This window comes from Aricia agestis, chromosome 2 (assembly GCF_905147365.1).
Source record: "Aricia agestis chromosome 2, ilAriAges1.1, whole genome shotgun sequence".
Lineage (NCBI taxonomy): Eukaryota > Metazoa > Arthropoda > Insecta > Lepidoptera > Lycaenidae > Aricia > Aricia agestis.
The window spans coordinates 19,522,899-19,811,256 of record NC_056407.1 but is presented as its reverse complement, the minus strand read 5'-3'; the positions used below and the strand labels follow the sequence as shown (position 1 = coordinate 19,811,256).

At 37.1% G+C, this 288,358-nt stretch overlaps 17 protein-coding genes and 1 pseudogene across 20 annotated transcripts in view; 9 read left to right on the top strand and 9 right to left on the bottom strand.

Moving 5' to 3' along the window:
- Positions 1 to 2,637, bottom strand: part of LOC121739635 (WASH complex subunit 4) — a 5,996-nt gene extending 3,359 nt beyond the window's left edge. Inside the window, exons 1-4 of the mRNA XM_042132143.1 lie at positions 2,300 to 2,637; positions 1,919 to 2,085; positions 1,307 to 1,791; positions 1 to 1,155 (exon numbers count right to left, since the gene is read on the bottom strand). The exon at positions 1 to 1,155 is cut by the window's left edge and continues 972 nt beyond it. Of these exons, the coding sequence (XP_041988077.1) occupies positions 1 to 1,155; positions 1,307 to 1,791; positions 1,919 to 2,085; positions 2,300 to 2,577 (2,085 nt within the window). The 5' untranslated portion in view covers positions 2,578 to 2,637. The remainder of the gene's footprint in view (positions 1,156 to 1,306; positions 1,792 to 1,918; positions 2,086 to 2,299) is intronic.
- A 5,509-nt stretch (positions 2,638 to 8,146) lies between these two features.
- On the top strand, positions 8,147 to 11,283 carry LOC121739819 (TATA-box-binding protein). The gene is made up of 4 exons (XM_042132398.1): positions 8,147 to 8,530; positions 8,938 to 9,065; positions 10,575 to 10,818; positions 10,985 to 11,283. The coding sequence occupies exons 1-4, from the start codon at positions 8,258 to 8,260 to the stop codon at positions 11,258 to 11,260; spliced, it is 921 nt and encodes a 306-aa protein (XP_041988332.1). The 5' UTR covers positions 8,147 to 8,257; the 3' UTR covers positions 11,261 to 11,283.
- Positions 11,284 to 15,990: 4,707 nt separating this feature from the next.
- Positions 15,991 to 18,119, top strand: LOC121737931 (eukaryotic translation initiation factor 3 subunit K). Its single transcript, XM_042129667.1, has 3 exons — positions 15,991 to 16,353; positions 16,571 to 16,790; positions 17,931 to 18,119. The coding sequence occupies exons 1-3, from the start codon at positions 16,081 to 16,083 to the stop codon at positions 18,080 to 18,082; spliced, it is 645 nt and encodes a 214-aa protein (XP_041985601.1). The 5' UTR covers positions 15,991 to 16,080; the 3' UTR covers positions 18,083 to 18,119.
- A 994-nt stretch (positions 18,120 to 19,113) lies between these two features.
- LOC121739701 (histidine-rich glycoprotein-like) lies at positions 19,114 to 21,169 on the bottom strand. The gene is made up of 2 exons (XM_042132235.1): positions 20,363 to 21,169; positions 19,114 to 19,897 (listed from the first exon to the last, which is right to left on the bottom strand). Exons 1-2 carry the CDS (start codon positions 21,088 to 21,090, stop codon positions 19,114 to 19,116), a joined length of 1,512 nt encoding a protein of 503 aa, XP_041988169.1. The 5' UTR covers positions 21,091 to 21,169.
- A 5,960-nt stretch (positions 21,170 to 27,129) lies between these two features.
- On the bottom strand, positions 27,130 to 27,849 carry LOC121739700 (histidine-rich glycoprotein-like). Its single transcript, XM_042132234.1, has one exon. It carries the CDS (start codon positions 27,847 to 27,849, stop codon positions 27,130 to 27,132), a length of 720 nt encoding a protein of 239 aa, XP_041988168.1.
- Positions 27,850 to 33,906: 6,057 nt separating this feature from the next.
- Positions 33,907 to 65,232, top strand: LOC121740056 (homeobox protein goosecoid). The gene is made up of 3 exons (XM_042132768.1): positions 33,907 to 34,194; positions 41,568 to 41,794; positions 64,025 to 65,232. The coding sequence occupies exons 1-3, from the start codon at positions 34,014 to 34,016 to the stop codon at positions 64,217 to 64,219; spliced, it is 603 nt and encodes a 200-aa protein (XP_041988702.1). The 5' UTR covers positions 33,907 to 34,013; the 3' UTR covers positions 64,220 to 65,232.
- An 8,426-nt stretch (positions 65,233 to 73,658) lies between these two features.
- Positions 73,659 to 83,961, bottom strand: LOC121740057 (WW domain-binding protein 4). Its single transcript, XM_042132769.1, has 8 exons — positions 83,886 to 83,961; positions 83,714 to 83,786; positions 83,074 to 83,265; positions 82,240 to 82,393; positions 81,940 to 82,039; positions 80,847 to 81,011; positions 79,245 to 79,397; positions 73,659 to 73,995 (listed from the first exon to the last, which is right to left on the bottom strand). Coding segments are annotated over exons 1-8 (1,020 nt in total). The 5' UTR covers positions 83,888 to 83,961; the 3' UTR covers positions 73,659 to 73,814.
- Positions 83,962 to 91,497: 7,536 nt separating this feature from the next.
- LOC121739699 lies at positions 91,498 to 95,528 on the top strand (annotated as a pseudogene).
- Positions 94,989 to 100,763, top strand: LOC121740055 (ATP-dependent RNA helicase me31b). Its single transcript, XM_042132767.1, has 8 exons — positions 94,989 to 95,088; positions 95,485 to 95,699; positions 95,801 to 95,882; positions 95,962 to 96,168; positions 96,455 to 96,626; positions 98,071 to 98,221; positions 98,560 to 98,755; positions 98,888 to 100,763. The coding sequence occupies exons 2-8, from the start codon at positions 95,638 to 95,640 to the stop codon at positions 99,332 to 99,334; spliced, it is 1,317 nt and encodes a 438-aa protein (XP_041988701.1). The 5' UTR covers positions 94,989 to 95,088; positions 95,485 to 95,637; the 3' UTR covers positions 99,335 to 100,763.
- A 7,629-nt stretch (positions 100,764 to 108,392) lies between these two features.
- LOC121737207 (E3 ubiquitin-protein ligase TRIM9) lies at positions 108,393 to 116,776 on the bottom strand. Its single transcript, XM_042128814.1, has 9 exons — positions 115,970 to 116,776; positions 115,714 to 115,809; positions 114,764 to 114,997; positions 114,142 to 114,289; positions 112,387 to 112,529; positions 110,073 to 110,211; positions 109,525 to 109,687; positions 109,054 to 109,294; positions 108,393 to 108,741 (listed from the first exon to the last, which is right to left on the bottom strand). Exons 1-9 carry the CDS (start codon positions 116,651 to 116,653, stop codon positions 108,586 to 108,588), a joined length of 2,004 nt encoding a protein of 667 aa, XP_041984748.1. The 5' UTR covers positions 116,654 to 116,776; the 3' UTR covers positions 108,393 to 108,585.
- Positions 116,777 to 117,057: 281 nt separating this feature from the next.
- LOC121737216 lies at positions 117,058 to 119,612 on the top strand. The gene is made up of 3 exons (XM_042128826.1): positions 117,058 to 117,433; positions 117,521 to 117,630; positions 118,175 to 119,612. Exons 1-3 carry the CDS (start codon positions 117,376 to 117,378, stop codon positions 118,724 to 118,726), a joined length of 720 nt encoding a protein of 239 aa, XP_041984760.1. The 5' UTR covers positions 117,058 to 117,375; the 3' UTR covers positions 118,727 to 119,612.
- A 5,228-nt stretch (positions 119,613 to 124,840) lies between these two features.
- Positions 124,841 to 129,807, bottom strand: LOC121737178 (acyl-CoA Delta-9 desaturase-like). The gene is made up of 6 exons (XM_042128776.1): positions 129,735 to 129,807; positions 129,139 to 129,412; positions 128,285 to 128,415; positions 127,257 to 127,462; positions 126,046 to 126,228; positions 124,841 to 125,153 (listed from the first exon to the last, which is right to left on the bottom strand). Exons 2-6 carry the CDS (start codon positions 129,407 to 129,409, stop codon positions 124,916 to 124,918), a joined length of 1,029 nt encoding a protein of 342 aa, XP_041984710.1. The 5' UTR covers positions 129,410 to 129,412; positions 129,735 to 129,807; the 3' UTR covers positions 124,841 to 124,915.
- A 6,107-nt stretch (positions 129,808 to 135,914) lies between these two features.
- LOC121739698 (glutamate receptor 2-like) lies at positions 135,915 to 141,437 on the top strand. Its single transcript, XM_042132233.1, has 10 exons — positions 135,915 to 136,440; positions 136,681 to 136,876; positions 137,205 to 137,375; positions 138,069 to 138,286; positions 139,228 to 139,332; positions 139,479 to 139,585; positions 139,783 to 139,934; positions 140,305 to 140,424; positions 141,005 to 141,171; positions 141,340 to 141,437. Exons 1-10 carry the CDS (start codon positions 135,915 to 135,917, stop codon positions 141,435 to 141,437), a joined length of 1,860 nt encoding a protein of 619 aa, XP_041988167.1.
- A 414-nt stretch (positions 141,438 to 141,851) lies between these two features.
- On the bottom strand, positions 141,852 to 157,794 carry LOC121737188 (acyl-CoA Delta-9 desaturase). 3 transcript variants are annotated; one of them, XM_042128786.1, is made up of 7 exons: positions 157,725 to 157,794; positions 149,496 to 149,648; positions 148,641 to 148,771; positions 148,249 to 148,454; positions 147,725 to 147,910; positions 142,731 to 142,837; positions 141,852 to 142,079 (listed from the first exon to the last, which is right to left on the bottom strand). In XM_042128786.1, exons 2-7 carry the CDS (start codon positions 149,635 to 149,637, stop codon positions 141,886 to 141,888), a joined length of 966 nt encoding a protein of 321 aa, XP_041984720.1. In that variant the 5' UTR covers positions 149,638 to 149,648; positions 157,725 to 157,794; the 3' UTR covers positions 141,852 to 141,885. The 3 variants fall into 3 exon arrangements, with proteins under 3 accessions (XP_041984720.1, XP_041984728.1, XP_041984735.1); XM_042128794.1 differs by having other exon boundaries at positions 149,496 to 149,652; positions 157,732 to 157,750; XM_042128801.1 differs by lacking the exon at positions 157,725 to 157,794 and adding an exon at positions 153,782 to 153,804.
- Positions 157,795 to 183,304: 25,510 nt separating this feature from the next.
- Positions 183,305 to 273,896, bottom strand: LOC121737103 (pyrokinin-1 receptor-like). The gene is made up of 5 exons (XM_042128660.1): positions 273,818 to 273,896; positions 194,475 to 195,281; positions 192,062 to 192,282; positions 185,421 to 185,529; positions 183,305 to 183,867 (listed from the first exon to the last, which is right to left on the bottom strand). Exons 2-5 carry the CDS (start codon positions 195,244 to 195,246, stop codon positions 183,686 to 183,688), a joined length of 1,284 nt encoding a protein of 427 aa, XP_041984594.1. The 5' UTR covers positions 195,247 to 195,281; positions 273,818 to 273,896; the 3' UTR covers positions 183,305 to 183,685.
- LOC121737129 lies at positions 258,529 to 260,485 on the top strand. Its single transcript, XM_042128691.1, has one exon. It carries the CDS (start codon positions 258,608 to 258,610, stop codon positions 259,658 to 259,660), a length of 1,053 nt encoding a protein of 350 aa, XP_041984625.1. The 5' UTR covers positions 258,529 to 258,607; the 3' UTR covers positions 259,661 to 260,485.
- Positions 261,757 to 263,005, top strand: LOC121737114. Of its 2 annotated transcripts, none has more exons than XM_042128670.1 (2): positions 261,757 to 262,766; positions 262,858 to 263,005. In XM_042128670.1, the coding sequence occupies exons 1-2, from the start codon at positions 261,785 to 261,787 to the stop codon at positions 262,929 to 262,931; spliced, it is 1,056 nt and encodes a 351-aa protein (XP_041984604.1). In that variant the 5' UTR covers positions 261,757 to 261,784; the 3' UTR covers positions 262,932 to 263,005. The 2 variants fall into 2 exon arrangements, with proteins under 2 accessions (XP_041984604.1, XP_041984612.1); XM_042128678.1 differs by having other exon boundaries at positions 261,769 to 262,690.
- A 13,998-nt stretch (positions 273,897 to 287,894) lies between the features above and the next one.
- Positions 287,895 to 288,358, bottom strand: part of LOC121739837 (acyl-CoA Delta-9 desaturase-like) — an 11,208-nt gene continuing 10,744 nt past the window's right edge. Inside the window, exon 6 of the mRNA XM_042132425.1 lies at positions 287,895 to 288,011. Within this exon, the coding sequence (XP_041988359.1) occupies positions 287,941 to 288,011 (71 nt within the window). The 3' untranslated portion in view covers positions 287,895 to 287,940. The remainder of the gene's footprint in view (positions 288,012 to 288,358) is intronic.

Sequence of the window (288,358 nt, the reverse complement as noted above, 5' to 3'; positions counted from 1 at the left end):
ATAGGTCTTCGAGAGGTAATGTTCAATGGAGGGCACCACGGACATGTAAACATTGTACAGACGAAGATTGTCCATCAGGAGAAATATTTTTTTGACCATGTTGTCCGCTAGAGGGTCGACCACGTCCAATTGTAGGTGGGAGTGGATATGCAGCCTGAGATTGGATTCTATACTGTCGTTGAACTTCTGTATCACGTGATCGTTAATTATACGGATGACAGTGTTTTTAAATTCGTTCGACTTTTGAACCCCGAACATGTACTCCGTTTCGTGAAGGAAATTGATCCCATCGTCCAAGACCATCAGGAAAAAGGCTAATTTCACAGCTTGCAATTGCATACTGAAGTTGGTTTGGAAGTATATTGGCAGAATGTTCTGATGCCACAGCACCCAGGAGCAATTTGAGAAGTTGTTCATGCTTTTAATGAAGCTAATGACTGCTTGGGTTTTGTCGAGTATCGAACCCAATCTGACGTAGCTATCCTCAATGTAGGTGCTTTCTGGGACGAAGCTCAGTGCAATATGCGCGGCAATGTTACGCTCGACCGTCGAGGCACCCTTGATGGCTTGCTCGGCTACGACGAGACACGTCAGCTCATCCAACCTCTTGCTGGCATACTTTTTATCATTCATGAGGGTCTTTTTAACATGCAGTATGGATGAAACGGCTTGGTACGTCAAATGTTGGCCTATCATGTCCATTGAGTTTATGATTTGGTTGTAATTCCTACTGACTGCATTCTTCAAACTTTTTAAGACTTCCATTATGTCGAATAGCGAAAACAACAAGTTCTTAGATAGAGGCAGACCAAGTAGAAGGTGTAGATTGACAAAGGTGAGAATTGAGTAGTTTGTGCAGGACACTATGTCTAGACCATCGAGGATAACTTTAGTGTGGAGAGTCATCTCTGCTGCATTGAGTTTGTTACTTGACGAAAACACATCTTCTACAGTCATAATCCATTGCATGCTAATATTCTGCAGGTTTACTATATCTCTAGATATGGAATTCTTTTTAGCTGTCAAGTATGCTTGGCGAGCCTTCAGCATAGTTTGGGATAATTTGTTGTGTTGGGCACAGAGAAAAGGCACATACCTCTGCAGAAATTGTTCAGGGAACCAAAACACTGTTCCAATAACAAATACACTATGGGCCTGCAAGACAAAACAATTTGTTTAATTTTGTTACTTAATTCTAATTAAAGTAAGTGCTATGCAAAATACATCATGAATATAGCAATAGTCTGTCTTGAGATTGGTGTATTATGTGTGAATTCTCCTCCTTTTATTTATATCCCTTGCTTACCTTTGTATTTAATTCAATTAAATTTTTAAAGTTTTTCTTGTCACTTGAGCTAAATAAATATGAATTGAGAACAAATAAAGAGTTAATCTTGATACACTTGTACATGTTTTCACTATTACATTTCTCCTGTATCAGCTTGTCCAAATTTACAATGACATTCTTAATATAATTTGTGAATTCTGAGTGAACATTGGTAGAACTGTTTCCTAAGTATTTCTGTCTGGTAACCAGCAAACTGCTTAGAGAGTTTTGAACTATGTCATCATTCATAATTTTCTTTGTAATATTTTCCATCGCCACCAACATTGCCTTGTGTTTCTCCTCACTTGAGTCCAATTCATATGGCTTGCAATTATTATGAACATGTTTATAAAATTTATTCCATTTAGTAACTAAAGAACATTTAGATATAAGTAATTCACATAAAACCAAAATAGTGAAGATCTCGCCGATATTATTCAGAATATAATGCCATTGTATACCATCTGAAAGTTTTGAGAATGTTTTAATATATTTAAACTTCAATTTCATTTTGATAAAATAATTATATCTACTAAAATCAGTTGCATCTTATAAGCGTTATTTTAAAATAAGTGAGAGTACTGTACTTACTAATATTGACAATGGCCTGGGTAAATATTGAAAACAGCTGACTGCACAAGTTATTGAGAGTATCATTACATCTACCTACAAATGCACTCAGAAAACATATTGATTCTATTTGATTTGTTATCTCACTATCTGTATATTCATCATAAACTGCTAAAAACTTGAAATGCCTGAAAATAAGAGTTTTTGAGTTTGTACGTTTATTACTTCTTCACGTCTAAAATGCTGGCGCGATATTAACAAAATTTCGTATGGAGTTAATTGATACCCTGGATATCACATAGGTATGGCTAATAAACCATGGGTACCACTGCGGAGCACAGCCAGTAAAATAAAATTGTGCTAATAACTGTATCTAAGATTTGTTTAAATTTATTAATTTACCTTTCAAAGGCCTCCACTTTGAGTTCCTTTATTTCGGAGCACAGTGAGGCAAGCACTGATAGTACTTTAGTGATAAGAAGGTTGTCAGAAGTTACTAATTCGTTAATTAAAATTTGTTCTTTGTGTGTTAAATTTACTTGAACAGGAGCAAATGTTTTGTTTCCTCGAAGTCTTTCAGGATCAAGTAGGATGGTGTAATCCTGAATTTGTTTCTTGAAAAATTCTCCATAACTTTTCAATACTAATGCTCCAGCTTCTTTTTCAGAATCCGACTTCATATCACTAGTTGATTGTAAATTTAGAATTTTATAACAAAATAACTAGAAATCAAAAACAATTTTCAAAACAAATTCATTGACAGCACAAACCAAAATATTATAGAATCATTGACATTGACATTGAGTGACAGCTGAGAAGTCACAGCTGACAGTAGGTATTTTTTTACTGGCTTAATACAAGCAAAGATTATTTTATTAAACATTTAATAAAATAATATATATTTTATTAATAATATCACGTGTAATTTAATAAAATTTATTATTTAAAAGAATATTTAATATCTATATATATAAAACTCAAAGGTGGCTGACTAACATGGTGATCTATCAACGCACAGCCCAAACCAGGGCTTCATAACGTTATCGAATACCCGAAAAATATCGTTACGTACCGATATTTTCATAATGGTAGCCAGATAACGGTATTTTTTTATCGATATCTAGTAACATAACCAAAAAATATCGTTATGAAAATACCGGTAAATATAACGATATTTTCTGGTATCAGGTATGGGGTATGCGTCGTGCATCAAATCTCACTCGCAGCCCAACTTCCGACTTCCGAGCACCAGTTTTTATATACGTGGGAGAGCCATGCTTCGGCACGAATGGGCCGGCTCGACCGGAGAAATACCACGTTCTCATAGAAAACCGGCGTGAAACCGCGCTTGCGTTGTGTTTCACCGAGTGAGTGAGTTTACCGGAGATATAATCCCCTCCCCTATTCCCTTCCCTTCTCTTCCCTACCCTCCCCTATTACCCTATTCCCTCTTAAAAGGCCGGCAACGCACCTGCAGCGCTTCTGATGCTACGAGTGTCCATGGGTGACGGAAGTTGCTTTCCATCAAGTGACCCGTTTGCTCGTTCGCCCCCTTATTTGCATTAAAAAAAAACTTTGACTTAACAAGTCAAGATGGTGTTGCAATTTGTTTAGTCAATGAATGCAGAAAATTATGCAAGGTCCTATGTCCGTATTTATTTACTTGTTTTAATTGTGGCGAATGCGGGGGATCGGCAAAATATGGATAATTATTTGTATGTCTTAGTATTTTACTAGAATTCTAAGTTTAATACATATATATTTTGTAGACTGTAGTTAAAAATACCTCATGCGGAACGAATCATCAGCGATTATCAGTGTGGATTTCGGCAAAACCGCAGCACAATCGATCAGATCTTCCTTCTGAAACAACTGATGGAAAAACGTTGGGAATACGCCCAAAGCATACACGCGTTATTTGTCGATTTTAAAAAAGCCTATGACAGCATCGACCGTAATTCGTTATACACGATCTTAAGGAACTTCAACATCCCTAAAAAACTAGTTGACATGATAATGGTCGCCACTAAGGAAAGCAAAATGAGAGTGAGGGTTGCTAAAGAGCTTACGGACGAGTTCGTGGTGGTCACAGGACTTAAACAAGGAGATGCGCTGTCACCTGTGCTTTTCAATTTAGTTCTGGAATATGTCCTCAAAGAAGTGATTGTACTAGATTTAGGGCTACAACTGAATGGGAAGCATAGGTTGATAGGGTATGCCGACGACCTGGCATTACTGGGTGAAACTCCAGAGGAAGTGGCCAGCGCGGCCGAAGTCTTAGAAAACGAAGCCCTTAAGGTAGGCCTAAGTATAAACCGCGAGAAAACAGAATACCTCCACATTAAACGCTATAAAAACACGCGCACAAAACGAGAAGACCTGAATGTGAGAGGGATTTCTTATAAAGGGACGGACAAATTTAAATACTTAGGCTGCACCATTACCGACACCAACACGAGACAGGAGGAAATAAACACCCGCATCCAAAACACCTTACGATGCAGCGCGGCACTTCATGGAGTGTTAGTGTCCAATCTCCTAAGTAGAAAAAGTAAGATCGCCATTTACAAGTCTGTAATAAGGCCAATACTTATGTACGGATGCGAGACCTGGACGCTCACACTCGATGAAGAGAATAAATTACTGGTAGCCGAAAGAAAAATCCTCCGCAAGATCTTGGGCCCGGTGAAGACAGGAGACGGAGGAACTAGAATCCGAACCAACGCCGAAGTTGAAGACCTCATGGCTGAGCCCAATATTATTGGCGTAACAAAAGCCCAGCGACTCCGATGGCTCGGTCATGTTGCAAGAATGGGAGAGGCCACTAAAATGGTGTTTCTTGGGCGTCCAATTGGGCGACGACCTGTGTGCCGTCCACGGTACCGGTGGCTAGATGTCGTGGAGTCGGACCTGCGCGATCTTCAAGTCACAGAGTGGCAAGAAACTGCGCAAGACCGCGACAAGTGGCGCAAACTCGTGTCGGAGGCCAAGATCCACTTTGGGTCGCTGAGCCATCGTAGTAAGTAAGTAGTAAGTTAAAAATATCAACACATTTAAAAAAGGAAGCACAAAATTACATGATAGCATTTACAAAATATGTAGGTATTATAACACGGAGAACATTTTAAGGAACGTAGCCCGTCGGATCAGAGGCGCTTTGCACACGACGGGGCGGGACGGACCAATCAATTTCGCCGCGAACGATAGCACAAAGGGAATCCTACAATATGTATTACCTACGCACACCAAGGGAAAAAGACCGCTCCGCAGGTCCCCGGCGGGCTCTGGCGGCGCGGCATATCCGTGGATCACACAAACCAGTTTACATGCAATAACGCAGACGGCGCGGCGGCGCGAGGCGGCAGCTAGCTCTATTCTCTCTATCTCCACTAGAACGAACGTCCTGAACTGACTGCCTCCACTCGTCGTGTGCTTTGTGTACCACCTCGCCCCGTCGTCTGCAAAACAACAAAGTCCGTCCGGCAGCCAGCGCACGGCGCACGTGCTGACAATACAATAATTTACTATACAAACCACAAATTAGTAATATTTGAACAAAGATACTGTGCACTGAACTACTGACCATGTCATTCTCATTAGACGTCATTTTTCCTATAATATAATATACCTACTGGTCACCAGACACGTCTAGTTTAATTTTGTGCATACTGCATACTGAATTGACTGATTAAATTAAGTACTTATTTTACAAAAGGTAACGTTATCAAAGAACATATATTTACCGTTATAAATCCTCTTTACCGTTATAGCATTTACCAGTATTAAATCCAATTTTTACCGTTATTTCTAGTATCGGGTAAATTTTCATACCGTTATCTATGCCCTTGAAGCAATAAGAATCTGCGTTCGGAACTGAAAATGAAAGTAAAGGCCGAGTATAGCTCCCATTGCTCTGCCATCGAAAGCAGGTTGTTCAAACATCCAAAGCAATTTTGGCAGCTCATTTCCAATTTAAAATCTAAGGGTGGGTTTGAACCAACTGTATCATTTAACGGTCCTTTCTATTCTGGAACTAAAAGTGCAGAAGCATTTGCTCGATACTTCTCTAGCGTTTTTCTCCCTAATATACCTAAACTAGATCCCAATTTAGAGTCTGTAAATGCAGTGGGAACTAATATAATTCTTCCGTCTTTAATCCCTGGTGACGTAGAAAAGGCTATTTCAAGCTAAAAGCACACAGCTCGATAGGCACTGATAGTGTGCCCCCATAATATGTCCTAAGAGCGTGCAAAGACATCTTTACCGTTCCGTTATGTCACCTGTTCAACACATCACTCAAAGCCGAAATATATCCTAAACAATGGAAATTATCGAGGGTCATACCTATTCCCAAAACGAGCGATCGACTGTCTGTAGAAAACCACAGACCTATAGCTGTATTGCCTTCTGTTGCCAAAGTTTTTGAGCTGGCACTTCATAATATATTAATGAAACAGATCCGTGGAATTCTTTCTGACAACCAGCATGGTTTCCGCCCTGGTCGCTCTGTCAGTACGAATCTTCTAGCTCACGTCGACATAATTTCTAAGGCTCTTGACGCAGGCTATCAAGTGGACGTTCTATACTTTGATTTCTGCAAAGCCTTTGATAGAGTCGATAATGATGTCCTCCTCAAAAAGTTGAGCGCTCTTGGGGTCTCTCCTGGTCTTGTTTGTTTTTTCGCAGATTATCTTCGTGATCGGAAGCAATTTGTGAGGTATGGATGTTTTGAGAGTGCCCCTTATCATACACGCTCTGGTGTTAGCCAAGGGTCAGTGTTGGGCCCTCTCTTATTTCTTATATTTATTAACGATCTTACAATCATTCTTAAGTTTGCTAAGTGTTTACTATATGCCGACGACCTCAAGATTATTATGATCATAAAATCTCTTTATGACTGTCTTCTTCTGCAAAAAGACTTGGATGCTGTACAATACTGGAGTATTTCCAACAACCTTTTGTTTAATATGAATAAGTGTAGCGTAATGACCTATGGGCGGAAGCTACACCCGATCATCTTTAATTATTCTATGGATGGTCATATTATTTCCCGTGTCCATAGTATCAAGGACTTAGGGGTGTACTTTGACAAAACTCTTACGTTTAGGGACCACATATATGCGACGGCTCAAGACAGCTTCAAACGTCTAGGTTTTGTACTCCGCAACGTTAAGGACTTTAAAAATCCCGCCGTTATAAAATTGCTATACAACGCACTAGTACGCAGCATGCTAGAAACAGATGCGTGTGTCTGGGCTCCCTACACAGCTACATCTATTCTGATGCTGGAAAAAATCCAAAAGGCGTTTCTCAGATTTTTATTTAAGAAAGTGTACGGATACTACCCTTACATGTATCCAACTGGCTATCTCTTGGGTACCTTAGGTTACCAATCTCTAGAGGTCCGACGAGGCGTTGACCTAATATTATGCCTTAAAAATCCTTCGCAATATAATCGATTGCCCTGAACTCCATGCCTTAATGTGCCGTTTGTTTGTGCCTGACAACTATCTAAAGCACCGTCCTAGCCGTCGGCCAAAATTATTCGCACTGCCGACATGTCGGACTGTCGCGAGAGCTGAGTCCCCGCTGTACCGAGCACTAAACTTGCTCAACGCCCTTCTGTCGGACAATCCTGAATGTGAAGTGTTTGCTGATAAATGGTTGGATGTGAAGAGAGCATGTGTAAGATTTTGTGAATGTAAGTACGAAAGAGTTTCTTCTATTACTATTTAATTTAATTTGTGTATGTATTGTAATAATGTCATAATTAATTTTAAGTTTAATTTTAGTCAAGATTGTAGTTAATTATTGTAATTGGGGTGACCCGTTGTAATTAACTTTAATAAATAAATAAATAACGTTATGAAAAAATACCGGTATTTGAAGCCCTGGCCCAAACCACTGGATGGATCGGGCTGAAATTTTGCATGCAGGTAGATGTTATGAAGAAGGCATCCGTCAAGAAAGGATTTTGATAAATTCCAACCCCAAGGGGTTAAAATAGGGGATGAAAGTTTGAGAATATTATAGTACTTCTAATGCGAGCGAAGCTGCGGGCAAAAGCTCGTTTATTAATATCACGTGAGTTATAATGAGTAGCAACTAGCAGGCATTTACGGCGGAGTAAGTACATGACAAATCATAAAAGTTAACTGCATCTTTAAAAAAATTATGTCAGTAAACACATTTGAGTTGACAATTGACACTGACATTGACGTCTTTATTTTTTGACATTTAGTTTACAAACGGCAAGCAACACTAAATTTTTACTTTAATTTATAAATTTATTAGATTTTCTGCTTAAAAAGTGTAAATACCAGTTCTTGTATACAGTATTATTCGAGTAAACTAATCAAAATGGATCAAATGTTACCAAGTCCCTATAACATTCCGGGTATCGGTACCCCATTACACCAGCCCGAAGAAGATCAACAAATATTGCCAAATGCCATGCAACAACAACAGCATCAGCAACAACAACAGCAGCAACATCATCAACCATCTCTAGTATCATTGGGCTCCTCGCCATTCGGTTCATCTCTCATAGGCACCCCACTCAGAACTATGCACACCTATGCTCCAACAGCGAGCTATTCAACACCACAGCAAATGATGCAGCCCCAGACACCAGTAAGTATTAACATTAAATGACAGTAAGTATTTTGCCTTTAATGCTACATTTTTTAAATTTTTTTTTATGAAATAAACGAGCAAACGGGTCACCTGATGGAAAGCAACTTCCGTCGCCCATGGACACTCGCAGCATCAGAAGAGCTGCAGGTGCGTTGCCGGCCTTTTAAGAGGGAATAGGGTCATAGGGGAGGGTAGAGAAGGGAATAGGGTAGGGGATTGGGCCTCCGGTAAACTCACTCACTCGGCGAAACACAGCGCAAGTGCTGTTTCACGCCGGTTTTCTGTGAGAATGTGGTATTTCTCTGGTCGAGCCGGCCCATTCGTGCCGAAGCATGGCTCTCCCACGTGTCAATTCAATAACATTTAATAATGCTACATAATATTTAATTTGTACTACTTTTCAGCAAAATTTAATGTCTCCAATGATCACTGGCGGTAGCGTCATGCAACAGATTTTGCCACATACAAGTCCCGCACCCATGACACCGATGACTCCCCATTCAGCTGATCCAGGGATTTTGCCACAATTGCAGTAAGCATTAAAGTTTTAAATATAAAGTTTTTGACCATCATATAATGGCCGTTCCCAATATTTGATTAATCTCTGGTTTTGCCCTACTAGAGATAGGAATAGCTCACATTAGACATTAGAGACATATATTTTATGTCAATTCAATGTTAGCTGCGATCGGTTGTATGTCAAACCCGAGATAGATTGAATATTGGGAATGGCCGTAAGGGTGGGTTGCATCAACTTACTTTAACTAAGACAAACTGTCAAATGAGCTGTCAAATCTCTAGTAAAAGCATAAAGTTAATATACCTAGCAGAATAGAGCAACAATCTCGAGCTGTTAAACGAAACCTAAATTGGTTTCATCTTTTTTTTTTTTTTTTCTATCCTCTATCATCTGCTATCGGCTTTCACTAGCCATTATCAGATGGTGTGTTCATTGGTAGTCACTTTTATGAGAGGTGTTCCACTGAACACTCAGCTCTTTCATTACTTTAGAACGATTATTCATTCTCTTTGTTCTAGTATATGCAGACGTTTCAGTCTTCTTATGTCGTGATCCCTTAGCAGGTCCCTAGCAAGTTCATTGGTGTGATTTTCTAATCTTTTCTTGTATGTTTGTATATATTTAGATACCTCTTCGTTTATGGTGGTAATATTTAAATATTCATATATCTCAACGTTTGTTATGAACCAAGGTGCATTGGCTATTGTTTTCAGACATTTATTCTGAAAACGTTGTAATATGGCCAGATTACTTTTGCTTGCGGTGCCCCACAGTTGGATACCATATGTCCATATTGGCTTGATGATAGCTTTGTTTACAAGAAGTTTATTGTCTAATGTCAGAGGTGATTGTCGTCCAATAAGCCAGTACAGTTTTCTAAACTCCAGATCTGCCTGTTGCCTCTTTGTTTTAATATGTGTAGCCCAGGTTAGTCTTCTATCAATGTGCATCCCTAAGTATTTCACACTATTTTCTGGCCGTAATTTTTCTCCTCGTAGAGTGACTGGTGGACAGTCACCTTTTCGCAGTGTAAAAGTGATTTGCACAGATTTATTAACACTTGGCTTAATCCTCCACTGCTCAAGCCACTTATCTATTTTGTTTAGGTGTTTCTGCAGTTTTTGTGATGCTATGGTTGAATTTTCATCACTGGCAGTGTCATCAGCACATGTTGCTGTGACAACAGCATATGTTGATGCTATGGTTGAATTTTCATCACAGGCAGTGTCATCAGCATATGTTGCTGTGACTACATTTCTGCAACTGGGCAAGTCTGCTGTAAAAATAGAATACAGTATTGGGCCGAGGACCGAGCCTTGTGGTACGGAGGCCTTGATATCATACATTGGTTTCATCTGTGTGTAAAAATATATATTCCGCTAGGTATATTAACTTTATGAGTAAAAGTCCATAAAGGACGCCATATTTGATGATAACCATAACCTTAACTATAACAATGCCTGGTGCAACCCACCCTAAATAGATGCCTTATAATGTAATCTTAAACAAAATTTATTTCAGAAACATTGTTGCAACCGTAAACCTTAATTGTAAGTTAGATTTGAAGAAAATAGCTCTACATGCACGAAATGCTGAGTACAATCCTAAGAGATTTGCCGCTGTAATTATGAGAATAAGAGAACCAAGGACAACGGCCCTGATATTCTCATCGGGCAAAATGGTCTGCACTGGAGCAAAAAGTGAAGAAGATTCCAGATTAGCTGCCAGAAAATATGCTAGGATTATTCAAAAACTTGGATTTACTGTAAGTATAAAAGTTACTACCAAAAAAACCAGCGGACCTAAATAATTTAAGTAATGTGACAAAACAAAATTTTAAATTACATTGTAAATAATATTCATTTACAATAATAAATTTACATTTTAATTATTCTAAATGGTTTTGAAGTAATGATTTAAATTTGTTTCAGGCCAAATTTTTAGATTTTAAAATACAGAATATGGTTGGGAGCTGTGATGTTAAATTTCCTATTCGCTTAGAGGGCTTAGTGCTAACCCACGGACAGTTTAGCTCCTATGAACCAGAGTTGTTTCCTGGACTTATCTATAGAATGGTGAAACCAAGAATAGTGTTACTTATATTTGTTTCTGGAAAAGTTGTACTGACTGGTGCTAAAGTTCGTCAAGAAATATATGAGGCATTTGATAACATTTATCCTATATTGAAGAGTTTCAAAAAACAATAGAAATTAAGATTTAAGTTTTTAATTTTAGTGTAAAGAATATTTTTCTAATAAAATTAATATAATTGGGAATAATTTTTTCCTTTTCTATTAAACCTTGCTTTGATATTGTTACGGACATATAGTGCTATCTAGCGTCAAACCAGCGAAACTTATCGAGGGAACACCGACAACATAAATCCCCTACTCAATACTAGATGGCATGAGGTGCGCAAGTACATACTCGAACCTTCTAGAAAAGTCCAACACTTGTTTACGTGTTTACCTGTTTATTTGTTTAGGTGTTTCCTTGTTTACGTTTATTGTGTACATTCGGGAAGAATGTTCTAGTACAGTCTCGGGCTCGTCTCGACCCACATAAATAGTCGCAGGAGGACGGGCCGTAATTCAGTTCGATCTGAGCGATCTTCGAGGCGATTTCGGAGTGACAACAAGTGATCAATAGTGAGTGAACCAGTGAAACCTGCGAACGAATAGTGCTAAGTGTTGTGACCTAGCGTGTGCTTGTGTGACCTAGACTTAGTGAATAAAGTCTTCAAGAGAGTCACCAGGTCTTTCTCTCCAAATCCTTTGACGACCTCTGTGGCTCAGTGGTGAGCGCGTTGGTAGCTCAAGCCGGGTTCGAATCCCGCCGACGGAACAAAAAGTTTTCAATGTTCCCGGGTCTGGATGTGTATTAACTGGGGACCAAGCTCCACCCACTGCGGAGCAGGCCCCACCCATTGGCCCCGCCCACTGACCACGCACCCAGGCTCCACCCACTTCGGGTAAAGCCACGCCCACTGGCCCCGCCCACTGAGCACGCCCCTCAGGCCCCGCCCACTCTGGTCATGGCCACGCTCACTGGCTCAGACCGCCAGGCCACGCCCACTCAGGCCACGCCCACTGGCCCCGCCCACTGGGCCCCGCCTGCTCAGGCCCTGTCGACTAGCTCCATCCATCCTGGAATCTCTTGATGGCTCTTCAATTGGAAAGCATAATTGAGTTAATTCAGGCTTTGCAAGATGCCCAAGACCGCAAGCTCGGCGCTTTGCAGGAGTCTCAAAGAGCTGAAAGTCAGGCTTTGCAAGATTCTCAAAGGCATGTGATGGAATCACAAGACCGCAAGCTCGGCGTTTTGCAAGAGTTTCAAAAGGCGAATTAGAGCGATCCGAGAATCACAAGAGCAACAAAAAGACCTTCAAGAAAAAGCACTTTTGGCAATAAAGGATGTTAATGACACGGTGACTAAGCTTCGTTACCGGGTTGGGAGTGGATGTGGAAAATGTGAAAACCGGCCTCACTGATCTTCAGAAAAAAGTAGTGCGCCTGGAAACCACAGGAGTTGCGACGTGTAGTGGAAATTCTGGAGGGCCAAGAGTAAAAGTGCCACCAATCCACCATACGACGGCACTACTTCTTGGAATGCTTATGGTCAGCAATTCCAGACTGTTGCTTCTGCCAACGGATGGAATGATGAACGATGCCGATTGCCGACGCACTCTCACGAAGGCCGTGTTCAGAAGACTGCAAACATTGTGTTAAGTAGGAATCTAATGAAGTGACAGTAAAGTTAACGAAAGCAAGTCCTTTGGGTCCATGGGAGAATGATGCTATGAGGGAAGCTCAAGAAAGAGATGACGACCTTCGGCACATCATCACATGGAAGAAACGGGGTGATGTAAAACCAGTCTGGAGTGAGGTTGCACCCACTGGCGGTGTCACCAAGGCGTACTGGGCGCAATGGGACAGTCTGATACTTCAAAACGGAATACTCTACCGGAAATGGGAGAAGACTAACGGCAGAGAGTTCCATCTTCAGATAGTTGTCCCAAGAACGAGGGTGCCAGATGTTCTCCGTGAAATACACGATGGCGTATCTAGGTGTCAAGAGGACGAGAACGATTCTACTGGTTGCATTGTCGAGATGATGTGCAGGATTGGTGCCGCAAATGTACTACTTGCGCTGCAGTGAAGTGACCACAGACAAGGAGCCGTGAGAACCTGCGCTTGTACATAACGTTGGGGCACCGTGGGAACGAATTACAGTTGACGTAGCTGGGCCATCTCCTGTAACGGAATCAGGAAACAAGTATTTTATGGTTGTCATGGATTACTTCACCAAATGGCCCGAAGTATTCGCCATACCAAACCAGGAAGCTACAACAGTTGCTTCTAAGCTAGTCGAAAAAGTGATATCTCGCTTTGGTGTGCCTCTAGAAATCCATTCCGATCAGGGCAGGAAGTTTGAATCGCAGGTCTTCCAGGAAGTGTGCAGAATTTTGGGAATGCATAAAATGAGACCACCGCGTACCACCCACAGTCTGATGGAATGGTTGAGAGATTTAACCAGACCCTTGAGAGGCATTTGGCGAAATTGGCAAATGACAAACAAAAGGACTGGGACAAGTATATACCACTCTTCCTTCTGTCGTACCGTACCGCCGAGCATGAGAGCATAAAAGCTACCCCGGCGTATGTCAATTACGGTAGAGAACTGCGAGTACCAGTAGACCTCTTGACAGAAGGATCACCGGAGGAACCGAAGACCGTACAAGACTATGTCTGCGATTTAAGGGAAAAAATGCGCTATATACACGCCATGGTTCGGGAAAAAGGGTTACAGTCAAGTGAGAACATGAAGACCAGATACGACCGGAAATCGAATATAAGCGGCTTCGAAGAAGGGACACTGGTGTGGCTGCATAACCCAACTCGCCGAAAAGGCAAATCTCCAAAGTCGCAGACCAAGTGGGACGGCCCATACAAAGTACCGATTGAATGATGTGACTTACAGGATTCAAAAGCAACCAAGAGGGAACATAATGAATATTTTTACTTTTGTACTCTGTGACTTCTTTATCTAGAAAATATTTAGACCGCGTTTCCACTGACGCGGAGCGGGGCGGAGAGGAGCTTAGCAGTTAGCGGTGCAGGTGCCCAAATTGACCAATCACTGTGAAATCTCCACTCCGCTTCAATGGAAACAGCACGAGCGTGGTGGACCGTGGAGCAGAGCTGAGCGGATATTCATAATAAAAATACACCGAGTCGATGCGGTGCGGTGGACAACGAGCATTGGGGTGCAGAGCGGAGGACAGCGGTGTGGAGCGGAGCGGTGCGTGACTCGCGCGCAGTGCCTCAGTTAATCATTCAATCAATTCCAAAAGTATGCTCCGCTCTGCTCCATTCTACTCCACTCCGCTCCACTTCCGTGGAAACACTGATCACTTTTCACCGCTTTTCACAGCTCCTCTCCACCCGTAATAATATTAGCTCCGTGGTAGAAGTTAGAATTACAGCTCCGCGACAGTGGAAACGCGGCCTTATAGAGAAGGCATAAACATAGACTTCTTCTTCTTTTAAAAATGGCCGCCTCGTGAGTTGCCAATGTCAGAGTGGCTAGGACTTTGCTCTATGTAGCGATTAGCGAAGGTCTGGTGAAGTAACAAGTTAGACATAGACTATCGCAAGTGACGCATGTCAGCTGTCGTTTTAATGTCAAATTTGACGAATAATGACGTCTCCAAATATATACTAGTAATCTGTGGACCACAGAGTACTTTATTATATACCTATCTCAGTTCTTGCACAGGAGCAATCTCACAGCACTTACAATTTACAAACACACAAACAGGAGGAACGGAGGCTCTACTCGACGGACATATGCACAGAAACAAACAAATTTCTCTGCATTATATATTAAGTCTATGTTTCTCCGTAATTCGTAAGCCGCAAGAAAAAAGCGTAGACGCATATCTATGACAGATAGCACCAAACTCTTCTTCTTCTTCTTCTTCTTTTTAATAATGGCTCCTTGGTGAGTTGCCACTTGCCAATATCAGAGTGAGTGGCAAAGACTCCGTGCTGAAGAAGGTCTAATGCTTAAAATAAAATATTTTCAATAAAAGGTATGTATTGTGTTGTATTTTTGTAACATAACAGCTATAATATTATTTTTCCTTCTGGTAACATCGATAAAAATATCCCAACAAAGATGTCAAAGTCAATCAAACTTTTTGCTTTCGAGTGTGGTGCGAAGCATGTAAAACCATAAACTTAACAGTGTGCTCTACAATTTGTCGAGTTGTTACAGTTACAGGCTCGGACATTGTTGCTCGCCTGTCTTTCTTGCAAAAATTAGGGTAAGGGATAGTTCCCTTTGTGAGTGTGGGCTAGACGAAGGTACATCACGATCATATATTTTTCTCTTGTCCTAATAACCATTGTTCCCTATATGATCTTCTCCCCGCAACCATTCCCCGTCCTATCAATTTTAAATCTGTGTTATGTTTTGTAAATACGTCATTTATTAAAGTGTTATGTACATTTATTGATACTAATAAAATAAAATTGTAATTAGTTAGTAGTTACCTACTAACCCTAAATGTTTGTGTTGTTTTAGGTTCTCTCAACAGACTCATTTTATAAAAGTAGTATACCGTACACTTGTTTAAAATACTATTTTCATAAAAGATTCTCAAATTTTGTATATTTACTTATGTATTTTAGTTGCAAATAACTCAGTAGTGACATCTAGTACAATTTATGATAAAATCTGATGCGAAAGCTTTACAAGCGCCATCTCTTATTTTGCGACGGAGTTATTAACTATTATTATCCTACCAAATTAAAAAGTAAGCATTTCATACAATAATTAGGTACTTGGCTGGTCTTCTTTATTTTGGAGGTTTAAAATTCTTATGTTACCGTGTCAAACATTCTAAGATTGTACACCCTGCTGTGGACGTCTCTTTCTGGTTTCATGTGAGCTATTGTGGCTACGCTCAGTATTAAAATAACCTAAAATAATTAATAAAACTGTTTATAAGTTATAAACAATTATGGCAGAAACAATGAGACAAACCGTAGCAACAATATTGAAAAGTATCGAGAGGTACAACCCTGCCAATCTTCAAACTTTAGAAAGATACGTGGAAATGCAATCAAGGGAAAACACCTATGATTTAGAAGCAAATTTGGCAGTATTGAAGCTGTACCAGTTTAATCCTGAAAAGTTCAATGCGGATATAACGTGCCAAATCCTTCTGAAAGCGTTAACTAACTTCCCGCACACAGATTTTACACTATGTAAATGTTTACTTTTGGAGTCAGTGGTATGTACTAAGTACCTAACAAAAATATTTTGGTTTTTCTTTATAATAGAAGATTGTTGTTAATATGTAAATTAATTCATCAATCACCATACCGTCACTGGTGACCGAGACACAATAGAAATTCTATTGTATCTTGTTTTTCCACAATCGATGAGTTAATAATGCATCTCATGAAACAGTTGAATGTGTATAAACCTAATAAACTGATTGTTTGCAGGTTGAAAATGAGACTATTTCTCAAATTAAGTATCTAGCTGATATTCTGGAGCAGTGTGACTTCACACAATTTTGGAAAAGAGTTCATCAAATGCCTGAACTTTGTAACAAAATCAGCAGTTTCCATGATTCAATCCGCAAGTTTGTATGTCACGTAGTTGGCATTACATTCCAAACCATTGATAAGAATAATCTTGCTGAACTTCTTGGTGGAATTGATGGTTTGTTATTTTTTGTTTTTATAAAAGAATTTGTCTTCAATCAGTGAAAAGCATCAATATAAAAACAGTTTATCCATTCTTATGTTCTGGCCACACTAACGTTTAATGTCAATGCCCAACAACGCGACAATTATTGCGATAATTTTAACGCATTAAGTGGGTGGCTACACATGAATGGTCAACGTTTAATGCCCAACGGCATTGAAAACGGCCACGATGAACAAGGAGGTTATCAATTCGACGCGTATGTATGTAATATTCCAGAACTGCCTAATTTTCGTATATCAGCGTCTGAACAAATGTGCCAAAATATTTCAAAAGTGTAGGTATTTATGTATGTAAGTATGTATGTATGTTTGTGTTCGCCTATCTCTGGAACTACCATTGCGATTTCAGTAAATCTTTTTTTGTTGTACTAGAAATATACTAGATATAACTTAAGGAATAGTGCAAGTTGCATCAAAATTGGTTTAGTAGTTTTGGAGGTAGGGCGATTTAATTCTAAATTACGTACAATTTTGAAGTCGCTTTTATCTTTTTATAATGTTAATTCATTTCTTCAAAAGGTAATAATTCTATTATTCGTCGTCAAGCATCACTTTGCATTCCACGATTCTTGTAACTTTTGAGTTTCAGATCACACAAACATGGTTCGGTTTGCAAAATCTAAAAAAAAATGCAATTACTTTCTCGTTTAACTAGAGTGGAGTGAAGACTCCATAACCAAAGTACGTATTTAAATTAAAAAACGTGCGATTTAAATGCAAACAGCGTGTGATCCCGTCGGGCTCTCAACGCACGGTGACGATACGTAGTGTGGCCGCTTCATCGCATTAATTCTCGCGTTAATCTTTTTGATGTACCGCCACTAGAGCTATCGCCAAACGGCAAACGGCATTGTAAACGTCGTTGAAAATTATCGCGTTAAATTGTGGCTACACCTACGGCTAACGTCCAACAACGCGATAATTAACGGCGCTTGACGTTAGTGTGGCCCGAACATTAACATAGTTTCTAATATACTAAATTTGTTTTAAAATATGTTTTGTTCTATTATTATCAGCTTGGTGTAGGTAGTCTTAAATTATTGGATCTTCTATTATCTGGAGTAGTTAATATTTTTAAGTAAATGTTTTTCAGATGTGACTGTGAAACACTGGGTGAAGAAGTATGGTTGGAGGGATGAAGGAAATTTGATCTTTATTGCCAATCAAGATGAAAACATCAAGACTAAAAACATTACAGAAAAAATTGAATTTGATCATCTGGCTCCTCTCATGGCGCTTTTGTAAAATATATTTTCAGCAATAAAAGTTTTTAAATAAGAAACATTTAATGTATTTGTAACAAAATAAAATAACTAAAAAATCGGCCAAGTGCGAGTTGGACTCGCGCACGAAGGGTTCTGCACTATTATAGAGCGAAAGTAGCGAAAAATTTGTGTTTTTTTTATGGGAGCCCCTCTTTATTATTAATTTTATTTTAATTTTATTATTAAATATTAAAGTACACAATATAATTGAGGATTTTGTGAAAGCGACCGAGCCAAAAAGGCCCAAAAATGTCTTTTGTTGTATGGGAGCCCCCCTTAAATATTAACTTTATTTTGTTTTTGTTGTTATAGCGGCGCCAGAAATACACAGTCTGTAAAAATTACAGAAGTCTACAGTCTAGTCTACAGTCTAGTTGAGATACAGCCTGGAGACAGACGGGAGACACTAATTATGGGATGATGTGACATTTTTATTGTTTATTTCTAATATCTCATATAGCCTGACCTTGTATTATTAGTTTAATGTATTAGTGATCAATATTTCAAAGTTGCTAGATTTTATGACTTTTTTAATATTTGCATGCTATCTTTATAGTTAAGAGTGTAAGACCAGAGCAATGAACATTAACATCTAATGTACCACTTTTAAAGCAAATAAATGATTGATTGATTGATTGAAATAAGATGGTTAGACATCGAAGTCTCAGTAATAGGGTCAGAATAGAACTCTAATATATGTTTTGAATTTCAAAAATAAGTATTATTATCATAGACTGCTGGATGTTAAGTGATCTAGTTTTAGAGAAAGATTAAATATACATAATAATATAATCGTTTCTAGCAATTTTATTAACTTTTTTAATATTAAAAATCAGTAAGCTTTACAATAAATACGAGTATTATTGTTACAATGTCGATTAAACTTACCTTTACAAACTTCTGTCAAATTGTTACAAAAAACCGAAAGTTTTATCAAACATAACTTTTTATAAAAATAAACTATACAAAATATTAACAAAAACGTACAACGGGGCTTCAGAGTAGAAGCGTTCAAGCTTTCTTGCCGTGGCTGTAGCCGAACTCCTTCCCGCCAGCGTGGCCGGCCTTCTTGCCGTGGTCGTGGTGGTGCGCGTGATGCTCCTCGTGCCCGTGGTGGCCCTTGTGGCCCTTGTGGTCCTCGTCGTAGTGGCCCTTGTCGTGCTCGCCCTTCTTTCCGTGGTGCTTTTCGTGGTGGCCCTTCTCGTGGTGGCCGCCCTTTTTGTGGTGGCCCTCCTTCTCGTCGTGGTGGCCGTGGAAGTCGCCGTGCTTGTGGTGGTGGCCGCCCTTGTGGAAGTCGTCGTAGAACTTGTGCTCCTTGTGGTACTCGTCCTTGTGGGACTTGTGGTGGAAGCCCGTCGTCTTGGAGCCCTTCTTGTGACCCTTCTTGTGGCCGAACTTGCCGCCCTTGTGGCCGTGCGCGGCCTCGTGGTGCTCCCCGTGGTGGTCGTGCTCGTCGTGGTGCTTCTTCTTGTGGCCGCCGTGCTCGTCGTGGTGTCCCTCGTGGTGGTGTTTCTCGTGGTGGCCGTGGTCGCCCTTGTCGTGGTGGTGGTGGGACTTGTAGCCCTTGTCACCCTTCTCGCCGTCCTCCTTGTGGTGGTGGGCGTGGTGCTCGTGGCCGCCGCCCTCCTCGTTCTTGCCGCTCTTGGCCTCCTTGTGCTCCGTTCCCGCCGGGGTGAGGTCGGTGTCCCCGAGCGCGCCTAAATTATCCTCCTTTACATGTCGGCAGCTCGTGGCCGCTAGCCCGCAAGCGAGGACCGCTAATAGTAGTATTTCCCGCATTTTCGACGAACCTGAACTGTAAAACTTATATCTGCATCGTACTGTGACGGTAGTTGTGGTCGGCGGCTGCGCTGGGGCCGGTGTGATATAAGCGACATGACACTATGCATTTATAGACAACGGCTTTCATCTCCGCCGGTTACAAAGATCTTTAGCAATCGTTGCTGCAGATTTCTGGACGACCGACTCCGTCGGTTAGGGTGACGACATCGTTTCTGTTAAACTTGATTAGTTCCGTTACACGGAAAGTAAACAGTTTTTTTGTTCCTTTTAACATAGTCAATGCAGTCAAACATTGAAAGACCTACTTTAAGCTTTGAAAACAAAGTAGAGTCCAATTTGTATGTATTCATGTAGATTGAATTAAAAAGTACCAGAATTTTTAAAGTTTTTCAGACTATTTATTTACAAATTTGTATACAAGTTATTAACAACAATTTAACAAAAGTAACAATGTAATCGCTAGAGATGGCGTCAGTGCTTGCCGTGATGGAAGCCCCAGTGCTTGTGGTCCTCGTGGCCGCCCTTCTTGCCGTGGTCGTGATGGTGGTGATGGTGCTCTTCGTGCCCGTGGTGGCCCTTGTGGCCCTTGTGGTCCTCGTCGTAGTGGTGCTTGTCGTGGTGGCCGTGCTTGCCGTGGTGGCCCTCGTGATGACCGGAGTGATGGTGGCCGCCCTTCTTGTGGTGACCGCCCTTCTTCTCGTGGTGGCCGTGGTGGTGGCCGTGCTTGTGGTGCTTGCCCTCCTTGTGGTGGTCGTCGTAGAAGTGGTGGTCCTTGTGATACTCATCCTTGTGGTACTTCTTGTGGTATCCCTCCGTCTCCTCACCCTTGTCGTGGTGTTTCTTGTGGTGGTGCTTGCCGCCCTTGTGGTGGTGGCCGTGCTCGTGGTGTTTGCCGTGGTGTTCGTGCTCGTCGTGGTGCTTCTTGTGTCCACCGCCGTGCTCGTGGTGGTGGCCCTCGTGGTGGTGCTTGCCGTGGTCACCGTGCTCGCCCTTGTGGTGGTGGTGGTGGCCCTTGTGCCCCTTGTGGCCCTTCTCGCCATGCTCGTGGTGGTGATGCTCGTGGTGCTCCTTGCCGCCGCCGTGCTCGTGGTGGTGGCCCTTGTGGTGGCTGGCGGCCGTCTCGAGGTCGGCGGCGGGCGGCCCGAGCTCCCGGCCCGCGATCACCAGCACGCATCCCAACAGTACGAGGGCGCCGAGCGTCCTCATGGTTGTCAGAGGGGAAACTCTATGTCTGCACTGAATTGGAACAATTCTGTGGTGGCATTTATATCAATCAGGTTGCTGATTGCAGCCGGTGAAATTAGCGGGCAAGGACGTCGCACCGGCACCGCCGTTACGCCTATACACTTCTGTTGCGACTTGCGACACACTAGGCCTACGGATTCTGTATCATAAAATTATTATAGATCGTGCATTCCTGATGCAAAAGAAATTGTGAAAAGCACTAGACATACTATGTGATTATTATTATGAACGTCAGTTTACATCTTGGTTCTTAGCAATTAAGTACCTACAATTTACAGCTTGCGTATAAGTAGTTATTAGACGACGAAGACGTTACCAAATTAATTCTAATTGTTTTCGTAGTGCCCATCCCAATCTCCACTTCTCATCTTTGACTTTTTTAAGGTTCCGTACCCAAAGGGTAAAAACGGGACCCTATTACTAAGACTTCGTTGTTTGTTTTTCTGTCTGTCTGTCTGTCTGTCTCCAGGCTGTATCTCAAGAACCGCTATAGCTAGACTTCTGAAAGAACAAGGGGCTTTTTTGTATGGAAGCCGTACCCAAGATGTAGCCCTATACCCAATTCATTTGGTATACCTATGTCTCAAAGTGGCACTACATTAGTGCAGGGTACGAAGTGCCCTTTCCTCTTTTCACAGATTGTGTAATGTGTATATCTGTTGCCGCTATAACAACAAAGACTGAAGACAAAATAAAAGGAAGGCTCCCATACAACAAACGTGATTTTTTGGGCCTTTTTCGCTCTATATCAATAATGGCAAGAGGCAGGGACTTGAATTTTTCACACATTATTTTGTTATATGTATACTTTAATATTTAATAATAATATTAGAATAAAATATCCTATACGAAAAACACAATTTTTAGCCTATTTTTGCTCTGTATCGGTATGGAATTCTTCGTGCGCGAGTCCGACTCGCACTGGGCCGGAATCCGGATTTTTTTACCATTTTTTGCCATACCTAGGTGGCACATCAAAATATAAAAGTACAAAATATAATTATCGTTCTTAGACTCAGCGGGAAAATCCTAATTTAGATACTTAGGTTAAATTACTAATTGATGAATTCATGGAAGGGTGCGTTTTCAGCAGAGCCGCGTTGCTAGGAATGTGTTTTTGATAACCAATAGAATCGCTTCATTTGCCTGATCTTGCTATTTTATTAATCGACTTCCAAAAAGGAGGAGGTTATACGTTCGGCTGTGGATATAATATATTAGGTTGGGGAAAAAGTTTCTTCGCATTTTATATAAAAATTCAAAAGGTTTTTTTATAAAGTTCATTAAAAAATAATAACAAACTAAATTTTAAGCTATGGATTTCCGCAAAGTAACGCCTGATTCCATCTATATATATAAAACTCAAAGGTGTCTGACTGACTGATTGACATAGTGATCTATCAACGCAAAGCCCAAACCACTGGATGGATCGGGCTGAAATTTGGCATGCAGGTAGATGTTATGACGTAGGCATCCGCTAAGAAAGGATTTTGATAAATTTCAACTTCAAGGGGCTAAAATAGGGAATGAAAGTTTGTATATAATAATTCTTCATAACGCGAGCGAAGCCGCGGGCAAAAGCTCGTTAACTACATAAAGTTCATTTACAATTGACTAAAGTACTATCAGGGAAGTTGATTCCTAGGTAGATGGCGAATCTAAGTAATTTGGTCGCTTTACGTCAAACCCATCCGACCGATCACAGCTAACATTGAATTGACATAAGCCGACCAAACGACGTAGGTCTGTCAACTGCATAGGAATCAATTTCCTCGGGTATACATACATTCGATAACTTTTTGACATCTTATTGGTAGGGACATGACCCTGCTATAAAAAATTTGGGGCTTCTGATGAAAAAAATGCGACAAGTGGTTTTGGCAGTCCTCTTGTAATGTCAACCTGACACTGCCTAAGGAATTCTGCAGCAACCGAAACAGGAAATCTGAAGTTGCAAGGTCAGGCCTATACGGCGGATGCATAAACACCTCCCGGCTCCCAGCCAAACTCCCGTAATTTTTGCTGAGTGGCTAAAGATGTGTGAGGTCTAGCGTTAATATCTTGGTGAAAACCCACATGTAGTTGTGGCCCCCCACTTTGTTTATCAAGCATTATTTAAAAAATATAGGAGTCAGAAACTTAAAAATACATTATGGGACTTCTTATTGTCCCTTCTGTTGATTAATTCCGGCTGCTTTCTCTCAACTTCTTGCTTTAATCTCATCAGTAGTTCGCAGTACAGTTCAGAATCGATGGTCTTGCCTGGCGGATAACTCATAGTGAATAATGCCCTTCCAATGCCACCACTTACACATAGCATCACCTTGTTGCGAATTAACCCGGGTTTCGCCATAGTCGGTGAAGCCTCACCGGCTTTTTGACCACGATCTTTTTCGTACGTTCTTGTCGTACGTGATCCACTTTACATCAGTAGTTATCAGCTTCTTCAAAAATGGTTCGATTTCATTACGTATTAACTATTAATAAAGAAGTACACGTTTGGTAGAAATGAGTACACGGTTCATTAGGTTTCTTTCAGTGAGCTCATGACCCAAATATCGAGCTTTTCTGTGTACCCTGCTGTTATCAAATGCGCCAAAATCATTTTGTGGTCAATCCTCAGTTATGCAGTAACATCATGAGGATACACCAGGGGCTAGAGAAATGAAAAAAAAGTACGTCTAATATCTAATAGCTGTCTCCCTTACCTCAAGCCTATACCGCAGAACGCGATAGAGACAACTGCAGAAAACAACGATTCGTTGCCCCTGATTCCTTCTCCAAAACTTAACCGATTTAAGTACTTTTTTCATTAAAGATTAAAAAAAGGCTTGAGCTGTGTTCCTATGTTTTGTTTTTTTTTTTTTGTATAATCTAGCCAAATCTGTTTTCTGGATGTTTCTACACAGCGGAAAATGCTGGCCATTTTTTTGGGTTTTTGAACGTTTATATTATCTTATTTAATAATTAAATTATGAAAAAAAAGAAAACATAGGGACATTGTATTAGTGGCCGTAGATATTCAGGAAAAAAATTATAACTCTACCTACTAGCATTATCCAGGGAGGAAACAGGGGACAACGTTTGTATGGAAAAAAGGGCGGTGTGGACTCCTCTTAACTATTAATATGCCGATCTTGCTCCACTTTTTCAAAAATGGCATCAGTTTTATCCGTAACAGGGCAACCAGAGCGACGTGCATCTTTGATATCAAATTTTCCAGATTGAAAACGCTTAAACCTGCGCTACTCTCACAGATACTGCATTAGGTCCATAAACATCACAAATTTTTTCGCGGCTTGTGTTGCATTTTGTAATAAAATTTTAAAATGTATCGAATTTCTTCATTAGAATCACTCATTTTAACAATAAGAAAAACAAATGAAAATCTCACATTTACCTAATTTAAATTTAAAATTGTCTTCTGTAAAATTAAAACTTTTTAATGATACCAAAATCAGCCAGATATAATTGGTATAGCCCAAGAAATTTTACGACTAGTTCATACTGTATACTATAATGCGAAAAGACTTTTTCCCCAACCTATTAAGGCGAGGATAAACCCCAATTTGTTATTCCGTGACACCCGGTTTACCTAGTTCCAATATAATAACGAAGTGTTAAAAAATATGAGATATAAAGCACAATATTTAAAATACCTTAAACCATAAACATTTTAATAAAACGTAATACTTTGGCTGTAATAAATTTACAAACTCACCTCCGATAAAAATCTATTTCATCGAAATATAAGTATTAACTAGGATAATTATACATTTTATTTGAATAAATTGTTAGTAAATCTATATTAAGATCCCTTTAACCGAACCATTTTGTTTCTTAATGTTTATTTCCAAAGATATTTAAAAAAACATTAAAAATAGACAAGATCCGCTTTATGCAAGAACAGTTTTATGCTAAGTTAAAATGAATCTTATTGCGATGCGTATACGCTTGGTCTTTGGTTGTGTGCAAGGTTATCGTTTTGGATTGAGATTAATCCCCGCCTTAAGTATTATATTTTTTTAATGTAAGTATGTTCAACGATTACTCTGCCGTTTACGAAACGATTTTCAATTTTTTTTATTTTGTTGTAAGTTATGGTATTGTACATAGTCACTCAACACACACACACACATAGATCGAGACTGATGTTTTTGATCATTATTCAGTAGGTTGTCTATCGATTTGAATATCATTTTGTTATTTAAAAGTATACTTAATATTATTATTCGAATTTGATGTTACGGTAACCAAGGTACGGGGCTCATGATGTAGGAAACTCCTCGAAATTTATTGTGACAATAATGATTGTAGTTGATCTGTTCACTTTTAATGAACCTACAGTTGTACTAGATAAAAACACCACAATTGTATAGAAAACTTTAAGTACCTATACTAAAAAGTAAAATTATTATTTTTAAACAAAAAATTAAAACCTACTTCCAAGGTAAAGACAATAGTAATATTCTTAAATGAACTAAAAAGTATTAAATAATTGTTATTCTATACTTAGTATTTTCGTTCTCAATGTTCATAATTTTGAAGTCGGCACCAGTCCTATAAGATGCAGTTATATTCAGTATCATAGAACTGGCGATTAGGTTAGCTGGTTAATTGGTTCTAAAAACACATTCCTCGCAATGCAGCGCACCGGTAGAAGCGCAACCTTATGGTGGTTTCGGTTTAACCCTATTATTCGAAATCGCAAGTGAAAAATATAGCAACGGCAGATAGGAGTGAAATGTTGATATGAGGCAGGCGTTTTTAACACGCTTTTATGGAATCTTTGAGTTCAATCAATAATTCGTTAAAATAAAAAAGTGTTTTTTTTGTTTTATTTTTTAACTATAATATTGTCTACTAGAATTATTAAATAAAAATAAATATCTACAGAATTAGGGCGTTTTCCTGTCATGCATGTTGTCACATACACGCGGATCTTGTCCGCATGCGGATGATAACATGCTCATGGCCGACACCGTGATGTCTGCATGATAAGAAAAATATATTTATGAAATGATAGGATGCGAACTTTCATGGCCGCATATTTGGGAACTCTCAATGAGCCCTTTTATTTGATACGCATATTGCAGAAGTGCTTTAAAAATAAAATTTACCTTATCTTGGATGAGCTTGAGATGAGATTACATTCGTTTCCGAGTTACTCTAAATGAGCCTTTTTATTTGGTACCCAAACCCATATTGCAGAAGTGCTTTAAAAATAACTATTCCCGTATGTTGGATGAGCCGCATATTTGATGTATTTGATGTAGGACGACATTTCATTCGTTTTCGAGTTACTCTCAGTGAGCCCTTTCATTTCAAAATCAAAATATTTTTATTCAGAGTAATTTTTTTACAAAAACTTTTCCGAACGTCGATACTAAGGTGCCTACCACCGGTTCGGGAACTAACCCGGCGAGAAGAACCGGCGTAAAACCCAAGCTTTACCCAATTTGATACCCATATTGCAGAAGTGCATTAAAAATAACTTTTCCCCTATCTTGGATGAGCCGCCATATTGGATGTGGAATGACAATTACATTCGCTTTCGAGTTACTCTCAAAAAGCCCTTTCATTTAATATCTATATTGCATAGAAAATAACTATTTCGCCATCTTAGACGGTCGGCCATATTGGATTTAGAGTGATGTCACATATTATTGTCATCCAAACTAAACGGGTAATCAAAATTTTATGACGTAAGTAAATTTTATTCAAGCTTGGGTTTTGCTAATACTAAATAGTAAATAGTAAACATATTGTATCCAAGTGGATGTATGTATTTGCTATTTAAGAGCACCCATCCGTAGCAACAGTTTTCAAAAATTCTGTTTATGCAAAATAAGATAAACCCTTTATTGAAGAGGTTTATACTTTATAATAAGAGTAAATATTATTTGGAATGGTTTGTATTATTTCTTCAGTATAAAAATATAAACAACAATAACATGGTAACAACAAGTTAACAGTGGGTAACTATTACATTCTACCGGCTTAATGTTTGCCGTGATGGAAGCCCCAGTGTTTGTGGTCCTCGTGGCCGCCCTTCTTGCCGTGGTCGTGGTGGTGGTGGTGGTGCTCGTCGTGCCCGTGGTGGCCCTTGTGCCCGTGATGGTCCTCGTCGTAGTGGTGCTTGTCGTGGTGGCCGTGCTTGCCGTGGTGGCCCTCGTGATGACCGGAGTGATGGTGGCCTCCCTTCTCGTGGTGACCGCCGTGCTTCTCGTGGTGGCCGTGGTGGTGGCCGTGCTTGTGGTGCTTGCCCTCGTTGTGGTGGCCGTCGTGGAAGTGGTGGTCCTTGTGGAAGTGGTCCTTGTGGTACTTCTTGTGGTAGCCGTCGGTGTGCTCGCCCTTGTCGTGGTGCTCGTGGTGGCCGTGTTTGCCGCCCTTGTGGTGGTGGCCGTGCTCGTGATGCTCGCCGTGGTGGTCGTGCTCGTCCCAGTGCTTCTTGTGTCCGCCGCCGTGCTCGTGGTGGTGGCCCTCGTGGTGGTGCTTGCCGTAGTGGCCCTCGTCGCCCTTGTGGTGGTGGTGGTGGCCCTTGTGGCCCTTGTCGCCCTTGCCGCCGTGCTCGTGGTGGTGGTGCTCGTGGTGATGGTGGCCGCCGCCGTGCTCGTGGTGGTGGCCCTTGCTCTCGGCGAGCGCCTGGTCGTCGGGGCGGTCGGCGGCGCAGCAGGCTGCCGCCGCCACCAGTACGAGTGCCAGTGCGAGTGATCTCATGATGTCCGCCGCGGGTGGTCGCGGTCGGAAGTCCGGTTGTGAATGCTGTCCGGACGATGATGGGCCGTTTTATATTAGCTGTATAGTATCAGAGGAGAGATTCGGTTCCGCAATCGAGTCGCAGCAGTTCAGGGACAATTATTAGGCACTAGACTTTAATTGTTGCTGCCTGCCGCGGGCCGGCTGGCGGGTGACTCTATAACCGACTCGAGTTTCAGACCTCATCGCGGCTTCAGGCTATTGAGTTGTGTACTCAATAGAGTATTATATCAAATGTTTACGATTACCCTTCTCAAAATTCCAAGAATACTTAGTCAATTTAAAAACTATACTTATTCATAAATCAAAAGGATGCAGTAAGTACTTAGTTAAAGTAATTTAAAAGTGTAAGTATATACTTATGAGGCATGTGTTTCTCAAAAAAGTATAAAAAGCATACGCTAATGAGTATTTAAGTCTTAAGTATAAAAATAAGACAGTCGACTGCCTACCAGATACAGATGAAGAGGATAAATCTCCAAACGCAGATTAACCGACTAATAAAAATCTCGTGTTTACACGATGCTAAACCGACTTGATTGACGGCTTAGAATCTCAAAATTATCTGCTTAGTTGGTCCTTTCACATCGCGAACACCGCTATTTGGTTAGCGTTAAGAAATCCTTCCGAGCGACTAAACTCTGTGAATGCGTTGTTCGTCCGTCTGTTTGCATATTCTGTGCGATTACACGCGCCTATGGCCGTGTACGCGGATGAGGATTATGATCGCTTTTGTCAAATGTTCTCACAGGTGAGCCGCAGTATGAATCAAAACTCAAAATCATATTGGAATCAGCTTCATTGGAAAGAGACTGAATTTATTGTTTTGAGCTTAACTACTTACCACCTAAGTCCTAATCGACACTTATCTATTTACATATTTAACATCTATGTCTTATATTAATGAAACTAACTATCACAAAATATTCGCAGTTCAAAGTCATATCCAACATGGCGGCATACAAGTCCCACAATCATAAAGAAAGTGTCTTCAAATCTGTGATATAATTGTCTATTTTTTTTATTGTAGTGTATAGAAAACGTCTGTTACACAAGAGCTGCCGGAATAAGTTCACGATCGTCGCGCTCCACTAAGCACTTTTCAACTTTCGACACTTACGATCAAGGTTATGGTTTGTATTGTCTACCACTTACCAATCTATGCCTGGAGACTGTAGCAGACGTGTCTAATTATTAGTCAATACTAATATTATAAATGCAAAAGTCTGTCTATCTGTCTGTCTGCTACCTCTTCAGTCTTCACGCCCAAACTGTTGAACCGATTTACTTAAAGGTATGGAGGTACTTTGAGTCCCGGGAAAGGACATAGGATAATTTTTTACCCGGAAAATGTACGGTTACCGCGCTATCTATATATTATAAGGTAAGTTGTGGGCGTCTTCTAGTGCTATAATTATAAATCTTGACACTACTAAATAAGGTAGCTGTTTTTACCACACCTTTTAAATAACGACAAAAGACGCTACTTAGGTACTATGTAAGTACATCCAACTATACTCTACTTTGTTTAAATACAATTTAAATAGAATTTTATACAATTGTAGAAAAAACAACAAAACATTTATAATGTTAATTAATTACTCTTTATTTTCCCATTTTCAAGGAGAGTTTGACGAGCTATTGACTAATTATTATATAAATTGTACTTATTACGTAGAGTCCTACTTCCTATGTAGTACATCTATTTTTAAAATATAAATCAAAGTGGGAGTTGGAAAGTATTTTTTATAAATACGATAGAAAAGCAAAAGCAAAAGTAATGTGAAGAAATTAAATAAATATTCAGCTAAAGAAAAAATATTAACATGTACTAATTTTGCGGTGTATTAGCCTCAAGTGAGACCTAGTTCCGTCTAATCCTAGCTAATGCTCTTACCGTATTGGGGGCGTCATACTTATTCTAGTACTAAGACGCTTAGCGTACTGGAAAATCTCGTTAACCACTACTCAAATGCTATTAAGTAGCTACTTACCGGGTACTTTGTACTCTTAATATTATGAATGACATCTAAAAATAAATGCAAAGTAACAAAATGTTATAAAGAAGCAAGCGTTTAGTTGAGCCATATTTTTGCATAATGTGGGTTTGTGACGAATGAAGCATCCAAATTCTACTTTTTTGATGCAGCTTTGCCCCTTGTTTGATCCAGTCCATTTCTCATCAAACAATAAAAAAGTGTTCTCTTAATAATATGATATGAGAATCAACCGTTTTGTCGAACTATGTATATTTTATTAGAATGTCATTTTGTAAAAATTTATGAAACTTCATAAGAATTGGGGTATAATTGAGCAAGATTTTAGCATAAGCTCTAGTTAGGTGACTAGAAGACGAAAGAAGTATTCAACTATTTTAATGCTATAAGTGCTATAACCTATATTGATAGGAAACTATGAAATTAGCTGCATTCATAGTTTCCTATCAAACAGTTAGCAAGAATATGCTTATATATAATTGAAACAAACGTTATGTCGAACCAACGTTGGGTTGACATTTCGAGAGAATACCACTTTGCAATTTCATAAAACCTGGATGAAACAATAACGGAGCTATACGCTTAGAATAGCAGAGAATCACTGTGCGAGATTTTTGCCTAAGCGCTAGTTAGGTGATGAATTCAACTATTTTAATGCATAATCAATAAGCTGCGTTCCATTGTTTCCTATCAAACAGTCATCAGCAGGAATCATTTGTAACAAACGATATTAAGTCAATTAACCAACGGACCAAACAAGGAACGACGCTGTAAGCATTAAATAGTAGAATTGGGGTATCATTGTACGAGATTTTTGCATAAGCATTGGTTGGGTGACGATATAAGGTATAATGATTTAATCCATACATAGGGGCCCAGTCTGGAGGTTGTGGGATTATCCATCCATTGTGCGAAGTCTTTGTGCCGGCCTGTATTAACTCATACGCGGATAATCGTCGTATTATGTCGAACTAATTTTCCCTCGGCAGCTGCTGCTCTGAATGGTGATTGGTGACATATATACTTATTTCGAGTTATTAGCATGTGAATTGGAAATCGATATAAGTATTAAATGTTTTGATAAAATAATAAATATTTACATCGATATGTTTGGTAATAGCAGCCGTATTTGATCATATTTTTATTGTCATTTACTTTTATATGTAGGTACAAGTATTAATACCTTTTTTGCCTGTATTGAGGACTGGGATTAAGATCATGACGGAAAGCAGCAAAAAAAAAAATTGAGTAGTATAATATTAAGTAATATGCTCTTGGTGTATCTAACGATTTCCATCGATTGTGTGAACTCCTAACGAATAAAACGAGCCTCGAACCCGACTATTTTTGGCTAGTTCCAATCAGTTCAAAGGCTGACCGGTAGACAGTTTGAATTTCGAACTTAGCTATGGAATATTTTTGAATGGAACTTTCAGAATTATTACGTTAGAAATTCTATTTAGGAATCGGAGAATGAAAATTCTAGTTATTCATTCCGCATTGGAATTGGAAATAATCTTTTTCGCAAAAACGTGCGGATCTACCTCTTTTGCTTCCACGTAGATAATAATAATTAACGTTATGAGTATCTCACGAGGAATTAGGTAATTTACCATAGATAAAGTATTATAGTATAGATGTAGTCTTAGCCCGTCATCGCGTGGCCATTTTGTGCTTATTTTCATACAAGTAGTGTGCGTTTATTTTCTTGAATATTTCTATTTGTCGATTATTTCGAAGCACATTATGATACAGGAAAGAAAGTCGATTAGTTTATGATATCGATTAACTATAGTTCAAGTGATGAGAATCCGTAACCACACGTAAAAAGCTATGCAATTTTTATAGCCAAATTATTAATTGATGGGACATTTTTAGCACTAATGCCTTATATAGCACGAATAAGGGATTAATAAACTTATAAATTATCTTTTTAGCTTACAAAAATACCGATTGAAAAGCCCAAAAAACGTTGTTCAAAACTTACGTATTTAATGTTAAATCCACGTGTTTGAGGCATTCTTTGACCATTCTTATGATTTATTATTTAGCGGAACCACAAAACTCAACAATATCTAGCATTAAATGTTCACTAAAGACCTTTATTAACACTTTTATTACTTACTTGAAATATACAGACCGACTCCTTTGTTATGTCCTAGTAAGTAGGACATAACATTACACGCTTTTGACACTTATGTAACTGATATAAGGCTCTCTCCAGTCTATAGTACCTCAATGTAATTTACTTTAATTCTTTGAGATGAGACGAAAAGTTACGTAACAAAATATAATCTGTAGCAGCGCAAACATGGGTCCAGTGTCACGCATCGTCGAGTGCGGGCAATATTTGCCAGCCGGGAGTGCGGCTGGGACGTTTCCGGCAGGAAAGTATCGTATTAGTGTTGGCTGCGCAAACACCGGCTGGCCGCACGGCCGACATGGGCCGACATGACTAATTACGTCAATTACAGTCTCGGGTTTCGGCCCACCTTTGTCAATATTGACGTCGCGCCCGCGCTAATAATTAAACGCTTTTAATTGTGTCACAAAAACTACCAAAGGGTTGATTTTGTGACGGTTCGTTTGTTTTAAATACTTAATTAAAAAATTGGTAAATTAGATACCTGTATTACTCCGCTTGTTAAAGGGAGGTAGGTTTTAGTTGATTACAAAAAGCTTCAGTAAAACAAGGCCTAAGACATTAATCTAGCTTATAATTATATTTTATAGAGACCAAACAGATAAATGTCATTCGGTGCAATTCAATAGAAATAAATATCTACAACTATATGTAGTTAATCCTTCAAAACTTAAAAAAGACTTGAAGAAATGGGCATCACAATCCAAATCTCCAAAAAAGCATTATTAAAAGGCAATAGACATCGCAAATACGAAACTGCAAATATTTCAATTGTACCTTCGCAGTATATTATGTTTTAAGGAGCGTATTCGGCGCAGGGTCGCCGCGGGCGCCAAGCCGAAGCAATTTGTTGGCATTTAGCTGAGAGGCTGGTAATCCTCGCGTCTTCAACAATTGTCACAAAAAGACTGTGTGTTGTTGGAGACTTTTTAGCGAATAATAAGGGTTTATCGCGTAGGTGGTGCGGGCTTTGTTGTCTGACGTACGTTTTGGATTGATACGCGGGGTACGATGCCGCAAAAAACTACTAAGCCAGCATTGACATGTTATTGTAGGTGTTGTTATGGAGTTATCGAGTCTTTCAGGTTTCGGTACAGCAGTAAATAGGTAGTAATGTAATGAAAATTTAATACTGATGAAGCTGTTTTCTAAAAATCTTTCATTAAATAGGCATCACAACAAAATGGTTCTGTTTTATGTGCATTGCATGGAACTAAATTCTAAGTAAAATGAAAAAAAAAATGCAACAATTGTTACTGCAGTTAGTGTAGGTAGAGTCACTAGTCGGAAAGCTGTATTCCAGTAAAAGCTTTTTCATTATGAGCTTCCACGCATACTTCACGCCGTCGGATGTCGAGTTAAATTTAATTATCCTAAATACAAAAACCGTTATAAACCACCATATAAAACATAAATGTTTAGCTCCACCCGGAGGCCAAGATTGGTGATAATTATAACGCGACTCGATTTTTCCAACACACGCTTTTAATATGAAAGTATTATCAAAGGAAGGGATAAAGATTACTATTATTAGCGATTGTTCGGGAGCGTCGTGTTGTCACATCCATTAAGCTGGGAGGGGCGGGGCCAGGCCACGCCCCCGCCCCACTCCGCCCGCCCCCCGCCCCCTCGCCCCGCGGGGACCCGCTCCGGCCGCGCCGCGACATCTCACTAAAACGATTTGCTCTCAATCGCATCACGCATATATCCCGTTATCCATAATTATACTATAAACACATAATCGTTTATCGTCACATAATTCCGATAATTCGATAAATATTCGGTAAACACCCGTGATTATTTTCAAAAATAAAATAATATTTTTATAAATCTCACTAAAAATAAACGATAAAAAATACTGTTGAAACGCGCCTTATAATTAAATAACATAAAAATTAAAAATTTTGAAACTATACCAGCGTCAAAGTGGAGGATGCGGAGTGTGGGACGGTTGTGATGTGGTAGCGGTGGCCGGAGAGCGCGAGATGGGCGGCGCGGGCTGGGCGGACGCGCCGGCGCTGCTGAGCACGGCGCTGCTGCTGGGCGGCGGGCTGGAGCGGCCGCCGCCGCCGCTGTTCACCATCGACAGCATCCTGGCGCCGCGCCCGCCGCCGCCGCCGCTGCTGCACCACCTGCCGCCCTTCCACAGGGCGCACGACATATTCGGTATGTTATCACTTACGCCGACTCCAGCACTACCATTCCTTTGGTATGTTATCTATCTTGCGGTTGATTAGCCTGAGAGGAGGATAAAGTCCCCTCGTATCCGAACGGCGAGCTGTTTAGGCTATAGCTGAAATGAGTTCATTAAACAATAGTAGGTAAGCCGCGGCACGATGCACATTACGAAGGGTTTTTTAGTTATTAAAAATATTTGAATCTGTAGTAGCCCGTGGGTATCACAACATCGTTTTAAATAAGAGTGCTTAAAATATTCTGCTACATGATACATCTCAAATGTAATGAGGATCCCTATAGGGATCATCATAACTTTCGCTTACAAAATTAAAACACATTTGAAGCAATAAAGTTAGGCAGTATAATTTAATCATCTGAAATCTAAAGTTTTTTTTAAATGCCGTACACTATATTTTTTCTAAAGGGATATTAGGTTAGGCTCACACGGCACAATCCTGCACGTTTTTTTCACGTTTTTTTGCAGTAAGTATACGTCTTAACGAATTAATAGTGGCGCATACACTGAATATATTAGAACCATTCACACGTCGATTGTACTGCACGATTTGTTGCAGTAATATTGGCGTATGAATGTTAAGACGTATACTGCAAACAAACGTGTTGGATATCATCGTGCCGTGTGAACCTACCTACTCTTATACTCGTAGTAATCTAATATCGTAATGATCTAAAGACGAAACAAGGAAGTACGTACTTTAATTTTTTTATTATAATGAAGCATGGAAGGTAGAAGAATAATGACACAATATTATAGTAAGTTATTGATTATGCTATTTTGGTTGTTGTAAAAAGTCACTAGTTAAAATTAAAATGGCGAATTATAAAAAAACATAGCACTGGCGCACTGGCTAGCAAAATAAGTGCGGTCCTAAAGGACCGCACCGATCTTATTAGACCTAAATAAGTTGGCATGTTATAATATTATGTCGTGTTGCGTTGTTTGGTAATAAGTAGGGTAATACTGGTAATATTATCCGAATATAAATCTACCTTCCGAAACATGCAAACGTGGCTAATAATGCTAATATATCAAATTACATAAGAAACGAAAACTAAATATTAGCTACTAGGTAAGGAATACTTAATATGTTCCTATAAAAATAAATTCATAAGGGTCTTTTTTATTTCTAAATAAAAAATTGTATTCTTTGAACCGAATTGATGGAAAACACCGCCCCGCATAACAAAACTAGCTTTATCAGAAGGCTTCATACGCGTGAAATAATTTTTCAACCACGAGAGCTAGAAACATTGTCCTAGTTCTTGGGGTGGCTTGTGCGTTTATTTATCTGGGTGCACGGTAGTGCCCCCGCCAAGGCGAGCCAAGCGAAGCGCAAGGGTTATATTTATATAATTATAGTCAATCAGATTTAACGTTTTCCGTTCTATATAGGAAGGTACATACATTGAACCCAACTCACGCGGGGCTAGATGGAACATTTATATAGTTCAGACCTTATTTTTTAAATATTTTAAGACGATCATAAAAAACTGCATTTTTTTTTATTTCCGAATAACCGATTATTTTATATCTATATCTGACCCCTTAGCCAAGACCTTTTCTTTATCGCTTTTCTATAGAATCTCTGATCAAAATGTATGGAATTGACTTAAGAGTTCGTGAATATGACGTTGACGTTCGACTCGTCTAATGTCAATTCTATACATTTTGATTGACGATTCTATAAAGAATCGATAAATAAAAAGTCTTGGCTACAGGCTCTGTTGCCTGCACTTACATAAAAATCGGTCCACTTGTTCGTAAGATTAACCTGTGGTTACGTAAGATTAACACTTTCAAACAAAAAAACCCTACAGCTTATAACACTAAGTATAGATTTCAAGAATTCATAAAAGTAGGAAGTAAAGATTGAATCTAAAACAGTATGTACCTGAGATTATTTGTTTGTCACGATTGCGAGTTCATTGTACTTCAGCTGAGCTATTTTATGAAATAAAATATTTCCACAAATAACATCAAGTCAAGAATCTTACGCAACCCCTGTTATTCTCGTTATAAAGCCTTATCAGTTTTCAGTTACCTGCCAAGAAGGTAGCAGCTGTTTTTAGAATTTAAAAAAGTATACAAATTATTAACTAGCTTTTCAAATTCTTTAAAAGTTAAATAAGAAGTTATTAAAGGCAATCCCGCTAAAATCTAGGCACCATAAAAATTCTTAAGATTTTATATACAATTTTATCGGCATTATTAATATGTGCATTAATACCAAATTACAGCTTTGTAGGCCCTTTAGTTTTTGAGCAAAACCGCGGACAGACAGACGGACGGACAGACCAAAACTATAAGGGTTCCTTGTGTTGACTACGGAACCCTAAAAATGCAATTCTAAGTAAGCCAAAATTAATTTGATTTACCTACCTAATTTAACTTGATTAAGTAAATTTCTCTTAAGTTCCTAAGTCCTAAATTATTTTAAACATTACACGACAACGTAAATTATTAAAAATATAGTGTTACTCGGGATATTAATATTGATTTAGGGCCGTTTCACACGACGTTTTTTTACGCTCGTTTGTATCGATACAAACGCAAGTTGAACGCTCAGCAAACGGAAGGAAGCCGACACGTTCACGAAGAAAACACGCAGAAGACGAGCGCATCACAAACGCGCGTCGTCAGTGCGCAAAAAATACATCGTGTAGAAAGGCCCTTACTGACATTATAATATTAATCAAAATCTTAAATTGTATCAGCATAATTTATATTATGCTGATACAATTTAAGATTTTGATTAATATTATAATGTCAGTAAGGGCCTTTCTACACGATGTATTTTAACGCTTATGCGTTAAAATGTACACTCACTAAATAGACTGCAATGCCCCAATTAGTCTATCCACCGTCGTCGATCCGATCGAGCAAAAACTTTAATTATTATATAACAGGACAATATGATTAACAAACTTAATAGCGAAGTATAATTAACAAAAGCTGACTGATTGTTTACCAGGACAGTATAATGTTACAGTAATTACGGTCGCGGAGTGGGGCAACCCCGTCAAGTGGCCCCAGCCCGGGGCCCCGCGAGGCCCCGCAGCGGTACCGGGGGAGACTTATCCCAACTTGAGGTGTTTTTTCTCCTTAAAAGGTTTTAAAAATTTAAAAATACCTCCGGGCCTCGGAGATTCGACGTTGCAATAACAAATCCATTTTTGCGGGAGAAAATTAAGCCGAGTTTCGAATTTCCGAGTAAACGGCTTTTTATGATGTTTTTAGGCGAATATTAAAATGTTTTAAGTAACGTGATAGACTAAATTAATTTTGTAATTAATGTCAACATTAATAATTTAATCGGTTAAATTAAGTTTCATTAATAAAATAAAGTGAAAAAATTTAGTAATTAATAGATTTATTTAAAAAACCAATACAAAAGCCCACAACAAATTATCGACTAGCGTGCGGTGCGTAGCCGCCCCGTGGCGTGCGTAGCTCTTTCGTAGCGCGTAGCGGCGTTGACGCTCTTTAAATAGACTTCAACGATTATTATTATAGTTTTTTGTATTTTTTGTTTTGCTTTTATTTGGTAAAATTCTCGCTCAAATACTTTTTACAGCTTTCGTACTTGTTATATCTTTTACTTTCTTGTGCATAATAAAACCGATCTACCGACCTTCGAGAAGGAGGAGTTCTGGCCGATCGGAGTCGTCTACAGGAGGTTCCGAGGACGACTTCCGAACACGTCGCGCCCGACGTCGCAGACAATACGTGTAGTGTTTTAGTGTTAGTGTTAGTTTTTAGTATAATTGTATGTATGTTAGTCTATAAGGTATTTATAATATGGGCCAAGATGCCTGAGTTAAATAAATAAATAAATAAAAATAAACCAAAGGAAATAACAATATTTCTGGGTCCTAATTACAAAAAATATAATATTATTTCTAGCACCAGTATGTCAACATACGTTTTCCAGGGAAATCGCATTATGCACAAGCAACGTTACACTTGAACTAGTAGCCGGGGCGTTTTTAAATCGATACAGCTTAGTCGGGGAGACGTCTCACCCGCGCCCGCTTCTATCGGAAGTAATACATCGTAATACCTCGACTTGAAATATGTAAAAATATTCAATTTTTATTTGTGGCGTTAAAATTGGCGGGGCTATAAGCCGGGATGTTCCGCTCCGGTCGCTCGTTCGCCGGTTAATTCTAATACACACTGACACAACACTTTTATATTTTTAGCTGTGAGTATTGAATGATGTCGATGTGCCAAAGAAATCGATTCGAAAGCGGATGACGGAGCTTCGTAATTTGGTTGCGTTATGACAAACCCGGCCGACATACTAATATTATCACTATTAGAGCCCCCTCAGACTGCAGATCTTTAGTCGTCCCACGTCCGATGGTTAAGCGGAACGCTCAATGATAAATCAGTATGAAGATGCTAAATTGTTCACTACGCACACTGCACACTGCACACCTCCTTTTCGACTAAAAGTCTGTGGTAAAGTACTAGTCTGCGGGGGCTCTTAATATTTACATGACTTAATCAGTGGGGCTAAAATGGTCACATTTAGCAATTTCTCTCAATCAATTCAGCAAATGAATTGTCAAAACTGACAAAATGACTAATGTCAAATCAGTAATACAGAAATTAATTGCAAGCAGAGTTGCATTTTGCGATTTTAGAAAAATGAATCATATTATGATTCATATCATGATTCTTCAAAGCGAACATTTTAGCCCCGCTGACTAAATAACGAAAGTCCGCCATCTGCCTAATCAACTTCTCTGATAGAGCATGAATGATGATGAGGTAACTGAATTGAGTTTTGTATTAGGACCATTGGTAATTACTTAACTTTACATTACTTGGTGTACATTTACTGATTTTCAGTGAATGTATAGAAAGGGAATGAAAACAGGACAAAGGTGTGCAAAAAATATTATTTAACAAATCTTTGGATAGTGGGGTATTTCCTAGTGAATGGAAAAAGCGAGAATTGTGCCGATATTCAAGAAGGGCAAGACAACAGCAACGTAAAGAATTATAGGCCCGTAGCTATATTGTCTTTATTTGCTAAGATCTTCGACTCTCTGGTCTGCGATATCCTGATGAATCATTGCAAAAATTTAATTAATACCTACCAACATGGGTTCCAAAAGAAAAAGTCAGTGATTACGAACCTAGTCGAATATTTGATACCCAATTTCGAGGCGATTGATAATAAGAACGGAGTCGACGTTGTTTATACCGATTTTGCTAGTGCGTTTGATTTAGTCGATCATAGATTACTGTGTTGCGAGTTGGAAAAACGATATGGCGTTTGGGGTGGGCTACTCGACTGGTTCCTTTTTTACCTGGGCGGGAAAGAACAAATGGTAGTGGTAGACGGACACGAATCACTAAAATATTTTGCAACATCTGGCGTTCCTCAAAGTTCACATCTGAAACCAATATTGTTTCAATTGTTCATCAACGATAATACATCATAATATATATATACCACTGCCGCTGTTCTTTGTTTGCCGACGCCCGATGATATGAATATTTCGAGAATCATTAAATCTTCATCCGATTCCTTTTTACTGCAATCAGATCTTAACCGTATCCACCAGTGGTATCTAAACAACAAAATGGAATTGAATGCTTCCAAATGCCGCCATATTAAATTTACAAAGAAAAAGAAAGTTTTATCAACTCACTATCAAATCCTACTAATATTATAAAGCCGAAAGTATGTGAGTTTGTGAGTTTGTAGTTTGTGTGTTTGTGAGTTTGTATGTTTGTTACTTCTTCACGCTTAAACGGCTGGACCGATTTCGACAAAATTTTACAAGGAGGTAGCTGACATCCTAAATTAACACATAGGCTACATTTTTAACCGACTTTCAAAATGGAGGAGATGTTATGATCGTTTTCATTTGATTTTTTTTGTTCAACGACTACTCTGCTGTTTTTGAGCTGATTTCGACAAAAATGTACAAGCCGTTAGCTGATATCCTGGATTAACATATTATGGTCTACATTTTTAACCGACTTCCGGAACGGAGGAGGTGTTACGTTCATTTTTTAAATTGATTAATAGGCTTTCGCCCTGTCTCCTGCTTGGGGGGCTGCTAAACTAAACATACTGATTTCGAGTGTCATTTGAATAAATATAGAAATATAGGCTTTCATCCTGTCTCCTACGTGTAACTGCGCTGCAGCCTCAAAAAGATTGGAAACTCCTGATACACTCTAATATAGCCTTCCTGGGTAAATGGGTTAAGATTTTTTTATTGGATCAGTAGTTAATGAGATTAGCACGTTCAAACAAACAAACTCTTCAGGTTTTTTAATATTAGTATAGATGTGCCGCCCGTCCGTCCCGTCTTTCGTCTCACAGTCCTTTACACTGCAAAATGTTGGAAATCGTTTCACAGACAGCGAAGTTAATCATAAATCATAAAAAAATCACATGTGAACATAAAACATATATTTTTATCTCCTTCGTTTTGGAAGTCGGTTAAAAACAATAACATATAACAGGTTAATCAACTTCCATCCCTCAGTCATCAAAAATGTATGTTTCCGATGATCAAACTCAATTCATTTTGTCTCTAATTACCAATAACTATTTACCTATTAACTAGAGATCACCCAATGGTCGAAATTCGATCTTAGTTTCAACGACATTAGGACTACTACCTACATTTTGTAAAAATATAGGTAAGTAATAAAAAAATATTGACTTTATCATATTTTTTTCAATTCTTATCTCTGGGACTCTGCTGATCTCAGAATGGCCGTGTAAGCATTGTCTAATAGTATCTAATATTCAATAAAAAAAACTATAATCCATTTTCAATTTGTCAACTTGTTGTCAACAGACTTCAACCATAAATAAAAGAGTATAATTCGTATGTATAGGCTTATCATTAAAAAATCTGTCATTTTTCCTAGTGTGTGTAATGTTTTATTTGTTAAAAAAATGTATGTTAAAAGGATTATTTCAAAATAACATTAGCTCGATGCATTCCTTCACTACGAGTACATAAACTATAACTGTGCAAAATTTCATTCAACTAAGTTTCTCCATTTTTCGTCATAAGGGATACAAAGTTTTTGGCTCACGTATTAACATATAGATACACAATTTAGTTTACCTAATAAATCGCGGGTAACACCGCGGGGCACAGCTAGTTATTTATATGATGATTAAATCATCGAGTCATACTATACACTAAACTAGACTTTCAGCGCTACTACTACACAGTGAACTCTATAAGGAACACACACTCTAAAGTTTATAGTTTAGGGTGTGTGTGTGTGTGGTGTTTAGTTTTTTACTGTCATATTGTATTTTTATACCCTGTACTCATAAATGATACTCCAGCAGGCGTGGGCAGCACGGTGGGCGGCGGTTACGGGCTGTACGGCAACTACGCGGCAGCACTGGGTCTGTCGGGGCCGCCGCCGAAGCGCAAGCGACGCCACCGCACCATCTTCACGGAGGAGCAGCTGGAGCAGCTAGAGAGCACCTTCGACAAGACCCACTACCCCGACGTGGTGCTGAGAGAGCAGCTCGCGCTGAGGGTCGACCTGAAGGAGGAGAGGGTTGAGGTGAGTCGCACTCAGAGGCACTTAGGCAGCCCCTAAACCTACAATAATATTGAACAATATTTTATTATACAAAAAGGTTGAAAGCTACGCAATGTTCAATATTAACCCTCAACCGTTAATAATAATGCACAATTTGTAATATTGGGCACTAAAATTGATCGCCTAGGGGCCGCATATTACTGTTGTTCCAGTCAATGAATTGTTTTATGTTCAATTAGTTTTTAAGCAGTAAGCTATTGCATAGCATTTGTCACTGGCTTTGAGCGCGCCGCGCTAAACGTAACGTAAATAAACCTAACACCCCTACTCCGACCCGCACAGCGGTGCGGCGTTGAAAGACGTGCATCGTCTAACATCGTTTCAATTCGGCAGTGCGCGTTCGGCGTGCAACTAGACCTACGCGAACTATAATCGCATATGGATAAAAAATGCTATGAAATAGCTTTATCGCGGCAGTCCCCGAGTGCCACACGTATTTTTTAACACCTCCATCGTGGGTATCGCAGACACAATAAATTTTTAATTGTAATGCGGCAGCCGGCTGCCGCTTAAGATAAAAGACATTTTTAAAACACAGCTGTAACACACAATAGCGGCCTTATTACTAATTAGTAATTTCTTCCAGGCAAACACAGGTAGAGTAAACATAATTTAAGATATAAGTATGGTAAATGTGCCATTTACAAAAATGTATTATATCAAACGTAACATGACGCTTCAAAGTAAATACTTATATATTATAATATAATAAATAATAATTTTGGGCTCCGCTTTGGGATTGATGGGTTAAACTGGTTAAAGAAAACGAACAGTGCAGCCTGGAAATTGTTCAGCAGGCTTATTTTAGGTTTTTTGTATATCTGCACTCTTTTAATATTTGCGATAAGGTAACAAATAAGCCGTTAAAATATGTTTTTCAGGCAAAAAAATAAGATTAATTACATAAATATTTGAGAAATCGTCTCACTAGCCACCACTAAACAAAAGAATTATTATGCCTGGGTTCTATTGAAATGTAGCCTGTTAGGCCTGGGATAATGTAAAATTAAAAAAAATCGGCCGAGTGCGTGTCGGACTCGCGCACGAAGGGTTCCGTACCAATACAGAGCAAAAATATGCTAAAAATTGTGTTTTTTGTATGGGATACCCCCCTTAAACTTTTATTTTATTTTAATATTATTATTAAATATTAAAGTACACATATAACAAAAAAATGCTTGAAAAATTCAAGTGTCTACCTCTTGCCATTATTGATATAGAGCGAAAAAGGGATGCGAGGGAGGGAATGGGAGCCCTTAAATATTAATTTTATTTTGTTTTCAGTATTTGTTGTTATAGCGGCAACAGATAAACACAATCTGTGAAAATTTCAGAAGTCTAGCTATAGCGGTTCTTGAGATACAGCCTGGAGACAGACAGACGGACAGACAACGTAGTCTTAGTAATAGGGTTTTTTTTTACCCTTTGGGTACGGAACCCTAAAAAGGCACTTTTAATAAAGATTATACGTGGGTCACACTGAAAGTGTTTAGAACTAGCCAGTTAGAAACATTACTAATGAAAACTTTTTTAAATTATAATTTTAGAATTCTTTGGTAACATAATCTGGTATATCACATTTATTTGTCGTTTGTTTTGGTGAATTGGCGGCAAATATAAAACTCTTGTTACACGTGAAAATGAACTTAACGCGAGAAAATTTTCAGTTAATGATTTTTTATGACTTTCGTTGTGGGCTTACTCAATAACAAAGCTTTGATAGGCTGCTATTACCATTTCATAATGAAGCCCCATCTCGTGTGACTATTTACAATTGGTTTAACGAGTTTAAACGTGGACGTAGCAATCTCACTGATGAGGGACGTCCTTTAACAGCGACGACTGAAGTTAACATTAGTGTTGTGCGACGCATGATAGAGGGAGATAAAAGAGTGACCTACCAGCAGATACAGGTAAGCCTAGGCATTGCTATGAGTTAAGTTCAAAAAATATTACATGAACATTTAGGCGTCAGAAAGCTTTGTACCAGATGCATTCCCCATACTTCAATCGACGACCAGAAACGCCTTCGCATGGACTGATGTCGCCAAATGTTAGATAAGTTCAACGGCGGTGACTCAAATGCTGTATTTGACAACCTCACAGGTGATGAAAGCTGGATATATTGCTACGAACCCGAAACCAAAAGACAATCAGCTCAAGGGGTGTTTCCTTTCGAGGTTTGGCTAACTAAGGTAAAGAAAGGAAGAAGTCAAGGCAAAAAGATGATTGCCTCATTCTTTGGTCGGAAATGTAATTTTGCGACAGTTGTGCTAGAAGATGAAAGGACAATTACTGCAGAATGGTATGTCAATCGCTGTATGCCTGTTGTTTTGGAAAAATTTCGACAGCAGCGCCCTCGAAGCAGGACACTCCTTCACCACAACAATGCTTCAGCGCACTCCGCGAGACGGACTGTTGAATATTTGACTATGGCACGTGTTGAGATATTGAGTCATACGCCATATAGTCCCGGCCTGGCGCCCTGCGGCTTTAATTTATTCTCAAGAAATAAAGATGAAATTCGAGGTACTCGCTTTACGAGCCCTGAAGATGCGATGAAAGCGTACGAAAATGCCACAGAAGAAACCCCTAAGGAAAACCACCGAGAAAAAGCAGTGGGCCCACTGCTTTTTCTCGGTGGTTCCATCGAATGCGTAGAGAGGAACGGAAATTACTTCTAAAAACAATGAAAGTATTGTCAACTTTCTACATTAAGCCGTTTTTCATTTTCTAAAAATTTTCAGTGTTACCTAGGTATTTGGAAAAAAATTTGAGTACCCTGAGACAGTATTTGGCAGAAGGTCGCGACTTAGACTAAGACTAAGCAAGCCGTGAGGAAATTGCACAGAAACCTGAATGCCTATTTTTACAATGGTCCTATCCTGACTGCAACTTTGGGACTTGGGGCAGTCTTGGGGCAGAATATGCGACTATGTTGTATATATACAGGGCAAGCGTATTATAATATTATGTCACACACATTCAAAGTCATCTTTAAATGTTTCGAGGCTATTTTATGAATAAAATCTTTTGAGTTCAGGTTACAGCGAGATAGTGTGTTTGTGTATAGAATGGTTGAAGGGGTAAAATTTCAAAAGACATTGAAGATACCTCACAATTGGTATTTGTTTGGAATCAAAATATATTACATATACTTTTGATATAACGTATGCCGTTTATTAACATCGTAAAACTTATATTTATATATGTCGTAGGATGATTTGATAAATCCGTGTTTTCGCGAAATCCCTAGAATTTTCGCGAAAATTCTAGGGATTTCGCGAAAACACGGATTTATCAAATCATCCTACGACATATATATTACATATATACATAGTATTAATAGCAATTGCGTAACTGAATAAATATGATTATTGGGCAAGCAGTTAAATCAAATATTTAAGTTTGTTTTGACAAATAATGATTGAAAATATTCCGTAATCTCAGATGTAAACTCGGAGTCATATACATTAAAGTTACATCATAGTTTATATACTACGTATGCATTGCAACTTGAGATTAAATGTCATGTATGAAATTATGTAAGTTACATGTAGGTTACATAATAATATTATATTATTTCTAAAATTGCTAGGAAAGTAGGATTTACATTGCTTTTTATTTAGGCGCTACATGACTCTACTTCATCTATTAATAAATTTTTAATTTTTATATAACTCATTAGCACTGTTTATAATAATTAGGTTGAGGAAAAAGTTTCTTTGCTTTGTACATAAAAATTCAAAAGGTTTTTTTAAATAAAGTTTATTTACATTCAACTAAAGTAGGTGTAATTTTGTTGGATAATTATTTGCCTTGCCTGATCACATTTCTGGGGATCACACAAAAATTTGGGGCTTCTGATTAAAAAACTGTGATTTTGGCAGACTTGAAACTGCCTGAGAAGGATTCTGCAGAGACCGAAACAGGTGAAAATCTGAAAGTGCAAGTTCAGGACTATACGGCGGATGCAATAATATGATCTCCCATTCAAACTCTCGTAATTGTAGCTGAGTGGCTAAAAATGTGCGAGGTTACGTACTTTATCATGGTGAAAAACCACACCATTTCTATTGAATAATTCCGGCCGCTATCTCTTAACTTTTTGCTTCATAATCTCATCAGTTGTTCGCAGTACAGTTCAAAATCGATGGTCATTGGCTGCATTTAAAACTCTACAAAATTATACTTATTGATAACAAACTACAATAGACTACAACATTAGATTTGTTAGCAGGTTTAAATTAAGAAGCCATTCACAAAACTAACAGAATAGGAACGATTATGGGATCATTTTACGTGTGAGTAGAGGCAGCGTGGAGCGGGCGGAAAGCTTATAAGTGGAAGGTGTGTCAATAAAGGTGACGCGACACTGCCGGCCGGGGTGGGTGGCCACAAAAACTGTCACTAGTCGGGTAACACCAGTGTATACTTTTTAAAGTACAGCCTAAATAAAACATCTTAGTTAAACTAAGTTCTTCTCATAATCTCTTTTTTTATCATCAAAGATTTTGAGTATTATCAATATTAATGCTAAATAACGAAATAGTTAAAGTACTTAAAATTATTTTCAAAAGATATGAAAAAAAGATTTATTTGATTTAGGAAAACTAAACGTTTTCGTGGGTTGATCGTGCCCGGGACTATGCCTAAGCGGGGAGTGGAACACCATGGGATTTAGTGGGTAGATCCTACGGAGAGTCCCACTCAGGCCGATGTCCCCAATCCGCCAGAGAAACATTTCTCCATGTAAAACAAAGGCCAATCGCGGGATACTACAATATTGTACGTTTACATTGATTTCGAAACTTTTCAGCCAATTAAACCCCTAACATTTTCTTCTATGAAGCCTTATTGGAGGTACATCTATTAGGATACTGCTGAATTTTTGCGACCACTAACATTAAATATTCGATAAATAGCTCTTTCTCGTTGCCTATTTTATACTATTTCCAAGTTATATATTTTGTAATCATGGTATCGTCAGCTAAAGTTGAATTACTGTCGATTTTGGCGGAAATTTGATGACCATGTAACGAACCCCCTGGGTTTGGCGATTACATATCCTTACACCTTCGATCACTAATATACCCTACACTATTAAAATTTCAGGAAAAGGAAACTTTGGGAAGTTAAAGCAAAACGTGCTTGAATACTTACTTATACTTGAGCATTGCATTATTTGATATGAAATAATAATTTAATTATAAAGATTTCCATTTACTTATAGCAATTTTTTAAACAAAACCACGCTAAAAGCTGTTATAGCAGCTGAATTAGCCGATCCAAGACAATCGACAGTAAGCTTCTGCTATTGCACTGCTGAGTGCTGACGCAGTGGCAATGTAACAGGGGTTTGACAGCAGACATTGCACAATTTCTGCTGACTGTTTAGTTTTTCATTGATTTATAGAGGCAGTACCTAATATTGTAAAATTTTCGGATATTGCATTCATTCTGCCCATGTTTTTTAAAATACTAGAGATCGCCCAATGGTCAAAATTCAAATTAAAAAAAAATTGTGTGTGTGTTGTAGTGTATGTAATGCTTTATTTGTTAAAAAAATGTAATAACTATGATAAAAGCATAATTTCAAAACAATATTAGCTCGATGCACTCCTTCACCATATCATCATCATAATATTAATACGCGAACGAAAAACTTTGTAACCCTTTTTACGAAAAATGGGGAAACGTAGGTGCATGAAATTTTGCACAGTTATAGTTTATATAGTGAAGGAGTGCATCAAACTAATATTATTTTGAAATTATGCTTTTATCATACATTTTTTTAACAAATAAAACATTACACACACACATGAGAAATGACATACTTTTGAGTGACAAGCCTATACATACGAATTATACTCTTTTATTTATGGTTGAAGAACAAGTTGACAAATTGAAAATGGATTATAGTTTTTTTTAATTAAATCTAAGATACTATTAGACAATGCTTACACAGCCAGTCTGAGATCAGCTAAGTCCCAAAGACAAGAGTTGAAAAAAAAATGATAAAGTCAATATTTTTTACAAAATATAGGCAGTAGTCCAAATGTCTTTGAAACTAAGGTCGAATTTCGACCATTGGGCGATCTCTAGTCTATACTAATATTATAATTGGGAAGAGTTTGTTTGTTTGTTTGTTTGAACGCGCTAATCTCAGGAACTACTGGTCCGATTTGAAAAATTCTTTTACTGTTGGATAGCCCATTTATCGAGGAAGGCTATAGGCTATATTTTATCACGCTAAGTATAATAGAAGCGAAGAAATAGAGGAAAATATGTAAAAAACGGGGGGAAATTATTTGAAAGGGCTTATTTGAACACGCTAATCTACTGAACTACTGGTTGGATTTGAAAAATTCTTTCAGTGTTAGATAGCCCATTAGTCGAAAAGGGTTATAAGCTATTTTTTAATTACGCTAAGACTAATACGAGTATAGAAATAGAGGAAAATGTGGAAAAAACGGGGGAAATTATATGAAAGGGCCTATTTGAACGTGCTAATCTCAGGAACTACTAATTCGATTTAAAAAATTCTTTCAATGTTAGATAACCCATTCATTGAGGTAGGCTGTAGGCTATATTTTATCACGCTAAAACTAATAGGAGCGAAGAAATAGAGGAAAATGTGGAAAAAACGGGGGAAATTATATGAGAGGGCTTAAATGAACGCGCTAATCTCAGGAACTACTTATCCGATTTGAAAAATTCTTTCAATGTTAGATAGCCCATTTATCGGGGTAGGCTATAAGCTATATTTTATTATGCTAAAACTAATAAAAACTAAGAAATAGAGAAAAATGTGTAAAGAAACGTGGGAAATTATATGAAAGGGCTTATTTGAACACGCTAATCTCAGGAACTACTGGTCCGATTAAAAAAAAATCAGTGTTAGATAGCCCATTTATCGAGAAAGGCTATAAGCTATATATTATCACGCTATGACTAATAAGAGCGAAGAAATAGATAAAAATGTGGAAAAAAACGGGGGAAATTATATGGAATTTCTTATTATCTTATGAACTACTGGAACAATTTTTATGTTATTTGGCAAACATGAAGAATGGACCACGTGAAAGGACATAGGCTATTTTTTGCTGCAAAATGTACGGTTGCGTGAAATTCCTAAATTACGCAAGCGAAGCGCGACTACGCGCGTAACATCTATATATTATAATAAAATCATAGGAAAGTCAATTCTGTATATTGAATATTTTTATACAATAAAATATAATAAGTACTTGGGATGCGATCTACTATGCTAACGCGGACGAAGTCGCGGGCAACAGCTAGTAAAATATAACTGTGCAAAATTTCATTCATCTACGTTTCCGCATTTTCCGTCAAAAGGGATCCAAAGTTTGTCGCTCGCGTATTAATATAATATATAGATTGTATGTCACTTACAATAATTTGCATAACATAACGTTAACGGACAATGGAGCTTGTCCCTCGGGCATCCCTGAGATCATATCAAAGGGTTTTCGTGGTTGGTTACCACTGTTGATCCTGGCGACACAGGAGTTGCAGTGGTGGGAATGTGTGGTGGGCCTTTTGCCCGTTAAAAAATAACGGACAATGGACATTTAAGTACTATATTATTAAACTACTTTTAATATTATAATTATCACATACTTACCTATATAATAATATGTAGGTACTCATTTAGATATCATATGCCAATAACCAACGCACCATATAATATTAATTTTAGCCTCTAGCTTTAATTGCTCATCATTCAATTCTTTTACGCATCGAAATCATCAATCCGATGATCCTTAAAGTACTAGGATAACAGAACGTCAGAGGAGGTTAAACAAGGATTTGGTCACTCCACGCGCGGTCCGGTTCCACGTTTGAATTTGGAGATGTTTGAGCTACCGGTGTTGGCGAGTGTGTGCCCAGCTCTCCACATGCCACCCAGATCGTGTTTGCTTACCCGCATTTCTTCTAGTTTACATGTTGCATAATTTTTTATAGATCCCTAGAGTTTCAATTGCGTTGGCGTTCGATTTCTTTTTTTAAAGTGATTGTAAGTGGTGCAAACGCTGTCAACGAGTTGAGCAAATGACGGTGTAGTTGGGCAAAATGGGGTACCTTAGGTTTGAGAGAATAGTAACTGTTGTCATCTTGTCAACAAAAACTGTTGATTGAATTGGTACTAAATGAAATTATCTATATATATTTTTGGCCTATTGTCTTTATTATATAATATATTTCCTATGCAGACCAGCCATTAATGCAGACTTATTAACTCAATAATGTATTCGTTTAAAATACGTACTACCTAGGTATAAGGAAGTAGTTGGTAACTAGGGAGGTAACCTATACTATTTTATATCATTGATTGTAGTTCTTACAAATTTAATTATCCGTAAACTCAATGAACCTGTTATATAAGAGTAAAACATTACAAAGTATGCGCTAACATCAACGCCAACTTCGATAATTTTTATAACTCTAATATAACTCTGACCCCGCAAAGTTATCCTAAAAATACTCGACTGATTTAATAAAAGCTACAAATTACAAATCGGAAAAACAGAATTATCCCCGAAAGCCTTAGAAGTGACCCTCATTAGGCGTATTGTCGGGGTTTTGTAGCCGGCTACCATAAATAAATCAAATTTAATTAACTCAGATTAATTTTCACGGCGCCGCTCGCCCGCCCGCCACTCTCTTTTTCTCCCTCCATCTTTCTATATCTCTCTCTCTCTCTCCTGCCCTTTTTATTCGCCGGGGCGAAGGTCTGGGCTCTTCTATGGGCTCTTTAATAAAAAGTTTACACTTAGTAATTTAATGTGTCGCCCGCTATTTTCTCGTCGGGAAGCCGGCCAATATCGCTTAAATTAATTTTATCTTATTGATCTTTTAACTCATCTGTATTCGTGATAACTTTAATGGAAATGAAAACTTATTTATTTAATAGAATACGTTTCGTTGTAAAGTCTATTTATACTGAGTACACAATATAATATTGCAAAACTGTTGTTATAGTCAAAATAAATTAATTTTCACCATTCAGATAACCATTTAAAATATATACATACTCATTTTTCTCCTCGCGTCTCACACACATAACACAATACCGCGAAATGCGAAACAATATGTTGTAAGAATTGTATTTGCGTTTCATCTCGTGCCTCGTAAAAAGCGAATTACGAAAATTAAATAAAACTTAAACATTAGTTGTTGTGATCGCACACCACCCGTTGTTTTTCCGCCATTGTTGGGCGCCGTATTTGCGTTGTTCCGATTGGAATCTGCATTATTAATCGCCTTTGTTTTCCGACCGCAACACTTGCGGAAAAACATACACGTAGCAACGATCTAATTTTTGTACAAACACTGAACTTTACAATCTCGAAAACAACGGTTTATCGGGACCCCTATTCTTTTATTTAAGTTACTTTCAAATCTCTCTCATAAATCATCTTAACTTTAGGATACGGTAGGTACGTCATATATAATTTTTTGGAGTTGTACTAAATAGAAAGCGATTAAAATTGTTTTCTGTTTTATGATAACACTATTCTCTTGTTTCTTTATATTATAACGACTTAATCAAAACAATAACAAAACTGTATACCTAATTGTAAGATTATTTGGCAAAATAGACATACCTCCAGACCTGAATGTGTATTGCTTATTGTTTGTAGCATTAACAAGAATTATAACGACTTAATAGCCATACCAATTACCAAAGTCTGGAAGATTTTATTGTTTGTTTTTAAGCATGAATTCTCAAAAACTACCGGACCGATTTTAAATTACACTAAAACAGAATTAAGATTTACTAATAATTTTTTACCAAACTAGATATCCTTACGTCTGTTAGCTGTTTAAATGACAATTCTTCCCCATCTGTGGATCCCATTATAGGACTTTTAACAGACAGGGTTTGAGCACTAATTTTTGAGATCTAGGTTTAGAAAAACTATTTTTTTAAATCTAGTTGTAGTTTTGTAAAACTACAAATAATTTTATAATTAAGATATAATATTTCTTTAATTTCTTACATCACTTAAACTTGACTTTGAATTGCATTGCCACGGATAAAGAGTTGCAAGTCTTTTCCAGCTATCTTGCTTGTGCCTATAAAATCTGTTTATTAGTTTTGGGGTCTATTCAATGCAAATAAACAATACATTTCTCAGTAATATGTGATACACACAAAAATAAAATTCGTGTAGACTACTAAACACTATCGTAATTTTATAAATATAACAAAGTTTGTCGTGGTACCAAAAATCCATTTCAGCGAACTAAATGAATATAGAAGCTCACAGGTTTCATAAATAATAATGCAGCAGACAACGTCTCCTAAATTGAACCCGCAAATAGAAGACAATGAGAGGTTTGTGTAAGCTCAACTCTTTACACATTTAATATTAATCAGCCGTAAAACCGGGACCCTGCATCACCCCGATGTTGATCTTTTTGTAATCATTGTCTTGTTAAACACTCAACATTTCATATTTAATGTTTGTTGGTAGGTTGGTTCTATATATATTGTATCTCTGTAATTAATGAAATTATGATATCTATAAATATGCAGTTATGTGATACGGTAGTACATTTTAATGATTTGGATTTCGAAAAAGTTCAATTATTATTTTATAGGTTCATCATATTATAATGTGGACTGTAGTCTAGGTACTAGGTAGGTGAACACCTTAATCATAATATAATGGTTCAAACCGTAAGGAGAGTCACATCTAGTGGCACGGCAGTGCCACCAGATGTACCATACTTACCATACGTACCATACTTTTCACGAAGCGGTTCGCGGCTATTTCACACCCCCTTTATTTTGAATGTTAACAAAGCTAGGGATTTAGAATTTCGGTCACTAGAAGCAAGTATTAAAACTAGCTTAACTTCCAAATTACATGAAATTTTGATAAATAGTTTAATAGTTACGGATGGTCAAAGTTACTACATTTTGTCACTCACTGACTGACAGATCATCAAAATTCTAAGCTACTTCTAGCAGACTTAGGACCTTAATATTTGGTACCCGGATAGGTCTTTATTCACAATGAAAGGAAAAATTATGAAAGTCGGTACCAGTCCCAAAAGTTTCAGATATTCTGACATTGATTGAACTCACGATTAAATAAGCTGGTGGACTTCAAAATAATGAAGACTGTAGTATGTACAGAAATAGTTGAGATTTAGACGAATTCTGAAAAAGGCAATATTAAAGAGTAAGAGTTATTTAATACTTTTTAGTTCATATTATTATTGTTTTTACCTTGGAAGTCGGTTTTAATTTTATGTTAAAAATAATAATTTCACTCTTTTTAGTCATCTACAAGATAAGGCTTTATGGGTAAATAACCACTACTAATGTTAACTAGATTCAAATTTTGTTACTGTAAGCGAAATTGTGGTAAATGCTTGCAGTTATCAGGGCGATGCTGTAATTTCCAAACTTTTATCTTTAAAGGTTCAGGAGTTCTGTTCAGTGTATCTGGGTCCATGGACACCTTCGTATGAAATTTAACTTATTTGTAACTATGTTTAAGTTACTAGAAACAACTTCTTAACCACTATGTGTGTTATAATAAATTTCAAGGATCCTCGACTGCTCATAGATCCCATCATCAGATCTTCACTTTAGTAATTGGTATACAAAATTAAGATTTTATCCTATACAACAACATAAGAATTTTGAAAATCGGTCCACAAACAGCGAAACAATCATCAAAAATTTCAGCTTCGATGCAAAATATCACGAAAAGTACCACTAATTGGGTCATAATGTGATGACCCATGGTATAATTATAATTGTGATTGTGATGATGATGATTAATTAAATTGATATATTGGCTTATGCTTTCAGTGGTTAAACAACGCCGAAATCCCCGAACCTGTATCTATAAGGATTCAAAAGTTCTGTTGGGTACCTTCGGATCCAGGGTATAAACCTAGTGTGTGTCGCGTGCCTCGAATACTTCAGAAAAAATTGAAATCACTATATGTTTCCATACAAATTTCAAGGAGTCCCCTCGATTCCTCAAGGATCCCATCATCAGATCACCACTTTTGTGAACCCTATACAACACAAAAAGAATTTTGAAAATCGGACCACAAACGGCTGAGTAATCGTTGAACATACATAAAAAAAAAGATACATACAGCCGAACGTATTACCTCCTCCTTTTTGGAAGTCGGTCAAAAAGAGAAAAAAGAAATCTTACGGATACTGAAAAATTTATCTCCTCTTTTCCACGATATGGCTGAAAATTATGTACTTTTAATTTTAGCACTAATCTCAATAGTATCCAATTGTCCAAAGTAATAACTAATAACACAAAAATACTATTACTTTGGACAATTCCAAACGAGCAAGAATTGGCTATAAGATATCTAAAATGTAAAACAAACTACCGCATAATTGTCTGTGCAACATTGATGAAAACGTAAAGTCGGGACACGGGGACATAGACAACTTCAGCGACGAAGAAAAAGTGGGCGGGGCGCTCCGCCTACCCGCGCGCCGGCCCAGCGCTTCCGCTGCAGCCTCCCCTTATCTCGTAATAGGTAGCTATAATAAAAGAGATACTCGCAATGTGTTACTAAGTAATAAAGTACCGCCATCTTGCCCCGCTTCCGCGACGCAATAACGCTTTATGAGCAGCGATCAAAGAATACTCGCATTTAATTTTCCGCCTGTTGCCCGCCTTTGACGGGGAAACGAAACGTGGAAAACGTAATCACTCGATTGTTTTGTGTCAGCTTGTCTCGCTGCCTGCCTACCCGCTACCTGTCTACCTCTCTACTCGCCTACCTCTGTACCTCGCTACCCCCTAGTGGCTCGACATGCATACGATCATCGAGATAATGCACACCAATTATTCCGCCTCCGATAGATCATGATTTACACAAGAGTAGCTTTTAATTAATTAGCTGTTTGACTCTGAATAATTAAGGGTGTTCGATGTAATAAAATGTTTATTACAATTTTACTCCATTTAACGCAAATCGCAATATTACTAACCATTTTGCCTGTTGATTATATTATATGAGTGAGATGAAATTATATGTGTCCATTATCGTAATATAGATGTATGGGTAATTGTTTTAGATATTCCTATACAAACAGTATAGTGCTCTATCAATTTAGAGTCCTGTCTTTATTAAAAATTATGTACCCAATATTAGTTTTTTGGTTTCTATCTACATGTAAAAATAAGAAATATAAAATTACTTCTATGTGACCATGTTTATAAAGTTTTTCCTATTATGTTGCTAGTTTTAATACATTTGCTTATAAAAAAAACTTACATTGGAATCTGGAAATTATCTGTGCTAAAAAACCTATCTCAAGGACTCCACTAAGATCTGATGTTATCTAGCTCCATTCTCTCTTTTCTAATCGGTGACTATAAGGATTCGTATACGTCGGTGATTCGGCAATATTGCTATTATTATTCCCGACCGCGATAACCCAATCCTCGGCTCGGGTGAAGTATCACTCTATTATTTATGGACTCGTTCGATACGCAATACAAATTATTGTTTTCAAAGTATATCGTTTAGGGGAGCGATGTTTGTGGAACGACCCTCCGGGGTCTCGGGCTCGCGACGCGAACGAATCTGACACTTATCCCGGTGGCGTAAGTTTAATTTTGCGGGATGCGCCGCGCGACAAAACACTCTTTTACGGTGCGGCGGAATCGACGTACTATTATAGCGATCTTTTGACAATTGAATTGTGATTCGGGCGGCGCATTGTGGCGCAGATAGGACTTTCTCGCTGGGGCGGCATGGGTGTTTGCGTGTGGTAATTGATACGAAGTGACAGACGCCGGGGGATACTTTTCCTGCCCGGGGCTCGTCGGGCGGGGCGAGGGGCGGGGGAGGGGGATGTTTTGACATTAGCGAGGAGATGGGTGTGATTTGAAGTGCCCTTTGTGGAATTACAGTCGCCGCGTCTTTAATATCGACTAATGCATTTCACGGCTAATGGGGGAGGACGACAGGTGTGAGGGCTTTGCCTAATTTTTAATATTGACTACTTTCATACAGACATCTGTGATTTGTCGCTTTCTGTTTTGAAGATTAGGATTAGTCATATTCTTTCAAACAAAACAAAATTAAACCCCAAACTTATTTTTAAGTCTTGTAGCGGATGAAACGGTTTTGGTAGGTCTAATTAAAACTACTTACTCTTATTTTTTAAATAATCTCAAGTCTTATAAAATATATGTTGGTCAAATTTGGTATATTCAAATTTGGCTTATAATATAATATATTTTTAATTCTCACTCATATGAGATGCTATAAAAAATCTGACAGCTACACGTGGAAAACATTCAAATTAACATTTAACACTTAAGTTAATAAGCGAGCGTTTAATTAATTTCATCGGTATATTTAATTACGTATCCAATATGAGCGTAACAAATCTCGGATGAAAAATAAACATGTAACGCACCTCACGAGAACGACGGGCAATTAAAAGGAGCTGCAAATTGAAATTGAATCAACATTAAAGTATCAGCGGCGGATCAGCCGTCCATTAATAAATCAGTACGCTAAAACCGTAATTGTAATCTCAAACAAGGAGGAGGGAGCGTGTTTGTTCTAACAACATTATTACAATAAGTTCGGCCGCCGCCGCCCAGGCTGCCGTTCGCACGCCGTGTTTAGCGGTTCACAGTGTAATATCGAGTAGACTTAATTGTATCATGTTGTTGGGTTTGACTCAATTAAGTCTATTTTAATGCGTGTTTAGTCTTTTAATGGTCATGTGTTTTTTGTAACGCGCGGTGGAAATTGAGACGAGTTAATAGCTTTGTCCACATTGTGCCTTTTTCTGTTCATCAAGGGCATGCCTTATAGCGCTGTCAACAACGAACGTGAGGCATGCCCGTAACGCGCGTTGTTATCGTAGCGCGCGCTATGACGCTTTTCTTTCAACGCGGGTGGATTTTGACGCGCGTCACGGGCATGCCACACCTTCGCTGTTGACTGCGCTATAACGCATGCCTTTGTTGAACAAAAAAGGCACAATATGGACAAACCTAATAAACAACAGCAGCACTCAGAGACGTTAAATTTTTATTCAATGAATAGTTTGACAGAAAATGTATCGAGCCTATGTCAAAATCTTCATTAAATTAAAGTTAGGTAACTAATCATTTAATCTAAACGTAGACATATTATAAAATTCATTTATCATATCCAATGTATTTTAAACCTGCGCGACAAAACGCGTATGATTCGAAAAGGCCATTCGCAATATAAATTTCAGAATATATTATATTCATTAGTTATAGTTTGTTTTATTATACAATCGTGGTTATACAAAAATTTTATCTACTGATTTAATATTTTAATATGTGTTGCCAGTTAACAAAGAAAAACTTCGCGTAATCTAATTACGTAGGGTCATAATAACGGGGAAAGTTTTAATTAGCTCAGTAGAACACCAGTCACCAACTAGTTATAAACTTTGTTGTTCTTATTATTTGAAATAACGTAATTATTCCATCTTTATAATTCAGTCGACATTGAAATAAATAATAACTTATTAATGTTATGTCTAATAGGTATATAAAATTCTCGTGTTACAGTGTTTGTGCGCGAACTCCTCAAAAACGGCTCAACAGATTTTAATGAAATTTTTTATGTACCATCGAGGAAGTTGATTCCTATGCAATTGACAGACCAACGTTGTTTGGTCGAATATGTCAATTCAATGTTAATTGTGATCCGTCAGCTGGGTTTGGCGTAACGCAACCAAACTACTTAGGTCCCCGATTTGCATAGGAATCAACTTCTCTGATAGTACATTCGTTAGGCCTGAGAATAGGTTTTTATCTATTTCTTATATTTATACTAGAAATAATTTATATGACAACAAACAACATTTGCCGGGTCAGCTAGTTAGTTTTAAATATTATAAAAGTTATAATACATGTTAAGAGGATACACCAGGGGCTAGAGAAATGAAAAAAAGTACGTGTAATATCTATAGCTGTCTCCCTTACCTCAAGCCTATACCGCAGAACGCGATAGAGACAACTGCAGAAAATCCAGAAAATCAACGATTCGTTGTCCCCTGATCCCTTCTCCAAAACTTAACCGATTTAAGTACTTTTTTCATTAAAGATTAAAAAAAGGCTTGAGCTGTGTTCCTATGTTTTGCTTTTTTATGTATAATCTAGCCAAATCTGTTTTCTGGACGTTTGAACACAGCGAAAAATCTGGCCATTTTTTTGGGTTTTTTAACGTTCATATCTTATTTAATAATTAAATTATGAAAAAAAAGAAAACATAGGGACATTGTATTAGTGGCCGTAGATATTCAGGAAAAAAATTATAAATCTACTAGCATTACCCAGGGAGGAAACAGGGGACAACGTTTGTATGGAAAAAAGGGCGGTGTGGACTCCTCTTAAGGCCATTCTCGTAGCCCGTAGCGCGTAGCCCGTAGCGCGTAGCGAGTGCCGCGTAGCACGTTGCTACGAAAAGCGTAACGCATCTTAGGCTTGTTTCAGACCGCAACGCGACGCGTAGTTGCATTTCTAAATTTGTATTGAATTGACAGATTTCAATTGCGTGAGATGTCTTGCGAATCTGTCAAATCCATACAAATTTAAAAATGCGTCTACGCGTCGCGTTGCGGTCTGAATTAACCCTTTGGCCAAAATTTCCAAACAAAATTCGTTTATCGCGCCGGAACCGTGCATTTTTCCGGGATAAAAAGTATCCTTTGTCCTTTTCCGGGACTAATAGTATGTTCATACCAAACTTGACCAAAATTAGGTGGTTTGGGCGTAAAGAGGTAACAGACAGACGGATAGGCACACTTTCGTATTTATAATATTAATAATTAGTATGGGTATTATATTTTCAGGCAGCCTTTATACACATTTTGTCTCTGTAAGTCTAATAAGTAAGAAATGTACAAAAATATACGTTTGTATACCCCCTTGTTTGTTTCACTTTCACTGTTATTTAAGTAAGGAAATAATTAGTGACAAAATATTAAAGTGCAAGTTAATTATTTATCCTAAATATGTAAATTATCTTAAGTGAGTGACTAACAGAAAAATCGGTCCTAAATAAAAGTCTTCATTTGGTAATGTGTAAAACACATTGAAAAATTAGGACTTTGATTTAATTAAGGTGAGCTTAGGTCCTATTTGATTTCAATTCGTGTCATAATAATTATTATGCTTGAGGAATGAGGAGTCCGCCGCGTTGGGGCGAGGTGGCTTTGCCCCTGGGCCACACGCCCCATCACATCTGCATATCTGACAAATTACATCTGAATACTACACTGCGTTCAGGGTAGATTTACCTCCGGCGGAACTGTCGCAGGACTTTATGGCGACGACATAAGGGTCACAAATTGAAGGAAGTTTTATCACTGATTGGTAGGAAAGTGTTAAGTTATTACTATTGTGAATATTTGTCGGATTGTAAAATGTAAATTGAAGTTTTTTAACTATTGTATGCCTGCAATAATCTGCAATAGTTTAAGCCAATTCTAATACACTTATTGTTGTTTGTTTTATTTTCGTCGTTTTGACTTTCCCTTAATATAATTTTATCAATTTATAAATTTCATAAAATAAATCCTTAAATTCTGTAAAGAATGAAACTGCACTCCGTGCAAAGACCTTTTTGCCTTAAAAAGACATTTTACACGTTGATGCAACTTATACTATTTGTGTTGTTTGTAATTAAAATATTATTTTACGAAATGTAGTTATGGAATAAAATAAATAAGCATTACAAGAGATTTGTACCCTCTTTTTCTATCGCGGAATCCGCGAGTTGTAATAATAATGGGTGCATAAGGGTTAGATATTTTGCGATAAAATATTTTTATGGTTTCCCCCTTCGTAACATTTGAAATACAATTTCAATCGAATCAGCTGTTTATAATAAACTTATCAACGTTTTATGTGGTAATTGATATAGTTTGACTTGAAATTGATTAAATTATTTCGTATTTGTAATTACAAGTAGTATGGATATAATTAATCTATATATATAAAACTCAAAGGTGACTGACTGACATGGTGATCTATCAACGCACAGCCCAAACCACTGGACGGATTGGGCTGAAATTTGGCATGCAGGTAGAGGATATGACGTAGGCATTCGCTAAGAAAGGATTTTGATCAATGGGCATTGTCCAAAAAAAATCACATGTACTTTTTATATTTTTTTTCGTTAAAATAGGGTATTTTAAGAATATAAATTAAATATTTTTGAAATTCATTGGCTAGTTTTTTTTCAATAAATTTTTGAAGTTTCGCTCTGACGTCATCATCCGCCGCCAATTGACCTCTGCATATGTTTTAAATTTCCTTTCATTCTTATTTATAATGGCTAGTTCGTCAAATGCAAGTTCTCATTATGTGAAAGCTGATACGAGAAGCTTACCAAAAGTTCGAAACGTAATGTTGGTCGAATTTATTGCTAATTTAACGCCATTGAAGGTCAAACAAAGGTTAAACGTATTTGTTCAAAAATATAAGTAACTAATGGGTATTTTTTTCGTTTATATACAGAAAAACGATCACTGACCTTATTCCTCGAAATGTTTTTGTAATGAGCAAAATTAAAAAAAAATGGACAATACCTCCAAGGGGTTAAAATAGGGGATGAAATTTTGTACATAATAATAATAATACGTATTAGTATAAATGGATTAAATAGGTTAAACATTAACACTTTTAGAACGTCCACATCAGGCCTACCACCGGTGGGCGGTGTGTATGCCAAGCCGATAAAAATAATTAAATTCATATTAACATTTACCGAACTGGTAACAACGCTGTAGGCAGCTGGTACGATGCATACGTAATGAGCCGCTGCAGTATGCCAAAGACAAACACCGTTATTGAAAAGCTAAACTGCATAGTAAATGTGTGTAAGTTTCGCCTTTGTTCCCGCTTAACTAGGTTGTAGCTTAACTGCTTAAACTGATTATTATATGGCTAAAGTATTGATTTATTCATACTCATTCATCCATTACGGTCTAAGGCATTTGATACAAAAGTTTGAAGTACGGAGAGTAATCTGGAAAGTGGTGGCTAACAGATATAGAAACGATTTCATACTTTGAATTGATGGTCCTAAAATACAGTAAGTATGTATTTTAGGTTGATGGTCCTAAAATATAGATTGTTTTATTTGTAGAACAATGTTACTCTTAAATCATATGACTATTAATACATCAATATACAAAAAAATCAGCTCGTTAGGGTTCCGTTATAGGGTTCTGTAATCATAAAAATTTGGTTGACTACTGAACCCTAAAACGGAACCCTATCAAGCTGATTTTTTTTGTATATTGATAGGTAAATAGTTATATAATTTAAGAGTAACATTGTCCTACAAATAGAACAATCCATATTTTAGGACCATCAAGTCAAAGTATGTAATCCTTTCTGTTCCTTATACTTACTTTCAAGATTTTTCGCAGATAAAAATGTCGTCTTATCAAAATGAAGCTACTCACAAAAATTTGCTTGATAGTAATCAAAAAAATATTGTACTAGGGCTCCCGTACTATAATAATTGCTACCAGTTAACATAGAGTAGGGTAGAGTTACCTGGTATTAGTAACTATTAAAGCAGAGAACTTCTAATTTCTTCTGACTTAACTCTTTTTTACATTTTCTGAAAATGAAATAAGTATATTTTTGTATTACAATAAAAACTACAAAAAGCCCGCAATAATGTACCCATTCTAGTCTATACTCCACTCGGGCTAACTTGTCGCTAGCGGTCGTTGACTCCCTGGCAAAAACTTGTCATTTTCCATATAAACCGCGGTTGTGTTAACTGTTAGTGGAGTATAGTACCATCGAGGAAGTTGATTCCTATGCATTTGACAGACCAACGTTATTTGATCGAATATGTCAATTCAATGTTAATTGTAATCTGTCAGCTGGGTTTGACGTAACGCAACCAAACTACTTAGGTCCCCGATTTGCATAGGAATCAACTTCTCTGATAGTAGTTAGCAACGATATCAAAATAAGAAGTTCTAATTCATTGGTAGTTAGTACATAGTAGAACCGAGTCTAAACATATTTTTGTAATAAAAATGCCAGCAAGTCTCGCGTCGGTTAATTGAATGAAGACGTTTCACCTCATTCACTATACAAACCCATAGCAATAGACAAGTCAACTGCGAAATTCCAATAAAAGTAAACAAAGAGTGCGTTAAACGGAACACAATCGAAGGCGGACAAAAGAACGATAAGCTAATCTCCTTGAGGGTGAGCGGTGACAAAGACTCCCGGCTCACTCCCGGAGACCATAGACTATGGAGCATAGACTATAGAGCATAGAGTATAGACTATAGAGGCCGACGCCCGCACGTCTGGCGGTGGCACGGCCATATTTGCCGCGTGAGTGGGCGCCAATGGCCGGGCGCCGATGGGTGAAAAACACGTCACTCATTTCCCGAAAGTTAATAGGGCTTTTGTCGGCCACCGACCACTTGTAATACAATTAACTCCGACAATGGCCTGATCATGAACGTACCCGACGACTTTTAAAGCCTTTTGTAATTGGTTAAAGAAGTTTCATTCATTACATGAACCTAAGCTTTCGTTATACGAAAAACAGTTTAAGTTTTTTATTGTTTAAAAATTGATACAGTAAGGACTTTTGTATCACAAATCACAATTTTTAATTAGTAAATTTAAGTTACTCTAGCGGATATTTTGACTTTATCAGTTTAAAAAGCATTTATTATAGGGGCCATTTGAATGTAATACGGGATTTAGATTAAGAGATTGTATATAGTTACTCTTTAAGCGTAGCTCCTTTTCAGTTAACTATACAGGGAACTGTTTAATACATACCCTAGAGCAGGGGTTCCCAAAGTGTGGCCCTGGTGCGCCATGGCCCATGGAAAGGCAAGAGGGGCGCCGTGACTCGTGAGTCGGTTCACCAGCATTATCCAAAATCACAAATATTATAAAATAAAATTATAATTTTAATTATGTAAATTCGGTTGATGATTAAATATTTGTTTATTATTATTACCTGCTTAACCTAATTGTAGGTGTTTAATGTTTATTTATATTGTGACGTGTAACTGGCACAGACTGAAAAAGGTTGGAAGTCTCTGCCCTAGAGCACAATAGACATAACTACTAGAGTATTATTATTTATTACTTTATTTTGTTACATCATGCATGGAGCTAGCCATCTTTAATTTTCATACGGGCTGAAAATTAAAATAATAACGACATCCAGGGCATGTAAACACAAAGTTTGCTAACAAAGAGCGGCACTCCTGTAAATAGAAATCAATCAAACTATATTCTCAATTCAAACACTCTTTTAAAATTAGTTACAGCAAAAACTCAATTAACTTTCGTTTAAAGTATTCGACAATATTGCATTGATCGAACATATTCGACAATGGAGATTCTGAATGAAAATAGTATTGACCGGTAGTGTGTACAACCCGTTCAGAGTTTTATCCCTAAAAGAACCTTTACGCGGACAGCATAAAGATCATTTTTATAAAAACTCCGAGGTAAAATATCTCTGAACAGACTATAGGACCACCCGTGGGTCCGCTCTGCCCGATCGAGTGGAAAAGGAGAGACAGATCATTGAATTTTTTTCTTTTTTTTCTGACACACCGGTGTTAGTTCAGTAGCGCGGTCACCGGCAAAGACCCGCGGTATTATGCCCGGATAACACGCCGCATTAAAATGTATTCAATATTTGCTACCAGTGCAATACCGTGTATATCTCTTGATATTTGCACCATTGTCGACGATAGTATTGTGAACGTATCACAAAAGATTTAATATTCATAAATAGAGTTCAATATTTTGAGACTATTTGTGTGAATTTCAAACATGTATTAGATTGATTTGAGCATAACATGTCGAGATTAAGACGTTTCAAACTGAATATCATTTTATTGTGTTCACTTGGTAGGATCAAGGATTGACGAACGATTACACCATGAAACTTTAAGAACTGAATAATACGTCTAGAGGACTGACTCTGATTTGGTTCACGGAATGTCCTTCAAATGTGACGACTCACGACTAGTCACAGTACATTTTAACTGTAAAGGCAAAACATATCTTATGAATAATGATATTCACTGTTCAACAACGTCGTAACAACAGTCCTTAACCCATCTCTAATATCTGGACTATTTTACAGGTTTGGTTCAAGAACCGGCGGGCGAAATGGCGCAAGCAGAAGCGAGAGGAACAGGAGAGGCTGCGGAAGCTGCAAGAGGAGCGGGGGTGTCGCGCCCTCACGCCACGCGCCCGCTCCCCGCCCCGCCTGCCCGCGCCCTCCACGCCCAGGCACTACTCCGACGAATCCGAAGACTCTGACCTCGAGGTCGCCTAACTCTACGACGAGTGACGGTTCGACGACGATGAGACCCGAGGCAATATAGCTTCGACGAGTCCGACGACTCGCCTGACTCGACGACGAGGACAGTTCGACGACGACGACGCGCTAGGCATCACTCCGACGACTCCAGCGCCGCCCACTGGAGGTCGTCTGAGTGTGCGACGAAGTGATCGGTTTCGTTCTTTTTTTAGAAATTATTTCGATGATTTAGATTACTGTTATCGTGGACGAATAGTGATAGTGTAAAGTGAAAAGACACTGAAAAAGAGAAAAGTGGACAATCGTGCAAAAGTGGACGGTCAGAGGAAACTCACGTAAAATATTTAGTGCACAAACTATTTATTGTGACTCAAGTGCTTCATTGGAAGTTTTGAATCAATAGCGGCTTTTGTAAATCAATGTATTTATTAAACAATATAATTATTATAATAATTATAATAGTAGTACTTAACCGGATAAGTAGACATTTGTCTCCGCTTAGCATATTGGTAACACTAATTTAAGGGAAAATTTTAAATTACATTTCAGTAACATCTACTTGTTCACAATAAGAATCAATTTAACCTTCGTAAACTTAACTTATTATATTTTACTAATGCCTACAGATAGCATGTTAAATTGGACAACTAAACTTTAATACTTATTTATTCATTTATAATTTCAAGAGTCATTATTTATTGTATGAATGTAGTATGTTAAAATCTGATTCAAAAAAGTAGACACTAGATAAACTCCTTAAATTCAATACTACCATAGATAACTAATAGTTTAGAAATGTTGTAGTTACTAGGTGTAATACTTAACAATACCTATACGACATAATGTAAGAATACAACATTGCAAACTTTCTAACTAAATCTAGATTAAAACACGCAATAAACAACTTCTGTAATTGTTAGTAGGTAGATATTTAACACAATATATCTGAATCTATAATAAATATGATAAAATAACTCAAGCACTGTATTTTCAATAAATATATCCTGCTGTAGGTAGTCGGGAAGCCTGACAGTAGGAAACCTACCTTTCCAATTTTCATTTTGTTCATCGACAATCTTTTTCAGCAAAGAAAAAATAAAATCCACATAAACCAAGGGTGGCCAACTTTTTCGACACTTGGGTCAAAATTCGGAAGTAGAATTTTACCCCGGGCCGCACTACCAAATTTTATACAGTATACTCGTTTTTTTTCCTATTTTTCCTATTAGAACTTCAAAAAATGTACTCTAAGTAAACAAAGTGGAAAGGCAATAGCGTGTAAATAGCTAAATTGCCTGCGGGATAATGCAAAGTTCTCAAAAAACACTCCGGAATCCGTATCATGCCCGACTAATCCTCAGGCAATTGCAGTAGCAGCAAGCCCGTTGGATCTTGTAGGAGCAAGATGACTGTCTTCTGTAGCGCATGGTCCGATCCGGAGCGTAGCTGAAGTACTCTTGAATTTTCATGCACTTTGGTCGGCCGACCACACAAAAAGTTCACAGCGATTATATTGAAAAACCAAAAGGGAAAGAAACTTGAAATTCCAGCTGGATTAAGCCTTTTCAAGGAAAAATTATCAGAACAAAATTTTCTCGTATGCCATCAAGCCCGGTCCGCGGCAAAAAAGGCCAGCAAACACTTGTCATCTGTCAAGTGTCAAAGATATGTATTCTTCGTCTTCTTCCGACAGTGGTGAATTGCCATATTATGTTAAAGGTTCATGCAACGGTTGATCAACAGAAACTCCCCAACTGAGCTACATCCCAACAGTGGAAATCAAACACAACACAAATCCAGAGTGTAATTTGAGAACTCATTATTTAGTTATTAAGGAAATTAAGGAAATATCATATATTAAATTATAACAAAATTAAGTGCACAACCACAAAGAAAACGCCCTAGTCACGCGCTCAGTACGTTATTTTAAAGTCAGCCCACTTTATGTAGATAAAGCATATATTAGTAAAAGCAAAGAAGTGTTTAGTTTGCTTTTTATAGTAGGTATGATGTAATTTTAGTTTTTTACTTTATAAAAATGTGCTCGGCTCCGCGGGCCACAAGGTAACAGTCGGCGGGCCGCGTGTTGGCCACCCTTGACATAAACAAACATATTGTTACGGTACATGGTATACGGACACGTGGTGCGCAAGTACATACTCGAACCTTCTAAAAAGGTCCAATGTTTGTTTACGTGTTTACCCTTTATTTGTTAGCGTGTTTGAATTTAGACCTTATGACTGAGTACATAAGGTCTAAATTAAATTCAACTTACTGCACTTATCGCAAGGACGGCAGTTTTATTGTGGTACATGCCCGAGCCGCCTAGAAATTTCCCACGGTTGTTTACTTGTTTACGTGAATCGGGAAATTTCTGGAATTCGTCTCGCCATATAAAAAGAGCCGCAGGCAGGCACGGCAAGTCAGTTCCTTTCGAGCTATCATCAAGGCGATTTCGGAGTGATCAATAGTGAGTGAACCAGTGAAACCTGCGACTTGGCTACGACCTAGGACAGTGATAGTGCTTAGTGATTGGACGTAGTGATTAGTGTTTGGACTTAGTGCTAAGTGTTGTGACCTAGTGTTTAGTGCAGTGTTAATAAAGTCTTCAAGAGAGTCACCAGGTCTTTCTCTCCAAATCCTCGAACCCTAGCACGTAACAACTGGTGTCAGAAGTGCGATTTGGAGATGCCATTGACTCCGAGAGAGGACTTCAAGGGGAGTGTCAGGACAAGGGCGCAGCGAGCTGCTGCCATTGACTCCGAGAGAGGAGTTGCGGAGGCCACACCCACTGGGGACCAAGCTCCGCCCACTGAGGGACAGGCCCCACCCACTGGCCCCGCCCACATGGCTCCGCCCACTGGCCACGCCCACCAGGCTCCGCCCACTTTGGACATGGCCACGCCCACTAGCTCCGCCCACCGGGACGCGCCCACTGACCACGCCCCTCAGGCCCCGCCCACTTCGGCCGTGGCCACGCCCACTCAGGCCACGCCCACTGGCTCCGCCCACCAGGCCACGCCCACTCAGGCCACGCCCACTGGCTCCGCCCACCAGGCCACTCCCACTGGCTCCGCCCACTGGGCCCCGCCTGCTCAGGCTCCGTCGACCACCTCCATCCATCCTGCCACGCCCGTTGTTTCTGCAACCCCTCAAATGGCTCCTCAATTGGAAAGCATAATTGAGTTAATCCAGGCTTTGCAAGATTCTCAAAGGGCAATGATGGAGGCACAAGACCGCAGGTTCGGCGCTTTGCAAGAGTCACAAGAGCAACAAAAGGACCTCCAAGAGAAAGCGCTTCTGGCTATAAAGGATGTCAGTGACACAGTGACTACGCTTCGTAAAGATGTCGACGTAATCGACGAACGAGTTACCGGGCTAGGATTGGATATGGAAAATGTGAAAACCAACATCACCGAACTACAGAAGAAAGTAGTGCGCCTGGAAACCACAGGAGTCGCGACGTGTAGTGGAAATTCTGGAGTGGCACATGGGCCAAGAGTAAAAGTGCCACCATACGACGGTACTACTTCCTGGAACGCTTATCGTCAGCAATTCCAGACGGTTGCTTCTGCCAACGGATGGACTGACGAACAATGCCTGACCGCTCTTACTGTCGCGCTCAGAGGGCAAGCCTTGTCAGTCCTGGAAGCACATACAGGAAATGGGTTCAAAGACCTAATGGAGGCCCTTGAATCCAGATACGGGGAGCGACACCTGGAGCACGTGTTCCGTGCTCAACTTCGTGACAGAGTCCAACGCTCAGTAGAGGGACTACAACAATGGGCGTTGGAAATTGAAAAACTGGTCAAGAAGGCACACCCAGGAGCCGATTCCAAGATGATCGACACGAATATTGTACAAGCATTTGTCGACGGAATCAGGGACCTAGAGGTCAGAGCTGCAGTGAGGCTACGTCATCACACCTCGCTAAAGGAAGCATTGGCGCATGCTTTAGAGGTCGAGGCTGTTCGGCGTGATATACGGCAGACCCATAAGATTCACGAGGTGTCTGAGGAAGTCAAGGAGGTTAAGGCTCCTACGAAGAAGAATTTTGGAGTCATGTGCTACAAGTGTGGCGAGAGGGGCCATCTTCAGCTCAACTGCCCGCAGAAGGAGACTCAGATGGCAAGAATGAAAAGACTCGAAGAACGCATTGAACAAATAGAGCAGCGGAAAGGAACTTCGTCCCCTGTCCGGGATCAGGGAAACGAATAAAAGCCAGGACTGAGGGGCGAGTACTGGCTGACGCGGAGGAAGCCCCGATAACTGTTATCTCCCAAGCATGCAGCGGGAATAGTCTTGTGATTCAGGGGACTATTAACAGGACGGATTGCAAAATGACTCTAGACACAGGAGCCTCTAGAACGATAGTGAACCCAAATCTGGTAAAAACCGCAAGAAGGCACAAGAGGAGAATTAACTGTCGGCTCCTTACTGCCTCCGGTCAGCCAATACCCGTCCTGGGAGAAATGTCAGTTACGATTAATGTAGGGGGATCCTCATACCCTCATGACGTTATCGTGGCTGAGATTATGGATGATTGCATCTTGGGTTTGGATTTCATGAAGAAGCACAACTGTAGAATTAATGTAGCTGACGGAGTTTTCAAGTGTGGTGAAGAAGAAATTTTCATCCTTGGAGGCACCTGCGGGAAAGTTGAATGTGTAAAGAAAGTCATAATACCTGGACGTGCGGAAGCTCGGGTGCTGGTGAAACTACCGCCAGCTGGAAAGAAGAAGTCAAACAGATGCGTGTTAATCGAAGACACACCTACCAAGACATCAGCGCAAAAATTGATGACGGCAAGAACCCTTGTTAGTGGAAGCAGTAACGCTGTGGTCAGAGTTTTGAATCTTGGTGATCGCGAGATCTGCTTGAACAAAGGTGACGTCATTGGAAAGTGCGAGGAAGTTGTCTGGATGAGAAAGTGTAATTCGATCACAGGCTCAGACTCAGCAAACACCAGCAACTATGGAATAGTGACTGAGCTACTCGATGACTGCAAGAGTAATCTGACTTATTCGCAGAGCATGAAAGCTAAGAAGTTTTTACAACGCCACGCGAATATCTTCTCCAGTCAGGAAGGCGACCTTGGAAGAACGTCGATGGTTCAGCACAGGATAGATACCGGAAGCGAGAACCCAATTCGTCAACGAGCAAGACGGATACCCATTGCAAAGGAAAAAGAAGTTGAAGGCCTTTTGGAGGAGATGAGAAGGCATAAGATTATTGAACCGTCTGCAAGTCCGTGGTGCTCACCAGTTGTATTAGTGAAGAAGAAAGATGGCAGCACAAGATTTTGTGTGGACTACAGACGTCTCAATGATGTCACTAAGAAGGACAGCTATCCATTACCTCGAATCGACGACACTCTGGATACCTTGAGTGGCATGAAATGGTTCTCGACCCTGGACCTGAAATCTGGATACTGGCAGGTGGAAATTCATCCAAAAGACAAGGAGAAGACAGCGTTCTCCACCGGTAAAGGTCTATGGCAGTTTAACGTCATGCCCTTTGGATTGTGCAACGCACCTGCCACATTTGAGCGACTCATGGAGTGTGTACTGGCAGGCTTAGTTGGAGAGGCTTGCTTAGTCTACTTGGACGACGTCATCATTGTTGGCCGCGACTTCGAGGACCATTTGCGAAACTTAGAACGAGTTTTCGCCAAAATAGAGGGGGCCAAGTTAAAGTTGAATCCGAAAAAGTGTCGTTTATTCAGGAGTAAGGTGAACTATCTCGGCCATGTTATCTCCAGTGATGGAATTCAGACGGACCCGGAGAAACTAGAAGCAGTCCAAAATTGGCCAACCCCTAAGAACAAAACCGAAGTGCGGGCATTTCTCGGCCTATGCTCCTACTACAGGCGTTTTGTTAAGGGATTCTCAGAGATAGCCAAGCCATTACATCGGCTGACAGAAGATAAACGACAGTTTATTTGGGACGAGACTTCCGAAGATTCTTTTCAAGAACTAAAGAAACATCTGTGTGAAACACCAATCCTGGGGTATCCACAACCTGAAGGTCAGTTTATAGTCGACACGGACGCAAGCAACACGGCCATTGGAGGGGTGTTATCTCAAAAACAGGGTGAAAGAGAAGTTGTAATTGCATATTTCAGCAAATCTTTATCTAAGCCAGAGAGAAACTACTGTGTGACAAGAAGAGAACTCTTGGCTGTCGTAAAGACGCTACAACATTTCAGCAAGTATCTCATAGGCAGACAGTTTCTACTGCGAACTGATCACGCAGCCTTGAAGTGGCTACTACAATTCAAGAACCCAGAAGGCCAAGTAGCTCGATGGATAGAACAACTCCAGGAGTATGACTTCAAGACGGAACACCGCAGCGGAAAGTCGCATGGGAATGCCGACGCACTCTCACGAAGGCCGTGTTCAGAAGACTGCAAACATTGTGTTAAGCAGGAATCTAATGAAGTAACATTAAAGTTAACAAAAACAAGTCCTTTGGGTCCATGGGAGAATGATGCTATGAGAGAGGCTCAAGAAAGAGATGACGACCTTCGACACATCATCACATGGAAGAAACGGGATGACGTAAAGCCAATCTGGAGTGAGGTTGCACCCACTGGCGCTGTCACTAAGGCGTACTGGGCGCAATGGGACAGTCTGATTCTTCAAAACGGAATACTTTACCGGAAATGGGAGAAGACCAACGGCAGAGAGTTCCATCTTCAGATAGTTGTCCCAAGAACGAGAGTACCGGATGTTCTCCGTGAAATGCATGATGGCGTATCAGGAGGTCATCTAGGAGTAAAGAGGACGTTAACGAAAGTGCGAGAACGATTCTACTGGTTGCATTGTCGAGATGATGTACAGGATTGGTGCCGCAAATGCACTACTTGCGCTGCAGTGAAGGGACCACAGACAAGGAGCCGTGGGAGCCTGCGCTTGTATAACGTTGGCGCACCGTGGGAACGAATCGCAGTTGACGTAGCTGGGCCATTTCCTGTAACGGAATCAGGAAACAAGTATTTCATGGTTGTCATGGATTACTTCACCAAATGGCCCGAAGTGTTCGCCATACCAAACCAGGAAGCTACAACAGTTGCTTCTAAGCTAGTCGAAGAAGTAATATCTCGCTTTGGTGTGCCTCTAGAAATCCATTCCGATCAGGGCAGGAATTTCGAATCGCAGGTCTTCCAGGAAGTGTGCAGAATTTTGGGAATGCATAAAACGAGGACCACCGCGTACCATCCACAGTCTGATGGAATGGTTGAGAGATTTAACCAGACCCTTGAGAGGCATTTGGCGAAATTGGTAGATGACAAACAAAAGGACTGGGACAAGTATATACCACTCTTCCTTCTGTCGTACCGTACCGCCGAGCATGAGAGCATAAAAGCTACCCCGGCGTATGTCAATTACGGTAGAGAACTACGAGTACCAGTAGACCTTTTGACAGGAGGATCACCGGAAGAACCAAAGACCGTACCAGATTATGTCTGCGATTTAAGGGAAAAGATGCGTAATATACACGCCATGGTTCGGGAAAATGGGTTACAGTCAAGTGAGAACATGAAGATCAGATACGACCGGAAATCGAATACAAGCGGCTTCGAAGAAGGGTCACTGGTGTGGCTGCATAACCCAACTCGCCGAAAAGGCAAATCTCCAAAGTTGCAGACCAAGTGGGACGGCCCATACAAAGTGGTTACCCGATTGAATGACGTGACTTACAGGATTCAAAAGCAACCAAGAGGGACATTCAAAGTGGTACACATAGACCGTCTGGCGCGTTACCATGGCAGTAACAATGATGCTCGGGACGAGCATCTCTAAGAGGGGAGTAGTGTTACGGTACATGGTATACGGACACGTGGTGCGCAAGTACATACTCGAACCTTCTAAAAAGGTCCAATGTTTGTTTACGTGTTTACCCTTTATTTGTTAGCGTGTTTGAATTTAGACCTTATGACTGAGTACATAAGGTCTAAATTAAATTCAACTTACTGCACTTATCGCAAGGACGGCAGTTTTATTGTGGTACATGCCCGAGCCGCCTAGAAATTTCCCACGGTTGTTTACTTGTTTACGTGAATCGGGAAATTTCTGGAATTCGTCTCGCCATATAAAAAGAGCCGCAGGCAGGCACGGCAAGTCAGTTCCTTTCGAGCTATCATCAAGGCGATTTCGGAGTGATCAATAGTGAGTGAACCAGTGAAACCTGCGACTTGGCTACGACCTAGGACAGTGATAGTGCTTAGTGATTGGACGTAGTGATTAGTGTTTGGACTTAGTGCTAAGTGTTGTGACCTAGTGTTTAGTGCAGTGTTAATAAAGTCTTCAAGAGAGTCACCAGGTCTTTCTCTCCAAATCCTCGAACCCTAGCACGTAACAATATATATTAATTAGGTCGTCTTTAGAATGAAAATTATATTTTTTGCAAATGAAACCATTTCATGGACTGCTTATATCACTATCACCATTATCCTTGCAAACTAAAGCTAAATGGCCGAGCCATATTTTATTGTGAATATAATATAGTGTACGTATTAATTATTGTCTTATAATAATTTGGTTGTTACTATAAGTGATGGTGTACGTGGCTGTATAATAATATAGGTATGCCACTAGGGCCCTTCGTATGCAGAGGAGGAAAACGTAAATCGTAATCGTGATCAATATTATGTTATTGTCTATTGATAAAAGTAATTACTATCAAGGATTATGGATGACAATAACTTGTCGATCAAATCGGCGTCGTGCATCGCATGCTAACGATGTGCTAACGAGCAGGATTCCCAAGGCTCATGCTCGAAGCATTGTGTCATACAGCATATTATAACATCGACTTTATTATTAGATTAATAACATAATGGCATTGATAATAGAGTTAAGAATTTTAACTTTTAAGGCTAGAGTACCTTTTTTTTGTAGCAACCTAGGTAAAGTTAGCATTTTCTATACTTAAGGTAGAAAGCAAAATATGTATTATGTAGGTACTCAGTAGAAGATTATGAAGACCGTGCCACAAGAGAAATAGTTTCATAGTTTCATCAGTCCGCTCGGCTTGACATAACCCGACCAAATTACGCAGGTCCCCCATCTGACTTTGAATCAATTTCTCTGATATTGCTTTACATTTTATAATGTACCTACGTAAAAGTTACGTGACTACAAATTATGACCACCTTAGATGTGGCCACAATTACGTAGCATATTGAATAAAATATTCATAGTAATAATTATTATTAGTAGTCTCTCGAGTTCGTACAGATTCATATTACATCATGTAATATGAATTTGTACGAACGTTGTTCGTACGTACGTCGTTGAACGCAGTTATTTTTATAACAAGATCTAAGAATTAGGATCAAATTCAGTACAACTTAAAATTTGGCGATGGCATGGCCACTACTACGTGCACATAACATTAAAATATTATTAATTATTACTATTATTGGGGTGTATAAATGAATAAAAGAACATTTATTTCGAATATTTATTATAATTTATCATAGCTAATCACACGTAAGTACAAGTGACAACACCTTAACATTTTGTCCCATACACCTACTAACACGAGAAGGTTACACGTTTTCCCTATTATTAAAAACTAGTTTAATAAAACGTTTCGTAAGACCCTAATAATAACCCCAAGGGTACGCGTAGGCGTACGCGTAGGGGTAGGTGTAGGCCAGGGGTGTGCCGTAGGTGGCGACGTAGGCGGGCGCCGAGTAGTAGCCGTAGGTGTCCACTAGCACCTGCGGTTTGCCCACAGCCGGGGAAACCACCAGGAGAGCAGCGACGACCAGGAGGATCTGAAATAGTGGGTGATGTTAGAGCTTTAAGACGCTCCCCCTACGGATTCCGTAATTTGCCGTTTTTAGAGTGTTATTAATCCTTAACATATGAACATTCCTTTCTCCGTTATTAATTTCCTATTTTGTTTATTATACTCATGATATCAGCTTCCAAAGTAATACCAATTTATTTTAATTCAAGCATGCATTCAGTATCTCCCTAGCATATTTTACAAATTACGTTTATTTGAAACACATGCCAATAGATCGACAATTTGATTAAAGTCTACATATTTGCCGTTTGATTTTTTTAGGTCAATTTTGAACTAAGATAAGTAAATAAATAGGATTTTGGTGCGATCTTGGCAACGTGCCAAACGTATGGTCAAGGTCATTTGCTCAGGGGATGGCCTTAAGAGCTGTAAGAGGCTCTTTTTTATATTATAATATTTGATTGATTATAATTGCCACAGCCTAAAGTACACGTACCAGTCTAGCAGGCGCGAGAGTGACTGGATTAAGCACTTTATAAATAGTTAAATATGTTTGGTAATTTATAACACGGCAGGCTGTTACCTATTTAATAATCTGTGATAGCAGCTGCAAATAAGTTTTGATTCAGATTTCAGGCGAGCATCCGGTATCAAAGTAAATCAGAGCCCCTAGCCAAGACGCTTTCTTTATCGCTTCTAAGTAGAAACGCAGATCAAAACCTATGGAATAATAAAAATTACACGAATCGAACGTCAACTTCATACTATCGAGGCGTCAATTCCATATATTTTAATCAGGGATCCTATAAAAAGGCGAGAAATAAAACGGGGTAAAAAATGTTTTATTCTCCACACAACATTACCTAAGTACAAGTTACAAGTAATTACAACTTATTGCAGGTTAATTATTAATCAGCAATGAGCAATCATTGTGTGAACTGGAGCCTAAGCTAGGTAACCCTGTATTTCAGGACTCCAGGTTCCACCAGGGTCAGGCCCTATATTTAAATGATGTTGCGGTCACCACTACAACAGAAGTAATAGGCCGGTAATGCACATTGCTAGTCCGTCAAAGCTTTCTATCAGGCGATTGACCCTAGTAGTCTCTAGAAAACTAAACTTCTAAAGCGTCGTAGCCATGTCGTAGCGCTCGTAGCAAAACCGTGACATTTAGCAATTCCTCTCAATCAATTCAGCAAATGAATTGTCATAAGTCATAACTGTCAAATGTCACATTAGTACGAATTACGAATTACTAGATATGAATTAAAAGCAGACTTGCATTTTGCGATTTTAAAAGAATGAATCATAACATGATTCATTCGATTACGATTCTTCAAAGCGACCATTTTAGCCCTGCTGATCTAATTTTAATGGTTATTTTGTTGCAAATCAGTTATGTCATGGTCGAAATGTACAAATAACCGAACCGCTAATAAATATAAGGACTTTCGGTTATTTTACTTGCAGATTCCTTTTTAACCAACTTCCAAAAACGAATTTAATATTTTTTAGTTCATATAAGAATATTATTGTTGGAGGTCGTAGGTACCTTGGAGGTCGGTTTTATTTTATAGTTTTTAACAATCTACAGAACTTAATAGTATTGGATCCGACCGTAAACTCCTGCATGAATCGTTTTTTTTGATCAAATATATTATTTTAAAATAATCTTTAGAACGTATAGAATGGATTAATGTTGGGTTGCCTTGTCAAAAGTAGCCGCAAGTACCAGTATTAAGTTCATGTGTTCATGAGATAAATGCATAATTTGTAATACGCTGTATGGAAATCTGGTTATGCACTTTACTTTTACACCGATTATGTACTTAATACTTATAGGTGGTATGTACCGTGCTTAATTAGTGGTAAAATTAACAAAATTATTTTATGAATAAAAATAAGAGATAAGTACACGTTAGTGTAGGTAATTACTAATAAGGTTATGATCTGACTATCTACCCCTAGTTTAGGTACTTTATTGATATTATTAAATTGTTATAAAACTTAAAAGCTCTCATCGTTGCTGTAAAAATCAGAAATCTCTCGTCAGCTTTTCTTGAAAAAGCGCTCGGGTGACTACTTTTTGTTACAATATTAATTTACTTCGAAAAAGAACTTGAATCATTTGAATTTAATATTCAAAACGAAAGTTAACTGATGCTTGAAGTTTTTTAAGATTCAAAAGAGAGAAATTTTGATAGAGGCCGCTTCTTGTATCTCACTCGCTCATAAAAGCGCTATCTTGTTTCCGCAAGTCCGCATAAATAATGAAATAGCTAGGTATATTTATTATTTTCGTACGCCAGTGAAAAATAAAGTAAGGGTGGGTTGCACCAACTTACTTTAGCTATAACTTTAACTATAACTACAATGCAAAATTGAAAATGTCAAATCTTTGGTTAAAGTAAAAAATGGACGCCATATTTAACCATTTACCGACAAGGCTTTGAATGAACGTGGCGAAAAAAGGAACTAACGCTGTCATCATACAAATACGCCATTTTTGACAGTTCTCCTTTACCAGCAGCGCCCCCGCCCACGTTCATTTCAAGCCTTGTCGGACCAGCTGTCATCTGTCAAATTCTGTGGTCAAAGTTAAGGTTAAAGTTAAAGTTAGCCTTAACTATAACCATAACTTTGACCATAACTTTAAGTTTTAACCACGCCTCTGGTGCAACCCACCCTTAATAATACTTAAGTATTATTTACAAAATCAACAGAAATGAGAACCATACCTATTACCACCTATTACCTATTTATTTCTTGCAAGTTATGTGCAGTAGATAATTAAAATAAAATTAACTTACCAGCTTGAACATTTTAATTGTTGGTATCTGCCAACAACACCGTTTCTAGAGTCAACTAGATAGGACTGTTGCCCGACGATTATGATAATTGTGCACCCTTCCCAATTCTTATATAGGTGTGAGGCTGAGCCGAGTTCGTGCTCGGAAACTTTAATGATGCTGAGCGTTGTACGGACATACTTATAGAATATAGTTAGTCACAATGACACATTAAGCAACTTCTATCATCTTCATATCCGGATCTTGTGAGACAATAAGATAATAACTAGCCCTAAAGCCTAATCACTTCAATACAAAGTCTTAATGTCCTTGTCCGTTACATTGAAAAACAAAGTTGCATGATAGGCAAGGTCCAAGGACAAAACATTATAGGTACTTAAAAGTTATAGCGTATATAATAACTCCCACACCGGTTTCGGTGACGCGACGGAGGCCGGTTTCATTGAAACAAGGTCAGTTCACGCAGGAGTAATTTTATAGTGCTCCGCCAGAAATAAAAGACGTCTTCGATGAGAATAGACTGTATTGTGTATACTGGTTCACGCTGAAGGCCGGCGCGCGGGGGCTACCGGTTTGCCCGCCAGCGCCGCGCGGCCCCATGAGATGTAGGAACAGAGGCGTCAACTAGAGCACGGAGGCGTTACGTCGGAAGGTTTAATTAATTGCATCCTATAATATTATAACATCGCAAAACTGATCGCTTAGGTAAACGCTAGACCGCGTGACCGCTCTCTGTCTGATAGGAGTTAGGACCCTTGGTCGTCCGATTACGACAATCAATCCTGACTCCTGTCTACAGAAACTCAAGGGATAGCAGTTAATTTTTATCTTTACTTTAAAGCAGTGGTTCTCAAACTTTTTTGGTGGCGGTACTTCATGTTACTGTCTTTCTTTTTCTAATAATAATATAATATCTATGGACGCTTCACACCACGTCAGTCTGGCCCCGTGCTAAGTACCTGAAGGACTTGTGTTACAGGTACCAGACAACGGAAATATACCTATTTAATAATTAATACGTCTTTTACACTATACCTACATATTATATTTTAGATTTTTATTATATCATACACATATTTAATACACATCTAGACCCGGGAACATTGAAAACTTTTTGTTCCGTCAGCGGGATTCGAACCCGCGACCCCCGGCTTGAGCAGCCACACACTCAACCATTGAGCCACAGAGGTCGTCTTTGAATTATTGTTTTCATGCTGGTGTCTGTCATTTCTAATAACAATAGTGCACATTTTGAGAATGGCTGCTCTAGAGTTTAACTAACATTAGAATTCGGATCAGTGCAAGGAGTACGTATATCTCAGTTTTTTCAACAAGCTACTTAAGGCGGGGATTAATCTCAATCCAAAACTATAACTTTGCACACAACCAAAGACCAAGCGTATACGCATCGCAATAAGATTCATTTTAACTTAGCATAAAACTGAAGTCACTCAAACGGATTTTCTCTATTTTTCATGTTTTTTTTAAATATCTTTGGAAATAAACATTAAGAAACAAAATTGTTCGGTTAAAGAATTTTTAATATAGATTTACTAACAATTTATTCAAATAAAATGTATAATTATCCTAGTTAATACTTATATTTCGATGAAATAGGTTTTTATCGGAGGTGAGTTTGTAAATTAATTACAGCCAAAGTATTAAGTTTTATTAAAATGTTTATGGTTTAAGGTATTTTAAATATTGTGCTTGATACCTCATATTTTTTAAAACTTCGTTAATATATTGGAACTAGGTAAACCGGAAGTCGCGGAATAACAAATTGAGGTTTATCCTAGCCTTAACATTTGATGTGTAGTATATATATGTAACAGGTCTACCAGGATTTTATGGTAAATTTTGATGGCGAATTTTCAAAAAATGTCCTTGATTATTGGATAAATTTTCATATATTTTGCTTGTTCACACATAGAATAAGCCGCTATAAGAAAAAAAGGATGATAATGTTTTATTCCAATTACCCCGGTATTGCTAGAGTCAATTTATTTTCTCACTTTTGCCATCAGATTCTGGTAGACCTATACAATACATAGACACATACGACATAGCTTATCTGCTTAATAATCTTAAATACGATGTAAAGTTCAGTAGCTCTACCATGAGTTTAAAGCTTTTAGTATTTATCGATACTATACCGACTACGTAAATATTTTGTATGGCGATTTTAGTTCCGCAAGTAACCGCTAGAGACACTGTAAAATTTGTCATACTAAAATTTACGGTAGTCGATATCGAGTATCGAAAAATACTATAGCTTTAAACTCATGGTAGAGCTACAGAAATAAAAATGTATGCGATGTGAAATAAGCATCGCTCTATGCCGTAAATTTTTGGTTGCCCCCATAGAAGACAAATTGCCTCTGAAAGTGGTATAAAAAAAACAAGTTAATTGTAAAAATATATTTTAATCATCATCAAATTTCTGTCGCATGTTACGTTTGGAGTTATTGAATTTCCGTTTCTTGAACTCGACGGGTCCCTCGCCTAGCGAGTCGACGCGTTTCTCCTTAAACTCTATTCTCTCTGGTTCCATAACGACGGGTGGAGGCAGAGGCGCTTTGTCTGGCTTGGGCAGTTGTAAGTCGATTTTCTCTGCTGTTCTGCAAGATTAAAAGATTATAAATCCAGCCGAAATAAATATTCCAAACCAAACATTTCGACATTCGTCAAAGAACAAGGGGCCGTACCCAAGCTGTAGCACATCCAGACATAATATATCAAATGGGCTTGAAAAGTTGAACATTTTATTTTATGACGAAAAATCTCTAAACCATGGGAGAAAAAAGTTAATGAGGGTAGAAGGTAAGAAAACATCACAAAAAAAACACCCTGTATTATTGCATCAATTTATAGTGTTACTGGTAAGGAATTATTTCAGTAATCGTATATGGCAAACTTGAGGAAAGTGTTTTATTTTAGTATATTGTTTCAAATTTTTAAGAAATGTATGGGAAAACAATGAAACCTTAAAAATCTAACCTTTCCTGGATTTTATCGGATATTGTTACCTTGGAGAAATTGTTTAAAATAAGCAATACTAGCAAATGGTGCAATAAAACAGGATGATTTATTTTTCCTAATTAGCAATACTAGCGCATGGTTAATTTCGGACATTTGACTGATTTTTTTTTAATGAAATATGAATGGGGGCAAACGAGCAAACGGGTCACCTGATGGAAAGCAACTTCCGTCGCTCATGGACACTCGCAGCATCAAAAGAGCTGCAGGTGCGTTGCCGCCCTTTTAAGAGGGAATAGTATAATAGGGGAGGGTATGGATGGGAAGGGAAGGGAATAGGGGAGGGTAGGGAAGGGAATAGGGTAGGGGATTGGGCCTCCGGTAAACTCACTTACTCGGCGAAACACAGCGCAAGCGCTGTTTCACACCGGTTTTCTGTGAGAACGTGGTATTTCTCCGGTCGAGCCGGCCCATTCGTGCCGTAGCATGGCTCTCTCACGTAAAGTTGGATTGAGATAAGAGATTAGCCGAAAAAGTGCGATCATAACTTGCCAATTCAAAAAAAGACCATCAAAAAACAGCGCGTGGGATCTGCGTGGACCACGCCCGTGACGTTAAAGGTAAAAAACATTTGCAAGGATGCAAGCAAATATTGAACAACGATCATGCTATTGCATGATTGTTTACTCGTTGTTTAAGTCTATTAATAAACACAGTACCTGGATGACCAAGCTTTGCTCGGTATAGCAAACACTCATTGACTTCGTGTTACTTAATAACGCCATCTGCTGGTCGTTAAAACAATTAGTTGCTCACATAATAGTATTATTATTCGCCAATAGATGTCAGGAAGAGTCATATTTTTCAGTTTATCGATTATCGATAAAACACGAGTAAAAAGACATTTTCTGAAAATAATTCCTAGCTAGATCGATTTATCGCCCCCGAAACCCCCTATGTACTAAATTTCATGAAAATCGTTGGAGCCGATTCCGAGATTCCAATTATATATATATACAAGAATTGCTTGTTTAAAGATATAAGATAAGATAATAATAAAAATTGTATTACTTTATAGTTTAAATACTTACTCATTGACAACAGGTTTCCATGAACCATATGGGTTGCTGCATGTTGCTGGACCAAAGAAAGCTGGTTTAGGTGCGGGTTCCTCCTTTTTCACAGCAAGCTCCCTCATTTTCTCTCTAGCTATGTGGGCATTTGCTTCCTCCATGGCTTCTATATCCTTTTGTTTCCTGTAAAATGAGAGTAAATTCTCTAGGTAGTAGAATTCTTACTCTTACTAGAAAAAAACGTTTTTAGGTACTAACTATTTGAGAATTTGATTCATAGGCAGAATGCAGATGGCGGACCAATGATGAAAAACTCAAAGCAGATATGTTACTACCGCGCGCGTTGTGAAGATTCAAATACGGCCCAATTGGGCCGTCTGTTATTTAGTCTGCATCGAGCGCAGTCACGAACGTGCCGCGTCTTGTCTTACCTAAATAAATTGAAAATGCCGTCGTGCGTGCTTCGGAAATGTACCAATAAATTATTTTGACTCGAAAGTAAACAAAACACATGGAATTTCTTACCACATGTCTTGATTACAATAAATACCTCGATTATTTACATTTTCAATTATTTTTTCGAACAGTCTGGAAAAAAATGAATTTTCGACATAGCTCAAGCGAAAAAGAGACAGCGATATGATTCGACGTTTAAAAATATAACTGTCTCTTTTATGTAAATGGTTTTTCGTATCTTTTGTTTCACTTATCTGTCAAATTGGTCAATTAATGCAATTTTGAAATTGAAAATTGTTCGGAAGAGATTTAAGCCGGAAAATAGTATATATATCTGTATAAGTAAAATATCATTGTGGTGGACCCAATTTGGTCACAATAAGTAAATAGTAGCCGACAGATCACGAATCACGACTGATATTTAATACACATAGCCCGATCAAATTACATAGGTCAGATCATCTGACTATGAATCAATTTCTCCAATGGTACACTGATTTGGAATTGGTGCTGTATAACACATATAGGTTGGTATCACACTTATAATGCATACAATATGTAATTGCTGTTTTGTTTAACACTGTTAATATAAGAAAGTTTAATATATTATTATAAAATTTAACCTACTATCATAGCTACACAAGTCACAACTTACTTCAAAGATTTCTTTTTCTTTTCTTCCTCCTTTTTTAATTGCTTTTTTTCCTGCTGCTGTGCTATGCTCAGGTACTTTTCAGGAACCTCCCAAGAGGTTTCTAAAAGTTATTATGAATTTATTACAATATATTTTTGTTAAAAGAGCAGTTAGTAAACACAGTTAATAAGTATATTATAAGGCCTGCTTGTTGATGTCTTGCAACAGGTGTTTTAATATTTTCTAGTAACACTGTTACTGCTTAAATAATATTGTTATACTAATAAACTTACTAAAGATAATATCAATCTTTCTATTTACCATTTGTTAAGGTGTTCCAATAGTATGAGTTTCCATCTTCACTTTTTAGTTCATTCCAGATGATGATTTCTTCTGCTTTCTCCTCATTACTTTTTCTAGACACAGTTATATCTTTGCTAGTACTGCCACTCTCTGCTAACATCTCATTGATACTCTGAAAAAAGTATGTTATAGTTTACTATACATAGTATATAAGAGACATGTAACATATTTTGTTATTTCAAAAATGACAGTTTATTACAGTGTCCAGCAGGTTAAAGTTACAGTTATGGTCAAAGTTATGGTGTTTGAAACTTAACTTTGACCACAGAATTTGACAGAAGACGTTGCTGGTCCGACAAGGCTTTAATGAATGTGGGCAGGGGCGCTGCTGGTAAAGGAGAACTGTCAAAAATGGCATTTTTGTATGATGACAGCGTTAGTTCCTTTTTTCGCCACATGCATTTAAAGCCTTGTTGTGCTCTATAGTTACGGTTAAATATGGCGTCTATTTTTTACTTTAACCAAAGATTTGACATTTTGCATTGTAGTTATAGTTGAAGTTAAATTAAGTTGGTGCAACCCACGTTAAGCAAGCAGGCTCCTAGGCCTATACAATCAATTTTACTGTGCAATATTATTAACTGTCTAGGGTTAATATTGAATGCACCTGCACCTTTCAATCTTATTGTCAATATTAAATTAAGTTGTTATTGAGGTGTGGGGGCCTGCTTTGAAAGTGTAATATGTTGCTGTATATATGAATTTATTATGATTACTTTACTGCAGCATTATGTAGCTTATTAATCTTGTAATATAGTATTTGGATGTAATTACGATAGATACTTATAATACCTGAGATGTTAGATCAGCATTGTTCTGTACATCCTTTAAATATGCAGCCATGGCTGCCGCTTCCATCTTCTTTATATCATTATCAATTTTTTCTTTCTGTTTAAAGTCCTTTGCACTTTTCTTCGTGACTTGTGAAATATGTTTTTTAACATTTTCTTTGTGCTTCTTACCATTCTCATGAAAGGATATTGACTGAAAAAAAAAAATTAAAACAAGTTAACTTTAAAGAGTACCTTTTCAAATACAGTGTAAACTCCATGTAACATAATTACTCGATTTAACGACAAACCTTCTAAAGCGGCGAAATCGTTTGACTTTGGTTGGTTTAGACTCTAGCTTGTCTAACATACAATGATAAACTCTACATAACATCACACCCACCCACACTCACATAAAAATAAAATAAAAATAAAATTAGTAAAAACTGAGCATCGTGTACATTTTTTTGTCGCTTTAACTTTTGTTTACAAATTGGAATTGCTTGCATGTGAAGACTGTTTTTGACCATGATAAAGTATCTATACATTATCATATTCTCAGTTTCTCATAAACTTCCAAACTGTAAATACGGTTACTAAAAGAAAATCACTGTATATTGACGCTTTGAATACTTCTCTCCATTTAAAGATGTTGTACTTACCACTTTGTTATCTGCAAACCAGCACTTGCAAAATTCGCAATATTTGCGATCCTGCGACTTCCAATAAGTTGTCCTGTAACGAAAAATGCAATGATCATTGCAAAGTGATCTGTGCAAAGCACAAAAAAGTATGTATTTGTAGAACTATGTTTAAAATTATGAGTAAGCTTACATTTTTCTATTCTTATTGTTGACTTATTTAAACATATTTTTCTATTATATTGCATTAGAAAAGTAAAAAAAAATAGGTAGGTAGTTGAGTTTTTATGTAAAATTTAATAAAACGTAATTAATAATATATTTATCAACAGACAACAACCACACATTTTCATTCTTTTTTGAAGTTTGAACTTTTTAAATTTTTTTTTCTTATTATGGCACCAGGGATTATTAGTGTCATCGCATTATTAGTGTCACCGCCATGGAATTAATTTAAACTACGTATAACAGGAATGCTCACTTGAAATCTTCTTGAGTGTCGAAATGAACCTTATTTTCAAGAAAATAAAAAAAATTTTTATTAACCAATATTTACTCTGGGAAATGAGCCCATGTGAGACAAACTTTTTCTTGGTGTGTCTCTTTCGCACAATTGCCATGTATTATATTTTAAGTATAATGGTAGAAAATATAACAGTTCTTTCGCAGCAAAGATAAACATTTTGTTTATGAATATCACGTGCTGTATGTTTGTACGTATACTAATAAAAATATAGAATGCAAAACTTTGTAGGTCTATATAGATCCAAAGTTTTATAATGTTTCACGACATTCAAAAATTAAAGTAGGTTGTTTTATGTACGTTTTTGTTTTGTTATTGTTATTACCTAATTAAGTATGTACTAAATTTACACTTGTTGTGTCACTAAATACCCTGGAAACCTATATATATATATATATATATATACTAGCTGTCCCGGCAAACGTTTCTTTGCCGTATAAAGTATTTCGCCCGTATTATTTTATTGAAGTGACTAAGTAAATAAGTATGTCACCATAGCAACGTCCATCGCTATCCCGTCGCACAAACAATGGTCGCTGTCAGTTTCGAGTTGTAATAATTTACTATTATTTATTCAACAAATGCACTTATCAATATAAAAAGTACCCATTAGCCAATTCTCAAACCCACTGAATATGCATAAAAATTTGGTTAAAATCAGTAAAGCCGTTTCAGAGGAGTACGCGCCCTAACATTGTGACACGAGAATTTTATATATAAGATGTATATTGTATATTCCTACATGTACCAGATGATAGGTTTTATATTGTTTTACTTTTTCTGGACAGAATATTTTAAGCAGTTACACTTTAAAATTATACTGTACATTTTTTATTCAATCAATAAGATTTTTAGGAACAGGTAGGTAATGTTTAGATATCGTTATCGTTAAGTTAATGTAAAATAAATAAATAAAATAAAATATCTTTTTATTCAAAATGGGTATCATGATACACTTTTTGAAAGTCGAACGAAGAAACTACGTTGCCTACCACCGGTTCGGGAACTACCCCGCCGAGAAGAACCGGCGTAAGAAACTCGCACGGGGCCATCTTTTGCAAAAAAAAAAATGGAAAATTACAATGTTATGGCTTACAGCTATGTAACAAAATTAAAAGAAAAGTAACCTGCATGGAGCCACCCTATTCCCAAGGTGTGCTGTCCTCGAAGAAATCATTGACTTTATAATACGCTTTAGCACACAAACGTTCTTTAACTGCTTTTTTTATAATGATACTTAATAATAATTATTTATTTATTTTTATAACGATTAGTATAATTAATATAGTAGCTGTGATCTTAATATAAAATTTTATCAACAAAAACTCTGTTAAGTAGCTCAAACGTAAAGATGGAACAGACAAACATACTTTTGCAATTATAATAATATTAGTTTGGCTTAAGCCCGTCACATACTTAGCTATAATATATATTAATATACCGTACTATAATATATATTATAGTAGCTACCAGAAACGACGATTCTGCATTGCCAACCGAGCTGTTTCACGGGCTGCTTCACTTTGCTCTCGTGATTGAGAAGCACGAAGTCGAGCCATACTATTGCGGCGCTGTTCACGTGCAATTTCTTGTTCTTCTTCAGTCCTTTCATTTGCAGTATTTTGTATTCTTCTTGCATTACGGCTTTGTCGGGAAAGATTCGATCGTCTTGGTCGCGGCATTATTAATTAAACTTCACTTCACTTCAATCCACTTGTTAATTATTTATTAATAGAAATAGTTTTAATATTGATTTCTTACAAATATCAAATTGTCATCCATACGTCATTACATAGCTGTCATTTTACGTCAATTACATAGCTGTCGTTTTGTTATTCCAAGTCTGATTCTTTTTTGTTATACCACGTTTTATAGTGACTGACGTTTCATGTCAAGTCACACAGGAACGCTGTCGAACGGGATAAAAAGTATCCTATCTCCGTCTCCTGGCTCTAAGCTACCTCCCTACCAATTTTCAGCCAAATCTGTTCTGCCGTTCTTGAGTTATAAGTGGTGTAACTAACACGACTTTCTTTTATATATATAGATATATATATATATATATATATATATATATATATATATATATATATATATATATATATATATATATATATATATATATATATATATATATATATATATATATATATATATATATATATGAAACTCAAAGGTGACTTACTGACGGGCGCCACCCTCTGGGGGCACCAAATCGCCATTCTTAAGGGGCGCCAAAACCAAGGAGGAAATTTTTTTAACGGTACGGAACTCTTCGTGCGCGAGTCTGACTCGCACTTGGCCGATTTTTATCTGCTTTATTTCACCTACCTACCATTACAAAAAGGCCTTAAGGGGCGCCAAAGTCCTTTTTGCACACAGGCGCCAGTATCCCTTACGGGGGCCCTGGGCACTCCTTCACCATATAAACTATGACTGTGCAAAATTTCCCTATTTTTAGTAAAAAGGGTTACAAAGTTTTTCGTTCGCGTATTAATATTATGATGATAATTTCCAACTTTTTATAAGTTCGAAGTGTTAAGCTTCATATTCAGTTCACATCGATATTTATGTCTGTATATTATTGTCTACACAACTCGGTTACGGGTTAAAGACAATATCTTGTCAGAACTGTAAACTTTACATATTGTAATGAAAAAATATAAAAAATCGAGATAAGCAAAATACGATAAAACCCCAACTAGAAACATATTTTGTCACTTTATTGTCAATCGTGGTTTGTGTGATTTTGAAGTATCAGATATTGTTTATCGTGGTTTTATAGGGAAAATGACAAGTTTTTGACAGGGAGTCAATGACCGCTAGCGACAAGTTAGCCCGAGTGGAGTATAGGAAATATGAAAAAAATTTGACAAAGGGTTATTGACCGCTACCCTACGAATAATTAAAACTTTATTATTCGTAGACAATTATTATAGGTACTGAGCAAAGTGATTTTATTTGAATGTCCTACAGATAGGTCATAGGAATGGTTACACTAGTTAGAGAGAGACGGACCAAGATTTATGACCTCTAACTCGGCACGTGCTTAGACGCACAGTAAGTTTTCCAGTTATACGTAGTATATATTAATTCCATGGTCACCGCAGACTTACAATTTCAAGTTGACAAACTAAATCGTATAGAGACTGGCTAGCGAAAGATGAGACTGGAAAAAGGCGGCAAATTCAAAAAATCGACGTATAACAACCCTGTTTATAGCCGGAATTATAGTTTTAATCTACGAACTACGAATAATAAAAACTAAGAAACCTTATTATTCGTAGTTCGTAGATCAAAACTATAATTCAGGCTATAGACATGGTTGTTATACGTCGTTTTTTTTAATTTGCCGCCTTTTTTCCAGTCTCATCTTTCGCTAGCCAGACTCTAGTATTCAGTTAGGTATTTCAAGGGGGTGACAGACACGTGTGTAAGTACGCGGACTTAGGGCTCGACGACCTTACTCCTGTGTGTCACCTAAAGTTCGCGTACTTAAAGATTGCCGCGTAAGTTCGCCGTCTTGGAATTTTACTCGTAGCTCGTACGTCTGGCAGCACTGCGAGTCGCGAGGCGCAAGCCGCGAGCCGTCAGACAGTGTTGCCAACATGACTGATACAAAATTTGCTAAACTACTGTTAAAATTTACTGTAATTAATGCTAAAAATTATGCTAACATTTTTCAGTCAAATAAAACGTTTTTTAATTTTAAATCTTTAATAATCAACAAAATCTCAATTTATTTTATGTTATCAAACAAAATATTAATTTATTGGTGTTCATCGATAGCTGATGCTGCTGATGTACCTACATGTAGACGTAGAAAATTCACTGTCCCAACTATAAATCTTAGTATGTACCATAAAGTTAATATACCTAGCGGAATAGAGCAACAATTTCGAGCTGTCAAACAAAATTATAGCGCGCGATGTCAACAAAATTGGTGTCAAAAGCTTTTATAAAAAAACCCTGGTACCCCTTAAATCAATACAGCTGTGCAGTGTGCACACAATAAGTATTTCATTTTTTTATATTAAACTTTATATTTTATGCCAAATTTTAAAGCTTATTTAGCCCTCCGATTATCTATCAATGATAAATAGTTTATGGGTAAAGTTGTACCCATAAACTATTTATCATTGATAGATTTAAGGTTACGTCACTGCACAGATAAAGTACTGAGTTATTTAATACCGTAGAATAGATATAACAATCGAAAAAAATCGAAACTTAAATGTAAGATGATACCACGTCTTATAGGAAGACTTTTGAGCATAGACATAATATATTACGACAGTATATATTATGTCTATGCTTTTGAGCAAGCGTCAGTGCGATGTAGAAGACGCACGGCGCCATCTATTATGAATTGTTGGAACTAACTTAATTTGAACAAATTTACGCATTTTCACCCCCTTACAACCCTTTTTTCCAGTAAAAAAAGTAGCCTATGTCCTTTCTCAGGCTTTAGACTATCGTTTTTAAGGCTAACCTTTCGTTTTTCAATAATTAATCCCTACGAATAATAAAAACTAAGGAATCGTAACTCCCATACTATTACCGTTTTAAATTTGGTTCCTTTTTGATCTGTCATGTAACGTCAGCCTAGTACCGCTCAAGGTGACCTAATTCCTAAATATTGCAAATGTATTGAAATGTGTACCTAATGGTACACTTTTTTGACAAGTATAATTGTGGAGCATGTTTTTTGACAGAGTTACTTTTCCTTAGTTTTTATTACTTATTCGTAGATTAATCCCATAAAGTTAATATACCTAGCGGAATAGAGAAACAAAGGCCTGAGCAAGAGAGATGTCACTATCAGTAACGCTGCGTGGTAAAAAGAGACGTGTGATACATGACAGCAGCAATATTTTTTGACGTTCAGTTCGCACGTGCCGCCCGTTGACAATTTAATCTCCTAGAATTCATGTTCAATCATGCTTGTGTAAGTGTATACGTACACACTACACATATTTTTCACACAGATGAAAACCAATGAGGGATTTTCCTATATTTTTAATTTGATTGTCAAACAGTTTCTATTTCAGTAACTAGGTGGCGTATGGGTAGACAACTATCGGTAATACCAGGCAATACCATCAATAATTGCTACAAAACTGAGCAAAAGAATGTAAAACTTGATACATTTCAATTTGAAAAAGATGCAATAATATTCCAATGAATAGGATAATAAAGTTATTATAACGATGTTTTAGCTAAAACTCACGGAAGATATAGCCCTATTTACCAATATTCACACCAAATGTCACAGGAATTATACATTTTGGTTTTGACAACATCTTACCTGCACTTGTGCAAGGTAACGGATATACGCTTGACAGTACACTGATATTTTTTGGAAACACAACCCATATGTAGTCAGTGGTGCCAACCTGAAGATAATTTCAGATCGGTGACGAACCAATAGAAAATCTAGAAGTGTTTATCCTTACGCCATCTAGTTAAGATTGTTAAAAATAAAATTAAAAAATATAAATGAAAATCCCTCATTTTGGTTACGTTTGACAGCTAGAGATTGTTGCTCTATTCCACTAGGTATATTAACTTTATGAATAATTAGTAACATAGAATATCATTGAATAATCTACTAATTTACAATTTTTGAAAGAGTTGCTACAAAATAATTGTCACTATTTAACTGAAAATCGAACTTTAAGGGTATGCGCGCACGGGCAACTTAGTTGCTCGGCGATTTATTTGTCTCTTGATGAAGTCTAGCAGCTAGTATGAAAGTGCGCGCACGTAGCGACGCAACTCTGGGCAACTTTTTCGTTGCCCAGAGCCCGCGACGCAACTGTCTCCTTCCCTATTGGTTTCTATGCAAGTGCGCGCACGGGCAACAAAAAAGTTGCCGACCGGCCAGTTGCCACTCGACCGCCGCTGCGTGAGTTTGTGTGTACTTGCAGCAATGAGTTTCTAAAATACTAGAGTACTTTCGACACTCATTCTAAAGTAACTAAATTTTTTTTTGGGTATGCTCTCAATTTCATAAAACTAGTATAAAATTTCCCGAGAGTCAGCCGATCGCTCCATAGTGGATGCACCCAATATTCTATTTTTCGACGCTTTCTTCGGTTTTTTATGTTGATGACTGTCAAGAAAAAAACTGAAAAAAGTCGGGTTGCTGTCGCTCTCGTGCGCGCACCCCGGCGACATGGCAATTATTTTTTCGAAAGAGACAAATAAATCGCCGAGCAACTAAGTTGCCCGTGCGTGCATGGTCTTAGGTTTTAAACTTCTTCTTCGTCTTTTTTATCAACCAATAAAGGGCGCTCCACATTCTCAAGAGACATTCATACGAGAATCTCCGGAGATTCTCAGCGAGAACTACAGCGAGAACTTCTTTGGGTACACACTCTCACAAAGTTCTCAAATAGTTCTCACTACAGTTCTCGCGCTCGATGACGATGGACGCAGAAGCCGCTGCGACAAGTTTATTGATAAGTGCATTCGCATATTATAATTATGCGTATACTAAAGAGAAAAAAGTTATTAAAAAGAAGTGGCGAAAAAGAAGATGGTGGATGACAAGTATTCATCGTAATAGAACAAGGTAAGTACATTTTGAACGACTATGGGTGAAGCCAAACGAGCGTAATTTTGTGAGTCGTGAGCCGCAGAATTTCTGCCGGGCAGAATTTTTTTCATACAAATGACAACTCATTTTAAGTCGCCGTGTGAATCAAACATGACTTTTGTATGAAACTGAATGCAGCAGAATTCTGCAGCTCACGACTCACAAATAACGCTCGTTTGGCTTCGCCCTATGTAGGTTGTTATAATTTTATGTCTCATGATTATCTAAAAAAAAACATTGATCAAGTTGATGATTTATTACTTGACGACCTGTGGCTCAGTGGGTGGGCTGTCGGTAGCTCAAGCCGGGGGGTCGCGGGTTCGAATCCCGCCGATGGAACAAAAAGTTTTCAACGTTCCTGGGTCATGGGTGTGTATTAAATATGTGTATCATATAATAAAAATCTTATATATATGTATAATATAAAAGTATTAAATATATTTCCGTTGTCTGGTACGCGTAACACAAGTCCTTCAGGTACTTAGCACGGGGCCAGACTGACGTGGTGTGAAGCGTCCATAGATATTATTATTATTATTATTAATGCATAAACCAAAAATGATCAACACTTTATAAAATCATGCTAATGAAATAACTTTCTCTGTTTACAGCCTAACTATGGATCAGCAGTTGCATGGATTAGTGGCCGAATCATCGAAAGAATTTAAAAAGTTTACTCGAATGTCTTCAGTGGATTTTGAATATTTATTGAATAATGTGTCAACACAGATTTCTAAGCAAAATACTCAATTAAGGGAAGCCATTCCAGCTCGGACACGTCTTGCAGTAACACTACGATACTTGGCCACAGGAGATGACTACCAAAGTCTCCATTTTTTATTTAAAATATCCCCACAAGTGATTTCGCAGATAATACCAGAAGTTTGTTAAGCCCTAAATAACGCTTTAAAGGAACATATAAAGGTATGTGTGAATGGCTGTTGCCACCTGTAAAAAAATACAATATGACATTTTATGATTTTTTATTAAAAAAAACTTATTAACTTATTAACCTATTACAACATTTTTAAATTACAACGTAATTTGAAATTAAATTATACATAAGTATTACAACAATTTTTAAATTACCAACGGATGCGGACTTAAGTATAATTTACTCAGAGCCAGTACTGGCTGCCAATAAGACTGGCAGCCAGTATTGGCTTGGCATATGCCGCGTGTGAACAGTTTGGCCTGGCTTGAAAAACTGTTCACACGCGGCATATACCAAGCCAATACTGGCTCTGTGTAAATTACACTTAAAGTATAATTTACACAGAGCCAGAACTTGCTGCCAATAAGACTGGCAGCCAGTATTGGCTTGGTATATGCCGCGTGTGAACAGTTTTTCAAGCCAGGCCAAACTGTTCACACGCGGCATATTCCAAGCCAATACTGGCTGCCAGTCTTATTGGCAGCCAGTACTGGCTCTGTGTAAATTATACTTTACTTACGACCGAATTACAATTTTTTAAGTGTTAAATCTAGTATCAAATAAATTGTTTTATTTATCACACAATTGATAGGCTTCATTGATGATATTAGATGCAGCCCTGTTATTTTCCCGAATAAGTGAATTTGGCGAAATTAAACCTTCATAGGTCACTGTATCTATTTCTGCAATAGTGTTTGAATCAGGAATGTGAATAACTGCTGGGTAAATGACGTCATTCGATTGAATATTAATATTTGAATTTGGTGAGTTATGAATGATCGGCTTGGAATGTGGGGTTCCAGGTCTCTGTTGATATTGATCATGAGATGATTTGCGTGATAGAATAAATTAACTGGCATATTGTGACTGTGGTGACGGTGTTGGTACTGGTGAGTAATGCATGGTTGGCTCGGAATGTGAAGATGACTAGGTTCCAGGTCTCTCTTGATATTGATCGTGAGATGATTTGCGTGATAGAATAAATTGACTGGCATGTTGTGACTGTGGTGACGGTGTTGGTACTGGTGAGTAATGCATGGTTGGCTCGGAATGTGAAGATGACGAGGTTCCAGGTCTCTGTTGATATTGATCGTGAGATGATTTGCGTGATAGAATAAATTGACTGGCATATTGTGACTGTGGTGACGGTGTTGGTACAGGTGATGAGGATTCAGAATGTACTGCATATTGCATATACATGCCATCTATATCATGCATAAATCTTAATCTTTTTTCTTCCGATAATTTTCTTAACTTTGTAGCCAAAAGCTTTGCATACAAGTCACAATCATCGTCTTCTTTTGGAATTGGTTGAGGTGTATTTTTTTTAACAGTTGCATTAAACGTAGACAAGGCTTCCTTCATAATTTTTTCTGCTTCAAAGAGTTCGGTGGGGTGTTTTCGCCGACGAATTGTTGATACTGCTGTTGCATTTGTATTAACTGTTTGACTTTGATGATCGGCTTGCGGATTTTGATTACTCTGAATTTCTTCAAGTTCTTCATTTCCTCCGCTACTAGTAGACTGCTCCTCCTAAAATAGAAATAAATTAAAATGATTATTTTTATTGTTGCAGTTACCATCGTGCCCTGAAGAATGGCTACAAATCGAAAAAGATTTTGCATTGAAATTCCCGCGTGCTGTTGGATCAATCGACGGAAAACATATTGTCTTAGAATGTCCCATAAATTCCGGATCGGAATATTATAACTATAAAAGAACATTCAGTATAGTTTTGATGGCGTTGGTTGATAGTCAGTACAATTTTATTTTCGCAGACATTGGCTGTCAAGGCAGAATTAGTGATGGCGGAGTTTTCACTAACACAGTTTTATGGTCAAAAATGCAGACAAATAATTTAAATTTACCACAACCACATCCGCTGCCTGGTTCAAACATCGACGTGCCGTACATTTTTTTGGGAGACGGCGCTTTTGCCCTTTCGGAAAACATTATGAAACCCTATTCGGGAAATCACAACTTGGGATCCCCAAAACGAAAGTTTAATCAGATTTTGTCTGGAGCACGAGTAGTAGTTGAAAATACTTTCGGCATTTTGGTGACAAAATTTAGAATTTTCAAGAAACCAATAAATTTACAACCTGAAAAAGCCGCCTTGATAACCTTGACATGCATACTCTTACATAATTTCTTGAGACGAAGCACTACATCATCACACATCTATACACCTTCCGGAACAATAGATACTTATGACGACAATAATTTATTAATAGAGCCCGGATCTTGGAGAGGAGAAGTGGAGAGCACCTGTGCTATTCGAAATTCGCGACATATTCCACGCCGAGCGGCTCATCACGCAACAGAAATAAGAGACGAATTTGCTAAATATTTCAGTAGATAGGTTATGTACTGGTTGTCAACAGACATATTAAATTGATTGTGTAATAATTAATAAAGGAAAACTTGCTGTATCGTCGAATAAAGCGCTTTCGTACTTTCCTATATGTAATAATAATTATAAGTAATAAAAGTTGCTGCTTACCGTATTTATTGTCTTCTTACATTTCGTAGTATCCCCAAAAAAAGAGTCTATTATTTCGTATGCAAACCATATCGGCTTGTAAACATCGTCGACACCTGCTCCAGAGTTTTCTGATTTCTTAACTTTATTTTTGTACCCTCTGTAGCTTGCAAATAACGAAGTTTTTTTGTTTTTTAAGACATCAATGGGTACTCCCATCAATTCACTTAGACGACACCACGCATCATGGTGTTTTAGTTTATTTTTGTAGTCTTTTAAATTTGTATTCCATAGCACGGGTTCCGCTTGGAAATATTCTAAAAATTTCAACTCAAGTTCGTTTGTCCAAGTTACGCTCATATTGACGCCACGCGGTACACAATATACAACCGTTCAAGTCCGCGGCTCGCGCGCTACTGAGAAACATGCGAGTGTGGAGTCAATACATGTTCTCCACTGTTCTCACGTCCTCGCGCTCCTTTGTCTCGCGTCAAAAAACCGACAAAAAGTGGAGAACAGCCGGAGAACAACGCGAGAACTTGAGAAGAATATGCGAATCGCTTCCACATTCACGTTTTTCGCATGTTTCTTGCGATCTCGCGAGATTCTCTTGAGAATGTGGAGCGCCCATAACAGTCGACCTTGCTTAAAAATTGTACAGATTATCCAACTTAGTTTAGGTGCTATAAATTTGGAACCCAATTATTTTTTGGTTCGAAAGTTTCACCCACCGGTAGTGAGTAGTGACTACTGACTAGTGAGCTGGCAACACAGTTGAATGCTTTCGTTTGATCCATGATCGTTTGTAATGTCGCCATCGAGTTTACAGGATCGTCTTTTATAAAGTTATATCAAGGTAAATATTGTTTATTTCATAAATTCCTGTTTCTTTAGAGTTCCTATTGTTATGTGGATAATATGTAGAATTACCAAGTTACTATTTCAATTTGAAAATTATTAGTAGGAAAGTGCTAGCGGCCATATTTAATGTAAGAGTTAAACTAAAAATTGCATCGTCTCTTATCTTTGCAATCAAATAATTAAATGGCCTACGAGTAAATCGATTACTTTATATCTATTAGAACTTCATTTTCAACGATTTAGTTAAAATCCAGCTATTTATAAACTGCGTTTATTTTGCTTTTTTGTGTCGTTTATTTATAGGCTTATTATCTACTAGCTTGTTGACGCGTCTTGTTATCCCTACAGTGCCATTTTATATCTTGTTTGATAATGATATTTTCTGTTTCAGATATTTCTGAAAAGTTTGTGGACGTGATAAGACTTCTAAAGTAGCTTATGCATCTAAAGAGAACTTTTAGTGAATTTGTTTAGTGTCGGACTATAATAAATATTTGTGATAAGTTTCTAATTTTAATCGCCCCTGGAGGGTATTTTTGGCAAAATGATGACCGAAAACAGAATAAGTTCAAGTAATCACGTCGGAAACATGAGCAATCAAAAGGGGTAAGTTTCTTTTCTTTGTTTCCTGACTTGACCTACTCAAGCGAGTGTGGTCCCCTGCCGTTATCGATTTGCATAAAATGTTAAATTAACGATATTTTCAGAGACGTCGATAAAACTGTTGAAGATATAGGGTGGAAATCAAAATTAAAACTACCCCCTAAAGACCGAAGAATAAAAACTAGTGTAAGTGTTCAAATCTTATATGCGTAAGTAGTTCATATTTATTTTAAAGGACAAAGCTTTATATTTTATTGTTTTATAGGACGTAACAGACACAAGAGGGAATGAGTTTGAAGAGTTTTGCTTGAAAAGAGAAATTCTGATGGGCATTTTTGAGAAGGGTTGGGAAAAGCCATCACCCATTCAAGAGGCTTCAATTCCCATTGCCCTCAGTGGTAAAGATGTGCTCGCAAGAGCTAAGAATGGAACGGGCAAAACAGGAGCTTACTGTATCCCAGTTTTAGAACAAGTATGTGTTGCTTTCATTCTTTAATTTTAAATAATATGTTCTTTGCTAGTACTTCCAGGCAACAATTTTGTTTTCAATATTATGAGTTTTTATTTCTGCTGACAACATGAACTTTAAAAATATTGTCATACTGCATATAATATTATGGAGATTTATATGATGATAATGTTTGGATTCCCCTTCACTTGCTGATAAGTGAGAAAAAACTGCTCTGATTTTTATAATTTTAAAATAATATCTTTTTAGTGATTGCTCACATTTCTAAATGAAAGTTTATTGTTTATAGGTGGATCCAAAGAAAGACACTATACAAGCTTTAATTGTAGTTCCTACTAGGGAGCTAGCACTACAGACATCACAAATTTGCATTGAGCTGGCAAAACATACAGATATTCGTGTTATGGTCACCACGGGAGGCACAAACCTTAGAGATGACATAATGCGTATTTATCAAAATGGTAAGTTGATCAATTTATTAATATTAGGGCCTGTTTCACCACTTTTTGATAAAGTGCCTAATAGGCTATTCACAACTTTTTTGACAGATTCTCCATACTTGATCTGTCAAGTTAATTGGTGGATAGCCTTATCAGGAAGTGGTAAAACAGGCCCTTAGACTGAGTTGCACCAGAGGCGTGGGTCCAAACACCCCATATTCTCATACGTTAAAGTTAGTTGGTGCAACCCAGTCTTAGTCTATTTTCTATGTCCTTGATATCATAATATTAATACACGAACGAAAAACTTTGTAACCCTTTTTACGAAAAATGGGGTAATGTAGGTGCATGAAATTTTGCACAGTTATAGTTTGGTGGTGAAGAAGTGCATCGAATTAATATTATTTTCAAATTATGCTTCTATCATACATTTTTTTAACAAATAAAACATTACACACACTACAACACAGATTTTTTGAGTGACAAGCCTATATATAAAGACGGTGGTAGGCATCATGTAGGACTTTCTGAAAACATTTATTTTAAATTTATTCAGAAATAAAACAATTTTGATTTGATTTGATTTGATACATATGAATTATACTCTTTTATTTATGGTTAAGTCTGTTGACAACAAGTTGACAAATTGAAAATGGATTATATATTTTTTTATTGAATCTAAGATACTATTAGACAACGCTTACACGGCCAGTCTGAGATCAGCTAAGTCCCAGAGACAAGAGTTGAAAAAAAAGGATAAAATCAATATTTTTTACAAAATATAGCCGAAGTAGTCCTAATGTCGTTGAGGTCGAATTTCGACCATTGGGCGATCTTAGTATGATTAAACTTGCTAATGTCCGTACTATTTACAAGTAATGATGTTGAATAGAGTTAAGCTAAATATCTGTTTATATCATTATAAAACAAAATTAAAATGAAACAAAAATAGCAAAATATTTCTACTACAATAAAAACAGTTGTTTGTGCACAATGCTTGAAATTATTATTCATAGCAGGTTTATAAATACTATGGTGCTCTAAATGTTAAGTGATAAGATAATTGTGTTTTATAAACATTGAGTGAAACTGGATCATTGGTCAATTACAGATAATTAAAAGTTGTTAAAATGAAATCTGTTAAAATCATCATCATGTGTAAATGCGCTTAAAGGCATTAATATTTTTTTTGTTGAACATAAAATATATACTAGCTATTTGACCGAGCTTTGCTCGGTATTCGATAAAACACGAATAAAATGACATTCTTTAAAAATCATTCCTAGCTAGATCAATTTATCCCCCCTGAAACCCCCTGTATACTAAATTTTATGAAAATCATTGGAGCCAATTCTGAGATTCCAATTATATATTTATATACAAGAATTGGTCGTTTAAAGATGTAAGATTATAAAGTAGTTAGCCACTGTTATGTACAAAGTTGTTAACAGTAGGCTTGTTTCAGTTCAAGTAATAATTGCCACTCCGGGGCGTATGATTGATCTCATGGACAAGCAGGTAGCTAAGATGGAGAACTGCCGAATGCTGGTACTCGATGAGGCTGACAAACTCCTATCACAAGACTTCAAAGGAATGCTAGACACAGTTATATCAAGGTGAGAAAATGAACAGTTATTGTTGTCCCTGGGAGTGGCTTTGTGTTTGTCAGTGACTAAAATGAATTTGAAAATAATGCAAATATCTTCTAAAAATAGAGACTGTATGTTTATTTTAATTTAAGATGAGATTTTACACTTTTATTTTCTTTTAATAGTAATATATTATGTGATTGTATTAATTCTTCAAGCCCCATAAGAGCACCGGTGATCGCGCCAACAATAGAATACATTTCCTGGAATTTTTTACCAGGAAATTCTATTGTATTCTATTGTTGTGATCACCGGTGCTCTTATGGGGATGCTAATGAAATTTTTATATATTAATATTGTTTCAGATTACCTAGAGAAAGGCAGATACTGTTATTCTCGGCGACTTTCCCGCTAAGTGTTAAACAGTTCATGGAAAAGCATTTGAAGGAGCCGTACGAGATTAACCTCATGGAGGAGCTGACATTGAAAGGAGTGACCCAGTACTACGCGTTCGTGCAGGAGAGACAAAAAGTTCACTGTTTAAATACACTGTTTTCAAAGGTATATAAATTGAACATTCCAGTTGGCTTTATGAATAAATAAAATAAAATAAAAAAAATCCCAATTCCCAATATGAGCCTTTCTTTACAACAAAAAAATCAGATGTTGACAGCAAAATTTTCCCCTTTTCAGTTACAAATAAACCAGTCGATAATATTCTGCAACTCTACTCAGCGAGTGGAGCTGCTGGCCAAGAAGATAACGGAGCTGGGCTATTGCTGCTACTACATCCACGCGCGCATGGCGCAGGCGCATCGCAACCGCGTGTTCCACGACTTCCGCGCCGGCCTGTGTCGCAACCTCGTGTGCTCGGACTTGTTCACGCGCGGCATCGACGTGCAGGCCGTCAACGTCGTCATCAACTTCGACTTCCCGCGCATGGCCGAGACCTACCTGCACCGCATCGGCCGCTCCGGGCGGTTCGGCCACCTCGGTATCGCCATCAATCTCATCACGTACGAGGACCGCTTTGCCCTGCACCGCATCGAGCAGGAGCTGGGCACCGAAATCAAGCCCATCCCCAAGGTGATCGACCCCGCGCTCTACGTCGCCCGCGCCGACGAGGACGACTCCAAGTAACGCTGAGACGCTCGCGCGCTCGTTACGCCCCCGCTATCTGGACGTTAGCCGACTGGTGAAAGGAATTAGTAAATTACGAAAACCTACTTGTAAAAAGTTTAATGAATTTATTGTACTAAAATGTGCGTGTAAATAGTTTATTGTGAATAAGACTCGAACCTGAAAAGATTACTTTTTTAAAGTGTACATAAACATCGGGACTCACGGAAGGCTCCCTGTGCCTTTGTCCATATTGGATACTGTGCGTGGTTTCCTACACTCGTTAAAACATAAAATATTTATCTGTATATCTCTACTACTGTGTTTGGAGTCTATCTAAATTTATTTTTGAACTAACCATAAATTGTGATAGACTTTCGTCGGGTGCATTTACGCACCCCACCTGCCCATACATTTGCTATTTGAGCTAGCACCGGTTTATTTTGTTAAAAAAAACATAGGTGTGTCAGTACTTTTGTTACTTCTGTGGTATGGGTAGGTTTCAAGACTAGCTCAAATGAACACATTTATTCCATTGTTTTTGCCCCAATGTGTGAGAACATTGTTCCTGTCCGCTTGGAATGATGGTATTGATGAGCCTTTCATTTTTATTAAAATTAAATTACCACAACAATTACACTTATTTGCCAATACTCCTCTCGGGAAGGTATTATTTATTTGATATAGGTTGTTCTGGTAATTTATTTTTATAGTTTTTTTTTGTTATATTTAAGCGGTAAAGTCACATTTAAAAGCGCCTAGCAGCTCCGAGAACAACAAATAACGAGTAGTTTGATTTTTTCACAATCATTTCGAAAAATCTTAAATGTATCTGCTAAATATCTGTTGCGCTTTAAAATCAACTTATGTGTGACCAGTAACGAGGTGAAGCAATGATCTGTGGTGTTTCACGGCTCGCACTGCGGACATTGCTTTGTCTGGGGGATTCAATGTGAGAGCATAGTGTTCAGCGATAGAGAATTTGCTCTCGGGGTGTAAACTTTTTGGATGTCAAGTGAAGAGTTACATATTCTTGGTCAATGCTGACTACTCGTGAAATATTTTCTTTTGTTTGCACTGCCAATAAATCGGCTCCAGAGTGATTAAGTGGATCTGTATTTTGTAGTGGTTTCTTGCCATTTTCCGCATAATATTATTTTCCTTGGAAGTGTCGGTAAAATCACAACTTGTGTGTAAATCTGAGAAAAAAAGTATCTTTCATATCTGTGATATATTTTAACTTGTGAAAAGTATGGGCATTGATAGTTTTTGGGATGAGATGATTCTGTGTATTTATTAGTTGTCTTCCGAAAGAATTAGATTAAGAAAACTTATTTAAAAGACGGATATCAGTTTGCAAAGACTTTGCAGTGATTACATTAGTACAAAAAAATGAATTTCGATTTATCATTCTGTTGATGTTGTCTGTCTTAGTCTCATCTCATGTGAGTAAAAATGAACATACACCATATCATAGATATTTTTGAAAAGCTAACTATTATTTAAATCATGCTCTATTGAATATATGGGAGAATTTTTTTCATGAAAAATTTGCATGATGTTTTAAATCTTGTAATCATTGTCCTAAATTATTTTAAAAGTGCTTTCCAGTCGAGAATGTCAAGAAAATAGTTTGTCATAAGGTTACTGTAATTTCTGATTGCAAGATTTGAAAATAAAAAATGCATCCAAGTGTATATTTTTAACTGCGAAATTCGTTTGAAAATGTACTGTTGAGTAAAGACCAAAAATAAACTCTTCACAAAAAAACATGGTTTTATTCATTGTTATGTAGGTTTTCAATTTTCTTGCCACCTAGATATAATATGCGCCATGCAATACTTTCCGAATTGCAAGCTTACGAGGACAAGTGTGTTTGTGTAAACACCGTTATCCTTGAAACCATCAAATGAGACCGTCAAAATAAACAACTTTTTCTATGAGAACAATGCTGGGAACTCAAAAAATCCGTCTTCATACCCATACAAATTGCTGATCCGGGCATCCGTATGGGTATGAAGACGGCATTTATTTTTCGAGTTCCCAGCATTGTTCTCATAGAAAAAGTTGTTTATTTTGACGGTCTCATTTGATGGTTTCAAGGATAACGGTGTTTACACAAACACACTGTATTATGCGTGTTCTAAATTCTAATGTATCACTATTCACTGCCAGCCATAGGCAAGCAATTTTCAGAAAGGGAAATGTACCCTCCATCCATCATTCAATGAAAATAGCCAAGTGGAGAGCCACCATCGCGTTATTCTAGTGTCGTAACTTGTATCGGACTTTCTGCAGATGTTGCGCTACAATCAATGCGATCAAAATAACACAAATCTAATTGTTTAATATACTAATGACTCCCACACCTGTTTCGGTGACGGTTGCCGGTTTCATTGAAACCAGGCCAGTTACGCAGGAGTAATTTTATAGTGCCCAAGTGTGTGCGCAGTACGTGGAGCACTCTCTATTCCTTTTACTTCTCATAACCCAGTGGGACGGAAGACCGGCACGACTGACTAGAGATCAGGCGCAGGACCGACTTTTTACATGCTCCGACGCATGGATCATCTTACTTGTCAGACAATTAGGTGATCAGCCTGCATTGTCCTAACCAAACTTGGAAATAACATGTTTTCAACGCGGGAAATGAACCCACGACCTCCGAGTCAAGATTCAAGAGCCACACTCTTAAGGCTGCAGTCTTGCAAAATTCACTCGCTGCGAATTATTTAATTTTTTTGGACAAACTAACACTAACTAATGAAATAACACTAAATATTATTGCGTATAATATAAGTAATAGCTAGTTATTTTTTTTAAGTTCATATATGTGGATAATGTTAAGTAAATCAAGCGTTAAAAACAGCTCTTCGTGCCCAATGTCATTTCGAGTTGTGTTTGTGCGCTTAGTTTATGGCAATAAATAATATAATTTAAAAATCTGTTCAGCGCATAATGAGCTCAACATTCTCATCTTCAAAATGCGCAGATTAGTTTTTTCTAATTATATTTCATTTTCTTAATTAAGCGACCACAGTTTCATCAAAATTCTCTGTTTTTATCTCTTAATAAACGGGTTATTTCATAAAAACTATGCGTCGTAAGTATGTAATAATTAGATTATTTTGATGCCAAGAGTATAATAAAGCAATTAATACATAAAAAATCACCTAAATCACCTTACTCCAACAATAATAATAATCTCAAAAGACCTGCAAAAAAAGGGCTTATAAACAAGAATTGCAAGGGAAATTTGTGTAGGTCTTTGAGATTATTATTATTGTTGGAGTAAGGTAATTTAGGTAATTTTTTTTTATATTAATTGCTTTATTAAACTCTTGGCATCAGTATAATCTAATTATTACATACTTACGATGCATAGTTTTTATGTAATAACCCGTTTATTACGAGATAAAAACGGAATTTTGATGAAATTGTGGCCTCTTAATTAAGAAAATGAAAGATAATTAGAAAAAACTAATCTGCGCATTTTGAAGACGAGAATGTTGAGCTCATTTTGCGCTGAACAGATTTTTAAATTATATTATTTATTGCCATAAACTAAGCGCACAAACACAACTTGAAATGACATTGGGCACGAAGAGCTGTTTTTAACGCTTGATTTACCTAACATTATCCACATATATGAACTTAAAAAAAAAAAAGTAAGTATAGCTATTACTTATATTATACGCAATAATAATATTTAGTGTTATTTTATTAGTTAGTGTTAGTTTATCAAGAAAAAATATACAAAAATGCGCAAATAATACGCAGCGAGTGAATTTTGCAAGACTGCAGCCTTAACCACTGGACGACGGAGGCGTTTATTTTAACGTTTTTATTATAACACTAGCTGTTGCCCGCGACTTCGTCTGCGTCAGTATATTATAATAGCAAACATAGATAATAGACGTTCCACGCGGCTTCGCCCGTCTAAATTAGATATTTCAGTTTTCACAGACAAATTAGTCCACAAAAAATAGCCTATGATCATTCCCGTGGTCTACTTCTTATCTGTGCTAAATAACAGAAAAATTGCTCCAATAGTTCGTGAGATAAGCCCTTTCAAATAATTTCCCCCTATTTCTTCGCTTCCATTAGTGTTAGCGTGATAAAATATAGCCTATATCCTTCCTCGATAAATGGACTAGGTAAGATCTAACACTGAAATAAATTTTCAAATCGGACCAGTTCCTGAGATTAGCGCGTTCAAATAAGAACTTTAAAATAATTTCCCCTGTTTTTCCACATTTTCCTCCATTTCTTTGCTCATGTAAGTCTTAGCGTGATAAAATATAGCCTACAGCCTTCCTCGATAAATGGGCTATCTAACCAGTGTTAGATAGCCCATTTATCGTGTTTCAGTAAACACTTTTTCAAATTGGACCAGTAGTTCCTGAGATTAGCGCGTTTAAACAAATAAACCCTTATTTGTTTGAACGCGTTATAATACCTACTAGCTGTTGCCCGCGACTTCGTCCGCGTTAGCATAGTAGATCACATCCCCAAGTATTATTTATTGTACAAAAATATTCAATATACAGAATTGACTTTTCTACGATTTTATTATATATAGATGTTCTGCGCGACTTCGCTTGCGTAATTTAGGAATTTCACGCAACCGTAGATTTTGCAGCAAAAAATAGCCTATGTCCCTTCACGTGGTCTATTCTTCATGTTTGCCAAATAACATAAAAATTTCTCCAGTAGTTCATATCCCCAGTTTTTTCCACATTTTCATCTATTTCTTCGCTCCTATTAGTCTTAGCGTGATAAAATGTAGCCTATAGCCTACCTCGATGAATGGGCTATCTAACATTGAAATATTTTTTCAAATCGGATAAGCAGTTCCTGAGATTAGCGCGTTCAAATAGGCCCTTTCATATAATTTCCCCCGCTTTTTCCACATTTTTCTCAATTTCTTCGCTCCTATTAGTTTTAGCGTGATAAAATATAGCTTATAACCTTCTTCGATCAATGGGCTATCTAACACTGAAAGAAATTTTCAAATCGAACCAGTAGTTCCTGAGATTAGCGCGTTTAAATAAGCCCTTTCAAATAATTTCCCCCCCGTTTTTTCCACATTTTCCTATATTTCTTAGCTTCTTTTATACTAAGCGTGATAAAATATAGCCTATAGCCTTCCTCGATAAATGGGCTATCCAACAGTAAAAGAATTTTTCAAATCGGACCAGTAGTTCCTGAGATTAGCGCGTTCAAACAAACAAACTCTTCCCAATTATAATATTATTAGTATAGATTAGTACTTATAGATAACGAAGCAGGCAGTGTACTATCAGAGAAGTTGATTCCTATGCAAATCGGGGACCTAAGTAGTTTGGTTGCGTTACGTCAAACCCAGCTGACAGATCACAATTAACATTGAATTGACATATTCGTCCAAATAACGTTGGTCTGTCAATTGCATAGGAATCAACTTCCTCGATGGTACATACAGTGTATAATCTCATCACCCGTGATAAGTTTTTCCATCTTGTTGGTAAAATATTGCCCCGAGCGAGTTCCTTGCCCGGTTCTCGCCGGGTTACTTCCCGGACCGGTGCTAGACATAGTAACGACGTTCAGAAAACATATTTTGTAAAAAAATTGAGTTTGAGTCAAACTTGCAAAAACGGATGCACGCCGAACAATATCCTACAGTACCTAAGTATATTATCTTTGTAGGACGTAATGTAGTTGGTGCAACCCAACCAAGATAATATGGTTGTCAGTAATGGCAGTTTCAGGTCAGAAGCCAGTTAAACCAACATGTAGGTATCTCTTGCCGAACTTAATATTATTGATGATAAAATATGCCATTGAAACAACTTATTAGGTAAGGTCATAGAAAGACTTTAAGGTACTTATGGTATAATGTTAGTTCTTACAACTTATACACAATAAAAATACCCAATTTATTTTATTAAGTATATTTTATTGAAGCAATAAAGTCTTACTACAATTAAGTACATTCCGTAAGAAAAATCCACAAACATTAAAAATGTATAAATTCGTTATAATTCATAACTCAAACACTTAAGTAAGTCTAAATAAATAAAAAAAAATACCAAAGTTAAATAGGTACTTACTATGATTAATTGAAGAAATATATTACTTTATAAGACGTGCATATTTAATATTATTTATATTATTGTGTTTTAAGAGTCTGTACAAAAATAAAAATAAAACAATAGAAAATATTATAATTTTGAAAATTGGAAACCACAATCTTAAGTTTAGGTACAATTGGTACTAACACGATTTCTCATTCCATAGTTTACAGCCCGAAAACTATTATTTTATAATAATATGATAACCGAAGTAGGTATGTACTATCTATCAGGAAGTTGATCCCTAGGCAGATGGCGTACCTAATTTGTTCGCATTAAGTCAAACTCATCCGACCGATCACAGGCCACAGCTCATTGAATTCAGAATTGACATAATCCGACCAAACGACGTACGTCCGTCAACTGCCTCGGAATCAGTTTCCTCGATGGTACATACCTACATAAAAAAAATTATGGATGCAGTTATATTGATTAATCATGTCACACTGTTTCAAATCAAGAAGGTGGTTTCCATTTTCGTTTTGTTATACATTAAAATATAAGCCCATAAGCCCAATAAATCATATTGCCTTTAATATAAAAGCTTCCTGTCATAAAAAAATCCTAAGGTGGGGTATGGAATATATCAGTTGCCATTTCAGGTCCCTATAATTTTAATTAAAGGTATTAATTAACACTTTCACAGTTCACCATACAAAAACAAATTCTAGTCCCTCAATTCCACACCATTATTCATTGTAATTTGTAAAGTATTTGTTTATAATGGGTTATAACTTATAGGAATTATTATTTTATTAAGTAATCTTTTTATGCTTCAATGCTCTTATTTTTCTATACTTTTTTAAAGTGCCAATGCATCCTTTTGGATACATGGACTCCACGGTAACCACGTTTTTGTATCCGTTTAATACTGTGAACTGCGAAAGTGTTAAAACATATACTTTGATTAAAGAAAATATAATATAACTTGCCTTCAACTAAAAACATCTTAAATGTTATTTAAGTACCTAATATTAATAATTGAAATTTGTTCGTAGCCCTATCTAAATGATATATTAGTTAAATATAAACATTCCGTAATAATAAAGTCGTATCACTACAATAATATTGTCTATATTAGGACTAAACGACTGAGTGTTAAGTCGGTATGAAAAAAGCTAGGCTGTCTGCGAACATTGGCTATATTAATATTGTTCTCGTTTTTTCTCATTGGTCAAGAAATAGTAGCAATCGGTCTATGGAAAATATTAATACTTCATACTAAATGCTAAGACTCGCCTATATATCTACGAGTACTATAACTGGAATTAAAAATAGCATCTATAACGTCGGCTACTAGAAACTATTGTCAATGTTAAAAATGTCATAATATGCTATGTCATACAAATAATCTGTATACAACACACATACTGCTGACTATAGTCTGTACATACACATGTATACGTGTATGTACTATGTACAGTACTCCAAAATTAAAAATGCGCATAAATGACCGTGAATAACGACCGTGTTACAAAAGCTACATGAATATCACGACGAACTTTGACCAATGCATGTATCTTAAACGCAATGCAATTAGAAAATGCAATATCGTCTACCGTCGCTCTGGAGATACGACCGTTGCCGAAAATTGTCGAAAACTTCTATGCGCATTATCACTTTGGGAGCACTGTACAGTGTACATACTATAGTCCGCATACATTATTTGTGAGCAACAGGATTCTTAATGATATTTTATGTGCTAAAGAGTTTAGCTCTTTTCAGTTTATTTATAAACGAAAAGCATAGCCATGAGCAAAATTAATTTTTAACAAGAATAAAAAAATTGACTACCTTTGCAATCGATAGTCGTTAGTAGATTAGAGTCGATAGTATTAAAATGGTGTTTTTTAATTAGGCGCAGTATAAATATTCGATTCGACTAGTATGTACAATGTAGAATGTACTTGTGATTGTGATAAAGTAAGAAATCACTTACAATGTGCGTTATTCATTTTGAAGACTGGAATATGTTTTTGTCTTCTGTTTGTTCGTAATTTACGATTTATGTTGGACAATCAATATGTTATTGCATCATGCAAATGAAATTAATAATAATTAAGTAAAGGAAACAAAAAAAATCACAGTTAGTCATGGCAGTTGGGACGTATCGAAGTTGAGCTTACGTAAACATTATCAAAATCGTGGCAGCCTCAAATCAATACCAAATTATATTGAACACATGTAAAATATGACTTTGGGAGAGGTGATGATAAATTTATAATTTCTTCTATATGCAATAAGTCAATACGTAGGGAAATGACCAATTATAATCATTCCCGGGAGGCAAGTCAGGTAATCGAGTCTTTTAGTCAAGAAGTTTTTCAGTCTAATCTGTTCTCTTTAGAGTTTAGACCAATTCAAAGCTAAATATGAACAAAATGTTTCGATTTCATGAACACACTCTTGGGAACTTCCTGTTTACAAAGACAACTTTTATTACGCATGTCAAAATCATGTCATGTCAAAGCCAACGAACACGTTGTTTACAACTTGAAAAGTAACCGAATATAAACAACTATACTCAAATCGCGGAATTCTATCTGTAGCGGTCATTGACTCGCTGTCAAAAAACTTGTCATTTTCTATACAAACCGCGATTGACAATAAAGTGACAGATGTTTCTAGTCTAAGGGTGTTATCCTATTTTTCATACTCGATGTGAACTGAATATGAATTATATCACTTCAAACTCATAAATACTTAGAGATTATCATATGAAGAGGTAATCAAAACGTTTTCCGATGAAACTATAATAGTCTGTTTCTTTACAAGAATTCAATTTTATTCTTAAGATAAGAGAATGCAGTGCGGGTATTTTTTACATAGCTCCTAGAAAGGTCAATGACCGCTGGTGCCACCTTCTCCTGATAGTCAGGACAATTTAAGGATAATTTAAGGTGGCACCAGTTTGTGGCACTGACATGACATGATTTTGACATACGCAATAGAAGGTTTCACCGAAACTAGCGTACCTTCAGCGTCATTTACGTTTACTCTTTTGACCGTGACCGAACTGCAATAATCACGAGTGCATCAGAAGTTAGGCGGTCATTTTTTTTTACTTAGGCGGAGCTAGATTTATAGTCGAAAATTCATTTTGGTCAGTTTCTCTCGCTGGGTCGCCGGTCGTGGTCAGACAAAGACGGGCGGGGCTTACTCGAGGCTGAGAGCGGTGAGGGGCGGAGGGGCGGGGGCGAGGGAGTCGAGGTCGGGGGGCGGCAGGCCGGGCTGCAGCGTCACCTCCACGCCTCGGTTGAGCGATACCGCCGGGTAAAACGCGCCACGCAGACCGGTGAACGCCACGTCACCCTGAAACGTGACATTACAATGTTCTGTCAGGGAAGTCGATACCTAGGCAGTTAAAATACCTACGTCATTTGGTTATGTCAATTCAACGTTAGCTGTGATCGGTCGGTTGGGTTTGACTTAACGCGATCAAATTACTCAGGTCCGCCATCTGCCTAGGAATCAACTTCTGATAGTACCATCGCAGAAATGGATTTATTGGCGATCTTACACTCTACGGTAACCGGCAGCCACAGTACATGCTCATGTGCGTGCGTATGTGCGTACATACACGCTCATGTGCGTGTATGCGCCCCCATGTGCGCGTGTGCGTACCTGCGGGCGGTCATCCACGGTGAAGCGCAGCGTGCCGCGGTCGAGGTCGAGCAGTACGCCGACAGTGGCCCCCGGGGCGATGCCGCCCGCCGCCCGGCCGCCGTGCGCGCCGCCGTGCACAAACCACGAGCGCGCGCCGTCAATGTACATCGCCCAGCCGAGCGCGTCCGCGCCCAGCATCTTGTCGCGCGACACACCCGCGCGCGCCACGCCGAACGCCGGGTCCGCGTCGCCGTCGTATCTGATTAAAGTTATTTATAATACAATAAGTTCATTGCTCACAGAAAACGTTTAAAGTTACAAAGATGGACCTAACGTTACCTACTGCTAATATCTAAAAGAATGATAATGGAATCGGCACAATATCGACAAAATTATTGCACGAAATGCCTAGGATCAGCAACCTAGATAGTACTACATACTTTGTTACAATCTGTCATTACGCATAAAATTATAATACAAATTTCTAACCTGTCAACCCGCAGCCGCCAGTAGTGTACGCCGCGCGCGAGGGGCGTGTCCGCTACGGCGACGCGCGGCTGCCACCCGCCCGCGCGCGCGCTCAGCCCGTCCGCGCCGATAGTGAGACCGCCCTCCGCGCCGCTGCAACGCGCGTCCCACGCGAACCATGCCACTACCCACACATAATAATATTATGGTCACTTAAAGTTTCGAGTTAATACAATAAACGAAGTAAATGAGTAACGAGAGAATGACTATTCTGATTGCTTGACAATCTCCACTTTTTTGTGAACATTACCAATGGCGGCCGAAAAGGAAGATCTTCCGACCGAGCGAAATAGCATGCTCGGTTAGGCCGAAGACGTCATTTTCAGACGTTGTATACATCTTGCCGTTCTGCGAAACTGCGATAGCGCGATGCAGGATTGTAAGGCGAATTGTGGGTACCGCCACAATAGGAAAGGAACAAGCACAAGACTGTGCATTAATGTTGCAAAAAGTGTACAGAAGTTTACAGAATACGGAAGTTATCCATAGTAAAAAAATATTTAGTATACCTGAAGCGGTCTGCAAGCCGATGACGTCACTGTAGGGTCCCTCGCCGGCGCCGTTGAAGGCCTTGACCCGCGCGCTGTACAACGACGCGTAGTGCAGACCGTCTATCGTGCACACCGTTTCGCGGCCGCAGTACACCTCCTGTCAATATTGTTACGTGTTAAGCGGGGAATTCACTACCGGGCGGCCCGCGGGCCGCCCGGTCTGGCACAAGTCTGGCGCTTGCCCCTATTGAACACACACAGAACAGGCAAGTCAGTCGAATAGATAGAGGGCTGCAGCTCGGTCATGGACTCAATCTTCTTTGTAACAAATGATAGATCAGCATCGGCATTGATTTCTTTGAATTTTTCAATAACTTCGTTGTATTAGTGGCATTACGTAGATCGGTGTTCATGTAATCCTTACTTTGAACTTTCCACAAACAAGGATACGACCGGTAAATGGAAATAAACGAATGTCAAAATTGTTTTGTGCCTTCATTCCTAAGTTTAGTGTTTGTATTGTTTACAATAATATTATGTTTTAAAATAATATTTTAAGTGCACTCCAATCGCTCTCCAAGGCGCGAATGACGACGGGCCGCCCGTCGCGACCATTCATGTACAGACTTGCCCGTGCCCGCGCGGGAAAAATGCGCGTAGCGGGCGGCCCGGTAGTCAATTCCCCGCTTTAGGATTGATTCAGACCGCAACGCGACGCGTAGATGCATTTCTAAATTTGTATGGATTTGACAGATTTCAATTGCGTCAGACGTCTTGCGAATCTGTCAAATCCATACTATAGTTTGTGCGTTTTATGATGATATGCGTGACACATTATAATTGACAATAGTAGGGAAGTTACCTAACGAAAATTAGTCGATAGTTTAAAAATATCGAATCACATCGTAAAGGAATTGCAATCGAAATTATCGATTTCGTACTGACATTTCAGTGGTGCCGGCGATTTAAGATGGCCGCCCTTTTTTATCGATTTGATTTCGATTCAACAGAGTCAATATTTATTAACATAAGTTCCGTTTCATGCATATGACATTTTTCAAATGTTTTCGTAACAATAATTTTATACTCCTATTTCACAGTAAATATTTATAATTTTTATTAATAAGTTAGCATTTAGCATCTTTTCATTTTTATTCATTTACAATTATAGGAAACATTTGTTTTTGCAGATGGAATATAATTTATTACATTATGATTTTTTTTTGTTTTCTTGTAAAAAAATCCATAGCAAGGAACATGAAAACTGTCACCCATATCATCTTAGAACGCACAAACTATAATTTAGAAATGCATCTATGCGTCGCGTTGCGGTCTGAATCAACCCTTAGAGTACGGTTACACGGTCAGTCTGGCATCAGTCCGAGACTGTCGCCTGAATGATGATCGCAAAGTACATAACAAAAAAAAAAGTCAGTCCGTCAATCTAACGGTTACACGCTTACCTCCCGTCAGTCTGGATCAGACTGTTGGAGTATTAAACTGATGCCAGACTGACCGTGTAAACTACATTTTAGTGTTACAGTGCTACCTATCATGTAGTAATAACCGGTCACAATAATACGTACTTAAAGAATATTTCCGTCTCATACGTGGTTAAAGGGAGCGCTTATTTTTTAATTTCACAAAAACTTTTGGTCTAGCAGTTATAAAATATGGAAAAAAAAAAATTCATTAATGGGCCTAGTTCAGAGTAATGAACTAGTTAATATGTTTGTTGTATGGTGTTATACGAAATTAAGAGCCCATATGACCCTAACTTGACTACATACTTTAACCTAGATCTCAAAATCTGTAAGGTCTAGAAATCTGATTTTTTGACACAAGTAACTTCAGTTCATAAAGATTAAATGCTCAAGACGAAAACACGATTACCTACTCAAAAAATGCTCGATATTTTCTTTTTTACAAAAAACCTTGTTTTAGACACATTTTTGCTTGAATCTTCGAAGTTTGCTGTCTTTTCTTTAATATTTTTTTAATATCTAAAAAGGTATTGATAAAACCTAAATTTGCTCAAAACACTTTTTTCATAATCATTATAGTTCGTCTTTTATTCAAGTAAAACTAACTCGGCGATGATTCCGCGCCGTCCTTTTTCACCTGGCATATGAAAGACGGGCGTGAGTGTGAAGAGAGAAGGACGATGTTTGATTTTTAGAGTCAGGTGAGCTCTTAATGAAAAATCCTACTTTATCAAAATTAAGAACCAAAGCGCTGAATTTCGTACAAATAATATATGAATATGAATATTTATGCCTTGATTCACCGTTTGGATGTTAAAGTCAGTACACAACAAGTACACTACACTCACCCTGAACGGCCCGCCGCGGCCGTCGTCCAACTCGAGCACGTACCCGCGCACGGCGTGAGGCGCGCGCGGCGCTCGCCACGCCAGCGTGCACGAGCACCCGCGCGCCGCGCACGCCTCCACAGCCAGCTCCGGCGCGCCCGGCGCTAACATAGTAAAAGTCAGTAATCCATACTAATATTATTTTTTATTTATTTATTTTACCATTTATTTCAGGCATCTAGGCCCATAATACCTTACAGACTAACATACATATTTATATTATAATATAATATAATATACCTTAATGTCTAACATACATATTATTATTATACACTTAAAAACTACACTTTGTCACGTGTTTACGGCTACGTGACGCGCTTATAAATGCGAAAGTGTGTCTGTCTGCCTGTTACCTCTTCACGCCCAAACCGCTGAACCGATTTTGCTGAAATTTGGTATGGAGATATTTTGAGACCCGGGAAAGGACATAGGATACTTGTTATGCCGAAAAAGGTACGGTTTCGGTGCGATAAACAAATTTTGGCGCAACGGAGTGGCAGGCATCATCTAGTAGGTCATAAATCATAATTTTCTGAATATGAATCCACTTGAAGACATATTTTCCCTTACACCGAATAAAATTAGAAAACTTTTAACTGATACCTATTTTAATTCTATTCAGTAAACTCTTTATTTACATTAAGTATTTCTCTAATTTTCTTTCCCTTTTTATCGTAATTTACTGCATATTAAATTGTTCTATTTACCGTCAGAATAACAATTATATTTAAAAGTATAACATGTGAGCGCTTGCTTAGAATTCACATATCCTTTTCTTGTGGTTTAATAAGCATTGTTGCTTATTTTAAGTTAACACTTTTAAATTTATGTAGCTTATTGTAAGTCATATTATTGTGTTTTGTTGGTCATGATTTGATGCTTCGTATGTTAGATTTAAGTGTAACTTATTATACACTAGTGGAAACTTTTAATTGGCATATCGCTGTGTAACATGTATCTCACTGTTGTCTTAAAATGCTGTAAGTTTTTCTAAGAAAATAAAATAAAAAAATAATTAAGGAAATGCTATTAATTATGTTATAAAAAAAGTAGAAAATGACAGCATAATCCCTTTTAGTATTCCAATAACTACAAGTATGTACAAAAATGTTTTGTACTTGTTGTTTAAGTTCTTTAAATAAGTCACACGATGAATATGATACAATTTTATAGCATATTCCTAAATCCTAGCATAACTTTTTTATTAGTAAGCAATAAGCGCAAAAATTAAGGAACTGATTGAACTAAACTTTTGTGTACTCCTAAGTACTTAAGTGCATATTCGCTATATAGCAGGAAGCTACAACCATTGAACTGATTTTGACCAGGGCATGGTATAATATAATAATTCAAAGCCTATGCATAAGATATATTATTATGAATTAAATTTATAAATAGGCAAATTTTTATTTTAGTGTTGATTAGCATTCAACATTGAATATAAAAAATTACTTAAAGATTATTCCAAAACAATACCTGATGTTTTCATCTCCATTTCCGGTGCTGCATGTTAATACAGTCATTATTTCAATACAAAATTATAGTAAATCAGATATTAGATTTTTATTAGTTTTCAACTAGAAAATCATTTTACAATTATTGCAGCAGTCTGCCACAACAGTTATAGTAAAAGTAGGATAATTTAAAAACATATGTGTTAACATTCAGAAATAACTGATTTCTCCTATAATTTAATTACTTTCAGGGTCTACTTACGTATACACTCAATGAAGTTCATAGACTTGACTGTCCGTATGACGGGTTCGATGTCAAGCGTGAGCGCGGGCGGGGACGGCGGCGGCTCCAGCGACGACCGCAGGTGGGAAGCTGTCTCCTGAGCTCGGACGGACAGAATGTTACCAACCTGAAATAATAAAATATAATAATTTCAAGGGCATCATCAGTAATAAACAGTTTATTGGAAACCATGGCATAGGATGCTGGACCAAGGCGAAACATGCAAAAAGCTAACGTTTTGCACATGATAAGTAGATTGTTATAAAAAGTATTAAAAAGAATATTAACAAGACCCGTAACTCTTGTTCTCAACAGTTGACAATAATTGCAGATAATTACGGTAGAATGTAACTACGAATAATAAAAACTAAGGAAACATAACTCCGATACTATTACCATTTTAAATTTCGTTCCTTTCGAACTTTCATGTAAGTGTAACCTCTGCCTAATACCACTCAAGGCCACCTAAATATTGCATTATATTAAAATGTGTACGTAAGGTACACATTTTTGACAAGTATTGTAAAGCCTGTTTTTTGACAGAGTTACTTTTCCTTAGCTTTTATTATTCGTAGGTAGATAATAAATCAAATGAAAATACCTGCAAAAATGCTGCATGGTCGGATTCTTTTAATGCCTCAATAGAGAAATGTAAGAGGGCTGTCGCCTCGCGTAGTTTCTGCGCAGCCTGCGACGTCAGGGTCTTGGTGTTCGCAACAGCTTGACATCGCGTGTGACGGGCCGCTCTGATCAGTTCGTCGCGCCTTCTCTCTATGGCACTAGTGATTTCTGAACATGCTTGATCAATCTGCCTCTCCAATTCTTCACATGATTCCTTAAAAATAAATAATAACGAATAGAAGTGATGCTTGCAACTGTTGCACCAAAATTTGTTTGTCATACAGAAATACTTTTCTGGCATAAAAACTATTTTGTGCATGAAGTGTTCCATACCAATATAGATCATTTATAGGTAAAAAAATGTGTTTTTTTGTATGGGAGCCGTCCTTAAATCTCTAATTTATGTTGTTTTTAGTATTTGTTGTTATAATGGCAACAGATATACACAATCTATGAAAATCTAGCTATAGCCGTTCTTGAGATACAGCCTGGAGACAGACAGACAGATGGACAGTCAATCAGACAGATAGGGAGATGGACAGTCAGACAGGCAGAGAGACAGACAGACCGACAGACATCGAAGTCTTAGTAAAAAGGGGTCCCTTTTTTACTTTTTGGGTATGGAACGCTAAAAAATACCTAATTTCATCAAAACTGGGTTTATCGGCTTACATGTAGTGGTCAGACATCTTTATATATTGTTATGGATATTTCTCACTAAATCAATAATTAAAATAAAGGTATTAAAAGTTGATCACAGGAAATACATCATAACAAGGCCCAAGGTTAAATGTGACTATTAATAAATGGAAATCAAATATTCTTGAGTAGGGCAAGGATTAATTATAAAATATGTATATCAATTATATTCTATTAGTTATTAATTGTAAGGTTACATTTTGTACAAACCGAGTCCTAATACAAACTTACATTAATTTTGTCTCCGGAAGATTTGACTAGCTGTATATATTCAGTCATTGCTTTGGCCTCTTCAGATAGTTGTGTTAATACTTGTGATAATTCAGTCTGGAACATAAAAACATATAGCAATATAAACCTAAGCCTTTTAAACAATAATGTTATGAACAGTAACACCAATAATATTCAACATTGTATTGAATAAAAATATCATAAAAGATTACAAAAGTATATAAATATAAATGCACTAAGGAATGCACAAAAATACCTTATGTGCTCTAGCAGCATTTGATAGTGGATGTGTTTCATGGGTGTGGTGTTTCTCGGCATGGCACCGCTGGCATATGGGTACAAGGCACGTGTTGCAGTAGAGAGCCGGCGGAGAGCCGTGGTCCCCGCAGGTGGTACCGAGCGCACGCAGTTCATGCTGGGCGAGAGGCCCGCGTATGGGGTGCCAGGCGTCGCGGCAGCCGGCGCAGTACCGCACCGAGCACTGCTCGCATCTCACTACTGCCGCCCGCCTCTCCCCCTCGCACATCTGGCACGCCTCCTCTGCGGGCGGCGCGACGCTCGTTCCACCGAAACGCTCCACGATCGTCCGCATGACTCGAAAAGGGGGCAGACCCTCCGCCCCATTGTCGTCCAAATATGTTTGCTTATTACAAGTCGGACATGTAATACTGAATGCGGCCGGCGAACAGGCGAGCGTGGCGGGCGTTCCGGCGTAGCTGTTCGGCCTCGACCCACATACCACACCGCTGTCGGTCTCGCTCGACACCGATGCTTTATCTGCCTCCTGATAATCGGTTGTGGTACTCGAGGAGCTGTCAGATTCGTGGACATGAGTTTGTAAATTTACTGCACAAGCGCGGCAGAGCGCGTGACCACAAGGGAGTAGTACTGGTTCTCTATAAAATTCTTTACAAAGAAAACACCTCAGTTCTTCTTCCATTTTACGACGGGTTCTTGTGTTGTATCTTGACACAATGTGACAACCATGTATAAAAGATTGGATTTATTTTCTAGTACACATTGCAACACAATATCACTTTATATTTATTTTATTCAAATTACATTTCTGTTATAAAAGTTTAAAGATAAAGAAGTTTTAACAAAAAATAATACCTAGTCTACAAACACTTTTTATAAAAAAATATATGGTTGACATTTGTTTTTTTTTCCATTTGCTACCACAGATTAATATTATATGTTTGCTACTGCCTATAAAAAAAAGTACTCTGTCTGTCTGTGGCCTATTAAAATACCGGCCGGGCGCGGTGACGCGGACGGACGGACGACCGACGCGGGTCCGGACAGGCGGCAGGCCTTTCTTGACATTTCCCGGAAGTGTACCTGGCAACATTATTTGCCATTTTTTTGTTATTGTTTGTTTACGTGCGTGATTTTTAATGTCATTGTACAATTTTGTGCATAAATAAATACAAGTAATAAACTATAAAGTGTCTAAATTGTGCCCAATTACCACTTTTTATGGATGATTATACCTAAGTATATTCAATGCGTTCACCTCATGAAGATGTACTAAGTTTTTCTGTATGAAGTCATGATAATTTACCTTGCTACTATAAAACCGATGCATAAAATTTACCATTAATTCCTAATTCGCCTTGTAATTAAAGACGCCCAGATAACGCACTAGGTTTCTTTATAAAAATGGAATCCGTCATTTCATCAGATGAAGATACTGTTGGTCTGAAAAATCAACTCAGTGGTATATCTTTATTCTAAGTATATTATTTACTTTATACTTTATACATTTCATTGGATTAATATTAATAAATAATAATTTAAATTTTAGATTTTGGCCTTGAAGAAGAAAATTTAAGCAAGGAAGAAATGAGAGAATTGTTAAGAGCACTTAACTATTCAAAGAAAACTGTTGAAGAGGATGAATTATTACGGCAAAAGGTAATTTACTGGATGTTTAATCATCGTGACTAAGGTCCTGCAAACTGGCTAAATTTGTTAATGTTGTACTTATGTCAAAATTGCATCTGCTTTGTACTTCTTTTGGACTTTAGACCAGGGGTTGGCGAGTAGTTTTAGGTAGGGTCCGGATACTCTGGGAAAATTTTAACGAGGTCTAGAAAAAAACATTTGTCCTATGTATTTTAAAAATATTACTAGCTGTTTGACCGAGCTGTGCTCGGTATCCGATGATAATAACATTTTCTAGAAATGATTGCTAGCTAGATCGATTTATCGCCCCCGAAACCCCCTATATTAATTAGTAGCCTTTTCCAAATTTTTCATGTGAATTAACCCTTCGATCGTGGGTAAACAAGACACAATAGAATTTCTATTGTATCTTGGTCACCAGTGACCATATGGGGCTTGATGACTTACTGCATTGTGCTTGATTTAAAGCCTAAATTTTTTTTATAATATGATCCTAAGCTAAAAGTTCTTAATATTATCACCATATTTAATTTTTTATTTGTGTCATTCACAGACCGAAGACACCAGTACCAGCACAATATCTCCAAAAGTGAATATGAAAAGGAGATACATTAATGTCCGAGACAGAAGATTGCCTTGGAGTCTACTGCCCACCGACATAACTCCAGCTGAAAAAGCGCGTACACTAGCTGTGTACATAAAACTAATGTCTATAGATAATTATAGGCAGGCCAGACAACGCACAAACCTGGCCGCCTGGCCACCACCAATAGAAATCATAGAAACCACCACCAAATCACACCCTGTGAGGTCTACTCGCAGCGGACGCTCAGTTCCTATTTATGCCGATTTTGATGAGGATTCCTCCGACTTTGATTGTATTGTGACAAAAACAAAGAAGAGAAAAGTTTCTAGCTCGGATGATAAAGATGCTACATACTCTGGAAAAGTGTTAAGTTTGAAGCGAAAGACCAGTAAAGATGAGAATATAAGACCTATAAAAGAACCAAAACTAACTAGTGACTCGGTAAAAAGTAAATCTGATTCTGGCAACAAACCTTTAACTGATAAACAGATAGACCTTTGTCTATTAATTGAAGATTAAGGCAGTTTTGATCATTATCAAGACTACTGTTTGTTATGTAATATAATTAGCAATGGTTGGCTAAAATAGCTTTTATTAATAAGAAAACAAGATCTATGGTGTTCTGATTTGTATAGAATAGAAAAACAATATTTTATGTTGCATTTTATGGTGATTGTGTCTTGATGATCTTGTCATGTGATCGCTGAAAATTGTTAATATTTTATAAATTTGTAGAGTATATTAAATTTACTGCAAAATCCTATAGAGTAAGAATTTCTGTTTAACAGCTGTTTCTTAGAGAGATTTATTTATTACTCTTAAATTTAATAACGATTTTCTGTGAAACTCGTCATTGAAGTTAGGTAATCATTAACCCGTTGATCGTGATAAAACGAGACACAAATCACAATAGATATTCTATTGTGTCTCGTTCACCGGTGAGCGTACGGGGCTTGATGACTTAAATGTGTCTTGAGAGTGGCCGAAAGTTTTATAGGTTGTATTTGTCGTTATTTTGTCTGTTATTGGTATGTTTCCTTTTTTTTAATATAATTTATGAGCATAAGCTGATATCTAAAGAGGATAACATGTTATTTGAGTTATTTTTATTTTTACACTCAAAATAATAATATTATAGCTTCGTGTGTTAGTAGCCTAAACAGCTAGGTACTAATATTGCCTGGTGTCGTTAAATGCCTTGTATTTTACTTGTATAAAACCTAATTTTTATTTAGCTATATCTACAATTTTACCTAGTCGAGATTTAAATTAAAATAGTAAGTACTCGTGTTTGATTATAATTTTATTTTCTACAATATTTAATAGTTAATTTGGTAGCATCCTTGTATTGTTTTGTCTTAAATTTTGCTTGAAAATGTACACATAGCTATAAATAAAAGTTTTATAATCATTAATCAGTGTCTTTGTTAATATAGCTCTAATTCCTAGAAAAATACGACATTAAAAGGACTACTTACCTCTTTTTAATTTATTTTCGATCTGTATGTGAACAAAATAGTACGGTCCCCACTCCCCAATATCAAAAAAGTATACTTCTATTTAACCCATCTTCGCCCATTGCCCAACAAATTATTGGTAGGTATGTACTTATTTGGCATATTTTCCCGAACACGAAAAGTGCTGTTGTCACTTCCTAAGTGTATGGAGGGGGTATCTATGACGTCACAAAGATGGCCGCCGGGTGAGTGGTGGGTCTATTGTGTGGATTATTTATATCTACCTACTGAACCGATTTACTTAAATAGGGTGTCAAACGAAAGGTTCTTAAATAAGCATCATTTTATTCCTCAGAACTATCAATGTCAATTAAGTAGTATTTTTGACGTGGGAGAGCCATGCTTCGGCACGAATGGGCCGGCTCGACCGGAGAAATACTACGTCCTCACAGAAAACCGGCGTGAAACAGCGCTTCCGCTGTGTTTCGCCGAGTGAGTGAGTTTACCGGAGGCCCAATCCCCTACCCTTTTCCTTTCCCTACCCTCCCCTATTTTCTTCCGTACCCTCCCCTATTCCCTTCCGTACCCTCCCCTATTCCCTTCCGTACCCTCCCCTATTACCCCTTAAAAGGCCGGCAATGCACCTGCAGCTCTTCTGATGCTGCGAGTGTCCATGGGCGACGGAAGTTGCTTTCCATCAGGTGACCCGTTTGCTCGTTTGCATATATTTCATAAAAAAAAGTACCAAGGGAAATATTTCGGAAAAACAATTAAAAAAATATATGTTTTTCTTCTTATGTATATAACTTGGTAACCGTCAGGGTAATGGAAATATAGGTTATTATAAAATATTTGGCTACTTTTATCAGGTTTCTAACGAACTTTAAATCATTACAATAAGGCAATAAACAACGGAACTGCAGCCGTTTGAATGAGCCTCGGTAGCGCTCACTGATCTCCATTATATAATGGAGGTCAGTGGTGGCGCTCAACCCATAGCGGTAGCTAAGCTACCATGCTGCTTTTCTATAGAAAAGTTGGTAATTAAAAATTTATTATATAAGTGTACGAGCTTTTCCCCGCTGCTTCGCTCGCGTTAAAAAGTATTATTATATACAAACATTCATCCCCTATTTAACCCCTTGGAGGTAGAATTGATCAAAATCCTTTCTTAGCGGATGCCTACGTAAGATGATATGACTCATATCATCTACCTGCATGCCAAATTTCAGCCCGATCGGTCCAGTGGTTTGGGCTGTGCGTTGATAGATCACCATGTCAGTCAGTCATCTTTGAGTTTTATCTAATATATAAAATTCTCGTGTCACAGTTTTCGTTGCCATACTCCTCCGAAACGGCTTGACCGATTCTCATGAAATTTTGTGAGCATATTGAGTAGGTCTGAGAATCGGCCAACATCTATTTTTAACCGACTTCCAAAAAACGAGGAGGTTATATATTCGGCTGTGGATATTTTTTTTTCATACCAAAAATTATTTATATGGCAAAACAACGTTTGCCGGGACAGCTTGTATATTATAATATAGATTTACTGGGAGAGCCATGCTTCGGCACGAATGGGCCGGCTCGACCGGAAAAATACCACGTTCTCACAGAGAACCGGCGTGAAACAGCGCTTGCGTTGTTTCGCCGAGTGAGTGAGTTTACCGGACGCCCAATCCCCTAGGCCCTACCCTTTTCCCTTCCCTACCCTATTCCCTTCGCTTCCCATTCCTACCCTCCCCTATTACCCTATTCCCTTTTAAAACGCCGGCAACGCACCTGCAGCTCTTCTGATGCTGCGAGTGTCCATGGGCGACGGAAGTGGCTTTCCATCAGGTGACCCGTTTGCTCGTTTGCCCCCTTATTTCATAAAAAAAACGTATGATGGTACTTATTCATAGTAGGTACTTATTATTTATTTAAGTACAGTTTTTTAGGGTTCCGTACCCAAAGGGTAAAAACGGGACCCTATTACTGGGACTTCGATGTCTGTCCGTCTGCTAGTCTGTTTCCAGGCTGTAACTCAAGAACGGTATTATAGCTAGAGAGTTGAAATTTTTACAGATTATATGTATTTCTGTTGCCGCTATAACAACAAATACTAAAAACAAAAATAAATTCGCCCCCCCCCCCCCCTGCCCCCCCTCCCCCTTCGGTACGCCCATGTATTTAAGGGTAGCGTCCCATACAACAAACGTGTTTTTTCAAAAATGTTTGCTCGGTATCAATAGTGACAACAGGTAGGCACTTGAAATGTACACAAAATACTCAGCTGTATTTATACTTTAAAAATTAATAATAAAATTTAAATAAAATAAATAATTAAGGGGGGCTCCCATACAAAAAATTACTATGTCAGTCAGTCAGTCACCTTTGACTTTAAATATTATACTTACATAGATTGTTACGTAACACAACTCAACTAAGTCAAAACTCGGTACTCTCTAATTATTGTGTACCAGTGGGTCAGCAGGCGAGATTTTTATACAGAGTGTAACAAAAACAAGTGATAGAACTTTAGGGTGTGTACTACTGTACACAGGACGCCGGCAGCGTCTAAGATCTGATAACATATTTTCCTCCTGGAGTGACATTTTTGCTGGTGTGCCACAAGGCAGCGTGTTGTCTCCTCTCTTATTCTCTATTTTCATCAATTCTGTTTCTCGCCACATCTCTTCTTCATATTACTTGTATGCTGACGACCTTCAGATTCATAGACATGTCTTGCTACCATTACTCATGGAATTGCTTTAACTAATGCCGATCTAGATAAAATTCTGAAATGGAGCCAGGCTTATGGCTTAGACCTCAACCCTAAGAAAACTCTGTGCATAATTATTGGTAGTAGACAACTAATATCTAAAGTAGACTGGAACCACCTACCTGACATCACTCTTAATGGATCCATAATCCCTTATAGCTCTTCCGTACGCAATTTGGGTGTCTACTTTATCGCAATTTTACTTGGAATATCCAAGTTGAGGAACTACGCAAAAAGATGTCTGCTGCCACTGCTTCCCTCAGACGCTTAAGTAATTTTCTACCACTGAAGACTAAAATAACTCTATCCCAATCCCTCTCAAGAGAGAAGGTTATCTTAACGATAACCTTCTCTCTTCACTTCAACGTCTTCAAAATTTATGCGTTCGATTCATATTTGGCCTCCGTAAATTTGATCATATCTCAGAATATAGGTCTAAGCTAAATTGGCTTCCTATTAAATTACGCCGAAATTCTCACATACTTCACTTACTCTACAATATTCTCTTTAATCCTACAACTCCTAACTATCTCAAAGAAAAATTCTCTTTCCTTGGCCATACCATCCTTCTCTTCGCTCAGCTAACAACAAACTCAGTCTTGCTTTTCCTTGTCATAAAATCTCTTTCTATGACTCTTCTTTCACCATTTCCGCTATTCGCCTTTGGAATTCACTACCCGAAACCATCCAAAAATCTAAATCAATCAATATTTTCAAGAAACAATTAAAAGAATATTACTTAAGCCTTGCCCCTTCAATGTAATCCCTTTATTTTTGTCTCCCTTTCAGTGGTTTTTACTTCTATTCATTGTTCTGTTTGATTGATTCGTGTATTTTTTTTTTAATGAAAGAAGGGGTAAACGAGCAAACGGGTCACCTGGTGGAAAGCAACTTCCGTCGCCCGTGGACACTCGCAGCATCAGAAGAGCTGCAGGTGCGTTGCCGGCCTTTTAAGAGGGAATAGGGTAATAGGGGAGGGTAGGGATGGGAAGGCAAGGGAATAGGGGAGGGTAGGGAAGGGAATAGGGTAGGGGATTGGGCCTCCGGTAAACTCACTCACTCGGCGAAACACAGCGCAAGCGCTGTTTCACGCCGGTTTTCTGTGAGAACGTGGTATTTCTCCGGTCGAGCCGGCCCATTCGTGCCGAAGCATGGCTCTCCCACGTATATTATGTTGTGTAGTTTATTTTATATATTAAGTATATTATTATAATATTATATTATGTATATATTAATATCTTTCATACAATATGAAAGATATTAATATCATTATGAATTATAATATTGATTATAAATTCATTAGGTTATTTTTAGTTTTAAGTTGTTGTACTGTTCCTATTGTATGCCATATTTTCATCTCTGTTGGTACTTGGTTGTCTGGAAGAAACCGCTTGTAGCGGTAAGACCGCCAATTTGCGCAAATCCTTTATTTTATATTATTTTTATTGCTATGTTTTTAATGTGCAAATAAAGAATTTTATTATTATTATTATTATTACTGTGTACATGTTCCTTGTAGAGAATTCACTGTGCCTTTATGTATACCAAGAGGACTATAATTCTCATATTAAACAGTGTGTAACAAAAATAAGTAATAATACTTTAGGGTGTGTACGTGTTCCTTGTAGGGAGTTCACTGTGAAAATAGCAGCTCTGAAAGGCCAAAATTTTTTTCACTTTTGTATGGGAAACTCGTGGCGCTCGGGCCAATGCCCATACAAAAGTGGAAAAAAATCGTCTTTCAGCGCTGCTACTTTCACAGTGAACTCCCTACAAGGAACACGTACACACCCTAAAGTATTATTACTTATTTTTGTTACACACTGTTTAATATGAGAATTATAGTCCTCTTGGACCTTGGTATACATAAAGGCATCGAGTTAATATACAGGTGTAATTAAACAAAGTGATAACAATTTAGGATGCGTAAGTATATTAAAGTATTACCTAACACTGTTTTGGTTTACCCTGTAAATGCAATTAACACAACAGTTATCATGAATTTGTAAATAAACGTATATTATGCTTATCTTATCTAAAACTCAGGAACAATATTGCATATAGGTACATTTAAATACTTATCGTATAAACATCTATTCGTTATAATATAATTATTATATCTAGACAGATCTAGACGGTGTTTGGCATTTGTTTATTAAGTATATATACTTAAATACGATTTTTTGTGGGTTAATATATATTAACCCACAAAAAATCGTATTGAATATGAACGCAGTCATGTTCTATATTAGTATAGTTCATAGATGATTTAGAAGTTAGAACAAGACTGTATTCATAACCCAACACCAATTTTTATCGAGGGTTAAGACTTAATGGTCAATTCAGACGGCAACGCGACGCGTAGATGCATTTCTAAATTTGTATGGATTTGACAGATTTGCATGACGCTCACGAAGTACTTTAGAAATGCATCTACGCGTTGCGTTGCGGTCTGAATTGAACCTAATACACAAATCTTTCAATCTATCAATTCCCGTTCTGCTTCGTCTGTTCCACAACTGACTGTATGAGAGCGGGCGAGGCCTGTTTCCTGTCGTACACCCAGCCGACAGCCGCGAAGGCATCCAGGGTCAGAGTCGTGAAGTTGAGGAAGTAGCTGAGCTCCGCGGCCTTGTAGTCCCAGGGGAAGGTGTGGTGGTAGTTGTGCCAGCCCTCCCCCATCGCCACGAGGGATACACCCCAGTTTTCTACCGGCATTATGTTGCTGAAAGAAGTTTTACGTGAATTTCATCAATCAGGCAATTGTTTATGTAAAACGATTTATCATAATAGCGGTGTTGCCGTGTTTCGACAATGATATTCTATGTTACTAACGTAACTAGATTGGAAGTTTACGGTAGCAACGCGTTGCCACTTCGAAGATGCCTGCAGGCATATCTCACATACATAATGACATAACGAATATATATGACTTGACATTGTCTTTTGAACAAAAAAGTGGTTACGCATTTCTGAGAATCTTTTGTAAAACATTGCTACTCTAGTATTTTAGAAACTCATTGTGTTTCGATCTCATCGCCGACTGAAGCATGGCTGCTCGGTCAGTGCCTGACGCCTATGTGAGGCGGAAAGTATATTATGCCTCCGGCCCTGTATTTGCGTCTCGTCCATTCTGCCAGCGGCCACAAGCGACCACGGGCGGCCGTAGATTTCTCAAGCGATAAAAGTTTAAAATCATATGACACTGAAAGTGCTCGCCGTTCCGCTGCCATTCCTGTGTGGCGCGGCCCTAAGGGTCGGATCGCCTCGATCTTGTGGTCTCGCGGTGTTGCTGCTAAACCCTTATTAGCTTTCCTAGTTGGGGCAGGACTCGGGTCGCATGAGAACGTGCTACAATTTCGAGTGCGAGCCTGTTAGACAGTCAAACAAGACGTAGGTAGCGATGTACCATAGATTTTTGTAACATAAATGCAGATTGGTTTGTTCGATCTATCAAATTACAAAGTTAGATTCTCATGAAATATTAATGGACTTGTTGGACGTTGGTTTGGCAAAAAGGCAGAAATTCCTTTTAAGTTACACAATACACACACGTTAACTCTAGGTAGTACAAGAGTTGACGTGGTACGCTGGGCACACTGTACAGGTTCACTCACGGATCATAGGGTTTGTTGCCCCACAGGTGCGCGAAGCTGTTGACGGCCCACGTGAAGTTGAGGTTGAGGGTATACCGCGTGATGTTAGCGAGGAAGCTCAGCAGCCACCCCTCACCCCACCACGCTACTGGCACCACCGTCGGGATGATGATGCAGCAGATCAGCTGGATGAGAGTGAAGTGTCTAGAAACAAAATACTGTTTAGGTAAAACCTTGGGCTCTAAAGGTCACTGAAGCCTTTAAAGGCATTCGCTGGCATTGGCAGCTTTCTGGATGTATTGGGTCTAGTGAATTTTTGTAAAAATTGGGCATCGAATGTCTAGAAAAGTGCATACTAACAGCAGAAAACTTTACCACCTAATTGCAAAAATATCCAGTGCAACATCGTCCTTACGCAGCTCATGTGCGACATCCCTAAAGGAAATGTGATTTGATTACGCTGATGAAAAGTAGTTTATTGTTAATATAAAAACATAAGTCTTAACTATAAGCTAGCTCGTAATACTTCACTTAGAGAAAAATTTAAGGAAACTGGAATCTTAACTGTTGCTTCTCAATATGTCCTATCAAATGTATTACATGTTAAAAAGAATATAATATATGAATTCAAGAAAAAATGTGATACCCATGGGAGAAATACTCGTAATAAACATAAGCTTGGAATTCCGGTGACTAGACTTACTAAAGTCAAAAATTCTTTTAAAGGTCAATGTATACGCCTTTATAATAAGATCCCAGAAAACGTTCAAAATCTGTCAATTAATAAATTTAAAAAAGTTTTTAAAGAACGATTGTGTACCAAAGCATACTGTTACTGATTTTATGAATGATAGTACACCGTGGGAATAAGGTCGCCCCCTGCAGAGCTGTTTCTGTATATTATTTTATTGTAATATTGTACACTGGTTGTATTTAGTTTTTTATTTAGTCATAATGACGAATTTTCCATCTTTTTGGTAAAAGATGGCCCCGTGCGAGTTTCTTACGCCGGTTCTTCTCGCCGGGTTAGTTCCCGAACCGGTGGTAGGCCCCAGTAGCAACAACGTTCGGAAAATGTTTGAAAAAAACTTATTCTGAATAAAAAATTGTTGATTTTGACTTTAAATGTAGGTATCATTCCATGACTGTTAAACCCTTTCATGAAAACCCGCCATAACGTGTATACAAACAAATATCCAAACAAACCTCCAAGCTCAAAAGCCCAAACAGACCTGGTACAAATCTGCACGAGTGTATCGTTGTGGATATCGTCCATGTAGATCTTCCGGCCTTCAGCGATGACGCGCGGGTGCTTCTTCATCATCAGCCAGCCGATGTGGGAAAAAAAGAACCCGCGGCGGACGTCGTGCGGGTCCGCGTCCGACTCCGACAGCTTGTGGTGCACGCGGTGGTCGCGGACCCAGTCGAATACCTTGTTCTGGAACATACCAGATGTAGGCAGTGGCGGCCTTACCTATTACGAGGTCCCGGGCGGCAGGTCTTTGCGAGGCCCTTTGGCCGTCTGTCCAGTGCCCACCACCGCCGACAACGGGACCTCACCGCCATAAATTCAAATAAAATGCCATATAAAGTGGCATTGGATTAGGGATACTTTTATCCTGAAGAAATGTACGGTTCTCGCCCGTTAAACGAATTTTGATGCAACGGAGTTGCAGGCGTCATCTAGTTTGACTAGGTAGTAGGTATACCGTATAAATGTTGCCACCGGTCTGTTGTAGGCAAAGATACTAATTATAAAAAACTTCCATGTGCCATTTTGCCTCTTTTGCCTATACCCATAGAAATAGTAGGTGCCGCAAAAAAAAAAAAAAAACCAGGGTGGTTCGACGTTTGTGGAGTTTACTAAAAAATTGTGTACTCCATAGAGAAAAATAAACATATACCGGATAGTATACTCTTATGAAGTAAACATAGAGTAATTAAGTAAGTAAGTATACAATGTTTGGTCTTCGCCTGTCGAGGCTTAAGCTGCCAGGGCCCGATCTAGCTATTTAGCCGCTCCGGGCAAAGATAATTTTCCGGCCTTTAGCTACATACAGAAAACCATAAGCTAGTTTTATTGGAAAGGGAATGTTTAAGTAAAATACTCTAATATTTCCACTGTTCAACCTGAAGTAGGTTTGAACTTGTAAGGTAAAATACCCGGCTCGCCCCCCTTAGATCGGGCCCTGCAAGCTGCCTGGCGACTTTTGTAACAAGTTGTTATGTCACTTTAAACAACAAACATTAGCGTAAATACCTGTCCAGCTGAAGCGAAGCAGTACATGAGTATGATCTGGAAGGGCAGGGTGGCCTTGTAGGAGCGGTGCGTCCAGTAGCGGTGCGCGCCCGCCGTCACGCCGAAACCGCCCACGCCGCCCATGAAAAACGCTACATCCAGTAGTTTATATTAATTCCTTTGAGTGTTAAAAATCTATACTAATATAAATATAATATTATAAAGCGGAAGAGTTTGTTTATTTGTTTGAACGCGCTAACCTCAGGAACTACGGGTCCGATTTGAAAAATTCTTTCACGCTAAGACTAATAGCAGCAAAGGGCTTATCTCACGAACTACTGGAGCAATTTTTCTGTTATTTGGCACAGATAAGAAGTAGACTACGTGAAGGATCAAAGGCATTCAAAGGCTATTTTTTGTGGACTAATTTGTCTGTAAAATATCTAATTTACGCGGGCGAACGTCTATTAATCATCTTAATATTAATTTATTATCTATGTTTGTAATTAGATAAACTGACGCAGACTAAGTCGCGGGCAACTGCTAGTCAGCAATATTTACAAGTTACAATAATATTATCTATCCACAGAGTCGTGGCAACGTGGGCCTGGCGCCCCTTGGAAGTTGTAACACGAGGATTTTTTAGGATTTACGGATTTTGATAGTAGTATTTTTCTCCGAACAAAATTCGTCTTGTGTCATCTATCAGAGAGCCTCACAAAAAATATCTTGCCCACAGTTGCCCACATCAAATTTAGGTCTTGCCACGCCACTGTCCGTCCACCCCATAGATCCTCAAACTTTCACATTAATTGTGTTCACAGTAGTTAATCAAGCCTCAACAATGACAGTGAAACAAAAAGGTAAGTACTCACAGAATAAAATTAACTTCCAAGATATTATGTTCCAACAGAGGAACGGCCATATCAGTCCTGCGGCGTGGAGTGAGGCCAGGTAAAACACGTGGTCCCACAATATGGCCGTCACGAACCCCATCCTCTTCTCCCACCGTCGGACGGGTGCCAGGAATTTTGGGTCATTCCGCGGAATCGTCGCGTCGTACACTATTTCTTTACTTAGAACATGGCATTTTTTTTCGTCGTCATTGTGTTCTTTCACTTTTTCATTACGGGAAGTTGCCGTCATGATCTAAAATTTAAAATAACTGTACAATACACAAACTTAAATTCATGAATGTAGTAAAAAAAAGGAAACGAAAAAGATGTTCCGTCCGTAATTTCAGCGGCGCGCGGTATAGCGGCCCCTGAGTCTAAAATTATTAAGGGAACCCAAGTAAAGTTTACTTTCTTCCAAGTTCCTCTTAAACCAAATAATAATTCATATTTTATGCGGCTGATACACCATAGCCAGTATCCACATAATAAATTATTCTAAAGGTAATTTTGTTCTATCACTAACGCGGGATAAGCACTGCACTCAAGGATATTAAGAACAAACACAAAGAACTTACAATTTAAAAACAAGAACAGAATATAAAAGTCGGTACATTTGCACTTCGTCACTACTCCGGGTAGACTCAGGAGCGGAACCTCCGTAGGGTCACGTAGAAGAACCGTACGTGTCTTTCGCCGTCACACCACGTAGATAACGGCGGCACTCATCACGTAAATCGTATCGGAATTTGATGTTACTCATGTTATTGCTAATTTCTCGTATATCAATTAATAAAAGAGGAAACATTTCGTAATAATTATGTTTCAAAGAACTGGGTCAATTTCGATTTGTCAGAGATATAGCAGAAGCTGCAGAACACAGGGAAGAACAGAGGACCCTGATTAAAACTGCTTTTTTAGGGTTCAACAAGGAACCCTTATAGTTTCGGTCTGTCCGTCCGTCTGTCCGTCTGTCCGTCTGTCCGTCTGTCCGTCTGTCTGTCTGTCTGTCTGTCTGTCTGTCTGTCTGTCTGTCCGCGGTTTTGCTCAGAGACTATAGGACCTACAAAGCTGTAATTTGGCATGAATGCACATATTAATGATGAAACCTTAAAAAATATTTTTTTATGGTACCTTTATGCTACCCTACACATCAAGCGGGGATGAATTTTTTTCGCGTCCACCCCATCGTGTAGGGTGTCGTTGGAAAGTTTTTTTTTAAATAATATGAGTATTAATTTTTTAGATCATTTTCATTCATTTAGATCATTTAGGGATCCGTTTGTGAAATATTAAGTTTTATAGTGAAAAAAATCGTCATTCTACCAGCTAAACGGTTGCTTCTGAAAATGTGAAAAATCTCACGGGAGTAGGAAATATGCTGAATTTAAAAGGGAAACTATCACGGCTAACAAGACTTCATATTAAGTTATTGAGTAATAGTCGATCAACTAAAAAAAAATATGTATTCGGCGACGTATAAAGGAACATTTCGTTCAAATTCCTTTGAAAGTAACTGAGATGATGTTGTTAGTAGTGGTACACGTTATAAATGTACATTCATTGACCATACAAAAATTAAAAACAAACTAGTGGTACTACGGAACCCTGTATTTCACGTGGCCCGACACGCACTTGGCCGGTTTATATTATCTCTTTTGCAGATACATATTTAAGGGCCTGTTTCACCACTTTTTGATAAGTGCCTGATAGGCTATCCACCACTTTACTTGACAGAAAAAGTGTGGAGAATCTGTCAAAAAAGTTCTGGATATCCTATCCGGCACTTTATCAGGAAGTGGTGAAACAGGCCTACGGGTTCCATTGGGTGACATAATAGGTATATATCACGTGATTTTAATAAACGCTATCAGCAGCACGTGTTAAATCGTGACGTGGGAAAAATCGTGTATGAGATTTTGTGGATTTATAAACGAGTGACACAAATCCAAGTTTCTTTGAACTGGGTTTGTTAGACCAGTCAGATGCAGCAGTAAAGGCTGTATCCAACTATATTATACTTACTATTAAGCTTGACTTAGAAGTCAAACAGTGAGCAGTTTCCTTAACACTGTTTATTATTTTCATAGGCACGCACAGAGGCGTCATTTGATTGATAGCTGAAAAGCCTGAGGGCCTAGACAAGCGGCAAGTGGGCAAACGATTATCGTAAACGCCAACGCCAACGCCACAAAATGTATGGGATTTGACATTAGTATTCACTAGCGAAGCGATGACTTATGTCAAATCGCATACATTTTGTTAGCGCTTACGATAATCGCTTGCCTCTTGTCTACTAGGGCAGTACATTCACTGTATTATAATTTATAGTACATTTTATGTAACATAATATTTGTATTTCTTTCAGAGGAAAGAAATACAAATACATATATTAATAGTAGAGACTGGCAGAAAATCGAAGCAAAGCGATTTTGACTCTACGCCCGTGCCAGTGTGGGTTGAGAACTTAGGGCCGCGCTACACCGAAACGGCGGCGGCGGTCGGCGACGATTTCTCAAGCGATACTATGTATTACAATAATGAAGATAATGTTTAAAATCATATGACACTGAAAGTGCTCGCCTCGCCGCTGCGTAGTTATGTCTATTGTGCCGCTGCCATTCCGGTGTGGCGCGGCCCTTAAGGTATTCTATTAATAATTGTCTAGATCTAGATATCATGTTTTCTCAAAATTTTATAACGCAAAAGATGAAATGCGTATCTTACTTTACCTTCAGGGAATAACAATCCAATCCTAATAATAGTGAAATGTATTATATTATATTCACGATAAACTTGTGAGTATGCTGTATGATTAATGATATTGTGCCTCACCTTTATAAAGGGTTGCCACTTGCCAGCTTCGACAATAGTAAATAACATCACGAATTCGTCCCTTCCCTTTACAAACGACCTTTGTTCACGTATTCAATCGTCCTGACTCTTGACAAATTGATTTTAGATATTTCTATCGTCACAATTTCTATAAAGTTTCATGGATTACTGAACAATCTTGGAGGATAGCTTATAGTTTATACCTTTGCTATGCCACGCAAGAAGCGTTATTGTCCTGTTAGTGTTATATTCCTGACCCAGTGTTATGTGTGTTAAAGAACCTTAGAAGTCACAACTTACGTTTTGGAACGTTTGTACTACTTAATATAAAATACATAGTACTAAATTCTTCGTCGTTTACGTACACTACTTTTATTCAAAACTTATCTAAAAATGGCATAGGCAATTAATAACAAACGCCGGTTGGAGTGGGTTGTGTTAGGTTTTTTCGTTACGGAATTTCTTGACTCGGTCGCCACACTCAAAGCCCGCGAGTAAAGCTTTACAATAGCTTAAAAGTCTAGCAATTTATTTTGATAATGATGACTTATCCGATAATACATATTATAATGTTAATTTGCTTGATCACACAAAACTCAGCTTGTGACCTTGAGATCCAGAATTCCCTTAGTTTCACTCTGGAGTACGCGGTATGGAGGGACTGGAGACAAGCTGTCATACAAACCCCAGATTTGAATCCAGGTAAAAACTGTCCCTAATATAAGACAATCATAATATTTTATATGCGACGCGATATTTCCACCACTTTTGCCATATGAAACTTGATACACCACTGGTCATAACAAAATTTATCTTATAAGTTATAACTAGCTATTTGACCGAGCTTTGCTCGGTATTCGATAAAACACGAATAAAATGACATTTTCACGAACAAAATCGGTTCTCAATCGGCGGAGCTCGGAGTAATCGTTGAACATAAATATAATCGGCCAAGTGCGAGTTGGACTCGCGCACGAAACTTTCGCCTTTATAATATTAGTAGGAAGGATAGTTCTTTTACTAGAATAATATTATTTTACCTTGATCAGTCTTCAATATATTTTGCTTATTATTCACCCGAGAGTCTATTACCGTACTAAACCAAAATTACGATGCGCTTCTGCACAATACTATAAACTGTACACAATAATAAATTTATACTAAGCGTTTTTTACTAAATATAATATTTTAAATAATAATTTATTTACTGTAATAATTACTTTTTTAGCAGTGTAATAAAAGGATACTTAAAATTTTTATTAATGTGGTCTATATTATAATATTATACAATTAGGTACCGCATCTATTTTTTCCAAAACTCGCGTCATTCGCACGATCATTAAGTTTTAACAATAGTCTTTCACACTAGATATTGATAGTTCACAAAATTATTAAGTTTTATTAAAAAATCTTATATTTAACTAAATTGTAGTATACTACTCAACTAATAAAAATCGCGAGTGTCAAGTAGGTACCTAATCAAGTGCGTGTTTTTTACTTATAGAAATTCGCGCACGAAGGGTTTCGTACCATTATAGAGCAAAAATAGGCAAAAATAGGTTTTTTGTATGGGAGCCCTTCTTAATTATTTATTTTATTTAAAATTTATTACATATTAATTATTATTAAAGTGTCAATTATACAACTGAGTATTTTGTTAACATTTCAAGTGCCCATGTGTTGCCATTATTGACATCGAGCAAGAAATAGCAAAAAACACGTTTGTTGTATGAGAATATTTAATTTATGTTGTTTTTAGTATTTGTTGTTATAGCAGCAACAGATAATACAGTCATAATGTTACAAATACAAAATTTTCAGAAATGTAGCTAAAGCGGTTCTTGAGATAGAGCCTAGAGACAGACAGACGGACAGACAGGCATTAAAGTCTCAGTAATAGGGTCCCGTTTTTAAGCTTTGAGTACGGAACCCTAAAAATCGAATGATAGACGGCTAGACCATGTAATTATAATATTTATGATTATTGTTTATGTCTCTCTTATGATCTCTATTCTTTAAGAGGGGTCACCAATGATTTTCTACTTATACAGATATGTTACGTCCATACTATTTTCCGACTTAAATCTCTTCCGAACAATTTTCAAATTCAAAATTGCAGACATTGACAAATTTGACAGATAAGTGAAACAAAAGATACGAAAAACCATTTACATAAAAGAGACAGTTTTTAAACGTCGAATCGTATCGCTGTCTCTTTCTTCGCCTGAGCTATGACGAAAATTCGATTTTTCGAGATTGTTCGAAAAAATAATTGAAAATGTAAATAATCGAGGTATTTATTGCAATCAAGACATGTGGTAAGAGATTCCATGGGTTTTGTTTACTTTCGAGTCATAATAATTGGTACATTTTCGAAACACGCACGACGTCATTTTCAATTTATTTAGGTAAGACAAGACGCGGCACGTTCGTGACTGCGCTCGATGCAGACTAAACAACAGACGGCCCAATTGGGCCGTATTTGAAGCTTCACAACGCGCGCAGTGGTAACATATCTGGTTTGAGTATTTCATCAGTGGGGGTCACCAATTAGTTTCGCTCGGGGTCCATTTTAAGAAATGAAATGACATTCGCGGTCCGCACATTTTATCAAAAAAGAATATATGAAACAAAGGTAACTACGGAAATTACAAAGTTATTTACATTACTTATCGATATTGGGCATTGTCCAAAAAAAAATCACATGTACTTTTTATATATTTTTTTCGTTAAAATAGGGTATTTTAAGAATATAAATTAAATAATTTTGAAATTCATTGGCTAGTTTTTTCTCAATAAATTTTTAAAGTTTCGCTCTGACGTCATCATCGGCCGCAATTGACCTCTGCAGTATGTTTTAAATTTCCTTTCAATCTTATTTATAATGGCTGGTTCGTCAAATGCATGTTCTCATTGTGTGAAAGCTGATACGAGAAGCTTTAAATAACAATCTGGAAAAAATCGAATTTTCGTCATAGCTCAGGCGAAGCAAGAGACAGCGATACGATTCGACGTTTAAAAACTGTCTCTTTTATGTAAATGGTTTTTCGTATCTTTTGTTTCACTTATATTCTGTCAAATTTGTCAATGTTTGCAATTTTGAATTGGAAAATTGTTCGGAAGAGATTTAAAATAGTATGGACGTAACATATCTGTATAAGTAGAACACCATTGATAATGAATATATTTTTAAATTACTTTTTTAGATATTTAGTATAATCCGATATAATTATTATTATATTAATTTCATCCTGAGACAAAAAATGAAAATAAAAACTTATTAAGCACTTGTAAATTTGAGATAGGTACCTCCTTCTATAATTAAGAATTGTGTTTGGTGTTAAAAAAATATCTTGTATCGAAGCATAGGTTAAGTTACGGATTGTTACTAAATAGTAAATACTATAACACATTTACTTACTAATAATATTTTTATGGGTTTTTTTTTAATCCTGAAATAAACATATTTTATTTATTTTAATAAAGCTTGCCAATGGGCGCTGACCAGGCTGTCGAAGTGTCTGAGCGTCAACGGCATAGCATCAGCCATGAACGTGGAGCAAAACCCGCACTTCACCGCACACCTGGGCTTGATACTTCTGGCTCCCAATGTCCGACAGAACGAAACTGACAAGTTCGTGAAGACTATAAACCAGGTACTAACCTAAATCTGTAACTTTGCTGTCAACTGAGCGCCAGATTGCCTTCGGATGCAGGGACAATGACGTGAATCGATTTCTAAACTCGAACGTTTTACATTTTTTACAGAGTAGTTTTTTGCAGTTTACAAACAACACATAATCACCAAATATTTAAGATAATAATATGTATAATAGTAAAAATTATAATCTGATCTTTATATGTTAATTATAAAAATAGCCTGCCACTAAATCTGGTAATACTTTTAGATGATAACCTGGAAAATGAACATGGCTCCTTACGACTGGCTGATCTTGGCGCGTTCCGTGCGCGACTTCGACAAAATGAATGACATATTGAACGCGACCGCTATACGCTTCGACCAGAACATAGTCGTGGCCTACCCGGACCCTCAGTATAAGATACAACCATTGAATCTTTGCAAGAAGAACTTCGTATACTCCAAGCTAGATCCATTGATACATAAGAAACGAAATAACGTCTACATCAAGAAGCAAAGCTACGATTCAAATAGAGCTCTCTTCGAGAATAGCTACTATAGGACCTCGCTAAGATTCCTCAATATCACCAGGCACAAAACGTATAAGGATAAGATGCCTTTGCTAAGATCGGGGGTGTTGAACTACAACTATTCCAGGGAGTTTCAAATGACCAACATCAGTCAATACTTCTTGAGGAGAGCTATCAGGACTTGGAGTCGAAAGAATAATATGACGGACTCTTTCAAAATAAACTTGCTACAGTATTTCAAGCTGCGAACAAATACTACATTATTTGCGTCGTACTTAGGTAGGAATTTTGAAAATCATAATAATAATGTTATCTGTACTAAAATAGTTATAAATGCTGATTTTGAGGAAAGAATCCCAGTCCATTTATTTGGTATTTTCATAAAATCAGTCATCAGTGGAATATATACAAGCATCGGTATTTATAGAATTCTGTCGTTTACTGGTCCCTACTAACAATAGCAAGTTACTCAACTAAAAGTTCTAAAGCCAACGAGTTTTTTAAACTATAACGTTGTAGGTGCTTGGAGCACAGACAGATCTATGTCCCTGGTGGACAGCCCGTACCCGGTGGAAGCTCGCCAGTTCATGGGGGAGAGGCTGGTGGTGGGGCGGTGTAACGCCACGGAGGAGAAGTCCCCAGATGAGGACACCACGTCCTCGGCAGCGCTCATGGATGACGTACTGCAGTTCCTCAGCGTGCAGCTTAATGCCACGTAATTTTACCTTTGGTAACATATTTTATGTCCAACTAGGTTGAAGAGTAACTCCTTCAGCGTGATTTTCCAATGTCAGCAAATTAAGGAACAAACCCAGCGAGAAGAACTTCAGTACGACGAAAGTCGCAGGGCTCTCATTTTGGTTTTAAAATTAAGGTTACCGATTCGATTGATCAATAAATCCTTACTACAAAAATATACGAAAGCAGTTCTTGATACGATTTTGGTCAGTCAGTTTTATTGAATTTTGTGTGGCTACGATTTTCGCTTGATTGTAAAAGATTACAATCGATCGACTTTCGAAGTTTAATCCTCGCCCTGACAGTTCAGTGACGCGGTACTACAGCAAGCTCGGGTTCCGCACATACGAGGGCGCGTGGACGGGTCTCCTGGGTGCGCTCATGGACAACTCAGCGGACATCGCGCTGGAGGCCGTCACCGCGCTGTCAGCACACCACGAGGACATGGACTTCGTGTTTCCTATCGCTGAGACCATGTGAGAGGACTTATAAATAAAAATAACTACCACACCGGTTTCGGTGACGGTGGCTGGTTTCATTGTAACCATGCCAGTTACGTAGGAGTAATTTTATAGCGCGGTACACAAGAGCACTCTCTATTACTATACTCTTATAAGTGTCATAACCCAATGGGACGGAAGAACGACACAACTGCCGAGAGATCAGGCGCAGGACCGACTTTTAACATGCCCATCCGACGCATGGATCATGTTACTTGTCAGACAATCAGGTGATCAGCCTGCATTGTCCAGTGTCCTAATAAAACTTGGAAATATCAAATAACATGTTTCATGTCACGACCTTCGAGTCAAGATTTACACCAAGGACGCCTTCGATTTAAAAATATGCTATTCGTATCTATACACACTACGAATAGCTGTAGCTGTAGAGTGTAGTAGAGAGTCTAGGGTGAAGTGGTGTTGGACTAGATTGAAACGTGGATGACGACGCTGAACATAGTTCCGACACCGCGCTGGAATCTAGTGACACTGGTAGTTTCATGACTCTCGCTATTATAAATCTTTCAAAAATATTTCAAGTTTGCTTTGATCTTCAAACTTTAACCAATATAGATAATATAATATTTATGTATGCTTTTCAACGCGAGCCTCTAGAGCCGTGGTGAGATATCAAAGAACCAATTTGGTGCCAATATCATGTCCTTTCAGGTGTAACATCTACATACGTCACCAGGAGACTTCGGCGGTTCGGGACATATTCCTCGCGCCCTTCAGCCCGCGCCTTATCGCCTGCGTGCTGTCTGTAGCTCTGGCCGCGTCTGTGGCTATAGTCATCATCAGTCGCCTTACTTCGGCGTATAGGAATGTGCGGCATATGAGCTGCGGCGAAGCGCTTATTTGGGCTACGGGGATTCTTTGCCAACAAGGTCGGTTCAAGGATACTTAATTCATTTGAAATAAGTATAGCTACGTTTTCGAAAAGTGTTCAACGCAAACTTTCGCTACGACAACAGTCTATTTAGTAATTTGACCCGGTATATATCTATCGTCAGATGTAATGAAAGTATAACAAAAGTTTAAAAAGTTAAAACACGATATCTACACGATTGTGTTACAGCACATCAAAATGTTGAAATGTTTGCAACGTAATCGTGAATAATTCCACGTGAAAAATATACCATCCTCATCACCTTGATGAGTGGCAGTCTTCCCTGTCTCCCACAGTACGTTTTTCGCATAACTTTCTGCCGCGCACTGTAAAACCAGCAGTATTTCCGGACCAACACGACTTATACGACCTGCGAACCTTGAAAACGAGAGCGTAATTCCTCTTAGAAGGCTGGCAGCGCACCTGCAGCTCTTCTAATGTTTTTTTTTAATTTTTATTTTTTTTTATTTAAAGATACACCAACAACATATTGTGACAGCATTAATAACTTAAAAACTAATACATTTTTGTCTAAACTAACACAATAGTTAATTACAGGCGTATGCAACTGTTTTAGAGGTATTTGCTCCTTTCATTAAAAATAAGTTTCTAGAAGTGTGTCATAAGAAATGCTTAACTTACTATAATATTTTATGTAATAATTAATATAGTAAACAAACTTACAATTAATTAGAAGAACTAATATTTAATTTTATTTCATTGCAATTAAGAAAAAAAAAACAATATAATTATTTTTTTGTGAGAATAACTACAATTTTAGTAACAAGGTGTCATCGGTTGAAACTAATTAGCAATAATATTATAATGTAGCGAGTGTACATAGGCGACGGTAGTTTTTTTCCATCAGGTGACCCGTTTGCTCGTTTGCCCCCTTATTTTATGAAAAAAATATTTATTCTTTTAACTCTGATTTCGCAGGCGGCACCTGGACTCCACAGAACCCTGCGGCCAGTATCGTCCTGATCGTCTGTCTGCTGTTCGCTGTGGTCATCTTCAACGCCTACGCAGCCTTCATTACTTCAGGTAGAGACGACATTATATCTATCCAATATCCATACTCCTCACCTCATAAATTCTATAAGTATATAGCTTACGGCTATAGTCAATGTTTGTGTCATGTAGTCAACCTTAAGAAATCTTCTGATTAAAATATTTTTTGTTATTTTTAGTGTTATCGGTGCGAGTAGCCAGTGTTGGTACAGTGGCGGATGTATTGCATTCGCCAAACTTGAAGATCGGTTACGTTAGAAACGGGGTTGACCAGATGTATCTAATGGTAATTCTCAAAACTAAAAATATATTTGTTTTAGTCAATTAGTCTTGATTAACAAGATCAAAATCGACACTCTTGTTCCGTCGACAACATCAGTTCAGCAGTTTACCAAAGCAGTTCTCTTATTCTCTTTTGACAACTTTGAACATGGGTGGAAAAATAAAGGGGTTGACTATAATAAGCTTTCATATTCTCCCCAGTCAACAAAGGATTCTCAGCTCAACGCGTTCTACATCCGGGGCTACTCCGAGGCGGAGAACCTGGTGTCTACAGCGGAGGAGGGTCTGGCGCGGGCGGCGAGCCAGGATTACGCCTTCTTCGCCGGTCAACAAGTGGCCAGACATACGATTAGGTAAGGAATTTGAGCTATTCGCGCATTATAACGACTGCTTGAGAGGATTTGCTACAGGCTTTGTGCTCGAGGAATCTAGCTCTACCCCACGATATTATGGAGTGTTTAGTATGGAATATTTTGCGCTGTGTTTCGCCGAGTGAGTGAGTTTACCGGAGGCCCAATCCCCTACCCTATTCCCTTCCCTACCCTCCCCTATTCCCTTCCCTTCCCTAATCTCCTCTATTACCCTATTCCGTCTTAAAATTGCCCCCTTATTTCATAAAAAAAAACCTATTGCAATAAAATTCAGCTTATTGATTTGAGCGTTTCACATTTTAAAGATAAAATAAATGAAGAAATGACTATATTTATAGTATTTGTACTCTAGGTCCCTGTCGCAAGCGCGCGGGCGGTGCGCGCTGCGGGAGCTGCCGGTGCACTCGACGCGGGCGGACATGGCCTTCCCCCTGCCCAGACACTCGCCCTACTCCAGACCCATACTCGTCAGGTACTACCCATACTCGACAGGTCGTGTAGGCCCCTGTTGCAGGCGCGCGGGCGCTACGGAGCTGCCGGTGCACTCGACGCGGGCGCACGCGCCCTGCTCTAGGTCCATACTCGTCAGGTTTTGAGGCTATTCACTTATTACACAAGACGAAAAAAGTTAAAAACACCCCATAACACGTTTTATGTATATTATTTATTCTATGATCCAGCCGGCAGTTCCAAAATGGTAGAATTCTCGTGCAGCACTAGTCTAACTCAGGATGCTAAAGCCCTGGTCTTCAACAAGTGTTCCTTGCCTGCTCAGACCAGCGCACAAGAGCTCTATCGTCTTGCCATAGAGCTCTTGTGCGCTGGTATGACCCAGGATGGTAAAGCAATAATAGGTAAGTAAGTATAGTTGCGGCGGGTTGATCGTGCCCGGAACTATACCTTAGCGGGGAGTGGTGCACTATGGGGTTTTAGTGGGTAGACCCTACGGGGAGTCTCACATACTCCGGCTGATATCCCTAATCCGCCGGAGATGCGCAAAGCATTTCCCCATGTAAAAAAAGGATGGTAAAGCCTTGGTCATCTGCTCCCAGCCTGCTGCGTCTTCGCAGTGGCGGTGCGCTGGCGCGGCTGGCGGCGGCACTGGTGCCCAGCATGCCGCAGTGCACGCCGTCCTCGGGGTTCGCGTCGGCGCGCGCCGCGGACGTTCGCACCGCGCTGTTTATACTACTGACTGGGCTGTCTACTGCTGTTATTATAGGTCAGTAATTCGCGACCCCCCAGAGGGTCTCGACTCACAGGTTGCAAAACACTGCCGGAAATACATAGCTGATGGTATGATTTCCTGATTGTCAAAAAAAAACTAAACGTAAAATTTTGGAGTCCGTGGAATAAAGTGTTGTCAATGACAAATATATTTTGACCGCAGGTATCGGCGAATACACGTGGAGGAACCGCAAGAAGTACCGTCGGAATTTGGGAAAATGTTTTAATCGAATGTTGAATTTAGTCCTATTCAAACTTTAGATGATAGTTTCTGGTTGAAACAAAAAAGTTATTAGTTACTTTAGAAAAATAGATTCATATTACGTAGACAGCGAATCTACGTTATACGATCATGTCAAGCCTAGCCGACAGAGTCAAGTAAACACCACCAAATAACGTAGATCCGCTATATAGAGCCGTTGCAGATAGCTAAGAGCAGATGATATTTTAGTTCGTTTGTCTGTCTATTCTAATATAGTTAGATTCATTTTATGTGTGTTCTCATACGTATACTCCCGTACTGCTTTTTAGCGGTGGTTTTTGTAGAACTCGTGTTTATTAGATGAGCAATCTTAATAAAAACGATAGCAACATTACAACACCATTTTACTAAACTATAAATGTAAAAAATATGTCAGACACAAAATGTAAAGTGTAAAATAAAACGTACTAAAAATATATATATATTTAATTTTAAAAATACATTTAACTAGTTCTTTAAGTAGTGGTCTTCTGGAAGGTTCTGTCGGTTGACTCCCTCCGTGATGCACTGGAGTAGGGGTTTGTTGGTCTTGACCTTCTCGGCCAGCGCCAGTTGGAGGGTCCTGGTCTGCAAAGTGTTCAGCTTGGTGGCCAGCCCCAAAGCCGCGTATACCCTGATGAAAGCTGTCGAGCAGCCCGACCCTGAAATACGAGACGAGTTTGTCAGACTTGCACTAATTTAGCTATAGCTAGAATTTTGTCACTAGTGATTAGTGAGAAACACACTTTACAAATAAATAATAAATGTTTCGCAGGCTATAACCAGCTATAACTTTCTTTCTAAGCCTAGCTGCAGGTTTCATTAGAAAAATATATAGATAACTATCAACGAAAATACGCCTCCGATAAGGGGGCTTTGGCCCCCGTCACAGTTATAACTTAAAGGTTTGCGATCTGCGTCGCCACTGATTTGCATCATATTTTGGCCAGCGTTGTCAGACGTCCCGATTTTGGCGGGACGTCCCGATACCCGCTTTTCGGGGATAACTCGAATGTACGTGCAGCGTGCTGAGAAAGAAAGATGCGTAATGAAGATAAGAGTGTGGGAGATAGAAGGGTGGAATTCTATGGCTAATTTTGATAACTGTTGTCTCGTAAACGTAATTTTAGGTCAAATAAAAATATTAAAATTCGAAAACGTTTGATTTTATAGGTTTTATACTATGTCCCACTTTTGACGGAAGACTATGTTACTCAAAAACCGGAAGTTCCTAAGTCCCGACTTGTCACAAAAAAATCTGGCAACGCTAATTTTGGCCCCGGGTCCTCAGCTACGCCACTGTACCTACTCACCGTAAGTGCCGTACTCGCCGGACTTGTAGTCGTGGGGGTAGATGTAATGGTACTCCGGCCACGACGACCGGTTCAGGATGAACACCGTGTTCGAGTCCGGCGGGTATCTGGAATACATAACAAATTGAAAATAATAATACTATCACACCGGTTTCGGTGACGGTGGCGGTTTCATAGACACCGGGCTAGTTACGTAGGAGTAATTTTATAGTAGGGGAAGCCAGCCCAAAGTGGCCACCTTAACTGCCAATTTAAAAAAAAGACGAAATATTATATATTTAAAAATAAAAAATGTACTACCAGATAGTGTATTTATTATATTTCTGTTATGTATAATTCATATTGACCCTAATCTTAAAATTAGCTCATGATTTACATATTACGACAATCTGTCAAAAAACCGCTTTGCCCGAGGGCCCGCCTAAAGCGGCCATAGGGGTAAGGGCAAAGTGGCCAGCCCAAATGTTCACAAGAAATGGATTTTTTTTCTTATATTTAAATGTAATTTTTTGGTAAAATGAATACAAAAAAGGTAGGTAGTAAAAAAGGTATTTATTAAAAACAAATTAACAATTAGTGGTATCAATATCAGTCTCCAAATTATCATAAAATATTCTTTAAACTATAATTTAAACTTTTTAACTTTAAATATATATTTCTTAGAGCTTCAGTCTTTAATGTAGTCCCATGACCCATGTTTACCTTTTGTTTTATATTTGTTCACCATCTAAAAAAATATTTTTAAGTTAATATTAAATTTGATGATCTTTGTGGCTCAGTAGTTGAGCGTGTTGCCAGCGCTCAAGCTGGGGGTCGCAAGTTCGAATCCCATCGATGGAACAAAAAGTTTTCAATGTTCCCGGGTCATGGATGTGTTGTATTAAATATGTGTATGTTATAATAAAATCTTAAAAATATATCATATAATTATTAAATATATTTCCGTTGTCTGGTACCTGAAACACAAGTCCTTAAAGTACATAGCACGGGGCCAGACTGACGTGGTGTGAAACGTCCATAGATATTATAAAAAAAATGAAATATAAAAATTTTCATAGAAAACTATATATAATGGTGGACCGGGCAAAGCGGCCAGCTGGCCGCTTTGCCCGGTCCACTTTGCCCTTTGGGAACAGTTCTGTTTTAAACATAATTTTCTCTCACATTTTTTATCATACTCAAGAATAAAAACAATATACATAAAGCTTAATAGATAAGAAACGACACCGGGACAACAGAAGCATTCAAACATACAAAAAAAAAATGAAAACAGGAAGAATTTACCTTGCATTTTTTTAATAAAACGTGCAATTCTAATGTTTTAGTCACAACAAGCGCGCGCCTTCCCCAACCGCTCCCGCGTCACTGCGCGGGGCGGGCCGGGATGTTCACAATGCGTAAGAGCGGCAACGTCACACTGCCTTCACAAATAACCGAAATATTAAGGGTGGCCACTTTGCCTCCTATGGCCACTTTGGGCTGGCTTCCCTTACTCAAGTGTGTGCGCAGTAGTTTAAGATAATAGAGCACTGTCTATTCCTTTACTCCCTCTACTATTCTCATAACACATAGGACGGACGACCGACACAAATGACGAGATATCAGGCGCAGGACCGACTTTTTACATGCCATCCGACGCATGGATCGTCTTACTTGTGATCAGCTTGCATTGTCCTAACCAAACTGGAAATAACTTCGGTTAGGACTTAGGACAATGTAGGCTGATCACCTGAAACTTTCCAACGCTGGAATCGAACCCACGGTTTCCGAGTCAAGGACAGTCAGTCACAGGGAGGCGTTAACGTTAAAATAATAATTACTTATTAATATTTAAATGTGGTTGCAACAAAAACTCTGTTTATTAAAATTGCGATAAAATTGCGGTAAAAAAATAGCTACAATACTGTTAATTAATTGTTATTTTTTATTGTTTGAGTACAAAAACGACTACTCCGCAAAGATATTAAAAACTTTATATAAGTATGTATGTAGGTACATTTTGAATCACTTTTATTGCCATATGTATTAAAAATTTTAGGAAATAATAAATAATTAAAAATGAGAAATTAAATACGAAACGAAACGCTACGAAAAGTGCGTAGACCATAATAATTATGTTCTGCTAAATGTAATAATTTACCCCTTAATAATACAATCAAAAACTTAAACGTGGTTAAAATACTATTGCACGTTAATAATATTATCGTGCATTATTTACTATATTATCTATACTAATATTATAAATGCGAACTTTCTCTGTCTGTCTGTCTGTCTGTCTGTCTCGCTTTCACGCCAAAACTACCGAACCGATTGTAATGAAATTTTGTATACAGATAGTCTAAAGCCTGAGAAAGGACATAGGCTACTTTTTTTTACTGGAAAAAAGCGTTAGCGCGATGTAAGATACGAACATTTGTTCAAATTAATTTAGTTCCAAAAATTCATACTAGATGACGCGGTGCGTCTCTTACATCGCGCTAACGCTTGTCCAACATCTTTCTATAAGAGGTGGTATCATCATACACTCGAGTTACGATATTTATCGATTGTTATTTCTTTTTTACGTTATTTAATAAGTCAGTACTTTATTATTATATACAGTGACGTAACCTTAAACCTATCAATGATAAATAGTTTATTGGTAAAGTTGTGTAATTAGGGGGCTAAATGAGCTTTAAAATTTGGCATAAAATATAAAGTTTAATTAAAAAAAATGAAATATTATGTGCACACTGCACAGCTGTTTTGATTTAAGGGGTACCTACCAGGGTTTTTTTTTTATAAAAGCCAATTTTGTTGACATCGCGCGCTATAAACTGAAGTCCACGCGGACGAAGTCGCGGGCAACAGCTAGTAGTAAATAACTCAAAGTAAAATAGAAGCCACCTTGTAATTAATTTGTAGGGTATGAAAATAACTAGGAGCGACGTTATAAATAAGTTAGTGGTTAGGCACCTAGGTAGGAATAACTCATTCGTTGATTAATACTACTACTATGAGCTTATGATATCATAATCCATAACTGTTTTAATCGCAATAGCAATCCATAATTGAGATTTGAGAATATTGCAGTCTCCGACTAGGCCGTAAAGAAATATTATTACGCTAACTTTAGAGCTGTGCTCGAATTAGTAATAAAAGCTTGTTAGGCCGCGTTCAGATGACACGCGTCGACCACGCGAAGGACCCGCACAAGTGTTGTGCCCGTATTACACCCGCGCTCGCCACGCGCACGCATAAACTAGTAAGTGACCGGAATACTTTGTTCAGCGGGCGCAATTGTGCAGCGCGTATGCGGGTGAGCGCGAGGCGGGCGCGGGGCGGGCGCGGGGCGGGCGCGTGGCGTGCGTGGGTGGAATTCTATAAATACAATTTGAGATCTATAATTGATGTGCCTAAAGACTCAAAAGAAATCAACAAATTTCAAAGCGAGTTTGACGCGGGTGCAGAAGCGGATGGCGTGGGCGGGGCGGGCGCGTGTCGTCTGAACACGGCCTTATGTGTTTATAAATTCTCGTAGTTATTATTGTGCTAGCAGACCTCGACATAATTTAGTGGAAAACTTTGATCCTTATCGTCCGCTTTCGGACAGGGGTATAATGCTTGAGTGAGGTCATGGCTAATAGATGTGGGCACTTTCCCAAAATTAGGAAGATCAAAATTAGTTTTGCGCATAGGATTTATAGAGTATTTTGAATTAACTGTCCACGATGTAAATAAAACAAAAATTTACATGGTTGGCGTTTGACGTGTCCCAGAAGTCCATGTTATATGTCACAGTCAAAAAGTTAATATACCTAGCGGAATAGAGAAACAAAGGCCTGTGCAAGAGAGATGTCACTATCAGTAACACTGCGTGGTAAAAAGAGACGTGTGATACATGACAGCAGCACTCTTTTTTTGACGTCCAGTCGGCACATGCCGCACGTTGACAATTTAATCTCATAGAATTCATGTTCAATCATGCTTGTGTAAGTGTATACGTACACATATTTTTCACACAGAAGAAATCCAATTTCGGTTTCGTTTGACAGCTCGATATTGTTGCTCTATTCCGCTAGGTATATTAACTTTATGGTCACAGTACTGTTTTCTCGGAGTTTAAGTTATTTTAATTAATTGACATCCCTGCTCCCACGACGTATCCGTTATTTAATTCTTTTTTGTAAGAGTCATCACCATCAGGCATCTAGGAAGCGGCTTTTACTTTAATTGGAATGAAGTTCCTTATCGCGCTTTGCGAAAGGGGGCTACACGGAAAAAATTGTAACGACACCTTTTTATTAGTACCTGAATAGTAGGGGCAGAGGGCGTTGATAGTATTCCTGGGTGTCAACCACATGTCGTTTTTGAGAATAAACAGCAACATCTACCGGACGTCGGAATAAATTGTATTACAATTCCACAAAAGTGTCGTTGTTAGTATTCCTGGGTGTCAACTAGGTGTCATTTTTTATAACTTCGTTCCATCCGGTGGTCCCTTGACACCTCTCAAGTTTTTATTTCTTTTTTGAAATGCTTAGCTTGCATTTACAGTTGCTTTAGTATAAAATAATTCACAAACTAATGCAATGAGAATTGGTCGTCAAAACATCTAACATTCCACAGGCCTAAACCCAAATTGAGCCAAATTCTGGTAACTAAAACTATATGTAACTGGAGCCCGTGATAATGGGACAGGTCCTTGAATATTAAATCTTTTTAAAAATGAGGGCGAAGGGAAAGCCGCTACATTCTGACTGCATACCCTGCGTGGTGCATACCCAAAGGTGACAAAATCTGACTTACTTCTCCCCCTCCTTAAGTCGTCATACACTGACGCCTCTTAAGTTGCACAGTGATATTTGCAAGGAAACGTGGAACATGCCCAAATATCTCGAAATCTGACTTACTTCTCCCCGTCAAAGTCGCCACACGCTGACGTCTCTTAAGACGTTCAGTGAGATTTGCAAGGTCACGTGGAACATACCCAAAGATGACAAAATCTGACTTACTTCTCCCCCTCCTTAAGTCGCCATACGCTGACACCGCTCTCGGCGAGCCAGGCGGCGTGCAGCACGAGCGCGTACCGCAGAAAGCCGATCACGAAGAGTGCGGTCAGCTCCGACTCGCCCCAGTACTCCACAGGTGCGACCAGCGGCGCAATCACAAACACCAGTGCGTACAGCACCCAGTAGAATCTGTAGAAGATGTAGCGTGGAACTTCTTAGAAGATCTTTGTGGTGCTATTCATATTAATTTTGTAAGTATGCATGTGATTACCGAAATTTAAAAGACCCTTTAAGGATAAAATCGTTCAATTCAATGTTCAATGAAGACATTCACGATTGTTAGATCTTAACTCTATTTATGTTCGCTGCCTATGACAGAATTACTAGAGATCCTCACAAATTCTAGCGCAGATTTGGATTTCTTGTTTTTCTTATATTTTAGGAAAGCAATAACATAAAATTTAACCGAGGGCTAACTTTAGGCCAAATCTGATAAGCGTAAGAATGTAGACTAAAGAGCTTCTCACTTTTTCTGGAACATAACAACGGAGTCGTTCTCAAGGTCAGACATGTTGATTGTCTGCTTGATGGCCTCCTGCTGCGGGCTGAGCTTCTGCATGCGCGTGAGCAGGTGGGCATAGAGGAAACCCTTGCGGCAGTCATGCGGGTCGTTGTCTGTCTTGAACGTGGCGTGGTGCAGTCTGTGGTGCTGCACCCAGTCGTAGATCGAGCCCTGGAAAGAAGTCGTGGAATGTGAGATGACAGAAGAGAGATAAGTTTTTTTCAGAAAATATTAGTAAGAGTATGAGTTCGAGTTTGTTAGACAACAAGACTGCAGGTCGCAAAATGCAACAGACAACCGTAGCCATGTTAATAAGTACATTTTTTATTGCCATTGATTTAAGAAAAATGCACTCACCACTCCTGCAAGTGTCTGGAAAATCATCAATGCGATCTTCAGTTCTTTGCTGGCTGTGTAAGTGTAGTGGGCCCATAACCTGTGCGCTCCTGTGGTTATGCCCAAATTAGCGAATGCGACCAGCGTAATCACTGAAACGTAAAGGAATATTGATTGCTATATTTTATAACTGAAAGGAAAGCTGATAAGTGTATTCAAACCGAATATACCTTAAAAGGCCCATTCACGGCAGGACTGCACGGCAGTTCTGCAATGAATGGGCCTCACTGATTGGTTCACACTCGGTGTTTCCGGCCGGCAACACCGAGTGTGAACCAATCAGTGAGGCCCATTCACTGCAGGACTGCCGTGCAGTCCTGCCGTGAATGGGCCCTTTTAGATTATAGGAGTCATAGACAATAAGGCCATATTTAGTTGGAGTTGGAGGCCTCTTGAGAACTTTTCTACAACACGCAACGTACCATCGAAAAAATTGATTCATATGCAGATGGCTACGTCATTTGGGCGGGTTAAGTGAATTCGATGAACTAATCGTGTTCAGCGGACCTAAAATGGTCATATTTTGCAAATCCTCTCAAATCAATTCAGAAAACGAATAATTGTCAAAACTGTCAAACTGACGAATGTCAAATTAGTACGAATTACTAGACATGAATTGCAAGCAGAATGACCATTTTGCGATTTTTTAAAAATGAATCATATTATGATTCATAATAATAATATGATTCTCCAAAGCGACCATTAATTTAGCCCCGCAGTTTAACGTACCGGTTCCAAATTAAGTAGGTCCGCCATCTGCCGATGAATCGGCTTCTCTGATAGTACATTGAATAAAAATATCAGTGTAAAACTTACAAAACATAATGGTGAGGATCTTGGCCTCAACGAAGAGCAGCCAGAGGCCGTAGATGGAGAGGAGGTGGACGTGGATGTAGAACAGGACGGCGGGCCAGTTGGCCTCGCGCGCGCGGCTCATCTTGTCGCTGCGGGTTTCCATCTGGCCTGGAACTGCAATCCATACTAATAATATTATAAATGTGAAAGTGTGTCTGTCTGTCTGATATAATCCATACTAATATTATGAACTAGCTGATGACGCCCGCAAGTCTGTTGCGTCAATATTCGTTTATCACGCGGGAACCGTACATTTTTCTGGGGTAAAAAGTAACCTATGTTCTTTCTCGGGACTCAAAGTATCTCCATATCCAGCAAAGTCGGTTCTGAAATTTGGTATGGAGATACTTTGAATATCGGGAAAGGACATAGGATACTTTTAATTCTGGTAAAGTGTACGGTTTCCGCGCGTTGTAAACTAATTAAAAAAAACGGCATCTATTGACGCCCAGGAATACTAACAACGCGTCGCTGTTTATTTTCAAAAAAAAAAACGCCATCTAGTTGACGCACAGGAATAATAATAATAAAATGTTTTATTCAAACATAAATACAATGCACTGCACACACTAAGCAAAAAAAGAAACAATAAACCAAAAGAAAAAACTATCATCGCCCTCTGCCCCTACCATGCAGGTACTAATAAAAAAGTGTCGAGGTCAAATATTGTTCTATCTAGCCCCCTTTACGCCGAACGCGCGATAAGGAACTTCGTTCCAAAAAAGTTATTGGAGTTTAAGTTTTATAACCCTTATACATATTATTATGAAATATGAATGCGTGTCCGTCTGTTACCTCTTCGCGTTGAAGCTGCCTAACCAGTTTTGTCTAAAATTACAATATTATGGTCTAATTAATTATTATTCTTATTATTATTGGTGCTTGTAGAAATATGACGTGATCCATAAACCTATAAATATATTATAAGTCTATGACGTGATCACTTCATTTGACTTTTTAATACGAAATAGGCCCACTACACATTCCCGTTGAGTTATCTGTTATCTATATCGCCACTATCAACACTACTGTGCTGATGGTGTCGATGTTGGTAACCAACTACAAAAACACTTTCACGTCTCAGGGGTATCCGAGGCACATGCTAAAGCAGTTTTTACCTGATTGGAATTTTCCGTTCATTTTCCGGGATAAACAGTCCTTTCCCAGGACTAAAGGTACCAAATAGCAAAATCGAATTTATAATAGTAGTGGGGATGTATAGGTCGGTTAAAATTAACACGTTTACACAAGTAAATACAATATAGTACACCGACAATGGTAAGTTATTGAAATTTATACGACTGCGTGGCCAGTGGTAAAATGCAAATCATCTCTACCGCACTAACCTCTATTAATTCAATGAACTTGCCATAAAGTCGATTCTGAGAAAATATAAATAACATATAAACAATACTAAGCCACTGGTTCTCATAGGCTATTTGCACTTACATCAGGGGCATTGATGTTCAAGTGCCAATCGGGAAGCTCTCTCTGAATTGTTTGTACAATTTAGTACAAGCAATTAAGAGCTCGGGCAGACTGCAAACTTTTAGGGAGATCGCAGACGACAGACTTTTTGTGCGATCGAGTCTGCGGCGCCCATACAGTTGGCTTGGCGCGGCCAGCCTACCTAGCATACGCCAACGAGATATCTCACTCTACATGTTTTCTCGATGTTTGGTGGTTTGTCTCTTCATTTCTATTGACCCTAACATGACAAGCATTTTTTCTCGCGTAGATCTATCATCGAAATAACACATTTTTATAGAGTTTTGTCGAGATAATGTCGAGATTTTGACATTATGAGACGAGTAGTTTTTAATTATCTCGAGAGTGAGATATCTCGTTGGCGTATGCTAAGCAGGCTGACCGACTGTCAGGGTAGCTATTCCTATCTCTAGTAGGGCAAAACCAGAGATAGATCAAATATTGGCAATGGCCGTTAGTCGGCCGATAGTTTGATCGAATGCTGATGTATGAAGGTGCGCAGATTAATTGTATCGGCCGATAATAATGTACTAAAAATCCCAATTTCGTCAAACTATCGGCCGACTAAAAGTCTGTAGTATGAAGTATTATACTACAGTCTACAGACTTTTAGCACAGAATAGATAATAGTACCTACAAGCTTTTAGTCGGCCGATAGTTTGATTAGAGCCTCCGCATACTACTAGTATGCGGGGGCTCTTAGAGTGAAGTTCGAGCTTGGCATTTGCCAACAATAAGACGTAATTTCGTCTATAAACACACACTTAGTTCTGTAGTGGATTTATAATTTTAATTTTATAAGTACGATACCTTTTTTTATATGATTTTTAGGGTTCCGTACCCAAAGGGTAAAAACGGGACCCTATTACTGAGACTTCGATGTCCGTCTGTCCGTCTGCCTCCAGGCTGTAACTCAAGAAAGGTAATAGCTGGAGCCTAGAGAGTTGAAATTTTCACAGATTATGTATTTCTGTTGCCGAGCTATAACATCAAATAGTAAAAACAAAGTAAATTAAATATTTATTAGGGGAGCTCCCATACAACAAACGTGATTTTTCAATCATTTTTTGCTCGGTATCAATGATGACAATTATAGGTAGGCACTTGAAATGTATTTACATAAAATACTCAGCTGTATTTATACTTTAATAATTAATAATAAAATTTAAATAAAATAAATAATTAAGGGGGCTCCCATACAAAAAACATTTTTTTTACTATTTTTGCTCTATAATGGTACGGAACCCTTTGTGCGCGAGTCCAACCCGCACTTGGCCGTTCTTATTGATATGCAAGCAATAATTATTATGAAAGGGAAAACCACATATACGAATATCATACAGTAGTCTAACTAAGCTGTCATTGTCATTGTGTTGTTTTGGTTTTTATTTATTTTTAAAATAAAATAATTATTAGCTTTAAAAAAAAATTGAAGGGCCGGCAACCTTTGTATGTGCATAATATTATTATTAGATTATTATAGCTTTACCTTTCGATACTCGGAACTTTTGTTTATATTTATAATTAGTTAATGTGAATGGTGTTGGGTACTTTTAGTTAAATCTTTAGTTTGTATCTTGTTTTATTTCTTTGATATATATTTTTAATTGTCTATTTTCTAAAGTACAACAAAATTTTATTAAAAATGGAATCTTGTAGAATCTAATATTTTTTGTTTCGTTTGTTTTGACAGGTGACAGATTTCTTGACCATAGACAAGAAGTCTTGCGTGTTGCCAATATAATCATTGTGGTGACAGCGCGCGACAGCTGTTTGTCGTGTGCGACAACATCAGTCTAGTCGTGGGCTGTCGCGAGATATATTTTATTGTTGTTGTATGTTCTATGTTGTTTTAGTTGTTTGCAATCTGTTGTAATTAGTTAATAATGATATCCATGTCGTCATTATTGGCTCTTGCGGAAGACCGGCGCTGAATATGCCCCTGGGTGTACCAGCACATGCCGAGCATGAGCCAATTTGCGGCTGCAATTTGGAATTGTCTTGTTTTAAAGTATGTGTGCATGTATCATTAATGTAGTTGCAAATAAACTTTATTATTATTATTATTATTATTAAGCTGAGACGGCTCAGTTTAAGGTGACGCCTTGATAATTTGGCTGCAGCGATACCTATCGATTTTTCTCAACAATGACTAAAGCTAATAAATTAAAGTTCATTTTCAGTATTCATCATGTCTGTATCTTTGAATTACCCATAGCATAACACGATTGGTCCACTTTTATAACACAAAATAATTAATCAAAAAGACCTCTATAAAAACAGGGATTCTAATTTTGCCAACAGAGGAGAGTGATTTAAGCTTCCAAAATTTGTACACAGATTAGTTCAAGTATACACTATAATTTGCCTATAGCTTATATATATTTATGGTTTTTTAAATTACGCGACAAAAACCATTTTTTCGCAAACGCCATTTCCAAGAAAACAAGCGATGTAAAACATATCCAAAACGATTTTTTACTTTAATACGGCGTCACCTTAACTCATTCAACACATAAACAGAAAACATGCGCATGCGACGTCATGCTGCGTCATAGCTGTCAAGCTTATGTGTGCGTGCGTCCCATTCGGGCGGTCTAGTGTGAAGGTCTACTGGACACGATTTATATTATTATGATTTATGACTGTGATAAAATTATTTAACGTTAAAGAGTGTTAATGAATCAAAAGTTGCCGAATTTGTATATGATGATGCGTAAGCGCAAATCAGTTATCGCTTTTGTTTGGCTCTCACTTACCCCAAATTTGTTCCACAATTAAAAAAAACTTTGTCCGTTAAGAATCAAATATTTTGCATTGAGGATAAGTATAATATTTTATAATATTAACTAAACCCACGTGTGTATTATACAATTTCGCTAGAGTCCACACAACACTTAATACAATGCAGCAACCATCAGCAACTGAGAATTTTGCGAACAATGCAAATATATTGCAACGTGGAATCGATTGTAGTTTGTACTAATTAATGAAATACTACACTCTGCCTGCGACTTTGTTTGCGCAGAAACTTGTTAAAATACAAAAATCTACTTACTTCAAAAAAACTTTATGCTAATTTTTTTTTCTCCTTTTTCCACTCATTTTTTAGGGTTCCGAACCCAAAGGCTAAAAACGGGACCCTATTACTAAGACGTCGTTGTCTATCCGCCTATCCATCCGTCTGTCTGTCCGTCTTTCTGTCCGTCCGCCTGTCTGTCCGACTGTCTGTCTGTCCGTCTGTCTGTCTCCAGGCTGTATCTCAAGAACCCCTATAGCTAGACTTCTAAAATTTTCACAGATTGTGTATATCTGTTGCCGCTATAACAACAAATACTGAAAACAAAATAAAATTAATATTGAAGGCTCCCATACAACAAACGATGATGATTTTTTCGGCCTTTTTCGCTCTATATCAATAATAGCTAGAGGTAGGTACTTGAATTTTTCACACATTCTTTTGTTATATTATGTGTACTTTAATATTTAATAATAATATTAAAATTTAAAATAAAATAAAAATTTAAGGGGGGCTCCCATACAAAAAAAACAACATTTTAGCCAATTTTTGTACTGTATCGGTACGGAACTCTTCGTGCGCGAGTCCGACTCGCACTTGGGCGAATTTTTCAAATCGTTTAGCTATATTTATACAGGGTGTAAATTGTAACAAAAAAGTGATAATATTACTTTAGGGTGTGTACCTACTACCTTTGTGTCCGGTGTCCCTTATATAGAGTTCACTTATCGTTTTCGGCATCTAAACTGCCCCGGGGCAGGGTGGGCTGATAGGATACGGATATAGCTGAAGTTTAAATTAAGAACATAACAACAACTACGTATAATTTCACTAGTACTACGTAGTTTATGTTCTTTTTTTTTATGAAATAAGGGGGCATACGAGCATACGGGTCACCTGATGGAAAGCAACTTCCGTCGCCCATGGACACTCGCAGCATCAGAAGAGCTGCAGGTGCGTTGCCGGCCTTTTAAGAGGGAATAGGATAATAGGGGAGAGTAGGGAAGGGAAGGGAATAGGGTAGGGAAGGGAATAGGGTAGGGGATCGGGCCTCCGGTAAACTCACTCACTCGGCGAAACACAGCGCAAGCGCTGTTTCACGCCGGTTTTCTGTGAGAACGTGGTATATCTCTGGTCGAGCCAGCCCATTTGTGCCGAAGCATGGCTCTTCCACGTATAAGCATGGCTCTCTTAATTTATTCTTCCAACGTTTCCGGTCCTGTCGGCCCACCCTAACCCGGGGCAGTTCAGACTTCAGATGCCGAATACGCTATGTGAAAGTAACAGCGCTGATTTTTTTTGTGTTTTGTAATTTGTGGGCAAGCACCCCAGCGTGATACAGTTGCCCATACATACAGTTGTCCAGTCGGCACGTGCCACACGTTGACAATTTAATCTCATAGAAATCATGTTCAATCATGCTTGTGTAAGTGTATACGTACACAAATTTTTACACACAGATGAAACCAATTTCGGTTTCGTTTGACAGCTCGAGATTGTTGCTCTATTCCGCTAGGTATATTAACTTTATAGTACAGTCTCTACAGTAGAAGTGACAGGCAGACACTCTAGTAATAATTAATATAGTAAATTATGTTGTCTTGTGTGTTATCAGTTATGCACATTTACAACTTACGCAAGGTTAATATTTTGGCGCGCTTAGCAAAAATCTTCTAGAAAATTGAGGTTAGTTGGAAGTTGGAGGTCATATGGATTTTGAATTATTATATTTGATTATTTGCCATTTATAATTTATACATATTTGATTGTTTTTGTAGTAGTATAGCCATAGAGTAAATATCGTATTGGTTGATTAATGACATGCCGGATATATAAGTTGCTATAAAAATATAAATAGGTAGGTACTTACCTACATATTATTTATTTATATTTTTATAGCAACTTTACTATTTATAAGGCGACTTTAACTATAAGTAAGTATTATAGCATGCATTAGTTTATCCCAAGGTACGATCGAAGAAGATCCGATTTTACTCCGACTTTAGCTTTTTTAGCCGTAAGGGATCTGACTTCTAGTAATAGTCTACTACTAATTTTCTCTGAAGGAAAACTTATGGTAATAGACTACTACTAATTTTCTCTGAAGGAAAACTTATGGCCAGTTTACATTATTCCATTCCAGTAATCCAATCCAGCGCTGGAGCCTGGATTGCTCTGCAGAATTATGTAAATTGTAAACGGACCAGTGCCCGTTTACATTATTCCAGTAATGATCAAGACACAAGAGTAGTGGTCTACGGCATACTGCGGTATTTTATAAACAAAGGAATTAAATTAAAACAATTCTCAGGCCTATAGTAGGTACACAATTTGAGCTCCATATTTAAAATTGTAAGTAAATTAGTATTTTGAACTTGTGGTCGTAGAGTTCAGTATTTGTATTGTATGTTAATTCAATTACTTTTTGTATTATTTTGTATGTGGTTATTTAAAGGTGCACCAATAAGAAGTGCTAGGTCATAATATAATGGGTACGGGGTAGTATGCAATGACGTCACTGGCAGACGCCACGCTTTTGGCGTAACAGACACCATGGACAGGCCAAGTTAGGTTGAGTTAGCCTTAGTTCTGTGTGGGGGCTACTAAACGCCTCCACATAGACGTGTCTGCCGACGACCAGGCTGATAGAACTGCGGTGGCCCCACATTTCCCGTGGATCTGTGATCTGTCAGTAGCGGCGCAGAAAGGAACACGGTCAGATTTTAGTGGGTAGAGCTGCGGCCACTTATCATCTCATCGGTCCCACATACCCTGGTTGCCCTCCCCAGCGCTGCCAGGGATGCCTAATAGCATTTCCCGACCAAAAAAAAGATGAGTTAGCCGGCCGTAGACGATAAATGTATTGTGCGATATCACGCTTCAATTTTATTGAACAGTTTATTTGACAATTAGATTGAAGGCGCGACATGTTCATTATCAATCCTAGACGGTTACCTAGACGGTAGAATAGATAATAGTACAAGCGTGATATTGCCATAAAATTGTTCGTCTAGGGGTCCGCTTATTGGCTAAGGAAATTGACCCCCGTGTTCCAGAACTTTTCTCGTATTCTCCTTAAGGCCTGTTTCACCACTTTCTGATAAAGTGGCGAATAGGCTATTCACAACTTTTTTGGCAGATTCTCCATACTTCATCTGACATGTCTAAAGTGGTGGGTGGTGTGGGTATTCGGCACTTATCGGGAAGTGGTAGAACAGACCCTTAATCTTCTTTAACAAGGGCATTGATATCAGGCAAGCAGTTATTTTTCAATCAATATTGTAAGAAAGAGAATTATGGGAAATACGCGATGCGTCCGATATGACTCTCAATAATTCAACCACTACCATTATCTACGTGGTCAAGTATCAATTACATTCAGTAATGCACAAATCAACTGTAAAACCTGTAAAATATCATGACCGTAATAACTTTATAGTAGGTACGTGAGAGCGTAAAGAAAGACACAATATATTATACCTAAAAAACATAAGATTACCCCGGTAGAATACCTAACTAAACTTTTTCTCTTCCGAAATCTAAAATACCTTGCAGATATTGCAAAGAATTATAGCCTAAATAGAAATCGTTTGTACTTTTTAACCTTTTAAAAAAGTAAAACCACCATATTTAAATGTGCTCTAGACTATTCTAAAAAAAATTTAAAAAAAAAAAACACTTACCAGCAGCGTTTCTGACTGAAGCGCGGGCGAGAGTGTCCGCAGGTGAACTATTTCAGCGATGACTGGCAGAACCACTGTGACTGAGTGCGGTGGGCGCGGACAGTATCGAGGGATTTGTTTCAGGGTTCCGTAGGCGGTTGACAGGTGCCTTAATTGTAAGTTCCGAAATATAATCCTGTAACTGGCCAATGCTTCTGACGTGTACTCACTCTGTCTGACTGTCACTGAATATTGAACTGGTCTGCCAGTTGCCATCATAATTTTACGGTGGCATTATTGATACATTAAGTGTAAGTAAGGTATTAGTAAATTATTATTTTTAACAAAAAATTAAAACCGACTTCCAAGGTAAAACAATAATAATATGAACTAAAAAGTATTAAATAACTCTTACTCTATAATAGTGCCTTTTTCAGAATTCGTCTAAATCTCAACTATTTCTGTAGGTACATACTACAGTCTTCATTATTTGAAGTAAGCGAAATTGTGGTAAATGCTTGCAGTTAACTAAGCGATGCTGCAATTTAAAAACTTTTATCTTTAAAGGTTCAGGAGTTCTGTTCAGTGCCTTTGGACCAAGAGACACCTTTGTATGAACTTTCTCTTATTCGTAACATATGTTTAAGTTACTAGAAACAATATTTTAACGACTATGAGTCTTTTGACCAATTTCAAGGATTTCCCTCGATTGCTCATAGTTCCCATCATCAGCTCACCACTTTCGTAATTATTATACAAAATCAAGATTATATCCTATACAACAACACAAGAATTTGGAAAATCGGTCCACAAACAGCGAAATAATCATCAAAAACATCTGCTTCGATGCAAAATATCACGAAAAGCATCAATAATTGGGTCATAACGTGATGACCCATGGCATAATTATGATTTTGATGATGATGATCAAATAAATTGATGTGTTGGCTTATGCTTTCAGTTGTTTAAACAACGCCGAAATATATCTATAAGGATTCAAAAGTTCTCTTGGGTACCTTCGGATCCAGGGTATAACCTGGTGCGAAATCTTACTTTTTGATAGCATTTACCTCGAATGCTTCAGAAAAAATTGAAATCACTATATGTTTCCATACAAAGTTTGTTTTGTTGTAGTTTATTTTGTTTTGTTGTATGAGGTTTCACTCCAATTTGGTCCCATTTTCACAAAAGTGGTGACCTGATGACCTGGCCATGAGTAATCGAGGGAACTCCTCGAAATTTATATGGAAACATATGGTGATTTTGTTTTTATGAGAAGCATCCTAAGTATATGCTACCAAAACGCAAGATTTTGCACCGAAGTATACTATGGTTCCGAAGATACTAAGAGAACTCCGGATTCCTTATAGATACAAGTTTGGGGGCTTAGGCGCTATTTTAAGGCCTGAAAGCATATTATGCTACTATGCAAATTACATTCATCATCATCATCATCATTACCACGACAGGGTCACCAATGTCACAAAAATTGAACATAACAAATTCAACCTTAACTCGAGAGCGTAAGGCACACATTTGACATTACTTCTGAGAAGTAAGTTGCTTCGATAATACAAGTAACATCGCCTGTCTCACTTCCATACAAACGGCGCGAAATCGCCGAGATATTTACCTACTATTCTGGAAAACAACCTAATTTCAACTTTTTGCATTGCGTCTAGCGTTCATAGTACAATAACTGTCTGCCGTCTCTAGGGTATGTTATTCGAATATTCGAATAGTCGTTTTATTCGAATATTCGACGATTTTATTATTCGAATATTCGCCAAATAATTTTTCGAATAATTCGAATAATAAGAATATTTTTATTTTTCTTTAAAATGCTATTAACACATAAAATTAATATGAACTAAGAACATAATTAAGTTTATTTTAGAAAAATAATATTATTTATGAATATTCTAGATCTTTTATGATATAAAAATCTGTTTTTAGTCTAACAAATTAATATATACGACCATTCATCGTCGCCGTTGACCATGTTTTAGTCGTTAGGATTCAACTTGGACTCAAGGACTTATTGACTACAGAACCCTAATACGGAACCCCGAACCAGCAGATTTTTTGTATGGTGATAGGTTATTTTATTTAATTTAACAGTAGCATTGTCGTTACAGATAGAACAATCCATATTTTAGGACCATCAAATCGAAATATTTAATCCTTTCTATCTCTGTTAGCTACATCTTTCGAGAATTTTCGCGGAGGAAATTGATGTTTTTCTTACACCTATTTTCTAACATACCCATTAAAGAATGTATAAATATTATTGACGAAAATTTTTGCACTTCAAATTTATTTTGAAACCGGTCGTGTAATTTGTTAAAATTTATAATTATTTCTGAATATAGTGGAAAAAGTGCACGAAAAATAGTGTTTTAGTGTTCAACATGAATTTCGGTGCCAGATCTCGGTCTTGGCCGAGAACGGAAACCCCGTCTCGGTCGGTGGCTCCCTAATATCATGTTATTAATGGCATTAGCAAACTTCAAGTTACTAAAGTCACCAGCTCCATGATTATTTCACCCTCCCCAGAGCTTCGTTGTAATTTTTTTCTTTGTTCGGTGTTTGTTTTCTAGCGGGCCTTTTTTATAGTTTCGAGCCACGTTGACACAGGCGAAGCCACCTACGTGAATCAGAATGTGGCTCGAAAATATCAAATAGACGGGTGAGCTGGCTCAGTATTATCCTATCAATCCCTAAGCGGCAGCCGGCTGCCGCATAACAATTGAAAATCTATTGTGTCTGCGATACCCACGATGGAGGTGTTAAGGAACAGATACCATAACGTCGTTAGACTAAGCATAATCACATTAGAAAGTAAAAGGTGGTACGATCGAAAACGGTTTACAATTTACAGCAGTTCCTTTGCCCAGCTGTAACCTTATATTATAAAGTTTTAAAGTGTTTAACAATGAACATTAACTGTTGATAAAAGTAAAAACAAGAATTATTTACTTTATACTATTAACAAAAAGGTTGTACAAAGCTTCGTTTTACTTTTAATCAGAGTTTTCAGCATTTTTCAGAATTTTCCAATTATTCGAATAATATTCGAATTATTCGAAAATTTTTGTAAAATATTCGAATTATTCGAATAGTAAATTTGTCGAATAATAACATTCCCTAGCCGTCTCGCTTCAATATGCCAGCTTACTTTTGTTTCTTTTACCACGTGTTCACTTCGATTTTTTTTTAATGTAAGTATTGTTTAAAATTATCTGCAGCTGATATTATAATATGATATTATATGTATAATATAATTATATACAGTATGTAACAAAAATAAGTGATAATACTTTAGGGTGTGTACGTGTTCCTTGTAGAGAGTTCATTGTGAAAGTAGCAGCGCTGAAAGACGAATTTTTTTTTCACTTTTGTATGGGCAAGGGCCCGAGCGTCACGAGTTTCCCCATACAAAAGTGAAAAAATATTTTGGTCTTTGAGCGCTGCAACTTTCTCAGTGAACTCTCTACAAGGAACACGTACACACCCTAAAGTATTATCACTTATTTTTGTTACACCCTGTATAATTTTAAGTAAGTATGTGTGACTGTTAACAAATTGTAATAACTAATAAGATACGTAGAATAATATGCACTGTGTGTTATTCTACGTAAGTATAGTACGCGATGGTTTACTAGGTAAGTAACTAAAAAGAGTGAAATTATTATGTATTTTTAACAAAAGATAGGTAAAATTATTTAATACTTTTTAGTTCATATAATATGGATGTTATTATTGTTTTTATAAATTAGATAAGAATTGTTGTGCTTAGAACAAAAAATATTCTTTCAATTTAAGGGCATTCCCTACGGAGAATCCGTAATTTACCGTATTCAGAGCCTTATAAACTCATAATTTGAAAGCTACAGAGTTATAACAAAAATACAGCAATAATCTTCATTATCTTAACATTCCTTTCCACGTTTCAAATTTTCTATTTTCGTTTATTATACTCATGATATCAGCTTCCAAAGTAGAGCCAATTTATTAAAATTCAAGCCTACATTCAGCATCTCCTTAGTATTTAAAAATTACTTTTTAACCGACTTCCAAAAAGGAGGAGGTTATATGTTCGGCTGTGGAGATTTTTTTTTTGTATGTTCAACAATTACTCCGCCGTTTGTTAACCGATTTTCGAAATTTTTGTTTTGTTGTATTAGGTTTCACTCCAATTTGGTACCATGTTCACAAAAGTGGTGACCTGATGATGGGATCCATGAGTAATCGAGCGAACTCCTCGAAATTTATATGGAAAAATATGGTGATTTTGGTTTTATGAGAAGCATCCTAAGCATATGCTACCAAAACGCAAGATTTCGCAACGAGGTATACTATGGTTCCGAAGATACTAAGAGAACTCCGGATTCCTTATAGATACAAGTTTGGGGGTTTCGGCGATGTTTTAAGAACTGAAAGCATATGCTACTATGCAAATTATATTCATCATCATCATTACCACGACAGGGTCACCAATGTCACCAAAATTGAACATAACAAATTCAACCTTAACTCCAGAGCGTAAGGCACACATTTGACATTACTTCTGAGAAGTAAGTTGCTTCGATAGTAGGCGGCCGAGCCGCAGCGACCAGGCCGCGGCTGCCATCGAGATAGTCATATGATATTTTTTATGGTAGTTGATACCTTAGTATGCAACCACCATAGACCATGCGCACCTGGGGCCGAACGGTTCTCGAGTCGAACGGTGGGACCGGTTATAGATGTCCCAATTCGTACACCACATGTGGCCGCTTGGGAGTTGAAGCGTTCGAGGCCGGTTTCCTGCACGATATAATTTGTTGCTAATAGTTTGTGTATTCTCAAAACTTCACACTCGAAATATTTCGTGTAAAGTCTCGTTTCGAACGGTGGGACCGGTTATAGATGTCCCAAACTCCCAATTCGTACACCACATGTGGCCGCTTGGGAGTTGAAGCGTTCGAGGCCGGTTTCCTGCACGATATAATTTGTTGCTAATAGTTTGTGTATTCTCAAAACTTCACACTCGAAATATTTCGTGTAAAGTCTCGTTTCGAACGGTGGGACCGGTTATAGATGTCCCAAACTCCCAATTCGTACACCACATGTGGCCGCTTGGGAGTTGAAGCGTTCGAGGCCGGTTTCCTGCACGATATAATTTGTTGCTAATAGTTTGTGTATTCTCAAAACTTCACACTCGAAATATTTCGTGTAAAGATCGCTCGAGTCATACAAATGCTATGGACCGGTAGATGTCCGAATTCGTACACAAATTCACCCTCCTATTGGTGGATATGTAGCAAAGTAGTTCATAGTTGTCAAATAAATAAATTACGAACAAATATTCGTGCTTGTGTTTCTTTTACAATATAATTCCCTACTTATAAGTTAATGTGTTTAATAGAAACTTAGTTAAATTACAGTAGCGTGTACAAATGTGAATTCTGTGGAGTAGCTGAATTATGCCCGGTTTCTGAGGAACTTTTAACGGCAGTTTATCTATTCGTTAGCGATATTGGTTCGATAGACTAAGAAAGTGCGTTTCTGAACATCGCAATGTAAGATAAACTCCGTTTAAGCGCAAGTTAACTTAACTGGCCAATGTGTGCCGTTTATCGATTTCATAACTTTATTTGACGTTTTGCTTCAAGCAAATTACATAAACTTTTAGGTTTTAGCGTGCAGCTCCCCACCAAAACAAAAACAAACACAATCCAGAAAGTCCAAGAGTAGGTTAGGTTAGGTTAGAACTTAGATCACAACACAGAGGGAGCCGAGCGAGCGACGCGAGCGTGCTGCGGCAGCAGCCGGCGACCGTCTTACTTTCGCTTTATAATGGTACGGAACCCTCCATGGGCGATTTCGACTCGCACTTGACCGATATTATTATATTTTACCGCCTCATTGTTTAAAGAACTGCTTAGAATGAGATTTCTTACTCACAAATTCCGATTCGTTACTGCCCACACGTAACCGCTCATTCATTAATTTTTACCGCTCATTTAATTATTTTACTGTTCAATAATGTTTTCAATGATCCATTTCATTATTTTTTACAACTCATTTTTGTTTACTTTACTGCTTAGTTTTAACTGCTAAACTAGTTATTAAACGTGCCATTTATAATTTTTAACTTACCAAAACTGCAATTTACATCTGCCCCTTTAAATAAGTGCCTTATAATCATAGCTGGGCAACGTTAATCAAATAGTTAACTTCGTTAATCGTTAATCCGTTAAAAAAAATGTTAGCTTCGTTAAACGTTAAGCGTTACATTTCGGACGAATTAACGCAAGTTAACGTTAATCGTTAATCCGTTAATATGTGTAATAATGGCCTTGTAATTTATATCATTGCGTTAGTGTACATACAAAACTTGTTGGTTTAAGGTGTTGGAAGTTAACAGGTTAGGGACAAAACAAAATCTATACTAATATTATAATTGGGAAGAGTTTGTTTGTTTGTTTGAAGGCGCTAATCTCAGGAACTACTGATCCGATTTGAAAAATTATTTCAGTATTAGATAATCTATTTATCGAGGAAGGCTATAGGCTATGTTTTATTGCGCTAAAACTAATAGGAGCGAATAAATAGAGGAAAGTGTGGAAAAAACGGGAGAAATTATTTGAAATGGTTTACGTGAACGCGCTAATCTCAGAAAGTACTGGTCCGATTTAAAAAATTATTTCAATGTTAGATATCCCATTTATCGAGAAAGGCTATAGGCTATATTTTATCACGATAAGACTAATGAGAGCGAAGAAATAGAGAAAAATGTGGAAAAAATGGTGGAAATTATTTGAAAGGGCTTATTTGAACGCGCTAATCTCAGGAACTACTGGTCCGATTTGAAAAACTCTTTCAGTGTTTGATAGCTCATTTATCGAGAAAGGCTATAGGTTATATTTTATTACACTGAGACTAATAGGAGCGAATAAATAGAGGAAAATGTGGAAACAACGGGGAAAATAATTTGGAAGGGCTTATCTCACGAACTACTGGAGCAATTTTTCTGTTATTTGGCACAGATAAGAAATAGAGCATCATAGGCTATTCTTTGTTGACTAATTTGTCTGTGAAATATCTTATTCACGCGGGCTTAGCTGCCCGGACGTGACCACACGAAATATAACGTTATTTCGTGTGGTCACGACATCATGCGTAAGTGGCTGGACCCAGTTTGCTGGGTATAAAGATACTTTGAGTCCCGAAAAAGAATATAGGATACATTTTGTCCCGAAAAATTTACGGTTACTGCACAATATACTTTTATGATTTACGCGTAAACTATTAAATCTATTTTAATGGAATTTGGTATGGAGATACTTTGAGTCTCGGGAAAGGACAAGGAATACTAATTTTTTCCCGGAAAATGTACGGTTACCGCACAATAAACTTTTATGATTCTCGTCTAAACTTATATTTAATCTATTTTGATGAAATTTGGCATGGAGATTGGAGATTTACTAATTTGAATCTGGGACAAGGAATGTTTTTTGTCCCGGAAAAATGTGCGGTTCCCACACAATATACTTTTATGATTTGCACGTAAACGACTCAATCCATGTACGGGAACAACTATATAGTATAAAGTAAAGTCCATGCGGACGAAGTCGCGGACAAGTGGCAACAGCTAGTACTTCTATAATTATTGTATTCTACTTAACTAAATTATACTGCACTCTTCTTTATCAACATGCAAATGCAAATGATTTATAATAATAATAATAAACAAATCACCCTCTCTATAAGCACCGACGCTGAGTAATGAAATGATAAAACGAAACAAATCTCTTCTCACTCGCATGCGCCTGAAAATGTATCTAGTATTGTTTTTGGTTCGCTGCTGCCGTGCCGCGGCGCCGCGCCGCGTGATTTATTATTATTATTATAAATCATTTGCATTTGCATGTTGATAAAGAAGAGTGCAGTATAATTTAGTTAAGTAGAACTTGCCCGCGACTTCGTCCGCATGGACTTTACTTTATACTATATAGTTGTTCCCGTACATGGATTGAGTCATTTACGTGCGCCTGAAAATGTATCTAGTATTGTTTTTGGTTCGCTGCTGCCGTGCCGCGGCGCCGCGCCGCCCGCCCGCCCGGCACTTGTCGTTTCATACTGTTTGAACCTGTTTTCAATTGGATTAACGATTAACGGACTTCTGCATATTAACGGAAGTTAACGAGTCCGTTAATATTTTAAAAAGTTAATCCGTTAATCAAAATGTTAACTTCGTTAATTAACGATTAACGGATTAACGAGTTAATGCCCAGCTATGCTTATAATATTAACCGAACCAAAGTTACGAGGGTGCAAGAATACGACGAAACGTTTCGAGAAAAGGTAGGTAGTGCCCGTGCGCGCTTCGCTTGGCTCATCTTGGCGGGGGCACTCCCGTGCACCCAGATATCTATACTAATATTATAAATGCGAAAGTATCTCTGTCTGTCTGTCTGTCTCGCTTTCACGCCAAAACTACCGAACCGATTGTAATGAAATTTTGTATACAGATAGTCTAAGGCCTGAGAAAGGACATAGGCTACTTTTTTACTGAAAAAAAAGGGTTGGAAGGGGGTGAAAATACGAAAATTTGTTCAAATTAAGTTAGTTCCAAAAATTCATACTAGATGGCGCCGTGCGTCTCTTACATCGCGCTAACGCTTGCCCAACATCTTTCTATAAGAGGTGGTATCATCATACATTCGAGTTCCGATTTTTTTCGATTGTTATTTCTTTTTTTACGTTATTTAATAAGTCAGTACTTTATATTATATACAGTGACGTAACCTTAAACCTATCAATGATAAATAGTTTATGGGTAAGGTTGTGTAATTGGGGGGCTAAATAAGCTTTAAAATTTGGCATAAAATATAAAGTTTAATTTAAAAAAAAATATTATGTGCACACTGCACAGCTGTTTTGATTTAAGGGGTACCAGGGTTTTTTTTATAAAAGCTTTTGACACCAATTTTGTTGACATCGCGCGCTATAAACTAAAGTCCACGCGGACGAAGTCGCGGGCAACAGCTAGTTTAATATAATAAATAAGTACATCTTCTTATCTTTCTCGTGTCACAATGTTAGTTACCTTACTCCTCCGAAACGGTTTTACTGATTAAAGATTATACTCCTATTAATCCTTCGATCGTGGATTCTTGGAAACCTATTGTTACTATTGTGTCTCGCTCACCGGTGAGCTTGTAATAAGATACGTAGAATAATATACAGGTGTATTTTTCTACGTATAGTACGCGATAGTTTACTAGGTAACTAAAAAAGTGAAATTATTATTTTTAATCAAAAATTAAAACCGACTTCCAAGGTAAAAACAATAATAACATCCTTTAAATAATATGAACAAAAAAGTATTAAATAATTTTTCCTATCTAATAGTGCCTTTTTCCGAATTCGGCTAAAACTCAACTATTTCTGTACTCAATCTTCATAATTTTGAAGTCGGTGCCAGTTACAAAAGTTTCAAATATTCTGGCAGACTATTTAAAGGATGTTATTCGACTTATTCGGCCTGACCGAGCACAACACCTCGCTCGGTCGGAAGATCTTCCTTTGGCCACCACACATATCCCACATTGGTGACCCTCGACAGAACACGCCTCCTTCATCATCATCACTCCCCGCCCCTCCGCACCGCGCCAGCCAGCATTGCCTCATCGGGTACATCGTCCACTAGCCGCAATGTACCGCGGCCTGGGCGACTCCGCATCGGCATCATCGGGCTTTCTCACTACACCGACCGGTCAGCAAGCAGAGCACATCTCTCCTGGTCAGCACGTAGCATCGGCCCCGCACGGCAGCTATCCGACTCACTGGATCCCGTGCAGCAGCTTACAGTTCCGACTCACTGGGACTCACTGCAACAGTTCCGACTCACTGGAACTCACTGGCACTGGCGATTCAAGCGACAAGACTTCAAGATTCGACCTCCGGTCTTCGGGGGGGAGTGATGTGGCGGTACCCACAATTCGCCTAACATTCCTGCATCGCGCTATCGAAGTTTTCTGAGCGCGTCGGTATATATACGACAGCTGAAATGTATCACGTGGGCTTCGGCCTGACCGAGCACAACACCTCGCTCGGTCGGAAGATCTTCCTTTGGCCACCACACATATCCCACATATCTAACACAGTAAAAAACTTCTCACGAAACCGAAGTCGTGGTGACTTCGGTTTCGTGAGAAGAGTAGTTCTTCTTGTTTCCATATAAATTTTGAGGAGTTCCCTCGATTACCCATGGATCCCAGCATCAGATCACCACTTTTGTGAGTATAGTACCAAATTGGGATGATATTCTGTATGCCAAAAGAAACATTTTGAAAATTGGTTCACAAACGGCGGAGTAATCGTCGAATATAAAAAAACGAACATAACACCTCCCCCATTTTGAAAGTCGGTTAAAATTGTAGCCTATGTGTTATTCTGATGTATAAGCTATATTATTGTATAGTTTCATTATGATACATTGAGTGGTTTTTGCGTGAAAGAGTAAAAAACATCCATACATCCACACATCCAAACAAACTTTCGCCTTTATAATACGAGTATTATGCCCGTTTTCACCAACGACACCTAAAATTTAGGTGTCCCTTAAGCGAATATAAGGGTCACCTAACGCAAGTTTTGTTTTCACCGACGTTTAAGTGACACCTAAACCATTATAATTTAGGGGATGAGTTGACAAGCCCGTAAAGCTTAGGTGACGTATATTTTGATTAAAACAACCTATTATGCGATTCATCCGTCAAACCATTAGGTGACCCTTATAATTTAGGGGATGAATTGACGACCCCGTAACACTTAGGTGACGTATGTGGCAACGACGACGACGTTAGATGGCGGTTGCCTCGACAATGAATCTGTTATCGAATGGCCGTCTGATATTTTACTTGTAAAATAGCGAACTCCCATAAATATCTTCATATTTATCACAAGCCTTCCTCTTTAATCACTCTATCTATTAAAGAAAACCGCAATTAAAGGGAACAATCCCTTTGTTCCCTTTAATTGCGGTTAAAGATGTGGACAGAAAAAGCGACTTTATGTTATTCTATGTAGTGATATACGTCACCTAAGAGTTACGGGATTGTCAATTCATCCCCTAAATTATTGAAACAAAACTGACGTTAGGTGCCCCTTATATTGGCTTAAGGGGCACCTAAATTTTAGGTGTTGTTGGTGAAAACGGGCATTAGTAGGATATAATATTTATTATGTATATTCTAAAGCGGAAGAGTTTGTTTGTTTGCGCGCTAATCTCAGGAACTACTAGTCCGATTTGTAAAATCTTTTAGTGTTAGATAACCCATTTATCGAGGAAGGCTATAGGCTATATTTTATCAAGCTAATACTAATGAGAGCGAAGAAATAGAAAAAAGTGTGGAAAAAACGGGGAAATTATTTGGAAGGGCTTATTTGAATGCGCTCATCTCAGGAACTAGTGGTCCGATTTGAAAAATTCTTTCAGTGTCAGGTAGCCCATTTATCGAGGAAGGCTATAGGCTATATTTTATCACGCTAAGACTAGAGGAAAGTGTGGAAAAGACGGGGGAAATTATTTGAACGCGCTAATCTCAGGAACTACGGGTCCAATTTGAAAAATTCTTTCTGTGTTAGATAGAACATTTATCGAGGAAGGCTATACAGTGTAAACTCCATGTAACGTCACTCTATTTAACGACAAACTGTCTAAAACGTCGAAATCAATTGACTTTGGTTGATTTAGCTGTTCTACCATACAATGATACACTCTACATAACATCACACCCACTCTCAATAGCGACAAAATCACAACGATTGATTAATAAAAAGTACCTTTTAAGTTACTAAAATTAGTTAAAAATGCGCAGCTATGCACGTTTTTTTGTCACATTGTTATCCTAGCCCGCAATAAACTCGACTTTCGGCATCATGCATTCCGAACTTTGTAAGAAATTCGTTCTTTTGTTTACAAATTGGGATTGCTTGCACGTGTAGGCTGTTTTTGACCATAACTATTAGGAGAAGGAGTCATGGCTTATTACCTATCCATTATCATATTCTCAGTTGAACATAACCTTTCAAACTGAAAATAATTATGGTTAGTAAAAGAAAATCACTACAATACATTGACGAAAAAGTTTCGATTTTTCTTCTCTCCATTTAACGACAACTCTATATAACGTCATAAAATGCACAGTCAATTCAGTGTCGTTATATAGAGTTTACACTGTATTTTATCACGCTAAGGCTAATAGGGGCGAAGAAATAGAGGAAAATGTGGAAAAACTAAGGAAATTATTTTTATGTTATTTGGTACACATGAAGAATAGACCACGTGAAAGGACTGTATAAGTTTCTTTTTTTGCGGAAAAAATTACGGTTCCGTGACATTCTTAAATTACGCGGGCAAAGCCGCGCGGAACATCTAGTTTTTTATAAAGTAGGCAACTACTTAAATAAAAAAAGTGAAAAAAAAATGAGTATACAATTATAAAGGTATACAATGAATGAAGTAAATATTTATATCAATTTCTAAAAATTCCTTTAAAAATTTAGTTTAATAATTATTCTATTATTAATATTTCTTGAGTTTTAATACGAATTTTATCTGCATATTCAGGTGTACTATATTTACGATTTCCTGTGGCATTTAAAATAGTACCGTAACTTTACTTACGTATTGTAATTTATACTTACCTAAGTATATTTTTATTTTTTATGGGTTCCGTACCGATACAGAGCCAAAATAGGCAAAAAATTGTGTTTCTTGTATGGGAGCCTCCCTTAAATTTTTATTTTATTTCAATATTATTATTATTAAATATTAAAGTAAACATATAAAAATCATGTTTGTTGTATGGGAGCACATCTTAAATATTAATTTTATTTTGTTTTCAGTATTTGCTGTTATAGCGACAGCAGATATTATGTAACACAATCTGTGACAGAAGTCTAGCTATAGCGGTTCTTGAGATACCTACAGCCTGAAGACAGACAGACGGACAGACAACGAAATCTTAGTAATAGGGTACCGTTTTTACCCTTTGGGCACGGAACCCTAAAAAGGTGACTTGATGATGGGATCCATATTAGTCATCGAGGGAATTCCTCGCTATTAATACTGAAATTTATCTGGATGATATTGTGTATTTCGATTCATCCGAAGTATTTCAATTTAAATGGAAATATTATATTATAGTGATTTGGATACATATGAAGTATTCCAAGTAAATCTTAACAAAAAGTTAGATTTTGCGCCAAGATATACCATGGTTTGAAGATGGTGATTGGTGAACAGATCTCCGGCCTCCTTACAGATACGTGTTTGAGGGTTTCGACGTTGTTTAAGAATTGAAGGCATAATATGCTATTAATGGTACATTAGATTAATCATCATCATCTTCACTACCCTCACACCTTGCAACATTACATTTTGACTCTATTATTAGAATTATTAAGTAATAGTTGTTTTTCATAGTTTTTTACATCGAGACTTGGATCATTATTCCGCTGTTTGTGGACCGATTTCGAAAATTCTTTTGTTGCTATGTAGGGTATAATCCGAATTTAGTACAATGCTTACGAAGGATATATTTCGCTAACAGTAACGTATACTGTGAATAGTTAACGTTTGTAGTGGTTATCTACATATAAAGCCTTGTGGTCTCGTAGATAACTAAAGGGAGTAAAATTATTATTTTTTAACAAAAAAATTAACCCTACTTTCAAGGTAAAAATAATATTTTTAAAATTGTCTAAAAAGTATGAAATAATTATTGTTATTCTTCATTAGTGCCTTGTTCAAAATTCGACTAAACCTCAACTACTTCTGCACCCAATTTTCATTCTTCTGAAGTCGGTATCGGATAAGTTCTATCATCTATGTCAAGGATATCAATAACAAGACAAGTGCGTGTCGGGCCACGCGCAATATAGGGTTCCGTATGTCCGTCCGTATTCCGTCCGTCAATGAATGTACATTTATAACGTGTTTTACACTACTAACAAGTCTAACAACATCATCTCAGTTACCTACTTTCAAAGAAATTTGTACGAAATGTCCCTTTATACTTCGCCGAATACATTTTTTTTAGTTGATCGACTATTACTCAATAACATATTATGAAGTCTTGTATGCCGTGATAGTTTTCCTTTTAAATTCAGCATATTTCCTACTCTCGTGAGGTTTTTCACATTTCCAGAAGCAACCGTTTAGCTGGTAAGAGGGGGGGACATTGGACTCTAACGATTTTTTCCACTTTAAAACTTAATATTTTACAAACGGATCCCTAAATCGGAAAATGATCCTTAAATACTCATAATATTTTTAAAAACCTATCCAACGACACCCCACACAATGGGGTGGCCGCGAAAAAAAAAATTCATCCCCGTTTGATGTGTAGGGAAGGTACCATAAAAATATTTTTTCAAGGTTTTATGTACCATTTTGTCGGCATCATTAATATGTGCATTCATGCCAAATTACAGCTTTGTAGGTCCTGTAGTCTCTGAGCAAAACCGCGGACAGACAGACAGACAGACAGACAGACAGACAGACAGACAGACAGACGGACAGACGGACAGCGACAGACGGACGGACAGACCGAAACTATGAGGGTTCCTTGTTGACTACGGAACCCTAAAAACTGGGTGCAGAAATAGTTGAGGTTTAGTCGAATTTTGAAAACAGCAAATACAATTACTTATTTAGAGAATTTTAAGAATATTGTTTTTACCTTGGAAGTCGGGTTCAATTTTTTGTTAGTAAAATAAAATTAAGAAATTTAAAAAAACCCCCGCCAAAACAACTTTAAAAAGTAACGAAATAATATTTACTGCCTTTAAGTTCAAATAATTCCTAACTTGTGTAAAGTAATATTTTAGTCCATAATTGTTGTCACGGTGTGTCGGGGGACCGAGCAATTCTTATCTTATATACAAGAATTGCTCGTTTAAAGATATAAGATAACATCATTGTAACATCTTATTGCAGACGGAACCATAGATTTTGAACAAGTAGAGTAAGTATATTAAAGTAGAAAAATAAATCTTTGTGTTGTGTGGAATATGTATGAAATCGGGAATAGCATTAACCCTTAATTAGGCGCATTAAAAAAGTCATACAAGTAGTCGCATGGGGTCTCCACTGACCCCAAATAAAAAATGAAAATTAAGTTGCAAGAATGAATAAAACGAAGTATTAATTAAGCGAATTGTTAGAATGATTTATGACAATTAATCTTAATAAGCAAAAACCTTCCTTCGCCTCTATATTAACTAAAAAAATCAATCAACTACTACTATATCTCGAAATCTCATAGACTATATCACTATGGTTGAGATCGAGATTAAAAAAAACGATTATTCACTTTAATGACCAAATTTTTTTGCAGTACCGAAGGAAGTAGGTCCTGTGCTAACACTGACAAACATAATATTTTCCTTATTTGTATGATTTGTTACGCACTTGTGGTCATCACCATCACCATCCAGTAGTCAGGAATTATTTTAGGCACCTCTGGGCTCTAAAATCTTGTCTACCGATTCATGCCCGTCACAAATCGGTGCATATAGTTTAAAGTTAGGAGGCTAGGCTCGGAAAATCTCTTTTATCTTCAGAAACCTTCCAGCTGCCAGCGTATTTCACTATCTTGATCTATACTGGCATTTTTACAGAGCAATTGTATAAAAAAATGTTGTCAATAGAATGATATACTTACTAATATATTTATTAATTATCCTAAATTATATCAAAAATAATTTAACAATTAAACAATATTTTATATTAATATTAAAAAATATAAAAAAAAATAATTAAAATTGAAACTTGTCTTGTGACAAAAAAAGTCACGTAAGTGGTCGCATGGGGTCAGTGCGCAAGAGAGTAGCGACACATGCACCATCGTTAGCTAACTGGCTACCGCTTATTAGGATACCTCAATAGGAGTTAGAAAACTACCTAAACCGACGTTGCATTCCTGGAACTCTAGCATATTTTTTTGGTTTGAAAGTGATTTGACTCCATGCGACCAATTAAGGGTTAATAATGTGAATTTCGTTACACGGATGAAGAAACTTTTTTAAAATCATTAATGTAATGAGGATAGTTAACAAAGTGTGTCCTATTTTATAAAGCATTGTCATCTGAAAATAACGAAATTGTGATCTATTGACCCTGAAAATAAAATTATTGTTGAAAATTACAATAATATTTTACATTTATGGAAAAAACCTAACGCTTTATTGTGATTCGTGGCTAAACTAATATGTAACTACTATCAGAGAAGTTGTAGGCAGGTAGCCGACCTATGTAATTTGGTAGCGCTATGTGAAACTCAGCTAACGCTTGAAAACTTCAAAAAGGCGCCGCGAGGTGCCTCGAGCACTTTCCGCCGATGGACGCGCGGCGCTTTGGAGTAGTCTGTAGGTGGCGCGCGGCCGCCAGCGGCCACGAGCGTCCACAAGCAGCCGCCCGCGGCGACTCGAGCCGCCTCTGCCGGCCTCACCGCGCCTCTGCCGACCGCTGCCGGCGCTGCCGGCCTCTGCCATTCCGGTGTGAATCGGCCCTTCAGATAATTCGACAAAATGACGTGGGTGCGTCAACTGCCTATGAATCAATTTCTTCGATGATAGTACCTTCATGTTCAAATACAAACATAGGAAAACTCGACAGTATGGACAGCATGCAACCGAATTAAATAATTGCACGATAAGGATTTTTTTTTATTTGTAAGGAAGACTTACATTTTATTTAGGTTTACGATTAAATTGTGAGTTGTTTTTTTACATTTAGATACAGAATGATTTGAAGTTAGAACGCAACTTACTCCGTGGCACACCACATAACTTTGTCGGCTGTTGAACAAAGAAACTTCTGTAAGACCAAAGTTTAGGACAGGATAATCGCATTAGTGGTTGAAAATGTCCGAATGCTTAGGGCAATAGACTTGTTAGGGTTCCGTAGTCAACGAGGAACCCTTATAGTTTCGGTCTGTCCGTCCGTCTGTCCGTCTCTCCGTCTGTCTGTCCCTGGTTTCGCTCAGAGACTATAGGTTCTACAAGGCTGTAATTCGGCATGAATGCAGATATTAATGGTGCCGACAAAATCTATACTAATATTATAAATGCGAAAGTATCTCTGTCTGTCTGTCTGTCTGTCTGTCTGTCTGTCTGTCTCGCTTTCACGCCAAAACTACTGAACCGATTGCAATGAAATTTTGTACACAGTTATTCTAGAGTCTGAGAAAGGACATAGGCTACATTTTGATGTGGGAAAATATCTTATTTCCATGAAAATATCGATGAAAATTACTTCGCATTGCGCGTGGCCAGCGCTCATCCCGGGGGTCCTGGGTTCGAGTCCCGCAGGCGGAACAAAAAGTTTTCAATGTTCCTGGGTCTTGGATGTGTATTAAAATAATATTTCAAAAATCTTAAATATATTTTATGTATAATATTATAAAAAATCCAGAAATATATCGACGCGATGCAATGAACATTTTAGTTCTAATACGATTCAACAGATGGCGCTTTTTTTTTTACTTCGTTGTAACATAGAACTAATCATACTTATTAGTTATTATGTTTTTGTTTATAGTTTTTAATACGTTAGAATATTATGTTTAATAATATTATCACTTGCTATAATAATAATCAATCTATCTGATCTTATAGAACTCCTACTGCATTTCTAAGGAGTTCGAGTGTGTTGTGTTGGCCTATATTCCATCCAGAAAATATTTTTACATTTTAATTCTAATATATGAAAACAGATGGCGCTTTATTTTTTACTTCATTATTATAACAGAACTAATCATACCTACTTTATTATATATTATTGTTTTTATTCATAACTAGCTGTTGCCCGCGACTTCGTCCGCGTGGACTTTAGTTTATAGTGCGCGGTGTCAACAAAATTTGTGTCAAATTTAAAAACTTTTTAAAACCCTGGTAAGTGGTACCCCTCTTAGGGCCGCGCAGCGCGCTACACCGGAATGGCAGCGCTGAAAGTGCTCGCCTCGCCGCTGCCATTCCGGTGTAGCGCGGCCCTTAATTAATCAAAATACCCAAAAACAGCTGTGCAGTGTGCACATAATCTGTACTAATATTATGAATGCGAAAGTATCTCTGTCTGTCTGTCTGTCTGTCAGTCTCGCTTTCACGCCAAACGCCAAAACTACCGAACCGATTGTAATGAAATTTTGTATACTGATAGTCTAAAGCCTGAGAAAGGACACAGGCTACTTTTTTACTGGAAAAAAGGGTTGTAAGGGTCGTAAATTTGTTCAAAAAATTCATAATAGATGGCGCCGTGCGTCTTCTACATCGCGCTGACGCTTGCTCAAAAGTCTTTCTATAAGAGGTGGTATCATCTTACATTTAAGTCTCGATTTTTTTCGATTGTTATATCTATTCTACGGTATTAAATAACTCAGTACTTTATCTGTGCAGGCAGTGACGTAACCTTAAGACCAAATTTCACCAACGACTGTTAAAGTTAATGCTCGAATTAGTATCACGTTAGCTGTTTCGTTTTTCATATGAATGAAAGAGAAGACAGGATATTTTAACAAGCTGTTAACACTAACAGACGTTGGTGAAATTGGGGCTAAACCTATCAATGATAAATAGTTTATGGGTAAAGTTGTGTAATTGGGGGGCTAAATAAGCTTTAAAATTTGGCATAATATATAAAGTTTAACATACAAAAATGAAGTACTTATTGTTTGCACACTGCACAGCTGTATTTATTTAAGGGGTACCAGGGTTTTTTTATAAAAGCTTTTGACACCAATTTTGTTGACATCGCGCGCTATAAACTGAAGTCCACGCGGACGAAGTCGCGGGCAACAGCTAGTGGTATATATAAATTCTTAAAAAAATATTTTTTATCTCCTCTACACATCAAGCGGGATGATTTTTTTTTCGCGTGGGTGGACACCGTGTGGGTGTTGTTGGATTTTTAAATACTTGTCGAGTTTTTTGAATACTTAAAAATATTACGAGTATTCATAGACGATTTTCCATTTTAGGGATCCATTTGTGAAATAATATGAAGTTTTAAAGTGGAAAAAATCGTTAGAGTCCAGTGTCCCGTGTGTACGAAATCTTAAATAACTACTAAAAATCATAGTAACAGTGTTAAATTCATAGAATGGGCAGTGTCCAAAAAAATCACATGTACTTTTTATATTTTTTTTCGTTAAAATAGGGTATTTTAAGAATATAAATTAAATAATTTTGAAATTCGTTGGCTAGTTTTTTCTCAATAAATTTTTAAAGTTTCGCTCTGACGTCATCATCGGCCGCAATTGACCTCTGCAGTATGTTTTAAATTTCCTTTCAATCTTATTTATAATGGCTGGTTCGTCAAATGCAAGTTCTCATTATGTGAAAGCTGATACGAGAAACTTCCCAAAAGTTCGAAACGTAATGTTGGTCGAATTTATTGCTAATTTAACGCCATTGAAGGTCAAACAAAGGTTAAACATATTTGTTCAAAAATATAAGTGACTAATGGGTATTTTTTTCGTTTATATACAGAAAAACGATCACTGACCTTTCCTCGAAATGTTTTTGTAATAAGCAAAATTAAAAAAAATGGACAATCCCCATTAGTTTAAGCCAGTTTAAGGTAAGTATAAAAATTTAATAACCTAGCTATTGTAAATATATTCATAGTTCTAGCCGCGCATTTTTTTAAACCAAAATGCCTAATGTCGTTCCAGAAGTCTAGCTGTAACGGTTCTTGAGATACAGCCTGGAGACAGACAAAAAGACAGACAGAAAGACAGACGGACAGACATCGAAATCTCAGTAATACTCTTTTGTTTTTACTCTTTGGGTACATAAAATTTACCAAATTATCTATTGCCGCTATAGCAACAAATACTCAAAACAAAATAATATTAATTTTTAAGGGGGGCTTCCATACAACAAACGTGATTTTTGGGCCTTTTTTGCTCGATATCACTAATGGCAACAGGTAGGCACTTGAAATTTTCGTTAAGGCCTAAAATATATGTGTCCTCTAATAATTAATAATAATATTTAAATTAATTAAAAATTTAAGTTTATTTAATTTAATTTAAAATTTAATCTCAAATAAAAAACATAATTTTTGGCCAATTTTTGCTCTGTAACGGTACAGAACCCTTCGTGCGCGAGTCAGACTCGCACTTGGCCGATTTTATTGTTACCTCTTATATTGTTAATCATATAGACCAAGTAAATTATAGCAGGGCCAGGCTCATGTATGTTGTCGACTGGCAGTAAATTATATTGTAACCAATGATGAAAAACTCAAAGCAGATATGTTACTACCGGGGGCGTTGTGAAGATTCAAATACGGCCCAATTGGGTCGTCTGTTGTTTAGTCTGCATCGAGCGCAGTCACGAACGTGCCGCGTCTTGTCTTACCTAAATAAATTGAATATGACAACACGATTCGACGTTTAAAAATAGAACTGTCTCTTTTATGTAAATGGTTTTTCGTATCTTTTGTTTCACTTATCTGTCAAATGACATTGGGACCTTTATGACCCGCTTTACGAAATTCAGCAAACACGAATGAAACTTATATTAATTTTTAGATAACCTTGCATAAGTTATAACTGTGTAGTTTTTTTTTAAATAAAGTAATGGGAATGTAGAGATAATGACAAAAATATGTTTTAGTTTTTGCACATTTTCAGGCTCAATAATATTAGTAATTAACTAAGATTTTATACACAGTGCCTAAGACAATCATATTATATTAGGCGTGGAATGCGGTGAGAGGGCTACGATTAATATTAATAAAGATTTGTGCATAAAAACGACACATTTTTTTCTTTAACACCTACATCGTTATTGAGATATTTGACATGATTTTATACAAAAAGATAGTGAATAGAGTAAATGTAATCATTCTTTGTTATTATTATAAGAAACAAAGTGCTTTCCGTAATGATAATTATTATTTTACTTTGATATAAAACTGATACATTTAGTCACTTTTTTAATTTAAAATGCTTCATATTCCCATACCCCACAATAATGAGCTTTAAATCAGTACATGTAGAAGTCTCGGGCTTTAAAATAAGGTATGAATCATAGTGTTTGCCGTGGGTATTTTGTCCATAGTAAAGGTCCCAATGCCCTTTGTCAATGTTTGCATTTTGAATTTGAAAATTGTTCTGAAGAGATTTAAGCCGGAAAATAGTATGGACGTAACATATCTGTCTGTGTAGAGTATCATTGATTGTAACTAATATCGAAGACATGAATTGAGACGTATTAGGCTATTACACCTCAGGGCCCGACTAATTGCGCCACACCCTGTAGTTTAGGGGTGTTACTCATAAACCAGACAAACAAATGAAAATCTAGTGAGAAACTAGAGACAAATTAAGTAGTGTGTAAACGAAGCTATATTTTTTGTATACGTTATTGAATTTTTTTCAAACAAGTGAATGACAAAAATGCTTTTTTCGAACTTTCAAATAAAATCATTTTTTTAATTTATTGAATTCTTTTAAGAATAGTACATTACGCACCAAGGGAGGAAAGTACATAGAAAGGAGGACATTTCAACCCGCGCGATATTGTCATCCGAGCCTAAGGCGAGGGTGACAAACCTACATCGCGACACTGCGACCTACGTGGGCGACACCTACATCGAGGACGCAGGCCTACCCAGGAAAGACTCGGTCAGCAATATTCCCAGGTCATCATTTTGCTGACCGATTCTTTCCTGGGTAGGCTTTTTGCAGCGGTAACCGACATCCCCGCTGGCGGAGCCGCGGGCGACCGCTAGTTATGCTTATTCTAGATAAGGGCTCCCACACAAAACTGCGAATTCGCATCGCATCGCAAATATCTGCGACAAAACTCATAATAAAAATGACATTGCGATGCGAATTCGCACGAATGTGCAGTTATGTGTGGGAGCCCTTATACTGTATTATAAGGTATATGAAAAGAAACAAACAAAATGTACTTACAAAAATTAATAAATATTTTATTCTAAACAACAACAACAATACGACAACTTGTAGTCGGCAAAACACCAAAGCACTTAAACTATTACGTAAGTAGGTAGAGAAGGCGCATCCAGATGAGTATTTTGTAAATAATATGTATAGTTTAATAGGTCATGTATTGCAATTTGCATAGATACATTTAATGATTACTTAACTTTAATTTAATGAAGAGTTTGACAGGAAATGTGGGGAGCGTCAAAATCTTCACTAAGTTAAGACAATCACTAAGATTTGCCCTAAATAACTAAGTTAGTATAATACTTATAAATTCTTAGGCCCTAACCATATTGCTAATCGATGTTAACAGTTTGATGTGATCGTAGCCCAAGGCTGAATAATAATAATATACAGGATTTAACAGTATTACAAAATGCATAAAATTACAAAATCTGGTCTAGATTACGCAGTACGCACACCCGTTTAGACTATTCATTACCCTAGAATCTAGATACCTAGACTTTCATCACTCAACCTAGTAATAAAATTAATGCATCACAAAAAACTAAAATATCCATAGCCGAACATAATATAATACCTTCACCTTTGGAAGTCGGTTAAGAAGTCGAATATTTGGGATTATAATTATTTCTTTTAAAATTTGTGTATCGGCACTGGAACCTAGCGTTTTACGCATTATCACCGGTTCCCATTTTGAGTGCCAGCGCCGGCAACCGTTGTTTTATATCTCGGCTGCCGGCAGTATACTTACCGCCGGTTCCGATTATTGATATTTTTGGGAGCCGGCACCGGCAGCGGAGGCACTCCCTAATGTGTAATACAATATTTGGTACAAAAATATAATTTTATACAATTTCGGATGGAAGTGTCACTAAAAATTAACGGAATGTTTTTGGCAACCATACAAACTTAGGTACAGACTACAGCGTATAAAACATGATCTAGGAAAATTATTAACAATACGTGCAATATGATCCTTTGCTTTTATTTAGGATTTTTTTTATTTAATAAACAAAATATCACAATACTAGTTGATGTCCGTAACTCCGTTGCGACTTGTACATTTTTTCGGGACAAAAAGTATTCTATGTCACTCCCTGGGACAAGAATCAAAATCGGTTCAACGGTTTGGGCGTGAAGAGGTAACAGACAGTCATATTTTCGCATTTTTAATGTTAGTAATTACTAATTAGTATGAATTATGCATTAAATATCATGAATGACCGGTTTACGTTATTCCAATCCAGTGTTTCAATCCAGCGCTTTTTTTGCAAAATTGCATTCCAGTACCCGTTTACATTATTCCAATGGTAACCAGCGCTGGATTGGGTCACAGAATTGTAATAATGAAAAATTACCCATAATTTATTTTTTTCAAGCCTCATATAAAAAAATACAAAGCTTTTCTTTATAGAATTAAATGGATAATGTTTAAACATAGTTTGATTCGAAGATAAGCAGGTACCTGTTGTTGAGTAGATTTTTTTTATCTTAACTTAAATAATAATTAGATATTATTATTATCAGCATAAATGCAAATGTTTGGATAGATTTTGAACACAGATTACCAAGTAGTAAAATATCGTTACTATGCTTTGGAATTCAGTAAGACACGGATTGCTTTATGAGTTCAGTGGATGAATTTCCCCAAAATATCTTTTTCGTTGATATAAAAAAGGGTAGGAAGAAATTATTGTGCTATTGAAAAAAATCTATAATTTTTCTAGTCCGTTCCATTTATTCCTATCAATTTCTTATGCCAAGTTTCTTAGTTTTTTCACGAAGCTTTTTCTATTCACAAAATTCTAATTGTGAAAAGAAAAATCTGAAGAATAGGTCCTCAATATGAAGGCCAATATAACATTGTACAAAATATAGCTGGGGAAACCGTAGTGCAGGTAAAAATTTCTGTATGTCTCAGTTGCCTCAACTTAGTATCAAAATATATTATAAGTACTATTATACTATGTGAGTACTGTAGTAAAAAAAACACCGCTATAATTATTATTGTCACACGAGAGTCACACTAGCAACGCGCAGAAATTAACTTGGCAGCTTTTTTCATAGAGTTTCCTTATAACGAGATGCCTAATTAATTTCCGAGTGTAACACAATCATAACGTATACAATACACCCTTGGTATCCCTTTAGTTTATTTCTATTTAGTATACTTACATTTCAATTAAATAACAATTAGTTTAATAATATCATACTAATTATTAATACTTTCCCATAACACTGTTTTGGCATGATGCTTAAATGCTTTTGTACTTGGCTCTATAGTCTATTGTTAAAATTTTCTTTTATTCGTTTAACATTTCACTTCTATTTATCCAAAACTAAATCTTGAAGTTTTAGTTTTAGACCTACGGGGTTGGGCTTCTTTTTTGTGCGACCAGTCTTATGGTCGGTTTACATTATTTCAATCCAGCGCTGGAATCGATCACTGGATTGATCTATCTATTTATTTTTAACATTACATTCAATAAATATGCTCAATAAAAATTTGTTTACTTAAAAATTATAATGTATATTATATACAATCAGATCTTGTCATCAGATTATAGAATTATTAGTAACATGGTCAATTTCCTAATAAAAGTTATCAGTAATTGTTAGGACTAAAACTTACTGGCCAGGCAGGGTACGCAAAACCCTGGACTTGAATAATTATTATTTGTATAATTATTATTTTGTATAATTATTATTTGTATAATTATTATTTGTATAGCTCTAGATGTTGCGCTTTGAAAACCTGCGGGAACCATACATTTTCCAAAAAAAAAACAGATTAGATAACATCATCCAAATTCAATCGAAATCGGTCCAGTTCTTCAAGTCTATTTAACGGAAACATGCCAAAAATGTTCCTTCTTTATATAGTCTGTATAGAAATAGTATTATTCAAATACATGCTAACTACTGTTAGCATGTGAATTACTGGTAAATTTATTTACGCACTTATCTTACAATAGTTTACCATATCAGTTCCAAATTCACTAGAGTTCGTTCACTTCCACAAGTTGCTTGCTCATCCGCTGTGACGTCATATCCCGTGATTTTCACCTCTCTATCATCAATATCCATCACATTTAAAAGCACAACAAGCACTAATCACCATAAGTCTACAGAAAATCCATTGTTGGGCCTAGGCAGTAGGCAGATTTAATAGAAACTGGTCCATTTAAGGTCACAGCACACATATCAACTCGGAAAGGGATCGGCACCGTATCGCCTCGAGCCGTTCAATATTGTTTGTATGGCACTCGACCCTACTGCAACGCACACTAAGCGGAACCGTAACGTAATCGCCTCGCCTCGACAACAGGCTCCGAACCGGGATGCGACGCGTGGTCAACCTAGCGGTTCCCCCCGCTTACGGGTCGTCGTCTCCCCGCTTACGGCTCGTCGTCCCCGTGCTTACGTCTCTCCGTACTCAAGCTTACGTTTCGTCGGTGGACACCCATGCATGCCCCTTTCCCCTTCTCCGAGCCGTGAGCGAGGCGTCGCCTAGCCGTAGCCGAGTTGACCTGCAGGCGCTACTGATACGCTTTGGTTACGTGCATACGTTAGGTTGACGCCTGGTTGACGGCGAGGTGAAAGGCGATACGGTGACGATCCCTTTCCAAATTGATATCTGTGCTGTGACCTTTAATCTACATACGTTTACTTTTTTCACGTAAACCATTTCGTTTAGACAGTCACTACTTCAATCTTGTGTCCTTTTCTTTTGTGAAAGTTTACTTAATTCCTGTATACTGTTTCGTTCTGTCCGTTCACAGCTACTCAATTCTTATGAACTGTTTCATTTACTTTAGGAACAGCTACTAAATTCTTGTAAACTGTTTCATTAACTTCGCTAACAGCTTCTGAATTCTTGTTAACTGTTCCATATTGTCTGTTAACATTTGCTTAATTATTGTAAACTGTTTCATTTACTTTAGTAACTGTTTCTGAATTCCTGTAAACTGTTCCGTTTCATAGATCAACAGCTTCTCAATTCCAGTAAACAGTTCCATTTGGGCCGTCGGCATGCCGACAATTTCTGTTGTCGTCGCCCGGGACCGTAAGGGAGTGTTTGCACATCTCACACACTTGCCACACCCGGGGTGTCACGTCACCAGGCTTGCTGCTGAGGTTGAACTCCTTCAGACTGGACTGTTGCCGCAGCGAGCTCCCTGGAATAGAGATTAAAGAGTTTAGAATATAAGCCATAAAGCATTAAAAGGAAAATAGTATAATAGCGAATTAAGGCACACAAAACTTCTTATAAAACGTAAGTTAGACGTCCCGCGCATGAATTTAACGGAAACCGTACATTTTCCCGGCTCATAATTATTATTATCATGGGACGATACATGATATAATATGGTAGTGATGATGATGATGATGATGATAAACGTAATTTGCATAGTAGCATAATATGCTTTCTCTTGTTAAAACAACGCCGAATCTCCCAAACTTGTATCTATAAAGAATCAGGAGTTCTCTCAACACCTTTCGAACCTCGGTGCAAAATCTTACTTGTTGGTAGCATAATATGCTTAGAATACCTACTTCTCACGAAATGGAAGTTACCACAATACAATATGTTTTCATATAAAGTTTGAGGGGTTCCCTCGATTTCGACCTTTATGAATATAATACCAAATTGGGATGATACCCTATACAACAAAAGAAAAAATTTGAAAATCGGTTCACAAATGGCGGAGTAATCGTTGAACATAAAAAAAACAAACATAACACCTCCCCATTTTTAAAAGTCGGTTAAAATTGTAGCCTATGTGTTATTCTGATGTATAAGCTATATTATTGTAAAGTTTCATTAGAATCCATTCAGTAGTTTTTGCGTGAAAGAGTAACAAACATCCATACATGATACATACATGATACATCCATACATACATACAATCTTTTTAATATTATTAGGATATTCTTCATTTTAATTATAAAAAAAAATGTGCAAAGGTAGGTTTTGCTATTTATGTTAAAACTTAAAATGTTAAGAAGAAGTTAAACAATGACGCGTCCGTAACAATAGAACGGCTTACAAACCGAGAGAACAAAAACACGCCCCCGTCTTGATTTGATCAATTACATAATATGATCAAATACATTACGTTGATGCTCCATTAACTTCTAAACGCAAAAATTTTCATACTATAAGTTTTTCATTTATTTACAAAGAAGCGAAATATCCGTTTTTATTTTGTGCCTGCAAATAACTTGTGACGATGTCGATTGAACGATTGCTCGCAGAATTACCTAAGTGAGAGCCAATTCACAGTTGCGTTGTTTTACATACAAATCATCAAGGTATTCACACGGCGCGCTGCGTCGTGAGCTCGTGACAGCAGCGCGCAACGCACACAATATGACGGACAGCAACCCCTGAGACGAAGCGGGAGGGTGTTGACGGAATGCTTCGTAATAACGCTGCGATGACGCAGCGCCTGTGAGGCCGGCTATGCGTCTAACGGCAGCGCTGCGTCGACGCAACGCCCGTATGGACAGGGGATTTCACCGTACCCATAAATTAAGTGGGTGCCTAATTTACTCAATTCCTTAAATCTTGTGACATCGCACTCAATCAGCGAAAAAATATTATTTTAGTTTCCCTTGAGATCGTAGTACAAGTTTGCTCCATTGGAATTTGGAGGCCAATAGTTCGGATCTCTGTGAGGCCATGGTACCAAGCTGGCCCATACATGCCATTATTGCTATACCGTACCTGACTTGATGGAGCCGGTGGTGGTGAGCTGTCTCGAGAAGGGCACGGCGGTGTAGGAGCAGCGCTGTGCCGGCATCGCCTTCCTACAGCACCACGACATCATGGTGCTCTAGAAACAGACGTGGAAGCTATGGTTACACGAGACCAGACACTGATCTTCATATGGGCATACAAAGAGTATGTCCTTAAATTGACTCCATACTCTTGATTCGTTCCAAAATGTACGCCAGTGCATCGGGACTTTGTTTGGATGTCATTATAGTACGTCACACTTGTCTCACCTACTCGTACCGACGCCATATTGTACTCAATATGGCGTCGAACACATGACTGACATTGAGATAGAGCTCAAGCTCAAGGCAAAGCTTATTGAACGTGGCGAAAAAAGTAACTAACGCTGCCATCATAAATCATTAAAAACCGGCCAAGTGCTTGTCAGGCCACGCGCAATATAGGGTTTGGCAGTACCGCTAGTTTTTTATAATTTTTATACAGCATGACTAGTGAGACATGATCAATACAGGAGTACTCGGTACTCGATTCTCATTATAATTAAGTAACTTAACTATAATGAGAATCGAGTACCGAGTACTCTCCTGTATTGATCATGTCCTATTAAGTACCTAATTTTATAACATACTTAAATGAATCATGGACACTTATAGTAAATTACTATGTGGCCGGCGCGGCTGCGTTTGCCCCGTGCCGCGCGCTACCCTTCCCCCGCGCGGTGTCCATGCGTTGGGTAAATAATTATATTTAAGTAACTTTAAGCTACATTTACTCAGTGATCAGTTGATATTATTTTTTTATATTATTTTTTTCAACTAATATAATAGCCAAATATCACGTCCTCGAGTATTGAACATGTCTCACCACTCACCAGTCATGATGTATGGTCAATGAATGTACATTTATAACGTGTTTTACACTACTAACAACATCAACTCAGTTCCGTTCATAGGAATTTGAACGAAAAGTTCCTTTATACTTCGCCGCATCCATTTTTTTTAGTTGATCGACTATTATTCAATAACTTTTGAAGTCTTCTTAGCCGTGAATCGTGATAGTTTACTTTATAAATTCAGCATATTTCCTACTCCAAACTCTGACAAAACTCCACGTGCTACGATGTAAAGAGCAACAATCAATCAAACTTATTATTACGATATAACACCCCCTAACCAAAACCACATGTCATGCTCGTGCATGCACGATATTGATGTTATTTATGGTAGTGGGGATTCACACTAGAGATAAGATACATTTTCCATTTCCCGAGGAGCTCGCAGCTTGCTTGGAGTAATATTGCGTGCGAAATTATAGACGTGTGCAAAATGCGTTATAAGTCCCCAATCACTAAGTCCCTAATCTTTGGTGTTGGAACTACTTATCGGATAGACACAATAGAATAAAATATTTTTTTTATTCAGAATAATTTTGTTCTAACGTTTTCTGAACGTCGTTACTACGGTGTCTAGCACCGGAATACTATTCAAGATATTCTTACCATGGATCAGCTAAGTTGGGATCTAATATCAATTAACGAGCTTCTTGACATAATTATATGACACATTATATTATCTATACAATCTATTAAGGCTCGACCGAGATGGGTTTTTCGTTCTCGGCCGAGACCGAGACCGAGACCGAGAATAAAATAATATCTCGGCCGAGACCGAGAGCCGAGAACGAGAATAGAAAAAGCGTGTTTTTTTTTTTTATACTGTTTGCTTTTTAATACACTACTAATTGTTTAACAAAATTAATTGTTTTAATAATCAAAGTTAAATAACATTATATTATAACATAAAAAAAGCAATTTTTCGGCATTTTCGCCCTTCAAAGAATGTCGTCTCTCGTCATACAATTGTCCAGCTTTGCTATAAAGTTGTTCACTTGCTACGCTAGTAGGCGGCGCAGATAAAAAATTATTTGCTGCGGGCTTAAGCACCTTATAAGGCGACGAAAACCAATACTCAAAAATATTAGCATTTCTTTGCAGTCTTGGCTCTCTAAGAAAGCTTTCTAGCGCTATTTCGATCACAGAGCTTGAACTGTATTCGTCATTGGTCATTGGCTCGTCTTCCAACTCTATCGAATCATGAGCTGCCCATAAGTTGGATTGACTTGTTGCAGCCATGTTTGACGTGTTAGTTGAAGATGCCCATGTCGTCTCACGAGAATCTGATCCTACATTTTCATTGAGAGTGAGAGTCTCGATAATATGAAGTTTGGCTGAGTTAACTTCGCTTTCAGTTAGATATTTAGTTTTAAACCGTGGATCGATCAGTGTTGCAGTAACTAGTGGCAAACAACTTTTAACAAATGAAAACCGCTGATTAAGTGCATCCAGTAGCTTGCTCTTCATCGTCTCTGCGTGATTTCCAATTTCATTATCATCTTCCTGGTCATTAAAGGACTGAATGCTGCCGCAGTTCGCCAGCCGGGACTTCAACCAATCACAATTCAGCTCTCTCACGCACTTACACCAATCGACTACGCGCTGCGGCGCGTTGCCACGCGCGGTAAAATTTGAATGCCGATCCGAACAATGTTACAATCTCGGTCATGACCGAGAATCTCGGCTATAATTAGCCGAGAACCGAGACAAGTTTCTCGGTTGGATTTGTAGCCGAGAATGCCGAGACCGAGACCGAGACCGAGATCTCGGTCGAGCCTTACAATCTATACTTACGCCTCCATGGTCTAGTGGTATAGAGCGCGGCTTTTGACTCGGAGGTCGTGGGTTCGATTCCCGCGTTAGAAACATGACGTTATTTCTTTTTATTTTTTATTATTTTTTTTTTATTTATTTAACTCAGGCATCTTGGCCCATATTATAAATACCTTATAGACTAACATACATACAATTATACTAAAAACTAACACTAACACTAAAAGACTAAACACGTATTGTCTGCGACGTGGGGCGCGACGTGTTCGGAAGTCGTCCTCGGAACCTCCTGTAGACGACTCCAATCGGCCAGAACTCCTCCTTCTCGAAGGTCGGTAGATGGTGCGTCGGGACTCTCACCACAAAGGAGCTAAAATTCACTTTGTGGCGGGACTCCAAGCGCTCGACCCTCAAGACGAAGTGGGTCTTGCTCCTGATGTAGTCCACGACCTGCTCGACCGTCGTGGACCAGTGCAGCCTGGACACGTACAGCGGCGTCGCGGGAGTCTCACGCCGCAACAGCTGCTCGGGTCCTTCGGGTCCAAGTTTGGTTAGGACAATGCAGGCTGATCACCTGATTGGCCCCGCCAACGGATGAATCTGAATCTGACGAGGAGGAGGTGCCACCGGTGACGTCCGCCGAGCTGTCAGCAGCAGTGTCCAAAATGGCAGAGAAAAACACGGCGCCTGGACTTGATGGTGTGCCAGGGCGCCACAGCTACTTGGCGTTTTGACTAGTTGCCTAGTCCAAGGCCAAGTGCCTCGCCGCTGGAAAACGGGTAAATTGGTACTCCTCCGAAAGAACGGGAAGCCGGCAGATCAGCCGTCGGCATACCGCCCCATCGTTCTCCTAGATGAGGCTTGCAAAATATTGGAAAGAGTCATCGTTGCTCGTATCAGCCAGCATTTGGACAGAGTCGGACCCAATCTTAGCCCCAACCAGTTCGGCTTCAGAAGAGGTCGCTCAACGGTCGGTGCAATCACGCACTTACGTAACATTATAAAAGAGGTCGTGCCCCGGGGTGGGGTAGTTGTGGCGGTGTCCCTGGACATATCTAACGCATTTAACTCCCTGCCTTAGGCCACAATTAAAGAAGGGCTTAGGTACCATAAAGTGCCTAAATACCTACGCAAGACCGTCGCCAACTATCTCAGTGATCGTTCGGTGCAATATCCGACACGGGAGGGGTGGGAGATAAAGGAAGTCGAGTGTGGTGTCCCACAGGGGTCGGCTCTTGGGCCAAAGCTGTGGGACATTGGATACGACTGGGTGCTGCGGGGTCCCTACCTTCCTGGAGTAGACTTAGAGTGTTACGCCGATGACACACTCATCGTCGCACGTGGACAAACACGTAGAGATGCAGTGATCCGTGCAACAGCAGCGGTCGCGCAAGCCGTGCACCGTATCCGCGCGCTGGGCCTTGAAGTGGCCCTTGGGAAATCGGAGGCGATCCTTTTCCACGGACCGAGACGAACACCGCCACCGGATCTAGGCATTACTGTGGGTGGAACCAGAATTGCGGTCAAGTCAACCATGACGTACCTTGGTCTGGTTCTTGACAGTCGTTGGACCTTAAAGGACCACTTTAAGCAGCTGTCCGAAAAGGTAAAAAAGACCGCCGGAGCATTAGCGTATTATAAAATTACATGTCCTAACTGACTGACTGACTGACTGATTCATCATCGCTGAGCAAAAACTGTAAAAGTTACAGCCACGAAATTTGGTGAGTAGGGTTGTTTTATTAAGTAGACACCCACTAAGGAAGGAATTTTGAAAATTTTACCCCGAAGGGGGTGAAATAAGGGTTGAAAGTTTTAATGAAAGTCCGTCATTTCTTGAGTTAGAAACATGAAACTTTATTTTTGGGTTACTGATTAAAAATGAATGGATACGAATTTAAGCGTTTTTGGAAATTCTACCCCCAAGGGGGTGAAATTGGGGTTGAGAGTTTGAATGAAACTCCGTTATTTCTTGAGTTAGAAACATGAAATTTTATGTTTGGGTTACTGATTAAAAATGATTGGATACGTGTTTAAGCGTTTCTGAAAATTCTACCCCCAAGGGGGTGAAATAGGTATTGAAAGTTTAAATGAAAGTCCGTCATTTCTTAAGTTAGAAACATGAAAGTTTATTTTTGGACTGCTGATTAAAAATAAATGGATAGGTATTTAAACGTTTTTGGAAATTCTACCCCCAAGGGGGTGAAATTGGAGTTGAAAGTTTGAATGAAAGTCCGTCATTTCTTGAGTTAGAAACATGAAACTTTATTTTTGTGCTACTGATTAAAAATGAATGGATACGTATTTAAGTGTTTCTGGTAATTCTACCCCCAACGGGGTGAAATTGGGGTAGAAAGTTTCAATGAAAGTCCGTCATTTCTTGAGTTAGAAACATGAAAGTTTATTGACGTTTGCGTTTGACGTTTGCTTAAATAGGGTCCGTTTTTACCCTTTGTATAAGGAACCACAAAAACAAAAAGGAGAAAACTATCCATCTTTGTTATTATACTATGTTAACGCGGATGAAGTCGCGGGCAACAGCTAGTAATATTATAAAGCGGAAGAGTTTGTTTGTTTGTTTGTTTGAATGCGCTAATCTCAGGATTCAGGAACTATTGGTCCGATTTGAAAAATTATTTCAGTTTAAGATAACCCATTTATCGAAGAAGGCTATATTTTATCACGCTAAGACTAATAGGAGCGAAGAAATAGAGGAAAATGTGGAAAAACGGGGGAAATTATTTGAAATTGCTTATTATCTTAAGAACTACTAGAGCAATTTTTATGTTATTTGGTACACATGAATAATATACCACGTGAAGGAAGATAGGCTTTTTTTCGGAAAAATTTACAGTTTCAGCGAAATTCCTAAATTACGCGGGCGAAGCCGCGTGGAACATCTAGTTGCTTAATATAATATGAATACGTATACGTATAAAGTAGAAAAAGTTGTCGTAGGTATACTCGATGAAAAATCAATAAGTGGCTCTACGTCGAACGCAAACTCGCCCATAAAAAGTTGTCTTTTTAATATGGCAATTATTTCTATGTCACTTCTTGACGTATTTCTAAAAGTTCGTAATTGATTCACATTATAGTACTACGTGATTTACAAACTCAGTTTCGTCTTCGGATAACTTTCAACTTCCACTTTCTTGTTTAAACAGTGTTACATTTCCCATACTTATAACTTTATTTCCCCGTTTTACCCTCCTCAAAATTTCGTGAAGAAAGCTCTCAAAGTTTTACGTGGCTTCCGAAATTCATCAATTTTCCGCGACAACTTTTGCACGTATCAGGTATTTTTGCAATTTTTTTTAAGCGTATAAAGCTTAAACAATTTAACCGCCGTCCTCAGAGATATGATTACTGACCTTCAATTTAATGAAGATTTGACAGATAATGTAAGGGGTTTATGTCAAAATTTTGAACTAATTAATAATTATATTTAATTAATTAATGTTAAACGCTGAGTGCGGCAGTAAGATACCTAAATTGTATTGTATGTACTAATTTAATTTTAATTTAACAGAGTTTGACAAGAAATGTATCAAGCCTAATTGAATGTCAAAATCTGCTAATGAAGATTTTGACATTTATTAAACTTGATTATTTATTTATAAATTCTTTATTTGCATTATAATAAATATAAAATAACAAAAACATAAGCAACATTAGGCAAGGAATATAGCAAATAGGCGGCCTTACCGCTTTCAGCGATTTCTTCCAGACAACCAAAATATGAAGGCAGAAAATAATGTTAAAGTGTTAAACTTAAACAAAAAAAAATCCTTATATAGGTATCTATAAAATATACAGTTTGATTATATATAATTAGTACTTAATTTTAATAAATTAAGTACTATAATTAAATCTCTTTAAATGGGCCTTATTAAACTTTTACCGTTTACCAAGAGAATCTACAGATTAAAGACCATTTAATGTTTTAATCACTTTTTGTTACCTTGAAAGCCTCTCTGAACTTGTTGGACATGATGTGGTAGAATATGGGGTTGATGCAGGTGGACATGTAGTAGAAGATCCCGGAGATGTAGGTGAGGAAGTAGTAGACGGAGAGTAGGACCGGCGACTTGGCGGAGTGGTTCTCGCTCGTGCCGTATATCGCGACCAGACGCTGCGCGTGGAACGGCGCCCAGCAGATGAAGAATGCCAGCACTACCGCCACTGTAATAAAAATATAATCTATATACTAATATTATAAAGCGGAAGAGTTTGTTTGTTTGTTTGAAGGCGCTAATCTAAGGAACTACTGGTCCGATTTGAAAAATTATTTCAGTGTTCGATATCCTATTTATCGAGGAAGGCTATAGGCTATATTTTATCACGATTCACGCTAAGACTAATAAGAGCGAAGAAATAGAGGAAAATGTGGAAAAAACGGGGGAAATTATTTGAAAGGGCTTAATTGAACGCGCTAATCTCAGGAACTACTGGTCCGATTTGAAAAATTCTTACAGTGTTAGATAGCCCATTTATCGAGGAAGACTATAGGCTATATTTTATCAGGCTAAGACTACTGGTGCAATTTTTCTGTTATTTGGCACACATAAGAAGTAGACCACATGAAAGATCATAGGTTATTTTTTGTGGACTAATATTTTGTCTGTGAAAAATCTAATTTACGCGGGCGAAGCCGCGCGGAACATGTAGTATTTAATATTTTCATGAGCGTCCGTTGCCTAGTAGGAAGACCGTTGGTTCGCACTCGAGAGGGTGCAGGGGCCGTACCACTAAACCGTTTTGAGACTCAAACAATCGTACGAGAATGCCGCGTCCTATTCTAACAAACGAGAAATGACATTGTTAAAGCAGGACGCGGCATTCTCATTCGATAGTTTGAGCCTCAAAACGGTTTCGTAGTAGGCCTACTGGTGCGATCTCGGGTGGAGGCGTGTACCAATGAGACATTTTCAGATCTCAAGTACATAATACGGACACTCATACGGTGAAGGAAAACATCGTAAGGAAACCCGCACATGGTTGGTCCCAGACGTATTGACCTGCTCAGTGCTCATTCCTTTAAACTAGGCCGACTATGTTTTGTATTCCGTATGTGCTTTGGAAATCATACGGAAATTTCAAATATTGTCCTAGGCTCTTAGATCTATAGTATTTGAAGAGTGGTTACTTCAATCTGAAAAATACTGTTTAATCATCCACAATGAATGCAAATGCCTTGTTTTTTTATATTTATTTTATAATTTAGATAATGGACGCTGCACACCCACCTTGTATAAATAATTATAGTAGTATGAATATAATATTATGTAAGTTAATTAATCTATCTTTTTTACATGGAGAATTAATGTTTTGCCCGGTGGATTGGAAACACGTCTATTTAATAACAATGTCATATTTATAGTTATTTAATTAAAACTACATCTATCCGTTCATGAAATTTCTCTCACGTAAATCTTCCACTTTATTTTGATTAACATGTTTATTTTGCCAGACATATTATTATTTAATAATTAACCTTTTACTTCTTCATTTTCATTTAAGTTTCTAAGCTTTTAACTCGACGTCGACCTACTGACTTTGATAATTATTAAAATATTTAATCACTAAATATTAAAAAAAAATAGAATTATACAGTATATTACTGAATTAAAAATCGGCCAAGTGCGCGTCGGACTCGCGCGCGAAGGGTTCCGTACCATTATAGAGCAACATCAGGCCAAAAATTGTATTTTTGTATTGGAGCCCCCCTTAATTTTTTATTTTATTTTAACATTATTATTAAATATTAAAGTACACATATAACTAAGAAGTTTGAGAAAAAATCAAGTACCTACCTGTTGCCAATAGTGAGATAGATCAAAAAAGCCAAAAAAATCACGGCCCCCCTTAAATAGCAATTTTATTTTGTTTTTTTTCAACTCTCTAGCTATTACCGTTCTTGAGTTACAGCCTGAAGATAGACAGACAGACAGACAGACGGACAGACAACGAAGCCTTAGTAATAGGGTCCCGTTATTACCCTTTGGGTACGGAACCCTAAAAAAGGAAAAATTTAAAGGTTAAATTCTCTGTCCCGCCTCTACTAGGTACGAGTTTGTTATTTATCATAGAATGGTCATATTATTAAATGACTGTAATTGCAAATGAATGTGCATATTTTGTTCCTTCTTATTAAAATTCATCAAGCCCCATACGGTCACCGGTAAAGGAGACACAATAGAAATTCTATTGTGTCTCGTTTTTCCACGATCGACAGGTTCATAGGTCTGTATAAACTATAAATTAATAATATTAAAGTGACATTAAAGTGATAACAATAATATGATGATCGAGTAAATAAAGCGAAAACTGCAATTTGATTAAGGGATAAATATGTAAATGTATGTGTTATTTACCTAGCATCTTCACAACCCGCTTCGTAGATTGAGTGCTGTTTTTCCTCTGTATTCGCTGTATAATTCTCTTGTTTGTTTTCACCTGCTTGCCGGCCTGTATCGTCTTGGCTATGCTGGAGTTGTTGAGTCGCAGGCCGATCAGCGAGTACAGGACGGTGATCAGAACCATCGGCGCGAAGAAGAAGAAGAAAGTCGACAGCTCGAAGGAATGCTCCAGTATCACTCTCGTCTGCAGACACATAGTGACTCCTCTGTGCACCTTGATCCCGAATTGCAGGGCCTGGGGTAAAGCGAACCCGAGCGCCACCACCCATAGGAGTATCACGTGTCGAATCGCTCGCGACAGCTTCGACATCTTATGCGACACGAACGGGTGGCATATCGCCAGGTAGCGCTCTATCGTGAACAACGTGATCGTCAGCACGCTGGCGTTCGTCGACGTCTCCGCCGCCAGCCCCCGGATCACGCAGAACACCGGCCCGAATATGTACGGCCACTTCGACCAGATCGAGTACATCTCCTGCGGCATCCCGCTCACCAGCAGCAGCAGGTCGGAGACGGCCAGACTGAACAGGTAGTAGTTGGTGGCGGTGTGCATGCTCTTGTTGCGGACGATCACGGTGCACGTGAAGATGTTGCCCACGACGCCCGTGACGAAGATCACCGAGTACACGATGGTCACCGGGATCACGACGTACAGCGGGTCGCGCTGCGGCCCGAAGATCCGCGCGGGGTCAACCGGCCCCGGAACCGTGCCGTCCGATATGTTCATGTTGGAACGACGCCTCTAACATTACTTCGGCGACTCTGAAACAAAACATTATCGGTGAGCGAGGTAATGTATGCACATAACATACATACTCGTAGCAATCGGATCGACTAATTGCATCTTATAGAATAAAAAGGCGATAGAATCCGGAGCGTATTATGGCACCATTTGGAGTATTACATTATAATATTGTTTGTGTAATATATTACCGCTCGGCAACTGAATACAAACAACGCGCTAATGGGAGAAATATTATTTGCATCGGAAAACCGTGCGCGGTTATTTCTCTCATACCAACCCATGTGTCAAGCAATGCGAGCACGAGTATAAGAAGAACAGCTTTCTTGCAATGTTTGTCAACACATTTTTTTTTTTAATAATAATATCTATGGACGCTTCACACCACGTCAGTCTGGCCCCGTGCTAAGTACCTGAAGGACTTGTGTTACGGGTACCAGACAACGGAAAATATATTTAATACTTTTATACTATACATATATTTAAGATTTTTATTATATCATACACATATTTAATACACATCCATGACCCAGGAACATAGAAAAACTTTTTGTTCCGTCGGCGGGATTCGAACCCGCGGCCCCCGGCTTGAGTTGCCACACACTCTAACCATTGAGCCACGGAGGTCGTCGGGTATTTTCTATTGTCACAATAATGCATCTAGCTTATTAGGGTGTAATGTTTAAGAGGAGTCCACACCGCCCTTTTTTCCATACAAACGTTGTCCCCTGTTTCCTCCCTGGATAATGCTAGTAGAGTTATAATTTTTTTCCTGAATATCTACGGCCACTAATACAATGTCCCTATGTTTTCTTTTTTTTCATAATTTAATTATTAAATAAGATATGAACGTTCAAAAACCCAAAAAAATGGCCGGATTTTCCACTGTGTTCAAACGTCCAGAAAACAGATTTGGCTAGATTATACAAAAAAAGCAAAACATAGGAACACAGCTCAAGCCTTTTTTTAATCTTTAATGAAAAAAGTACTTAAATCGGTTAAGTTTTGGAGAAGGAATCAGGGGACAACGAATCGTTGATTTTCTGGATTTTCTGCAGTTGTCTCTATCGCGTTCTGCGGTATAGGCTTGAGGTAAGGGAGACAGCTATAGATATTACACGTACTTTTTTTTCATTTCTCTAGCCGCTGTTGTATCCTCTTAAGAGGATTCCACACCGCCATTTTTTCCATACAAACGTTGTCCCCTGTTTCCTCCCTGGATAATGCTAGTAGAGTTATAATTTTTTTCCTGAATATCTACGGCCACTAATACAATGTCCCTATGTTTTCTTTTTTTTCATAATTTAATTATTAAATAAGATATGAACGTTCAAAAACCCAAAAAAATGGCCAGATTTTCCACTGTGTTCAAACGTCCAGAAAACAGATTTGGATAGATTATACAAAAAAAGCAAAACATAGGAACACAGCTCAAGCCTTTTTTTAATCTTTAATGAAAAAAGTACTTAAATCGGTTAAGTTTTGGAGAAGGAATCAGGGGACAACGAATCGTTGATTTTCTGGATTTTCTGCAGTTGTCTCTATCGCGTTCTGCGGTATAGGCTTGAGGTAAGGGAGACAGCTATAGATATTACACGTACTTTTTTTTCATTTCTCTAGCCGCTGTGGTATCCTCTTAAGGCCTCATTTGCCGTTCAAGAGTCAGGATATTCTTACTATCACACAATAAATAAGTGAGAGAATCTCGATTATTTTAGCCATGGTCTAGCCGCCTTTATGTTGGTGATATATCTAATGATGTGACAAAATTAGTTTTAATTAATGGTAAAGTACTTAAAAAGTAGGACTCAGGAGTCCTCTTATTGTATCGGCGAATAATAGAGATGCCTAGTAGCGACAATCAGAATGAAAACCAGTCAAGTGCGCGGGAATATCATGAAGGGTTTCTCACTGGCCTCTTTAATGGCTAAGGATAAGGAATACATTATCTATACAGGGTGTAACAAAAATAAGTGATAATACTTTAGGATGTGTACGTGTTCCTTGTAGAGAGTTCACCGTGAAAGTAGCAGCCCTGAAAGACCAACTTTTTTTTTCACTTTTGTATGGGGAAACTCGTGACGCTCGGGCCCTTACCCATACAAAAGTGAAAAAAATTTTTCGTCTTTCAGCGCTGCTACTTTCACAGTGAACTCTCTACAAGGAACACGTACACACCCTAAAGTATTATCACTTATTTTTGTTACACACTGTATATATAAAAATGGATTTTCAAATATGTTAGTAACGCTAAAACTCGAAAACGGCTGAACGGATTGGGCTGATTTTAGTCTTAAAATATTCGTAGATGTCCGAGGAAGGTTTTAAAGTGACACGAAGTTCACCGGGACAGCTAGTAGTTTACACAATTTACTCAAAGTACCTATACATCAACTAAATTGTCTGGTACGAATTCTCTACTAAGCCACTGTCGATTTTCTTCATGTATCTAGTTCTAGAGCACACAAATCTTAGAAGTTAGACAAGCCATATTATATAGTTTTGTTTTGCACGCTATTCCATACTAACTTCATCACTTCATAAAACATTAGTACCACGAAAATACTTCTGGTTCCCTTCTTAGGGTTCCGTACCCAAAGGGTAAAAACGGGGCCCTATTACTAAGAGTTGTCTGTCTGTCTTCAATAAGTTTTTTAATTGTTACCTACTTACCAAAAAATTTAGAAAATTTTAAAATTACATATTCTGATGACCTCATCGCTTTACAACTTAGGGTGAAGCCAAACGAGCGTAATTTTGTGAGCCGTGAGTCGCAGAATTTCGGTTGGCAGAATATGTAGGTCCGCGGTTGTCATAAGATATTCGTCCCTCAAATTAGTCCCATAAGTAAGTATAGTAGTAGAGAAGTAGGTCATTTCGCTGACATTACATATGAGGGTACATTATAACTAGTGAGATTCGTTTATCATCCCAAGACAACACATAATAGGAAATATAATAATGTCCCATGTGTAAAACGAGATAAAATTATTCAAAATGTAACAAGGTTAAAAAATGACAAACTACATAATTATTACATTAGGTACTTAATATGTGTTATAGGTCGCGCAAATCTTTAAGATCACTCAGCAAAACTGAAAGGGGAAGGAGTTCGATTTTTAGGTCTCTTAGGTGGTGCAAAGAGAAAACGTAGTGGGTGCATGCATGGAGATAAGTAGGTAGATAGGTAAGTCGTACCTAATTGGTAAAATATAATAAATATATGTAATTTGTACGTACATCTCAATATGCTTTAATGTTATCATTATTATTATTTTAAAAGCTTTTATTTAACTTGCTCTGTATGTATGTAAGTATGTATGTTTGGGTGAAATCTTGGAACTCAATTTTGGAGTAGATATATTTAACCGATCGAGCTGAAATTTTGCATACACGTTTAGTTTGGATGTCAATACATGATATTCTATGTGATATCACTCTAAATCCAATATGGCCGACCATCCAAGATGGCGAAATAGTTATTTTCTATACAGTTCTACAATATGGATATTAAATGAAAGTGCTTTTTGAGAGTAACTCGAAAACGAATGTAATGTCATACTATATCCAATATGGCGGCCCATCCAAGATAGAGGTATAGCTATTTTTAATGCACTTCTGCAATATGGGTATCAAATGAAAGGGCTCATTGGGAGTAACTTGGAAACGAATGTAATGTCATTCTACATCCAATATGGCGGCTCATCTAAAATAGGGGAATATAGTTATTTTTAAAGCACTTTTGCAATATACCCGATCAAACAAAAAGGCTTATTGAGAGTAAATTGGTGTCGTGTCGTGTCGTGTCGTGTCGTGTCCTGTCGTGTCCTGTCGTGTCCTGTCGTGTCCTGTCGTGTCCTGTCGTGTCCTGTCGTGTCCTGTCGTGTCCTGTCGTGTCCTGTCGTGTCCTGTCGTGTCCTGTCCTGTCCTGTCCTGTCCTGTCCTGTCCTGAATCATTTTTGTTAGGTGATATTAAATTTTTTAGTCGTAAAATTAAGTACGCGATTCCTAAAAGACTTAAATTAAGTTAATCAGATTTTAACTAATTCTTGAAACAAAACAAACTACAATCAAGCAGACTCAAGAAATCTAGTCAGAGATTTAACTAAAAAACAAAATATAAATTATAAGCAAAAAACTTTTTGAAAAAAAGCTTTTATTTAGATACTTTAAAAAGAAGAAAATAAATTTCCCCTTAAAATTCTAACCATTAAGTTATAACCTCAATATATTATACAATTTGCATTATAATAAAAGCTTGTCGCGAGACTTAACAATCTGTCAATATTAAAATTACTTTAATAAAATAAAAAATATAATATCAGTTTACTGAGTTAAATTGGCATTTACTAGTTTATTATTAACAAATCACGCGACAAGCTTTTATTATAATGCAAATTGTATAATATATTGAGGTTATAACTTAATAGTTAGAATTTTAAGGGGAAATTAATTTTCTTCTTTTTAAAGTATTTAAATAAAAGCTTTTTTTCAAAAAGTTTTTTGCTTATAACTTATTATCAATAAAGCAATGTAAAAATTACATAATATTCAAAATGTCAAATTAAAGTAATTTAGCAGACCACCATTACTGTAACCACCATTGTCACATTTTCCGGTCAGCACATATAATATAATATTATGTAAGGGACATAATGAGTGGACTGTCCACGCGCTGGTACGTAGCGTATAATTCACCGAACGTCGTGAGGAACATAACAGATAATTACAATCGCATACGAAACGGTATCGAACAAGACAAAATAATATGTAATATTGACAAAAGAGTAAGGTAGCTTTATATATAAAATAAGGAGAAAACAAAAAGGGCAATCCATATTAATAATTAAGCATATTATAACCAGATATAACTTATATATTTAATAATATTTATATCTTTCGTCCCTACTTCTTATAAACTATACTTCCAACAAATAACTATACTTCCGCTTACATTAAAGTTCTCCAGTTAACACAAAGGTTGTCTGGAAGAAATCGCTTTTAGCGATAGGACCGCCTTTGCCCACATATTTTAGATAACTGTTTTAGTTTGAGCTTGTGTTACGTGTAATTTCTTACAATTGTGAGCAATAAAGTGTTTTATTATTATTATTATTATGAAATGCGAAAGTGGGTGTCTGTCTGTCTGTCTGTCTGGCGTTTTCCTTCACGCCCAAACCGCCGAACTGATTTTGCTAAAATTTGGTGTGGAGACACTTTGAATCCCGGAAAAGGACATAATGTTATTTTTTATACCGAAAAAATGTCCCGCGCGACAATCTCATTTTGACACAACTAAGTTGCGGGCGTCATTTAGTAATAAATAGCAAATTAAGCGCGTGTGGGCAGCCTGTGGAATCAGGGGCCATACCACGAAACCGTTTTGAGACTCAAACAATCGGATGAGAATGCCGCATCCTGCTCTGACAACGTAATTTCTCGTTTGTTAGAGTAGGACGTGACATTCTCGTACGATTGTTTGAGTCTCAAAACGGTTTCGTGGTACGGCCCCAGGCCCCAGGCCAAAGCCTATCAAATTGCTAATTAACTGCATGATGATTATAAGCATGCGTGTTAAATGACAGTGTAGACAGAGCGTTTGACACAAGGCTAATGATAATAATAATAATTAACTAGCTAAAAGCCGCGCTTTGTGAGTGCTCTCGTCGTCACACCGCGACTGACTGATGATGAAACATCAGTCAGTCGAGGTGTGTCTTACTGTGTGTAAATATTATTTGTAAATGTTTCTTGTGCACAATAAATGATTAAATAAATAAACACATCAGATATAAAAAATCTTAACTGACTGATGATAACACATCTACATTCTACATAATATAAATGTTAAAATACAAATCAATACGCCTGATAGTTTTTCCGTAAAATGTGCCACAAAATATACGCTTTGCTCGCCCTAAAAAGCTCTAATTTAAAAAATTGCGTACTATGTAAACTACCAGGTTTTCCTATTATTAAAGTGTCTTATTACTTATAGATTTATTGATCGGGTTACAAGGAAAAAACACCATCTCGTGAGTGTTGGAACGTGTTATAACTTATAATACAATTAGTTCTAAGTAGGCACTATACTAATTGCCTTTAACCATCACAACTATTGCGGATTAGCGGCGACAGTTAAAAGCTTTGTTACATTATAGATGAAAGACAATTATTTATTTATTATAATACTAACTGTCCCGGTTACTTCGTGTCACTTTAAAACCTTCCCTGGACATCTACGAATATTTTAAGACTAAAATTAGCCCAATTCATTCAGCCGTTTTCGAGTTTTAGCTTTACTAACAAAATTGTTATACGTGGGAGTATTAATATAAAGTATAAATAAGTACAATAATTTATACGTGGGAGAGCCATACTTCGGCACGAATGAGCCGGCTCGGCCGGAGAAATACCACGTTCTCACAGAAAAGTGAGTGAGTTTAACGGAGGTCCAATTCCCTTCCCTATCCTCCCCTATTCCCTTCCCTTCCCATCCCTACCCTCCCCTATTACCCTATTCCCTCTTAAAAGGCCGGCAACGCACCTGCAGCCCTTCTGATGCTGCGAGTGTCCATGGGCGACGGAAGTTGCTTTCCATCAGGTGACCCGTTTGCTCGTTTGCCCCTTTATCTCTTTAAGTTGAAATGTGTTCTCTACAAAGAAACTGTAATGCACCTGTTCTATGCACTCTTCACCATAAAGGAATTCATGACAATAACCATGGAATAATTCACATATTGTGTCATTCCATACAGGTTTAACCTAGGGTTATACAATATACAGGTGTAACGTGAAGGAGCGCGTGCAGGTTGTATCTTTCACGACTACGACATTATTAGGGCGATACCGAACATTAATGGGCTATAAAAACTCTCCATTCATAGTTATTTTATACCCGTTTCTATAACAGTGATCCTTATAATATGATCCACGCAACGATCCTGTCACAGGACTCACAGGCAAGATAGCTTTGAACAATAAGTAGTTTCGATTAGAGCGTGGGGGCGCAGTATGTTGTATTGGTTGTGTCTGCGGAATGTAACTTTTCAGAAACGGACGATTCATTGATGCTTAGGGTCAATTCAGACCACAACGCGACGCGCAGATGCATTTCTGTACTGAATGGACAGATTTAAATTGTGTGAGACGTCTTGCAAATTTGTCAAATCTATACAAATTTATAAATTCACCTGCGCGTCGCGTTGTGGTCTGAAATGACCCTTAAACTGACTGATGCCTTTCGACATCGACTCTAGAAAAGTATATTAAGTAATTTTACTAGCAACATCAAAACAAATCTTTTATTTAATTCTACGTTGCAATCGTATTAGGTAGGTATACAAGAGTGGCTACATTTGTGTGAGAGTCCTGCAATAGGCGTAGCCTATAATAATAGGTCCCCCAAAAATCATATTTAACATTTTACAAAAACTTTTATTAAATACTAGCTGTTGCCCGCGACTTCGTCCGCGTTAGCATAATTATTAGATCACATTCCAAGTATTGTTTATTGTACAAAAATATTCAATGTACAGAATTGACTTTCCTACGATTTTATTATATAATAGATGTTCCACGCGGCTTTGCTTGCGTAATTTAGGAATTTCACGCAACCGTACATTTTTCCGCAAAAAATAGCCTTTGTCCCTTTACGTGGTATATTCTTCATGTTTGCCAAATAACATAAAAATTGCTCCAGTAGTTCTTAAGATAATAAGCCATTTCAAATAATTTCCCTCCGTTTTTTCCACATTTTCCTCTATTTCTTTGCTGGACTTGACTAATAGTCTTAGCGTGATAAAATATAGCCCATAGCTTTCCTCAATCAATGGGCTATCTAACACTGAAAGAATTTTTCAAATCGGACCAGTATTTCTTGAGATTAGCGCGTTCAAATAAGCCCTTTCATATAATTTCCCACGTTTTTTCCACATTTTCCTCTATTTCTTAGCTCATATTAGTATTAGTGAGATAAAATATAGCCTATAGTCTTTTTCAATAAATGGACTACCTAACACTAAAATAATTTTTCAAATCGGACCAGTAGTTTCTGAGATTAGCGCGTTCAAATAAGCCCTTTCATATAATTTTCCCCGTTTTTTCCACATTTTCCTCTATTTATTCGCTAGTATTTGTCTTAGCGTAATAAAATATAGCCTATAGCCTTCCTCAATCAATGGGCTATCCAACAGTAAAAGAAAGCTTTGCTTGCGTAATTTAGGAATTTCACGCAACCGTACATTTTTCCGCAAAAAATAGCCTTTGTCCCTTTACGTGGTATATTCTTCATGTTTGCCAAATAACATAAAAATTGCTCCAGTAGTTCTTAAGATAATAAGCCATTTCAAATAATTTCCCTCCGTTTTTTCCACATTTTCCTCTATTTCTTTGCTGGACTTGACTAATAGTCTTAGCGTGATAAAATATAGCCCATAGCTTTCCTCAATCAATGGGCTATCTAACACTGAAAGAATTTTTCAAATCGGACCAGTATTTCTTGAGATTAGCGCGTTCAAATAAGCCCTTTCATATAATTTCCCACGTTTTTTCCACATTTTCCTCTATTTCTTAGCTCATATTAGTATTAGTGAGATAAAATATAGCCTATAGTCTTTTTCAATAAATGGACTACCTAACACTAAAATAATTTTTCAAATCGGACCAGTAGTTTCTGAGATTAGCGCGTTCAAATAAGCCCTTTCATATAATTTTCCCCGTTTTTTCCTCTATTTATTCGCTAGTATTTGTCTTAGCGTAATAAAATATAGCCTATAGCCTTCCTCAATCAATGGGCTATCTACCGCTGAAAGAATTTTTCAAATCGGACCAGTAGTACCTGAGATTAGCGCGTTCAAACAAACAAACAAACAAACTCTGCAGAATTATAATATTATAATATAATATATAATATTAGTATAGATTCAAATGTGCTAATTGCAAAAGTGCACGAGGGGCAAGGGGATTTCCTCTAATAATCAATCAATTTTACTACCAGACTGTATATTATTGCAATTGTAATTTGTATCATTGATAGTTTTATTTTAGTGATACCAAAATTATTATATAGCCTATGTCCAGCAGTGGACGAATATAGGCTGATATGATGATGACGATGATGAAATTATTATTGTCTATTTTGCTAGTGCCAGGTGGTGCTAGTGTTGAAACAGTGATGAAACACGGACGCGGACCGCTGCGCCCTGTGAAGGGCGGAAAATCGGCTGGCAGCCCTACTGACTCAATTGTAAACGTGACTATTAGAAATATACTCATAAATAGTTTTTCAGTTCACTTATCACTGCTTCATATTAGATTATTAAGCAGTAATAAATTAGAATCACTGAAAATATTCCGTTACTTTCCCAGCCGTAAATTTGAATAACGTTTAATAAAGGCGCATAGTGTTATTGGCACCTCAGGATATTGTTTGTTGTTTCCGACTACAACGACTTATTTCGAAATATAAATATGTCACGATCTAGGTACTTAATAATTGGCTAATATAGTACGTATATGTACTGTATATATGTGATCGAAGTATGTACTACATAGTATTGATTTGTGAGTTGGCACCGCATGCCCTTGTCAACTTTCAGGCAAAACTCAGTCTGAGAGCTCCGTGGACTGTGGAGCTATTGTATTCAAATCATTTGTCTAAGTATTGTTGTATTTTGGGAGGGCAAAGGTTAATATTGTTTGGCGTATGTTTCCCTGAACAATCTTGGATTAAAATATGCTCGTTAATTCGGCTTGTGTTGCATTTTTACCTTTTATTGTAATAACATTTTAAAATGTATCGAATTTCTTCATTCGAATCCCTCATTTTAACAATAAGAAAAACAAATGAAAATCTCACATTTACTTACCTAATTTTCTTTTGAAGCAAAAAAATCGATTTTTTTAATCGATCCTACGCATTGAATCGATCTCGTAAATCGATCTTAGACACCCTAAAATCGAGTTACGATTTTTCTGTTTTGAAGGCCCGTATCTTGTGAGTGAAGAGTGCTGCTGGTTAATTACTCAGAAACTCACAAGATGGCTATATGTTTAGTATCCTTCGCCTCACTTTTTTTAGGGTTCCGTACCCAAAGGGTGAAAACGGGACCCTATTACTAAGAATTCGTTTTTTTGGCTTTATCGTTGCGACAGGATTTTGGGTTGAAACTTTCAACCCAAAATCCTGTCGCAACGGTAAAACTCTGTTTACCAGCACTCAGCAACCCAGACTCTATGTTATGAGCAAGATTAGTAATAAATAATAATTATATTCAATAGCAGTATTATAATGTAATTTATAACTCCTTTACAATATAATGTCACGCAAATTGTAGCTAATGGGCCTGATTGGAAAGTAATTGCTTCATTAATACTAGATATTTAAAAAAAAAACTAAATTTTTAATAGGGTCAAAAGAATCACTTACATTGTCAATTGACATGTTATGATAACTTAGTACTAACTAGTAACTACATATTTTATTTGAATATTATGGGAGTAGTCAGTAGATGTTGCTGCGTCTTCGTGCGCGCTGAAGAGAGTCCCACAGGAACCGTACAAATTGCACTTGACAATTTTTGACGTGGGAGAGCCATGCTTCGGCACGAATGGGCCGGCTCGACCGGAGAAATACCACGTCCTCACAGAAAACCGGCGTGAAACAGCGCTTGCGCTGTGTTTCGCCGAGTGAGTGAGTTTACCGGAGGCCCAATCCCCTACCCTATTCCCTTCCCTACCCTCCCCTATTCCCTTCCCTTCCCATCCCTACCCTCCCCTTACCTATTAACCTATTCCCTCTTAAAAGGCCGGCAACGCACCTGCAGCTCTGCTGATGCTGCGAGTGTCCATGGGCGACGGAAGTTGCTTTCCATCAGGTGACCCGTTTGCCCCCTTGTTTCATAAAAAAAAAAAAAAAAAAAAAAGTACTAAGTCCTTCCTCCATAATGTAAAGTATAAAACTTAATCAAAATTAGTCCAGTAGCTTCCGAGCTTGGACAAAGACATAAAAATGAACAAATCTTCCCTATTTATAATGGTACAGGGGTAGGACATTTCCATACAATGGCAAATTTTGGTAGCATACTCTGTGAATTCAGGTTTAATCTGTGGTTTTTGATCGACATCTGTAATCTTATGCCGAAATTAAGTTGAAAACTAGTTGCTTTGTGGTATCACAGATGGCACCATAATTCATAACATCGTAGACTATACATCCTATTTTTTTTTAAAGATTTTATGGCCTTGTAATAAGACCTATAAGCCATGTCTTTCTTATACCGCATTTACACATTATTTTACTGATTGTTGCGTTTGCATTGATGATACGTATCATAGAAGTAAATTTCTTGGATCTTCTATGTATTACCAAATTTGTATACGTTGTATGTTAATGGTCACTCAATCAATTTTCACTCGTAAATGGGTATTGATATATACTCTACATTCTCTATAAGTCATGACAGTGACGTTGCCATGGTACCACGGTTGTTTACTTCACTTCGATATATCTTACAAATAAAGTGTTTACTACAATACAAATGGTATTTCAAATATACATTAGGTATATCCAATAGATTCGCTTTTTTATACGTTTCATTTTCAAAAGAAGTACAAAAACCAACGTAAGCAGTGTTGTCTCAACCGACCCGTTGTACAACTAAACAAGAGGAGTCTATGATCAAACCGAAAGAGACGAGCGACTACAACGCATCTGTATCGCTGTATGCACGTATCTGCGCGTTTTCTGCATGTTTAAAATACGACGTGTACAGCTATGGTCTATGAGTCTAAATAAATGCGGTATTAAAGGGTTTGTATAATACATCCTCTTTGATTATGTCCAAAGAGTTTATTTATTAAGAATATTAAAATCAATGTTTTGTCATATTATTGTCAGAAATATTTGACAAATATGGCAAATGTCCTTTACGTTTGTGCTTCTTAATAGTAGTTTTGTTTCTAAAAACGGATTTTGTAATGGTATTTGTGAAATTAATCCGCTAATCCAAGTTGAGTTGAGTGCAGTGTACGAACTTTTCGAAGATATACCTATTCTAAATAAATCATTAGCATTTCGGTGTTTTCCATACAATAATGATTATTGTCAACATTCCGTGTTCATTTGATAAGTAAGTGTTATGTGTCGTTTAATTACTTATGAATAAATAAAATGTAAACTGAAATTAGTTTTAATTTATGTACTTATGTTTCACTTTCTGACTTCGTGCCAAGTTTACCTTCAAGTTGATTAATGTCATAGACAACGTCGTTTGTCTCTATAAATTATTAATCATTATTATTTAAATATATCATTATGTAATTAAATCCAATATTAAATAGTGTCAGTAATTGCAGAATGGAGCAAAATACTTTTCACCTACCTATCACAAGTCGATCAAGCGTTTAAAACATTTGTCCAAATTATTATATTTCATTTAGTCATATAAGCATCATTTATTTTAAAAGATTAATGTACAATTAACGGCAATTTATAGAACAATTAGCATATAATGGCATTAAATTCTACTATTTCGTATGGAATTAAATGGTAAATGGACATGAAAATTGATCGTAATGGGCACTATCTAGTTCTAGTAGTTTCGGTCCCACTCCCATCAGTAAATTGCTAGTTCTAATCATAGTTTCGGTAACAGATAGCTATCATTAGCGAATACGAAAACCCCGTTATGTATGGCGAATCCGATACCGCGGACGGGATAAGGTCGAATTGTCACACGAAAGTTCACGCGTAGCACACAAAGGCAGATGAAACAATCAATATTAATTATTATTAAACTCTCCGTTCAATATTACCCGGGAACTGGCTCATATAAAAGGAGATTTCAGTGTCTAAACACACTATGCCGAAAAGTTCGGCTTGATTCCAACTGCAATGCATTTTAAATTACCGATGACACATCATGCCGAAATTCCGTTGCGTTATATTATATGCGTTTGACATTGCTGACGTAATCATGCGGAAATTCCGCCTCGGAACTGGCCTGCATTCACTCTGATTAGTGAGAAGTGCAGGTAATTAGTGCAGGTGATTACTAATCAGGAGAAATTAAGTGTGGACAGCGACTGATTAGTGCAAGTCCTTTATTTTCTCCTTATTACAGATCACTTATCACCTGTACTATTCACTTGCAAGTTGCATACGCTTTAATCAAAGTAAATTCAGGCCCATAGTGTGTTTAGACACTTAATCTCGAGATAAGAAATCTCCTTTATTTTTAACCCCCGACAAAAAAGAGGGGTGTTATAAGTTTGACGTGTCTGTCTGTCTGTCTGTCTGTTTGTCTGTGTGTGTATCTGTCCGTGGCATCGTAGCATCCAAACGGGTGGACCGATTTTGATCTAGTTTTTTTTGTTTGAAAGCTGACATGATCGAGAGTGTTCTTAGTTATAATTCATCATCATCAGCCTGCTCAGTGCTGGACAATCAGGGTTTATCTGGTTCATGAAAGGCCGTTAGCAACTTGTAGTTGTTTGATGGGTTTTATATTTCATTCTAGTTCGTGACATTTGTGAATATACAATATACGTATACACATAATAATGGAAAGTTGACCTGGTGCTGCAGCATCACCTGGTAATCAATAGGATATTCAATTCCTCGCCAACTTAGAGCAGATGTTTCGTGTTTGGGCTCATTTTAATTGCGACAACCAGTAAGAAGTAGATAAAGTATAAACAGTAAATATTTACATGCTGCTGCTGCAGCATCACCTGGATTCTATAGGAACCGACCTTCGTATGAACCCAAAGTGGAGGTTTCATGTTTGGGTTCATATTAACGGCCTCATCGAAAAGGACATCGATAGATGGTAATCATGAGAATATGATTCTGTTGATAGGAATTATTCTGCACTATAATCAACACAAGTTTAAAAAGTATGAAATAAAATTAAATTAAGAAATTTAAAAAGCCCCCGCCAAAACAACTTTAAAAAGTAATGAAATAATATTTACTGCCTTTAAGTTCAAATAATTCCTAACTTGTGTAAAGTAATATTTTAGTCCATAATTGTTCTCAAGGTGTGTCGGGGGACCGCTAATCTAGATGTTTGATTTCACATAACAAGTTTAATGATCAATTCGAGATAGGTAACCAGCGACTTGGCGGTTGTAGGTTGTAGTTCACTTGGCGGTCCCCCGACACACCGTGACAACAATTATGGACTAAAATATTACTTTACACAAGTTAGGAATTATTTGAACTTAAAGGCAGTAAATATTATTTCATTACTTTTTAAAGTTGTTTTGGCGGGGTTTTTTTTAAATTTCTTAATTTAATTTTATCCATTACAAATACTTTTCTAACTAAATGTTTTAGATCGAATTGAAACGTCGGAAGTTGGGCCCAAGGGGGCCGATTCCCGTACCTCAAAAGTCACTTCAGATCCGGGCTATCGCCTATTCTACTCGCGCGCACACGGCCTGATCACACTTACCTAGAGTGGCGAGACAGTGCTCTCGGCCGAGCACTCGGTTATGTTAATATGGATGCGCTCGCCGCTCGGCCGAGGGTACTGTCTCGCCTGCTCGGGCGCATGCTCGCTTACTCATCACACTCGCATGCTGCCCCATGCGACTTAGAAAGCCTACGAACGAAGCTACATTCAAGATATTATGAGAAACTAACGGCTGACCCCTGTACTAACAAACTGTAACACCGCAATTTATGCTTTACACTGTACACGTGTAAAGTATAAATTGCGAGAGAAAGTAAATATACTCTAATCGATAAAACAAAACGAATGAGCTTTTATTATTACAAGAATGTCGTTTATGGTGAAGCAAAAATTACTTCGCTCGATAATGACTGCCAAGTGCCAACTGCCACCGTTTAAAGTGGTTCCTGTACAAAATTACATCGTTTTGTCGGTACGAAAACGGGATGCTCAAACCTGTCATTCTTCTTACTATAGTTACTGGAAGATAATTATCTTTGTTCCGTTTAAGTCGAGTAATAGCAGCTCACCTGTTCGTAATATAGGGTGTAACAAAACTTAGTGATAATACTTTAGGGTGATAGGGCAAGCGCCTCAGGGGAAACTCGTGAGAGTTTACCCATACAAAAATGAAAAAAAAATTGGTCTTTCAGCGCTGCTACTTTCACAGTGAACAGTGAAGTCACACCCTAAAGTAGTGAAGCGCGCGTCACGTCGCCGTTAATTCGTGATAATGTGTAGTTGTTAAGTTTATATAATTTTTATGTATGTTAGTCATTAAGGTATATATTGCATGGGCCTACGTAGCCTGATTTAAATAGATAAATAAATTATCACTTAGTTTTATTACACCCTGTATATAGAAGTCCTTTTCCAGGGAAAATTTGCGCGCACTGCAGTAGGCCTTCTAAGAAACGCATTTCGACTAAAGACCTCTAATGAATAATTAAGGATAATTTAAGTGCTTTACGCGAGTGTAGACGCTCGCGATCAGAAGATAAAAAATATATACTTACAGAAAATAATATATTATGCTAGAAATGTATGGCACTTTATTATTTATTTATACGTGGGAGAGCCATGTTTCGGCACGAATGGGCCGGCTCGACCGGAGAAATACCACGTTCTCACAGAAAACTGGCGTGAAACAGCGCTTGCGCTGTGTTTCGCCGAGTGAGTGAGTTTACCGGAGGCCCAATCCCCTACCCTATTCCCTTCCCTACCCTCCCATATTCCTTTCCCTTCCTATCCCTACCCTCCCCTACTAACCAATTCCCTCTTAAAAGGCCGGCAACGCACCTGCAGCTCTTCTGATGCTGCGAGTGTCCATGGGCGACGGAAGTTGCTTTCCATCAGGTGACTCGTTTGATCGTTTTTATTTCATAAAAAAAATTGGCACGGTATGGTAATGAATGACTATTCCATATTAGGCTGTGGTCAGATGTTGTGTCTCTGCATGAAACAGTATCGCACTGTTATGTGCACGTCTTTAGACCAATTTGTATCGTGTTGTCGAGCTATGACCGCTTTATAGAAATGTTATGTGATATATTATCGCTTTCGTATCGTGTTCTAGAGTTTGACATCAATTCTGTAGCTTTACCATGAGTTTAAAGCTATAGTATTTATCGATACTTGATACCGACGTAAATATTTAGTATGGCGGATTTATTTCCGCAAGTTACTGCTAGAGGCGCTGTAAAAGTCATACTAAAAATTACGGTAGTCGGTATTGAGTATCGAAAAATACTATTGGCTTTAAACTCATGGTAGAGCTAGGCTGAAATCATCAAATCATTAGGCTGCAATCCATACCTGTGGGCCCCCCTATCCTTATCTCAACTAGAATCGGTCTTTGAACTTTTTCCTCTTATGGTGCCCCCTCAGACGTGATGCCCTAGGCAATTTGTTAATTTGATTAAAGGCTAATCCGTCACTGGGTGTTTATCGGCACTGTAAGGGACAGGCCACACGGTGCGGCTCCAATACGTTGCCCGAGCGGTGTCGCAACGGGTTCCTTATTTCTATTTCCTGCATAAAGGTATGGTATGCCACACAGCGCACCGAACAACGTTGAGAGACGGGGAGGAGTGCAAGCAATGCGGTGCTAGCACCACTCAGCAGTCCCGTATTTACAAATGGGCCGTATAGGCTGCGGCCCAGGGGCGGCAGCATCCTAGGAAGGCGACAGAATTCGTACATGGGGCGGCGGTAATAAGGCAGCATACACTTATAAAAAATGTAAATCCAGGGCTTAAAATAACTAAGTGGCCGCAGTCAAATTTTTAAGGGTTCCGTACCCAAAGGGTAAAAACGGGACCCTATTACTAAGACTTCGTTGTCTGTCCGTCTGTCTGTCGGCAGGCTGTATCTCAAGAACCGCTATAGCTAAACTTCTGAAATTTTCAAAGATTGTGTATATCTGTTGCCGCTATAACAACAAATACTAAAAATAAAATAAAATTAATATTTAAGGGGGGCTCCCCTACAAGAAACGCGATTTTTTCGGCCTTTTTCGCTCTATATCAATAATGGCAAGAGGTAGGCACTTGAATTTTTCACACATTCTTTTGTTATCTGTTTACTTTCATATTTATTAATAATATTAAAATAAAATAAAATTTATATACAAAAAACACAATTTTTTGCCTATTTTTGCTCTGTATCGGTACGGAACCCTTCCTGCGCGAGTACGACTCGCACTTGGCCGATTCTTATTATTCGTAGAATTCATCTGATAAATTACGCGTTAGCCTCTGATAATTTAAGCATAAATCTATTTTTTATTCGCCTTTTGATGAGAACATGATAAATTGGTATTGTATAGTTGATTAAATACTCAACTGTCAGTCAATAATAATTATTATAGCTGTTAAACATCAACATTGACTAACGAACGCGACTTTACAAGTACAATATAGTCTTTGATTAAGTATATATTTGTACAACTTGTTAACTTAAAAATAAATAAATAAAGCTTTATTGATTCAAAAAAATAACATAATATATAAAATTGCATCGATACATTTGATTTTAATTAACTATAGAGCATTTAGAGGTAACAAACAGACAGACATTCACATTTATTATGGTTTTTTTTTAATTACGCTTTACAGAGTACAGACTCAGTAGTCAGTATACACTAAATAAAAAAAAATCGGCCAAATGCGAGTCGGACACGCGCTAGTCGGTTCCGTACTATTATAGAGCGAAAGTAGGGAAAAATTTGTTCTTTTTGTATGGGGCTCCCTTAATTATTAATTTTATTTCAATTTTATTTTAAAATTTCTAGTGTCCACATGTTACCATTATAGATTACGAGCCAAAAAGGCCAAAAATAATATGACGTTTGTTGTATGGGAGCCCCGTTAAATATTAACTTTATTTTGTTTTTAGTATTTGTTGTTATAGCGGCACCAGAAATAAAAATTTCAGAAGTCTAGCTCTAGCGGTTCTTGAGATACGGCCTGGAGACAGACAGACGGACAGACATCGAAGTCTCAGTAATAGGGTTTTTACCCTTTGGGTATAAAACCCTAAAAAGCTTTAATCGAAAAAATTAAGCGAGCATTATTTAATTTCTTGTGTGTTACATTATAATTTTTAAAAATAATCTTTTGTCTTCTGTGTTTCGTTACTTCGCTGGAGAATATTCAAATCTTTTAAAAGTAACTAGAGTAATTTATTTACAACTACAAATATATAAATATAAGCCACTTTAACTTCGCGTCCTTCATTATCACGAAGTTTGGTCATCGACATTTTCGTAGAGTTTTTGTCGGTCTTTTTATTGAATGTACAAAAAGTGTTTGAACTTTGAACTAACAGAATTTCAATCAATTCAGCAAATGAATTGTCAAAACTGTCAAACTGACAAATGTCAAATCAGTACAAAAATACAGAAATAAATTGCAAGTAGAGTTGCATTTTACGATTTTAGAAAAATGAATCATATTATTGTGATTCTTATCATGATTCTTTAAAGCGACCATTTTAGCCCCGCTGGTGCTAAGTCGCCACTTTGAGTTGCGGTTACGGTTGAGCATATTATATTACGCTACATTTACATTTTACAAACAGTAGGTTAGTTACTTACGTAACAGTCAATAGTCATACGAGTAGGCAACCCAGTAAAACCTTAGAGCCATTCCAGCGCCTTAAAACCTAGTAAAGCTGCTTGCCTAGTTTGTACAGACATTAGTTATGAATTATGATGTTTTTGGATTGCACGAAATTTAATTACACTTAAATAATCGGCCAAGTGCGAGTCGGACCGTTATAGAGCAAAAATAGGCCAAAAATTGTGTTTTTTTGTATAGGATAAATTTTTAAATTCTAAATTTTTGTTTTATTTAAGGCCTTAATTGTTAAAGAACATATATTATATTTAAGCCCTTTGTGAAAATTTCAAGTGCCTACCTGTTGCGGTTGTCATTATTGATATCGAGCAGAAAAGGTAAAAAAACAGATTTGTTGTATGGGAGCCCCCTTTGAACATCAAAATTAAGTATTTACTATTTAGTTTTTAGTATTTTTCGTTATAGCGGCAACAGATATACACAATCTGTGAAAATTTCAGAACTCCTAGCTATAGCGGTTACACAGCCTGGCGACAGACAGACAGACAAACAGACAGATAGACAGACAGACATACAGACAGATGGACAGACAGTTTGCTATTAGCTTAATAAGTTGTAAGTTAAGTTTGAATCATAGGAAAACTTTTTAATTTAAGTACCTACAACTTACTAGATTGTTTTATTTTAATTTTACCGAATTTCATCAGAAGGTGAAGTAATACAAGTTACGTGGTAGAGCCATGCTTCGGCACGAATGGGCCGAATACCACGGGCTCACCGGCGTGAAACAGCGCTTGCGCTGTGTTTCGCCGAGTGAGTGAGTTTACCGGAGGCCCAATTCCCTACCCTTCCCTTCCTTACCTCCCCTACCCTGTAATCCTATTCCCTCTTAAAAGGCCGGCAACGCACCTGCAGCTCTTCTGATGTTGCGTGCGTCCATGGTTGACGGAAGTTGCTTTCCATCAGGTGACCAGTTTGCTCGTTTGCCCCCTAATCCTACTTCCTATCCTACTAATATTATAAAGGCGAAAGTTTGTTTGGATGTGTGGATGTGTGGATGTATGGATGTTTGGATGTTTGTTACTCTTTCACGCAAAAACTACTGAACGGATTTTAATGAAACTTTACAATAATATATCTTATACATCAGAATAACATATAGGCTACAATTTTAACCGACTTTCAAAATGGGGGAGGTGTTATGTTCGTTTTCTTATGTTCAACGATTACTCCGCCGTTTGTTAACCGATTTTCAAAATTTTTCTTTTGGTATATAGGGTATCATCCCAATTTGGTATTATATTCACAAAAGTGGTGATCTGATGAAGGATCCATCAGTAATCGAGGGAACTCCTCAAAATTTATAGGGAAACATGTGGTGACTTCGGTTTCGTGAGAAGTATTCTAAGCAAGGACCCTGAGCCATGTAAGGCCATGCTCCTTTGAAGGCCAACTATCAAAAAGTCGCAGTTATCGTCATGTAAAGATATTTTCCTTCTACTACATATTTAGATCCATAAAACTTATGGCCACAAACGCGGCGGCGAGTCGATCGCACCGCTATTGTGGCAGTGAGATCTCAGTGTTTGTAGACTTTGGTTGTCGAGGCTACAATTGTAATTTCCGCACCCTGAAAAACTTTAGTTTTTATTTACATAACCTATATCTATCTCAAGTTTTATTGCAGGGGATTATCGTATAGGGATATATGTATGGTACTAATAAAAGAAAATCTACTTTTGCCTCGATTTACGTTAAAATATTGGTAATGTTCCTAGGAAGGCCGGTGGTTCCTTATAAGACCCAACCAAAGATTTGATAGTTGGCCTTGCTAGGGAACATAAACTTTACAAGGAACATGTAAACATCATTAACATATAAACAGTTATTTTTAGTTATAAATGCGTACCGTAACAATTAAAATAATGTTGTTTTTTAAAACATCTTTACTTATTAGGATTATTAAACTTATACACGCATATTAAACATTATGGCCTTATAAAGAACGGGCCCATAAGAAGACCATTTTAGATTTTAAAAAAATTTGATTGTATTATAAAACGCATTGGCAATTAGTTATAAGGTGTCAATGTGATACTCATTGCTACTATTTTTAAAGAATTTCCATTTATATATTCTTAGTTATAAGATGAAGCAATGTTCGTTATAGTTTTTTTAGATGATATAAATATATTGAGCATTTAATGTGTTGCTTAATTGAAAGAAATTATAATGTCGTTTTAGTAAAAGCAAATAAATAAATAATTGTAACTCTATTTTCAAGTTAAGCGACTGATATATAACATTGGCCTTGTTTGGAGCTGTGTTCCTTGCAAGGCCATATGGAAGAGCTTAGCAAAACTTAAGTTTATTGAATGGCTATAGAAACTAGGTTAAAAAGAGATTTATAATATGATACCTTATGAAACAGAGCATTACTTGATAATTTGTTTTCTTAATTTATTTAGTTAACAAACGAATAACAAGCATTTTCCTGTTAGATTGGCCATACATGGCTCAGGGTCCTCATATGCTACCAACAAGTAAGATTTTGCACCGAGGTATACCTGGTATACCGTGGTTCGGAAGGTGCTGAGAGAACTCCTGATTCTTTATAGATGCAAGTTTGGGAGTTTCGGCGTTGTTTTAAGAACGGAAAACATATATGCTACTATGTAAATTACATTCATCATTATCATCATCACTACCATATTATACCATGCATCGTCCCATGATTATGAGCCTGTTATTGGTACTTTTGATAGTCTTTTAGATCGAGACTCGAGTTTCACAAGCGATAATTAAAAAAAAATCTACACTTATAATATTATAAACCTGAAGAGTATGTTTGCTTGAACGCGCTTATCTCAGGAACTACAGATCCAATTTAAAAACTTATTTCTAATTTCAGTGTTACATAGCTCATTTATCGAGTAAGAAGAAACCGAACATTTATCGAGTAAGAAGAAACGACCGAAGAAACTTAGGAAAATGTGGGAAAAACGGGGAAAATATTAGAAACTCACGAACTACTGGAGCAATTTTTATGGCAATATTTGGCACATAATATGTACATATATAGAGTAGACCACGTGAAGAGAGTATAGCTATTTTTCATGGGAAAATGTACGGTTTCTGTAAAACTCCTAATTTACGCGGGCGAAGCCGGGCGGGACATCTAGTATATCATAAAAAAGTAGTATAATAGCTCTTATATTTAAATCATAATAATAATATTGTTCGTGTAGACAACAATGAGTTATGTTTCTTGTCATGTAAACGAATTAATAAAACAACTTGTGGGTTTTTTTTATAAAATAAAAATGATGAATAATCATGAGTTTTTATCTGAGAAAACCCCAATCTATTTTTAACCCTCGGCCCTCGGTTGGTCGCGCTTTTTACCGACTTCCAAAAAGGAGGAGGTTATACGGTCGGCTGTTTTTTTTTTGTATGTTCAACGATAACTTTTTATACTTTTTTTTTTAAATAAAATTTCTGAATAAATTTGAATCAAATATTTTCAGAATGTTGAACTACATGTTGCCTACCACCGGTTCGGGAAATAACCCGGCGAGAAGAACCGGCGTAAGAAACTCGCACGGGGCCACTTTTTAGTAAAAAAGTGGAAAATTTGTCTTTTAAAAAAATAAAATTTACAATGTAAATAACTTAATCTATACAATATGAATACACAATTGTAAGTCACATATAATAAATGTAGAAGCAGCCTTGCAAGCAGCCATCCTACTCCCAAGATGTGCTATCGTTTAGGAACTATAATATACTATAATATTATACACAATATATTTTCATACACATCCAGTCTCCAGACCCGAGAACATTAAAAATTTTTTGTTCCGTCGGCGGGATTCGAGCCCGCGACCCCCGGCTTGAGCTGCCACACCTTTGTATAAGCTTCATGCACTCAACCAATTGAGCCACAGAGGTCGTCTCTTTATTTCGATAAATTAAAAACTTTCTTTAAATTGAAAAAATAAATAAATTAGGTATAGTGATAATTCTAATTAATTAGCCCCCTCTATTTCCATTGTCCCCAGAATGAATTCAAAATTGACCAAAAAATTAAAAAATTATCCATCTTATTTACTGGATCAACAGCCTGTGACGGCCAGGCCTCCCTCAGTTTCAGAAAGCTGTATTTCAACATTCTGAAAACATTTGCTTCAAATTTATTCAGAAATAAAACAATGTTTATTTATTATTTTATTTATTTATCTGAAGGTCTACCTGATCTTTGAGAAAAAATTATGCTCAATTTCATAGCTGGCCGGCACGCTGCGAGTGAAGGGAGGAAGGGCGCGCGGGACGTGGGTACTCGCACTTGCACTCGCAAAAAATAGAACACGCTTTTAATCACGGTACTACGCAGACGACTAATCACTTGCACTGATCAGTTGCTGTCCACACTTAATAATAATAATAATAATAAAGCCTTTTATTTCCTCGATAAACATCATTTTAGCAAACATTATTTTTCTATTCTAAACAATAATAAATAATCACATGCATAATTAAAATTCCAATACAAAAAACAAAATTAATATTAAACAATCAAAATAAGCAAAAAATAGTAATAATAATAAAAATCAAAATTTAAAAATATAATATTATGATTCTAAACAAATCTAAAAAAATTATTTAATTCATTAGTTTTTTATTTAATTCATTATAATTCATTAGTTTTTTATTATTGTTTTATTTTTTTAAATTATTCTATGTCATATATGCATAATTGAAATTCCAATACAATAATTAAAAAAACAAAAATTAATATTAATCAATCATAATAAGCAAAAATAGTAAGTAATATTAATATAAATCAAAATTTACAAAGTATATATTATTATAATATAATTCTAAACAAATCTAAAAAAGGTAATTCATTCTTTTTTTTTATTATTATTATTTTTTTTTTTATTTTTATTTATTTATTACTTTTTAAGTTATTCTATATCAAGGACCTCTCTATAGAGTGAAGGCCTCCTCCATGTCCCTCCAGACTATTCTGTCATTTGCCTTATCTATCCAGTCTTTACCTGCTGATTTTATAATTTCGTCGAGCCATCTTTCTGTCGGTCTGCCTCTACTTCTTTTACCCACAGGTCCTTTCCACAATGTTATATTTTTGGCCCATCTGTCATTTTTCATACGTGCAACATGGCCAGCCCACTTCCATTTTAGCTTTTTACAGTGTTCTAAAGCATCTATAAATTTTGTGGCTTTCCTAATGTCTGAGTTTCTTTTTTTGTGCCTAAGTCTTAGATTCAAAATGCTTCTTTCCATCGCTCTCTGCGTTGTTGCTACTTTGTTTCTCGTCTGTTTATTGAATATCCACGTTTGGGATGCATATGTGAGAGATGGAAGTACACATGTATCTATTATAATTTTTTTAAATTTCATCGATGTGTTTGACTTGAGAATTTCTTTGAAACTCCAAAATTTATTCCACGCTATATTAACGCGTCTCAATAACTCATCATGGTGTCTTGATTTTTTAAAAGATACTAATTTGCCTAGATAAGTGTACTCCTGGACATATTCTAAAGCCACATCTTTGATATATATGGGTGTTTCGGTGCTATTCGTCATAACTTTGGTTTTTGTTGTGTTAAGATCTAGGCCTATTTCGTTACTAACAAAATTTATTTCATTTATCATTAACTCTAATTTTGATGGACTTTCAGCAAATAGCACAATATCATCTGCGAACCTAAGGTTGCTTAAGAATTTGCCATCAATATACAGGGTGTAATAAGACCACTTCCGATAACTTTGGGGTATGATTATACTACATTTTCTGATTACGAATATGTATTTTTTTTTTAATTTTTTTTTAATTTTTTAAATTTTTTATTCTTTATTTTTTTATAATTAAAACCCTTTAAACATGATAATAAACCACATAGAAAAATATTTTAAAATATTTTTTTAAATTTTATTATTTTTACCCCAATAAGCATTTGCAAGCGCGCGGTCAACGTTCTCGTGTTCCGAGTAGGTACAAACCCGAGAACGTTGACCGCGTTAATCAGCTGTTAGCTCCGCCCTACGCACGCTAAGTCGAAAGGTCGTATGCGACGAATGACGATACACTACGAGTTACGACTTACGACAGAACACACAGAAACCCTAATGTATGTCTTTTCAATTTCAAACCCATGAAGGTCACCATGACGTGGAACTTAGAACTCTGACCTCTGACCTCTCATCTAAGCTACTTGCAGTGTTAAGAGTTTAATGGTAGCTCATGTAGAAAAATGTAAGTAACTGTCTGTGCATGTGTAACAACTTACGACAGTATGGCAAACTTCTAAGATTATTAGACTCGTTAAAAAGTTCATCGTAAGTAACGAAACCTATGCGGATGAACTGTTTATCCGCAATCGTCACTTATCAATCGAAATAACAGATGATACACGAAAAAACCTCATACATAAAACTGGCAATTAACTTACGTGAAAAATGTTGAGTTCAAGTGTTCTTACTTCTTTATGCATTTTGAAAATAGTCCTTAACACCAAGCAATAAGACCAGTCACTACCAAGAACGTCAAAAAAACTTCTCGTTAACGAAATGTATCACAATTCACACCACAAAGTATTTTATTACAACTGAAATAATAATCAATTATTAACACTTTACACAATACTACCACGTTTTGATACTTGAAGTAATTGTTAAAAAATCAAACTTATCTCCTAACAACTCTAACAACCTATTACCTCAATGCTCAAATGGCTACTAAATTAAAAAATCTATTTTAATTTTTGAAATAATGTTCGTCGTGTATCGACTTTCGGAAGTAGTCAAAAGACACCGACAAAAGGCGGCTTGCTTTGATCGCGGCGCCGACAAAGCGCGCCGCTCTGCAGGTGCCGACGCACGTGTCGCTAATCCATTTCAAGGACAATCTAAGTGTTGTACCCTATAAATTCAATACTATTTAGTCGATATTTAAATTACCATTAAATAATAAAAATTATAACTATTATTTAGTAGATCTCATCTCATTTTTTAAATTCGATACCTACATTATCGTGATAAAGTGATTGTTATACCGTGGTACGCGTTATGCGCGTCTAAAATACTTTAATACCTAATTAATTAAATAACTTTTAATTATTGTCGCTTTTCTTAATATTGAGTAAATATTTGTTTATTTTTAGTTTGACAGTAATCAATACGTACTCGTATGTAAAACAATTAATACGATTTATCGATAAAAAAATTATCGATTACTCAAAATATTCACATTGCACAGGGATACATCCCTATTATTTTACAAAGTTTTTTCTTCAATTTTGTTCAGTCGGCTGTCTAACACGCGCCGTGCTGGTGTAGGTACTGTGACGTTTTTGTTTAAGTTTTGTAATTTTACGTTTAGATGTTGTCATATTATTGCTTGTTTTGTGTATTGTTAACTATTTTTTTTTATGTTTGTAATTAATAACGGGCCGTGACAAGATACGTCCGATGAATGTGCGATGCTTTAAGGAACAGGTGAACATCGTCGTCGATAGACGATAGTGCGGTTTAAACAGTGCAATAAAAAGTGTTTAAAGAATTGGAATGTCTCCTGTAATTACTTTTGTTAAGTGTTGAATAACTCTGCAATCTACATCGAGTTAGATGGATCATGGAGCACAGTTCGAACTGCATTTCATAAAAGCAGACAGCTGATCACAGGTCAGTGAACATGTTATCACGTATGTTTTCCATTGATAGGTATTGATAGGTGCAGTAGGTAACTGTGTATGTATTTTTACAGATGTGTAAATCGGATGATGATCGGATGTGAATTATGATTTCTTTTCCTTTTTGGCCGGAAGTAAAAACTGAGTATTTTTGAGTAAAAACCTGAGAAACGGTAATTAATAAATTGTAACATTTTGTTAAATCGTGAAAACTATTGTAATTTAATAATCATTACAATATTGGTGGTTTATTCACTACCTACGGGCTAGGGTATAGGGCACACCACGATCAGCTGTTTTGTCTTAACTCATGACTAGCGCAGAGCCGCGCGCGCGGTATTCGGCGCGGGCGGCGCGGGGGGGCCGGCTCGGCCCGGGGTTTCATTCATTGGCGGCGGGCGATATTATCGCTCATTAACTGCACGCATTATACATTGCGTGTTGAAAATTTTGACTATTTTAAAAACTGGCGATTACATGAAAATTTCTTGCACCAATGGATATATTTCATGCCCTATAATAACCCCACGAAGTTATCGGAAGCGGTCTTTTGACACCCTGTATATGCCTTTATTTTCCCATTTTAAGGACTTCATGATATCTTGTAGCACGGTTATGAAAATTCTTGGGGAGAGCGGGTCCCCTTGACGAACGCCTCTACATATATCTATTTTACTACCTTTTTTATCAAGAATTACTCTACTTGTGCTTTTCTTATATATGTATTGTATAAGCTCTATGGTTTCCGATGGTACTTTACATTCTTGCAAGGCTCTCCACATACTGTTGTGGGAAATAGAGTCAAATGCTTTGGCATAATCGATGAACGCTAGGTAGAGTGGGCGATTCCTTTCTACATATTTCTCTATCACTAACTCTAATGAATGGATATGGTCTATAGTTGAGTATGTGCTTCTGAATCCTGCTTGTTCCACTGGCTGGTACTCCTCCGTATACTTAGCTAGGCGTTCTTCGAGACAAGAGGCAAACAACTTGTAGAGATTCGATTGCAAACTAATTGGTCGATAGTTACCGATATCATTAGGATTCCCTTTTTTGTAGAGCAGTACTATGTCTGAATTTCCCCATTCAGAGGGAATTTTCCTTTCGTCTAGGATCTTATTGAACAGTGTGGTTAGAGGTTGTGCTAATAAAGCCTTCCCTATTAAAATTACTTCATTTGATATGTTATCTGGACCGCTACTTTTATCCTTTTTGAGTGACTTTATCTTGCTTAAAATTTCTTGAATCGTAAATCTTTGTAATGTTGCATCATTTTTTTGTAGAGGTACAGTTATCTTGTTTGACTGTTCTTTGTAAGCGTAGAGTTTTTTATAAAAATCTGTGGCAGCTTCTATTATTCCTGACCTCGATATTGTTTCTCTATTGCTTGTACTGTTTCTCAAAGAAGGTATCCATTTTTTAGTGGTTGTTAGTTCTCTCAGTCCCTTCTTTACGCTTCCTGACTTCTTGAGATGTTTTTCAATTTTTGATAGTCTGTAGTTTTGATATTCCTTTCTGATCAACTTATGGATGTTTTTATATAAATATTTTTTCTCTAGTTTTTCTGCAGTTGATAGATGCTTTTTATTTGTAAGTTCATTTCTTCTTTTTATGAGATTTTTTGTTTCATCTGAGATAGTGTAGTTTCTTTGTTTATGTATACTTTTATTGTATGATTTTAAATACTTTAAGCTCTGATCGATTGTTTGTCTAATCTTTTGATAATATGTCTCTACATTATCGTTTTCCGCTAGATTTAGACTTGAAATATTTTGTTTTAGAGCTTCAACATATGCCTCTTGTTCACTTAAGTTTTTCAATAATGGTTTGCTATTTTTGAATGAAATCCTAGACTTTTTCGTTTTCTTTAGCAGCAAGGTGCTTCTTACAAATCGGTGGTCGCTTGAAAAAGATAAGTTGCTTAGCACTTCAATATTTGAGAATTTGTTTTTCATATTTGAAAGTATATAATCTATCTGACTTCTTTTTTTACTAGGCGATATCCATGTCCAAATATTTTTTATCTTTTTTTTTAGCGCTGTCCACACTTACTTTCTCCTAATCACTAATGACCCGCACTAGTTACCTGCACTTAATCACTAATCAAAGTGAATACAGTTCTAATCACGTTACTACGCAGCCGGCTAATCACTTGCACTAGTCAGTCGCTGACCACACTTACTTTCTCCTAATAACTAATTACCTGCCCTAATAACTTGCACTTACTACTAATTAACGTGAATACGGGCCTTTATTTGAAGTCGCGTCGGTACCAGCTAATTTTATCGTGAGTTCAGTCAATGTCAGAATATCTGAAGCTTTTGGGACTGGTACCGACTTCAAAGTAATGAAGACTGTAGTATGTACAGAAATAGTTGAGATTTAGACGAATTCTGAAAAAGGCACTATTATAGAGTAAGAGTTATTTAATACTTTTTAGTTCATATTATTATTGTTTTTACCTTGGAAGTCGGTTTTAATTTTTTGTTAAAAATAATAATAAAATAACGCCGTTGGTCACCTGGGGTCTTTGAAAGCCCGAAAATTAAATGACATAAAAATGGCATAAATTTATTTATTATATTTTTTAACTTTTTTCTGCAAATTATTGTTATTTATTTTAATATTAATCAGAGTAAATCAAAAAATTAATTATATTTTGAATACTTATAACCATAACTCAAAATTTAAAAATAGAAGTCAAAAAGTTTCAAGTGGAAACCGTTAGAAAGAAAAATAAAAAAATCAACATAGCTTTAAAATTGTGGTAAAACGTGTAGACAACTGAAATAGTAGTTAAATTTCCTTTAATTAAGATTGAAATTTAAAAAGCTAAGTCCAAATATCATATATAAACTATTGAATGTTAAACATTGACAATTTCTCAGCACCAAAATCTTGTATATTTTATACATTTTCCTGTTCTAATACTTTAAACGCATGGTAAATATACCGACAATTAGTTTCCAATCATCACCAAAAAACAATCATCATCATTTTGGTCTACATAGCAAAATATGCATTTCTGGAAAAGTGCGTCTAAAACTTCTTATAAGCGATATTATAAAACAATAAGTTATAAGAACCAACACACGTACATTTTAATTGATTTATTATTAAAATACAAGGAAAGTCACAAAAGAAATCCATTTCGGTGTGAAAACTGTATGAAGATATCAAATTAAATTTAGTTACGCGGTTGGTCACCTGGGGTCTTTAAAGACCCCAGCGTGAATAAATACATCTGTAACACACAACATTTTCGCAAACTCCGGGGTTTTAAAGACCCCACGCGACCAACCGAGGGTTAACGAAATTGCTCATTTTAAGCCCGTGGTAGCGGTGAGCGGCAGCAAGTATAATTGGGAATCAAATATATAATACCCTAAGCTTGTTTACACAAAAAAAAAAAAAACTTAACACCAAAAAAAAGAAAGTCTAAAATTGCAATACTACCAGCTTTTTTAGCCACGACTACACTTCAAATAATAATTGTAATCGAACGCCAAATGTAAAATATGATCACCAAATCCTAGCGAGCAAATCAATGCGATATGTCTGTCTAAATAAATCACTACGATTGACAAAAAATGTAAGCATATTAACAAATAAAAACCGGCCAAGTGCGTTTATGTGACATAATATTATTTAATGTGTAAATATTTAAAAGTGAATAGTAATTTGTAGGCCCCATACTCTATAGTCTCTGAGCAAAACCGCGGGCAGACAGACGGCTAAACAGACCGAAACTATCAGGGTCCTTGTTGACTACAGAACCCTAATGAACATGGTACCAAATTGGAGTGAACACTAATATAACAAAACAAAAATCGGTTCACATACGGCGGAGTAATCGTTGAACATACAAAAAAAAAAATAAAAAAAAAATCTCCACAGCCGAACATAATATAACCTCCTCGTTTTTTGAAAGTCGGTTAAAAATTGGGTTGTTGGCCGAACGTACATAAATATACGAGTATTTTTCAATTTAACTCGAGTCTTGTGACTGTGTAGTATATTCGAGCTTGTCGACTTATTCAAGAGTTTTTTCCACTTAAGATTACAGAATTAGGTTTGCTTGTTTTACATAATAATTTCAATGTCGTTTCTGAGGTGGCTCACCGCACGAGATAATTGCGGTAAAAAAACAGGAAAACTCGTCAATTGATTTTGTCGCGAACTAGAGACGGTTTGGGCCAGGCCACAACACTGCGTTGCGGCGTCGTATCGCAAAAACAACATCGCACAGAAATGCGATGCGATGTTACAACGCAAAAATTTCATCGGAAATGTCGCTGACGCATCGCAAATTTCCACGATGCGTTCTGCGACGTCGTAGATTTTTACGATGCGGCGCCGCAACGCATTGTTGTGGCCTGGCTCTTGGCACACAGTTTTCAACAACGTTCCGCATAAATTGGTTTATCGCGCGGAAATAGTACTTTTTATTGCGACAAAACTATTCTATGTTCTATACCGAATCTTAATACCTATTTATCCTGAAATTGGTTTAGGGGTTAAAGCGGGAAAAGGTAACAGACAGACACAATAACTGTTGATGTAAAAATGTACGTGAAAATATCCAATAAATAAATAAAGTCTGAGTAATCACTACTAACAATAGTATGCTTATATCATAATATTATATGCAATATAGCTCTACACGAACTGCCAGTGGACAATTTTTTGCTGTCGGAGTCAGGTTGGATAATAATTATATTGATAACATTATTAATGTGCTTGCTTAAGCAAGCGTTCAAATATACATAAGCACGAAGAAAAATAAATCCATCCATTTTGTTCATATTCACACTATACTAAAAATGGGAAAGTGTGTCTGTCTGTCGGTTTGTCTGTTACCTCTTTACTCCCAAACCAGTGAACCGATTTTGTTGAAATTTGGTATGGAGATACTTTGAGTCCCGGGAAAGGACATAGGATACTTTTTATTCCGAAACAGTTCCCTTGCGACAAATGAATTTCGGTGCAACGGGGTTGCAGGCGTCATCTAGTTAATACCTCTATAGTGGGAATCGCAGACACAATGGATTTTCAACTGTTATGCGACAGCCGGATGCCGCTTGAGATTGATGAGTTGAGAATTAATATATTTTGATGAATCAATACAATACCGACCGAATCAAAATTGCACAAGCGATTTGCATGTAACATAGAGATGATTTGCGCTCCGGGAAATGAGGTCAAAACTATCAAAGGATAGTACATTTTTCTGAGAAAAACAGTTTTTTTTAAATGAAATAAGGGGGCAAACGAGCAAACGGGTCACCTGATGGAAAGCAACTTCCGTCGCCCATGGACACTCGCAGCATCAGAAAAGCTGCAGGTGCGTTGCCGGCCTTTTAAGAGGGAATAGGGTAATAGGGGAGGGTAGGGATGGGAAGGGAAGGGAATAGGGGAGGGAAGGGAAGGGATAGTAGGGGATTGGGCCTCCGGTAAACTCACTCACTCGGCGAAACACAGCGCAAGCGCTGTTTCACGCCGGTTTTCTGTGAGAACGTGGTATTTTTTCGGTCGAGCCGGCCCATTCGTGCCGAAGCATAGCTCTCCCACGTATAAACCGTATAAAGTTCCGGCGCGTTTAGCGAATACCCGCGCAAAGAAAGGTGGCAGCAACATCAAGATAAAGTTATTGTTTTTGCTACGTCAACACCGAGGAAGCAGCAAAAACGTTTCATTGAAAATATTTTCTTAACGACGAAATTTTGTTTGTCTCGAATTGTACTTTGTACTTTGACGCTTCCAAAGACAAATGAGAAACGAACTGGCCAAGCGCGAGCTGGGCTTGTGAACTGACGCTCTATATTATATTTTTGATATTTTGTCATAAACTAGAAATCCTAGACTGAAATCATCTACGGATATCAAAGAATATATTTTTTGACTGCATAATATTTTTTACATCTGAATAATATATTAAGTATCTTGTATACTTAGTACTTATTCCGTAATAATAATCATCAGAAAAAAATCTTGACTCTTGAAATATAAGGATGAAGAGCCACACCTCTTCATCCTTATATTTCAAGAGTCAAGATTTTTACTGTGGACATAAGAACGTAAGGACGTAAGATCTTGACATAAGAATGAAGTAAGGACAGAAATATAGGGAACACGGAGATGGTATTAACTATTAAGTATCCTTATGGGAGGCCGTTTGGCCACCGACGTCGTCACCGGGACGTCACCGACAAAAAAATCAAATAAAATGCAACTTTATGATCTCGGATATAGGTTCCATTTTGCTCTACCCCCCTGCAAAGCAGCGGTGGCATGGGCCGCTAGAGTCTAGACTAATGTCGGTAGAAAATGAAACCTGTAGCTGCCTGTAGGCCTAGGCCCTAGGACATAAAGTTGCATTTTATTTGAATTTTTGTGGGTGACGTCCCGGACAACTAATATATATTCTGTGGTCCCGGTGATGGCGGCGGTAGACTTACGGTATAAGAATAAGTTTCTCATTCGGCCCACGGATGACGGAACCCAAAATCATTTGCTCGTTAAGGAAGCTGCGTGGGTGATATTCACTTTTCCGGCGCTTGCAAACGAAGCTTATTTACTATTTAGAGTTGTCACTTTTGAGTATTGTACTATTTAATGAACGCGTGAAAATATGGCGTGGTGTCCAAAAATGTATTCGTTATGTTTGTAGTATTAATACCTCGATCGTGGGAATCGCAGACACAATAGATTTTCAACTGTTATGCGACAGGACAGCCGGGTGCCGCTTGGTTATTGATGGGTTAATTAATAATATTTTATGTTACGAAATAAGTAGGATTTACGCGTTTTGGGTTTCGGCTTATAAATCATAATATCTGTGTTTGAGCAAAATGACATTTTGATATTATTTAAAGAGTTATTTTAATATTATGAATTTAAAATAACTACGTCAAAAGAAGGTATAGGTATATACTATATACTCTTCGAGTAAACAGTGCACTAACCTTTCATAAGTCACCTTTGTTAAAGTGTCAATAAAAATTCGATGTTGCTAACAATTATCTGCAAATAAATAATGATAATATCAGCAACTAAAAAGGTTATAGACCCCTTATTTACGCAAAAACCGACAAAATGCTATTGTAAGTTTAACAAGAACTTGTTAAACTAATATGTATTTTGTGCAAGAACTAAGAAAACCCAATGCAATACATACAATTATTATTGAATCATTATACATACTTACTTAAACTTAAATTTTTAAACGCCTGGCGAGAAGAACCAAAAAGATGGAAATATAGTACCAAAAATAAAATATAATTTGTGTAATCAGCGTTGATTGATCGCTAAAGTTGCAAGCAATTTTGTAACTCAAGTGGATATCAAACAGATTGCTATTAATTTTTGATAATAGTAATTTTAATATCAATTTGATTGTCTGTCAAAGCTATGGTAGTAATGATTATTTGAAGAACGTTTGTCCACCAGTGTCGTAAATAGCCTTTTTTGCACCCTGTGCGAGCCTATAACTGCACCCTTGTTTTTAACCGACTTCCAAAAAGGAGGAGGATATGTTCGGCTGTGGATATTTTTAGGGTTCCGTACCCAAATTGTAAAAACGGGATCCTATTTTTTTTTTATGAAATAAGGGGGCAAACGAGCAAACGGGTCACCTGATGGAAAGCAACTTCCATCGCCCATGGACACTCGCAGCATCAGAAGAGCTGCAGGTGCGTTGCCGGCCTTCTAAGGGGTAATAGGGGAGGGTAGGGAAGGGAATAGGGGAGGGTACGGAGGAAATAGGGGAGGGTAGGGAAAGGAAAAGGGTAGGGGATTGGGCCTCCGGTAAACTCACTCGGCGAAACACAGCGGAAGCGCTGTTTCACGCCGGTTTATTACTGAGACTTCGATGTCTGTCCGTCTGTCTCCAGGCTGTATCTCAAAAAAGCTAGACTTCTGAAATTTTCACAAATTGTGTATTTCTGTTCCCGCTAGGTATAACAACAAATATTAAAATTAAAATAAAGTTAAGATTTAAGGGCGGCTCCCATGCAACAGACGTAGCCTTTACTACATTGGGAAACATCTCTGGGGCGCAGCGGGAACTTATCGGGGCAATTCGAAAAAATAAGAGTCTGCCTGGTCTGCCATTCTTGCGCCCCCCAGAGTCGGTCGATATATTTACGGCACTGTTGTCCACCGCCGCCGTCACACACGAAAATTCTAATAAAATTCCACTTTAATCTATTTATTAGGCGCTTTGCAGATGACGCGGGGGCGGGGCGGGCCGGTCAATTTCGCTGCGTACGCCCGTCGATGTCGGCGGCTGCCCGCGCCGCGTACACAAAGCACACGCCGACTGCATGTAAACTGGTTTGTGTGATCCACGGCGGGCAGCCGCGGACATGCGCCGTCACTTGCCAGTGCCCGCCGGGCACCTGCGGCGCGGTCTTTTTGCCCGCCGTGTGCGTTGGTAATATAGGATTCCCTTTGTGCTATCGTTCGCGGCGAAATTGTCCGGCCCGCCCCGCCCCGTCGTCTGCAAAGCGCCTTATGGTCTAGCGACCTACGCCGTCGCTGCATTGTAGAGGCTTAAAGCAAAATGAAACCTTTGGCGTAGGTCATACAGTGGCATTGTCGGCCATAATCTCGTTCTCGGCGACGGTCCGGCAACAGCGGCGGTGGACAAACGGCCTTAGAGCCAGTCTACACGGGGCGTTGCGTCAGCGTTGCGTCGACGCAGCGCTGCCGTTCGACGGATAGTCGGCCACACGGGCATTATCGCAGCAGCAGTCACGTCAGTTGTCAACACCCCCTCCCGCTTTGTCTACAGGCGATATATATACAATATCATGATTCAGACATTTTATATTAATAACGTTGCCTGAAATCTCGATGCGTTGCGCGTTTTGAACTTTAGTCACCAGTTACTCTAGTTTACCGCTAGGGCTCATTTCAATTCCATACAAAACGTCTTTACGCCTTAGGCTGCGTTTCCACCAGAGATGTGTTGCGAGGAATGTATTTTTAAGATCCAATAGAATCGCTGCGCTGAGCGAGGTCACGTCAATGAAACTTAGAAGTAGCAAAGAGTTAGTCCTCTGGCAGCCCTATTAGGTACATTATGTATTTGTCGCTGGTGATTCATGGCGAGTCGAAGCGCCGTATACGAATTGAGTTATTATAATATTCAGACAATTCCGTTTCCATTAGAGCAGAAAAAGCTCATTTTTCATGATATGAGCTCATACAAAAATGATGAGGTAGCTATGACAATTTTATTGCTTGTAAGAGTAAGGCCATTTCGGTAGACTGATGGTTCATACTTCATACTATTCCATACTTGACTTGGGAGAGCCATGCTTCGGCACGAATGGGCCGGCTCGACCGGAGAAATACCACGGGCTCACAGAAAACCGGCGTGAAACAGCATTTGCGCTGTGTTTCGCCGAGTTAGTGAGTTTACCGGAGGCCCAATCCCCTACCCTTCCCTACCCTCCCCTTTTCCCTCTTAATAGGCCGGCAACGCACCTGCAGCTTTTCTGATGCTGCGAGTGTCCATGGGGAACGGAAGTTGCTTTCCATCAGGTGACCCGTTTGCTCGTTTGCTCCCTTATTTCATAAAAAATCTTACCATTAATAAATTTGTCTATCTCGGTTGCTCCGTAACATGGAGTCGTGCATCTTTCCGGATAAAAGTATCTCACGTCCTTTCCAGGATTCTACGCGTATCTGCGTATATGTTATTTCATAAAACGGTCGCCCATTACCGGTCTACGGTCTCAACGGTCATCAATGGTCTTCAAAACTTTTTGGGTCTATCAAACCCGAAGACCACAGGATTACCAAGTAAGAAGCCTGTCCTGGTCTGCGCTTCTGGCGTGGCGATTGTGGCCTGGTGGCCTGGAAGGTGTTTTTTTTTTATGATAGAAGGGGGCAAACGAGCAAACGGGTCACCTGATGGAAAGCAACTTCCGTCGCCCATGGACACTCGCAGCATCAGAAGAGCTGCAGGTGCGTTGCCGGCCTTTTAAGAGGGAATACGGTAATAGGGAGGATAGGGATGGGAATGAAAGGGAATAGGGGAGGATAGGGAAGGGAATTGGGCCTTCGGTAAACTCACTCACTCGGCGAAACACAGCGCAAGCGCTGTTTCACGCCGGTTTTTGCATCGCGTAAAGCGATAACGACTTAACTTAGTAAGTTTGTGAAAGACTGAAGGAGGTAATTAATCACAGCAGCGCCCCTAGATATTGAGAATCCTTAGCAGGAGGAAAAATCTACCTGTCGCCTCGATCGACGCTCAGGTAATTAGGTAGAGTCTTTATCCTATTGTATCAGATAATTTTTCATTTTTCCTATTAGTATAATGTTTTTACGAAATTATTTTAAGAAACGTTTGTACAATTTAGGTGTTTTTAATCTGAACAAACTTATAATAAACTTAAACTTTACAAACTTAAGCAGCTGAATAATTTTCATTACATTTGAAATTTTGTACGTGAGTGCTACAAGTGTTAGTAAAGCAAGTCATGTAATATTAATACCTAATTATATATTACTAGCTGTCCCGACAAACTTTTTTGCCATAAAAAGTATTTCACCCATATTATTTTATTGAAGCGACTAAATAAGTATGGCACCATGGCAACGTCCATCGCTATCCCGTCGCACAAACAATGGTCGCCGTCAGTCTCGAGTTGTAATAATTTAGGCATTATCATTTATTCAACAAATGCACTTATCAATATAAAAAGTACACAGTAGCCGATTCTCAGACCTACTGAATATGCATATAAAAGGTAAAAATCAGTAAAGCCGTTTCGGAAGAGTACGGTAAGTTCTAACATTGTGAGTTGTGACACGAGAGTTTTTATCACAGAAGAATATACTGTACTAGATAGAGGGACCAACGTTGACCGATCGCGAAACCGTCATAATATTATTGAAGCTTAAGAATACTAAGATCATTATTTTGCCGAAACACTATGGACCTGTTTCACCACTTCCTGATAAGTGACGAATAGGCTATCCACCAATTAACTTGACAGATCAAGTATGGAGAATCTGTCAAAAAAGTAGTGAATAGCTTATTCGGAACTTTATCAAGAAGTGGTGAAACAGGCCTTAAGTATATATCAACTCAGTTAAACACGTACCTAAGCTTACTAGTGAAAATATTAATTCGTTCACAGCGTATGTAGCTTTGTCTCACTTGAAATTCATATCACAACGGTTCATGACAAATGGGCCGACTGCTTGTTGTATATGGGAGTAGAGCCACATTACTGCGGTGCGGAGCGTTGTGACTTCGTAACTGGGCCCGTACCACGAAACCGTTTTGAGACTCAAACAATCGAATTGGGTCTCAAAACAGTTTCGCGGTACGGACCCTGACCCCATAGACTAACCCTTCAGCAGAGATCTTTTCGCTGACGCTGACGTTCGACTCGTCTAATGTCAATTCCATACAATTAGATCGGAAATTCTTTAGAGAAGCGATAAAGAAAAAGTCTTAGCTACAGGCTCTGAAAAAGCACTAAGCTGCGTTGCGTGACATAGCGCATCGCAACCGCCATGACTCGCAGAGTTATTTCTAATCCCGTACATTATTGATATCTAACTTCCCTGACGAAGGCGAATGCATTGTGACAAAGCACTAAGTTGTGGATGGGTTCTGAAGTATTCCACAGCTGTGTTGTGGCGACGTGCGACAACACAACAAAAGACGGTCATAAGTCGTTTCGTCAAAATATCGCTTCCGATAAGGGTTGATTCGGACCGCAACGCGACGCGTAGATGCATTTCTAAATTAGTATGGATTTGACAGATTTGCAAGACGTCTGACGCAATTGAAATCTGTCAAATCCATACAAATTTAGAAATGCATCTACGCGTCGCGTTGCGGTCTGAATTGACCGTCACACATGACCCAACACATAATGTGGACAACTAAAATAACATTATGATATAGAGGTAATGTGTATTTAAAAAATAATAATTATTATTATGTTGGAGCTTTCTCGTTGCGGCAACGCAACGCTACTAAGCAATATGGCCACGCTTTCAGTGTTCCGCATAGTGCGTAGTAGCGCTTGTGAAAGTGATCATTATGACGTTGAGCATTAAGGTCCTGCCAGAGGTAAAGTAACTCTGAATGGGTCCCTCAATGATTGATTGATTGAGGTTTCAGGATTAAATCAATCTAAAAATTTTAGTTGAGATCAATATTTCAATGTATTTTCGCGTAGCTACTAGTAACTAAATATATAGTTATAGCTGATCTTATAATAAGGACGATACACAGACGTTCTCTTTCTATTTCTAGCCAGGATTAAATTCTTGTTTGAAACAAGACTTAAATCCTGGATAAAACATTAACCTTACGTTGTGACTTGTGAGTTATAATAGTAAACCATAAAACTAAACCATCGCGCATTATAAGCTTATTGAACCATAAAAATATTTATCAGTTGATATTCTGTTGTGTACGACTTACATAATATTATTTTTAATTAAAATTGTGCTAATGCTTCATACCATTTTCAACCGTCGGAGAAATCGTAATTACAATTAAGAAAGCTGTCATTTGTCCCATCTAAGTGAAGGGTCCATTAAAGAAAATTTCTTCAGTGTTAAATCGAAACGAATGAAGTTAGTAAAATATTTTATACTTACACAATAATATTATTGAGGAACCGTCGTCGTTGTTAATAAATTTTAATTGAAATACTTAATTCAAAATATTTTATTGAAATTATTATCGCTAATATACAGACAGGCGTGAAGATAACTTATAATAATTTTAATAATTTTATTTATTTATATTTACTTTATATTACTTATTATTTTAATATATTTACTCGATGACGCCCGCTTGTTACGCTGCGGATCCCTATGAAGAACGCCGACGCAGCACCCGACCACAGTCACGCGGCAGCGGCACGAGGCGCGGAGTCAGCATTCCTCAGTTTACAGCATTTTTGCAATAGTTATTTCGCGTCACTTATTATTCGATCGTCGAATAGTCGAGTCAATTTAATTATAGCTTAATTATTGTAAGATTTAATTAATAAAATATTTTAAGAAATTTTGGTTTTTTTTGGAAGTCGAACTGCTGCGAAATATAATTGGCGCAGTCGTACGGATTCGGAAGTAGCCCTCGTAAAGGATATCGCAATCGTGCGCGTGCGATCGCTACTTGACTTCCAAAAGTCTTTACCGAAGAAAGAAGAACCTTCGCGCAGCAGAAGACTGTATCCAGCCATCGATACGCCCAGGAAGAGCCGAAATGCAGCTTATGTGAGTACTTTTAGAATCACTCTGAATTTGCTCCTTTCTTATCCTTTAAGTACTTAATTTTATTTCCAAGATTTTCCATCCGCGACAATCGAGGACTTCTAGAATTAGTAGTAGATTTAAATTTTTAGATACGATTAGAGAAATTAGTGAAGAAAATTCAAATTTAAATATGGCAACTATGGATGATATTTTTAAAGCATTAAGATTAGTACCAGATTTTGATGGAAACTCGAATGTCCTTACTAGATTTATTAAATTATGTGATCAGCTCGTAGAAAAATTTGTAGTTCCAGGGAATGATTTAATTAATTTAGCTTTAATTAATGGTATATTAAATAAAGTAACTGGACCTGCCGCCAGGTTAATTAATTCGAATGGCATACCCGATACTTGGCAAGGTATTAGGACAGCTTTAGTAAATAATTTTTCGGACCAACGTGATGAAACCTCTTTATATAATGATCTTGCACTTTTGACACAGGGGTCTTCAACTCCTCAGGAATATTATGAAAAATGCCAGAATATTTTTAGCACTTTAATGACTTATATTAGTTTGCATGAGACGATTTCCACTACTATTGAGGCAAAACGTAATTTATATAAAAAGTTAACCTTGCAAGCCTTCCTTCGTGGTTTAAAAGATCCTCTAGGTTCCAGGATACGCTGTATGCGCCCTGAAACTATTGAAAAAGCTCTTGAATATGTTCATGACGAAATTAATATAATATATATGCAGGACAGAAATGACTCACATACTGACCGACGTAATCATCATAAAATTAATAATAATTTTAATATGCCCGGTACATCTCGCTCATTTAACCCTCCACAACCACCACCTCAATTTTGGCAGCAACGACCTCAAAATAATATGTGGCAACCTAGGCCTATGTTCAATCAAAATCAAGGACCTTCTCGTACTCAACAAATTTTCCGTGCTTTACCCCCAAATTTTAACCCTCAGAGTAATGTCTTTAGAATCCCCAATAGAAATAATTTTTCATCGAATAATTTTGCACAGAATAATTTCGGACAGAATAATCAGAATAATAATAATTTTAATAATAGTAATCAATCTAATAGACCTGTTCCTATGAGTGGTGTTAGTCATTTTACCCCTAAGCCGTTACCCTTAAGAGGACATGACTGGACTAAACAGGGAAATCCGCCCCCATCGAATTATTTTAAATCCCGACAGTTAAATTTAAATGAGTGCTATGACCAGACTTACTGTGACCCATACATGTACTATGACCCTAATGAATATTATACAGAACCCGTTGAATATCCTTATGACTATTACTATGACCAACCTTCTTTACCTATGACTGAAAATAATATTAGCTATGAAAATTCTGACTCTCAGGACACTGAAAGCCAAAATCAAAATTTTCAGAAAACCCCGAAATCAGACAAACCACGATAGAAATTAATTTACAGACTCAAAGACAGTTACCGTATATTCAAATTAAAAATCCTCCACTTAAATTATTAATAGATACAGGAGCCAATCAATCTTTTATAAGCCCTAATGCAGTTAGTAGATATTTTCCTAATTTTCCTTGTAATTATGAACCATTTGAAGTGACCAATGTACATGCTACAACCCGTAACGATTACTCTATTACAATACCTTGTTTTTCAGAATTTAACGACAGAAATAATATAACTTTATTCATTTATAAATTCCATGACTATTTTGACGGACTAATTGGACTTGACTTACTTGACAAATGGGAAGCTAAAATTGATTTAAAGAATAGAAATTTAATTACTACATTAGCCAGTAATCCAATTTTAATGTACGATTCAAAAAGTTGTAATTTATATGAAGATATAATTCCCGCTCAAAGTTCTAAAATAGTTAGAGTTCCTATAAATGTTCATGACGGAGAAGCAATAGTTAACGAGCAAATTGTGTGTCACTGTAAAATAAGAGATTGCATTACTAAAGTTAAAAATAATAGAGCTTATATACAGGTAATTAATGAAAGTCCAAATGATGTAATATTTTCTTTAAACCAACCAATTAGTGCAGAATCTTATAATGTAGAATACCATAATTATAATATTGTTAGTGATAGAGCAAAAGCAGTTTTATCTAAACTTCGTACTTCTCATCTTAATCCCGAAGAAACTAAAAATATAGAAAATTTATGTGCCCGTTATGCAGATGTATTTTATCTAGATGGAGAAACACTTACATTTACAAATAAAATTAAACACAAAATTAGAACTACTGATGAATCCCCTGTACATGCTAAAAATTACCGTTATCCATACGTCCATAGAGAAGAAGTTAGGAACCAAATTAATAAGATGTTAGATCAGAATATAATAAGACCTTCAGACTCTGCATGGAGCTCTCCTATATGGATAGTACCAAAGAAGGCTGATGCGTCTGGAAAAACTAAATGGCGTCTCGTAGTAGATTTTAGGAAACTAAATGAAAAAACTATCGATGACAAGTATCCCATCCCCAACATTACCGATGTACTAGATAAATTAGGCCGATGTCAATATTTTAGCACATTAGATTTAGCAAGCGGATTTTATCAGGTAGAAATGGATGAAGCAGATATTCAAAAAACAGCATTTAACGTAGAAAATGGTCATTATGAATTTTTGAGAATGCCTATGGGACTTAAGAACTCTCCAGCTACTTTTCAAAGAGTTATGGACAATGTTTTAAGAGGACTCCAAAATCAAATCTGTTTAGTTTATTTGGATGATATCGTTGTTTTCAGCACTTCCCTTCAGGAACATATGGTAAACCTTGAAAAAGTATTCCAGAGACTTAGAGAATCGAACTTTAAAATACAGATGGATAAATCAGAATTCTTAAAATTAGAGACAGAGTTTTTAGGACACGTAATTAGTAACGAAGGAGTTAAACCCAATCCAAATAAAATTAAAGCCATTGAAAATTATCCCTTACCGAAAACCCCTACAGAAATTAAGCGTTTTCTCGGATTTTTAGGTTACTATAGAAAATTTATTCCAGACTTTGCCAGAATTACTAAACCCATGACCCAATGTTTAAAGAAAGACAATAAAATAACTTTAGATGAAAATTATATCAAATGCTTCAATCATTGTAAAACTTTACTATTAAATGACCCAGTACTTCAATACCCAGATTTTACCAAGGAATTCATTTTAACAACAGATGCTTCGAATGTTGCAATAGGCGCAGTGTTATCACAAGGTGTTATAGGTTCAGACAAACCCATTGCATATGCTTCCAGGACTTTGAATTCAAGTGAAACCAACTACAGTACAATAGAGAAAGAGTTATTAGCAATAGTATGGGCGACGAAATATTTCAGACCGTATCTTTTCGGACGTAAATTTAAAATAATAACCGATCACAAACCGCTCCAATGGATGATGAATTTGAAAGAGCCCAATTCTCGCTTAACGAGGTGGCGCTTAAAACTTAGTGAATATAATTTTACAATAGTCTATAAACAAGGAAAAAGTAACACGAATGCCGATGCCTTATCACGTATAGAAATAAATATTCATGAAGATCCAGGTTTAGAATTAGAATCTATTATAGCTAATATGTCTCACGATAGTCGTACAGTTACAGCACCTGAAATAGCAGAATTATTAGATGACTCCAGAACACTTACCGTTCACACTTCCGACGAAAATCCAATTTTAGAAATCCCAATTACTGATGAACCCTTGAATAAATTCAAGAGACAGATAGTTTTTAGTATAGTAGGCGATATTAAAAGAAAACCCATTTTAACAAAACCCTTTGACACTCATACTAGAATTTCAATACAGTTATCCGAGTCAAATCTAGAAGAAGATGTAGTTAATGCAGTTAAAGAATATGTTCATCCCAATATTAAAACAGCTTTACTTTTTAATCCCCCTTTGGCAATGTATACAGTTATTCCTATTTTACAAAGAATGTTTAAAAGTTCAGCTATGAATTTAGTTTGTGCAAAGAAAGAATTAGAGAATATAAAAGAATATTTAAAGCAACAGGAAATAATTAATAAGTATCATGATGGTAAAACAAATCATCGTGGTATTAATGAGTGTTATCTTGCCCTTTCTAGTAGATACTATTGGCCCCATATGAGAGAACAAATTACGAAATTTATTAATGAATGTATAATTTGCGGACAAGCCAAATACGATAGAAACCCTATAAAGCAGCAATTTAAAGTAGTTCCCCCAGCCAGTAAGCCCTTTGAATTAGTTCATTTAGATTTATTTACAGCTCAAAGTGAAAAGTTCCTTACAATAGTCGATTCATTTTCAAAGTATGCTCAAGCTTATTATTTAAAAGATGGTACAGCCATTAGTGTAGTTCAAGCTTTACTTCAATTTAGTACCCACCATGGATTACCCATAACAATTATTACAGATAATGGTCCCGAATTTTCCAACCAATTATTTAGCGAATTTATTAGGTTACATAAGATTCAACATCATAAAGTTGCACCGAATACACCGAATGAAAATGGTTTAGTCGAAAGATTTCATTCAACTCTATTAGAGCATTTACGTATACTTAGATTAGAAAAGAAACATGATTCCGTAGTACTTTTAATGCCTTATGCAATTTTAGGTTATAATAGCTCTATTCATAGTTTTACAAAATGCAAACCAATAGATTTAATTACAGGACATTTTGATCCAAGAGATCCTTTTAATGTAGACCTTACGTCGCATCTGTTACAGCAGTATATGGTAGATCATGAAGAACGTTTGAAATTAGCTTACTCCTTAATAAATGACATGACTACTGAAACTCGTAATAATATAATGGACAATAGAAATAAGAATAGAGAACCTGAAAAAGAATACTTAGCTGAACAACAAGTTTTTATAAAAAATCCTTCAGCATCCAGACAAAAATTAGTTTCTAGATATACTCACGATAAAGTTATGGCAAATCTCCCAATTCATATTTATACTAAAAAGAAAAAGTTACCCATAGCAAAATCCCGGCTGAAAAGAGTGCCTAAAAGCGCTCAATTGTTACAGGACAATACTGACAATACTGACGACTCTACATCTAAGCAGAACGCAAGAAATTCAACTTGAGACACTTGACGACGGACCAGGACTCTTACCTTTCAAACTTGGACAGACCAGGATCATTCACCAATATCACACCTTTTTACAGCATGTTAACCTAGAAGACATAGAATCTAAAATTAATTTAGTGTATTCCCAAATTCAAGATTTTCGTCCTTTACTTAACAATAAAACCCTATCCTTATATGAACCACATTTAGAATATCTCTCAGGCAAATTATATAAAATTACAGAAATATTGCAAACGTTTAAAGTTTCGCGTGTTAAAAGAGGTTTGATCAATGGACTAGGATCTATTATAAAAAGTATATCAGGTAATCTTGATTATACTGATGCAATTAAATATGAAAATGCTTTAAAAGTTTTAAAAGAAAATCAATTTAAATTGGAATCTGAATATAATAATCATATTAGTTTAACTAGAGAATGGTTACAGCATCATACTAAAATATTAAATACTATTGTAGAAAATCAAGATAAAATTAATAAGACTTTAAATTATATAATGGAAAAAGATTTTAAGAGAGAAACTGAATTAATTAAATACGCTCATTTATCTCAATATCTTTTAATTTTAGGTGATAATATAGATAGTTTAACGATTGAATTAGTTAATTTAGGAAATATGTTGAATTTGAGCTTTGCATCGAGCACAGCACATTCAGTTATTAGTGTAGCTATGTTAAGAAGTATGATTTCAAAAATTAAAGTTTTATATTCAAGCGAATTTACTTTAGATATAGATTTGAGAGAATATTTTAGAGTTATGAAATTTGGATATTACTATCTGGATAATAAAATAGTTTTAGTTTTTAAAGTGCCGATTGTCCTTCCTAAACCTTTTGACCTTTTCAAACTCTCTGCAGTTCCTAACCGAAATCATCAAATTCTTATTCCCATGTCTCCTTATATAGCAATTCAGGAAAGAGATTCTAGGTACATAGAAACAGAATGCTTAAAAGCTAATTCGGCATATTATATCTGCGAGGAGAATCCTGCTCATACCTTCAATAATCATGATGAATGCATCCACACTCTTATTACGAAGCAGCAGCTCTTGCCATCCTGTAAACTTACCTCTATATCCCAAGAATCTGAAGCATTCGAGCAATTAGACCAGAAGCACTACATTCTTAGTTTTCCGAAATCAACTAAAATTCAAACATCCTGTGGAAAATTGCAGTATAAAACTCTAAATGGAAGCTATCTCGCTATTATACCTCAAGGCTGTTCCATCCAGACTCCAGAATTCACTATTTCAAATTCAAATGATATTATTAAAGGACAACCCTTAAGAATCTCAGATATCGTTCCTGTAAAAGAAAATCAACCCTCTGAACATATTTTAAATTTGAAATCTATCAACTTAGAAAAACTTCATAAAATAAATTCAGAAATCATGGCGCAACCGAAAATTGATTTAAGAAGCTCTCAAGATTTATCTATCTATCACACTACTATTCCTGTATATCTGATATTAATAATTGCTATCATTATCTGCATGACTATGTTCCTGTATCAGCGTTTTAGCAAGTTGCAGCCATCAATGGAGCACAAAGAGACTCAGAATCCTGGAGAAGTGAGGGTTGATCCATCAAGCATCCCAGCAACAATTTTAAGAAAATAGTTGCTGATCTTCGGGGGGAGGTGTTACGCTGCGGATCCCTATGAAGAACGCCGACGCAGCACCCGACCACAGTCACGCGGCAGCGGCACGAGGCGCGGAGTCAGCATTCCTCAGTTTACAGCATTTTTGCAATAGTTATTTCGCGTCACTTATTATTCGATCGTCGAATAGTCGAGTCAATTTAATTATAGCTTAATTATTGTAAGATTTAATTAATAAAATATTTTAAGAAATTTTGGTTTTTTTTGGAAGTCGAACTGCTGCGAAATATAATTGGCGCAGTCGGTAGGATTCGGAAGTAGCCCTCGTAAAGGATATCGCAATCGTGCGCGTGCGATCGCTACTTGACTTCCAAAAGTCTTTACCGAAGAAAGAAGAACCTTCGCGCAGCAGAAGACTGTATCCAGCCATCGATACGCCCAGGAAGAGCCGAAATGCAGCTTATGTGAGTACTTTTAGAATCACTCTGAATTTGCTCCTTTCTTATCCTTTAAGTACTTAATTTTATTTCCAAGATTTTCCATCCGCGACAATCGAGGACTTCTAGAATTAGTAGTAGATTTAAATTTTTAGATACGATTAGAGAAATTAGTGAAGAAAATTCAAATTTAAATATGGCAACTATGGATGATATTTTTAAAGCATTAAGATTAGTACCAGATTTTGATGGAAACTCGAATGTCCTTACTAGATTTATTAAATTATGTGATCAGCTCGTAGAAAAATTTGTAGTTCCAGGGAATGATTTAATTAATTTAGCTTTAATTAATGGTATATTAAATAAAGTAACTGGACCTGCCGCCAGGTTAATTAATTCGAATGGCATACCCGATACTTGGCAAGGTATTAGGACAGCTTTAGTAAATAATTTTTCGGACCAACGTGATGAAACCTCTTTATATAATGATCTTGCACTTTTGACACAGGGGTCTTCAACTCCTCAGGAATATTATGAAAAATGCCAGAATATTTTTAGCACTTTAATGACTTATATTAGTTTGCATGAGACGATTTCCACTACTATTGAGGCAAAACGTAATTTATATAAAAAGTTAACCTTGCAAGCCTTCCTTCGTGGTTTAAAAGATCCTCTAGGTTCCAGGATACGCTGTATGCGCCCTGAAACTATTGAAAAAGCTCTTGAATATGTTCATGACGAAATTAATATAATATATATGCAGGACAGAAATGACTCACATACTGACCGACGTAATCATCATAAAATTAATAATAATTTTAATATGCCCGGTACATCTCGCTCATTTAACCCTCCACAACCACCACCTCAATTTTGGCAGCAACGACCTCAAAATAATATGTGGCAACCTAGGCCTATGTTCAATCAAAATCAAGGACCTTCTCGTACTCAACAAATTTTCCGTGCTTTACCCCCAAATTTTAACCCTCAGAGTAATGTCTTTAGAATCCCCAATAGAAATAATTTTTCATCGAATAATTTTGCACAGAATAATTTCGGACAGAATAATCAGAATAATAATAATTTTAATAATAGTAATCAATCTAATAGACCTGTTCCTATGAGTGGTGTTAGTCATTTTACCCCTAAGCCGTTACCCTTAAGAGGACATGACTGGACTAAACAGGGAAATCCGCCCCCATCGAATTATTTTAAATCCCGACAGTTAAATTTAAATGAGTGCTATGACCAGACTTACTGTGACCCATACATGTACTATGACCCTAATGAATATTATACAGAACCCGTTGAATATCCTTATGACTATTACTATGACCAACCTTCTTTACCTATGACTGAAAATAATATTAGCTATGAAAATTCTGACTCTCAGGACACTGAAAGCCAAAATCAAAATTTTCAGAAAACCCCGAAATCAGACAAACCACGATAGAAATTAATTTACAGACTCAAAGACAGTTACCGTATATTCAAATTAAAAATCCTCCACTTAAATTATTAATAGATACAGGAGCCAATCAATCTTTTATAAGCCCTAATGCAGTTAGTAGATATTTTCCTAATTTTCCTTGTAATTATGAACCATTTGAAGTGACCAATGTACATGCTACAACCCGTAACGATTACTCTATTACAATACCTTGTTTTTCAGAATTTAACGACAGAAATAATATAACTTTATTCATTTATAAATTCCATGACTATTTTGACGGACTAATTGGACTTGACTTACTTGACAAATGGGAAGCTAAAATTGATTTAAAGAATAGAAATTTAATTACTACATTAGCCAGTAATCCAATTTTAATGTACGATTCAAAAAGTTGTAATTTATATGAAGATATAATTCCCGCTCAAAGTTCTAAAATAGTTAGAGTTCCTATAAATGTTCATGACGGAGAAGCAATAGTTAACGAGCAAATTGTGTGTCACTGTAAAATAAGAGATTGCATTACTAAAGTTAAAAATAATAGAGCTTATATACAGGTAATTAATGAAAGTCCAAATGATGTAATATTTTCTTTAAACCAACCAATTAGTGCAGAATCTTATAATGTAGAATACCATAATTATAATATTGTTAGTGATAGAGCAAAAGCAGTTTTATCTAAACTTCGTACTTCTCATCTTAATCCCGAAGAAACTAAAAATATAGAAAATTTATGTGCCCGTTATGCAGATGTATTTTATCTAGATGGAGAAACACTTACATTTACAAATAAAATTAAACACAAAATTAGAACTACTGATGAATCCCCTGTACATGCTAAAAATTACCGTTATCCATACGTCCATAGAGAAGAAGTTAGGAACCAAATTAATAAGATGTTAGATCAGAATATAATAAGACCTTCAGACTCTGCATGGAGCTCTCCTATATGGATAGTACCAAAGAAGGCTGATGCGTCTGGAAAAACTAAATGGCGTCTCGTAGTAGATTTTAGGAAACTAAATGAAAAAACTATCGATGACAAGTATCCCATCCCCAACATTACCGATGTACTAGATAAATTAGGCCGATGTCAATATTTTAGCACATTAGATTTAGCAAGCGGATTTTATCAGGTAGAAATGGATGAAGCAGATATTCAAAAAACAGCATTTAACGTAGAAAATGGTCATTATGAATTTTTGAGAATGCCTATGGGACTTAAGAACTCTCCAGCTACTTTTCAAAGAGTTATGGACAATGTTTTAAGAGGACTCCAAAATCAAATCTGTTTAGTTTATTTGGATGATATCGTTGTTTTCAGCACTTCCCTTCAGGAACATATGGTAAACCTTGAAAAAGTATTCCAGAGACTTAGAGAATCGAACTTTAAAATACAGATGGATAAATCAGAATTCTTAAAATTAGAGACAGAGTTTTTAGGACACGTAATTAGTAACGAAGGAGTTAAACCCAATCCAAATAAAATTAAAGCCATTGAAAATTATCCCTTACCGAAAACCCCTACAGAAATTAAGCGTTTTCTCGGATTTTTAGGTTACTATAGAAAATTTATTCCAGACTTTGCCAGAATTACTAAACCCATGACCCAATGTTTAAAGAAAGACAATAAAATAACTTTAGATGAAAATTATATCAAATGCTTCAATCATTGTAAAACTTTACTATTAAATGACCCAGTACTTCAATACCCAGATTTTACCAAGGAATTCATTTTAACAACAGATGCTTCGAATGTTGCAATAGGCGCAGTGTTATCACAAGGTGTTATAGGTTCAGACAAACCCATTGCATATGCTTCCAGGACTTTGAATTCAAGTGAAACCAACTACAGTACAATAGAGAAAGAGTTATTAGCAATAGTATGGGCGACGAAATATTTCAGACCGTATCTTTTCGGACGTAAATTTAAAATAATAACCGATCACAAACCGCTCCAATGGATGATGAATTTGAAAGAGCCCAATTCTCGCTTAACGAGGTGGCGCTTAAAACTTAGTGAATATAATTTTACAATAGTCTATAAACAAGGAAAAAGTAACACGAATGCCGATGCCTTATCACGTATAGAAATAAATATTCATGAAGATCCAGGTTTAGAATTAGAATCTATTATAGCTAATATGTCTCACGATAGTCGTACAGTTACAGCACCTGAAATAGCAGAATTATTAGATGACTCCAGAACACTTACCGTTCACACTTCCGACGAAAATCCAATTTTAGAAATCCCAATTACTGATGAACCCTTGAATAAATTCAAGAGACAGATAGTTTTTAGTATAGTAGGCGATATTAAAAGAAAACCCATTTTAACAAAACCCTTTGACACTCATACTAGAATTTCAATACAGTTATCCGAGTCAAATCTAGAAGAAGATGTAGTTAATGCAGTTAAAGAATATGTTCATCCCAATATTAAAACAGCTTTACTTTTTAATCCCCCTTTGGCAATGTATACAGTTATTCCTATTTTACAAAGAATGTTTAAAAGTTCAGCTATGAATTTAGTTTGTGCAAAGAAAGAATTAGAGAATATAAAAGAATATTTAAAGCAACAGGAAATAATTAATAAGTATCATGATGGTAAAACAAATCATCGTGGTATTAATGAGTGTTATCTTGCCCTTTCTAGTAGATACTATTGGCCCCATATGAGAGAACAAATTACGAAATTTATTAATGAATGTATAATTTGCGGACAAGCCAAATACGATAGAAACCCTATAAAGCAGCAATTTAAAGTAGTTCCCCCAGCCAGTAAGCCCTTTGAATTAGTTCATTTAGATTTATTTACAGCTCAAAGTGAAAAGTTCCTTACAATAGTCGATTCATTTTCAAAGTATGCTCAAGCTTATTATTTAAAAGATGGTACAGCCATTAGTGTAGTTCAAGCTTTACTTCAATTTAGTACCCACCATGGATTACCCATAACAATTATTACAGATAATGGTCCCGAATTTTCCAACCAATTATTTAGCGAATTTATTAGGTTACATAAGATTCAACATCATAAAGTTGCACCGAATACACCGAATGAAAATGGTTTAGTCGAAAGATTTCATTCAACTCTATTAGAGCATTTACGTATACTTAGATTAGAAAAGAAACATGATTCCGTAGTACTTTTAATGCCTTATGCAATTTTAGGTTATAATAGCTCTATTCATAGTTTTACAAAATGCAAACCAATAGATTTAATTACAGGACATTTTGATCCAAGAGATCCTTTTAATGTAGACCTTACGTCGCATCTGTTACAGCAGTATATGGTAGATCATGAAGAACGTTTGAAATTAGCTTACTCCTTAATAAATGACATGACTACTGAAACTCGTAATAATATAATGGACAATAGAAATAAGAATAGAGAACCTGAAAAAGAATACTTAGCTGAACAACAAGTTTTTATAAAAAATCCTTCAGCATCCAGACAAAAATTAGTTTCTAGATATACTCACGATAAAGTTATGGCAAATCTCCCAATTCATATTTATACTAAAAAGAAAAAGTTACCCATAGCAAAATCCCGGCTGAAAAGAGTGCCTAAAAGCGCTCAATTGTTACAGGACAATACTGACAATACTGACGACTCTACATCTAAGCAGAACGCAAGAAATTCAACTTGAGACACTTGACGACGGACCAGGACTCTTACCTTTCAAACTTGGACAGACCAGGATCATTCACCAATATCACACCTTTTTACAGCATGTTAACCTAGAAGACATAGAATCTAAAATTAATTTAGTGTATTCCCAAATTCAAGATTTTCGTCCTTTACTTAACAATAAAACCCTATCCTTATATGAACCACATTTAGAATATCTCTCAGGCAAATTATATAAAATTACAGAAATATTGCAAACGTTTAAAGTTTCGCGTGTTAAAAGAGGTTTGATCAATGGACTAGGATCTATTATAAAAAGTATATCAGGTAATCTTGATTATACTGATGCAATTAAATATGAAAATGCTTTAAAAGTTTTAAAAGAAAATCAATTTAAATTGGAATCTGAATATAATAATCATATTAGTTTAACTAGAGAATGGTTACAGCATCATACTAAAATATTAAATACTATTGTAGAAAATCAAGATAAAATTAATAAGACTTTAAATTATATAATGGAAAAAGATTTTAAGAGAGAAACTGAATTAATTAAATACGCTCATTTATCTCAATATCTTTTAATTTTAGGTGATAATATAGATAGTTTAACGATTGAATTAGTTAATTTAGGAAATATGTTGAATTTGAGCTTTGCATCGAGCACAGCACATTCAGTTATTAGTGTAGCTATGTTAAGAAGTATGATTTCAAAAATTAAAGTTTTATATTCAAGCGAATTTACTTTAGATATAGATTTGAGAGAATATTTTAGAGTTATGAAATTTGGATATTACTATCTGGATAATAAAATAGTTTTAGTTTTTAAAGTGCCGATTGTCCTTCCTAAACCTTTTGACCTTTTCAAACTCTCTGCAGTTCCTAACCGAAATCATCAAATTCTTATTCCCATGTCTCCTTATATAGCAATTCAGGAAAGAGATTCTAGGTACATAGAAACAGAATGCTTAAAAGCTAATTCGGCATATTATATCTGCGAGGAGAATCCTGCTCATACCTTCAATAATCATGATGAATGCATCCACACTCTTATTACGAAGCAGCAGCTCTTGCCATCCTGTAAACTTACCTCTATATCCCAAGAATCTGAAGCATTCGAGCAATTAGACCAGAAGCACTACATTCTTAGTTTTCCGAAATCAACTAAAATTCAAACATCCTGTGGAAAATTGCAGTATAAAACTCTAAATGGAAGCTATCTCGCTATTATACCTCAAGGCTGTTCCATCCAGACTCCAGAATTCACTATTTCAAATTCAAATGATATTATTAAAGGACAACCCTTAAGAATCTCAGATATCGTTCCTGTAAAAGAAAATCAACCCTCTGAACATATTTTAAATTTGAAATCTATCAACTTAGAAAAACTTCATAAAATAAATTCAGAAATCATGGCGCAACCGAAAATTGATTTAAGAAGCTCTCAAGATTTATCTATCTATCACACTACTATTCCTGTATATCTGATATTAATAATTGCTATCATTATCTGCATGACTATGTTCCTGTATCAGCGTTTTAGCAAGTTGCAGCCATCAATGGAGCACAAAGAGACTCAGAATCCTGGAGAAGTGAGGGTTGATCCATCAAGCATCCCAGCAACAATTTTAAGAAAATAGTTGCTGATCTTCGGGGGGAGGTGTTACGCTGCGGATCCCTATGAAGAACGCCGACGCAGCACCCGACCACAGTCACGCGGCAGCGGCACGAGGCGCGGAGTCAGCATTCCTCAGTTTACAGCATTTTTGCAATAGTTATTTCGCGTCACTTATTATTCGATCGTCGAATAGTCGAGTCAATTTAATTATAGCTTAATTATTGTAAGATTTAATTAATAAAATATTTTAAGAAATTTTGGTTTTTTTTGGAAGTCGAACTGCTGCGAAATATAATTCGCTAATATTATAAAGGCGAAAGTTAATTGTTTAGATATTGTATGTATCTGTTCATCACATTCATCACAAACATCCATACGATGTTTGTGATGAATGTGATGAACAGATTTTAATGAAACTTTACGATAATAAAGCTTATAACATCAGACAATATATCAGAATATATATTATATCAGAATAACACATAGACTACAATTTTAACTGACTTTCATAATGGGGGAGGTGTTATGTTCGTTTTTTATATTCAACGATTACTCCGCGCGCCGTTTGTAAATCGATTTTCAAAATTGTTTCTTAGGTTTACGCGAGTAAGTATCACTCATAATATTACAAAGTTCAAACACTTACGGATTTTGTCGCGGAGCACTTTGATTAATCCCGACGTTTCGGCTACTTTACAGCGGCCGTGGTCACGGGTGGACTGAGGTGACAGGCGTGCAATTTATTGAAGTTCTTCAACTACCCGAAGATTCCCCAATTTTTGTTTGCGTTCCGATCTACGCAGAACGAACTCACAGTGTCATGAAGCCGAGGTTTCCTAGATTTGTGCTTTAGCTTACTTATCACTGGATCCCAACTAGATGGCAGCACCCAACCATCTTCGCGGTTAACATGACGTGGTGACTTCAGTTTCGTGAGAAGTACTCAAGCATATGCTACCAACAAGTAAGATTTTGCACCGAGGTATACCTGGTATACCGTGGTTCGGAAGGTGCTGAGAGAACTCCTGATTCTTTATACAGGGTGTCAAAAGACCGCTTCCGATAACTTCGTGGGGTTATTATAGGGCATGAGATATATCCATTGGTGCAAGAAATTTTCATTAATCGCCAGTTTTTAAAATAGTCAAAATTTTCAACACGCAATGTATAATGCGTGCAGTTAATGCGCGATAATATCGCCCGCCGCCGATGAATGAAACCCCGGGCCGAGCCGGGGTGAGTCTTAGCGTGATATTTTATCACGCTAAGACTAATAGGAGCGAAGAAATAGTGGAAAATGTGGAAAAAACGGGGGAAATTATATGAAAGGGCTTATTTGAAAGCGCTAATCTCAGAAACTACTGGTCCGATTTGAAAAATTCTTTCAGTGTTAGATAGCCTATTTATCGAAAAAGGCCATAGGCTATATTTTATTATTCTACAACTAATAGGAGCGAAGAAATAGAGGAGAATGCGGGAGAATGCGGGGAGAGGAGAAAACGGGGGAAATTATATGAAACAATTTTTATGTTATTTGGCAAAAATGTACGGTCGCGTGAAATTCCTAAATTACGCAAGCGAAGCCGCGCGGAACATCTATCTACTTATATATAATAAAATCGTAGGAAAGTCAATGCTGTACATTGAATATTTTTGTACAATAAATAATACTTGGGACGTGATCTACTATACTAACGCGGACGAAGTCGCGGGCAACAGCTAGTGTCATAATATGTGTAACATTTAATGGTGGCAATATAAATATTTATTTATTTATTTAATTATTTTAAGCGCAAATTAGCTGTCAATAATAAATTATTATTAGTAGGCGAAATTTTTAGAATCTCATACTAAAAATAACTCTTTTGCTATGTTATAGCATAGCTAAACCAAACACCTACCTATTAATGTCTGCCTTGTCATCAAATATCGCTAACGATCTGTCAAAATCTGGGCCACTGCTCAAGCGAGTTCGAGTATATTCGATCAAAGTGAAGCCAGTTTGTCATTATGTCATCCCGAGCAAGCCTCCGCCCATAAAGTTAATATACCTAGCGGAATAGAGCAACAATCTCGAGCTGTCAAACGAAATCGAAATTGGTTTACATCTGTGTCTAAAATTTTGTTTACGAATACCACACGTGTACACTTACACAAGCATCTTTCTATGAGATTAAATTGTCAACGTGCCAATAAGTGCCGACTGGAGTCTGGACGTCAAAAAAAGAGTTCTGCTGTCATGTATCACACGTCTCTTCGTACCACTCAGTGTTACTGATAGTAACATCTCGCTTGCTCAAGCCTTTGTTTCTCTATTCCGCTAGGTAAGTAAGTATATTAACTTTATGCTTCCGCTATTAATAAAGTTATAGAACATAAACAAACAATACTGTGTAATCCCCTTTACAATAATTCTAACTTCTAGGGTCAATTTATAATTGCGCAGAGTCGAAGCGAAGCGAATTCCCAAAAACTGAACACAGATTAAAGGTGGAGTTCTGTTCAGTGCCCTTGGATTCAGAGACACCTTCGTTTGTAATTTCAGTTACGAGTATTTGTAATACTCCTTGAGATTTATTTGGACAAATATAGTTCTATTAATGTAGTTTTAAATAATTGAGGCATGTTTTATTATGTTGAGCTGATGAGTTTTATAATAGAACGAAAGTCACTGAACTGAACTCTAGAGCGTATTTAGATGTAGGTGTTTAAACATTTCAGCATTGCTTGCAAGTTGCAAGGCAATATCAAAGAAGATTATTTCATTCTTTTTAGTTCATAATATTATTATTATCTTTACCTTGGAAGTCGGTTTCAATTTTGTGTTAAAAATAATAATATAAGTATCAATTCTGCTTCGAAACTACATAATATTATTCAATTATTAATAGGATTCGAAACTACATAATATTATTCAATTATTAATAGGATTTCTCCTACTTTAATAATTGAGTAATATCCACACTAATATTATAAATGCGAAAGTGTGTTTATTTGTCAGTTTGGCTATTACCTCTACATGCCCAAACCGTTGAACTGATTTTTCTGAAATTTAGTATGTAATAGGTACGGTACTCTTGAGTCCGCAAAATGGTTCCTGCTCGATAAATTAATTTTGGCGCAACGGAGTTGCAGACGTTATCTAGTGACAATATTATGAATTAATATAGCTGAATTAGCGGCAGCCCGTAGGGTTCATTAGCTGCGTAATTTCAACGATTCATCACGATTCACGTCGCATTGAATCGTGTTGTGTGGGTGTTGCTGGTATATATTCTCAATATACTTCGGTCACGTTCCCTCTCAAAGGGCATATCAGAGCTAATTGCTCGCTTGTGCCACCTACTGTTCGGCTCCTAGTGTTTTGCAATGTGTGGATCTCGAATCTCGATTCTCGACCCCTTGGGTGGTTCGGAGCCTTCTGGTCGCGAGGTCGGGAAAAATGCTTTATTAAAAACAATAACGATTATATAGATATTAGAAGTAGGAGAATTAAAAAAAATACGGATGTATATTTATAAACAAAGATTATGAACATACTTGATATTAAAAAAAATTGAACCCGACTTCCAAGGTAAAAACAATATTCTTAAAATGATCAGTATGAAATAATTCTTATTTTTTCATTAACATTGTCTCATAAACACCAGTAGTGGGGATGCAGTCTATATAAATCATCTGTCAAGTAGTCAATTCTGTCAATATCTCTTAGTTGTATAGTGACAGTGATGGGGGATAGACGTGCGCTCCGCAGTGGTGCTGGGTGTAATATTGAGCCAGTCAGTGTCCCTAGGATACTACCGACTTATAATTTTTTTATGAAATAAGGAAGCAAACGGGTCACCTGATGGAAAGTAACTACCGTCGCCCATGGACACTCGCAACATCAGAAGAGCTGCAGGTGCGTTGCCAGCCTTTTAAGAGGGAATACGCTCTCTTATTGAAGGTTTGCAGGTCGTATAGGTCCTGAAATACTGCTGGTGACAGTTCGTTCCAGAGTTTAACAGCGCGCGGCAGAAAGTTACGCGTGAAACGCACGGTGGCAAAATAAAATGAAAAAGTTAGTTTCTAGTAGAAATAAAGACAAAGAAAGGCATGAGGCATCAATACCATACTTGCTAGACTTAGAAAATTATTATTTAATCGGTTATTTATAATTTATGTTTATTAAAAACTTGCGTGGCACTATAATTTATTTCCCAGTATAATTAACGAATGGTAATTGTTTACTTATTATCATAATATGTATTATTTAATTTATTAAAATAATTAATTAATGTAATGTAACTTCTCTATTATCAGGATAGGTCTTCATGGTGAAGTGCTGGTTCAAGACAGTGGCGTGGGAAGACAGGCGAGGAGAGAATAGTACGAAATAATACCACCTTATAATCTCCCTATTATATATAACCAATTCGCCGCTTGGTGGCGCACTTATGCGCGTATGCAACGATTTATTTATTGCTTGTGATTTAGCCGCATAGTGGCCAAACCGCTCGTTCGCGCGGACACATAAAAATTGAGCTTGTGTCTAAACACACTAGGCCGAAAATACGCGACCGAAGTTCGGCACTATTACGTCAGCAATGAGCTGCGCATACAATATAACGCGACGTAATTTCGGCATGGTGTGTAATCGGTAATTTAAAACACATTGCAGGCGTAATCTTGCCGAAATTCGGCCGCGTATCTTCGGCATGGTAACACACCATGTGCGATAGATAGATACGCGGCCGAATTTAGACGCTTATAATACAGACTATATGACGCCCGCAACTCCGTTGCGCCAAAATTCTAATCTCGCGCGGGAACAGTACATTTTCCGGGATAAAAAGTACCCAATGTCTCTTTTCCAGGGACTCAAAGTATCTCCATACTAAATTTCAACAAAATCGGTTCTGTGGTTTGGGTGTGAAGCGGTAACAGACAGACACACTTTCGCATTTGTAATATTTCGGGGCTGTTTCTTGGCTGTTTCACCACTTTCTGATAAAGTGTCGAATATATATATATAATTCACAACGTTTTTGACAGATTCTCCATACTTCATTTGTCAAGTTAATTGGTGGATAGCCTATTCGTCACTTATCAGGAAGTGGTGAAAGGCCCTAAGTATGGATTGTTAGGAAACATGTAAAAATTATTGTAATTCGATTCGGCACATCGGTTTGGCCTCAGCCGTAAATCGTAATGTATGGAAATACATATTAAGAATAATTTGTTATTTGAATACAATACATGTAAATACGTGGCAAATAAAAAACAAATCAATATTCACTGAGGAAACCCTACTTTGGCCAACACTTCCAATCTCCATGTTTTATTAATTAATACTATACTTTTGGATCCATTGTTAATTTAAAGGGTTTTGCACAAAAAGATTTTTCGTTCCAGGAATGATTTTTTCTGAATATTTATTTCCTTGTTTGAATAAAAATAAAATAACTGCTATCAATGGAAAAAACGTAGGTCAGCTTTTATCAAGGAATATTTACGGTACCTACGCGATAAATTAATATTTTTTGTGCTAACCAAGTTGTGATAACACTAACTGATATTATTATTATGTTTCCTTTTATTTTCATAAGCTGTAATGGTCGATTTACACGGGTGACTAACGGGTCGATTTTAGTCACCCGGCAAGTCACCAGTCGACAGTAATATTCGCAGCAAGTGATCGCCACAGATATACTAGGCGATCGCTTGCGACTGAGCGTTTGCACGGTCGATTTTAGTCACCAGCCGCATGCGGCCATTGCACATTGGCTGCACGACTTTTGGGCTTGTGACTTTAGCCGCATGCGGCGTAGTCGAATTGCCATTTAGACGGCCGATTTTTGCCGTGTGGCGTAAATCGTGCGTCTTTAGTCACCCGTGTAAATCGGCCATAAGTTCAAATAAATATATAAATAGAACCACAAGTATTCGTGTAACAAAACTGATGTTACACAAATTCTAATTAATTAAAAATGAGCACATCCACGTACAATGTTTTTTGTGTATAACCTACGTATCTGTTTAGTGGCATAAGCGTGACATTGATTCTGGGACGTAGGATAGTTTTTAGATAGTTCGCGGCGCGGCGGCGTTACGAAGTTATTGTAAGCATATTTTAGTAATGATAATATTATTTAATTTGATTCCTTTATAGGGTTCCGTACCCAAAGGGTAAAAACGTGACCCTGTTACTAAGACTTCGATGTCTGTCCGTCGGTCTATCTGTCTATCTCCAGGCTACAGCCTGGTGGAGATACATCTCAAGAACCCAATTTTTCGCTTTTTTTCCCTCTATAACCGTACAGTACCCTTCGTGCGCGAGTCCGACTCGCACTTGGCCGATTATTTACATTCTACCCTGTACAATGTTCGCACTGTGCAGTTTGATCGGTACGTGTGTATTAGTGATGTAATGAATGTTGGATTTTTCACTTTCGCGAATGCGAATGCGATTGCGAATATTTATCTTCAATATTCGCGAATGCGAATGCGAATATTTTAAAATTTCAAAAAAAGCGCTCGTAAAATGTTCGACAGGTGTGACGTTTCGTGTCGGCCATGTTTAAATTGAACATAGCCGAACCGATATTGCTTATAGTCTGTCAAGAAAGTGAACCCTTTTTTCTTAGATTGATTTGAAATTGAAGACACTACGATGTTGCCACTTTTTAATTTCTTCACTTTCTTGACAGACTATAATTGAATGAATTATAGTCACAGAAAGTTCATTCTAAAAGTTTTATTTTGTTTTGAGGTTAGTTTTATGTTTTATGTTTCAAGCAATTGTTTAGTTTTTTAGTAAATAGAAATTATAAACTTTATTTAAAAATGATAGTAAATAATATACTACTAAATGAATGCAAACCTTACATAGTATACCAACAAGGCTGATTAATGTTAGATTTGATAAGATCTCTGAAGTTATTTTTTCATAAATGACTAATGAGGCTTTAATTAAGAATGTAGAAGTATGATTTAATAAAAAAATCTAAGTGTTATCTATTGTATTATTATATTATTTCAAATGCATGCATATAATAATTTCCTTTTTGATTATTAAAACATTCGCATAATTATTGCGAATGCGAATGCGAATATTGAAAAATACGCGGATATTCGCGAATGCGAATGCGAATCACTAGTGTGTATTGTATGCGGGGGTACGAATTGCGATCCATCAGCGCGGGCTCGTGTCATCGCCGCTAATACTGCTGATTGATCGTTACCTACTGAGTTATTGATGGCCTGATGGGTTACGAACTGAAGGAGCATCTTTTCTTCGTATCAATAATTTTGTACGGAAATTTGAAGCCTACTAAGTACTAACATCTACGTGCTACGCTCGTAGAGGGTCTACGGATTTTTATTTTTGGAACGAAGTTCCTTATCGCGCGTTGCGAAAGGCGGCTAGACGGAAATAATCAGCCAAGTGCGAGTAGGATTCGCGCACGAAGGGTTCCGTACCATGATAGAGCAAATTTAGGCCAAAAATTGTGTTTTTTTGTATGGGAGCCCCCTTAATTTTTTACTTTATTTTAATATTATTATTAAATATTAAAGTAATTATTAAATATTAAAGTTAACATATAACTCAGGACTTTGAGAAAAAAACAAGTACCTACTTGTTGCCATTATTGATATAGAGCAAAAAAGAAAAATCACGTTTGTTGTTAAAAGTCACATTTGTTGTATACCCCCTAATAAATATTAATTTTATTGTGTTTTTATTATTTTATTGTTATAGCCACTATAACAATGAAATAAAATAACAGATATAAATAATCTGTGAAAATTTCAACTCTTTAGGTATTACAGACAGACAGACAGACGGACAGACATCGAAGTCTTAGTAATAGGGTTCCGTTTTTATCCTTTGGGTACGGAACCCTAAAAATTAGGATGAAAGTAGTAACGACACTTTTTGCTAGTTAGTTGTAAGCCGTGCGGCGTGCGCGTGTTTCTCTGTCTTTCTCTCTCTCATGGAAAGCAAGCCAGTTATTTTCGCTTCGTCTTTTTTATTCACATTGAACAGATGTGCTGTCGCGACGATTTTTTTCGTTGAGTGTATACAGGTTTTTTGTACATATAATAAAAAATTACAATTCGTCAATAAACTAAGTAATTGAAAGGAACTTCGTTCCATCCGGGTGTCCCTTGACACCACTCGAGTTTTTGTGCTAAAGTCACGTCTAGCCCATCAATCGCATTTGACGGAGAGAGAGGGAGAGAGAGAGAAGATGTAGAGAGAGAGAAAGAAAATTATTCTAAACTAGATTACACTCGCAACTTAGTAGCGCCAAAACTCGATTGATTATCGCGCAGGTACCGCACATTTTTCCGGGATAAAAGTATCCTATGTTCTTTCCCGGGACTCAAAGTATACCCATACTAAACAGAAAAATTGGTGTAGAGGTAACAAACAGACACAAAGACAGACAGACACACTTTCACATTTACAATATTAGTATGGAAGTATGGATATAAGAAAACGTGTAGTCATATAATTTATATAAATACATTTATGAAAAATCTTTCATGATGTTGTGCATAATAAGATGAGAAGTAAGGTTGGGTTTCTCTTAAACCTTTAATTATTAAAGTTTTTTAAATTTTCATTTAAGCCTTTAAAAAAACGTGGAAGAGCCATGCTTCGGCACAAATGGGCCGGCTCGCCTGGAGAAATACCACGTTCTCACAGAAAACCGGCGTGAAACAGCGCTTGCGCTGTATTTCGCCGAGTGAGTGAGTTTACCGGAGGCCCAATCCCCTACCCTATTCCCTTCCCTACCCTCCCCTATTCTCTTCCCTTCCCTTCCCATCCCTACCCTCCCCTATTACCCTATTTCCTCTGAAAAGGCCGGCAACGCACCTGCAGCTATTCTGGTGCTGCGAGTGGGCGACGGAAGTTGTTTTCCATCAAGTGACCCGTTTCCTCGTTTGCCCCCTTATTTCATTAAAAAAACATAATTTATCTAGATGCCATAAATCTTTACACATTATCAAGTTCAAGATTCAGTTCACTCATGTTAGTACTAATCTCAGGGCACATTATATTCATGTCACCGAGCCATATATTACATGCCACAGACATAAGAAATAAAATAGAAATGTCACGTGGTTTACAAGTTACTACGTGTAAAATTCCAACAAGACAATAATTTAGGTTTGTGTGCGAACGTAAAAAAGTTGAGTCTTTTATAAAACTTTGTTTTTCCTTTGTATAATAATGTGTTTTTTAGTTTTCCCATATTATTATAGGTAAATCTTATGAAAAACTTGTGTTATCTTATAAAATATGTGTAGCTTACTGGTCATAAGTGTGGTTATGAATTATGATGTGATGCACTGCGCGGGTGCATAAAAACCTGTGAGATCCGTACATAATTTGGCAGCGATGAAAACTATCAATTCATTCCTAAGTGACTTAGATAAAAAATGAGTTTTTTTAAACACGCATTAACATCTCGCGTTATTTTCATATTTTTTTTATAATTTCTATTTTCTCTCGTTGAGGTTAGTTTCTGTAAGTACTTTTAGAGAAGTTGATTCATGACCTAGATAATTTGGTCGTATATATCAAACTCAGCCGACAGATCACAGCTAACTTTCAATTGACATAGCCCGACCGAATGACGTAGGTCCGTCAATTGCCTATGAATCATTTCTTCAATGGTACAATAATACTCCAAATTAAAGTATTAGCTAACCTAACCAATTTGATAATGAAACATTTTTTTATTTAAGAAAATGACATATCAAGGACATCACGTCCTTCCATTTACATGATCTTTGGCACGCGGTGTGAATGAGAGAGCTTTGCTTCATTTAATATCTCGCCCGGTATAGGGTGAGAGTAGGGCCCGACATTAACAGACTGTTGGCAACACCAACAATAAATATTTAAAAGAGACTTGCTCTTTTTGGCGGGAAGAGGAAGGCGCCTTTTTTGAATAACAATTTGCAAAAAATTATATTTATAGTTTTTATACATTAAAAGTAAGTTAAAAGTAGATAATATGCAGGACGAGAGCGACGGAGATGATCCTAACTATAAATCTTCGTCATCGAAGAAAAGGAAAATAATTGAAAACTCAGGCGATAAGTACAAACCCTTTCTTAAACCTTCATATTCAAGAAAATATCCTGACAATAATTACAACGGAGATTTTATTGTATTTGTCGAACATTGTAATAAGGATACAAAAATAGGAAACATGAACCCCCTTAGCCTTTCGAAAATTTTCAAAAACGCAAAAGGAGTTTATGAAAGAGCTAGAATAAGCGCCCGCAAAATAAAAATAACTTTCAAACAAGCGGCATTAGCTAATGATTTCCTCAATGCATCATTTATTCAAGAAAACAATCTAAGAGCATATATCCCAGCAGCCTCTGTGGAAAGGGTTGGGGTAGTTAGGTACATTCCTAAGGAAATTAGTAATAGGGATTTGTTTGAAAAAATAAGTAGCGATATTGACATAATTGGTATACGTAGATTTATGAAAAAAGAAAATAATACATTTGTTCCGTTAAATACTATTACTGTTACTTTTTCTGGCACTGTATTACCACAATGCATTTTCTTAGATGGATGGAGATATAAGGTTCATAATTATATACCTCCAGTTTTACAATGTTTTAAATGCTTACTTTTCAATCACTCTGCAAAATATTGTTTTAATGAACAAGCATGTTCTAAATGTGCAGAGAATCATTCTTATAAAGAATGCACATCAGAAGTTTTAAAATGTAAAAACTGTGGAGGTAATCACCTAGCTATTTCTAAGGAGTGCCCAATTAAGGCTTCTAAAATTAAGAAAAACATATCTTTGAGAGTTAATAATTCTACTTATGCAGACATAACAAATAATTTAACATCTTTCCCACCTCTTACAAAAGCTAATCCTCAAAATGTTAAAATTGTTCCAGAAAAGATATCAGCCCAGGACATTATTAATAATCAAAAAATTTTAGAAGCCATAATAAGCACTATTGTAAGTATAGGAAATTCTAATGAGATTAAGACTACAACACATATTAAAGAAACATTCATTAAAAACTTTAATAAGTAATGGATAGTATTAATATTGTACAGCATAACATCCAGAGTTTAAATAATAAAAAACCTTTACTTCAATCACTCTTAATAGATAAAGAAATAGATATAGCTTTATTAAATGAAACATGGCTTAAAACTTCAAGTCCTCGGGTTCATTTCCCTGGGTATAATTTCATTTATAAAAATGCTACAAATGAACACGGAGGAGTGGCAATAATTATTAGGAATTCTATAAAGTATGTGCAGCATCCGACTCCAAATTATCAAGATATACAGACTATTGCCATAACCATAGAAACAGGTATAGGTTCCATTACAATCCTTTGCATTTACAGTCCACCTAGAAACAAAATTAATAAAACAAAATTAAAAAGAATAATTAATAATCTTCCTAAACCTATTATCATATCGGGTGATTGTAACGCCCATCACATAGCTTTTGGTTGTACAATAAATAATACAAGAGGACGAGACTTGTATGAAGTTATAGATGAATATAATTTATGTATTTTAAATACAGGTTGTGCTACTACAGTAGGCAGACCAAACAATAACACTTCTGCAATTGATGTTACACTAGTGAGTCCAGAGTTGGCTCCCTATTGTGAATGGCATGTCGGTGACGATCCGTTGGGAAGTTATCACTTTCCAACTTTTACAAAACTTAATACTTCTCCTATGCAATATGACATAAATAAAAATGTAAATAAGTATTTATTCAAAAAAGCTAACTGGGATAAGTTCTTTAATATGTCAAAAGATCTATTTCAAGATTTTGAATATAATTTACAAAATCCTTTAGAAAGTTATAATCATTTCTGTGATCTACTAAACACTTTAAAGAGATGAATGTGTTCCAAAAATTATAATAACTAATTCATCTAAAAAATTTAAAAAAAAGGTACCTGCTCCGTGGTGGAATGATATTTGTGATAGGGCTGTAAAGGATTGTAGAGAAGCTTTGGAAAAATATAGAAGTAATTTAAGTATGGAAAATTATATAAATTATAAGAGATTAGATGCACTCAAAAAAAGGATTATAAAAGAGGAAAAGAGAAAAAGTTGGCAAAATTTATGCTCTACATTTAATAGATACACCCCAGTCACGAATATTTGGAATTTTATCAAAAAATATAAGCGTGTAGGTTCTAGCATACATAGTAAATGTGATAGTTTTGTACCAGAATTTTTAGACAAATTTACAAATGATGAAGAATGTGAAAGTTCATTAGAAGATATATTTAAAAGTAATAATGATAGTGAATATTTCAACTTCTTTATGAAAGATTTTAGCTGGGATGAATTTTATAGTTCCTTAATGTCAAGAAGAGATTCTACTCCTGGACTGGATAATTTTCCATATTTAATGATTAAAAACTTACACAAAAATGCACAAGCAGTTCTTCTTAATATCTACAATCACCTATGGTCCAAACAAGTTATTCCCGACGAGTGGAAAACTCAGTGTGTTTTGCCCATTCTGAAAAAAGATAAGCCAATCCATGATCATAATTCTTACCGTCCAATATCACTCACTTCATGCATTGGAAAAGTTTTTGAAAATATGATAAAAGTTAGGTTAGACTATTTTACAGAAACTAATTCAATATTACCAGATTTTCAGTTAGGTTTCCGTAAAGGAAAAAGTACAGTTGATGGCTTTGTTTCATTTATAAATGATATTAAGAATTCTATAATGGCTCATTCAAATGCAATTTGTGTATTTTTAGATGTGCAAGGTGCATATGATAATGTAAATTTGTCTGTACTTATTAAGGTTTTAAGTGAATTGGGGATTCCTGGTAGGTTTTTAAATTGGATATATAGATTCTTAAATCACCGTCTTGTCTATGTGAAATTTAATGATATACTACATGGTCCAAAATTTGCACATAAAGGCTTAATGCAAGGAGCGATATTGTCTCCAATCCTGTATAATTTATATACATCACAAATTTGTAAATATGTAAAAGTATTAGGTGTTAATGTTCTACAATATGCTGATGATATAGTTATCTATTGTATTAATCGTCTACTACGCTCGGCCAATTGTAATATTAATTTAGCTCTTAAGCAACTGTTAAATTATTATAATAACAAACTAAAACTAAATATTAATTCTTCAAAAAGCTCAGTTATGACTTTTGGTAAAAGTCAATGTAATGTTCAAGTTAAATGTAATAATGAAATCATCTCACTAGTAAATGAACATAAATTTCTAGGTATAGTTTTAGATAACAAACTTAAATTTAATGTACATATAGATTATATATGTAATAAAGCTTACAAGCGACTCAATATATTGAGATGTTTAGCAGGAGTTTTTTGGGGTGCTGATCCAAAAATTCTCTCAATGTTGTATAAAAGTTTAGTTAGGAGCCACTTTGACTATAGTTGCTTAGCATATATTAATGCTAGCGCTAGTCTTCTAAAAAAGTTAGATATCATTCAAAATCAAGCACTGCGCATTATAACTGGTGCGATGAAATCCACCCCTATAAACTCAATGGAAGTTGAAACTTATATTCCTCCTTTATTCTTGAGACGACTCATGTTAGCTAAGAAATACTTTGTTAAGATGATTGCAATTAAGTCCTCACTTCCTGTAAGAAAACTTAAAGTATCTGAGGAAATAACTAGTTTATTAGATTCTTCTGTAATAACATCACAAATTATTTCTACAAGGATTTTGCCACAGATGCCGACTTTGTTACAGTTGGTTTTAAATATGACAAATGACATTTATTCTAGTGATCTATGGCCAATTTATGACAACTTTGAAGGTTCTCTAGAGAAAAAATATTTGGTAACAACTGGAGACATCTATGGTAAGACCGACTTTCTCAGTTTTATAGAAAAGAAAACAGACTTTTACAAAATCTATACAGATGGGTCGAAAACTATAGATGAGGTTAAATCGGCTTATTATGATGAATTTCTGGATGTTACCAAATGTTTTATAATCAGTAATATGTGTTCTATCTACACAGCCGAATGTTATGCTGTTTATATGGCATTACAATATATAAAAACTTTGTCATATGTAAATAATTTTCTTGTAATATCAGATAGTAAAAGTGTGTTAGTAGCTCTAGATAATAGTAATTTAAGTTTCAAAAGTAATTATTTAATTTTTAAGATCAAAAACATTCTACATGAATTAGTCAGTAATAACATTAATATTGAATTTCTATGGGTTCCCTCCCACAGAGGAATTGCTGGAAATGAGAGGGCGGATACAGCCTCTAGAGGACCACCAGATGAGGATCATAAGGACATCATAAAAGTGCCATTTACAGACCTCTTTTTGACTGTCAAAGATGAAATGTTTGAGCTATGGAAAAGAATCTGGAATATAGTAAAGGGTAATAAGGGTAAATGGTACAGTGACATAAAGAAAGATTTTTCAGTCCCATGGTATTACACTGTACAGTTTGAATCAAGAAAATTCACATCAGTAATAACAAGGATGAGATTTGGACATTGCTTGGTCCCCTCCCACCTCCATAAATTAAGAATTTTAGATGATGCAAAATGCCCCAAATGCTTAGAAAATGATGCTGACCTCAAACATATAATCTTTGATTGCAAAGCACTAGGTCTGGACAGAATTTTACTCTGCTCTGAAATAGATAAAATTTGTAAAGATGAAGATATAAGTGTACCCCGCCGCCCAGAAGATTTACTGTCTAATTACAATTTCTTCAAATATTTATACCGTTATATATGCTCAACGATGGAAAAAGTTTAAAAATAATTGTAAATAGGTACCGTAGTGTTTTGCTTTTTTTTTTTTTTTGTAAATAGTGCTTAGTGTGAGCATTGGTGAGAGCCTGTGGTGAGAACCAACATAGAAGAAAGACATTCCTTTTTTTTAATTTTAATCTGTTGTATTTTGTATTATTATTGTATTTTTTTTGGAGCAAAGGACTCGTTTCCAGCTCCCAATAAATAAAAAAAAAAAAAAAATATTTAAAAAATAAAAATTAAGGATTTCATTTCTCGCTACACTCAGATCTACTACGCTCTACTGTGTGCGAATTCGTATTGTCTGCTAATATTTTAATTCGTGTGTCTACAAAATTTCTTATTTGTAAAATAAAGTAGTAAAATCAGTGCAAGATATCATCAAGATCTCAACCACAACCAGCGCAAACTCCTACAGACAGCCTACTTACTACTCAGTACTCAGGGCAAACTGAAAACTACTTACTTTACTAAGTACATAAGTTTTCAATATTAGGCTTCCAGTTGAGTTGGTAATCAACGATTATATGCCCTCGTAGTCTCCAAACTAGCTATCATGACACACACCGAGGCCACAAAACAGAGGTACGATAGATCAAAACACTTCAAATATTATGTGGCTCCATCCCCATTTAAAGAATGCAATACACCCGATAGGTACAAAACGTTCGGGAAACAAAAAAAATCTCTGTAGTTGGCAACATTAGCAAAAATTTTAATAAAGTAGTTACCGATTGTAATCGGAAAATGTTGGTAGAAAATTATTATTGGTGCTGTATAAAAAATGAAAAGTCCTGGATTTGATGAAATGATAAAAATTTACGCTTTTATTAACAGCCCCACCGGAAAGCTCTTCAATAAAATAATAAATTTTAATAATACATAAGTGAATTTTGATTGTGCATATAATCCGATGTCTACTTATAAGTTATATGATATATCCATCATCCATGTACTAATAATAATGGAATGCAATTAACTTTACAGTAAATATCATGATGTATTTCTGATCCCATACGAGTGAACGAATCTTTTGTAAAATGACTTATGTGATTCATTGTTTTCTTCAAGCTCGGTCAGTTTCGACTTTCGCCTACGTCAGCTTCAAACGTTTTCCCTGAGCTTTCTGCTAAATTGTAACTTTGTAAGTAATTTGTAAAAATATATTTTTTTGTTTGCTTAAGAGTCTGGGTGCCATCGCAGTTTTCATACAAACGTAATACCAAGTTAATTTCCAATACGAGAATATTTACCATATTTGAGTTATTATTCAGCTTAAAATAGTAATTACCTAGGTTCCTGTACAAAGATTCACTGCAAAATATTTAAATACCAAAAATATACACGATTACAATATTTACATACTAAATTGTAATCGTTCATATTTTTTGGTAAGTATAGTAAATATTTTGAAGTGAATTTTTGTACAGGAACCTAGGTAATTACTATTTTAAGCTGAATAATAACTCAAATATGGTAAATATATAGATCTATATTTTGAGAAGCATCGATCGATCGTGGAATAACGAGACACAATAGCTTATCTATTGTTATCGCGGCCGGATGCGGCCGCTTAGGGCTTCATGAATTAAGACTGGAGCAAGTGGGGCATACTTTAAAATATTATAAATGTGTCGTTGCCAATCGTGTATACTTGTATAGCCAACAATAAACTTATACTAAAGTCAAAATATTTTAAGGAGTCACGAGCGGTCATTGACTTTTCTAGTCTAGGAGTTATGTGACTAATAAGTTTTTTGACAAGGGGGTCACTGACCGCTATGGACAGAATTCAGCGATTTGATAATAGCACCTTTACTAATGAAAAGATCCACACTACAGTATGTAAAAACATGCAAATATAATATTGTTTTGTCCTTGTATGTTACGCTAGATAACTCGCTTGACAGACAAATACAAAATATTGTATGGTAAATGATCTTGGTATTACGTTTGTATGAGAATTGCGATGGCACCCGGACTCTTAAAGAGCTTAACATACTTCAACTTTTTATTTTGTCATTATGAAGTAAAAGTAATAATATAATATTATTTGTAGTTATACTATGTTAATATTATGATATAAAATAAATTCAATTTATTGTTCGGGAATAGACTTGTGAGGTTGTTAAATATAAATTTGAAGAGACGGTACACGCTCTAAACTTTATAAAGTTACAAACTCTCTTTACAGTTTCAATCCTCATCTTCGAAACTATATAATCTGATAGACGGAACTTACTGAATTTTGTAAGATTTATATCCTGTATTAACTCTGTAAATCTCTCTGAGAAATGTATCTTTGGACTCTAAAATCCAACAAAAATCTTTTAAATATTATTTTGTTGATGCTGGCCGCTGGGGCCCTAGATTCTCATACTTCAAATTATTACAGGCTGTCACACTCACTAACCTGCCTTTCGTGTCTTGAGAATAGACCCCATAGTTCTTGTTAACGCTGAATACTTGCCATCAGTCCATCTACCTGTCTAATATAATATTTATCACATTCATCACAATACCAACTCGTTTAACTTTTCATAATTTTTCCCTTAAACATTTTCGGCTACTAAGCTACCACATGGTCGAGTTTGTGAGGGTACGTACCCTCATATAACGGTATAATGGTAGAGCTGAAGTTGTGAATATGCTGTACCTCGCTGTCATGTACTCCTTACACGAAAACACAATATTGTTGCAACTGTTGCAAGTGATTGGTTTATGAATTTTCTATAATTTCCGCCTCTGGCCATTGGGACTTGGGAGTATGCAGGTGTAAAAATTATATATTAAACAAGACGATAAAATATATTATGATGACCATAAAACATAATATTATGATTTATGATTATTAATTATGAATACCCACCTAACCTTTTTTTAATGACTTTGTTTGGTTTAAAAACAAAAAAAAAATTTAAAGGACATGTACTCAAGACAAAGGGAAATCTTAAATAACGCTTTCGCTGACACCTGCTAATTTGCACTTTTAAAACAAGCCACATTTCATTGTTTTTGAATTCATTATACGTTTTCTTTGTCTCTCGGGAAAATCTTGTATTTTAGCCAATAAATATCGTAAACGTACGCACTATACACTTGTTGGATTCTGTAGGAACTCTACATAAGTGGAAAATTAGTGAGAAAGATTTATTAGCTACTCTCTTCGACAGACGAACCCCATCATGTGAGTATAAATAAATAACTCGATTCCATTTATTTCAATAGATCGATACAATTCACGCGACAAACGTTCCTTAGGGTATATTCTAAGGATGCACAAACAAGTTGCGAATCGCTTGATTCAAATGTGTATTCTATTATTGATAAGATAAACATCCTCAACTTGTTGATGCAAAAAAAACAAAGCCTTCGCCTTTGCCTTCGCATCTGTTGTGGATGATTTATTACAGTATTTTTAGAGCGAAATAACCACTCTTAAGAGGAGTCCACACCGCCCTTTTTTCCATACAAACGTTGTCCCCTGTTTCCTCCCTGGATAATGCTAGTAGAGTTATAATTTTTTTCCTGAATATCTAAGGCCACTAATACAATGTCCCTATGGTTTCTTTTTTTTCATAATTTAATTATTAAATAAGATATGAACGTTCAAAAACCCAAAAAAATGGCCAGATTTTCCGCTGTGTTCAAACATCCAGAAAACAGATTTGGCTAGATTATACAAAAAAACTAATACATAGAAACATAGCTCAGGCCTTTTAATCTCTAATGAAAAAAGAACTTAAATCGGTAATTTTCTGCAGTTGTCTCTATCGCGTTCTGCGGTATAAGCTTGAGGTAAGGGAGACAGCTATAGTTATTACACGTACTTTTTTGTCATTTCTCTAGCCCCTGGTGTATCCTCTTAAAATACTAGTGCTTGGGATAAGATATTAAATGCCCGTATCACGTATGGTTGCCCATATGATACGGCACTCTCGCAGCATATTCGGTCCAGAGGAATGAACTGCGGGGCTAAAATAGTCACATAGCAATTCCTCTCAATAAATCCAGCAAATGAATTGTCTAAACTGTCAAACTGACAAATGTCAAATTAGTACGAATTACTCTCGAGTACGAAGCAACGGTCTACTGACTAGGCCACGAACGCTCTTGTTAATACAATGCAAGACATGTAATTTGCGCTTGTTCTCATTTAGTTTTTAGGTAAGCTGAGGCTAATTCAATGTTACAATTAATTTCAAACTTCTTCATGTTATTGTTATTTAAAAGGCTTACAGTAAGACAATCCTTGAGACAGTGATAAGGGTCCTGAAGGGCGTGCTGTCCTATAACTGCTTTTACTGGTAATTTGAAACAGTCAACTAACATAGAGAAGGAAACAAAATTACGTAATACTAAGACCCTATTTTTGAAATAAGTAATCTTCTACGATGAAGTCGAAATGTTCAAGGCAATTTAATGTATTTAAAGTCTAATTATTAAAAAATTGCTTTCTACCAATAAAACATGAGACATTATCCTAGTTACATTACCATCTATTATAACAATTAAAAAAAAATCGGCCAAGTGCAAGTTGGACTCGCGCACGAAGGGTTCCGTACCATTATAGATAAAAAATGTGTTTTTTGTATGGGAGCCCCCCTTAATTTTTTAGGTTTTATAAAACTTATTATTAAAGTTTAAATACAACTGAGTATTTTGTGAACATTTCAAGTGCCTACCTATTGCCATTAATGATGTCAAGCAAAAAATAGCAAAAAATTTTATTTTTAACAAAAAATTAAAACCGACTTCCAAGGTAAAAACAATAATAATATGAACGAAAAAGTATTAAATAACTCTTACTCTATAATAGTGCCTTTTTCAGAATTCGTCTAAATCTCAACTATTTCTGTACATACTACAGTCTTCATTACTTTGAAGTCGGTAATTATAATATTACTCTTTTTATATATATATTTTTTTTATATATATGATAATTTCACTCTTTTTAGTTATCTACAAGATAAGGCTTTATGCGTAAATAACCACTACGAATGTTAACTATTCACATTATGTTACTGTAAGCGAAATTGTGGTAAATGCTTGCAGTTATCTAAGCGATGCTGCAATTTAAAAACTTTTATCTTTAAAGGTTCAATAGTTCAGTTCAGTGCTTTTGGACCAAGGGACACCTTTGTATGAACTTTCTCTTATTCGTAAAATATGTTTAAGTTACTAGAAACAACATTTTAACCACTATGAGTCTTTTGATAAATTTCAAGGATTTCCCTCGATTGCTCATAGATCCCATCATCAGCTCACCACTTTCGTAATTATTATACAAAATCAAGATTATACCCTATATAACAACACAAGAATTTTGAAAGACGGTCCACAAACAGCGAAATAATCATCAAAAACATCTGCTTCGATGCAAAATATCATGAAAAGCATCAATAATTGGGTCATAATGTGATGACCCATGGCATGATTATGATTTTGATGATGATGATCAAATTATTATTTTTAACAAAAAATTAAAACCGACTTCCAAGGTAAAAACAATAATAACATCCTTTAAATAATATGAATTAAAAAGTATTAAATAATTTTTCCTATCTAATAGTGCCTTTTTCCGAATTCGGCTAAAACTCAACTATTTCTGTACTCAATCTTCATCATTTTGAAGTTGGTACCAGATATACTTAGCTGAATCTTCAGTCTGCCAGAATATTTGAAACTTTTGTAACTGGCACTGGTAGCTGAGTTGTCGTTGAACATACAAAAAAAAAAAAGATACATACAGCCGAACGTATAACCTCCTCCTTTTTGGAAGTCGGTAAAAATATGTTTGTTGTATGGGAGCCCCCCTTAAATATTAAATTAATTTTGTTTTTAGTATTTGTTGTAATATAACGGCAACAGAATATTTAAATTCATTTGCTAGATGACACAAGACGTGTCTAAGGGCCTGTATTCACTTTGATTAGTTATTAGGAGAAAGAGGACGGAGGACTTGCACTAATCAGTCGCTGTCCACACTTGCTTTCTCCTGATTAAAATACGGAATTAGTCGCGGAGTAACGAAAAACCTAACACGAGGGTTGCCAGGCTTCGGCACGGTGTTTGTGTGCGTGCGACTAGACGTGTGCGAATTATAATTGCACAAGTTGATAAAATGCTATGCAATAGCTTTACCGCGGCAGTCCCCGAGTGCTACACGTGTTTTTTATTCCGCATTTCGGTGGTTCAGCGGCCAAGGTCATGGAACACTCCACGGACAGTGGACCATCAAGCTCATGTTAGGTATTCGGGCGGCAGGATTGGACATTCGCCAGCACCTCAGAAGCATAACTCCGCCTGGGAACCGCTCTGTGACATGCTCTCACGGGCGTTATTGTTCGTCACAAAATGTTAATCACCCGTTTTTACTGAGCTGCCTAACGATCTGCTAAGGTAACGCGATTTTATTAGTATCGATTCTAATTACATCATCGGTGTCGGTGCAAACGGGACACCGAACGCGACCGACATTTGCAGCGAATAATTGGAAAAAAAAATCGGAATCAATATGATCTAGTGCAACTTCTAGAACTAAATTAAAATAAATTTAATTGGATATGTCCCACAGAGAACATATAAGAGAAATTTAAGTTTCAAATAAAATAAGGTAAATATTTTTTTAAGAAAAACAAGATGAAATTGCAAGAAATTAGGCCTTTTGTAACATTGTTTGGTTATTTCTATAGGAACAAACTTTGCATTACACAGACACTACACTCAACAGTCTTTTTTCATATAATATTGTAACTAGATGTTCCGCGCGGCTTCGCCCGCGTAATTTAGGAATGTCACGGAAACCGTACAATTTTCGCCAAAAAATAGCCTATGTCCCTTCACGTGGCCGTGGCAGCCTTTTGTGTGCCAAATAACATAAAAATTGCTCCAGTAGTTTTTCTTAAGATAATAAGCAGTTTTCATATAATTTTTCCCGTTTTTTCCACAATTCATTTTCCTCTGTTTCTTTGCTGCAACTGATCTTGGCTTCTATACATAATATTATAAAACAAAGTCGCTTTTTCCCCTCATGTCCCTTTGTTCCCTTTAATCTTTAAAACTACGCAACGGATTTTGATGCGGTTATCTTTAATAGATAGAGTGATTAAAGAGGAAGGTTATAGGTATAATAACATTAATTAAATAGTGGAGAAATACTGTTATTGTTGGGGTTTCTCATGTGATATCGTAAATAATTACATTTTTACCGCATAATGTAAGCAAACGCAGGCTAAATAAACCCTACGAGATTTATCAAAATAATGTACCAAGTATTGTACACATCGAAAAGGTCTACAGAAAACTCTTCGATGGTATATTATGTCTATCTCTTATGGATATCCCACAATATATTTTTTGTCATTTCCTTTTTACGACAAATAATAACTAATTTTTGAAGCAATTTTAATAAATACAGCAATAATCCTTATCCATTTAACTTAAATACATTGTTGATTTAATGTATATCTATATAGCCCTTTACAGCATAATATGATTTAAATGAATATTTTCGAAGATATTACAGATCTAAAAATTGAGCTAGCGAGAAGTAGCTTTTGCGGCGGTACCGACCAATGCGGGCCACGGGTAGTAATCTATACTAATGATATTATAATTGGGAAGAGTTTGTTTGTTTGTTTGAACGCGCTAATCTCAGAAACTACTGGTCCGATTTGAAAAATTCTTTTACTGTTGGATAGCCCATTTATCGAGGAAGGCTATAGGCTATATTTTATTACGTTAAGTATAATAGGAGCGAAGAAATAGAGGAAAATGTGGAAAAAACGGAGGGAAATTATTTGAAAGGGCTTATTTGAACGCGCTAATCTCAGGAACTACTGGTCTGATTTGAAAAATTCTTTCAGTTTTAGATAGCCCATTGATCGAGGAAGGTTATAAGCTATATTTTATTACGCTAAGACTAATAGGAGCGAAGAATTAGAGGAAAGTGTGAAAAAAACGGGAGAAATTATATGAAAGGACCTATTTGAACGCGCTAATCTCAGGAACTACTTATCCGATTTGAAAAATTCTTTAAATATTAAATAGCTCATTCATCGAGATAGGCTATATTTTATTACGCTAGGACTAATAGGAGCGAAGAAATAGAGGAAAATGTGGAAAAAATGTGGGAAATTATATGAAAGGGCTTATTTGAGCGCGCTAATCTCAGGAACTACTTATCCGATTTGAAAAATTCTTTCAATGTTAGATAGCCCATTTATCGAGGTAGGCTATAAGTTATATTTTATCGCGCTAAGACTAATAGGAACTAAGAAATAGAGGAAAATGTGGAAAAAACGTGGGAAATTATATGAAAGGGCTTATTTGAACGCGCTAATCTTAGGAACTACTGATCCGATTTAAAAAAATATTTCAGTGTTAGATAGCCCATTTGTCGAGGAAGGCTATAAGTTATATTTTATCACGCTAAGACTAATAAAAGCGAAGAAACAGATGAAAATGTGAAAAAACGGGGGAAATTATATGGTATTGCTTATTATCTTATGAACTACTGGAGCAATTTTTATGTTATTTGGCAAACATGAAGAATAAATCACGTGAAGGGACATAGGCTATTTTTTGCTGCAAAATGTACGGTTGCGTGAAATTCCTAAATTACGCAAGCGAAGCCGCGTGGAACATCTATATATAATAAAATCGTAGGAAATTCAATTCTGTATATTGAATATTTTTGTACAATAAATAATACTTGGGATGTGATCTACTATGCTAACGCGGACGAAGTCGCGGGCAACAGCTAGTAATGAATACAAATCAATACTGCTGAATCGATTTTAGTCATTTATTCAGTGGCTAAGTATATATTTTATACCCGATGCGAAGCTGGGGCGGGTCGCTAGTAATATTATAATTAATTATAGCCTTTCTCGATAAATGGGCTATCTAACACTGAAAGAATTTTTCAAATAGGACCAGTAGTTCCTGAGATTAGCGCGTTCAAACAAACAAACAAACTCTTCAGCTTTATAATATTACTACTATATTGTGAGATTCGAGTGACGACGTCTTGATGTGCTTGTTTTTGTGCAGCAAATCGGCAATGGCGACTGTAGCAGTAGACGGAAGCTCGTTTGCACCACGTCCTCAATAACGCGTGCTGTCTCTGTTTACTACAATGCAAAGACTTTACATAGGATGAGTGGATTGACCCACTTTGACTCGACTACGATCGGAAAAGGTTACACATTTTTGGGGTCCGTACCCAAAGGGTGAAAACGGGACCCTATTCATGAGACTTCGATGTCTGTCTCTCCGTCTGTCTGTTTCCAGGCTGTATCTCAGGAACTGCTATTGCTAGAACTGATTTTAATTAGGTATTTTTACCGATCACATACTTAATTCATTTATGATGCTGTCAACTTTTAAGAATCTAAAAACTATGAAAAGGAAAACTCTTTTCATACTGAAAATAAAAATGTAGAGAACTTTCATTTTGTGAAAAAATAATTAGATGCGAAGTTGCATTTTGCATCTTAATATTTTTTAATTATTACAATTTAATATAAAAAATAATAATATTAAGTATACAGTGTGCAATTAAACCTAGCGGCCAAATATTTTTTTGGACTTAGGTATCATTAGGAGAGTCCATTTAACCAAAAAAATAGGGCGTTAATTTTTTTTACAATAACATATTTTATCCCACTTAAAATCGTTGCAGTCACTTCGCAGTGATGGGTAGTGCGGGGGTGAGGCGGGGTGGCGTCAGGGACTTAGGGAGGAGCGTGTCCATTAATTGTGGTGTTTTTAGGCAAACTTTCGGAAGCTATTTCTTAACATTTTAGTATTGAGTTGAATACGTGTATTTTTATTTTTGACAAGGATCAATATAGTATATCGAAATTTGGCGGGAAGGTTTAATTGCACCGTGTATATTATAATATTTTAATATGAATAAAAAAGTAGAGAACTCTTAAAGTTTGCACTTTGCATCTTCAATTAGTGCATGATGCAGTTATCTTAGATGTAAATAAATAATACTAATATTACGCTTTTATGTGGCAAATGCAAGCGCCAACAAGCTTCTCATGACTTAGAAGGATTTCTATATTATTATGTCCAGGTCGGAATTATGTTCACTGTAATTTTCCAAGCACTATGTACACTATGTATAAAGTACATAAAATATCATTGCAAAGCTGGAAAATTATGTCAGAAAAGAAATAACGCGGTTATCTTTCGATATATTTTGTAATCACGATTTCGCAGCGTGGACATCGTTCTATTGAACCAGCATAATTATTAAACTAAGACATTGACAAAACGGTATATACAGTGGAAACGCAACTTGCGATATTTTCAAATAGTAAATATAGTTATTCAAATTCGAATTATATTTTTATGAATCGTATTTTTTGTTTTAAAAAATAATATAATAATATAGTTTTGTACATACCCTATATCATCGTTGTACACAAATCGTTAAATCCACAGTCACTTTAACGAACTATGTTAACACGTTCGCCGGCCGCCGGCGACCACAACACAACGACAACTGACGCGTCGCGCCCAAACAATAACAAACGAAAAGCGCCAACCAACATTATTATGCTGAAAATCTCCAATCACAGAATTTAAAATTCATAAACGATTGTCAAAATTCTAAGAGTCAATTTGACTTGATTGTGTTTTATTCATTCTGGTTTTTTTTTCAGTTTGAGAAGTTGATTGCGAATTAAAATATTTTTTTTTCTGAATGTTACGTAGAAATAGATTTTTTTTTATGAAATAAGGGGGCAAACGAGCAAACGGGTCACCTGATGGAAAGCAACTTCCGTCGCCCATGGACACTCGCAGCATCAGAAGAGCTGCAAGTGCGTTGCCGGCCTTTTAAGAGGGAATAGGGTAATAGGGGAGGGTAGGGAAGGGTAGGGAATAGTTGAGGGTAGGGAAGGGAATAGGGTAGGGGTTAGGGGATTGGGCTTCCGGTAAACTAACTCAATCAGCGAAACACAGCGCAAGCGCTGTTTCGCGCCGGTTTTCTGTGAGAACGTGGTATTTATCCGGTCGAGCCGGCCCATTCGTGCCGAAGCATGGCTCTCCCACGTATAAATGCTTCAGCCTCCATGAGAAGCGTGAAACCTTTATTACTCATATTATATTGTATTACTCTACTATGATGCATTTTCACATAATTATTGCGCATGTGGTTTGATGATACAATGACAAAAAATATGTGTTTAAATTAATAAGTGTGCGTTTTCTAATTATTGCAATGTAATATCGTAATCATTTGTGTCACGAATATTTTATAATGTCTCTGTTACTATAGTGCATATTCGGTGGATACTTGTAGATGTATTTCATAGCCCTGATTTGTTCCGTGTTACGACTTACACCTGTAACATTTTCAATTTTTTACCCGATTTCCAAAAAGGGGGAGTTTATAATGTTATGTTCGTCTTTTTTATTTATTTTTGAGGAAAAAACTTCTTAAGCGACGTTGTGAACTTTATTAGGGTTTGTTTTAAGCTCGCATGAATACACAATATGAAGATCATAAGAAGTTCGTAAGAGAAGGTAGATTGCCAGTGTAATAAAGCAGAGGAAGTCAGATTCCCGTCTCTTCCTGGGACAAAAATCCATGCCATTCCTGCTGCTGCTGATTTTTCGTTGTTTATTCCAGCATTCGAATTTCAGATTGTCTAAATTATCATAATATAACAATCTCGCGCTCCAAACCGTCGCTGTAGACGCGAGCATGATGCGGTTAGCGCAGCGTTCATTAGAGCCTGGCCCTTTAGCCAAGACTTTTCTTTATCGCTCCTTTATAGAATCGCCGATGAAAATGTATGGAATTGACATAAGCGTTCGTTAGTATGACGTTGACGTTCGACTTGTCTAATGTCAATTCCATACAGTTTGATCAGCGATTCTATAAAGAAGCGGTAAAGAAAATGTCTCAGCTACAGACCCTGATGTTTTTGTGCTAAAATTAGGACATGGGCAATTTCAGAAAAACGTGTACAGGGTATAAAATTTCATTTTAATTTTTATGTCAATTTTTTCTTTTTTTCTATAATTTTTTTCTTTAATGTAATAGGAAATATAGTTTATTAAACAAAAAAACAAAAAAGAACGCGGAATTTAAGGCATTTTCCTGATAATATCAAAAATGACCGTAGAAAAAGTCACCCAACGGAGGTCACGTAATGCTACCTGCTTGTTGTTTTAAATTGTTTAAAAATTAACCATCTTATTTAGCACAAATACATTTTTGGTATCAAATACTATACAAGTTTTGCAATGTGTAAACAATAACAATAATCAAAGAAAATTGATTAATAACAGTAAAACTTGGTCACATACCTGAACAAAGAAATTGAAACACCTGCACTTCAACAACATTTCCGCGCTTTTCACTAGTTAGTTTGCCAGTAAAAACAAAAAGACGTACCTATCGATGAAGAACATACGTTGTTTTGCCAGATCGTGCCGAATAATTTCTAGTATTAGAAGAATATTTGCAAAAACGAGCGGTCACAAAGCGGAATCTTCCGGAAGACTAAAATCAAATTAATTTTTAAAAGAAATTACATATAAAAATATATAATTGATACTTTCAGCTGATACATTTGACTTTTGAGATTTCAAATTATGTATAGAAATCACTTCAAATACTGGATATTTTTTAAAATCAATCATTATCTCATCTTAGTTGGGAAGGGGACAGGTATATTTGATGGTTTTCAATACTTTAAAACCTTTGTATTTTTTTTATTTAGTAAAGTAACAACAAGACGACAATTTATAAATGTATTTAAACATATACTTTTTTCACTTAAATTAATATATTCTGTTAAAAGTTATTTATCTCAACAAAATAAATTAACAAAGTCGAGGGACAAGGCAAAATCAGGGGGTACACATTTTTTTGAAAATGCCCACATATTGTGTTATTTATATTATCATAAGTGCAGTATCGACACTTTGCATCTTTACTCCCATTCAGACTTATAATAATAACAGCGAAATAATTATACGTCCTTAAGAACAGGTTTGCTGGCAACATAAAATATTCTACATTCTTTGAGGATAAAATATGTTTAATGGTGTCTTATACTTATATCATACTAGATGACGTAGTTAGTAGTAGACGATACTTGCATCTGATTCAAGTCATTCAACCTTCTTTCCTTCTTATCTTTCTTCTCTCCAGAAGTCCAGACCCATAATCATCGGCTTTTAGTTCTCTGGCAAGCCGGCTAGCAATTAGCATCAGTGTTCCATAAAAAAATCTGTCTTCATACCCATACAAATTGCCGATCCGGGCATCCGTATGGGTAAGAAGACATTTTTTTTTGAGTTCCCAGCACTTTTCTCATAGAAAAAGTTGTTAATTTTGACGGGCTCTTTTGATACTAACACACTGTATAGGATGGAAAAAGCTGAAAATGCTGATATGAAAATATGGCAACGGATGACCCTCCCCTATTCCCTTCCCTTCCCTACCCTCCCATATTACCCTATTCTCTCTTAAAAAGCCGGCAACGCACCTGCAGCTCTTCTGATGCTGCGAGTGTCCATGGGCGACGGAAGTTTCCATCAGGTGACCCGTTTGCTCGTTTGCAGGGGGCAAATTTATATATATTTCATTAAAAAAAAACATATTTTAACTACCTAATATTTTACAATACAATTTTATTGGCCTAATAAACAAAAAATTACTTATGTATTAACTTAGTAAAAAACATTAGCAAAAACGCACTTTTCTTGTGTTTATAAGTGAAATTGCTTCATATTGATGAATGCAATTTTGTGTTGTACCGTAAATTGCGTGTTCTGACGTGGCTCTTAAAATAGTAGAGTTTTTTCGTGAAAAGATTACAGTGTCCAATATCCATCCATCCGTCAATCCGTCAATTTATACTAACAAACATTAATCCTCTGCCTATGCCTTGTTATGGACACGTTCACAAGCTGTACTATACTATAATATATATAGGGTGCAATTAAATCTTCCGGACAAATTTCAATGTACTGATCCTTGTTAAAAATAAAAATACACGTTTTTTTTATAATCACTCAGTACTAAAATATTGAGAAAAAGCTTCCGAAAGTTTTCCTCAAAAAGCACCACAATTAATGGACACTACGCGTCGCCGGCGCGTGCGGAAGGTGCCACCCCTCGCGTCACCCCGCTCTACCCACCGTCGTGAAGTGACCGTTCTGCAATGATTTTAAGTGGGATAAAATATGTTATTGTAAAAATATTAACACTCATTTTTTTTGTAAAATGGACTCTCTTAAGTCCTAGCGATACCTAGTTAGCCCTAAAAAATGGCCGGTAGGTTAAATTGTATTAATTGGAATCTCGGAATCGGCTCCACCAACGATTTTCATGAAATTTAGTTTATAGGGGGTTTCGGGGGCGATAAATCGATCTAGCTAGGAATCATTTTCAGAAAATGTCTTTTTATTCGTGTTTTATCGATAATCGATAAACTGAAAAATATGACTCTTCCTGACATCTATTGGCCAATAATAATACTATTTAGTTGGCAACTAATTGTTTTAACGACCAGTAGATGGCGTTATTAAGTAACACGAAGTCAATGAGTGTTTGCTATACCGAGCAAAGCTCGGTCATCCAGGTACTATAAATAAGATAGCGTAGTCTGAAACCATCTTTATGTCGTAAGTCAGAGGGCGAATATTTTCTTGATTGACAAGACGTGACATCTACAGTATCTTCTTGATGACAAAGGAGGCCGCAGGTCGCGCTCAACCTCCAACACCTTTGATAGAGTTTTGGTTTTGACGTAATCATATTAAAAAATCAACAAAAAGTTAAGAGCTTGATAAGGGAGTTATCACAAATAAACCCATAAATTATTATTTAATGCTAACAACACAATACAATAATAAATTAAAATTCAAAATTAAATTGCACAAATTAAGCATGTTCTATAAAATATACTGAATAACATTGAACATAATATAATATTATGATAAAAATTGTTTGTTTGTTTGTATATTTTCGAGATATTCATGCACAATGCACAGAATATACATTTAAATTAACGAATTTTTGTCACGGAAGAATGTTGGCAGGAAAATGTTCCTGATTATTTTTCCGACCCAAATATCGACCAATAGAATTGCACCATTCGACGTCACGTGGTCAAGTCGTCACAAGTCGTCAAGTCGTCAAGTCGTCAAGTTTTTCAGGAAAAATCACTCGCGCTTCGCGCTCGTGATTTTTTAACCTGAAAAACTTGACTCCTTCATTTGTTTGCAACGAACCTATCGGGAAATGCCAGATAATTTTGAAGCTCGTGTGGTATTCGGGGGATTATTTTTCCGTCCCAAATGTCGGCCAATAGAATTAGAATTTGTTTTTTATATATAGCAACTACCAGAGAAAATTTTCAAAAAATTATCAGTATAATACCATGTAGGTTGTACCACGTGACGTCGAATAGTGCAATTCTATTGGTCGATATTTGGGTCGGAAAAATAATCCCCCGAATACCACACGAGCTTCAAAATTATCTGGCATTTCCCTCAAGGTTCCCTGCAAACAAATAAAGTCGTTAATTTTGACCCGATAATTTTGAAGCTCTTGTGGTATTATAAGTGATAAATTATTAACCCATCGATCGCGGAAAAACGAGACACAATAGCTTATCAGCTATTGTTATCGCGGCCGGACGTGGCCGCTTGGGCCTTAGGGCTTCATGAATTTGACCTAATTAGTCATAGTTAAAGTAAAGTTTTAACTATGACCCACTCTTGGGAAGTATTTATGTAACGATTCGTCTGGCAAAAGCAAAGTTTACCTTGGCAGAGCCCCGTATAAAAATTTGTTTGGTGCCCAATTAGGGAGGGGCGGAAATTTTATTACTTTTGCTGACGGACGTTGGGGGCCCCCGTGACTAGGGGGCCCCGTATAATTGATACGGCAGATACAGCGGTAGCTACGCCTCTGGTCTTAGGCTTGTGCTCACTTGAGAAACAACAGCCTTAAAACAGGCTATTGTTTTACAAAATACACGAAGATGAACACATTTTAAATAAATACTATGTTGACTTGTATTGCAAATCTCATTAGGGCTCCCACACAAAACTGCGAATTCGTGCGAATTCGCATCACAATGTTATTTTATTATGAGTTTTGTCGCAGATATTTGCTATGCGAATTGCGATGCGAATTCGCAGTTTTGTGTGAGAGCCCTAAGAACGTTGTGTTACAAGTTACATACAATACAATAAGTAGGTATGTGTTAGAAGGACAATACATCAAAATATTGTATCTCCCAATTATAAAGTTGTGTTTTAATAATTTAAATTAGTAATTTGTAATAAAATTGTTTGTAAAACTAATGCTTAGTGTGTAAACTTCAAGAAAAAATAATAATTATATTATCTGACGGCAAGCTAACGAACTTTACGAATAATCAAAGTGGATGAATTTTGTTCCTGATATTCTGCGAAAACCCCGGGGAGTATAGTGTTTTAGGCCGGTATAAATAGTCGGTACTCAAGGGGCATCTCGGTCTCAAGACGCGGTTCGGCCCTATGATTGGTCCAAATTTTGAAAGCCAACCAATCCCAGAGCCTGAACCGTGTCTTGAGACCGAAATGCATCTTGAGTAATGACTATTTATACCAGCCTTATTCACACACCAATTCACCTTCTGCTCAGTACTATAATATGATATTGACACCAAACATTGTAAAACATAACATTGCATTGTTATATTATTTTATTTTAAAGTTGTAATTTTCTATCTTTTAAGTAAAAGATGGCCCTGTGCGAGTTTCTTATGCCGGTTCTTCTAGCTCGCTAGCTAGGGTTAGTTCCCGAACCGGTGGTAGGCACCTTAGTTTCTTCGTTCTTTCTACGATGTTCAAAAAGAGTATTTATGATACCTATTTTGAATAAAAATGCATATTTTTATTTATTTTATTATTTTTACAGCCCTTAATTGTGACTTGTAGTTGTGAGGGTGCATGAAAGTCGGGTATTCAAGGATTGACTAGTTTATTTATCGATACAACGAATTAATGATCTGTTTATACACCTGATGGAAATTCACGAAGTTGGCAAGTGCACGGGACTGAAATATCAATTTGCGTTTCAAGGCTTAATTTTACCTAAAACTGTAATATTAGTACTATAAGCATTGCAGATGTTATTAAACATTAATTTAACGTGGAAGAGCCATGCTACGGCACGGATGGGCCGGCTCGACTGGAGAAATACCACGGGCTCACAGAAAACCGGCGTGAAACAGCGCTTGCGCTGTGTTTCGCCGAGTGAGTGAGTTTACCGGAGGCCCAATCCCCTACCTACCTTATTCTCTTCCCTACCCTCCCCTATTCCCTACCCTCCCCTATTCCCTTCCCTCCCCTATTTCCTTCCCTTCCCTTCCCTACCCTCCCCTATTACCCTATTCCCTCTTAAAAGGCCGGCAACGCACTAGCAGCTGCTCTTCTGATACTGCGAGTGTCCATGGGCGACGGAAGTTGCTTTCCATCAGGTGACCCGTTTGCTCGTTTGCCCCCTTATTTCATTTAAAAAAAACATATTTTAACTACCTAACATTTTACAATAGAATTTTAATGGCCTAATAAACGAAAAATTATGTATTAACTTAGTAAAAAACCTTTATTAGCAAAAACGCACTTTTCTTGTGTTTATAAGTGAAATTGCTTCATATTGATGAATGCAAGTTTGTGTTGTACCGTAACTAATTATAATTATTGTTTAAACACAATCTTGCGTGTTCTGACGTGGCTCTTAAAATAGTAGAGTTTTTTCGTGAAAAGATTACAGTGTCCAATATCCATCCATCCGTCAATCCGTCAATTTATACTAACAAACATTAATCCTCTGCCTAATAAAGATAGCCAATAAGACTTATATTAGGCAGGCCGCAGGCCGCAGGCCGCAGGCCGCATCGCATATCCATATTACTTAATCTTATATAATATAAAATCCTCGTGTCACAATGTTAGTTAACGTAGCATCGCATATCCAAATTACTTAATCTTATACCTATAATATAAAATTCTCGTGTCACAATGTCCGAAACGGCATGAAAAGGCTTTACTGATTTTTACAAATTTTACATTATTATAAATAATGCATATTCAGTAGGTGTGAGAAACGGCTACTAGCTACTTTTTAACCGACTTCCAAAAAGAAGGAGGTTATAATATGTTCGGCTGTGGTTTTTTTTTATATTGATAAGTGCATATTTTGTTGAATAAATAATAATAATAAATGATTACATCTCGAGACTGATGGCGACCATTATTTGTGTAGGACGTGAAAGGACATAGGATACTTTTTGTCCCGGAAAAATGTACGGTTACCGCGCGATAAACGAGTTTTGGCGCAACGGAGTTGCAGGCGTCAACTAGTTATAACTATTCAAGATCCGCTGCTTTTGTCTGTCATGTGACTTTTCAATACTACCCACCTTACAGTATAGTAGGTAGACAGTATACTTATTCACTGTGTAAGTATTTTTATCGGCAAGATGGTAAATGTATAACAATACAGCTGGATAAGACAAATCCCTAAAACTGATCTAAAAATAAACAAGCGTAGATTCCTGAATCGTGACTACATAATGGAGTATGTCCCAAATATAATGGAGAATTCGTCCTTGTTGGGCCCTCACGATAGTGGTTCAGTAAAAAACCCTCATGGAACCTTATACGAGTGCTTAAAGTCATTTTAAGTAGGTCGTAGAGGGTGGCCTTGCCGGGTGAATACGATCCTATGTAAACGAATTTTTTAACATCTTGTATCCATTTTACTATACGTCTATACAAAAACAACCCTGGGTTACTTTATTTTTAATTGAATGTGGGTATAGCACTGACCTCTATAATACACTGGACAGCGTACAAAATGACAGCTATTTCTTATGCTGATTTGAACCACATGTTTCCATATAAATTTTGAGGAGTTCCCTCGATTACTTATGCATCCTTCATCAGATCACCACTTTTGTGCATATAATACCAAATTGGGATGATACCCTATATACCAACAGTTTGAAAATCGGTTAACAAACGGCGGGGTAATCGTTGAACATAAGAAAACGAACATAACACCTCCCCCATTTTGAAAGTCGGTTAAAATTGTAGCCTATGTGTTATTCTGATGTATAAGCTATATTTTTGTAAAGTTTCACTAAAATCCGTTCAGTAGTTTTTGCGCGAAAGAGTAACAAACATCCATACATCCACACATCCATACATGCATACATCCAAACAAACTTTCGCCTTTATAATTAATATTAGTAGGATGATAACCGCCATTTGCAAAATAGTAGTTCCAAGTACACTCACTACTGCTTTCACATAGCAATCAGCGCCAATATGGCGACTTTCAAATAGGAAAATTTTATTGATAGCGATCGCCTGTCCAGTGTATTATAGAGGTCAGTGGGGTATAGCCACCCGTGGCAATAAAGCTGATACTTTAAATGTGTATAAATAAACGATATTTTATTTAAATTCACATCGTTTATTTTAACCAGTAGTTCCGTAATAATCACCAGTGGTAATTACCCCCGCGGGGGTAAAACAGCTATTCTATAGATATTAAAACGATGTTTTTAGATAATATAGTAGGTACGTGACTTGTAATTTAACGATTCTTTCATTCTGTGATCTGCATGCGCCTCAAATTTCACAAATTGGGCAAAATCCACGTTCTGAACATCATCAAATCGTGGCTAATTATAATAATTCAGCCTATTGACCTGACGCAGCATGTTCGACGGCCTGCTTTAAGAGAAGAGTCAGCAAAATACCTGAACTACAGCTGCTTCGACAATTAATTATAACATTGTTCAAGCAAAAGCTATTATTCGAGGCGCACACTATATTAAGGCGGAAAACTTCGATGGGCTGCGGCCTGCGACTAACAATTTCATTTACTTTATTCAAAGGTTCGCAAAGTCGCACATGAGTCTGCAGGGCCGTAGCTAGGGGGGGGGCATAGTGGGGCAATGCCCTACCTTAAAATCACAATGCCCTACCTTAAAAATACCAATAATCGGCCAAGTGCGAGTCGGACCCGCGCACGAAGGGTTATACCGCGCACGTACCGTTATAGAGCAAAAATAGTATGGGACCTACCTACCTAACCCTTAATTTTTTTTAACTTTTATTATTATTTATTAAATTACATATATTATTAAGGCCTTTTTGAAAATTTCCAGTGCCTACCTGTTGTCATCATTGATAGTTAAGCAAAAAATGTTAGAAAAATCACGTTTGTTGTATGGGAGCCCTCCTTAAATATTTAATTTATTTTGTTTTTGGTATTTGTTGTTATAGCGGCAACAGAAATACATAATCTGTGAAAATTTCATTTCTCTAGCTATTACCGTTCTTGAGTTACAGCCTGGAAACAGACGGACAGACATCGAAGTCTCAGTAATAGGGTCCCGTTTTTACCCTTTGGGTACGGAACCCTAAAAAGGAAGACCTAAAGGACTTGCACTACAGGTATTAGACAACAGAAATATACTTTATTCTTATATAAACTATACATTATATAGTTAAGATTTTTATTATACCTTTAAAAACTTTTTGTTCCGTTGGCAGGATTCGAACCCGCGTCCCCCGGATTAAGCTGCCACACGCCCAACCATTGGGCCACAGAAGTCGTCGATAATAATTCTTTGTTCTGTGTATAGATGGCATTTGAATCACGATTACATGAAGCGATGCGTCCATTTAATTATAATCTTGAAAAAAAAAGATGTAGTACTGCAGTGTGCGAGTCCACGTTTTCAACTTTAACTGCAATTAATAGGCCTCAAAGACTGTCAATGGGTCACGAAAGAATGGCTGGTATGGTATTTCTGGCCTTTGAAAAAGAAAGAACAAAAAAAGTTGATCTGAACGAAGTTCTTCGCATTTTTAATAATATGGCGAATCATAGAATTCAGCTGTTTTAAATATTTTATGTTATTTTATTATTAATTATTATTTTAATAAGTTTGCAAAAACAATAATAATCTAAATATATTTTTAGTCGTATCTATTGACTCGTATCACCCAACCCAACAATTAATTATTATTTTCTCACTCTCACTCACACGTGGATCGCTACATCCAGAAGTTTAACCATATTGTTCGCTTGTTCTTCGTAATTGAGGATTTAATAATATGTAGTTCTTAGATATAGTGCTCATGCTTTGTCACAGAATTTTTTTAAGTATCTAAGAATAACTATTGAATGAATTGAATACATCATTGACCTAGAGATAAATCAAAACAACAAATACTAAAAACAAAATAAAATCAATATTTAAGGATTCGTGTTTTTTGGCCTTTTTTGCTGCATATTGATATTAATGGCAACAGTAGGCACTGGACATTTTTGCGAAATCACTTAATTAATTAATAATACAATTAAAATAACATTTACATTTAAAGGGGGCTCAATTACAAAAAACACAATTTTGGCCTATTTTTTATCTATAACGGTACGAAACCCTTCGTGCACGAATCCGACTCGCACTTGACCGATTTTTTTTGCTTCCGCCCTACCTGTAACCGACGCTGCCCTACCTCAAATTTGACTCTAGCTACAGCTCTTTTTTTTTTTTTTTTTTTTTTTTTTTTTTTTTTTTTTTTTTAACGATGGGAAAAGCGTTACGCATCCCCAGCGGCCCGGGGGAATGGTCGCCGGGGTATGTGGGACTCCCCAGGTGCTGCGGTAAGGAGGAGCACCCGGGGTTACCCACTAAAACCCACCGGTGCCTCCTTACTCCGCTACGCTGCTGGGCCACCGGACCCGCCTACGAGGGCGATATCTGCGGTAGCCCAGTTAGCGGCGTCTACTTAAGCAGACTCCTCCGCAGCAAGCTATTAAGCTCTGCTGAGCCTCCCGGGAGCAGCCCGAGGCACCGGGCGCTCTTCTGTCGGGCAGAGCTCGTGCAATGGGCAACGGATTCCCCAATCCGCCGCCCTAGCCCTGATTACGGCGGGACTCTAGCTACAGCCCTGATGAGTCATGAAAAACTAAGTTGGTAAGTTCACTATATGTGAGTTGTGGTGTGGTGTAGTGCGCGTGCACAAACGAAGACAGTTGCATCAGACTCAGAATTAAGATACTAACGGCCGTTCCCAATATTTGATCTATCTCTGGTTTTGCCCTACTAGAGATAGGACTAGCTCAGATTAGACATTAGAGACATATAATTTATGTCAATTGTGAGCTATTCCTATCTCTAGTAGGGCAAAACCAGAGATAGATCAAATATAGGGAACGGCCGTAAGACGTCAATAGGGACTATACTATTACTGCAATGTTTGGACGCCAGAGGCAGCACCCGCACAGACAGTAAACAAAAAGTTTTGTTCGGCGTTTCACAACGTTTCTGTCTATATTCTTATACAGTGTGTTTGTGTAAACACCGTTATCCTTGAAACCATCAAATGAGACCGTAAAAATAAACAACTTTTTCTATGAGAACAATGCTGGGAACTGAAAAAAATTACGTCTTCATACCCATACGGATGCCCGGATCGGCAATTTGTATGGGTATGAAGACGGATTTTTTTGAGTTCCCAGCATTTTTCTCATAGAAAAAGTTGTTCATTTTGACGGGCTCATTTGATGGTTTCAAGGATAACGGTGTTTACACTAACATCTTGTATGATATATCATACAAGATGTTAGTGTGAACACCGTTATCGGAAATATTAGAAATTACGAACTACTGGAGCAATTTTTATGGCAATATTTGGCACAGATATAGAGTAGACCAAGTGAAGGGAGTAGGGACATAAGCTATTTTTTATGGGAAAATGTACTTGTAATGTATGTAAAGGTTTCTGTAAAATTCCTAATTTACGCGGGCGAAGCCGCGCGGGACATCTAGTTGCTCTATATAATAATATTTAGCCTTATTGTTTTCTTATAACGTACTTCCTTTTTTAATCAAATTGGGATCGAATATCCAGTACAAAGTTATATGTTTCGTTGTAGTAGATTTTCAGTTCACACACAAAGAAAAACGAGTTAAGTTTGGAATAAAAGTCTTTTTTCTACAAAATAATATTAAATACTAGCTTTTAGCGTTAAGGATAAAAAGAAGTAGACTAGACATATTGTAATCATTGATCATAAGTAGGTGTATGAATTTAGGGTTCCCAACCCTCCCGGATTGCCCGGGAGACTCTGGTAATAATGCTTAAGAGGATACAACAGCGGCTAGAGATATGAAAAAAAAGTACGTGTAATATCTATAGCTGTCTCCCTTACCTCAAGCCTATACCGCAGAACGCGATAGAGACAACTGCAGAAAATCCAGAAAATCAACGATTCGTTGTCCCCTGATTCCTTCTCCAAAACTTAACCGATTTAAGTACTTTTTTCATTAAAGATTAAAAAAAGGCTTGAGCTGTGTTCCTATGTTTTGCTTTTTTTGTATAACCTAGCCAAATCTGTTTTCTGGACGTTTGAACACAGTGGAAAATCTGACCATTTTTTTGGGTTTTTGAACGTTCATATCTTATTTAATAATTAAATTATGAAAAAAAAGAAAACATAGGGACATTGTATTAGTGGCCGTAGATATTCAGGAAAAAAATTATAACTCTACTAGCATTATCCAGGGAGGAAACAGGGGACAACGTTTGTATGGAAAAAAGGGCGGTGTGGTATCCTCTTAAGCTCCCGTCCTACCGGATAGCGATAATTTATCCGGTTTTTCAAAAACTTATAAATTGAGTTAGTGAAAAAAATGTAAGATGAAGCAGGACAATTATATTATCTGTTCGAAAAAAATCGCTTGGATTAACGCTGGGCTTATTAATGACTTCTTTACGTAATTAAAAGAGAGAAATGGTCCTGAATCCTGATACTATGTTCTTTCTCATATTAAAAACTATATTTTAATATTTTTAAAGCTATTCCATAGCTTTTATCGCTAGCTTTCATAAATAAATCTAAAACATCGTCTAGCAATCTAGTACATATTCCCCCCCGCCCCCCTACAATTCTCCCGGGTTGGTCCTTTCGAGAGTTGGCAACCCTATGTATGATGCATATAAGTACCTACTTATGATTATAATAAAAAAAAGTATAGAACCAACGATTACTATTAACACTATGTAATTATTTAGGCATTTCATTGTAAGCAATAAGCTGGAGAAATAAAACAGCTATCTTGGTATAAGTTTTTTACTTAACTAAACAAATATTTGTACTTTAAATAGGTCAATCATGGGCGTACCCAGGTAGGGGCAGGGGGGATAATGAAATAAACGTCAGTTATCCTGGCAATGGCAAATGGAAATAAGAAACGTGTTACCTACTCTGCGCAAAATGATGTGTTGGAAACAAAATATCTTTTCAGTCAGATTTATAAAAGTCAATTTTCAATGTTTCAATATACCAGACCGACCATCTTCTCCGAAGGTATGAGCTGCCCCCCCCCCCCCCCCCCCCCAGCTAAATCCTGGGTACGCCCATTACGTTGCGCAAATATAATTATTAATATTATGTTGATAATAATGATTTAGCCTACATTTTCAATGCACTCGGCTGCCATCCCCACTCTTGGCAGATTTTTTTTGCACCATATCTGTTGTAGCATATTTCACTGAAAAAAAACCAAGGTATTGTTAATTTGAATATTGTAGTACGAGATACAAAAATCTGTTAAACTCAGCATTTAACTCTGGGGGACAAAACGTTGTAGCTCAGTTCCTGCTACATCTTTTACTATTTTACTAAGGGCGGATTCGACCAAACTGGAGTAAAATTTTACTCAAGTATAACTGTCTCCCAATCTAAGAGTAAGCTGGTTTTGTGTTTTTCCAACTTCTAATACAAGAATAAGGTAATTACACGGGAGTAAATATTTACGCGGGCTATTTTGATGGAGTAAATATTAAACTGAGAATAGTTGCACAACAGGGTGTCAACTGTCGCGGTCGGTGTCATTGT

Excerpts from the sequence above, each read along its gene's own strand:
- LOC121739700 (XM_042132234.1), bottom strand. The coding sequence starts at position 27,849 with ATGAGATCACTCGCACTGGCACTCGTACTGGTGGCGGCGGCAGCCTGC.
- LOC121737216 (XM_042128826.1), top strand. The coding sequence starts at position 117,376 with ATGGAATCCGTCATTTCATCAGATGAAGATACTGTTGGTCTGAAAAAT. Across the intron at positions 117,434-117,520 it reads TCTGAAAAATCAACTCAGTG|ATTTTGGCCTTGAAGAAGAA; the intron begins GTATATCTTTAT and ends TTTAAATTTTAG. Across the intron at positions 117,631-118,174 it reads ATGAATTATTACGGCAAAAG|ACCGAAGACACCAGTACCAG; the intron begins GTAATTTACTGG and ends TGTCATTCACAG.
- LOC121739698 (XM_042132233.1), top strand. The coding sequence starts at position 135,915 with ATGAACATGGCTCCTTACGACTGGCTGATCTTGGCGCGTTCCGTGCGC. Across the intron at positions 137,376-138,068 it reads TTTCCTATCGCTGAGACCAT|GTGTAACATCTACATACGTC; the intron begins GTGAGAGGACTT and ends ATGTCCTTTCAG. Across the intron at positions 138,287-139,227 it reads GGGGATTCTTTGCCAACAAG|GCGGCACCTGGACTCCACAG; the intron begins GTCGGTTCAAGG and ends CTGATTTCGCAG.
- LOC121737114 (XM_042128670.1), top strand. The coding sequence starts at position 261,785 with ATGACTTTTGGTAAAAGTCAATGTAATGTTCAAGTTAAATGTAATAAT. Across the intron at positions 262,767-262,857 it reads TAGTAATTTAAGTTTCAAAA|AGGAATTGCTGGAAATGAGA; the intron begins GTAATTATTTAA and ends TCCCTCCCACAG.
- LOC121737188 (XM_042128786.1), bottom strand. The coding sequence starts at position 149,637 with ATGGAAACCCGCAGCGACAAGATGAGCCGCGCGCGCGAGGCCAACTGG. Across the intron at positions 148,772-149,495 it reads GATCCTCACCATTATGTTTT|TGATTACGCTGGTCGCATTC; the intron begins GTAAGTTTTACA and ends TTTACGTTTCAG. Across the intron at positions 148,455-148,640 it reads TCCAGACACTTGCAGGAGTG|GGCTCGATCTACGACTGGGT; the intron begins GTGAGTGCATTT and ends ACTTCTTTCCAG.
- LOC121740056 (XM_042132768.1), top strand. The coding sequence starts at position 34,014 with ATGGGCGGCGCGGGCTGGGCGGACGCGCCGGCGCTGCTGAGCACGGCG. Across the intron at positions 34,195-41,567 it reads CAGGGCGCACGACATATTCG|CAGGCGTGGGCAGCACGGTG; the intron begins GTATGTTATCAC and ends ATGATACTCCAG. Across the intron at positions 41,795-64,024 it reads TGAAGGAGGAGAGGGTTGAG|GTTTGGTTCAAGAACCGGCG; the intron begins GTGAGTCGCACT and ends ACTATTTTACAG.
- LOC121737931 (XM_042129667.1), top strand. The coding sequence starts at position 16,081 with ATGGCAGAAACAATGAGACAAACCGTAGCAACAATATTGAAAAGTATC. Across the intron at positions 16,354-16,570 it reads GTTTACTTTTGGAGTCAGTG|GTTGAAAATGAGACTATTTC; the intron begins GTATGTACTAAG and ends GATTGTTTGCAG. Across the intron at positions 16,791-17,930 it reads ACTTCTTGGTGGAATTGATG|ATGTGACTGTGAAACACTGG; the intron begins GTTTGTTATTTT and ends AATGTTTTTCAG.
- LOC121739701 (XM_042132235.1), bottom strand. The coding sequence starts at position 21,090 with ATGAGGACGCTCGGCGCCCTCGTACTGTTGGGATGCGTGCTGGTGATC. Across the intron at positions 19,898-20,362 it reads TGGGGCTTCCATCACGGCAA|TTCAGGTTCGTCGAAAATGC; the intron begins GCACTGACGCCA and ends TAAGTTTTACAG.
- LOC121740055 (XM_042132767.1), top strand. The coding sequence starts at position 95,638 with ATGATGACCGAAAACAGAATAAGTTCAAGTAATCACGTCGGAAACATG. Across the intron at positions 95,700-95,800 it reads AACATGAGCAATCAAAAGGG|AGACGTCGATAAAACTGTTG; the intron begins GTAAGTTTCTTT and ends CGATATTTTCAG. Across the intron at positions 96,627-98,070 it reads AATGCGTATTTATCAAAATG|TTCAAGTAATAATTGCCACT; the intron begins GTAAGTTGATCA and ends GGCTTGTTTCAG.
- LOC121739819 (XM_042132398.1), top strand. The coding sequence starts at position 8,258 with ATGGATCAAATGTTACCAAGTCCCTATAACATTCCGGGTATCGGTACC. Across the intron at positions 9,066-10,574 it reads GGGATTTTGCCACAATTGCA|AAACATTGTTGCAACCGTAA; the intron begins GTAAGCATTAAA and ends AATTTATTTCAG. Across the intron at positions 10,819-10,984 it reads TTCAAAAACTTGGATTTACT|GCCAAATTTTTAGATTTTAA; the intron begins GTAAGTATAAAA and ends AATTTGTTTCAG.
- LOC121737207 (XM_042128814.1), bottom strand. The coding sequence starts at position 116,653 with ATGGAAGAAGAACTGAGGTGTTTTCTTTGTAAAGAATTTTATAGAGAA. Across the intron at positions 114,290-114,763 it reads ACCATGCAGCATTTTTGCAG|GTTGGTAACATTCTGTCCGT; the intron begins GTATTTTCATTT and ends TTATTATTTCAG. Across the intron at positions 109,295-109,524 it reads TGGCGGCTGCGGGTTGACAG|ATACGACGGCGACGCGGACC; the intron begins GTTAGAAATTTG and ends AACTTTAATCAG.
- LOC121740057 (XM_042132769.1), bottom strand. Across the intron at positions 82,040-82,239 it reads TTGGAACACCTTAACAAATG|AAACCTCTTGGGAGGTTCCT; the intron begins GTAAATAGAAAG and ends AATAACTTTTAG. Across the intron at positions 79,398-80,846 it reads TGGAAACCTGTTGTCAATGA|AACAGCAGAGAAAATCGACT; the intron begins GTAAGTATTTAA and ends TTAATCTTGCAG.
- LOC121737178 (XM_042128776.1), bottom strand. The coding sequence starts at position 129,409 with ATGACGGCAACTTCCCGTAATGAAAAAGTGAAAGAACACAATGACGAC. Across the intron at positions 128,416-129,138 it reads TTGGAAGTTAATTTTATTCT|CGTTTTTCATGGGCGGCGTG; the intron begins GTGAGTACTTAC and ends TACTGGATGTAG. Across the intron at positions 127,463-128,284 it reads GCTTCGCTTCAGCTGGACAG|AACAAGGTATTCGACTGGGT; the intron begins GTATTTACGCTA and ends GGTATGTTCCAG.
- LOC121737103 (XM_042128660.1), bottom strand. The coding sequence starts at position 195,246 with ATGAACATATCGGACGGCACGGTTCCGGGGCCGGTTGACCCCGCGCGG. Across the intron at positions 192,283-194,474 it reads GCGGGTTGTGAAGATGCTAG|TGGCGGTAGTGCTGGCATTC; the intron begins GTAAATAACACA and ends TTTTTATTACAG. Across the intron at positions 183,868-185,420 it reads CACCGGCTCCATCAAGTCAG|GGAGCTCGCTGCGGCAACAG; the intron begins GTACGGTATAGC and ends TCTCTATTCCAG.
- LOC121737129 (XM_042128691.1), top strand. The coding sequence starts at position 258,608 with ATGCAGGACGAGAGCGACGGAGATGATCCTAACTATAAATCTTCGTCA.